Below are 255412 nucleotides of genomic sequence, written 5' to 3' on the forward strand. Positions count from 1 at the left end.
TAGTGATTGTGAACGGGGAGGACAGAGCAGAGTGACAGCCACTGGAAGGAAGCAAGACTCCACAAGAGCTCTGTCTTGGACTTAGAGGAACAGTCGACATCCAAGCCCCACTGAAGAGACTAGAGACCAAACGCCCGAGGAGAGGAAGGGCAGGGAACGGCTGCTTTTTCCACAGCTTGGTGTTCTGCCGAGGGAATCTGGGCTATACTCTCACCATCTTGATTTTTTAAAATACTCTCAGTGGAGGGGCTGCGAACAGAGCTCAGTCAGCAGAGTCTTTCCCTAGTATGCACGAGGTCCTGGGTTTGATGCCCGGCACCACATAACTGTAGCCCTAGGATTCTGGAGGTGGAGGCAGGAGAATCAGAAGTTTATGATTGTCCTCTGCTACGCAGAGTTTGAAGTCACTCTGGCCTACAGGAGATCCTGACTCAAAATAAGCAAACAAATAAATATATAAAATTTTAAGGCAGCAATTCTGTGGCTAAGTTTTGGCATAGAATAGGTGGGGAGAGGCTTCAGGACGTTGTCTGTGCTTCACCGGTGAGAATTTCATATACTGCTCTGGGGTTGTACTGTTTTTTCTAAACATGTGTTGCATTGCTTAGAATGACTTATTTCTTTAAAGCATGTTACTGTGGAGACCTGGTGGCCTCGTGGACATGGAAACCAGACTGGGTACAACATGACGATTCTCTTTGCTCTGGATGGAGGCTTAAAAATTGAAAAAGCAGCCAAGGTAAGTAAATAAACTATTTTGTGAAAAGGAGATTATTCCTTGATAAAATAGCTACACTGAGATTTGAAAGAAAAAAGTAGTAATTACACAGAATTTACGATTCTACCAACCAGAGTAATGAATGACATTAAAAGTTTCTGGGTGTGTCGCTGTGGGTTGCTAAATGAATCAGGCTTCTATTTGGGCCACGGCTCCTTGTGCTTCACACTCTCTCTGTGTTTTCTTTCTTTCTTAGTGCTAGGGGTTTGAGCCAAGACCTCAGGCCACATCTCGGCCTGAAACACCAAAGCCTTGGCCTTCTTCCGTGTGCTCTTATGTTATAGCTAAGTAGCACACGTATGTAATTGTAAAGTGTACACACTGTTGGAAGGTCCTATGGTCAGAAGGAATCCTGGCCAGCCCTTTTCCGTTTAATATCTCATACTCAGGGCAGCAACAACAAAAATAACTTCTACTTACTTCTTTAGCTGTTTGTCTTTTCTTTACAAACTGACGTGCTTCTGCCGATGTGTTCTAACATTTCCCTCCTGCCCGGCTTTGGGATCAAACACTTAGAAATGCAAAGAGCTGCATTTTCTTACTCATTAGCTATAGGTTAGGTCGTCCCTTCAAGTGCCATTTCCTTATGTTAAAACAGGGCAATTAGAATGATATAACTCGCTCCCAGCCCATCACAGCCACAGTGTCTAAATCACGGTGATTTCGATCCTTTCCTAGAGTTTTTTTTTTCCTTCAACGTGGACCTTTGTTGTCTCTGGTTGATGGAGGTTGCCCTGTGGTACCACCTCTCACAATGGATATCACCGCTCCTTGGTCCCAGATGGCATCCTGAGCTTGGAACATACCCTTTGCTTTTTCCTTTTGTTTAATTGTGTTGCATATTTCTATGAGAATATGAATGTGTGTGTGTGTGTGTGTGTGTGTGTGTGTGTGTGTGTGTGTGTATGCATGTTTGAGGACAACTCTTGGAGTTTTTTTCTCACCCTCTTGGCAGTGGGTATATGTTCTCCCACATGCTGGCTTATTGTGTGTGGTCTTCCTAAAAACGTGAAAAGTAATGAGTCACCCAGGCCCACTACAGAGCAAAAAGAGCTTCTGTTTGTGGTACCCCATTCCTTTTCATTTAGACTCACTGTGGTTGTGCCATTGTTCACTCTGCGTGAAGAAGCCAGCCTTTGAGCATTGGAGAGATGACGTGTCACACTCCCCCCACCCCCATCCCCTGTGCCCTCATTCATAGGTGTGGAGTGTACCCTTTCTCTATGGCTTCTATGGAGCTTATGATTGTGGATGTGTATTCATTCAGTTACTTCTTGGGGTCCTATTGTGTTTTGGCTGCTATGCTCATGATAATACATTGTGTTCATTTCTTTCTGAGACCTTGATAATGCTAATAATTTGCTCGGGAGGTGACTTCATTAAGCACACACTTATAATAACGGTTGATGAGCATACGAGAGAAATAGAGAACTTTGAGGGCAAGCCAGGAATGGTGGCCACATGTCTGTAATCCCAGCACTTGGAAGGTTGAGGCAAAGGGGTCAGAGTTTGAGGCCAGCCTGTGCTATCTAGTAAGACCCCATCTCAAAGGAAACACAGAAACAGAACTAAATAAGGATTTGAACTGGATTAGGAACATGGAAATCAGCAAAATATTGATAATTGTAGGTGTCCACAAAGAGGACAGAACCCCGAGGAAGTATAATAAATAAAGATGCAGAAGAGAAAAGTCTGTAGATAAATCTACACAAGGAATGGTCAGAGGTAGAGAGTCACCCCGTAGAGGTGTGGGGAGCCAGAGGGAGAGTGCACAGTGTTCACAAGCATCAGCCATTGCAAAGGTGTTCCTGATAGAAAGACACTGAGAAAGTCCTCTCGGGCTGTGAGGAAGTCACTGCTTGCCTTGACCAGAACAGAAACCAAACTGCAAGGGTTCTTCTAGCCATGACGGCAGTCAAGACAGTGGCTATGGCAGCTACTAACACTGCCCTGTCTGACTTCACCACGGTGTGACGGTGGCCAGCTATGGATCAGGACCTTGTTCACATATAGGCATCTGTGCAAATAAGTGGATGTATTGTTGCACTAGGAACGAGAGTCTGCATAATGGTCGGTGTATAGAGAGTGCTGGCTACTTCCACATCTCTGTGACTGAAGGACCAGAGAGAAAGCGTGAGAGACAGAAAGGTTTACTTTAGCTTGTGTGTGGTGGTCACTGGCTAGTGTCCTGGAGTTGGTTCTCTTCTTCCAGCACTGAGGTTCTGGGGAACCAAACGTGGCCGTCAGGTGTGTGCAGTAGGTACCTTGATCTGCTAAGCCGGCTCTGTTTCTGAATGATAATCATAGTTTGCTGTTTTGGAATAGAAAGTCGCTTCGTTGCCATGTCTCTTTAACATTTCTCTCCATGCAAAGTAACTGATTTTGCTGAAGGCTCTTTGTATTGTCTCTGGTTGTCAAGATTGTTCAGTTAAATTATTGTCGGAAGGCCATGAGACAATGTAAGCAGCCAATCAGCACTTGTGTCTCACATTCCCAAGCCAGATGCAGAAGATTGCCACCAGCTGCTCTAATTACAAAAGCAATTGAGGACTTTTCAGTTTTTAAATGTAGAATACACTCCAGTCCTTTCTTTGAGTTTTAAATCCCCATTTTTCATCTTTGCTGTATCCTAGGGCAGAAAGGGAACGTGACACCCATGGAATTCTTCCCTTTCCTTTCTGAGTGCTGTTCAGAATTCTCCGAAGACCTCACTAGCTCCCAGGCAGACAGCGTGGAATTCAGAATAACGAAGGTGTGTTTCCACACAGAGTTCCCCGAGGCTGTGCAGTGTTTTCTCATGTATTAATTTCCCCAGTGTTGTCAGAGCAAATTCTGACAAACTGGATTGCTCAAAACAGTGAGAGTGTGTTCTCTCACAGTGGCAGATTCGGCAAATCCAAACCAAGGTGCATCTGGAGCCAGGCTTTCCTACAGACTTGTCGAAGGCCCTTCCTTGCCTCTTCCCCCTCACAGCCAGAAACCCTCCTTTTCTTTGCTCTGTAGATGCCTGACTCTGGTTTCTGACTTCTTTACCTCTCCACCTCCCTCCCTGCCCAACTCCCCCCTCACATCTCTCTTTTGGTCGAAAGTTCGTGTGTTTTTGAGACAAGGTCTCACTATATGGCCCAGGCTGGTCTGAAACATATCATTTTTGAGTGTTGCTCAGAATTCTCTGAAGACCCCACTAGCTCCCAGGCAGATCGTGTGGAATTCAGAATAACAAAGGTGTGTTTCCACACAGAGTTCCAAGGCTGTGCAGTGTTTTCTTGTGTATTAGTTTTCTGCCTCCCAAATGCTGGGGTCACAGGCACAGGTCACCATGCCCACTTTCTTATCCATTGGGTTAGAGCTTGGTATGAACTCATTCAAACTCAACAATCGGTATCTTTAAAGCATTATTTCTAAATAAGGTCCCATTTTAGGATTTGAGGTAGAACTGATTTTGGGGGACAGAATGCTTAATTCTCCTTGTCAAAAGCTTAAAGATTGACAAACTGGCTGTTGTCAGTGGCTTCCTCAGGGATCTGTGAGATCAGTTCACCCAAGTACACGCAGTAAGTTTGCGCAGCTTGCTTTGTTGTCAAATTTTAATTATTACTATGTTTTGGGAGTTCTAGAAAATGCCAGTGATAAAATACTGTTTCTCCCACATGTGTTGTTGGGCTAAGGTTTTTACATGTGGGTGACCACTCTTGAATATGTGTGAAGAACTGGATCTGGCTCTTTCTGACCATTGCTCCTTTAGTAAATATTAGTTCCATGTCCCTTTGTTTGGCGAACTCCAGTGATACAGTGTCTTTAATCTCATGGATACTCCTTTGCAAATGTTTCTTAAAAAGTTTTTAAAATTAGATTTGTTTGCTTTATTTTATTTGCGAATGTTGGGACTGCATGCAAGTATGTGTAAGGAGAGGGCCAGAAGACCACATTGTATCCCCTGGTCCTAGAGTTGTGGATGGTTGTGAGCCACCCCGTGGGTGCTAGGAATCAAACCTGGGTCCTCTACAAGAGCAAGGAGTGCTTAGCCGCTGAGCCATCTCTCCAGTCCCATATCATTCTTTTTAAAGGAGTTACTGGGGGCTAGAGAGATGGCTCAGTGGTTAAGAGCACTGACTGCTCTTCCAGAGGTCCTGAGTTCAGTTCCCAGCAACCACATGGTGGCTCACAACCACCTGTAATGGGATCTGATGCCCTCTTCTGGTATGTGTGAAGACAGCTACAGTGAACTCATAAATAAGTAAATAAATAAATACATCAATCAATTTTTAAAGGAGTTACTGTGCATGAGCTTGCGTTGAACACAATTGCTGTCTTCAGGTCATTGCCTTCCTATCAAGTTCTTTCACTGAAATGTAGAGATGGCTCAGTGTGCTTGCCAGGCAAGCGTGAGGCCCTGCCTTTGATTACTAGCACTCACACAAAAGCTGGTACCCATGTCTGTAATCCAAATGATGGGGAGGCAGAGGCAGGATATCTTAAAGCAACTGCATCCGCGTTTCTTAATTCCCTGCTATTGTCCAAGGTAAAAATGCTAGCAAAACCAACAGTCACTGTGGAGGTCATACAGAGGTCAAGGCTATCAACCCCAAACTGACCTCTGCTGCCTGAAGCCCATCCTGTGAACCTGGTGGAACTTGTTCTTTTGGGAGCATTTCTTCAGATGTGAACCTTTCAGAACTTTGGAAACACTTCATTCCTTCTAACTTTAACTCATCAGTGCAAAAATTCTATAACGTTTAGAAGTTCCTCCCTCGGTGGGATGTTTACTGTGGACCTGGGGCAGAAGAGCGACAGCCTGAGAACTTAATCTGAACTTTTGACATGGATTTAAAAGAAAAAAGGTAGACATTGCAATTCAGTTCAGATTTTGCACTGGTCTGCATGAATTGTTCTTCCTGGAATTATCTTTTTCTTGTACTTTCAGGTGTGGGCCATCAGATAAAGTATATTTGGTAATATACACTGTCTTGGACCACCAAAGTTTAAGCCGCTTCTTTGAAAATAGTGCACAGGAAATTTGGTAGAAACAATTTACTATGTAACAATAAAATGGAAGGAAATAATCGTTTGTAAGAGAAGAGTTGGCTTTGGGAAGAGTGGGGATGAGTGTGGTGCAGCTGTTTGCTGATGTCCAGATAGGATTACAGAATTAATGCCCTGGCCATTGCACCAGGAACTAGACACCTGTTCTGAATTGGTGGACCAGAAAATCATTTCTGTTTACTCTCACTCAGCTCTTCTCTGATTTTATAGAAGAAATACTTGAGAACTTATTTATTTTAATTTCAGAATCATTAGCAAGTTGTTGGAATGGATCAAAAAAAGAAAGAAAAGCCAGGAATGTCTGCTGAACTTCCCGCTGTGTTTAAAGTCTCCCCATCTCTTTGACTTTACTTGAGAACATCTCTAAGACTAACAAAAGGTGGTTTTTTTTTTCTATTGGCTGTGGTGTGGTAGATTGGCAGACCTGATATTCTTTAATATATATATATATGCATATAATCTCCAAAGAGCAATAACCTTTCAGGCTTATGTTTTAAACACTAGTTCTCCATCAGGTAATGCTCTTCTGTCAGGCTGTTGGCCCTGGCTCTTGGTCACTGGAGGTGAGCTTTGACAGACTCATGCCATTTCCAGTTCTCTCTCTGCCTCATGATTTCAGTAAAAGATCTGAGTTCTCAGCTCTCAGCTCCAGCCACCATGCTACAGGCCTATAGGTAATGGTTCTGGAGCTGGGGGAGACATTTTCTTCTGTTGACCATGCTCCTGTAACTAGCCTTTCACTGATACCCCTGTAAGTAACCCTAATTAAGCCCACTGGTTCACTCCAAACAAAATGAAATGGTGTAATTATTCAAACAAAGGCCAAGCAGACTATTGTTACTATCTGCATGTCATGTTGGTCACATCATTTATGCCATTTTATTATTATAACCAAGCCCAGCTTTGTCACATAGAAAAGGGAGGCGTTGAAATGGTTGGTTGTTTGGCATCAGATACATACAATACACATCTGGTTAAAACGTGATCAGACAACTCTGCAGGTATGTGAATGCCAATCTGGTGGCTTCTGTTTGTGCTGTTAGCAAGGGGACAGTGAAGGGAAGGCCACCTTTCTCACAGGCTGGAGCTATTTGTGGAGACCAGGCAATCCCCCAACCCCCAGTCTGTGGTCCTTTTCAGTGCAAATAACTTGGTCTTTATCTCTAAAGCTCAGAGTGGTAGGTCTGAAAGGACTTTGGACAGTACAAGGTTTGCTAAAGTTTAGAAACAAGCAGTTTTGTTGTTAAGGAAAAAATTCCGGACAGCTTCGTAAGTATCTGCTTACACACAGCTGAGAAGTGGCTCCGGACTTGTGACTCACTGTCTGTCTGATGAGTGAGAGAGAGTGGAACGTGAGGTGTGCGGTATTTCTTATCAGCCGTGAGCTCTTCTGGTCTTTGGTCTCCATACCCAGAGCCCCATCTGGAAGACAGCATCGGGTTTCTGCACGTTTGAATCTAGCATTTCTGTTTTAACAATGAAGCCATAGCTGCCATAATGGCCCTTACCTGTCATCCTAGCACTTGGAAGGAAGGCTGAGGCAGGGGGATCAAGAAGAGATCAAAGCCAGCCTTGGCTAAGTAGTGAGGTCAAGGCCAGCCTGGGGCTTTGTGAGACCTTACCTCAAAAGACAAAACAGAGCAAAATAAAAACAATTTTTATGACCTGAATTTAACTGCTCTATGAAGCAGTTAGAAAATCTGATCAAGAGATGAGTTTATAGAACCATCAAGAAGAGACAGAAACATTTGAATGCTAAATTTTGATTTAAATTTGATTTTAAAGTTGGGGCTTGGCTCAGTGGCTAAGAAGCGCTTGGTGCTAGAGGGCCTGACTTTGGTCCCAGCACCCACACTGGGAGCTCATAAGCCCCAGGAATTCTACCTCCAGGGGATCAGATGCCCTCTCCTGGCTTTTGCTGGCACTCACACAATAACCCCTACCCACTGTCCCAAAATAAAAATTACATAAATCATTTAGAAATCTAAACTGCTTGAGTTTACATTTTTCTTTAAGTTTTTTTTTTTATTTTTTTGTTTTTTTTAATATTTACACCCCTCCCCTACTTTTATAGCATTTACTTTGTTGAGCTGTTTAAAATTCCTTTGTTCCATCAGCGGATGATGCAATGATAGTTCACTCTGAATGCAAATGTGTATTGCTCAGGGATCTTTTTCAAAAGCTGTTTTCACAGGCCATTGTGTCCTGGGAAATAAAATACCTGTTGCAGAAGGCTTTTGTGCTACCAGTCAAGGCTGCCAGGGGACATGAGGACAGTGACATTCATCCTCAGAGCACTGGCCTTTAAGAAGACCAAGTGCCAGAGCAAGGTGGCTGGTAACTGCAGCTTCCCCCCCCCCAGAGCAGTGGCTCTCAACCTTTCCAATGCTATGACACTTTAATACAGCCCCCATGCTGTGGGAACCCCCAACTGTAACATTATTTCATAACTGTAATTTTGCTACTGTTATGAATCATAATGTAAATATCTATTTTCTGATGGTTTTAGGTGATCCCTGTGACAAGGTCATTTAACCCCCAAAGGGGTCTTGACCCACAGGTTGAGAACCTCTTCCTCAAAGGTTCTTGGGTACTTTGAGGCATCCTTTTGTTCTTGCTGGAAGGTTGGGCTACAGGGGTTGGGGGATAGATAGAAATACTGCTTCACAGGAAAACCATCGAAGGGTATTGTGTTTTATAGGTAATACTATTTGTAATATTAATAGATAGAAATAATTTGTTTCCCCCTACATTAGTCATTCTCAAATTTATTTTGACATAGAACTACTTTATACTTTCAAAACAAATATTAAACGTTACGCTATGCTTATGTTCTGTGGGCCATAGTTTAGCGTGTTAAGTATTGAAGCTGAGAATTAGATACTTTACTTACTCATTAGAAATCACCATCAGAAGTTCATGATATAAACTTCTGAAGGTCCATTGACTCCTTTTGTAAAAATATACAGTTAGGAAATAAAAAAATTGGGCGTGAATAATAACATCATTTTTTATGCTCGCAAATCTCTAATATTTTAATGAGGAGGATGAGGTTCTCATTACCTCTGCATATAATCAGTTTGCAGTGTTGTTCTGGAATACTCCGACCTCACAAAGATAATATATATTTTATATGTCATTCATATTTAGCTGGAAAGGGAGAGATGTCATGAATAGTCTTTTCAGATAGTTGTAGATATTACACTAGAGTTTAACAAATGCTGGTTCCTGGGGATGGAGATGGGACCCTGGTTTGGTTTCCAGCATCCTATGGACAGCTCCAGATGACTTGGTGACCTTGCCCCTTTGGATGCTTTCACTTACTTTCACATACTCCCACACAGACACATACCCATACACATAATTAGACAATTTTAAAGACAAGTATTTAAAAAGTAAAACTACTAAGAGTTAGTTTCTTAAAGTTAGTTGGACTGTGAATTAAAGGCATTGCAATGCCCTCTTGATCCTGTTGTTAGAACCCTCCCTGACCTTTACTTACAATGGAGTCTACCCGTGTGTGATAAAGTAATTTACCACATGGGCTACTTGAAAAGTACTGCTTTCCTGAGGATTATGAATCTTCCCAAAGTTGAAATATTTCCACCTGTGGTAGCACATTCAGAACATGCTTGGTGTTTTCTCAGATGTTACCTGAGATGTCTGCTAAGTATTGGATGCTCTTAAGCTCAAGGTGGTAGGTACAAGTCTTCTTGAGCCTTGTTTTTCTCTTGAATTTTATTATTGGCCTTAGATATTGACAATGTATACTTCATTCACCTTTAAGAAGATGCCTCAAAGCCGAGGAGTTGTGATTGTGATTGTTGATCCACTGCTCAGTTAAATAAATGTGGCACTTCCTGAGCTAGATGGTTAACTCTGCTCACTGCTCAGATGGTGGCTCAGGTGCTCTCCCCTCAGGATATTCTTGGTGCGGTGTTCTGTGTGTGTTCTCCATTGTGTCTCACGAATATTGAAATGATATGTACTCGGCCCTTTGGGCTTGTCTTAGTTACTTTTCTGTTGCTGTGAAGAGACACCATGACAATGCAACTTGTAAGAGAAAGCATTTAATTGGGAGCTCTTTTACAGTTCCAGAGGGTTAGTGCATGACCATCAGGATGTAGGGTGGCAGGCTGGATAGCATGATGCTGGGGCAGTACCTGGGGGCTTACAACTTATTTGAAAGTTGGAGAGAGACAAAGATAGAGAGGGACAGACAGAGATGGAGACAGAGAGACAGAGAGAGAGAGACAGAGACAGACAGACAGACAGACAGAGAGAGAGAGAGAGAGAGAGAGAGAGAGACAGAGAGAGACAGAGATAGACAGACAGACAGAAAGACAGACAGACAGATTAGCCTAGGCTTTTGAAACCTTCCCAAATGGTTCCACAACCAGGGACCAAGCCTTCAAGCATATGAGCTTATGGTGGACATTCTCATTCAAACCACCACAGGGGTTTATAAAGTTAATATAGTTTCTGTTTTGCCAAGGATTTTCTCCTGTGAAATTGTTATTTTTTTCTTCTCGTTATTGGGTGACAGTACATGGAGCAGTGATTCCCAGGGCAGCTTAGAGGTACTGCCGTGATTCCTCCGAAGGCAGCTCAATGCCACCTATGTCTGTTCTTGTAACATCTGTGCAGATGTTAGCACAGAATCGATAGGTAACTCTAAGGGTCACACATCATCTTGTACTTTGATTTTTTTCTGTTTTGCTTTGTTTTGGCCTTTCGAGACAGGGTTTCTGTGTAGCCCTGGCTGTCCTGGAACTCACTCTGTAGACCAGGCTGGCCTCCAACTCAGAAATCCACCTGCCTCTGCCTCCCAAGTGCTGGGATTAAAGGCGTGCGCCACCACTGCCCGGCTATCTTGTACTTTGAAAAATTCAATACTTCTTACATTTTGGTGCCAACAATTTTTATAGATTGTCTTCAATGTATTAATCCGACAACAAGGGAATATAACAAAATACAGGTCTATTAACACCCAGAGACAGACCCATTTTTAAAGCCTAGTATCTTCAGACAACCTGTCCACTTGTTCCGTCTCTTGCAGCCAAATCTTTTAATTAGCTAGTTGCTCAGTCATTGCTGAGAGGCAGGGGCTGAGATTTCTTACACTATTGTGTCTTCCTATAGGTACACAGCAGTGCTGGCTGCTTGCTTTTTTCCCAGCTAATATGTACGTGTCTCCAGTCAGTGCAGCATGTGTAGTCTGTAAAGATGTTGTTATAGTCTTGGTTTCTGGTTGGTAAAAGTTAACCAATCCTTGGATTTTTAAGAGCTTACTATGTCTATTTTTTAAATATCTGATTTCTTTACTCTTTATTCTTTATTATTAAATATCTGACTTCTTTATTCCATGAATAACTAGCTATAAAATGACATGACTGTAACATAACACTTTTGTGCATGTGTGGTATATATATGAATATATGCTTGTGTGTGTGTGTGTGTGCTTGTGACACTGCATACATACATTCATGTGTGTAGAGGCCAGAGGTTGATAAAAGGTGTCTTTCATCATTGATGCCTTTCAGACAAAGTTTCTCACTAAACCTTGACCTCAGTGATTTGGGAACCAACCAGCCCAGGGATCCTCCTGTCGCTACTTTAACAATTCTAGGATTATAGGCACATACTGAGATTGCAGGGGTGCACTGCCAAATTGATATTTTTTATATAGATACTAGGGATTCCATTTCAAATCTTTATGATGGTGTGACAAGCACATGATCTACTGAGCCATCTCCCCAAACCCCATAATTATCTATCTATCTATCTATCTATCTATCTATCTATCTATCTATCTATCTATCATCTACCTACCTGTCTATCTACTTATTTACTTTTAAACAGTGAAAAGATTTAAAGAAAAAGTGAGAAAAGAAACTCCAAAGGAGGAATACCCCAAAAATATTTTTTAAAAGGTGTTAGATTTGCATTAGGTATAATAAATTATTGACTTCTGAAAAGCCAAGGGAAAGTTGTCTTTTATCAAAATTTCATTTTTCATTTATAATTACAGCCAGTTTTGCTTATCTGTCAGTTTCAAGTTTCCGCATCGAGAATTGAAATGTTCTGTTTGTTAGAACTTGTTGCTTGTAACCCTATCTGGTCTCAAACTTGGTATGTCGAGAAGGATGACCTTTAACTTCTCTCTCCACTGCCTCCAGCTCCTGGGTTCTGGAATCGTAGATATGTGCCACCATGCCCAGCTTTAGGAGACACAGGAATCCAACCCAGGGCTTTCTGCGTGCCAGGCAGGCAGGCTTCTAAAGGAGCTACACCCAGAGCCTGAGAATTTAAGCCTTCTGATCACATTTTTACAATTCATCTTAAGAGTAAGAAAAAAAATGTTTTAAGTGTTCTTTTAGAATGAGCCAAAATATTCTAAAACTCTAAAGTGAGCTTTGATTATAATGAAAATATAATTTAAAATTAAAATATCAAGTATCAAATTAATGAATACAACTTAGTCTTTATAGTTTTGTGTAGGTTGCTGGAAAAACATTAGGGTTCAAAATAAGGATGTATCGAGCAAAAGAAAGGTTACAGAACTCAGAACAGATGGCCACTGAGAGCCAGTAGGTTCTCAGGAAAGCTACAGAGAACAAACTGAGTCTCTGTTTTGTATTTTTGACACCAGGTCTCACTGTCTATTCCAGGCTGGTCTTGAACCCCCTTTCCTCCTATCTCTACCTCCTGAGTGCTGGGGTTATAGATATACAACACCACTCACAGCCTGTACATTAATTTCTTTTGTTATTATTTTTTTGAAATAATTTTCATTATGTAGAAATTGTACAAATGTACAAATTTATGTACAAATTTCATTATGTAGTATTATGGTCTAGAACTCACCATATAGGCCCAGCTGGCCTTAAACTCATAGACATCTGCCTGCCTCTGCCCCCAAGAGTACATGAACGAAGGCACATGCCACCAGACCCTGCCTAAATTAATCTGCTAAAACCTGCATTTTCAGCCAGGAGTGGTGGAGCACGCCTTTACTCCTGGTACTCACAGGCAGAGGTTGGTGGCTCTCTGTGAATTCGAGGTCAGCCTGTCTACAGAGTGAGTTCCAGGCCAGCCAGAGCTTCATAGTGAGACCTTGTCCTAAAAAACCAACCAACCAACCAACCAACCAACCAACTAACCAACCAATCAGATAGATAAACAACAACAACAGAAAACCAAAAAATCACCAGCAATAACAACAAAACCATTTTTAAAATACTTCTAACCTCTACCTTAGAAATAGATCACTCAGAGCATGCAACCAGTATTTATTATCTGTTGATGACATCATCCTAGTCACTCGTCCCTGGAAAGTCCCACTATCTTTCCAGGTAGTGAGAGAGGAGGAGGCAAATGTCTCAGTTGTACTTGGACAACAGTTTGGCACCTTGAGATACTTCTGTCCAAGGTTTCATCATAAAATGCCCTGGGGGGGGGCGGGGCTGGAGAGACTGTTCAGTGGTTAAGAGCACTTGGTGTTCTTGTAGAAGACCATGTTCCATTCCTGGCACCCACAAGGTGGTTCTCAACCATTTGTAACTCCTGTTCCTGGGATTTGATGCCCTATTCTGAATTCCATGGGCACCAGGTACACACATGGTACACAAACATACATACATGGAAGCAAAACAGTCGTACACATAAAATAAAATAAATTAGTTACAAAAAATGCCAAGTGATCTCTTCATCTCTTCAGCAGAAGGGTGGATTTTGTGGAGATGTCTGACTGTCCTCATCCAGGCATTCTGTCCTTTTTTGGTGTTAGCTCTGGTGCCCTCTCTTATGTCATCAGTATAAATGTTTCTTTGTGGTTCAAGATTAGGTTTTATTAACATGGACTGTGTCATTCAATTCTTGATCTAGTTTATGGCTGGCAAGAATGCTGTGTTTTTGAAAGTTACATTTATTTAGTGTGTATGTGTGTGAACACACATGTAGACCAGAGAACAACTTGTGGAACTCTGTTTTCTCTTCCTACAATGTCAGGCCCCAGCTTCAAACTTGAGTCTTCAGGCTGGCAGACAAGTGCCTTTACCCATTAAGCCATCTTGGTGTGCCAAGGAAGCAGATTTTGATGAAAAGAGATATTCTTATTGCCTAGGCTTTCCCGTGGGACAGCCTGCATAGACTGATCCAGGAACAGTGTCAGCTTCCAGTGTAGCAGGAATAGTTTGGAAGTATTTGCTCTTCTCTCGTGCCTTCCAGTAGATGCTCACACACACACTACATCTCTTTTAAGTAATTGAACTTCTCTTTTTAAAAAATTTTGTATGTATGTGTGGTGTGTTTGTATTTGTGTACAGGTGTGTGTATGTGTATATGTGTGTGCGTGCATGCATACAGATGTGTGCAGATGTGCACACCCACGCATGCTTATGTTGAGGTCAGGAGAGGATGTTAGGTGTGTTTCTCTATTGCTATCCAATTTGTTCCCGTGATTTGAATTTCTCACAGGACCTGAAGCTCACTGCTTCCTTAGCTAGGTTGGCTGGTCATCAGCCTCAGATTTCCCCCTGTCTCCACCCCTCTCATCACTGGGACCACAGAAGGGGAATGGTCACATCTAGCTGGGTGCTGGGGGTCTGAGCTCGGGTTCTCATGCTTGTGAGCCATCTTCCCACATCCCTACTTCCCTTTGCAAAAAACCAGTTTGCTTATGCCTTTCAGTTTCCATTCAGTGTTTATTTCTTTTCACGGCAGGTTTATTTCAGAACAGTGCAACTTATAGAAGAGGGTATAAAAGGGTCTCCCGGTCTGAGTTTCTACTTCAAAATTAATGGACTTCCTATATTTCTGAAAGGCTCAAATTGGATCCCAGCCGACTCATTCCAAGATAAAGTCACTTCTGAACGGTGAGTATTTTATTGGCTTCTTTCTCTGTCACTTCCACATCTCCCTGCAATGTCACCAAGCTCAAAGGTCAAGTGACTCATATCTCTCTTTCTTTTTTTTTAATCCCAGCAGAAGGACCCGAGGTTAGTATAGCTTGATAAGATGACTGGAATTTCAGGATGGACAAGATCATGCTTAATCATTCATTCTCTCTCTTGAGATACAGTTTTACAAATAACTAGTTTGAGACTGTTAAAGATATGTTATCCAGCTTTTAGAAAACCGCTATATGTTTTCTTCATAGAAAAAAGAAAGTGATGCATTGATAGTTACACTAATTAGTCTCAGAAAAAACTTAAATCCAGCTTGTTGTTGTTCTTTTAAAAAAATACATTAAATATTTTGAGCATGGTTTTAAGGGATAATGTCTTTTTTATTTAAATACTGTTTTACTTAAAATATCCTATTAAAGATTTCAAAAATATTGTTAAATATTTATTATTTACACAAAATATTATTTAAAAATATTATTTCACTTAAAAAAAATCTTTTATGTGTTTGATATGTGTGTGTCTGTGTGCACATGTCCGTGTTCATTCATATGCATGTAGGATTACATGCATGCCACATGCCTGTGGAGCTATGACAAAGCACCATGACCAAAAGCGAAATGGGGAGGAAAGAGTTCATTCGGTTTATCCTTCTACATCATTGTTCATCACTGAAATCAAGGCAGGAACTCAAGCAGGGCAGGAACTTGGAGGCAGGAGCTGAGGCCATGGAGAAATGCTCTTACTGGCCTCCTCTCCATGGCTTGCTCAACTTACTTCCTTATAGCTCCCAGCATCCCCAGCTCAGAGATGGCACCATCCACAATGGGCTGGGCCTTTCTATATTAATCCCTAACTAGGAAAATCCCTTACACAGCTGTCTCTAGAGCCTGAAATACACAGAGGCGGATGCTCACAGCTAACCATTGAACTGTTCATGGGGTTCCCAATGGAGGAGTGAGAGAGAAGACTGAAGGAGCTGAAAAGATTTGTGGCTCCATGGGGAGAGCAACAATACCAACCAACCAGAGCTCCCCAGGGTCTAAACCACCAGCCTGGGATCGCATAGAGAGGGACCCATGGCTCCAACTATATATCTAGGGGAAGATGGCATTGTCAAGCATAAGTGTGTGAGGAAGTCCTTGGTCCAGTGAAGGCTGGATGCTCCAGTGTTGGGGAAATTGTGGGTGAGAGGTGAAAGGGGGTGGGTGGGTGGGGGCATATCCTCATAGAAGCAGGAGGAAGGGGAATGGGATAGGGGGTTCCTGGATGGGTGGGTGGGGGAGAATGGGGAAAGGGGATTATATCTGAAATGTATCCAATAAAAACATTTTAAAAAATGAATTCACCAAAAAAAAGTTCTAAAGTTTTAGATGTTGAAATAAAAACATGTAAAAACATTTAATAAATATTTGTTAAGTAAACAGAAAAAAAAGCCTTACAGACCTCTCATCTTATAATGGCATTTTCTTAATGAGGCTCCCTCCTCTCTGGTAACTTTAGCTTGGGTCAAGTTGATAGAAAACTATGCCACATAAGTCTGCCTTGGGTGTCAATCCTTACCACCCATCTTACCTGAGACAGGGTCCTTTTGTAGTTCATCACTGTGTGTGACAGGCTATCTGGCCCAAGAGCATCTAGGGGTTCTGTTTCCGCCACCTGTCTTGCTGTAGGAGCCCTGGAATTACAGTTGTGTGCTAGAATACCTAACTTTGCATGGGGGTTGGGGATTTGAACTCAGATTCTAGCTTGTGCAAACACTTTACTCACTCAGCCATCCCACCAGCCCCACCCCCTTTAAAACTTCACTAAGGAGCTAAAAAAAATATCTTGGAATATGTAAAAATATAAGAGCACACAAGATAGTCAGTATGTCTGGAGAGCAAGTCTGGAGATTGGAGGGACACCATGAGGACTTGAGGATTCCGGGTAATAACATTTCTCTATGCACACAACCAAAGGGAGACAGAGAATTCAGAATGATGGCTCTGTTAATTCACTTCAAGAGTAACCCTTTTCTTATCAACAGCTCTCCTACAATGCCATGCCACGTACCTTAAACACACACACACACACACACACACACACACACACACACAAGAAAACTTATAAAGCAAACCAATGCCGTGAAAGTTCTTTATCTGGAAGACGACTACAAGCGTCCTTTGAAGGTCTTGAAATTAGAATTTAAAAATTAATGTCCATTCATGTATAATGTACCTTCCTGTGTATGTATTTCCATGTTCACTGGCATGTACACGCATGTGAAGGCTAAAGGTTGATGTTGGAATCTTGCTCTATCACTTTCCACCCTACCTTCTGAGACAGGGTCTCCCACTGAACCTGGGGCTCACTCGTGGGCTACAGCTATGTGCCCACGCATAGACACAGGCACAGGCCCATGCCTACACATGCCGAATTTTACATGAGTGTCTGGAATCAAACCCAGGTCCTCATGCTTCTGCATCAAGTACTTTCTAAGCCATCTCCCTGGCCATGTGCTGCATTTTCCCACAGGTCAAAATATAAAGCAAAAAACAAAAAAAACAAAAAAAACAAAAAAACTTTAAGCAATAGTATAAGATTACCTACAATTTATATAATGAGGAAATCATACGGAGATTTTTCAGTTCGTTGTGGTTTTGAGTCTCTCTGTGTTATTTGACCTCAGTTTCTTTGGCGTTGATTAGAGCAAAATCATTTTGATGTTAAAGTGGTTTATTCCCTTAACAGCTTTGAAAATCTTTGTACTAGTCCCCAACTTACGAATTAGCATTTGCTCTTGCAACTCCTTCTACAGGTTGCAACTCCTTTTGCAGTCCGTCGTGGACGCTAACATGAACACTCTGCGCGTGTGGGGGGGTGGCATCTACGAGCAGGATGAGTTTTATGCACTCTGTGACGACCTTGGAATCATGGTGAGCATGTGATCCAGTCTCCATGTACCCACAGCTGACTCGTCCTCACTCTGATGTTGTGGGTTGATATTATTACTCCTTAATAACCTCTCTCAGAGAAGGGAGCCATGTTCCCTTGTTTATTTGTTTATTAATTTTGGCCAAGGAGTAAATGAACTGTAGTTGCTAACAAAAACCAGAATTCCTTACCACTTTAAAATTATAGCCATTGTAGATGAGTTATAGCTAAATGTCTATATACACTTCCTTTGTATTTTCTTCCTGTGATATGTAGGTATACATAATAAAATAAACTATTAAGTAACTTAAGGAGATCTGATGAACTCTGGAGAGAAACAAAAATAATAAAATTAACTAAACAAAAAAATGTTCTTAGTATATAAGTATATAAGTTCTTAGTATATAAGAACATTATACAGTATATAAGTATATTGCTATGAGAAGCACTAAGCATGAAGATGCCTCTGTCCATCATTATCTCTGGAGAACTGACTTCAGGAGCCCTGTGGGCATGTGGTTTCTAGATGCTGGATCCCCTCACAGAAAGAAATAGAATGTTTGCACAAACCTACCCACATACTTTTATGTGCTTTATGTTATTATTGGACTACTTACTGTACTTCATATAAAATAATACATTCAACACACACACATATAGATACGCACACACTGGATATATGAATACCTACTTGGGTATCTGTGTCATGCGCATGCCTAGTGCCCTTGGAAGCTAGGTGAGGGTGTCAGATCTCCTTAACCTGGAGTTAAAGGTGGGTGTGAACCAGTGTGTGGATGCTGGGGATTGAGAGTAGCAAGTGGCCTTAATCCCTGAGCCTTCTTTCCAGCCTTATAAAAAAGAATCTGTATGTGTGCAATCTATATTATATCATCTATATCTGTATCTTGTGTGCCTGTGCGTATGTGTGTGGGTGAGAGAGATATTTTTGTTTGTTTGTTTGTTTTTTCCTGGCTGTCCTGGAACTCACTCTGTAGAGCAGGCTGGCCTTGAACTCAGAAATCTGCCTGCCTCTGCCTCCCAAGTGCTAAGATTAAAGGCGTGCGCCACCTGGCGTTTTTTTGTTTTCTTTAGTGGATATTTCTGACCCATAGTTGGATCTTCAGATGTTAAACTCGTGAATATAGAGAGGCAATTATATTTTATTTTTAGTTCTAGGAATACAGAATTGCCAGTAGAGAGTTGGGATCACAGCAACAATGAAGTCACATTGTAATAATGACAACTACATTCTACACTGTTCATTGACTGTCAGGCTTTTTTTTTTTTTTTTTTTTGTGCTATACATTTTTATTTTGTTTTATTATATTTTCAAGCCTTCATGACATGGCTACTCTTGTTCTCTGTCCCCACTTACAGAGAGTTAAAGTGACCCACAAAGAGCGTCTACACCTCACCCAGTTGTTCACTATCTGTGTATGGTAGAGTCAGGGCAGGAAGGCAGGCTGCTGGGGGCTGGGCTCTGCTCAGCTGTCCCCCACAGGCCTCCTAGGAAAAGACTTCTTGGTCTCATTATTAATGTGGGCATCTAGTTATCTTTTTGTCTGCAGAAGAGCTAAATCATTTCTAAACATACTATCATGTTAACAGTTTGGTGTATTTCTCATTACTAAATGCCTGGTGGAATGAGAAAAACATGGAAATGAGGAAGGACCTACAGAACTTCCCTTCCCCTCTCTCATTATTTCCTTTCTGGATGCCAAGGACCAGTCTTGGAGAGGAGTTCTGAGAGAAGGGGTCTCTGGGAGTGGCAAAAAGAACAACTCCAAGTCAAATGGTGGATCCAGAGGGAGGATGGCCTGTGTACTGCTTGCTATTCTAAGAGATCTCTATGCATGTCCTGCTTGCTTGTATGTATTCTCCAGGCAGTTCTCTCTTTATCCTCAAAAGCTCTCCAGATAGCTCGGCCTCCTGCGGAGCACTGGTCTGGTCTTTTATTTTACATACCAATCTGGTCATTTACTCCAGGTTTCCTTTTGATTACATATGAACCAGCATCCCCAGACCCCAGCCCTTTGATTCTTAAGAGAGAGCAAGCACACATTTTTTTTTTTTTCTTAACTTTGCAAAAGGATTCTGCGTTTGTGTGCCTTTGTTAAGCAAAGACGCTAAGCTTGTCAGTCAGGTGGGACCCTGCCCTGAAACTACCATCTCTACCTCACTTGGGCCTAACCTCTATCTGTCCTAGGTTGACCTTGAACTGAGGAATCTGCCCGCCTTTGTATCTTTCTGACAAGCTGGCTCGGGGTGTAGCTGCCTTTGTTCCTTTAGATTCATGAAGCCCCCACAATTCATATTGCATCCTTATAGTTTGCATAGTTAAGAAATTATATATATTTTGAACTCATGTATTTAGAGCTCTTTTCCATAGCGTTAAGGGCTGTCCTGAAGGTCCCAGCCTTTACCATTTTGCAGAGACAGCCACACCCTGACTCCTGCTATTTCTAATTTTCATGGAGTCATTAATATTAACAGGGAGGACATTCCTCAGGGAAATGTAAAATATGTGCATTATTATACAAACAAGCCTTACACCCACAAGCAGCCATCAACACTCACGGAGGCTCACACCAGGACCCTGTCCCAGGGGCAGGAACTATGTCACCAAGTCACCCTGTCCCCACCAGGGCCACACTGGGCTAAGCATCTGGATCATCTTTCCTTCCAAACCTTTCCTGCTTACTTAACATTCTCTCGATTTTCTAAACATTTTTGTGCAACCCTCAAATATCCTTCAGTGTGTGGGCATCTTTCCTCTGTGGAGATGCCCAGGTAGATGCGTTTGCCAAGCTTGCTTTTCCTTTGTTTGGAAGATAATCCCCTAAGTGAGAATGAAGTCTTGCTTTCTATGGGATGACACCACCTTTTCTTTTGTCCAATAGGTGTGGCAGGACTTTATGTTTGCCAGTGCCCTTTATCCAACTGAGCCGGGCTTCATAGAGTCAGTGAGAAAAGAAGTCACTTACCAGGTATGCTATTATTACACTTCCAAAAAGAGAGGAAATGAATTTCTTATTTTTTCTTTTCTTTCTTTCTTTCTTTCATTTCATTTTATTTTATTTTCTACTAACTCCTCTGAAAAAACTGCAGTCTGGGAAATTTATTCCCTGAGTGATTTACCTAGTGTAATGGCTGAAATTAGCCTACTTGCTAAGAACTCCCGGATTTATGACCAATCCTCCAGTTTTGGATGAAGCCCTCATTCTTGTATCCAGCTGCCTGCTTGGTGGTGAGGTCAGAAGTTTAGTGGGCACCTCAGTGTAAGATGTTCAAACCATATATCATCTTTTCCCTGATCCTCCTGCTCCTGGAGTTTTCCTCAGCAAGTGGACACCAGTCTAGCTCAGGACAAAGATTTAATGTGACTCTTGAATCCATGAATTGTTTTGGATTTTACATAGACCCTGTCAGTTATCACGTGTTGGAGTTTTTTTGTTTTTTTTTTTAAAGATTTGTTTGTTTATTTGTTTGTTTATTCGTCTTACTGGAACGTGAGAATCATGGATTAGGGGCTAGGCTGGCCAGCCAGTGACTCCTGAGATTCTCCTGTCTCTGCCTTCCCAGTACCACAATTACAGATGTGTTCAAACCCTCCCAGGTTTTTGACATGGGTGTGAGTATTCTGTCTAAACTCCACCTCCACAGTTACCTGGCAACAGCCAGGTATGCTCCTTGTAATGACCGAGCTGTCCCACGTTGGGTGGCCAAACTGTAGCGACTGAGTTGTCCCATTTTCATTACCTTTCTCGAAGCAAACCAAAACAGAGAGTTGGATTCAGGTTGACTAATTTCTTGTCCCATTTTCCTTACCTTTCTCGAAAGCAGATTCGTGATCATCTTCTGATTTTTCAGTCGACCCTTCTTCCAGTAATGTCCCTCACTGGATCTTTCGTTCTCACTGCCTCTCGTTGAGTGCCAAAAATGTTGAGGCCCTCTCCACTACACGCTTGGCGTCCACTGTTTCCTGGCCCAAGCTGCCGCTCTGGTCTGCGGGTCAGGGTCTAGAGAGAGAGAGAGTGGGGGGAAGAAGGGGGAGAGACTCGAAGAATGGAGACAAGACAGAGGTTCTGATCAAGTCTCAAGTCTCGTTTATTGTGTCTCTCTCTCCTTTATTGTCTCTCTCATTGTCTCCTGTATTCTCTCTATTGAAGGGAAATCTGGGGTATTTATAGGCTTTTGTCACGTGCCTTGTGCCTTGTAGGCGCATGGATACCACGTGCCTTGTAGGTGTGGATATGACGTAAGCCTTACAGGCGTCTGTCTATACCACGTGCGCCTTATAGGCATGTATGGCCTGGATAGCACATGGACAGCATGTGAACCGCATACCTTGCAGGCGTGGCTACCACGTGTGCCTTGCAGCTGGGGCAGTAAACAGCAACACAAAATATGTTGGATATCAGAGTGTGCTCAGCTGTTGTAGGCTGTTGAAAAACAAGTCTCACGTCAGGGTATATGGCTCAAGATGGCTGCAAAGCTGATAGCTGCTTTCTGCTAAAAGTCGCTCCCAACAGCTCCTCCCCACAGTTACCTGGCAACAGCCAGGTAGGCCTGGCCCAATATAAAAGGGGCTGCTTGCCCCCTCCTCTCTCTCTTAATCTCTTACTCTCTTACTCTCTTGCCTCTAGCTTCTCTGTCCCCTCCCCCTTCTCTTCCTCTCTCTCCACCTGGTCATGGCCGGCCTCTACTTCTCTTCTTCCTCTCTTCTTCCGTCTTCTTCCCCCCACCTTTGCCCTGTCTCCTGAATAAACCTCCCCCGCCAACCGTGTGGTCTGGAGTGGTCTGTTCTGAGCTGCGGTCAGATGTCTAATGCTAACATCTAACAATGGGTGCTGGGGATAGAACTCAGGCTTTCATGCTTGAGTAGAAAGCTCTTAAATGACTGAACTATGTCCCTCAATCTTTCTGAGAACTATTAAGACTGGGTAGATGGCTCAGTGTTTAAGAGCACTGACTGCTCTTCAAGAGGTCCCGAGTTCAATTCCCAGCAACCCCATGGTGGCTCACAACTATCTGTAATGGGATCGGATGCCCTCTTCTGGTGTGTCTGAAGACAACTAGAGTGTACTCATATACATAAAATAAATAAATCTTAAAAAAAAAAAAAAAGAAGTCTGCATTTCTGTCGAGCATCAGTGGTCATTTTGTGAGGTATCAGGTGGGCGAGAACTTCTATGTGGAAATGCAATGCTTGCAATTTTATTAACCATTATAGCCCTGAGTTCTTCTGTGATAGGTGTGGGGAAATGATTTTATGTTTTCTTATGTTTCAGGTCAGGAGATTGAAATCTCACCCCTCCATCATCATATGGAGTGGTAATAACGAGAATGAAGTGGCTCTCAGTGTGAACTGGTTCCAAGTAAATCCCAAGGACTTGAAGACTTACATGGACGACTACGTGACCCTCTATGTGAAAAACATCAGAGAGATTGTCTTATCAGTGAGTAAAGGGTTGGGGGCAGTAGAGTTTAAGAATGTGTTTTAAAAACACATTCTCAATATTGGTGTAGTATATTGTTTGCCTTTTTTCTTTCTTTCTTTTTTTTTTTTTTTTTGCCTTTTCCTTTTTTTTTCTTTTCTTTTGTTTTTCAAGACAGGGTTTCTCTGTGTAGCTTTGGTTGTTCTTGCTTCAAAAAAAAAAAAAAATCCTTGCTGAAAAAAAAAATACTTCCTTACTCTTGACATAAAAAAGGTACAGACTGTTCAATATGTCAACAGGTTGAAGCCTGTTGACCAGGCTTGCTCTGTACACTAAGCTGGCCTCAAACTCACCGAGGTCCTCTGCCTCCTGAGTGTTGGGATTAAAGATGTGCACCACCACTGCCTGGCTTTTTTTTTTTTTTTTTTTCTTCTTCTTTAATTGTATGCCTCTTTTAAAGGTAGTGTTTGAAACATCATTTGAATTCAGAGTATTGCATTATAATGCACTAGAAACTGGTCCATATGGGTTGTGTGTGGGTTTCTTAGACCATAAACTGTTTTTAGGATTCTTCATATGTATTCAGTACTTACTGTTGCAGGGTTTTACACACTGTGGAGTTTGTGCATAGATTGTTAAGTGTTTACTGAGTCTCTCAATCTTATGATTTGATGGTATGTCTCTTCTACAGTTCTGAGTGATTTAATAATCCGGCTGTCTTTACAATTTTATGTCTGTAATTATATATTTAGTATATTCCAAAGCAATTTGAAGGGGAATATATTTTTAAAAACAGCATGGGAAAGGTAACATCTACATATCCTAGTCAATGATTTATATGTGTATTTATTTTTTAGAAACTATGAATTTTTATTTTATGAGTGTTTCCCTGCAAATATCTATATATGTATATATAATCTCTCTATATATACCCCCAAGTGCCTGGCTGGTGCCCATGGAGGGCATTGGATCCCTGGAACTAGAAATGCAGGTGGTTGTGAGCCACCATATGGGTGCTGGAGAAATGGTTTATTAGTTAAGGATATTTATTTTTCATATTTGATCAATGTAATAGTTTGATTTTAATGCCCGGGGATTTTAATTTGACAGTATGGTGATAAAGTGGGCATGTTTCCCAATGCAATCTTTGGCAATTTGCTTAATGTCCATTTTTTTCAAGTTATAAAATTGAGTTAGAAAGAGGGACTAACTCTTAGAAGCTCTTATGACTCTGTCTCAAGCTTCACAGATGACATGATTCTAAGTCATGATGTTTACAGAGTTTTTTGAAAATGGCTAGTGTTGAATTCTATGTAATTACTATTATTGTTTCCATCAAGGTATAATTGTTATGATTAGTTCCTAGAGGCTCATGTGGCTCTAAGCAAGCAATCTAAGATCATGATCTAGAATTTTCTTCTCTTTTCAGATAGGATTCCTGAGGTTGAGACCCGCCCCAAACCAGTAAGATTTTGAGTTGAGTTTTAAACCCAAGTGTTTCTGACTCAATAGCTTTTGTTCTTAACCCAGTACCTGACATACAGCAATTTTGTCCCTAGGGAAAATTTGTCGTGGTTTGAAGATATGTCCTCTGACCACCACACACACATGTGGCAAGAGCAAGCAAACACTCACCTCACCCAGCAGGTGTTAGAAGCTAGAGCTGTTGCTAAGTGTCTTTCATGACAAGAGAGGCTACTGCTCAGGTTCCTCAACACTGTTAACCCCAAAGTCAGTAGTACCAAAGTCAGGACACTGCGTGAGGCAATGTACCTGTGGGGTAAGAAAGGAGGCAGACCATGGCAGAAAACATTGGGACTAGGTGCCACGAGGCATGGGCTCAGGTGCTCACAACTGGAGGAAGGATAGTTAAGATGAGTAGGACATTGTTGACCGGAGAGTGGTGACCGCCCTGTTCGCTTTCTCTCAGCTATTTCACCTTTCTAGGAATTGATGGTAATTTTTTTTTTAAAAGAAGTTAACTGTCTGTACCTTGCCAAATCAACATATTATCCTTAAAATCATTATATTCCCATGTCTAGGAAGACAAGAGCCGTCCTTTCATTCCATCCAGCCCAACCAATGGAGTCAAAACCATGGCAGAAGGCTGGATCTCTCAAGACCCTTATAGCAACCATTATGGTGATACACATTTTTATAACTATTTGAGTGACTGCTGGGATTGGAAGACCTTCCCCAAAGCTCGATTAGTGTCTGAATATGGCTACCAGTCCTGGCCTTCCTTTAGCACATTAGAAAAGGTAAGCTATTGGCCTCTTGATTTCCCCTGATTTACAACAGTAGACGGTGGGTTCAGATGAGAGACACTTCTTATTTCGTTGATAGTTCTGGAAGGAGATGAAAGAAAATAATCCTATCTTAATGTCTGAGGAGATAAAATTGTATAACTGTCTTTTGAGGCATAACTTTCCAGTATGCTTTTAATTGTGTGTCTTCAGGAACACCTATAAGTTAGATGGAAGCCTTAAGCTTGACTTATAATTGTACATGAAAACAACTCTAGTTGCTTAAAACATCTGTCTGTCTGTCTGTCTGTCCGTCCGTCCATCCAACTATCTATCTATCTATCTATCTATCTATCTATCTATCTATCTATCTATATCTATCTATCTATTTATGTTTGCTCTTGCCACATGTGTGTGGTGGTCAGAGGACAGCTTGTAGGAACTGGTCCTCTCCTGCCACTGGAGTTCTGGGAATCCAACTGTCAGGCTGGGCAGCAAGTGCCTTTCCCTGTTGGGCCATCCTGCTGACCTGGAATTAATACTTTCTATAAAGTTTAATCATCTATAGCTATAGAACTGGATGCTCAACCACATTAGAAGAAATGAAGAGGATAAACAAGTCCTGGACTGTGTTACCCAGTTTCATTTTCTCCTTCCTCCTTTCTCATGTATGTCTTTTATTTCTCTTGTCTCTTCTTCCTCTTCCTCTTTTCTTCCTCCTCCTCTTCTTCTTCTCATATGCTATATCTGAAGATTTAATTTTAGCATGTGTGCTCTTTTAAAAACACTAAACTCTAATAAGATGCAATTCTCTTGGTAAAGAATTTGCTTACTAAATATGCATAACTTAGCTGGTCCCCAGTGTACTTGCAGACTTGTATATCTAACCCCATAGTGTGATTTTGGAGCATTTGCATCACTCAGTAGAAACTCTGATTTCATTAGCAGTCACTCTCCACTCTCTTCTGACCTTCCCCTCCAGCCTCACTCGGTGTCTGTATCTACTGGCTTATGTATTCTTCACAATGCATGTGATTAGTATAATGCTTTATGTAGTGTTATGAAATTGCCTTACTATGTTGCATTAGAAGGTCATTGCTCCTTACTGCTCATTCTGTTCTATTGGTAGTATTTCCACCTTTGCTGATCATTTTGACTGTTGATGGGCAGTTGTGTTATTTCCATCTCTTAGTTATCAAGAAGGAATCTGTTGTGAGCATCAGTGTGCTTGTTTTTGAATAAACATTTTTCAGACTTACTGGGTGTGAACCTACGAGTGTAGCTGTTGAATCATTCGATGACTCTCTTAAGGCTCAGAATCACTTTTTTTCTGTAGTGACGTCACTGACTAGCTTTCCTCCTAATTTGTCCCAAATACTTTCCAATTCTTTTTTCATTTTTTGAAAACATTTTTGTGGACATACAGTTTTACTGAAAATTTGCATGTCTTTGATGGCTGATTATTCTGAACATATCTTTCTGTGCTTCTTGCAGTTAACATATCTTCCTTTGGGAAGTGTGTATTCAGATCCTTTGTTCAATTTTATTTATGTCTTAGTGGGGATTTCACTAGTCTGGAACCCATCCTAGAATCTAACTCATGCTATAGCCCTCCTAACCCTGTAACACAGTTCCTCCTGTTGTGCTGACCTCAAACCCTACCTACAATTATTTTTGCTGCTACTTTATAACTGTAACTTGGCTACTGTTATGAGTTATAATGTAAATATCTGTGTTTTCTAGTGGTCTTAGTCAACCCCTTTGAAAGGATCATTTGACCCTTAAAGGGGTCTCTACCCACAGCCTGAGAACTGCTGGTCTGGGCAGCTCTCAGATGAGGAATATGAACAAATTCTAAAACATTGGCTACAGTAACAGCGGTATTTGATTCTTATTTAAACCTATGACATTGATATTGACAATATCAATTGTTGCCCCTCATTCAGTTTTAAAAACCTAATAACAGAATTTACCCTAAATAAATGAAATGGGATTGTAAGATGTCCACAGTGAAGTCAGTTTCCTACTAATGGCCTAGAAGGCCAGCACTCGGGAGGCAGGTGAATCAGTTCAGTGTCATACATACGTGGAGAAGATGCTGTGAGTGCCATAGAGGTTCCAGTCTCAGAAAACCAAAGGTCAACAACAACAGGAAGAAGGGATGAGTGATATGTGTTTTAATGAGCAGAATAATGTTTTGGTACTCCAGGCTTTTAAGAGAAACAATGCAACTTTCTAGGTGTGAAAGCAGACCGCTATTACCAAATCGGATCCTACCTTGCACAGGCTGACCTTTACCAGTAATAACAGAAATGACAGGCTGGAGAGATGGCTCAGTGGTTAAGAGCACTGACTGCTCTTCCAGTGGCCCTGAGTTCAGGTCCCAGCACATTTTTCTTTACTGTTTGGAATTAATACCACAGAACAATTCCTAAGTTCTTTCCCGATGTGTAGAGCACTTTCCAGGAATGTACTACGGCTAAGGTCTGTGACCCTCTTTCTTTTTTCACAAGGTCTCAACTCAAGAGGACTGGTCTTACAACAGCCGCTTCTCCCTTCATCGGCAGCATCATCAAAATGGCAACATTGAAATGCTCCACCAGGTTAAGCTGCATTTCAAACTCCCCGAAAAGAAAGACCCGTTAAGCACTTTTAAAGATACTATCTACCTTACTCAGGTAAGCCATTCTTAGTATGGCGCTGATAGGCTTCTACACCATGCAGATTTGGTAGCCTTTGTATGGCAGAAAAAATGTTTTGGTTTGCATGCTCTTGTTAAGGTTGTTGTTTTCTTCACAATACAGATGAGGCAACCTATAAAACCTGTATCTAATTTTTTACTTGGTTTCTCCTCACAAGAGCAGCTTATGAAATTCTAAAATTGTGTATTAAATGTGTTTGTTGTTTAAGATTAGTGTAAAGGTCCAGCAGTGAAGGCAGTAGCAGAATCTCCTATTGGGACAGAAATAGACTCACACACAATATGGTTACCTGGTGTTTGACTCTGCAGCCTGGCAGCTCGGGTAGAAAACCGCAGAGTCATTGATGAAGTGTTCTGGACCGAGAAGATAGTTTTACAGGAAGATGGGAGTCTCCATGTATACAGATCACTCTCAGCATTGACCTGAGATTCAAATGAGAGGGTCTGGAGCACAGCTATGCTTACATGCTCCAGGCTTTGGATTTGATCCCTGAGACAAAGAAAATGAAGCCGCTGAAATAAGGAAGCAACACAATAACCATCTTGGGGAGAACACAAGACAATGTCTTTAAGACTTAGAGACAGGCAAAGAAGAGTTCTTACAGCTTGAGGACACTAACCATGGGAAAAATGCTGATAAATTGTACTTCACTAAAATCATTGGCTTTTGAATTATTATTATTATTTTTTAAAGCACTACCAAGAAAGAGAAAAAGGCAAGCTATAGATTGAGGACCAATGTTTACAGTCATTTATATGTAATTGGTCTGGCCTGACTCTTTCATCATGTCTGTTGCTTACCAAATAAATCATGTCTAATTCAAACCTGAGCCTTCAGGCACAACCTAGCTCTTTCCCCCTAGATAATAGAAGAGTTATCTATTCCACACAGACAACTTGGGTGCCCTTAAAGAATCAGTTTCTCAAGACCTGGCATCAAATGCTCGACAAATACATGCTAGGGGCAAATGAGGGCAGTAGAGGGGGCTGTAAGCTCAGGGGTTGGTGAAGACTGAAGTCACCTCCTGGTGTAGGTGGTCCGTGAGAGGCCCTGCTGGTGCCTGTCATGCAGTTTAGTTTAGTCAGCTTCGGGAGTGGTAGTGTGAATCACAGATTAAGAGAGCATGCTGGGTGTTTGGCCATTTGGAACAGATATAACCAGAGAAGAAAGGAGAAGAGACTTTGGAAGGCTGGGAGAACTGGAGGCAGAAGAACCCACTCGTTACTGTGAGACGAAGCAGGGAAGGAATATATAAGTTTACGAGGAAGCTCTGTGCAAAGCCTTCTCTGTTCAAGCTTTTGATAGTTACAAATTTGTTCAGCTAATGGAATCTTACAAAGTGACGTGGGCACACATCCTGTTCTTCAGAACCTTATGAATGACTAATAAGAAAAGAGAACAGTGTGTGGGATTGGGAGCTTAGAGAGGATGAACCAGAGAAAGAATACACGGACTCTCCTCCCTTCCTCCCTGCTTCTTTGCTCCCTGTCATTTAAACAGGCTTTGATGAGAATTGTACATAAGATTTCTCCATCCCTGCATCGTCCCCGTCGGTGCTTCCTTGCTTTTGCCCTGTTCCCTCTCACCTGGCAAGGCCTGGCTTTCAGTTCCAGGATTTCTTAAATTAATTACTTACTTGGCAGGTTTTGTTTGGTTTTAGTCTGGTGATGGCCGACCACCTTGCTAGGGTGGGTATTCCCGTGGACAGGGAGAGAAGGAGGAGGTGGGGAGTGTAGGGAGAAAGGTAGAGACAGAAAAAGGAAGAGCAAAGCAGCAGATCAGTCCCATTGAGCTCCCATCTAGTTTAGACTTAGAAAGCATCAAGGCAGAGTGCAAAACCGCGTGGGAGCAACTCCAGTTCTGAACCAAGGCTTACTTGAATACAAATGCTGCATGTTCAGGCAAACCTCGTCACTACTAAAACACACAAGCAGAGAACTCCACTGGTGCCCGTCTGCCTCTGCTGTCTTGATTAGTACTCCCTACACTTAGATTTCAACACAACCCAGCTCCACTTGCTTTCTCAACACACTTCTGTGAAAGTTGCCTAAGCTGATAATACAATGAGCGTGTATTCTTCTGTATTGTGCTGGGCTGTTTCACCGTGGGAATAAATCACACTGCGTATAGTTTCCCTCCTACAGGACACTTCTGTTGTTTCTAGCTGCAGGCTGTTATGAGTAACGCTGCTATGGACAGGATTTTCGATGACGATTAGTAGACAAATGTACTTGCTTAGGTATATCGCTGATTTCCAAGGAAGCCGAGTATTTAGCTTTGACAGAAGCTGTCAGAAACCTTCCCAGAGTGGTTAAACAAACCGACACATTGTCGAACCGTGTTTTACAGTTCCAGCTAGCTCACTGTCTTTTCAGCAGCTGGTGCTGTCAGTCTTTGATAATGGGAATTCTGGTGGGCATGTGTTTTAAGTGGCTTAATTTTCATTTGCTTCGTTAAAAAATGAGATTAAAGAGCTGGAGAGGTGGTTCAGCCATTAAGAGCACTGGCTGCTCTTCTAGAGGGCCCAGGTTTGATTCTCAGCACCCAGTGGCTGCTCATAACTCCAACTCCAGGGAATCTAGTGCCCTCTTCTGGCTTTTGTGTGTGGCACCAGGCACACACATGGTATACAGACACACATGCAGGCAAAGTACCCATACATATCATATAAAAAATTTTTAAAGAATGTGACTAAGTACTTTTCTTTTTCTTTTTTGGGTTTTTCCCAGATGGGTTTTTCTATGTATCCTTGGCTACCCTAGAACTCACTCTGTAGACAAGGCTGGCCTTAAATTCAGAGATCTACCTATCTGTGTCTCCCAAGTGCCAGGATTGAAGGCATGTGGCACCACTGCCCTGCAGAGCATAGTAACCATTTGGGTAGCTTTATTAGTGAAGTGTTTGTTTGTTCAAGATTTCTACTTATGTTATTTGTTTTATAGATAGTCTTACCTAGGATAACTCTTATCAGATACATGAATTACAGCTAGGAGTATTTCTCAGTGACACAGCACTTTCCTGATATGCTCTGGCTTCCATTCCAAGTGCCATAGGAAAGATGTGTGTGTGTGTGTGTTTTTCGTTGAGGGAAATGAAGGAGTGTTTGCTAACATAGCACATGGCATATATTAGAATCTTTTCAAGTCATCATGTGATTTAATAATCAGGCAATCAAGATTCCTCTGAGTGTCTACTAAATGTCTGATGCTTGGCCACAGAATGTTTTGAACTGTTTCCCATGGAATTCTAACATCTCCAGACATTGTATTAGTTATGTGTATCATAAAGTAGATTTTTGTTTAGTTTTTTATTGTGGCAATATTGAGAGAATTAAACCCAAGGCCTCATGCATGCTAGGCAAGCCCACTGAGCTACAGAAACAGACACTATTTGATCTCATGCCTGAGGAAACAGAGGTTCAGAAGAGAGCAATGTTTTTTGCTCAAGAACTCACATCAATGACTAGGACAAAATTCCACTTTTTAAATTATTTGTGTGAGATTCCACCACCTTACAGTTGAGAACATAGAAGTTGTGCAACTATTGAGGCACAGCTGACTCATTAGTCTCCAGAACCCTACTGAAGCACTAGAGAAGATGACAGTGACGGTTCTTTGGAAAGATCAACAAAATGGATAATGTTTTGGATAGACTAGATGGACTAGTCTAGTGAAGAGTCACACGACCAAATCAGGAATGGAGGAGGAAATAGAACCTTGTAGGAGTAGCAATGATTGTAAGGGAAAATTATGAACAGCTGTGATGAGGAATGTAAAGAAACTTATAAAAAAAATGAATGTATTACTAGTGAAATGGTGAAAAACTGACCCATGAAGAAGTAGAGTATTTGATTAGACCTATCACAACTAACCAAGTGGGGTTTATCCTCACTTAATTTACGGTCATTTCAATTTGTGATGAGCTTATATCAATGAAACATCGTCATAAGTCAAAGATAATCTTTATTTTATCCTCTTGGGCATTATTAAAACTGGTATCGTTTACTTAGTTTCACTTTAAATTATTTAAACTCACTCGTTTGTGGCTATTTTATAAAAATAAAATGGATATTTTTATTTTGATCTTATGCACTATGAACTTGAAAAGAGCCTCATTCCTTAGCTCTAGCAAGATTTTCCTTTACTCTTGAGTGCATCCCATAGAAGATCAAGTCACCAGGCAGCAAATAGCAATAGTTTCATGTCTGTTTCCCTTCTGGATGTCTGGCTTCCTTTACTCACAAACGCTCTGGCTGGGATGTCCAATAGAACACTGAATACAAGTATACTGGATCCAATTTTATTCTGTTTCTGTGACAAACTCTATCATAAAAAGCAACTTAGGGGACAAAAGGCTTTATTTGATTTATACTCCCAGGTCATCGTTGAGTAAAGCCAGAGCAGGAATCAAGCAAGGACTTGAAGCAGAAGAAGCCTTGGAGAAATGGTGCTTGCTGGCTCACTCATAGACTCAGACCTAGTTAGCAAGCTTTCTTATTTAACATAGAATTACCTGCTTAGGGGTGGTGCCACCACAAGGGCTTGTGCCCTTCCTCAACAATAGATAATGGAGACAAACCCCCACAGACATGCTTCTGCAAGATAATCTGATTAAACAATTCTTCAATCAAGTCTTTCCTCTCAGATGACCCTATGCTGTGCCAAGTTGACAATTAAAGCTACCTACCTACCAAACACCTCACCTACCAAGTATCATATGTCAGCCACATTACAATTGGCTGCAACCATCAGCTGTTTACTGTTCTGACCCTATGAGCTTATGGTTTCATGGGAAGAGGAGGTTATTATACCACATAGTATTAGCATCAGGAAAAAAATAAAAATTCAAAATTGGAGGATCAGTTTCTGCTGAGTATACAGTATCTTCATCATTACAAAATTGAAGAATCATAAATCAAACCACTGTTATCAGGGACTATCTGTACTTGGACATATAGTTCAACAAAGAGGCACAAGGTTTTCAAATTGACCAGTGCCCCCCAAAAAAACCTGGTTGAAGGTAATGAAATAATTAAACAACTCTTAGAGTTCATAAATCAGCGGGCTTAATTGTTAAGATGACAGCACTCTGAGTAGACCTACTGATTCAATATTGGTTCAATGTTGGTCAATATTTCTACTATTCTTTTTTATTTTTTTAAACGGGCACATAGATTCCAAAATTCATCTGGAAATGCAAGATATCCAAATAGTCAGCTTTTTCAATAGTTTTGAAAAAGAAGAGAGTTAGAGAACTCACACTTCTAATATTAAAACTCACAGTGAAGCTGCTGCATTAAGACTGGCACACAGTCAATCAGCAGACTGGAAGCCTAGAAATAAATGTGCTCTCTATGGTTAGTTGAAATCTTTAAATTAAAATTAAGTTTTTGTTTTCTTTCAATTGACAAATAAAAATTGTGTATAATTATGGAATGCAACATTTTATATATAGTAATAATTAATCTCAATTGTCAACTGGGGCATGGGCCCCTGGGCATTCTTGTGGCAAGTGACCTTGACTGGGTTCATTGAGGTGGGAAGACACGTTCTGTGGTTGGTACTGTTTCTTGGGCTGCGAAGTTAGGCTGTGTAAGTAGAGAAAGTGAGATGAGCACAGGCATCAGTCACCTTCTGCTCTGGCTTTTGCATGAGTATGACCATCTGCCCTAAGCTTCTGTAGCTATGACCTCCCACCATAGTGACCTGTGAACTAGAACTATGAGCCAAAGTAAACCATTTCTCCCTTAATGTGCCTCTGCCACACCAGCAAGAAAAGTGGCCAGGACACCCATGGAGTGTCAAAACCAAGCTATTAAACATATGCATGTTCTCACATATGTATCTTTTTTTTTTTTTTGAGGTAATAACACTGAATCTGCTTTCTTAGCATTTTTGAAATATGTAATATACTCTTATTAAATATTGTCTTTTCTACAACAGATCTCTTGGGTTTAAATTCTAACTGAAATTGTGTGTCTGCATCTTTCCTCTCTCCCAGCCTCTGCTAACCATTCTATTCTCTGCGTCTATGGGTTGAGCTTTTTACAGCTTCACATATAAGCGTTTTTAGTATCACTTTTCTTCTGAAGCTGGCTTGTGCTCTACTTAGGTTTTTATTGCTGTGATAAAACTTCATGATCACTAGCAACCTGAGGAGGTTTGGCTTTCAATTTGAGCTCACCATGAAAGGAAGTCAGGGTAAGGAGCTCTGGGTAGGAGCCTGGAGTCAGAGACTGAAGCAGAGGCCATGGAGGGACACTGCTTACTGGCTTGCTCCCCATAGCTTGCTCAACCTGTTAATTAATTACTTATTTACACCCCAACCACAGTTTCCCCTCTCTTTCCTCCCACCAGTCCTTCCTCCCACTCCCTGGCCCATCTGTTTCTGTTCAGAAAAGGCCAAGACCATCTGCCCAGGGTGGCACTGCACACAGGAAACAGGACCCTTCCTTATCAATCACCAATCAAGAACATGACCCATGAGCTTGCCTTCAGGCCAATCTGATGGAGACAGTCCCTCAGTTGAGATTCCCTCTTACCAGATATGTTTAGGTTTGTGTCAAATTGTCAAAAGCTAGCCAGCATAGCTGGTTTACCTTACTGCAATATCCCCCAGGTTGATTAACATTGTCAAAAGTGACACACTTTTCTTCTTTCTACTGGATACATAACCCACGTTTTTCTTACCTATTCGTTTATCGACAAGGCTCTTAGGTTGGTTCTATTTTGGCTCTTAATAATAACACTGTACAGGGCTGGAGAGATGGCTCAGAGGTTAAGAGCACCACTGCTCTTCCAGACATTCTGAGTTCAATTCCTAGCAACCAACCACATGGTGGCTCACAGCCATCTACAATGTGATCTGATGCCCTCGTCTGGCATACAGGCATATTCAATAAAAGAAAAAAAGTGTAAAAAAAAATAATACTATACAGAACATGATATGTAGGTATCTTTGATAAACTAATTTAATTTTTTTTGGATCTAAACCTATCACTGTATCTATTAAACTGTACTGGAGCCCTATTTTAAAATTTTTGAGGACCTTCTATAGTGTTTTCTAGTTTCCATTCCCAAGACAATGAAAAGGGCTGGAGGGGGATAGAACTTTCAACACATGGTTCTGGAACAGGTATATATTTAAATGCAAAAAAATAAATGTGGACTCCTAATTCATGCCACACATAAGGTTAACAAAAATGTATCAAAGGCTTAAACATGAGACTCAAAACTAGAGAGGAAAATACACGTACAGAAGGGCAAACATGACACGCTCTGCTTGGATGTGATCTACAAGAACCCGAGTTCTTACCTTCCCTGCAGCCTCGCTGATTCTGACCCCAAGGGTCTCCACTGTAGCTTCCGATTTGATCTTACAGTTCCATATGTGACCCTACCAGGGGCTACTTTCATGGACTCTGACTTTCCAACACACCACCCATTTTCCTGTTTTTCTTCAGGTTTCCTTTGAAACCTCACTAGAACCTCATTGGTACAATTAGGAATAAGTATGCTCTAATTGTATTTTGAGAGAAAAGTTCTACTTTAATAGGAAGAGTGATATGTAGAAGGAGCTAAGTGGGAAGGAGTACTGAGAGGAAGAGATGGAACAAGGAGAGAAGATGAAGAAGAGGAGAAGCTAGGTGATGAGAGAGAGAAAGAGGGGGGGGGGGACATGGAGGCAGATGTTCACATGTCTCCACCAGTCAAAGATAGTTTTTATATCTAGGCTGGGTGTTGGGTTACGCTTCTGATTGAGCATTACCAAACTTATAAATCCTTTGATTAACATTTAAAAAAATCGTATAAAAGCAAAAAGGAAAGGGGGGGCATGGGACAGGGGTGTTCTAGGGAGGGGAAATGTGGAAAGGGGATGGCGTCTTAAATGTAAATAAAATATAAAATAAAAAAAAAGAATATGCAGACCAAAAAAAAAAAAAGAAACCTCAACCCTGTAACTCTTACATTTTGCCTGCAAAACCAGCGACACAGGGAGAAGTCAAGGTCTGCTGCTGGTGTGAGTTGTTCTTGGGCCAGTGGAGTCACAGGTGCAGTGGTTTCTGAATGTCCTGTTGCCCTAGGCAACCACGAGTAAGCAGAGCCTGAAAAGCCCCTTCTCAGGACACTTCCCTTGAACTACTGAGCCTGCGGTGGGCGGGGCCACTTTCCGTACTGTTCCAGTAGAGTACCCTTGGCTTATTTTCTCCCTCCTTGTACATCTTTGACAGAAAGATTGTGCTTGTTTCTTTTCTGGTTAAGCTTCAGTTATTTTAAAGTCTTGCTTCTCTGCTCGTCCTTGCTTTAGATCTGTACAATGGGACTAAGTAGTGAGCGATGCCTATGTCATGGTCTAAATGCCGTGTTGCTTAGGGTTGTTCCCTTTGCCAGATAAGCTAACCTGTCTCCCACGAAGTCTCAGGAATGGACGATGTGCATCCAACTCTTTGCCACAACACTGCTAATTCCCAGCTCAGCTCTCACTTCTGGCTGAAACCTCATCAGTCCCTGGCTCTTCCGTTCCATGTTCTGTTTTGATTTCTGAGTTCTTGCCAGATTTTCCCATTAAACTCTGCCTACTGCTTATCAGGTCCCCTCCCCCAGCCTATTCTCCCCGAACTTTATGCAAACAAGTTCAAATTCAAAAGTTTCCCTGTAGCATCTCTGCTATAGCAATGACCACCTAGCTGCTCTGTGCCTCCTCCCCACCGCCGCCTTTTTTCATTAGTTTTTCATCAATAAATATCTAGAATGAAATATCTAGAATGATAATATCTAGAATTTAAAAACCTTAGGAAGAGAAAGGCTCTTTTAGTTTGATGTTTTAAAGGTTTTAGTCTGTGACTGGCTGGACCCATTGCTTTAGGCCTATGCCAGCCCATCATGGCAGAAACTCACCAAATTAAAGCGCTCAGCTCAAGGAGCAGGAAGTGAAAGGGGTGAGCTCCACAGTCCTCTTTGAGGGACTTACCTCCAATGGTCCTAAGACTAGGCCTTATGTCTTAACATTTTTAACAGCTGCCTAGTATGGAGTTGGGGACCAAACCCTTAAGCCCTTGAGATGTTTATCTAAACCACACAATGATCTTAAACGTTATTCCTGGGTACTAATACCTGGCCTAGGTAAACCCTGACTCATGTTATTTGCTTGGCACGATCTGAATCTAGGTTGTGCTACTTTCTGCTAGAGTCTGAAGTGCTCAAGAGCCGTGGTTATTTTCTTTCATGCTGATTTCTTGTATGATGGACTCCTGGACAGAGAACCTTTCAGAGAGCAAGGGTGTTAAGAGATCTACTAACTGTGGAATGGAGAGATGGCTCAGCAGTTAAGGGCACTTGTTGCTCTTGCACAGGACCTGGGTTTGATTTCCAACACCCGTGTGGTGGTTCACAACCATCTGTAACTCCAGCTACCAGGGATCTGATGCCCTGTTTTCGTGCATGCAGATAAAACATTCACACATAAAGCAAAATATGAATAAATCTAATAAGTAAAAATAAAGATTTAAAAAAGAGATCTGCTTTAATTTTTAATATTTTTAAAGTTTGAAAATTCTTAGGGATTTATGATATTTACCTAATTATGCTAGAAAAATAAATTATAACACTGACGCTAATGTTAGAATGGATTACAGAAATAACTATGTTGTAAGTAGCAATGAACATATATATGATTTAAATGTTGAAAGCAAATATTTTATAGAAATTGACCAATAATTTAAATAGCTGAGAATAATGATTATGAAGGCTTGTGGAGCTGGGGTGTCACTGATGCCTGAGTTCTTGCTAAGCATATGTGAGGCCCTGGGTGTATTAGCTACTTTTTATATTGCTATGGAAAAAACACTGTCACTAAAGCAGCTGATAAAATACAGCATTTAATTTGAGGCCCATAGTTGCAGAGGGTGGTAGAGTCTATAGTGATCATTGTGGGGATAGCACTGGACAGACAGGCATGGCACCGCAACAGTAGCTGGGAGGTTACTTTGAGACAATATTACATATTTAGGCAATATTAAACCACAAGGGGAAAAGAGAACCTAATTGGAAATGGTATGAACTTTATTAAACCTCGAAGCTCACCTCTAGTGGCACACTTCCTCTAGCAAGGCCACACCTCCTACTCCTTCCCAAACAGTTCCACCAACTTCCAAAACACTTTCAAACATATGAGCCGATGGGGGCCATCTCATTCAAACTACCACACTGGGCTTGGTACGCAGAAACAAACAAAAATAAAACAATAAAAATAAGTATCTATTGAGGACTGTGGTGAATGGCATATGCTGGCTCTAATTCAAGATAATTAAATTTCATTTAAGTGATAATAACCTCAGCAGGAGAAACAAAACCCACCCATGAATTAACACATGGGAGGAGCTAAGTTTGGCAAGGTTGTTACCAGTTTATGGCAACATCCTTATCAAAGCAAACATCAATATAAAACTAGAGCATTGAACTTTGTCTCATACACACAAATACACATACGTATGTACACACATACCCACCCACCTGCATACACACACACACACACACACACACACACACACACACACACACACACACATTTGTTTGAGGGTCTTGTTCATTTTTTGTTATTTGAGACAGTACCATAGGGAGCTCAGGATGGCCTTGAGTTTCTTCTCTTCCTGCTTCCATCTCTAAACGCTGGAATTTTATTCATGCACAATTGTTTCCAAGCTTATGTTGCCATATATTATTATCAAAAGAGACAGCACAAGGGAGGAAAAATGAGAACGGAAATACTGGCCCTTGTATTTAAAGAATAAAGGTTGCCGGGTGATGGTGGAGCACACAGTTAATCCCAGCCCTTAGGAGGCAGAGTCAGGTGGATCCCTGAAAGTTTAAGGCCAGCCTGGTCTACAGAACGAATTCCAGGACAACCAGGACTATACAGAGAAAACGCAGAAAAAAAAGATTAAATGTTAGAAAGCATTTTTTCTAACACCCTGTATTTGAAACACACAGAAGCACACAGACTGTGACACACACCACACACACATATCTACATATGTGTATATGTGTGTATATATTTGTGTATATATATATATATATATATATATATATATATATATATAGTGAGAATAACTAGCTTGAGTTACAATATATGTTAATAAGATTACAAATGATCTTAGAGCCAGGTGACCCTCTCCTGAAAAAAAATTAAATTTCCCATGAACAAAAAGAAAAGCATGCTAGCTCCATCAAAGCCATAAGGAAAACATCTAGTTGCGGCATTTTAAGAGTTAGCTAAACACTAGCCATTCTTTATAGTTCATACTTCGTCCTGAAAGCTTTTTCTCTGCCTGATGTAGGCGATCTCTTGTACTGATACCTTGTATTATGCACATTCCTCTGGTGTTTGGTTTTCTCTTATATATAAATCTAAGGAAAGTTGCATCTCTCCCAGATGCCTTGAATGGGTGCTTCTTCCATGCTGTAACTCATGGGTCAAGGCTGATTCTGATCTCAGGGCCATTCTTAGAGTGCTGTGCTCCTTAACTTTGTTGGCATGTGAGGAATGGTCCAGCCTTCAGGGATACTTTGAGTCCAGGGTGTTCTGGAATCTAAAGTTGTTTCTTAGGGGCACAATGGAGACTCCGTGCACCTCTGGTGAGCCCTTCACACCATGAGTGACTCATGAATCTCAGGGTGAGAAGGGGTTTCTGGTGAATCAGGGCATTGGATGTATAAGCTACATTGGCGGGAGCTTTAATTGATGCTGTCCCCAGAGACCACATGTAGCATAGCTGAAAGGGCATCATTTGGAAGTTCAGTGATTTAAATGAATCTTGAAACCTAATAGGTTACTTTCCATGCTGATGGAAGGTTAAAATTTTCATTGTTTGTGTGTGTGTGTGTGTGTGTGCATTTGTGTTCATATGTGTGCATTTGTATGTATATAGGAGCATGTGTGTGTGGCTGTTGACACAAAGTGTCTTTCTCCATTACTCTTGACTTTACTGAGAAATCTTCTGCTGAACAGAGAGCTTACCAATGTTAGCTTGCTCCGAGGATTCCCCGTTTCTGTTCCCACGTGCTAGGATTCCTGGCAGCATTTACTTGAGCACCAGGGATCCCAAGTTCAGCCCCCACACTTGCATGACAAGTGCTTTATTCACTGAACCTCCCCCCAGCCCCGAGCTTAAGATATTTATTGGGCATAGAATGATATTTAGTATAGACCCAAGACCCAATACACCCTCCCCATCTATCTCCACTGAGATTTCACTTTCTGGCTGCTTCTTATGTAGCAGAGGATGGCCTTGTCAGGCATCAATGGGAGGAGAAGCCCTTGGTCCTGGGAAGGCTTGATGCCCCAGTGTAGGGGAGTCTGAAGGCGGGGGAGGCGAGAGTGGGTGGGTGGGGGGAATACCCTCATAGAAGCAGGGGAGGGGGATGGAATAGGGGGTTCCAGGAGGAGGAAATCCGGGAAAGGGGATAACATTTGAAATGTAAATAAAGAAAATATCCAATAATAAAAAAAGAAATTCTCGAAATTGCTTTACAAAGTTGGTTAGGTACTGCAACTCAATACACTGGCAGATACTTTACTCCAGGGACCCAGATTCTCCGTGCATAGGTATCGAAGTCTCAAAGGAGATAAATCCTGCTCTGTTTAGTTCAGATAAGAGTGGTATTTTTTTTTTTTTTTTTACAAGGAACTTGGCTAGAGATTCTGAGTCAAACTGCAGATTAGCTTGACTGACAGAAAGAATTCTTTGGTCTATTTTTTTTTTTCTTTCATCTCCTAAGGTATTTTTAGAGGAACACATTCCAAGTGTACACTGTGGTCATTCTGATCTGTCACAAATGCTGTTTGCTGCAGAGATCTGTTTTTACTGTCCTGTGTAGCACTCTCTGGCTGTCATTGCTGTCAGCTCTAGGAGCCTGGCTCAGAATGGGAAGGCTGTATCTTAATCAGCTAAGACACACACACACACACACACACACACACACACACACCTTAATCACACACACATACACACATGTACACACACAAAACTTAATCACACACACAACTTAATCACACATACAACTTAATCACACACATAACTTAATCACACACACATGTACACACACACACACACCCACACACAACTTAATCACACACACACACACACACACACACACACACACACACCTTAATCACACACACATACACACATGTACACACACAAAACTTAATCACACACACAACTTAATCACACATACAACTTAATCACACACATAACTTAATCACACACACATGTACACACACACACACACCCACACACAACTTAATCACACACACATACACACACATGCACACACACAAAAGTTAATCACACACACAAAACTTAATCACACATACAACTTAATCACACACATAATCATACACACATGTACACACACACACACACACACACACACACCCCTCTTCAATAGAAGCTTCAGCAGTGATGTCTCCCTAGATCTATCACGCTAATCCCTAGCCCTGTCTCTGCTCAGAATTCTAATGGCATTTTGGAAATGCAAGTTGGCCACATCTCTCTTCCACCAGACAGCAGCCCAGGACTTCAGTTGCTCTTAGGATACAGCAGAACTCGGCCACGCTTTTCTCTGTTTTTCTAGTCAGGATTAGAATTCCTGCCAGATTCTTCCATTGCTCCAGGCTTTCTATGCTCAGGCCACTTGAGTCTGCTGTCTGTTCTTAGCAAGCCCATGCACTCATGTGAGTGCATAATGGATACGCACGCACACACACACACACACACACACACACACACTGTTCTCTCTGGCTGGAAGGTTCTGTTCTATCCTCTTGGGACAATCCTTACTTTTCTACTAAGCCCCTTTGCTGTATCACACGAGCTCATATCATTGGCCTGTCTTCTATCATGAACATATCCATTGTCTCTATTGGATAACTGTGATGTCACCCTTCTGGAAATGTGTGTCTCTGACTCTCGACCAGTCACCTCATTGTTTCTTTGCATCCAGCCCCTGCCATCTGAAATCTTCTCCCTGGTCTGAGCTTTGTTTATAGAAAGAAGCAATCTGCACTTAGCTTCCTAGTGTCCAGGAAAGCTCCTTTTTTCTTTTTGGAGTGATCCACACCCTGTTCTAAGGTCACTCTGTTCTCTGAGTGAGATCTTGTTGCTCTGACCATCTCGGAGGCTCTCTGACCATCCTCGCGCCCTCCCAAGCAGAATTCCAAGCTAAGACCACAAGGTCCAGCATCAGTGTCAGTAAGAGCGACTGTACATAAGAAGAACCAATTTTCCAGTGGATGATGACAGTCACTAAGGAGCTGCTTAGAGTGTTCCCGTGCCTCTTAAACAAGAACTAAATGTGCTTCACTTGTTGGTAGAAAACCACCCATCCTGCTCTAATGGAGAAATGACAGCCGTAAGAAATTGCAGGTTAATTATCAAAAACCAGGATGTGAGAAGTTAGTCTAGAAAAATAGAGACCGACTGACTTACTCATAACAGCAATGTGGATTTCCTTGTAGCTTTCTTCCTAATAAGAGTTTTCCAGAGTTATGAATGTATGTGCAGAATCTGCTGTTGCAAGACAGCGTGCTGTTCGACCGATACAGCTTTTGTTCCGGAATGACAGTTCTTCTTTCCCTCATTTCCTACACCATCATTGGCTTTCAGGACATCCCATTTCCTCCATCATCTGCTGTTATAACAAATAAAACACCAAGTTCCTCCCCAACCCTGTTGTAGACAGCAGTTTCTCTCATGGCAAGGGACTAGCTCCAGATTTAATGTAGTAAAATTTATTAATTTAATTAATAAAAATAATGCAACTCTAATCAATGCAAGTCCAACTCTCTAGTTTATTCAATTTACTCAAAAAAAAAAAAAAAAAAAAAAAAAACCCAAAAAAAACACCCAGAAACCCAACCAGGCAAGCAAGCAAAGAATCAAACTGCCCCAAGCCTGTAATTTCTGATATCTAGACAGCCTGCATCGAACAGTAACGCCTGTTTGTGACTGCTTCCCTGATCAGGTGATGCAGGCCCAGTGTATCAAAACAGAAACCGAGTTCTACATGCGAAGCCGCAGCGAGATAGTGAAAGGAGAAGGGCACACCATGGGGGCACTGTACTGGCAGTTGAATGATATCTGGCAGGCTCCTTCCTGGGCCTCTCTTGGTAAGTATCTCTTTGTGTGAGAGAAATCAATGCCTGTGTGGAGATGGACTGGGAAAGCACGCAGCCAAAAGAATCAGATTACCTCAAGGAGAACTAGGCCAAAGAGGCTATTCCCTGAACCCTCAGTGAACTCAACAGTCTACCCCAGCAGTCTTTTGGTGAGCCCGCTATTCTCAGCAAAGTCACAGTAGGCTGTGGAGGAGTGGGTTTGCGTATAGAGAGCCCAGGTGTGATAAGGGGTGGAGAGGTGTGTGTATGGACCAAAGGTCAGTATGAGGTGTCTTCATCAATCACTCTGTACCTTACTCTCCTACCTCACCTCAACCCCAGACCTGGAGCTCTCGAGCTCATGGATTCACTGAGGCTGACCAGTCTGCAAGCCCCTAGGATCCCCAGTCTCTCCTCTCCCAGTGCAAGGCATGCTGACGTAAGCAGCTTTTTCATGGGTGCTGAGCATCTGAACTTGCGTGGCAAGCAATTTACCAACTCCCCATCTTCATTTTGTGAACAGTCTCCCAGTCCTCATCACATAGGACTCTGTGTTTATTTAAGAGGTTTTATTTCAGGGCCCAAAGGGCATTTACCTTGTTCTGTGTGGAAGAATTCTGCCGAGCAGAAGGTTGGCTCATGTAAATGACAAAGTGTCCCTCTCGATGAATCTGACTTAATGCTATAAAACCTTCATTACATGCTCCGTCTGTGCCTTGGAAAAGGCAGCAGAGTCAGAAATACAAGTAGGAGCCAGCTCAACGAGCAGTAGGTGACACGCCTGGCATGGAATTTGCGGTTTGAATGATTTCATCTGTATCTCTAAAAAGCTAAGGAGTCATAACGGGTCTCTGACCTTCGGTAGAGGGCATCCTGGGATGCTATAAGGGCAAAGAGTGATGCTGCCGACTGGCAGTCTCTCCGCTCTAATGGTTGTCATATGTCATACACGAGACTGTAGATTTTCCCAGGAGCCATCTCCCACTAGCAGAAAACTTCCCCAGTAAAAATCCAACTGGACTGGCTTGTCTGCACTACGCTTCTCCCACCAATTGCTGCTCTAAGAAAACAGGAACCACCGGGAGTGAGATTTTTCAGGCATGAAATTTTGCAAAACTAGATAGAATTGGGGTCTTATCTTTCATTCACCTCCACAACTTGCACTGTACATCGCATGATCACCTCCCTGTCTCTGTCTCTCCCAGTGTGTTACCACCTCCCTGTCTCTGTCTCTCTCAGTGGAGGCAATTGTGACTCTGTGTTCCAGGCTCTGTCCTAGGTTCCCTCCTGTGCACCATCCCTGAAGCACTCCCTATGATCTGCTTTTGCAAGTGAGAAAGCAGTCCACAGAAGTTAGGCAGCAAGCTCAGTGTTCTGAGGCTTAGCGAGCTTTGGAGGCTGCTTGAATCACTCCAGTTTTCCCTCTTTAAGTACAGTCTATTAATCATTGCACTGTCTTTGATTTATTGCTTCAAAATGGCTTAGTCACCAAATTGCTTTATAATTGACAAAAAAAAAAAAGGATAATCAGGATGTTTTTCTAAAAATCATGCAGCTGGAAAAAATGTTATCTGTTTAGTTAATTAAATCTTTACTTCATTTCCCCCTCCTCCGGACAGTAGCTAACACTATTTTCTAGAAAGCTCATTCCCCGTTTTAACAAAACTAAGATTTATTTTATACATCCACTTCATGGAGAAGGTTTTTTTTTTTTTCTCCACTCTTTTTTCTTTGTCTTGTTCTTCTGCAGAGGTGGTTCTTTATTGGGGAGAATTTTTATTCTCAGACAGATTTTGAGAAAGGAAGAAAATTAAAAGGTGGAATGATAAGCCGTAGTGGTTTGAATAAGTGTACCCCATAGGCTCATGTATTCAAACACTTAGTTCCCTGCTGGGAGTTCTGTCTGGGGAGGTTATGGAACCTTTCTTTTGGCAAAGAAACTTTGTCTCAGGAGGCGGGGCTTTGCGGGTGTATAGCCTTGCCCCACTTCCTGCTTGTTCTCTCTGCTTCCTCTGTGTGGTTAAAATGTGACCAGTTAGCTCCTGCTACCATGCCGTGCCTTCTCCACATTGTAGACTCCCTCTGTGGAACTTTATGCCCAAAGAAATCCTTTCTTTTGAAAGTTACTTTTGGTCATGGTATTTTATAATAGCAGTTCAAATATAACCAATTCTGATATAACCAATTCAAAGGAACCAAAGGAGGTTCAGCCTACTAGACATCTGAACCAGGTGTGGGATTCTACAGAGTTCCGACACTTTCAGATCATATTGGGGAAGGTAGTATTAATTGCCATGGATTTGGATGTTCAATCTGATTCTGAAACAAATGTTTGTTTAGTGCCTGTTTTGCATTGCTTAGAAGATTTTTGTAGCCATGGGAAAAGGGGAATGGAGTCTAGATAATTCTTATGAATGAAAATTTGTGTGTGGTAAAACAGAACACTGGTAACCAGAGCATGTTGGTTTACTCTTGTCACTCCAGCATGAAGAGACTGAAGTTTGAAAGCCTAGGGATTAGGGCCAATCTGGATCTTGATCTCAAACAAAACAGAACAGAACAAAACAAAACAAAACAAAACAAAACAAAAACAATATCATAAGTGCTGAGCTTCCAGAAGCAGGGCTAGCTCTGAGAAAGGCCAGTCTTGGAGTAAGATCTGGGCTCAAGGTGCTGTCCCCAGCATGTGTCAAGTAAGTGCTTGAGTCTTCCTTTGGAAAATAGATAGTTCCTACCTACCTTTATCTTTCTGATGTTGTAAGCTTCTCATGACACAGTCTCCAGAACACCAGGTTCACCCTAATACAAACTCCCTCTCATACACATGCTTCAAAAAATTCTGACAAGCCCAGCTACTGCTCATGTGGCCCCAGCCCCCAGCTGCTTGCTCCTGGTGTCTCTGACTCTCTCGGCTATTTTCAGAGTACGGAGGAAAATGGAAAATGCTGCATTACTTTGCTCGGCGTTTCTTCGCTCCACTGTTGCCAGTAGGTTTTGAAGATGAAGGTGTTTTTTATGTCTATGGCGTGTCAGATCTTCACAAAGACTACCACACAAAGCTCACCGTGAGTTACTTGGATTTTTTTTTTTCCTGTCTCTAAAGTTGAGGGCAACTTTTAGATGACTTCTTTAATTGTTTGGTGATATTCTTTTGGGAATGAACAAAGGAGAAGTTAATCCACCTCGAGATGCTTTTAATATTTGTAGCATATGCATGGCTGTGTAGACATACACTATTCAGGCTAATGTCTGCCGCGTATTATATAACCTGAGCAAAACCGTTATCATCATGGGGATTCAATTCCCTCAGTTGTCAAATAAAACTAGTCTGTCTCCCTTAGTATTATCTATGAAAAATGAATAAAAGAATTACATGAAGAACGGGGCAAAGTGTAAGATTATCACTGTGAGAAGCTGGGAGTAGTCCACATTTCCCAGAAGTGGTTAAAGGGGCGTGGTAAGGTTGAAATCAGTAAAACTATCCAGAACAGGTACATAGAAAAATAAACTTGTGTTGCCAGTTTAAGTCAAGAGGAAGACTTAGAAACCTTTGGATGTCTCCAGTTTAGACAATGCCACTAACAGTAGAAGCAGGTTCCAAACTCCAGAAGACCTGCAGCGTGCCGAGTTCTTGCCATTTTTAATTCTCATGACAGGCAGTAAGGTTTTCAATGTTGTTCTCCTCATTGTATTCATGGAGAAATGGATCCTGGGTAATGGAAGTTGAGTAATGAGTTACGTGGCTAGAGTTTTGAAGGGCGGGAGTGCAAAGGCAAGTGTTCTGGTTGATGGGTTCCACTGTTCTGCTGTCCAGCCAACATTCCTCTCTAAATAGACAAGCAAAAGGGTAAGCAAGAATGGTCCTTGTCATTTTTTTTCTCCCCAGGTGAGGCTCCATCACTGGAGCTCCCTGAAGCCTGTGTGCTCCCTGGTGAATTCAAGTATTGTGATTAAGGCCGGGGAGGCTGTGGTTCTATTCAAGAGTCCGGTGTCTAAGCTGCTGAAGAGATGTAGGGGTTGTACGAGGGAAACCTGTGTGGTTTCCTTTTACCTTTCAACGGACAAAGCACTCTTCAGCCCAACCAACTACCATTTCCTGTCCTCCCTGAAGGATGCTAAAGGGCTGGTCAAGGCCAACATCACTGTAAGTGTCTCTTGTCTGGGGTCCAGTGGCCTGTGGGGTGTTCCTTCTCTTGGGCAAACGAGCAGCTTCCTGGTACTTTACCTTTTAGTACTGTTAGCTTGCGACCTGGGGATGGTCCCTCTCTTCCTACTGGATGCTAAGACTAAGTCATTTTTATTTCTACTTCAGGATTTGTTTGCAATCAGTTTCTGCTACACTGGGGTGCCCTGTTACCTTTCGTTGGTAGGGCTGCAGTGGTGGAGAGGTGGCCTCTACACAGGTTGCATCTCCACTGGGCTCCGGACTCTGTTGTCTGCACGCTATTGCATAAGCTCTGGCTTCCACGATCTCCCAGACGGGCTGCGATCTTGTGTTGCAAGTGAGATAACCAGTGCACTGAGTGTTAGGCAGCAACTCAATGTCCCAGGGCCCAGGAAGAACAGAAAGTGAATCACTCCAGTTTGACTCCAGGATAGTTCATTAACAACTCCTCCTCTGTCTTTGATTCATTGCTTCAAAGTCCCTTAGTCACCAAGTCTCTTTATAATTGACAAGGGGGGAAAAAAAAGAAAAAAAAAAAGGATAATCAGGACACGTGTTTTTTTTCTTCCAAATTAATGCAGCTGGTAAACCTGGCATTGATCTACTTGATTGAAAACCTTTCCTTCCTTTTCTCCCTCCACGTAAAAACAGACAATATTTTTTTCTAGAAACTTTCATTCTCTGTTTAGCCAATTTCAACTTGTTACATAGTTTATTGAAATTTTTAATTGACTTTCGAAAGGATAAATATAAAAGGGCCTTTTTTTTTTTCCCAGAAGAAGTTAAAACAACTAAAAACATACCTTCTTTGGAACACGAGGTAGAACAGAGATAAGAAAGTTGCCGTGTGCTTGTGTCAGTTTCTATTTTTCTTTTTTAAACAGCAAAGCAAGAAACAACCCATGCTGTCTTAATGTGAAAATGTCCCCAGAAGGCTTGTGTATTTGGTCTCCAGTGGGTGATGCTGTTTGTGGAGGTTTAGGAAGTTCAGGTTTCTTGGAGGCAGGCTTTGAGAGTTTAAAACTCATTCCGTTTCTAGTTCACCCTCCCTGCTTTGTGCTTGTGGTCCAGGATCCGCATCCTCAGCTTCTGTTCCTGCTGCCAGGCCTGCTGCTTGCTGCCGGGCCTCTGCTCTCCCATTACGGAATCTTAACACTCTGCAAGTATGAGCCCAAACAAACTCTTCTGGATGTTACCCTGGTGTTTTACCACAGTGACAGAATGACTGATGTACAGCCATAGACAGCAATGTCAGCTACATAACAGTCACATTCAAAATCTATCAACTTAGGACTTTAAAATCATAGTGTGGCTTGTTGTTGTCGTTGGTGAGATGGCTCCGTCACTACAGTGCTAACAAGCATGGACATCTGAGTTTGGATCCCAGAAAACCCAAGTAAAAAGCCAGTTGCGGCAGCTTATTTCTGTAATCCTAGCATTGGAGAGGCAGAGGCACGGAGCAGTCCTAGGCCTTGCTGGCCAGCCAGTCTAGCTGAACTGGAGGGCTCTAGACTCAGAGACCCTGTCTCAAAAAATAAAGTGGATAAGCAACTTTAGAGGGTACTTGACCGTGACCTGTGGTCTCAGTGTGCTTACTTGTGCACACACACACACACACACACACACACCCCTCTAAAAGACAATTTGTTTTTTAAAAATTCATTTATTTGTTTCTTGTTTTAGCTAGACTTTGGTTACTCATGACAATTGGGAGTCAGATAGCAGAAGGGCTTCTTCTATTAGCATATCAGTGAGACTCATCCTTCTAATAATGTTGATTAGCAGTTATTGTTTAGGAGCACTTACTGTGCTCATCTCTGTGAACCCAGAGCTTAAGGTCAAACCCAGCTCTGCTGTAAGGTACACATCCATGTGACTTCTTTCTCCAGAGTAGGCATCAGAGAAAGCGAGGTCCTGGTGCCTCTTTTGGACTTGGTCTTGCAGCAATAGAAGCCAAGGCTTCATTCACCTGGTGCCTCCTGGCCCGGGCGGGGTAAGCCATATGATTTGCTTGCTTGTGTTGAATTGGGGGCTTCGTTGGAAGAGGAGGTGCCAGGATTTGGTAGCATGTGATGTGACTTCATTCCTGGGTTTAGGAGCTCCACAGTTATGCTCTGAAGCTCGGTCCAGTCCTAATCCTTTGAAACAGTCACTTTAAGCCATCAAAATGCCAAGTGCCCCTTTCTTGGGCTTTCAGCTTCTCAGAGATATTTTCCTTAATAACTGGCAAATATGTGCATTTCCTTGGTTTGAGAAGACAATTGGTAATTTTCCGCAGACTTAAATCATTATTTTTCCAGATACTGGCAAGTGTCACAACTTCACAGAATGTATGACTTTGGCAGTTCCGCCCGAAGTGTTGGGAAATGCAGTTTTTATTAGGCCCACGTAAATGTCTAGCTGACAGATGTCGACTGCAGCTCTCTTGTCCTTCATTTCACTTACCTTTTTTATTTTTTCAGGTCAGCATCTCTCAGAAGGGCGATGTATTTGTTTTTGATCTGAAAACGTCAGCCATCGCTCCCTTTGTTTGGTTGGACGTAGGAAGCATTCCGGGGAGGTTTAGTGACAACGGCTTCCTCATGATTAAGAAAAAGCACTCGGTACTGTTTTACCCTTGGAAGCCCACCAGCAAGAGTGAGCTGCAGCAGGCCTTCAGTGTCACCTCCCTGACAGATACCTACTGAAGGGATGTGGGTGGTATTTCAGTGGACACTGGGGACAAAGCCTTTCTCAAGCATGGCTGGAGAGGAAGGGGACTTGGCCTGAGGTAAAGCGGAAGAAGTATCTGCTGCCTGGGGTGCATTTCCCACTCCTTCAGTATGAACAGTGAATACTGTTCATCCAGGTGATGTCCTTAGACAAGGTCATGCCCATGTATTCTTGAATCTTCCAGAATTGTGGGTTTTTTGTTTTGTTTTGTTTTATTTTTAGAACTTTGTTCCACAGCTAAAGCACAATCAGAAGACTTATACCACCCAATGACCTTTTGGGGAAACCAGTAGATTGTGACATGATTGTATGTGTGGAACCAAATGTGGAGGTTCTGAAGTAATGTAGACCTTTCATAGCACTATGAATTCTACCCACTGAAGGGGAAGTGTGTGGCTATGATTGCCAGAGGAAATGGGAACTCAGATCCTATAATAGAGATTGCTTAATGGCAGCCATATTGGTTGTTGGTAGACAGGGGAGGGGCCTGAATGTTGTATTTGATTACAGTCTTCAGGTAGGATTCCTTTTTTCATAGTTTGGCAATAACTCTTTTTTTTTTTTTTTTTTTTTTTTTTTTTAAAGACCAAGAATGTGATGTTTCCTTAAAAAGCAGTCTAGGCTGATTATGCTGGTACCTTCCTGTAGTCCCAGCCCTCTGGAGGCAGAGGCAGGAGGACCACAAGTTCAAAGTTGGCCCTGACTTATACTGTAGAATTTTTCATCTCTCTTGGTTCTGAATGTTCTTGTGAGCTTTAGATTTAACACTGATTCTGATAAACTCTCTAATCCAAAGGTATGAGCTACATTTAAACTCACCGGCTCTGGTGTGGAAGTGGCAAAAAATGTTAATAAATTTGGGGTACTGGTTTGTGGGCTTTTTGGTACTACTCTTATACTTTTTCTATTTTAAATTATATAACAACTATAGATTATATAAATTGCATTGACAACTTGAAAGTTTGCACTCTGTTTAACATTGAATAAACATTTCATTGCATACAAAGCTACATTTGAACATTCATGTCTGCTTGACAAATGGGAGACTTTGAAGACTCTAACCCAAGATTACTAGAAAGCATTCACAATTACTTTTTGGAATGGACTGGTGATGAATATTTTATTTAAAACTGAGACTCCTTAACTAATGGTTTTATTTTTACACTGAGAATCTCTATGCTGAGGAACTCTGTAAAGAAAATAAATTCTACAGGCCATCCAGTCTTTTTCTTCAATACCCAACTTCGTCATTTTATAGACACACACGAACATAGACTCTCTCACACACGTGTAAGGCCTCTCAAGGACTGAGAAGCAAGGAGCTGAGGGCAAGGGAGGACTGTGCTCTTCTTTAACTGGTTGAGCTCCCCGTGAGAAGGTGGGACTTTGAAGTTGATAGACTAGCAGCCATACACAATCTGCATTCTGTGGGAAGTGTGCACCCAGCCCAACAGTGGAAAACTACTTAATTTTTAAATGCGTGGAACCAAATTCTGAGGTATTAGCACTTCGAAATGCTACCTACTGAAGAAGAAGGGTGTAGTTATTAGTACCAGAAGAACTAGGAGCTCTCTAGTCTAGGACCAGAGAGGTGGCTTGAAAGTTAAGAGCACTAGCAGCTTTTTCAGAGGACCGGAGTTAGGTTCTCAGCATCCATTCTAGACATCTTTGAACAGCCTGTCAGTCCAGGTCAAAGGGATCTGATACCTTCTTCTGGCCTCTGTAGGTATACAGGTACACATATAACATGCACACATGACTATACACACATGCACATATATTTAAAAATTATGTTTTTTTTTTTTTTTTAAAGGGACTTGTTGAATGGTTCTTTAAGTGTGAGTTTGCCGATAACATCCTGTCTCAATGCTGGCCATACTTTGTAATGTTTACATTGTTTATGCCCAAATTAGTACTGTAACCCTGAACAAAAAAAAAAAAAAATGGCTTAACTTCTATGTTCTCTATTCCTGTGGTAAGATGGGACCAGTAATCCCTCTTGTTTTGTTTTTGCAGAAGAAATGAAGTAATTTAGCTCAAAGATGTGTCTGCAGAGATGAAAGGGCTGCTAGCCATGCCTCTCATGATTCAAACCCACATTCTGAGGCTTTTTAACTGCAGGACCTGGGGCAGTAACTTTAGTTTTCTTTGGCGGAACACGGTATTACTGTTAGGTAATGACAGTAGCCAGCTGTTGTTCTGTAGAGAGCCTATGTGCCATTTTGACAGATGTTTTTGTCCTGGTTACTGTAGTAGAAGGAGGCTGATGTGCTTGCTCTCGGGTTTGGGTTTCTGAGTTCTTTCCTTAGTTTTGGTGGGAACAGTAGAACAATGTAGAAATGGCAGGATCAGGTCTCGCTGATACACCCTGCAAAATGAGTTCCAGAGAGGTCGGGTGGCAGGACCCACTTCCCAGAAGTGGATCTTCCCATTCCCAAACAGGGAACAGTGCAGCTAACTCTCTCCTTTCATTCACTGCAATTATTTATCTCTCTTCCTTCCTACTTGGCTTTTCATTGTGAGGCGTTGTCACACCAGGGAAGTCACTCAGAAAATAAGCAGAATGATGTCATTCTCTGTAGGAATGAAGATATGTTTGCTAACTTCTCAAAGTGACAAGAGACCATGAAACAGGAGAATTGTTCCCCTGGGCTACCTCAGAATGTGAGGCATGTTCTCAGTTTAGGGAAACATGGGGAGGAAAAACAGAACAGCATTGTTTATGTGGGAAATTCAGATCATTTGATATCATTCCTCAGGTGATCTTTGACTAAATATAATTTTATCAGTGAGGACAGGAAACAAAAGCTATTAAGCAGAAAGAATACTTCTAAGACTTATTTACTTTATGTGTATGAGTGTTTTGCTTGCCTGTATCTATGTATGCCTCATGACTGCCTGGAGCCATTGAAGACTTTCTAGGTTCCGTGGCACTTTGCATGCACATGGTGCACACAGACAAGCAAATATAGAAATAGAAACAATAAATCTTTTTAAATAAAGAATTCCAGATCACCAGGCAGTGCTCAGGTTCCTCCCATCCGCAGTCAGTCCTTATGGCCACCAGCCTTCCAGTTACTTCTGAGATTTCTGCTGCAGAGAGAGAAGGGCACACTCTTGAAAGCCTGTCAGTGGATCTGTAAATAGACATCCCAGGTGGGTGGGTCTGGGGCCTGAGAATGATGGGCACCAAGTGCCTTTCCACAAGAACCTCTACAGGTGGCAGGAGGGGACATATGCCATTGCTCATATAATTGGTACACTTTAGCCCTTGCTTCTTCTGCTACATCCTCCAAGCCACTCAGTCCTTCTGTGGAATTCCCTACCTGGCTTCTGCCATTCAGGAATCAGAGGCAGCCTGGGTGGAGTGTGAAGGGTAATGGTGCTTCCAGTTGTCCCCGCTTTCTTTAAGAACTGTAAAAAGACCCCATGCCCTTCCCCACACTGCCTTGTATGCCTGAGCCTTCTCCAAGCCCTTTCTGCCCACAGCATCCATCATTATTCCAATAGTCTTCTTACCCAAAAGGACAGCCTTCAGTGCCTCTCGTGAACCCCATACCTGAAATCTTTCAGTAGGGCCATTTTACCCAGCATTTTAAAAAAAGATGTTTTTGGAAACATGATAAAACGAAAACATTTCAAATGGGTTTCTAAAGGTTTTCTTTGTAACTGATACATAATGAAGAATACAAGATCAGCTGGTTAGCTAGGCTGGGCTCTGTTATATGAGTGGAGGGTTAACCTGCCAAGGCATCTTTGAGCCCTTGAGCAGGAGCCAAACAATAATGGGTTCTGCAGAAATAAGGACATTGTGTCATTGTCTCATGTCTGATAAATATCCTTCCTCATGTGTGTAGACAAGGGTCACCATAAAGGGGAAGCTTGCAATAATAATGCAGTTTGATTCCTTATCCCTTTAACAAGACTTAGCATGCTCCCTTGTGCTGTCTCATGCTGTGCACTGGGCAAGATACCAAGTGATACCACACACACACATTACCCAGAGTTCTCAGGAAGGGGAACATTTCTATTTGAAAACTGGCATGTGTTCTTTCTTTGAACATACTTGAGAGCATCCTCTTATTATTCTGTCATTATTTATTATGGCCCTGGTAAAAATTATTGGGTCCTGAGAGACAATGCATACATCCCCACTTTTTGTAAGCAGCTATTACTGGCTGGCCGGCCAACAGCCAGAGTGTCTGCTCTGAGAGGAGGTTGTGACCTCCAGAGAGTGAGTCATACTTTGTTATATCAAACATATTCCTCTTTGTCAGGAAGATGGTAGATAGTAAAGTGTGTGACATAAGTTGATATCTTGATAGGAATTTTCCTGCCTGGTAAGAGAGATACTGCAGGGGCTGGAAAGATGGCTCAGTTGGTGGAGAGCACTTGCTGTTCTCCCAGAAGACCTGTATTTTGATTCCTAGCACCCACAGTGGCTCAGACTCATCTGTACTCTAACTGTCAAGGATCAGGCACCGTCTTCTGACCTTGGACACCAGGCATGCAGGTGATGTACACTCATATAGGCAGGCAACACTCATACACACAAAATATTCTTTTTAAAGAGAGATACTGGAAGTGAATTCTGCTACTGGGTGTAACTGAGAAACATCTATTTGAGGACTTGACACTTAAGACTGTTGATGAAACAGTACTGACAGGCACAGTGATGGTGTAGAAGCTGCTGAATTAACCCTCCACCTCCAATCTCAGGTCTTCTTAGAGTACAACCAGAAAGGTCTCATTTGTTTAATCCACTTGTAGTCAGGTCTTCTGACTTGACAGCCACAATCATCTTAATTGACACAATAGAGGAATGAGCTCTAACTTCAGACATACTTCGTACTTGTGTTTGAACACTGGGCCAACGCTAGCAGGTTTCGAGTCTCTATGCCATAATGTCTGTTTTCCATTTGTGTATGTGGCAGATGTGTATGTGTGTGAACATCCATGTGTGTGGAGGCCTAAGGTCTATTCTGGATGTCGTCCTTGATCTCTCCATGACCAAGACAGCTCAGTCAGTCAACAGGGTCTCGAGGGAGCGAGCAAAGATTGAAAAAAAAAAAAAAAAAAGACAATTAGACAACATAACATGACTCCAGCCAGTGCTGAGGGTGAAGCGGGTTTAATTTTTTCAGTCTGCATTTAGATCACAAATAGAATATGGTCAGTCCTAAGGCATAAACAAAGTTGTAGGAGGAGCTAAGGTGGGAAGAGTAAGGAAAGGAAGAGGAGGAGTAAAGAAGAGGAAGAGGAGAAGGAAGAAGAGAAGGAAGAGGAGGAGCTAGGGGAGAGATGAATGAGGAACAAGAGGGGGAGATGGAGGCTAATGTTCACTTGTCTATAGCAGTCAAAGGTAGTTGGTATATCTAGGTTGGGTATTGGGTTACACCTCTGATTGTAAGGGCATCTTGTTACTGATCATTACCAAATATATAAGCCATTGGATAATCTAAGCATTAGAGTCTCATCTGTACCGAGTTCGTGTGGTTGGTGGGATGGTCCAGGCACTGCCCAGCCTTGCAGAGACAGTGTGGAAGATTGGCAGAGCCATCTCCCACAGTGGTGTCTCATGGGTGGCAGGGCTGGTGTTTCTAGCTGGCCGTTTCTAGCTGCGGCACGCATGTGGCCTCTGGCCACGTGGCTGAGCTAGGCAGAGATGCAGTAGCTTAGATAGTCGGATTGACTTGCAGCAGCCTTTTTAAAATAATTACTACAACACAAAGTAGTTAAGAAACAAAGCATAAACAAAGGTCCCATGGTTACTGTATTCAGGGTCTTAACAAGACCCATCAAGATACAAAGAACACATTCCTCAGCTGTATTCATTTTGAGCCTACTTCCTTGTCCTAGCCCAATGTCAAATTTCTGCCAAATTCCTAGAAGCAGCCCCCAAAGTTCTCCACGTTTCCACCTTAGTTTTCTAAGACAGCATCTCTCTCTGAACCTAGAGTTTACTGATTCAGCAAGGCTAGCTGTAGCAAGGCCAATGAGCTCTGAAATCTGCCTGCCTCTGCTCTCCCTCCTCTGAGGTTAAAGACATGTAGCACCATGCTTCGCTTTTATGAAGGTGATGGATGTCCAAACTTAGATCCTCATGCTTGAGCACTGGCACTTTACCAACTGGGCCGTCTATGTCTACGTCTGTGTCTATGTCTGTATCTATCTCTATCTCTATGATTTAACCTAACCTCATGTGGTAATTGTGAGAACTAAATGAGATAATGGATAGATAATGATAGCACAGATACAGCAAATGTGTGCTATTATAATTAATCATTATGATTTAATTATTATGGTTAATTATCATTATAATAATAATAACTATTATTATTATAATTCCTGCCTCCAAATGAAGGCAAGAGGACAGGTGTGGGAAGATGGGTATATTGGAATCTTGGCAGGCATTGGATGTAGCTGTGAACAGTGTCACCAGGGTTCCAGGGAGAGTGGAGAAGAATCGGTGAACACCCATCACCCTACCCTGCCTGGCTGTCCTGAAGACACACTTATGGAAAGTTTGGGTAACGGCCACAGAGGCCATTTGGTTAACAGATGGGGCCCAAGAGTGCTCTAGAAATTTGAATGATCCAATAATGTTTAATAAGAAATATCCTGCAAAATAACAGGTTTATCTGTTTCCGATCTTTATAGTATAAAAAGCTGTAAAGCCTGTATTTTCTTAAAGTTGCTCATAGGTAATCTTATAGTCAGCCAAAATCACCTTTATATTAGATAAAATAATAACATTTCAAATGGGTCCCACACATAGAGGGCAGGGTGGGCTCTTGGGCTTCCAATCAACCATAGGATGCTGGGCCACTGGCTCCCCATGCCTGCATGGGCTTCATTTAACTCCTCATGTGTTCACCTCCATCCAGTCACATAACACCTAAGCTTTAATTTCCTTATCTTACAGACGTGGTCAATACTAACAGGTGTTTCACAACCTCACTGTGAGACTAACTGGGATCAGTCTTTTCAGCACTGGATGAGCTCATGGCAAATGCTGCTTGTGGTCTTGTTTCCCCAAAGACGATGGGAGCCAGCAGGCCTGGGGAGTGAGTCTCTTGCTCAAATGAAAGTTGTTTAAAGCTTCCCCAGCAGGGATGGGGGTAATCCCAAGCTCCCTGACCTGAGGTGAAGAAGAAAGATAAATATATTTCAAACCCACCCCCCCCTTTTTTTTTGGTATGGCTCTGTCCAGTTTTATCAAAAGAAAAACAAAAGAGCTGCAAGAGCCAGGCCCTTGCTGGTGACTGTGCAGGGCTCTCGATCTTCCCACAGGGGCTGCTTATCTCCTATGCACAGGAAAGGAGGCTACCGGGAGGTGGCTGGCCAATGCCTGGGCCAAGGCCTGGGCCAAGGCTGGCTTTCAGCAAGCTTCCGGAGGAAGGGTTCTGCAGCCTTTTGCTCTAAGGTAGAGGGGAGGGTGAGGGAGAGCCCGTGGGAGCTGGCTGATGGCATTCTGAGCTATACACACACACACACACACACACACACACACACACACACACACACGTGACTGTTTTCAAGAAGGAAAGAAAGTCCTGAGGACTGACGAGTGGAAGATGGAGAGAAACAGAGGGAGAGAGAATAGAATAGGTGAGAGGAAGGGAAAGAGAAACTTGTGAGAGGAAGAGAGAAGAGAGGGAGGAAAGGAAAGAGAGAGATGAGAGGAAGAGAAAGGGGAGGGAGGAATGTGACAGGAAGAGTGGAGAGAAAGAAAGACAGAGGGTGGCAGACGAAGGAAAGGGGGGTGGGGGGGCTGGCGGAGGGGGGAGAGAGAAGGGAGGAGCCTGCAGCTCTTAGCTGAGCACTGCTTATGTCTAGGCTCCTGGCAGACAGAATGGAAACTGGGTCACAGGGTTCCAATACCAGAGCTACTTCCTGCTCTGTCTGTTAATTTACTTCATTTTTATCCATTATCCTGTTACCCTGGCAAACAGGTAGCAGTGGAATGATTTTTAAAGTGTGAGTGTGTGTGTGTGTGTGCATGTTGCGTGTGTGCGTGTGTGTGTTTGGAGTTCAGAGGAAAATTTTCTGGGGCCAATTCTCACCTTCTGCCTTTTTGTGGGGTCTGGGGATCCAACTCAGGTTGCCGGGCTCCTGTAGCAGACACCCTTACAGGCTGACTGAGTTGCCTTGCTGGCCCGGATTGATTTCTAATTGAAATTTATTTACTGTGACTCTCTGGAAACTTGTCACTAACCTCCGGAATAGATGGGGAGAAGTTAGATGATTTATTTAAAGAAAAAAAAAGCCTCAGTAACAAAAGAAAAGATGTGGCCATCAGCTGCTGCTGGCAGCATGTGGCACGGCCTGTGGGAAGGGATGACATTCAGCCTCCAGTCTGCTCCTCTTAGCAGCTTTAAGGAGTCCTTGTGCCTTTCAGCTGCCTTTCACAATGGCGCTGGCCCACATGCTGTGTGCAAATGCTCTTCCCCAGTCACTCACTATAGGCTTTTGGCTGGACAGTGGGGAAGGCAGGGCCAAACAGCGACTATGACCTTCAAGGTGGCAAAACTAGCATTGGAACAACCGTAGAGCAGCTTTTGTATAGATCTGAGTGGTTCACACAAATACTTTGCAGAGCAGGCTGGCCCCCAACTCGGAGATCCACCTACCTCTGCCTCCCAAGTGCTGGGATTAAAGGTGTGCTCCACCACTGTCCGGCACATAGGTGCGGTTTTTGAGGGCTATGTGCTTGTTAAGGGAAGGGTTGCATCCCAGGAAAAAAAAAGCCAGGCAGTGTTGAGAAACTCTGCAATCTCCAAAGCTAGAGAAGGATCTGGAAAGAGAAAGGGTGAGAAGAAGAACAGCATGCACTCTTAAGGCCCCTCCTGCCCTATCTGGGGGAGTTCTGTCTAGTTTTAGTGTTCTTAGAGGAAATGGTTTCACAGGGTGCTGTTTTCCAGCTGTTTGGCCAGCTGTGAGTAGTGTCCTTCAATGCCCCTGGCTGGCAAGCTGCTCCTTCTGGCACAACTGTGTGATTTGTTCCTTCAAGGCTGCCTTGCACTCTGTGAGTGGTTACAGACTGAAGCTGAGGCCTGAGCTGTAAAGACTCATGACTGAGTTTTGGTCCAGCCTCTCTCTTCACAGAGGACCAGGTACCAGCACATGGATGGGTCTTTTGGGACTATGGCAGGAAATGTAACCCCTCCATTTACCTCATAGTGTTATGGAAATAGATATTGGGAAATATTTTTTAAGTGGAAGCACTCCTGCTTAAAGATATTTGCTTGTGTAACTAGTGAGATGGTTGTTTCCAAATCGCCCGAAATAAATGTATTTGAAATGCATAAGGAACGTTTGCATTTGGTTGGGAGATAAGCATGTGTGTTTCAGAACAAAATCACCCATGCTGGGAAGCTTCTCATTCAAGTCTTTGAGGCATACTGTAACTTAAGTTGAACAATGATTAGGATAGGAAAGGGGAACCTTAAAATTATCATCATCATCATTGTCACCACCACCCACCACCACCATCACCATCATCATCATCATCTTTTTCTTCTTCTTTGGAGACAGGGTCTCACTATGTAGTCTAGGTTGGCGTCAACAGATGGTGATCCCCCTGCGTCAGCCTCCAGAACATTGGCGTTACAGACATGTGCCACAAACCTGGCTTTACCAAGCAATATGTCCTTTTAGTGATCCTCTGGGCCCACTTTGTGTATGGGTTGACAAATTATGACACATTTGTATAGAACTGGTAGACACATTTTAAAAAAAAAACAAGCAAGCCAGTTTTTCATCAAAAACTTTGAAGCATCCTCAGAGGCAGTCATTAAGTTGGGTGGACATGTGTTTGCATCTGGGGTGGACCAAATTTGAGCTTTGTGTCTGTGTTGGAAACCGAAAGGGGCTGGTGTATAAAGACATTCTGGCTGGCTTCTTCCCCTTTGCTTTTCCTAGCCAAGACTTAACAGACTTTTCGTCTATACTCTGTCCTGGTGACCGCCATGTCTGTGTTGGAGAGAGCTACCCCAGGGGACCCAGGTGGGTAAATGAGCAACAGCAGGGTTTCCTTCTCCTGAAGAAGAAAGGCTGCAGATCCTGAAAAGGTCTGGGTTATGCCTGCAGAGTACAGAAACTTCAAAAGATGACTGAAGATCTGAGGAAGCTATTTTTGAGTGGCTGCCTGCTGTGAGAGAGCTGTCAGGGCAAGCTTGTCTCAGGCCCATTGTAGCTTCCCACCAGAGCACCTGCACTGCCTCTGGTATTGACCCCCATCTGCTGGTATGAAGGTGGATGCTCCTTCCATTGAGAGGCAGGCAGTTCTGGCTGCCTTCATGTGGAATACCATAGAGACCTGTAAGAAGGGGAAGTTTCTGGAACAAAAGAGAGCCAGGATTACTTATTAAAGAAGAGAAATGCTATTTTCTATATTGGCATGGGCAGTCTGGTTGATGTCCCTCCAGTCAGTATCTTTTATGCTGAACGTATGGTATGCGATATGTCTCAGATGATGAGACAACCATGGTAATGGTGGCATCCTTTCTACACCCTCACTAGTATTTAATTTGCTTTCAAATCTATCATTTGAGGAGAACAGCAGAACGGCCTGTGTCTATTATGGGCAGCATCTGCTGAGACAGCCTAAAGGCCAGGCAGGGTCACTGGGCGACTGTTGGCTTGGCTAGCTTTGGTTAAGGCTGTTGACTGAACACCTGTACTGGCCATCTCTTCATGGCGGCTTGGCTCCCTCTGAACATGGCAACTGTATCCCAGGAGAAGGTAGTTCCATGAAGGCTGGCAGAAGTTGGGACCTAATTTTGGAAGTCACTTTGCATCATTCCTGTCCTGCCACAGGTGGCCTAGACTCAGGAGCCTAAACCTAGAAAAAGATGGTGTCTCTCAGTCTAAAGGGTATCTGGCATCATGTTGTAAGACACACAGCTAACAGCCATAGAAAGTCCTGGCTGAGGCATGGTGGCATAGTTGTCCCAGGAAGTATTAAGGAACACCAAAACAGGACTTTTTTGTTTTATAGTTTCCAAAACTCAGGATAACAAGGGTATGTTAGGGTGGAGAAAGGTACTATGCCAGTCTCTATTCATTTGTGATGCATTCTAAGATGTAGAACCTGATCATTTTTTACACTACAGAATGAAGTCTTGCTTAGAAGGGCCTTCTCAATGTCAAGATTACTTACCTAAGATTGGTAGTATGTCTAAAATTCATTTGGTTTAAATTTACATACATATGGAAATTTTGGTAGAAAGGGATTCAGATTAATTGGAGATTAGGCACTTTATATATTTTTATATTTATTAAATAATTTAAGTATTATTAAATAACTTATATTATATATAAATAAATTATTTAAATAAGTAATCATTTCTTCATTAATGACATTTTACTTACTCTTATACCAAATCCCTAATGGGCTGAATATCATTTTTTTTTTTTTTTGTTCCAATAAAATCATGCCGTAACTCATGGGCCTAGGAGCTAAATATCTGGATATAAACTCAAAGCACCTTAGTCTCAACTGAGCTGAACTCTCTAAGCCTCTATTTTCTTCATTGTAAATTTGGAATATTTTGTCATACCACCCCTGATTTGGGTTACTTTTAAGACTAATTATGTGACATTTTTAACATATGCAAAATCATCCTGTTTGGTTTCCAACATCTCTGCAACTGGAGTTGTCTGGGGCACTGACCCTGATATGGACACTGACATACAAGATGTCTAATTGGGGTACCTTGAGCTTGACACCCATGAGAGGGAGATGAGCCCAGACCACCTTAGCCTGCCTCCCAGGCATCTGAAGGTCCCAGAAATGGGAAAGGCATTCATATGCCCACTATGGAATGGGGGAGGTAGCTCTTTGTAGTGAAGGCAGTTCCCAAAGATATTAGCTGGTGGCCTTCCAGTTCCTTGGGTGGGGTCAGTGGTAGATCACTTGCGTGGCATGACAAGGCCTTAGTTTTTGTTTTTTGTTTCTCTGCGTATGGATGTTTTGCCTGCTTGAATCTCTGTGTGCTATTTACATGTCCGGTGCCCACAGAAGCCAGAAGAGGGCATCAGATCCTCTGGGACTGGAGTTACAGATGGTTGTGAGCGGTGACTGGGCCTCTGCAAGATTAGCCAACGCTCTTAAGTGCCAACCCGGTTCTCTACCAGGTCTTGGATTTGATCTTTACACTACAAACCAAATGACCTTGGTTGCACACCAGAGTCCATCCTAAGGCCTGATTAAAGTCATTAATCTTTCCTCTTTCTACTTTCAACTGTGCATGACTTACTAAACTCCATACTTGAAGGTCTTTGACATATGTTGAAATTGAGTTTTTAATTAAAATGTATATTTATTTTCTCATGATCTCAAACATGTATACAATGTACTGTGATCATACCCACATACCCCACTGCCTTCTTGTTTTTCTACTCCTGTGGAAGCCTGGCTGCCTGCATGCCTTCAAGCTTGTGTGTATGAGTGAGCTTAATAGGGCTGCCTGCGTGAATGGGGGAGAGTCATGGAGTGGACTATACCATGTGAAGAAAGAACTCCCATTTCCCTAGCAACTATTAACAGTTGATTGCTCTCTATTGCTCTCTATTGCTCTCTATTGCTCTCTATTGCTCTCTATTGCTCTCTATTGCTCTCTATTGCTCTCTCTCTCTCTCTCTCTCTCTCTCTCTCTCTCTCTCTCCTCTCTGCTTCATCAGTCCCTCCCCATACATGATGAAGGGCCATGTCTTGTACAGGTTTTATGTAGTAAGCCATGAATGCAACGGCCACATTCTATTGACGACATGGTGAAGCTTCAGTATGTTATACATCACAGACAGAAGAACGCACTGGAGAGGAACAGTGTACAGCATGGAATGTGGATGCCAGGTGTCCAGATGAAATTGCCTGGGCCAGAATGTGTCAAACTCAACCTCAGTCTTGGGTTAGAACACTTTCATTTCCACAGATGTCTTTTCGAACATGTCTAGCTCCAAAGAAATGTGTCTAAAGGAGAGTGTGGATGTGACAAACGGGCCATGGGCTGTCCTCACAGTTACAGGGACTCCTCTGAGAAAGTATTTGCAGAGATCAGACAAGATGAGGTCAACATTGTGCTTATACTTTTATTATAAAAGTAAAATAAAAAATAGCATTTATAAATCCAACATTTCTTCTTTTAAAGTATTTGATTTAGAAAACATATTTACAATAGTAAAATGCAGAAAAGGGGGAAAATACTATTTTCAGCACTGATTGTAGCATGTTTTAAATATTGTTAAGTTCATGTGTTTTTTTTTTAAATCACAGATAACCACATTAGAAAAAGCAATGTCTTTTTTTTTTATTGCGCATCAAGTTACTTATTTAAAAATATCTTTTTCCTTAATCTTAATTTGAATGCACAACTGTACTGTAGATGGCTAGAAAGAACACCAGGTGGGGACAGCGACACCTTTTAAAGACAGCAGGAACCCAGCAGAGGGACAGCAGTAACAACACAAAGCAAGTGTAATCCAATAGCAGGTGGAAAAGCTAAGCCTCCATACCCCAGCCACACAGCGCGCAGCCGAGTGCTGTGATTGCTAGACACCATCTGTATATGACAACTAAATTTCATTTCAGAACCAAGAAAGGAGGCCAAATTTGGAAGGCCTTGAATGAAATCAAGAGTGGCCCTGCAGGCCGGTGACCCTCCAGCACCTTTGGATGTGCGTTGCCTTCTTCCTTTGGAGCGATGCAATGGACTTTCAGGGCTTTGGTTTACACGGTGTGGGAAACTGGCAGCAGGCTAAATTTTGCCTTCTATAGGTCCTTCCTGCCCGTAACTGTGGGGCATTTTGTTCAGAGATAGCAGTGGGCTGTCTCCAGTGAGAGACTCTGTAAAGCTGAGCTTACGGAAGGACGTCTCCACACCACTGTCACAGACGCTGTCACTATCCCGGAGCTCATCTGTGGAGAAAGCGCAGATTCATTAGGTGCTGAGCTAGGCCATGGCAAGGGCTTTGTTCTGCCTGCTGTCCTCGTCACCTCCAACTGTCAACTTCACATTTCTAGAATCACCTGAGGAGGGAGGTGCAAATGAGGGACCAGCCAGATGAGACTGGTCTGTAGGCATGTCTGAGGGGCGCTGTCCTGACAGTTAACTGTTGTAGAAGGACAGGGTCCACTGTAGACAGCACCACTTCCTGAGAGGCAGTTCCGGGCTGTGTGAGAAAGCTAGCTAAGCATGAGCCCGGGAGGCAGCCAGCAGTAGTGCTCACAGTTTCTGATTCAAATTCTCTGAGTTCCTGCCCTGTCTTCCTTCAGTGATGGATGGAGACCTGGGAGCTGACATAACCCAGAGTTTTGTCATAGCACGATCATAGAACTAGAAAACTGCCCACAGCAGTGGGGCTCCCTTCCCAGGCTCTGCTGTGGACCGCTGTATGGAGGATGTGCGTCTCGCCTCTGCCCCACACCACATCCCACCTCATGCCATCCATGCTGCTTTGTTGTGTGAATGGCAGGCATTATCAAACACATTAGAGATGGCTACAGGGTCAGAGCTGGCAGAGAGAACATCTTTCTGTTTATGAGAATCCATCCTGAATTCTCTTGGTTCAGAATAAGCATGTTTTCCTTTTTAAAATGGGGCATATTTCTCTGACTGCTCTATTATTTTACTTTTTCACAGCTGGGAAAACTGCTGAACACAAGGCAAAATAAATTCGTAACAGAAGCAGGAACTAAAAATGACATCTCTCTCTGGGCTGTATGAGCTTTTAAATAATACACATTGCCTAAAAAACATGTTTTTTTTTTTTTTTTTTTTGTGCAAGAAAATGAGCCTGTTTTGTAATAAAAAAATGTGTCTATGTTAAAAACTTAAGATAATTCTATTGCCTGAAAAACATCCCTGGGGATCCGACCAGAGCAGATTATTTCTGTATAGAGGCTATGAAAACAGAAACCTAACACTTACTAAGCAAAAAGCTTGAATCTCATTATTGAATCTTAATGTCAAAACACCGAGACTCGATGACCATTGCCACAGTGGTGTCCTGGTGTTAACTCATCCAATCAACCGTCTATTATGTAACAGGGACTGTGCAGTATTTTAAAGGCTTACTGTTTATCATGGTTTGGATCTTAAAATGTCCCACAAAGGCTATGTGCTAAGTAAAGGCCTGGTTTCCAGCCTGTGACGTTATTTGGAGGTGATACAACTCTTTGAAGGTGGGGCCACAAAGAAGAAAGTTAGGTCACTGAGGGTGGAGCCTTGAAAGAGAGCGTACTCTGGCTCCTCCCCATTTCTGTGTATTTCCAAACTCCTTGAAGTGAGGTTTCCTCTACTGTATGCTTCCTCTGTGATGACGGGCTTTGCCATACCCTGAAGGCAGTGGACCATGGAGCTTATACACTGTGTGTCCAACCAAATCTCTTCTCATAAGTTGGTCAACAATGAAGGAAATCTAATACAAGATTTAAGTATTTACTTTGTGTTTGTGGGATATGCGCACATGTGTGTGTGGGGGGTGTAGGGAGGTGGACATTGTGTGGCTTCTTTGATCCTTCTCCATCTTGTTTTTAGAGACTGGCCAGTGAGCCCCGTGAATCCAGTGTTAACTCATCCAATCAACCATCTATTATGTAACAGTCTTCTTGGTGTCCGTTCCTCCATGCGTGGGCTACCGGGATTACACATATCTGCCACCCCACCTGGCTTTTCCAAAGATACAGGAGAGGACAAAGTTAGGTTCTCACACTTGCCATATTCCCAGCTGCTAAGTACTTCGTTTTAAATTATGATAGGAAGCCCATCATGTCATAGCACCATGGTGCAGAGAACAGATGGAGGGATCGGCAAAGAGGATCTGACTAGGAGCTTCTGTTGGAGTTCAGGCAAGCAATGAGGATGGGCTGAACTGGGCATCTGCCCCGAAGAGAAGGAGACCTTTCGGGTTGAACATGAGGCACTGGATGCCAGAAAACATTCATGGCCACTCTTAGATTTTTGTCATAGCCTGGCTATACTTTTGACAGACGTGGCCAGGATGAGTGTGGGCAAGAGTCATGAGTTGTGTGCAGATGATAAAATGTATTCGGCCAGAGAGAGATGAAATTCGCAGGGAAATGGATGGAACTGGAGAATATGATCAAGGATGCCCAGAGACATAAATACTGTTCTCTCTCACGTGTGGATCCTAGCTTCCAACAGTCACGTATGGGAATTTATGTGGGAGTGAGTGTGGGCAGAGGCCAGAAAACTGGAAAGGGGCCTTCAGGGGGTGGGAAGCGGGCTTTAAAGAAATGTAAGGAGTAGGGAGGGTAACAGAACACATGTGAAAGTAGGAAGGGAGATGGGAGGAGGAGGAGGAAAGACAGGGGGAGAGAGTCCAAGTGGAGACATGGGCCAGGGCTAAGGGATGAGAGATGAGGGAATTGTGAGAGTAAACCAGAACTAAGTATGTATAAAAATGCCGTAAGGACCCCAGTGCACATACACGGACATGGACATACAGGCCTCATACATGCACGGATATACAAACGTCTCTGCAGAGGAGGAAGCTTAGGACTGGTCCTGCCCATGCACAAGAGAGAGGAGGAGGCAGGGTGTGGGTGGTAGAGCCCCGTGTGGACACTGGTGAGTAAGGTGAGTAAGGGCTATCAGCTGTGACCACTGCAGCCACAGAAGAGCAGCGTGAGGACCGATCGGGCAATGTGGAGGACAGCCTAGGAGAGGAGGAGACAGAACCAGACACTAGGGGTCAGCAGGTGGACAGGGGTGGTGAGGGGGGCAGCGGCTTTCATATTCTTCTGAGAAGCTTGAACTCAGCTAAAGGATGTAACAAGAAAGTGATGTCTCATTTTTCTCTAAATTTCTAATTTTAAAGATGAGAAATTACATTGTGTCAACTAGGTTATCCACAGCAGGTGGGGAAGGAGCGAACAGTACATGACAAAGAGGCAAAAATCAGGTATTCAGGACCTGCTGAAGGTGATAGGTGGGTTCCCAGAGGAAGACTCCCCCAGGTGGAGGGCTGACACAGCCTACTGAGCCCAGATGGAAGGCCTCCCACCCAGGGGCTGGCATGATTCAAGATGGGAGACTGCTAGTTGTTCCTGGTTTCAGTGGAGTTTGTGGCTAGGCTAGAAGATGAGCAAAAAGAAAGGATGCTAAAGTTGGAGAAAGCACAGGAGAGTACAATGACATAACTTAAGTCTGTGTGGGGACCCATTCATACAGATGTATGTGCTGGGGGTGACAGGGGACTGTTAATGTGGGAAGACAGAGGCAGGACCATGAGCATGACAGGAGCTGAAGGAAGGAGACTGCTGAGGGAGGGATTGGGGGACCCGAGGGTGGTGGCCTGGAAGAAAGGGTCATACAGTATGTGTATTTCCTGAGTCCTACTCCTTGTCCTGTGACCCCAGGATTGTGCACCTTTTTTAGAATCTTTCTCTAAATTTAACAAATATGAGAAGTAGTGTTTCTTTAACCCCCATGTCCAGTGTTTACTGAGATTCTAAGATGACCCATATGCCAATGTGAGTGTCTGTGGGAACAGCCGTTTGATCATGTGTATGGGAGCACCGTGGGGAGCGGGTGGCACTTAGAAAGACGTGTCCAGGAAAAGACTAGGGAAAGGGAGTGTAGTGTCGAGTCACAGAGCACAAAGACCTTGCTGGGGAGGAAAAGGAAGCCTCTCAGCCTCTTTACCTATGTGCTGCCTTGTGGAGGAAGACGAGAGAGGCAGCATGTGGGCCTGAGCAGTGGTCACGGGGCTGGAGGCTGTGGTTTCCGGGGTGCGGAAGGCTGCCTGGATCACTTCAATGGCCTCTGTGTAGCCCATCTGTTGCAGGGCCTCCATCAGCTCTTTGATGGTACCCCCAGAGACCTGGTAGGAAAAGGGAGAGTATGTCCGTGTGTTCCAGCCTGTTTGCAGGCTGTAAGCATCAACACCTATCCCTTCTGCTCCCGAGAGCCTGGTGGTTTGGAGAGGGCGGGGAAGGAGTACACACGGTGTTTCGGTTCTTGTTCCCGTCTTAGATCAAATCCATTCAGAAAAATCACAGGAGGGGTGGAGAAGGAGAGGATAAGGGAGATGGAGAAGATGAAGGAAATGGAGAAGATGAGGGAGAGAAGGGGAAAAGAGATAAAGAAAAAAGAAGGGAAGGGAGGGAAAGAAGCCTGTGAGTTCACGGAGACAGGAGACTGCCTATGGTGATGTCTATGCACAGAAATCCAGGGAAGACGGCAGCTAGCAATGACGACCTCATTCAGAGTATCTCACCCGTGTTTGTCTACTTTTTCATTTGGAATTGCTCTAATATGGGTCACCCGACAACAATGAACCCATGGTCCCCGGTCCCCCTCTTGGAAACAGGGATGTGCACACTGATCACAGCTTGGAGGGATCCCTGTCGTGTTGGCCGGAGCATTTTTCACAGGAAGTCTCTGAGAATTTGAAAATGGGGAATGCCTAGAGACAGGTAATTAGTCTTCTCAGAAAAAAGGTGTCATCCTGGCCTGGATCCCTTTGCCTCTTATGTTCCAGGCAATGATTGGTTCCCTTCCACAAAATCAGTATGTAGGGGAGAGGGCTGTGCTGCTCAGTGTGCTGACACAGTCCTCTACCCATAGTTAGTTACACATACAGCTCTAAGTGGCATGGTGCTGTGTTACCTCATAGTTGTCCATAAGAGTTTTAGAAGGAGCAGGACTCAGCCGGAAGGCATTGTTCAATATCCCCAGACCTAACTTCTGTGCCAGGGTGGCCCAGTTTTTGTCTGGATCAGGAATTTCCAACAGCTTGCAAAGTTGCAGCCTCGTGTCTTCTGTCAGCTGCTTCATGTCTCCTAAGGAAGAAACATGACTGTTTTCACCTTCCAGGGACAATCAATCTGAGAGGACGTGTCACCGTCCAACTCCTGATGGAGGCAACCAAGCTTCTACAAAGTCCAGGGGCCCTGCTCAGCAGCAGCAGCAGTCTGTGCTCAGGACCACGCCTCTAGGGATCTCAGATTCTGAAATAAGAACTAGACCATTTGCAGCACACCCCGGCCCAGGCTGACTTCTCCTCGCCTTCTGTAAACCACAGCATGGGGCAACACTGGCTAAGAGACTCTGTTCTGTCACACCTCACCTTGTGGTAGTATATCATCAGATGTGAACACTCGTTCATATGGTTTCCCATTTAGTATGTCAAATACCTGTGGGATAGATAGAAAAACGTAAGAAAATATTCACCGAAATAATTTTTAAAAATCCTGGTGTTCTCTGAGGTGACTTTGCTGACCGTTCACAGGGTAGGAATGTCAGGGGTTGGTCTTCTGTGTTCCCTGTAGGGACACCCAGCCCACCAAACACGCTCCCAGAGGTGCACAGAGGATTTGCATTCCTACAAACCCAACCGTCTTGGACCTGTACACGGCCTGCTTTGCCCTCTGGCTCTTTTCTCTTGGCCCAAACACCTAGTGTTTTCTCCTTTAAGTGTAAGCTCAGTTATGGTTTAAGGAAGGTTTTAAATATGTTTATGCAAACCCACAAGAGAATTTCTAGTTTATTTTTATGTTCAGAAACCTCTCACATAAGCTCTGAGCGAGCTAGCTTCTGACAGAGATGGCAAGAATTCTGGTCGTGTGCTCAGAAGGGGTAACTCTTCTGTGAGTTTTGTGCCTTTCTAACCTCTCACATCTAAACTCTGATCCGATTGAGCAAACAATGTTACATGCAGGCTCAGCTGGCCTCCATCTTTCATGGATAAAGACCATCATCTTTCACCTTCTCGATAAGCAGACTTCATAAAAACAAAGGCATGTTGTCTAGGGAAGACAGTGCCAAGACCATCTGGTTTTATATTCCTGAGCCACGGGCTCCCCTCCCCCACAGACACCCATGAGATGGACTGGCCAGGGCTCACCTGCCAGTTGGCAGCCATGTCCAGGGGTGTGGTGCCTGGCACCATTCCCTCGTCTTCTCCAGCCTTTTCCCAAGAGTCGTCCAGGTCATACAGAGGCTCGAAGTTCTCCACCAGGGGGTCTGCTCCTACGGAGTCGGGCAACATAGTGTTATGTAAAAGGAAACGCTTGTCACCTTCCAACAGGACTCACATTTCTAAGGACAATTTTTCCCTAGATCATTAAGGCAATTACAGGATAACTTTTCATTTCTAGTGTAATTTAAAACAATTTTTAAATTTTACTTTACTTCAACTGAAAAGGTATCATAAGGGCATCTTCTATAGCCAAGGACATTATAAAGATAAGGGGATGCGGGGAGGAGCTATGTGAAGGTGGACTGGGAGGAGGGGGAGGAGCTATGTGAAGGTGGACTGGGAGGAGGGGGAGGAGCTATGTGAAGGTGGACTGGGAGGAGGGGGAGGAGCTATGTGAAGGTGGACTGGGAGGAGTGGGAGGAGCTATGTGAAGGTGGACTGGGAAGAGGGGGAGGAGCTATGTGAAGGTGGACTGGGAGGAGGGGGCGGAGCTATATGAAGGTGGACTGGGAGGAGTGGGAGGAGCTATGTGAAGGTGGACTGGGAGGAGGGGGCGGAGCTATGTGAAGGTGGACTGGGAGGAGGGGGAGGAGCTATGTGAAGGTGGACTGGGAGGAGGGGGAGGAGCTATGTGAAGGTGGACTGGGAGGAGGGAGGAAGATGTGATCAGGATATAAAGTGAGTACATAAAAGACATCCAGTACTCCTCGGACTTGTAACTCTGCAGGATGTTTTTAACTAGACCTAAGGACTAGTAGGTGGCAGTTTACACAGACCAGGATGCACTCACAGTGGTAAAGTCCTGAGGTTTACAGTCACACCTCCAATACACACTTCTCACACTCTTCTCTTGCTTGTTTGGAACAGATCTGCTTGGTCAGGTCTATCCTCCAGGAGTGCCATACTTTTGGGGGCCCTAGTTGTTTGTTTGTTTTGTTTTGTTTAAGATTTATTAATTTTATGTATGTGAGCACACTGTTGCTCTCTTCCAAAACATCAGAAGAGGGCATTGGATCTCAGATCCCATTACAGATGGTTCTGAGCCACCATGTGGTTGCTGGGAATTGAACTCGGGACCTCTGGAAGAGTAATCAGCGCTCTTAACCATTGAGCCATCTCTCCAGCACCCAAGGGGCCCTAGTTCTTAATCAATGGAGAAATAAACCCTATAAGGGCCCTGTGCTGGGCAGGATGTGTTGTTATGGGAAAAGAAATGTGCCAACAAATCTTGGGAATCTTGACTGATTTTTAGCTCCCGGTAAGAAAACACACAAAGGAATCCAAATGTTAGTACGAGTTACCAGTCAAGGTCTTCCTGGCTATTCTATCTATTGGTGTTCAGCTCCGTGTTTACTCAACACTGGCAGGCTCAGCACAGCCTTTTGGAATGAAGAATTTGTTTCAGTTCTACCTGCAGAACCTGACTTGAATCAATAGTGTGATGTCTTTCCACTCTTTTATAATGCAAGTAAAACATAGCCAGGAACATGATGTTGAAACGGACTTGACGAGCTGAGGGCTGCACATGGACCTGAAGTGACCTTCATGACTCAGAAGAGGTCAGGGCTGGGTTTTTCGTCTGGTTCTTTGTATCACACAAGTTATTATTTGCTACCTTTTCATGGCGAATTCAAGTAAAAGCATTCACATTTCTATTGACGTGATATTTACTGCTGAGATAGTATCTCACTATGTATCTTTGGCCTGGAACTATATAGACCAAGGTAGCCTAAGCTTGTGGTGATTCTCCTGCCTCAGACTTCTGAGTGTTGAGATTTCAGGTGTACATCATCACTACGTCTGACTAACAGACAACCAGGGCCTCTTTGCCTGAATCTATGAAGAGTGTGTCATTCACAAATCTTCCCTAACCAACCTCTGGAGTAAGTCAGGTTATGTCTTGACAGGCCTGGAAGGCCAACCTCATCACCCATGAGTTAACACTAAACATACAAGGCACCAGAGACAGGGGATGAGCTGGAATGTTTCCCTATGCTTTATAGGACTGGAACCCCAGGCAAAGCAGAAACACTGTGTGAAGGAAAAAAGTCTGCAGTTGGGCTGTGGTGGTGTGACTCACAGCTCTCTGGGACACTGGGAGTGGGGTTTGATCATCTTTCTTGTCTGCCTTCTTGGCGCTAAGATGGGATTAATAACAACAGTTGTTGTCTGCGAGAGTTACTGAGGATTAAATGTGGTAAAGAAGACTGTGTATGTGGGATGTCAGCACGGTGTCTGGAACATAGGCAAGGCAGTGAATGCCAGCAAGTTTTAGTGCCTCATGCAAGATAATACTTATACATGGTTCATTTGCTTTTCCTTTGACTTCAGCTTCTAAGAGACTCCTTTTGCAAAAGGAAGATATTTTCCTTCTGGGAGGCTTGTAATATGACCAGAAACTGACATGGCTCAAGATTTTATAGTCACTGAGTCAACCTGAACAACCCAAGTGCAACACAGACTAAGCAGAGAGTGGGGACTAACGTGAGCACCAAGGTAAGCCCCACATCATTGGGCCAAACAGAGCCTTCAGTGCAGCTCAAGTGTGGCCCGCCACACAGTTCTCATTTACCCACACTTTCTCAGGGCAGAACTGCAGCTTCCGAAGGCAGCATTGCACTTGCAGGCAGAGTTTGCTTTGCTGGTGTCATCAGTGACCAGCAGCTTCTTACCTGCGGCTTTGAGAAGAGCTGCCAGTCTGGTGGACCCTCTTCCAGCTGCTATATGCAGAGGCGTAGTCCCATCATAGGTGGTACTGTCCACGTGGGCATCACCCTAAATCCGCCCGCAAAGAGAGAGTTAGCAGAAGGCTCTTCTCCACTGTCTAGCTCGATATCTCCATTGCACCTCAGGTTATATCATTCACCCAACTGCTATACTGAGCTGGCTCTGTCACTGAAGAAGTCCCCAGTTAGAGAGCTGGGCTGGAGCTGGGGATGCGGGAAGTGGCCTCTCTGAACTGCAGATGCCAAGCAGAACGGAATACTGACAGCACCGCTGGTCCTAGCATCATTCTTTGAAAAGTCTTCTCTAAAATTTCCTGGGGGATTTAGGTCAAGTTCAAAGTGCATCCTTTACCTCCAGAAGCAGGCAGCCAGCCAGTGAGATGTTGTCATACTCCACGGCCAGGTGCAGCGCTGTGCGCCCAGACTTCTGCTCCTGAGCATTGACTTCCGCCCCAGCAGCCACGAGCAGCAGCAGACATGGCAGGCTATTGCTCATCACAGCTATGTGAATGGCATTTAGACCTAAGGCCGAGCAAAGGCAGAGATGTGGGTAAGTCTGACAGGACTGGGCTGTGGGGAGGAGGAACACCACCAAGTTGCAGCACTTCTGGTTTCTGTTCAGGGTATGCTTCAAAGGTTCAGATGGTCCACTGTCTTGCTTCCAGAAGCCACAATCTCCTATCATGCTCATGGGAGACACTGAGCTACTAAATAAAGATTCTCCACATACACGCTGCTTTATATAAGGCCTGCTTTTCCACTTACTAAGTAACTCTCCCAAACCATCTTTAAGGGAGTTTGCTGTGGTAAACAGCAGAAATAACCACAAGGTAAGATGAACTCCAGCTGGCTGAGGAGAGTGTTTATGGTGAAAGTCAAGTCAGATGCATTTATCAAATGCTAAGCTTTTCTGCTGCAGCAGAGAGGGGAAGGTTAGCCAGCAACATGACCGCCCTTACCTTCCCCATTGGGGTGGTCAATGAGGGGTGCTGCTTTCCTGTTCTTCAGTAGGATGCTCAGGATTTTATCATGTCCTTCTTTGGCAGCTAGGTGCAGGACAGAGTTGCCCCAGCGGTCCAGAAGGCTCAGATCAGCCCCAACCCTCAGCAAGTCCTCCACCACATCTTCCTGCTTGGTGATCACGGCCAAGTGCAACGGCGTCTACACAGAGAAGGGGCAGGAGTCATTGGTTATGAACATCTGTAGCCCCTGGCTTCAGAACTATGCTATGGAGTCATACTGTAGGGACATCTGCCATTCAAGGAGCTTCTTGTTCCACACGCCAGGCTCAAAGGCCCAGGGAGGGACCCAGCATTCCACAGTCAGGGTTACAGGATACATTTAAAATGCTTAGGAGTTTTATGTAGCAAAAGAAGTTTTGCTACATGATTTTAACTCTTGTAGAAGTAAATTTAATTTCTTTAAATTTCTGATAGGAATCTCTCTATAGCTGGTTATTCTATACATTACCAAATCCAACCAATGCTGTAGTTTTATCAAAACGTAAATAGACTATTAAAAGAAAGTAACCAAGACAGGTGTCATCCTTCCACAACAGTATGGAAAAACATATGCTAAACTAGAGCACACTGCTGCAGGCTGGCCTCAAGAGATCCACAGTTACAAGCTATACTGTAATGCTACCAAAGGTACTGCCAAATTCTCACATAGTTAGCCAATACAACACTCTCCCTAAGAAAGCTCGGGCAGAAAACAATCCCAGCTGCATATATAATAGGTACTGGAAGGTCTTCCTGACTACCCTGACCACAAAGCTGTGCTTTCATGGATGTAAGTAGGGTGCATGGAAAATTCTTTTCAGAAACGAGCAAGGCTAACCCCATCATGAAAGTGTCTGTCAAAGAACTAAGATCACTGACGGAGAGTAATACTGTTTTGTAGGAGCTTTACATTGAAGTCCAGGCTGCGTAGTGAGGACTTGCCCAACCTCCCATTCAGGAAATAGTTCCTACTGGAGAAGCAGCAGCAGGTGGGCCACCAACACCCAAGTCACCATGGTCATATTTTAGGCATCTAGATCTTAACCCCTAGGGTTATATCTTAAACAACTGTAAAATGTGTGGCTCAAGTCATCCCTAGAGTCCATCTGTGGAGCTCAGGGCTCAAACTTCCCTAGTAACTCACTTGTGACACAGGTGGACAAGTAGACATGGTACAGGTGCTCACTGCAGTGCATATCCTGGTGGACAGTGAGCAGCTAGTTAAAGACAAGACATCATTCTCTTTGGGAGCAGTGACAACAAACCAGCTGTCTATGGAATTGATGGACAAACACTGTGAAGAGCCAAGACAGGGTGCAACGCTGCTCACACATCCACGCGCACATGGTTTGACTACTCACTCATTCATTCACTCTGTTTAGAGACAGTCTTGCTTTCTGCCCAGGCTGCACTGGAGCACCTATACTCAAGGATTCTTCCTGCATCAGCCTCCTGAATAACAGGAACTATAAACATATACCATATTTGGCTTAGGGACAAAAATCTTACAGAGCTATCCATGTATATAGGCACATACAGTTAGTGAAATCTGATTAGGGTCGGTTGCAATTTCCTAATTGTAATATTGTGCTAAGTAGGACGTAACTGCTGGGGGAAACTAGGAGGTGAACTTCTGGTTTAAGCTCAGGAAACATACAGGTCGTCTCAGTTTAATTTTTGCAAAAATTATGACTTGGGAAAGTACTTTAAATCGAAACTTGAAGGGAAAGGCTGATGCAGGGTCGGAAATGTATGCATAAAACCATGTGGATTGCATGTGAACATGCTAAATAATACATGTCTTTCCAGTGCACCTGTCTGTAGCCAACACCTAAAAAGTACTCTTCCTATAAATGCAACAGTTACATTTGGGAATATGGACCTCTTAGAGTCTACACAAGGTAATTCTGAGTTACCAAAAGTATAAACTTTTATGTTATTTCAAGATTATGCTTATACTGAATTTATAATTATTACAAACATGTGGCAAAAATGAGAGTCTGAAGAACAGTCTGTGGGAACTGATATACATAAGTGGCTGATGTCATACGCTGGAGAATACAGGAAGAGAATGCAGTTTAAAAACTCACTTCAGAAATCCTTTCTATACCACACTTGGGCTATTCTAGAGAGTGAGTGGGTTTCGACAGGGATCTGATCATGGCAGATGGCCACAGAAATGTACTATAATTAGTGGAAGATATTTGGGGATATTATTTGAGATAATTTATAAATAATTCAAATTACTTAGAAAACTGTATCCTTTCCTGTCAAGACTAGTTATTATGTCATGTGTGATGGTGCATATCTGTAGTTCTAGTTCAGAGGAGTTTGAGGCAGGAGGATTGCCATGAGTTTTGGGCCATTCTGACCTATATAGTGAGTTCTAATTTTGTTTGCATTATATTATAGGATCTTGTCTAAAAAACAACAACAAAGCAAAATCAAACCAAACGAACAAAGAAAAAAACTCCAAGTTAAAAAGAAAATAGTTCTCCAGCTGGGTGTGGGGTACACTTGGGTAGTCCTAGCACCCAAGAAGACACAGAAGGATTGACAGCCCCATGCCAACCTCAAACACAGGAAGACCCTCTTTCAAACAAAACAAAACAAAACAAAACAAAACAAAACAAAACAAAACAAAACATCCTCACAAAGTCAAACAAAGAAACCCAACAGTTACCAGAAACACAAAAGCTGTCTGTCAGTTAGAATGTCCCTGAGGCTAAGAAGCCAGGGTATTTCAGGGAAGGCAGAGTCTGTGTCCATTAACTGAGTGATGCCAAGGTGGAAAAAAATAGGGGAGAAAGAGGGTCTGAAGGCTCCAAATCAGAGAGGCTTTGCCTTAAGCTCAGTGGAGAGGTTCCATACATGGAAAGCTGGTTCACACACAATAGAGCCTGCTTCCTCAGATCCTATTGCCAACAGCCAACAGGGCTTCCTGAATCCAACCTCCAGCAGCTGAGGAGAGGAAGCAGCTTTTGCAAGGAGGACTGGGAAGTAACAACTTCCTCTTCTTCAGTTAATTCTTACACTTGTGATGGTTAAAGATGCAATCGTCCACTCGTCTTCTCTGAGGTGGTGATACCCTCCTCCACCTCGCCTCTCATTGCTTGCAGCAGTCGGGAGAGTTGGCCTGAGGTTATGAGAGGGGGTGAGCTAGCCCTGTCCCTCACAGGCTGCAGAACTTGTGAGAACAGGCCCTTCATCTGTCCTGCACAGCAGAGTAGAGATGGCCCTGGTGGAGGGAGCTCACAGGTGAGTAGCCCTGAGGGTGTGAGAGCGGGAGAGCTGGCCCTGCCCCTCACAGGCTGCAGCTCTTGGGAGAGTGGGCCCCACACTTTGGGTAGCACAGTAGAGCTGGCTCTGGAGGCATGGGTGTGGGTGAGCCACCAGGAGGGCATGAGAGCAGGAGCAGCGTTGACCCTGCCTCCTGCTGATGGCTGCACTTGGGTGGCTTAGCCAGAGCAGTGCTGGAGAGCTCCCCCTGGTGGTACAGGATAAAGGAGTTCCAGTGGGCCGACCAGCTCAGCGACCACCCAGGCCTAGATCCAGGGTTCTGAGATGGCCCACCTCAAAATCTGTATCATCTTCAAACAATTGAGATGTGTGAAAGGGTCAGTCAAAGCTGCAGGATCTCCACGTCACAGGGAAATAGCAAATGAGAAGAGTCCCCAGGAGGATCCAATACCATTGGTGTCACAGATGATCAATGACTCCTTGCAAGGAACATTTGCAAGTGAAGATGTGTGGACAGAGGGATACACTGTGGGACACACTGTGACATACTGCGTGTGGCACAATGAGATGTTTTCTAAGCTTTGTTTGTTTGTGTTTTTTAAATTGTATTTTGAGGGGCCAGTTGCAAGGGCAAATGGCAGATATGAGGGGATGAGGAGATGGGTGGGACTGGGGTACATGATGTGAAACTCACAAGGAACCAATAAAAAGTTTTTTTAAAAAGTGCCATCTGCCTAAAAGTTTGGAAAATTAAATTTTTGGGGCTCAATGACTCTCCAAACACCAACAGCACCCCAAGATGGCATGGAAGCCGAAGGAAGACAGATCTTGAAGTACACATTTAAAACAACACCTTATCCTAGTTATCTCATGATTCTGTGAAAGCCCCAAGCTTCCCTGCAGGCAGAGAGGTGCAGAGTGCTGTGTAGAAAGCAGCCATGCCCCTCTGTGAGGAGACACTCAGCTGAAAACTCAGGGCTGCAGGTCAAGGAATGCTGCAGCCGTTTCTTTGGTGTGGGGAAACTGAACCCAAAGCTTTAAGCATGTGATCCACTTTCAGCCTCTAATGTATACTTTTCAAAGTAACTTTAAAATACTGAATTAAAAACTAATAAGTAATTTAATGGTTTCATTTAAAATAAAACTAGATTTTTAGCACTTTTGTTTGAGTGTGTATGTGCAGTTAATTTCTTTCCTTCCTCGTTGCTTTCTTTCCCTCTTTTAGTGTGTGGGTGCAGGGACATGCATGAGGTCAGAGAACAACGTGGGTGTTGTCCCATGCCTTCCACAGTGTTTTGAGGCATGGTTTTTTGTTCCTCCATGCATATGCAAGACACTTGCCTCCTGCTATGATGGTGGGTTGGGGGGAAGAGGGGGTGCTGCTACTAAATCTGCCTCTATGATGGTCTGGGGATTTGAACACGGGTCCTTACTTATACAACAAATACTGTATCCACTGAGTCATCTTCCTGTTTCTTTTTAATTTCTTTTAAAATAATGATTTGTTTTTTAAATTTTAAAATGAGATTACATGCCAGGAACTGTGGCACACACTTGTCAATCTTATCATTCAGGAGGCTGAGGTAGGACACTGATATTTCAATGCCAGCCTGGGATACACTAGAGAGAGACTGAGAGAGAGACAGAGAGAGAGACAGAGAGAGAGACAGAGAGAGAGAGAGAGAGAGAGAGAGACTGAGACAGACACACAGAGAGACAGAGAAACTAGAGAGACACAGAGAAACAGACACACAGACACACAGAGACAGAGACACACAGAGAGAAGCGTGGTATAGAAGAAGTGATAACAACTTGAATAACTTGTTTTAAAAACAGAGTGGTGTACTTTTACTTTGCTGGAAGGGCATGTGCTCAGCTTTGGGTAGTCCCAAGCACTAAAATGACACCCCCCACCCCCTGCCCAAAGAAAAATCACAAACAAGCAAACAAACAAAAACCAATTAAGAACTCCACTAGTTCTTGTCTCTTCTAAGTACAGATTATTCATGGTCACTGGCCAGTTTTTCAATGAAGGCAACATAACCAGGAAGCAGAGGTCTCAGCCTCTGCCTGGCTGTGGGCAAGTGAGTACGGAGAAACATAAAAGCCAACAAGCGGTTAAGACCAACAGGCCCAGAGAGAGGATGGGGCAGTAGGGGAGGGGGAGGGGCACAAAATGGCTGGAGAGAAGTAGAGGTGAGAGAGGAAGGAGGCCTCAGGGCAGGCCGCCATCCTGGCTCAGGCGAGGCTCCTAGGCTGTTGCTGCCAGAGGAGTTTCTAGTTTGCTTTACTCTAACACCTGGATGTATCCTCAGCTGACTGCGCAGGCTCCAACTGGTTTCTACTGGAGTTTTCTCACTTCCCTACCTTCTCAAACCTGAGCTGGATGGACCTTTGAGGTCCCTCTTCATGTTCTAACAGCCTTCTATCTCAGAGCCTGAGATAGCTAACCTTAGAGCCTCTCCTGACACATACTTGATCCAGTTGTTATGCAAGTACCCTTCTGCCGTCCTCAAAATTTTTACAAAATATTGGCTTTTGAAACTTGATTTTTTTTTAAAACTTGTCTCTCCTGACAGATTTGACATCCACCCCTCCCCAGGTTTGCTCCCAAAACTGTATCAACTCTGACTCCTAGATCTTAAAGTCTGCCTTTTCTAGAAGACGGCAAATTTCCATGCAGGTGATTGTGATCAAACCCATAATCCCACCCATCTCTTTATAAAGTAACAATCCCAACTAAGGATACTTTTAAGATTCCACTTAGGAAAAGATGTTGCATTCTTGTTTCCCGTTACTGAGAAGAGCACACACGTGTTACAAAGTAAACCTTTTCTCTTCTTGACTGCCTTGAGGTGGCTGCTTACCTGATACAGATCATTTCTCATGTTGATGATGTCATCAGAGATCAAACCGGATGTGACTTCTAGCAGATCCCTCACGAGCTGAGCATGAAGGTGGATGATGGCTAAGTGTAAGACGCTAGAATGACACACAGTGGCAGTAATTAACTGGGGGCTTAACAAGTGACAATAACAAAAAAAAAATGTTAAGAAATGATTGGAACTGAAGAGTGAAGCTAGTTGTTATGCCTAGCTTTCTTTGGCCCTACCATGGACTGAATGTACTGATCTGAAGTGACACGATTTCACATGGATTTTTCTGATTCCCACTGTCTAGGTATCCCAGGCTGCTACACACTGATAGTGCCCACCTGCCCCTGGGAGTGTTAATGTCTGACCAGACACATGAAGTGCAAAGGCACCTTCCCTATCAGAGTCCAAATGGCCTTAAGCTCCAGGCTGGCTCTGTCTCCGTGCCTCTGACCCAGGCAGCTCCCTGGTCTCTCTGACATACAGACCATGAACAAAGGCACTGCCCAGGCTTAGGAAGAGTTTGGGAAAACTCAGCTGCTGAACTCTCTTCCTCCGTAACAGTGAGAAGTGACTTCTGTTTTTAAACAAGATCTTGCCATTTAATCTCTGAAAGGTTTCATTTAGCAACACTTCTCGGGGAGGATCACAGTTTGCTCCTTAGATGATCCCATGCCAGTACTAACTGCAAGTAAAGCATGCAGGCTTTGCTGGGAAGCACCGTAGCCACGCCTCGGGCTTCACTGACACTCCTGATGGAACACTGAGAGAAGTTGTGAGGAGTGATGGGGACGGTCACACATCGAGTACAAGGGCTTCTAAAGCTACTTCAATATTTCCACGTGCGGCTCAGCACGTCACAGAAGAACATCTCCTCTTCTTCACATCTTCATACCCTTAGGGAACTTCTCCAATACCAGAGGGTGCTATATTTTTCTTTATTGTATTTTCTATGATGACTAATGGTGACAGGGTCCAGATTATAAGCCAAAATATGACAAGTTGAATGAAGAAGAGAAACCAGAATACTCCCTCATCTATACTCCTGAGCGGGTCCTCTGTGTCTCACAGGTCTCGTACCCCTGGCCTCTCAGGGAGCCTGCTTGTTTAAGTCTTGGACGAGGTTCTGTGTATTTTAGGCAACAAAGGCCACTGTCTCAGCTGCCCCACGAACATTCAGGGTCCTTACACACATACCCTGTGCTCCTCGGCGCACACTTGCTGGACTGCATGCACCTGGCATCCCTTTCCACAACCCTTTCTTCAGACACCAGCATCTCACTTCCCTCATGAGTAATGCTTGCCCTCATTACTCATGAACTTAGCCAGTTTTTAAAGATGCCACTTGAAGTGCCCGTGTTCTGCCCTGGTTATCTGCTCTGTTTTGTGGTTATTTGCTATTGAATGCTAATTGGATGATTTTCCTCTTAAGGCATCTTCTGCTATTCAGGGCTTTTTACACAGAAGGTTGTCTGGGTTCCTCTTGTACTGCAGGACAAGGCCAGCGGTTATACCACATCCTTAGTTACACTGCAAGTGACGGGGACAAAGGTCTCTGTGCAAAACCCCTAAGGTTGGCATTCTTCTAAAGCATTTTGTTTTTAAACTGAGACTTACCACACTGCACTCCTGAATGCTTCCACAGAAAAGGACTTCTTTTCAGTGTTAACGCTATTTTAGGATCACTTAGATAAAGTACTTGAATCTCAAGACTGCTGTCTCTGGCTATTTTTATGGGCTTTTAGATCCTTTCAGAAGTCTCAATGGCAGGACTAAGAGAACCATTTAGGAAGGAGCCAGGTGGCTTTGCAAAGAGAACCTCAGGAATAGAAAGCAGGCGTGGCGTCTGGAATGTCAGACTCCCACGCAGCCTGGCCTGGAGCTGAGGCAGAGCCTGATCCACTCACAGACTCGTGACCCTTAACAGAGGCCACAGAGGAGCAGCCAGCAGCTAGGAAGGAACGGCCTTTCCTCTTACTCTACTAATGTTGTTTTTACCAGGCACTTTCTTAGGTACACTATGATAATAATGTTTCAGGGACTTTGCAGGACTGTCAATAATTTTCTCAACTATTATTTTAATACATAAAGCAGGGGTTTAAATCAGCATACGTACACATATCTGAGCCTTCTTGCCTAGGGAGACAGCATACTTGACGTCTTGTCAGATGAGGGCAGAAGTGTTTTTACTACAGTCCCAGAACGTTCCCTGTCTAGGCAGTTTGCTTCAGCAGTATCCTTGTTTTTCCCTATCCTGACACAGTGCTTGCTTGCTGTGCAGCTGTCCCCACTCAACTGACCTGTCCCCGTTTTCATTCTGTACCGCAGTGAGATGGCGCTGCACGGCCAGCAACATCTTCACATCTCCCGTCACCGCATAGTCGAAAAGGGCATTGGCGTGCCGCTTGGCGAGCTGCAGAGCCTTCTCAAGAAAGAGGTTATCTGCAAGGCAATGTCCACAACCACAGCTGAGTCTCATTCGCTCGCCCTACGTGTGTGGCATGGCACACCATTTTAGTTGAAAATGCTCCTTTTGGTGCTTCTGGATTGTGTTGACTAGAAAAAGCACAATTGGGCATTGTCTCACTGACAGATAATACAGTTAAGAGATTGATTTTAAAGTGTCTGTGGGCCGTGAGGAACAATCTAGAAATATCTGCTATTTTGAGAAGAACAATCAGTTTCTATGATTTAAGGGGAACAACTAATCTCAGGGTACTTGGATTTTAGCATAATTTTAAATAACCAACCATTTTATAAATAATTTCTCTACTGGAATCCAGTCTGAGTCAAAGTGAAGGAACATGTTCTTGGGTCCCAGGCAATCTCAGAAACCCCATTGTTTTTGGACATTTTATTATCTTAAGGTCAAGGGATGGCAAACTGACCTCAGCATGAATGGGCAAATCTAACTTGTTTCGATATGGCTTTGTCGACATATACTGTGCATCTCAAAAGAGGTATTTAAAAAGCAGAAAAAAAAAAAAAAAGAATTCGTGATAGTAACCATGTATGGTCACTGTGTCTAAATAGTTACTATCTTTTTACAGATGCTGTCTGACCTAGAATCATGACTCATATGCCAATGAGGCCTGCTCGGAGGAAACATTTCCTTTTAATTCTACTTCTTCAAGGAGGGCAAGAGAATAAAAGGCAAAGTCCCATTTTCAGGCCAACGTCTTCAGTGTGGCAGCTGAGCTAGCTGCTGGGAGGTGTTCGAAGGACACGGAGACTTCCTTGTTACCTGGGCCAGGGACAAAGTAAATTGTCTCTTCTTATACCCAGAACTGCACAAGACTGGACAACGTACATGCAAGTTTCTGCACTTGATAATTAGAGCTGAGGCTGCAAAGATGACTGGATCTACAAGATGCCTCTCTTGCAAGGAACAGGGCACCGTGCACAGCACTCAAATGAGATGCTGACACATCAGCTTTAGGTTGACAGGAAGGAAACCTGTCTTCTGGAGACAGCTTCCTGTACTTAGAACTGCACCCTCCCCAGCTGTCCCTGGAAACCCTCGTGGGCATGCTCACCTACCCTGAAACCCCACATCCTGTTCCTTGTCTTCCATGGTGGATGCCAGGGCCATTGCTTCGGTCTTGGTGCTGGCTATGGAAAGGCTGGGCCCCTCATCTTCTATTTCCTTCTCAGGGAGATTCAGAATCTCCCTGTCATTGCTGTTGGCACAATCTTTAGGGTCGTTTTTAAATTTGGTGTTTATGGTGCCTAGGAAAAAATGCAGAAGCATCATCTTTTTCTTAATAAAACCTATTAATCAAACTATAACTCACAGTTTCAACATAGGGCAGAAAAGGGGAAAACAAGAAGGGATGCCTGCTGAAAATGGAAGCTATAAATGTTTATAACATAAATAATATATTCTGGACATATTTTATATTTCTTTATTTACTTTTTGAGACAGGGTCTTGCTGTGCAGCTTTGGTTAGCCTGTCTCTGCCTGCCAAGTGCTGGGACTAAAGGTGTGTGCCACAGCACCCGGAATGTTTCGGTAATACTTTAAACATTCAGAAACAATTTAAAAGCTTGTCTTCCCCAAACTCACATCTCATTCTGTAGCCAGATGTGGTGACTCCCACCCAGAATGCCCCACATGGGCAAGGTTATACAGTGACATTCTCTCTCCCTCAAACAAAGCCAAACAGAAACAAGAAACGAATCTCATTTTGTGTATCTGTGAAGAAGAAAAAGGAGATAAAGTTCTGTGGGCTGAAAGCTAGCGAGAAGTGTAAAGTTCTTGAAAGCAGTTGTTTTCCTTCCTAATGCTGAGTAGCAGGGAAGGGAGCAGTGCAGAGCCCCGTTCTGTGTGGCCGAGGGCTCAGTGCGCCATCACTCGGCTGATTGTGGCTGCGGTTGGAACCAGGTTATGGACAGTGTGACAGGTAAGACTCCTAGGCCAACCGGGTACAAAACCTGATCCTGCTGTCGTGTCTTCTAGGAGCAAATAAAGTTTCTGAACCTCCCCTCTGTGCAGAAGGTGCCGAGCCTAGCATTGTCCGTGCACAGGAGTCATGAGGTTGTGGGTAATAGAAATAATAATTCTACTTTATGGGATGAACATTACCTGACTATAAGATAAACTACAATGTCAGTTAAGATCTTTAAAAAAGATTACAGTGATGTATGCATCTGTCACGAATAGGCATTATATATGAAAAGACTTTATGAAAATGGCCAACCCTACAAAATGAAAACTGATTTCAAAAGGATGGGACTTGAGGTGAAAGGAAAGATACGAAGGTGGTATTTCTATGCTTGTGTTGTTAAGTCTATATCTTTTGTCTAGAACCTCTGCTCTGTTTCCACACAATGTGATAAGCAAATATGAGTCAGGAGTGGTTTTTATGCTGTCCTAGATTAACACAAAAATATTAATTTACTGGAAAGTTATTTTCTAAAGCTTTTAAAGATGATACTGTTGCCCGTGCAGTTCTCTTGGTACTTAGACCCCACTCACCATGGGTGATCCCTGCGTTGGATTTAGTGGCTCCAGGATGGAATGAAATCCCACTGTAAGCGGAAAATCCGTAGTGCGGGAAGCCGTACCCTGAACCCACAATGAGAAAAAAGGAATATCAGGGAGACTTTTAACAGTGTGGGGGCCCGACCACGGGAGGCAGGCCTTGGTGTGTGGAGGTGCCGGCCTACACAGGCTCTGCCTGAGAGTTAGTGGGATACACTGCGGGAAACAGACAGCTGAATTCTACTGTGGCAACCCAGGCAGTGCCCAGACTGGCAGCCTGGAGGACTTAACGCTGGTCAGGTCCTTCCTCCCAGGTGAAGGGAAAGCTAATGGGAAGTAGTCACACCAAGACTTAGACCTACAGTAAAATAGTTAAATAGATGACCCCTGGTGAGAAAAACCCAATACAGTATTATACTGATACTTTAGTGGAAAAAAATGGCCACCATGTTCATTTTCAGTAGAAAAATGAATGGTAAATTTCTTGAGAGGAGCAGCCAGCACTCAACACTATACTCCCTGACAGACAGTTTAAAGCATGTACAGGTTATCTGGAATCAAGGAAGGCCATGCTCAGCACAGTGTTTTACACAGAAAACAGGAAACAGCATTCAAGTCAGTTATGCTATAGGTGTGAGTCATTAAACAGCACAGTTAATTATGCTTCTATAAGAACTGGATTTCCATGGAAATGCTTAAGCTAACACCGGGGGCAAACCCAGCAGTGTCAGCCGGCATCCACAAGCACGACGCCATGGTGGAAAAAAAAACCTAATATAAATAGATGATTGGAAATCCATGAAGAAGGATCACAGCTGGATGCACGAGAAATTCATAGATATTTACTGTGCTACGTGCATGGCAATTAGGAGTAGTAATTCACACACCATCAAAGTGCTTCCCTGGTAGGATTTTCTGTGACTCAGTCTGTTTATATTATGGTGTCTTCAGCCTACAGTATGCTGTGAAGGCATATCACACTCATCTACCATGTAGTGGGTATGAGAGTTGTTTTACTATTTTCCCGGAATACTAGACCAACTGCTCCTCCAAAAAAAAAAAAAAAAAAAAAAAAAAAAAAAAAAGGGGGGGGGGGAGAGGAGAAATACTCAAAAAAATTTGTGAAAGGTTTTCTTCCAGAAACATTTCAGTTGACTTTTTTTTTTTTTTTTTTTACAGTTTTGGGGATTAGCCACATATTATCCTGGAGGAGAAAGTCCAAGACCCCCCGTGTATCCCTAAAACTGCAGATGCATACTGACCCAGGTAAAAGTGACCATGTGAAGAGACAGAAGGAGATGAAGAACAATTCTACACAGTAACAGGGAAGCCATAACAGCAGGGTGTGAAAACAGTTCTGTGTGTGTGGTCTCTCTCTGACAACACAATAGTAGTATTTTTAGATTCAAGCTGACCGCGCGTAACTGAAACCACAGAAAGTGAAACTGGATGGGGTAGGGGGGGAAGCGGTTGTGCCTTAAGACGAACATACATTTCTTTGAAAAAAAAAATGTACATTTGTAGGAAAATTTCCATCTAATAATTAGTAATGTCATCAACACTCTATGGGCAGACATGTTTGGAAACTGGGAAGGAAAACTGTCCCCTCCTCAACATGAAAGGCCTTAGATAGAAGAGAAGGTTCTCGTACCTGGGCCGGGACTTCCGGTACTCCCTCCGCCACCGCCACTACCAAACATGCCTCCACCACCGGCTCCCGCTCCACTGCCACCGCCAAAACTGTCCGAGAAGTTGGGCATGAGCTTCTGGCGCTTCCTCTGTACTTCCTCTTTGTCTGTATTTACAGGAAGGGAAACCAGAGGGGAAAGACTGATTGGGTTCCACCAGCAGCCACAGAGAGACTATTGATTCTCATGATATTTTTAAATGCATTAAAGGGAAATAACAGGCGCCCAAGGAGGAAGCATGGTATTTATTCCAATGGACAAGAAGACCAAGAATGCGTCTCAGAGACCACAGTGTGGCACACACCCAACTCCACCGTCCGTGCGACACCTCCTAAGTTCCCAGTGCTAACATGTTGGTGAGAGATCTGATTGCTCCTCAAGATTTAGATAACCCAAAGATATACATTTTTTTTTTTTAAAGAAAGCACTTTTACTTCTTTATTTATTTTGAGATATGGTCTCACCATATAGCGTTAGCTGTCTGGAACTCACTATGAGACTAGTTTGGTTTTGAACACAGATCCAACTGCCTCTGGCTCATGAATGCTAGGATTAGAGGTGTGCCCCACCACACCCAGCTAACATTCTGAACAGTTGTCTGTGTTTGCCTAAGAACCAGCTTACATTTATTCTGTACATACACTGAGCAGGGTGCTGGGCTACACATATCTTTGCTGTCAAGGGCCCTCAATTTTAATGCAAAGACGGACTTAGTGGGATGAACTATGATGTTATGCAACATATCATCATATGAAATTATATGAAAACAGATTCATGGTGTGACAAACCTCTGTAAAGGCTAAAGACTATGGTCGAAGGACAGGGGATATTCTAGGAAGATACAGAGGAATTTCTCAAAGGAATAACATGGGTGGCTGCTTTTGATAATAAAGGCAGATATTTTAGCTGGAGTGAGAAGTTAGTATAAGAAATTCTTGAGAAGTAAGGTGGACTGGGGTCACCCACATTGAGGAGCCTCAGGAATAGGAACCCGAGGGACTTGCTTATACAGTGAGGAGATTCACTGTATGTCTCGGAGACTGACATGTAGAGGACAGTTTTTAGGAGCTACATCTATCATTGTTCATAGGACATCTAGAGTCAAACTCCAAGGAAGACAGCGAAGGTGCGAGGCAATGGAGACCCATTCCTTACTGGTTATTGTGATAAGAGAAATGTGGTAGATCCTAGAAACACAGAGAAGGTCTACAGAGATGGTTTGGCTCCTAGAGTCTCACACTCCAATATAAAGATGGCCTCTGGGATAGTGGCATGCCCAGGTCCAAGTGCTCTGAGACTTAGCTTGCTGCTCCTCACAGACTTCTAAGTTTCTCTAGTCTCTTGTCATCTGTGCTCCTCACTAGCCCAGGAGTCCTCTCTAATTCTGTTTCTGCATTGTGATCGCCAGCCATGGTTCTCAGTTCTGTCATGACCTGTGTGATCTTTAGTCGCCATGTTCTTGGTTCTGTCACTGTGTGAGATCTGCCAAGATGTTCGTGTTCCTCTGTTCCTTCCTTCCCATTTCCTTTGTGGTCTGGGAGTATCCTAGCAGATATTTTTTGGGTTTTTTTGTTTTTGTTTTTTTGTTTTCTTTGTTTTGGAGGCTGAGAAGTGAAGGTGGCTTTGTGTTTACATTAAAGAGTCAGCATGGTATTCTATATCCAGGAAACAAGCTAATACCGAACCATTGTCCTGTGTCTGACTGATCAATACCTGTTTTCATCATGGTCTATGCTCAGAAAGATCTCACTTTTCTAGTTCTGTGGGTGTTTCTGTCACCCCATAGTGAGGCACAAGGACTTATGGATTATGCTGGATCGTCTACTGCAGCTGATGGGAAAAACAGGAGAGCATGGTGGACTTTGCCAGTCCCTGGAAAACCAACCCTGGGCACAGCAGGATGATTAGGAAGAAGATGACTTTCTGCCAGAAAGGAGTGAACTTGTGGTGAAGAGAATCTGGGTACTTTCTAACTAATTAATGACTTGTAGGAATATTTATGAAGTTTCCCTACCAGTTATACCAAAATGAATAGCTATAGTCATTAGTCAGACTATGAACTGTTGTTCTCACATAGAATATTATTCTATGGTAGAAACACGAAGCATAATAGGTGTCTTTATAAAGATACCTCATCCTGTGTGTATGGGGAGCTTCGTTTGTATTTCATGTATATCATTTGTATTCATGGTGTTTGAAGTTTGCTGAGGAAACCAGAACTTCAGGGAACCCCGTCCTTTAATCCAGGCACTAGAAAGCTCCTACTCTGCTGGGGTCCGGTGCCCAGGAAGCTGAGCCTTTTCTATTGCACTCATCTGATGCAGACACCATCAGGAGAGGTTGCCTGGGAACCAAACTCTCAGTGTTTCTAGGCTCACATCTTGCGTAGGTAACCTGTACTTTCTTTCCTTTTTCTCATGATTCTGCATCAGCGGCAATAACACTATTTTGAAGGCACATTTCAGAAGATACACTATTTTTTTCCTCAGAAAAATATTTTTTTTTCAGAGGGTGGAGGCTTCAGGTAAAGCAACAGTTTCACTTTGCCTTGTCTGGACAGAAGGATCCAGAAGACCTCAAGCTGGGGAGGAAGGAAGTAGGCCAGCCACAGAGCTCACCATAAACCTGACCCAGGAATGGGGAAGCCACACCTCAAAAGGAGCCATGGCCTCTCAGAAACTCTTTCTAAATGGTTCCACCACAGCAGACTCTTGGTCAACATCACATTTGCCCTCAAGGGACTGATACTTGGGGATCTTGGTGCACCTGTCTCGTTGTGGTTCCTAAGCTTACCTAGGACCCTGCACCTGGTGACCTCCTCTCCAGCCTTATTCCCTCTGAGCCAGGCATTTCTGATCTTATCAGAGCCAGGCCTTGCGTAGCCTCCAAGTTCATGGATCTCTTCTCAGAACCATGGCTTTCAAGACAAAACTTACAAAACAGAGGTACAAAGAGGCTGACCGCAGGCAGCACTGTGCGTCCCTACACTTAAAACTGTGGGGCCAGGGATTCTTTCAGTGCTGCGCTTCCACCCACTTGAGTCATGCCTTTGACTGACCTGCTTCCGGCACTTGACCCCAACTGAAATATGTTTACACCGAGCTTCTCTTTCACTCTCAGACTCTTCTCCCTTGATCCTCTCATCCACTTAACCACGCCATAAATTTCTAGTCTGGAAAGCCTAGAACAAGCGGAGACTCTTGAGTCTCTCTTCCTTTCCCTTCACCCAAGGCCCAGGTCTCCACAGGACCACCATGGCAGTGTCTGCTGGATGCTCACTTCGGCCACTGGAACCTTTTCTAACCCTGCTGAGGCACCAGTGAATTCTAGCAACATTCTGACCATGTCATCCCAGACAGTATGCAGGCAGGCCTAGCCATCAGGGTTAAAGCAAACCTTTCAGCTGCCACACAAACACTCCACTGCCTGGACCTGACCTCCCTCACCTAAACCACCTTCGTCAGTCCATACAGCATCACAGTAATCATTTCTCCCAGGACAAACACCAGCCACACCTCTGCCTCTGAGCATCTCTCTTTTATAAATGAGAGCCTTGACTGAAAAATGTGGCAAATGGCTTCTCATTGAAGAGGAATAATCTGGATGCTTCTTTAGACCAAGGGATCCAGGGCTGTCTCCTCAACAAGTTCATACAGTTTGTGGTTGCTTCGCTTTGGGTACTTATAATTTGAGAACTAGGGTTATAGCTCAATGGTAGAGCAACTGCCTAGTGTCTACAAGGCCTAGAGAGCATGGTGTCTAGCACTTCAAAAAGCACCATAACCTGCATTTTAACCACAGTGTACCTTTCCTGGTGTGTCTTTTGTGAGGAGAGTATAGTGACTGTCACATTTTATAGTTCTGTGTTATAGTGCCTGAGCTTCCTGTTTAATACTCAAGGGCTGCTGAGTAGCTGAGAAAACAGTTTTTTCCCTTTCCCTTTCTTCCTCACCCCGCCCCCTCCTGCACATGCAGCAGCACGCCTGTGGATGTCCACGGACATCTTCCACAGCCCGCCCCCTCCTGCACACGCGACAGCATGCCTGTGCAGGTCCACGGACGTCTTCTGGCAGGTAGGTCTTTCCTTTCAGCACACAGGGTTTGGGGCTCGGACTCGGATCAGGCTTGGCAGCAAGTGCTTTTACCCACTGAGCCACTTGCTGGCTCCATACTAGATTCTAATACTCAACGATAGGTTGTCAAATGGCCAAGTCTTACAGAAGTTTGGCAGCAGTACAGCAACATAAACGATTGGGGCTAATTCCATGACCTTGATATATGACCTTCCTTGTGCCTAAAAATACGGAGCTCATATCCAGGTAGGGGCTTCTGTGAGACTGTGTAAAGGACGGGCCACTGATCGTTCAGAGCAAGCACAAGAGTCTAAACCACTCAGGTACCTTTGATTTCAGGGTAGTAGAGAAAGGGTTTCGGTTCACTAGTTTCCAAATCCGATTTTCTCCGAAGCTGAACAAACACGGAAGCTGGTTTGGTAATGTTGACATCCTTATATTTTGGTGTTTTGAAGACAATGGCAAACTGCAGGTTCAAAAGACCCAAACATTAGTGTAGGACATTTGTTTTCTAGTGGCGGTGAGCATCAGGCACATTCTCTATGTGTCTATGTATACTCTGAGCTTAAAGTGCGCTCAAACCCAGCACCTCAACAAAGTTCCACTTAGTACCTTATGCCCATACTTATATCGCCCCGTGAAAGTAAACCCAACAGCATGCTGGCAGATCACACAACCCAACCATTCCTCTTTCAGATTAGCCTTAAAAACGTCCAGTACCACTGACAGAAGCAAGAGAAGGACTGGATGTGGAAGCGGCGGGCACCAGGGCTGCCACTGTCAGGCTGTAGCCAGCCATGCTAAGCAACACTGTGCAGGAGGTGTCACATGCTAGTCCAGGGTGGTGCTGGGATGACAGGGAACCGGACAGACTTAGTTTCATTTTTCTATGTTTATATTCATAAGGATCAGATTTCATAAAATACAGGAGGAGCACATGGTGGCATATGCTGATAATTCCCCCTGCCTCCCTGCCTCCCATTCATCCACTAACTTCAGATCCTAGAGGGATCTGCTGTTGTTGTCTCAGGCTTACTGTGCATGTGAACACAGAATTGGTTTTACATACACCATGTTCCATATTGATTGTTACAAATCTTTGCATTCTATTTTGAGGTCTGTTCCTTCACAGAGCCTCTGTATGCTGTTCCATTACATAGATACACCATTGAGTCATTTACTGGTTAACATTTGGGTTGTTGACAATTTTTTGAAATACCATTTCTCAGTCACTGTCAAAGAGTGACTATTACTGTGGTGGTGAATGGAATCAGCTGGGAGCCCCTGGTCATGTAACCAATCAGCTGGGAGCCCCTGGTCATGTAACCAATCAGCTGGGAGCCCCTGGTCATGTAACCAATCAGCTAGGAGCCCCTGGTCATGTAACCAATCAGCTGGGAGCCCCTGGTCATGTAATCAATCAGCCGGGAGACCCTGGTCATGCAACCAATCAGCCAGGAGCCCCTGGTCATGTAACCAATCAGCCGGGAGACCCTGGCTCATCAGGATGGCATCAGCCTCAGCCCTTCAGACTTCTTCTTAACAGGTTTTTCCCTGTGTTTAATACTTAAACATCTTCCTGGGAGGACTGGGGGCCACTGCCTGCAGGACAGGACTTGGACAACAGACAGCCTATGAGGTGCCATGCCTGGCTCTCACAGACAGTGTTCCACAGCACCTTGCCTGCCGCTCTATGTTAGAACACTGGAAGAACCATAAACACAGCATTGCTGTATGGGTGTCAAAGAGACTTAGGATGGTTTCTTTTTTAACATGTGGAAACTGAGCATTGAATTTCACCAAGGCAAAACGTGCACTAAAATAAAACCCACAATAATAACCCACCTACCTGTCTATGAACATCGGTGGGGGAAAAGTCCCCAAATCCTTCCCAAACTCCGCCATTTTCTTCCTCTTCATAAAACCGAATCTGAATGTCATCTGCAAGCAGACACATTCAGGCATGTGATTGCAATGGGTATAATGATGTTGACGAGCACAGTAGCAAATGCAGCTCTATGCAGATCTACTATTTACTGCTAGTGGTGGGTATTAGATTTACCCAACCAATTAAGGTTTGTTTTAGTCAACATACAAACTTCTGAGTTCTCCGTATTTAAACCATTCACTTCTGGGAAATGTGAAGGTGGATGGAGGAATATCGGAACCTGAGGTGTGACTCAACCCAATACGGAGACGCACACCCTAACACTTGTCATAAACCGTGCTTCCCAGGTGGCCGGTGCTGGCAGGACCTTTATGGCCATGAGCTTGTCTAGTGCTCAGAGCAGTGAGGAGTAGCTGTGCTGATGCTGCCTCACTTTGCAGAAGCGTGCTTCTCAGAGGAGGCTAAGAGCCTCTGTGGCCCAGCTGCCTGTCAGGCCGAGGGAATCTAAAACACTGATGCCTCAGAGCCAAGACCATGGTTTGGTGACAAGTTACATTTCACTTTCTGGTAGCATCTTCTCTTAGGAAGTCTTCCAGTTCTTGGGGTGGGGAAATGAGGTGGTCCAGAACATTCAAGTTTGGGGCCAGCTTAGTGTTCTGGAGATAGCCTCCTGCTGCTAAGGACTGGTTCTAGGAATGTCACACTATGTCTCTTCAAGGTGTGGCTTGTCATTTCTAGTTGCTTCTCCCTGGGCAAGGTCTGCAGAGCAGGGATTGGCACCCAAGGGTGGGTTCTGAGTCCATGTCCTTAACCAGGTCACACACTCACTAGCATGGGTCCCCAGGCCCTCAGGTATCCCATCCCCAGGTTCATTAGGGCCAGGGATGAGAATGAAGTGTGGTCCAGCCACTGCAGCAGAATGAAACACAGTCTTCTAAGGTCTCTGATGTTAAGACATTTCAGTGTAATGATAAAGATTAAAAATGAGATACAGATAATTTTGCCCATGGCACATGTGGCAAAGGAGTCTGGAAATGACTATGACTTTGGCTCGGTGGTTTGCAATGCCAGTTGTGCTGGCATTAGTTTTATGTCAATTTGATACAAGCCAGAGATACCTGGGAAGAGAGAACTGTCCTTATCAGACTGGCCTGTGGTGCATTATTTTAATTGATAATTAACACAGGAAGGCCCAGCTCACTACGGGCAGTGCCACCCCTGGCCAGGCAGTCCTGGGTGTTGAAGTAGGCAGAGCAAGCTACGAGGAGCAGGTCAGCAGGCAGTGCTCCTCCATGGCTTCTGCATCGGATCCTGCCTCCAGGTTCCTGCTCTGTGTTCTGCCCTGACTTTCCTGGATGATGGACCATAAACTAAGAGCTGAGTCCTCTCCTCCCAAGTTGCTTTTGCTCATGATGTTTATCCTAGCAACAGAGACTCGGAGACAGCAGTCTAAGCAAGCTTGTTTACAACTAAAGACTATTTATTTGTGGTTTTACTTAAAGTGAAGATCGGGAAAGTAACGACTCCTTTAGCTTTTACTAATGTCCCAATCTTGTAGTATCCAGTGATGGCAAACCTTAAGAACTTCTCAAAGGGTGAAACGAGGGAAATGTGCTGAGGACGCTGTGTGCGTCATCCTTCTCCTTCCTGCCAGGCATCACAGTGACATGAGGAAGCTCTCGCCACGTTACAACACAGCACAGAAAAAGAAGCAGAATCTGCAATTTTATGTGATGTGAAACTCAGATCATGAGAGTTACTTTAACTGAGCCCAGAGAACCAAGTTTATTAGGAATCTGCATGCTGAATGCATCTTTGTATAATCACTATCCCTTTACTTCTGTGAGAAATTGAACTATATACTCAGGCTTTACAGAAATAACACACTTCACACTTGGGACTGTTTTTTGAGACTCCCACAGCAAAAGAAGAACATCCCTGGTGGGTTGTGAGTGACTCCCAGAGAACGCTGACAACTGCTCTACACCTGGAGGCTGGGTGTGCACATACCTTTCTGGACCTTGTCACAGAGAAGATAAATCTCTTCCCCTCCCGTCACACAGCCTGCTGTTCTGTCCATTCTCACGATTTTCAAGTTGGATGCGTTGGGGGCTTCTGTTCAAAGGGAGAAGGGAATGCACATCCTGGTTTAGCGTTAGCCTCACAAAGATCTGACGAATGAGTTTACTCTTACTGTTTCTAAGAAGACACAAATAGAGCAAGAAAGGCTTCCAAGGCACTAGGGGCACTTCTTAGGTCTGGGCCACTACTGTCCCCCAAACAGGTGAGGCAGAAAGGAGCAGATCAGGAAGGGATGGTGGTATTTGCTTCTCTGGATGAGAGCATCTGGCTTCCCCTCTCATACACAGGAGAAGGAGAAAGCTTCCTGATGTTTCCAGACCAGTGGCTTGTTTCATGCTAACTTTATGCCACTTACAAAAATTCTTAAACATTTTAAGAAAAGTACATTTTAAACTACTAATTTGTTTTTCATTCTTCAAAGAAAAGTGAAGATGTTCTGTTTCTTTCCCCCAACCTAAATTAGCATTGTGTGGTTTGGGGCAAAGCTGCCTGTAGTGAGTGGGACAAAGCTTCCCCCTTTACAGACTCCAACAGCTGCGGCTCAAGGGTCTCTGTTGAGTAAGAATCTTTTCCATTCAATAAACTTCTCACTTCCCTTCACACTTGTTTAAATCAGACAAACCAACTTGTGGATAAATGTAGAACATGGGGTCTTCTTGTATATTGTATTTCTATAGCCATTCAATGAGGCTACTGTACTTGCAGGGTTCCTGAAACAACTGTTTGTTAAGCCCGATGCATACCGGAACAATAGAGTCACACAGTAAATGCTACAGGCTACTGGAAACCCTCTACCTTCTATTATCTACAGCCTGAAAGATAATTTTGATATGCTATTTATCTAGTTACCTTGATGTTCCTATCTTAATAAGTGTATTTTCAACTGGGGATAAAGACAGATAAGAATAATACTTGTTTCTTATTAATTTTTCTTCAGTGCTGCCAGAGGCAAAAATTAAGGTCATTTTTAAGAGCACCATCAACCTATCCTTACAGTCATGTGCTCTCCCATCTTGCTGGATGAAGCTGCCCCACCTTGGGCCCGAGTACTCACTGCTGTCATAGATGGCATCTGACACCACAGGCTCCAGTCTCCGAGTGAAGCTGCCAGTGCTGTCGGGGAGGAAGGCTGTGAACATGAGGCGCACCACACTCAGGTCCATCTCCTTGGTCTGCTGCAGGGCTGCCTGGCGGATGGTCTCCTTCTCTCTGTCTAGGGTCACAGAGAACAGTCTGTTCATGCCCGGGCAGGCGAGGGTGTGAACATTTAACAGCGTAGTCTCAGGAAGCCCAAACAAAGAACACGGCCTCAAAGACCAATTCTTTCCCTCTAGAAACACTTCCTTAAAGTCTTTCTCGGCATATACTCAGTGTTTCTAGTGACAGCTCCCTGAAAGCATTTTCATCCTAGAACAAGCACTGTGACTATACCCAAAGTGTCCTTTCTCTCCACCCCCCCCCCCCCGTCCACTAGTCCCCTCCCTACCGATGGAATACCTTCCTCTTACTTTCATATCCTATGCACGCATATGCAAATAATCTTAGTGCATCTATATAAAATCTAGAATCTAGAAACGCGAGAGACAGTAGGTGACATTTGTCCTTTTTAGTCTGGCTTATTTCTCTTGATATGGTGATCTCCAGTTGTATATACTGTTCTGTAAATGTTTCTTTTCTCCTTTTTTTATGGCTGAAGAAAACTGCATTACTCAAAGATATCATATTTTCTTAATCCATCATCTGTTGATACACAGCTACGGAGACTGTTCAACGTGACTCTTGTCTATGGCTGCAATAAACATGTATGTGCAGGTAAACATGTACGTTGTAGTAAGTTGACTGAGAGTTCTGAAAATATACACAGGAGTGGATAGCGGTGTCTATGCAGTGCTGCTTTTACTTCACTTTATTCTGAAACACCATTTTGAGTTTCTTATTTATATATTTGCATTGGTTGGTCACAACACACATGTGTACAGGTCAGAGGGCAACCTGAAGGAGGTGGTTCTCTCCTTCCACCATGTGGGTCCCGGAGACTGAATTCAGGCCAGCAGGCTCTGTGTGGATTACCTGCTGAAACATCTGCTCTACACAGCTGAGGGCGACCTTGACCTCATCTGGGAGTACAGGGTGCAATTCCCTATCTGTTTGTAGGTGGTGCTGGCAATCAAACCCAGGACTTCCTACACAAGAGGCAATTACTGTACTACCTGAGCTATATGGCAAGTTCCTGGACTTGTTTTCTTAATGACTTCCGACCAGAGTGAGGTGGGACCTCAGAGCAATTTTAAAGACTAAGGGTGTGAAGCACGTTTTCACATTTGTTGACTGTTTGTACACATTGTTGGCGAGCCCTCCCTTGCTTCTTAGCGCATTTATTTACTGGGTTGTTTGGTTTCCGGAATTTAATTTTTTGAGTTTTTTTTTTATATATAACCTAGATATTAATCTGTCAGCTACATAGCTAGCAACAATTTTTCCCCCATTGAAAGCGGTCTCTTCAACTCAGGAAACTGTTTCCTTTGCTGTAAAGAAGCTTTTTAATCTCCTTTGCTAGTTCTTGATTTTATTTCCTGAGTTGCTGGAGCTCTTTTCAGAAAGTCCTTGCCTACGTCATGAAGTGTTTTCTGTATGTCTTCCTTTAGCAGTTTCAGACCATTAACTTTTACATTAAGATCTCTGATCCATGTTGAATTGATTTGTACGGTAGGAGCGGGGGATCTGGTTTCCTTCCTTATACGTGCTATCTGGTTTCCCCGGCATCGCTCCTCCAGGCTGTCTTTTCTCTAATGCACATGCTGGCATCTTTCTCAGGTATCAGGTGGCTACATTGTATTCATTTCTGACTCTCCCATTCCACTGATTTACACTTCCGTGCTGGTTTTGTTACCATGGCTCTGTAGCATAACCTGAAATCAGCAACTGTGCTACCTCTAATAATATTCTTCTTCTTGTAGCTTTAGCTATCTGAGACCTTTTGTGGTTCCAAATGAATTTTATTTTCTATGAGAAATGACACTGGGATTGTGGATTGCATTCAATCTATAGACCACACTTGGTAATATTTTTGTGGTATTAATTCTGTCGACTCCCAGGAACATAGAGGCCTTTCCATCATCTGTTGACATCTGTTTCTTTCTTAGGTGTCTTAACACTTTAATTGCAAAGGATTTTTCACATGGTTAATTTATTGCCAGGAATTTTATTTACATATGTTGAAGCTCTTGGGGATGGCTGTGACTGTGCTCGGCTGTTGCCTTTGCTGATTTTTTTCTCAACACACTGATATAGGAAAACCATGGAGTTTGTGTGTTGATTATGCACCCTGATCCTTTATCGGAGCTAAGCCTTTCCAGTGCAGCCATGGGGGTCTTATGTATGAATCATATTGTCTGCAGATAAGGCTGTTTTGATGCCTTCGTTTCCCATTTGCACACTTTTCATTTCATTCTCTTGTCTCATCACTTCAGCTAACTTTTCAAGCGTTATGTTGAGGAAGAACAGAGAAAGGGACATCCTATCTTAGTCTGCTTTCCAGGGAGATGCTTTTCAGTTTTTCTCCTTTAGCATAATATTGGCTATAGGTCTATTGTATATATCCTTCAGTATGTTGAGGTGCAGTTCTCTTATTTCAATTTTTTAAAATCATAAAGGGACGTTGTTTTTTGCCCAAAGCCTTTTGCATCTATTCGGTTGACATGTAATTTCTGCTCTCAGGTTGAGCTACACCCTTCTGTGTATGGGTTTTCATATGATGAACATGTTTGTTCTACAAGCGAAGCCAACCTGATCATAGCAATAATCTTTTAATGTGTTGGTGACTTGGTTTTGCAGTATTTTATTGGGAATGTATGAATTGGCCTATCTTTTCCTTTCTTTTTTTTTTTTTTTTCTGTTCTACTTTTATCTGGTTTGTGTATAAAAGTAATACTGGCTTTGGAAAATAAGTTTGGTGATATTCTTCCCCTTTCTATTTTATGGAACAGTTTAAGGAAAATTTATGTTATCTCTTCAAAGTTCTGGTAGAATTCAGCCGTGATTCCATTTGGGACTGGGCATTTTTCAGTTAGGAGACATTTTATTGCTTGTCTTAGATCTGTGTAAGTTGTTTATATTTTCTTAGTTTAACACTGGCAGGTCAGATGTGCCTGTGAACTTATCCATTTCTGTGAGACATTCTAATTTATTGAAATGTATGTTTTCAAAGCATGCCCTAATGATTTTCTGGATTTGACCTATTGGTAATGTTTCCCTGATTTTCATCTTTAATTTTAATAACTGAGTCTTTTTTTTTTCCTTTTGGTTACTTTGGGACTGAAATTCTTTAAACTGTTAGTAAAATTTGTATAACAGTCTTATTAAATTGCCTAAAAAACCATCAAAAGTAACCTGTGTTTTCTCTGGAGTATTGTAAATATTGTCTTCTCCCATGCTCACCCCAGTCCACTCTCCTACTCTTGCTAAGAGTTAAGGTACACACAGAATGCAAGGGAGTAGAGGGAAATGCATCTGCACCACCAGCTGCTCAGAGAAAGGCGAGAACAAGCACACAGAGTATTTGTGTGCAGGCTCTGCTTCTCCACGGTGCCCAGCACAGAAGGGAATGACCCAGTTGTACTGAGCCCCTTCCCTCCGATAGACTGGCATGCTGATGGTTGCAGTTGTCCTCTCGGAACATAGAAGCCTTACTTAAGGCTGGGTAAGCTTGCTCACCTGTGAGTTGCCGGTCTCCTCCACCTTCTGCTTGTAGATAGGCAAGGTCAGAATGCACCAGAAGTCCAGGATTGTAGCCCCTTATACACGCCTCTGTCATCCGTGCTTCCAGTGTTTCAAATACCTTTTTCTTAGTCACATGGAGTATTCCCAGGTTTGCAAAGCTGGAGAAAAGCAGTAAGAGTAGCAGCAAAAAGAACCAGAAGTTAGGCAGGCCATGACTGGAGAGTGGGCTTCAGTTCAGTAAAGAGCACTTTGAAAAAATATATAAGCACTCAGCATTTTACACAGACCAGAATTATATGAATATCAGAATTCGGGACTTTATGTTATGAGAGTAATACATGGAATATGCTGTACCTTACACAACACTGTTGGCAGGGCTGGGGTGCACGATGTACTCAGCTCATTAACATTTCTGCAGAGAGGTCTATAACCAGACTCATCACATGTGAGTCAGGCCAGGTTAAACTGGGTTACTAAATAAGTTGGTGGTAAACTCATTTAGCACTTGGGCCTCAGAGCATCTTAGATGTCAAATCAGGAGTCACAAAGCACGGGGTCCACTTGTCTGTCTGTATGTTTTACTAGGGAAGGTTTGTTTGGCTTCATTCTGCTCTCATATAATGCACGTGCTAGCATACATGATGACAGATTTCACAGCAGAACTGAGAGAGAAACACATGTAACCAGGGAAAAGAAGACAGGAATGGGAGGGAGTGATAGGATAGGAGTGCTGGACGGGAGAACCCAGACAGCAGGACTCTGAGATCACAGCTGAGCCAGTCCTGAGGGAGGTCAGAGAAAGAAGTGGATTTTAAATGACAGCTGCAAACACCCCACAGCAGGGCCACTCTGTTGAGTGTGAAGACCCCACAGAAGACTACTTTGTGAGTGTGAAGACCCCAGGGCAGGACCACTCTGCTGTTTTTGACGGTGGCAGAAAAGTAGCACATGGGCTGAGGGTAAGAAGCAGAGTCAGAGGTGACAGATGAATTCAAAGAGAAAAGTGCAAGGCCCGAATCTCTCAGAGCCATATAGATGTTTGTAAGGACTTTTACTTTGAAAGTAAAATAAATATTAGTAGAAGAAAGAAAAAGACATGGGTCAGTGAGATGGCTAAATTAGTAAGGACACTTGATGCCAAACTTGGTGACATGAGTTCAATCCCTGGACCCCACACAGGAGGGGGAGAGGAGCAGCTCCTACAAGTTGTTCTCTGGGCTTTGACATACACACATAAACACACACACACACACACACACACACACACACACACACACACACGAACGTGCCTATGTTAAACGTAATACAAAATTACAATAAAGGAGATACATTAGAGAAAGGGAAAAGAAGAGGTGAGGGCAGAAGGAAAGAGACACACACACAGAAGCCCAGACGTGGAGTGAGTTACAGGGACACACAGAGAAGTAAGCATGCCATACTGCCACAGCTCCTTCAGGACAGAGACCTCCAGCTTTACAACACAGGCTGACATGTGGGTCCTCAGCAAATGCATGCTGGGTACAGGAAACCTTGAATGGATCGGCACAAACAGCTGTACACCCCAACCTGCTAATGCGCGTGGAGATCCAGGCAGGCCTCCGGGAGCAACAGCTCTCGTGTCTGCACTTTTGGGTCTCACTCTTGTGCAGGCCACTCCCCTGCTAGGAGCAGAGGGTCATCTCCTGGGAACATCAGTGACCATCGCCTCAGCTGCACTTCTTACCTGTAACCTAGCTTCACATCTGGAGAAAGGCATCATGCTTATTTATTATGTGAATCACGAAGGAAGGATTTGCCCTAGTAAACAATACACACACCAGTGTTCCACCACAGGCCACAGTGGAGTAATATAGACCTAGACTGACCCTCTAGAAGTAAATAACCAAAACACATGAGAAAACAATTGTCATGCTCTGGGGAACATGTGACACAGAACAGTGATCCTAAAAAAATGGAGAGTTACTCTTACAATTACCTGGCTTAATGCCCAGGTTGCAGGATGAAAAGGAAAACCCATCCAGTCAGCCAGTGTTCTGCAGTTGCAGAGACAGGTAAAGACCTGAGGTTAAGGAGACTAGAATTTATAGCCAGAACATCGCAGATATTCAAAAGTTCAAAGGAAACTTTTGGTGGTCACTTACATTAGTGAGAAAGCCCTGTTCGTCTGAGGGGAAAAACTACTGTTCTCATAGACCATACAAAGCTGGACCAAGAAGCCTCAAAATACATGAGACATCAAACTGACTATTCAGAGGGTTTTTCTTAGTAATTGTGCCAACTCAACCCTAGTCTGAGAGACAGAATGACAGAGAACAGGAATGGGGGGGGGGCAGTGACAGAAAAGTAGTGGACAGAAAATGTAACAGTTGAAAAGCTTTAAGATTTAATAAAAATGTAAATCCAAAGATCTAAGAGTACTAAGAAGCTCAGGCTTAAAAAGAAAACTATTCTCAAATCCATCAAAACTCACACTGCTTACAACTAGTGCTGAAGAGAAGTCAGAGGCTGCTAGAGAAACAGTCACACTGGGAACAGCAGAGCCGGGGCAAATGTACAGAGAGCTCTTGCTGGAAACAGGTCAAGTCCTAAGACAAGTGAATCAACATAAAACCAGGACATGAAAGAACACATTGTCAACTTAGAATCCTCTGCTCTTCACAAAACACCTTTGAACAGAGAAGATGAAGGGAAGACTTTCAGACATAAAACCAAAAAAACGCATCAGCCTCAGATCAGCAACATGAGGAAGTGATGCAGGCTGGAGAGGAGATACCAGATAGGAAGTGACACAGGCTGGAGAGGACGATACCAGATAGAAGTGATGCAGGCCAAGGAGGACGATACCTGATAGAAATCTTGACCTATAAAACACGATGAAGAGCAATGCAGATTCCAATGTGTGTAAATAGAAGATTCAAGTGCCCTAATTTATACAACTTATTTAAAAGTTACTTTTTTGTCTAGGGAAATAAAAAAAACCCACAAAACAAACGTATTATGGAATTTTTAATGTATGTAGATGTAAACTCTATGACATGACAGCATAAGACCTGGATCAGGGAAGTGAAAGTTCACATACATACAGCACAAAACATCTTACTTACAGTGACACCATGCTCAGTGTATTATTATCAGCCAAGATGGAGTCTGAGAGCAAATGGTATTACCAAGGATGGAAGGGATTATTTCGTAGTGACAGAAATATCAATTCATCAAGAAAGCTTAAGAACCCTAACTATTTATGCACCTGGTACAAGAAAGCTCCACATTATTGGAAGCAGAAATCTTACAACATGAAAGGAAAAAACAGACATATTTATAAATTCATCAGAAGTTTCGACATCCCTCTCTTGGCCATGGACAGAACTAATAGACAAAAAGCAGTAAGGACATAAGACTAGACTAACACTCTAACTTCTGGACCAAACTGACATTTACAGACCATCTACTCTACCGGACAACAGTGAGCATGCTTTAAAAATATCAGTGGTTGTTTTCTTAGCCATAAAATAGGCAACAGTAAATTTAAAATGATACAAATTATATAAAATATCCTCTGACCACAATACAATTAGATATCAATAGCCAAAAGATACCCATGTATAAGAATGTATTTAATCAGATTTGGAAATGTAAGATTTCATTGTTGGTGCTGGGTTATGGGCACAATAGTGGCCCATTATGATATTCTTTTACTTCAAGAATGTTTGAAATTTTTACAACAAAATGTCAAAGAAAATGAGAGTAGAGTATTATTAGTATTACAAATATGAGTACATAAGGACTATACAGTGCTTTAGCCACTTTGGAAAAGGATTTGGCACGTTCTAGTAAATGCCATTTCCGTAGCCTGTGTCTTTGTCATTCTGTTCCTCAATATTTACCTGAGAGAAATGAAAACTTATGTTCACAAGCAAAGCACCTTATCTTCAATACCTGGAGAAAAACCAAATGGCCTTGAACAGATGAATGGATGACGAACTGCAGGCATCGGTACAATGCCATGCATGCCATAGTGACCAAAAGGAAGCAAGTACAGATAGATGGAGCAACAACATGGAGGGCCTCTGTGCACGGTGCTGAGGGAAGGCTTTAAAGGGCTCTGTGTTGTATGACTGTATGGTATGCAATTCTGAAAAGACAGAACCATAGTTAAAGAAAACCCATCTGTATCTGTGAAGACCTTTAGTGGAGTGGAGGTCAGGAGTTGTCTACAAAGAGGCAGTGGGAGATTCTGGGCTTAGGAACCACTGCATACTTAATGGGAGTAGCCATGTGATTATCAAAATTCACAGAAATGAACATTGGAGAGGAGGAGTATTGCAGCAATGACATTTTAAAAACAGAAAGGCCACACCCACTAATAAAAGGGCTGAAACCACGACCTTGCTTCTTCCTCTCATATTTACAACATGAGAGTCTTTAGATCAGCAACATCAGCTATCTTTTAGAATTTACTAAAAATCTGGAACTTGATCCAAACCTATGAAATCAGAGCTTTTCAAACAAACCCTTCAGTTAACTCTGAGGAATGCTGAGGCTGGAGAACCTGGCTTTACACTGCTCTGTGAAGCCACACTCTCTGGGATGGAGGCTGGAGTCAGTTTTATCTGAAGTGACCCAGGCTGACTTGGACCCGTAGCCACCAATAACTATGGTGCAGTAGGGCCAGATGTTTTCATCTTCATCATCATCTGAAAGCTGTTGCTGAAGTTCTGATGTGTCTAACACTGGGTTGGGGCTTACAAGCGGCCCTTTGGCCTTTGCTGTTTCTGGACTTAGACCTTAATTTCACAGGATTCAAAAGCAGCTATTGACTCTCAGTGTGCACACCAACTTGGAGTGGCACACCTCTAGCCTAAGTTCATATTTGGCCAATCTTCTCCAATCAGCGGCTCTTTGGTGGGCCAATGTTTAGCTACATAAAAATGACCAATCCCAATTAGTTTAGATCTGTAAAACAGTAATTTAATGTAGTTTTTCTACTGAGAAAGCCCAAAGGTTCACCTGTGTATTCTTTTATCTACATACCATCTAGAACAACAGTTTTCACCCTTCCTCATGCTGGGACCCTTTAATACAGTTCCTCATGTTGTGGTTACCTCCAACCATAAAATTATTCTCATTGCTACTTCATAACTGTGATTTTGGCATTGCTATCAATCCCAATATACATCTCTGTGTTTTTTCATGGTTACAGGCAAGCTTTGTGAAAGACCGTTTGATGCCCAAGGGGGCTGTGACCAACAGCTTGAGACCCTCTGATGTAGCGCTTACCAACTGCTATATGCTACACAAATGAGTTGGGAGGGGAAAGAAAAAGAACCTGTACATTTCTTTCAGCCCAGGTTGCCAGGAAACAAACAGGGTGTGGTGACTTTGGTGGACGCAGTCATCAGCAAAGTAGAAATGCACAGACATTTTCCACCAAACGAAACATTTCAGAGAACTAGAACGTTGCTGAAAAATATTAATATTCTAGGTCAAGATAAAATACCAAACAGGATTATTATTATTTTTTATTAAGAAAGACAGTGAAGTCTAAGAGGAGAGGAGACAAGAGGACCAATGAAAGCTAACTGAAGTTAATGACCCTATATTAAAGCAATCAAATCCATAGTCAAGCCCTAAGAGACTACAGTTCTAATACTGATAAAATACTTTGGAAAAATAGTAACTAAACTTATTGAGAATTCAAACAGAGAAGAAGGTGTGGAAGACACTGTAAACAAAGGGGATCCTTTTGGTTTTGATGTGTTCAAAGCTATGTGTCTTCTCAGCGTCATTTTTATATACTTGATATTTTGGATTGGTGCCTTGTTTGTGAATCTATATTCAGTCTATCCTGTATTATTTGGAAACATGTTATCTTGGTTCTATTTCTAGTATTGACAAGTCTTAGAAATACCTTTGGCTGCCTTCCTAAACTTCTTGCCTACAAGTCAGAACTAAATAAAATAACCGATGTCATACCATGGAAAGATAGTGACAAGTTTACTCACGCTATTTTATAACACTAGCTAATGTGGGCTGGTCTAGAGGGTTAATGACTCGGAGTGCCTGGAGATAGATAGTCTGTGTCTTTCTGATTTTATAAGGAAAGGAGTTCTTTAGAAAGCCATGCAACTTGCCCCCATTTCTGTTATGCACAGTGACAGGGCCAGAACAAGGGTTCTGACTTCTAGGCTGCTAGCAGGCTGCCTTTAGATCCAAGAGGAAAAGAAGAGAAAGTAAAAGATGTAGGTCTGTGCTAGAAACTCATAGACCCAGAGATGAAGGAAATGGTGTCTTTCGGGGGAATACCGTGAGCAGAATTCTCTTCTACAGTGAGAAATTCTTTGGTGAGAAAAGATACTGGGGCAATCCACTATCACCCAGGTGGCATCTCCTTGACGACATCTCTCAGTTTCCTAACTTTAGAAAATCCCACCCAGCTATGACTAGATCAAACCACAGGGAGCAAATTCAGGAATTAGATGTTGAAAATGTTTGCTTAATCAATGAATAACATACACTCTCAACCCTAGAGCTGCGTACCCAACTACACTAAAAGACACTGATGGACCTGCCTGCTCGGCTTATAGATACTGAATTAGCTCCACTGCTGCAGCCTAGGTGCCAGCATAAACAACCATTATGCATGCTAGACAAGCCCTCTACCACAGAGCAGCAGACACAGCCACCATTAGTTCCTTCTAAGTCGTGAAAGATTGTTAAACCCAACAGAGAAGCAACACTACGCAAGTTTTATAATAATAAATATTACTGATAGAAAAGTTCACATATAATTTCCTTAAGGAACATACAATTATAAGATGAATTAAACAAGACCAAAAGAACGTAAATGCTTCAAAGAGATTGGCTATGCTGCGGCAAGTCAGGAAACACACTAACTGATCAGATGTCTGAAACTAACAGTCACCCTGCATTTCAACCCTTGCAAGCTAGGCGGGAGCTGCGACAGACTGAGAAGCAGGGCATCCAGAGATGTTGAGACAAGCTGAAGCACATAAGAATCATTAGCTTCCTCCAATTCAGATCCCTTTCTCCCTGACATCGAAATCCACCAGAGTTTAGTGACTTAAAGGAAAGCTCCCTCTCTCTGGGATTTTCACACTTGCACATCTTCATCGTCAAAGAAATGCCTGGGAATTTGAAAGCTGAACCATCCAAGAGCTCAGAACTCGAACAACAGAGTCAAACTTCATCAAGCAATTCCTTTCTTTGCATAAAAAGCACACAGTAGCTGGGATCTTCACTGACACTACTTGATCTAAGATTAAAGAACTCTAAATGGTGTTGTACACAAATAAAGTCAACAAGAATGTATCTGCATGCAAGCACAGAGAGCACAGGTAGGGAATTTTTCTCAATTGCTTCTCTAACTCAGTTTTGAGCCAGGGTCATCCACTAGACCCAGTGTTTACTGACTGGCTTGGGAGCCCCGAGGATCTGCCCTTTCCATGCATCTAGGCATTGGGGTTCCTGGTACATCACGACACCTGGTTTTAGAGGGCACTGAGGCAGAATCTCTCCATATAGACCTGGCTGTCCTGGAATTCACTCTGTAGGCCAGGCTGGCCTCAAACTCACAGATGTTCCTGCCCCTGCCTCCTGAGTGCTGAGACTAAAGGTTGTACCACTGTGCCTTGCTTTTTTCTGTTTTTATTTTATTTATCAGTTTTTTTTTTACCCCCTGCTTTTCATGTGGGCGCTGGAGCTGAACTCAGGCCCTGAAGTTTGCACTGTAGATACTTCACCCGCGGACCCTTCTCCCAGCTCTTACTTTTTGATTTTAAAAAATATTTTAGTTAACTTTTTTACTTAAAAATGTTATTCTATTTTATTTGTGTGTGTGCACATACCTTTGCTGCATGTGGAGGTCAGAGGACAGATAATTAGTGGAAGTTGGTTCTCCTACCATGTGGGTTTCAGGAGTTGGACTCGGGATGTCAGGGTAGGTGGAAAGTGCACTTACCCACTGAGCCAACACCTCTACTGTTTAAGAATCTGGAAAGTAGGAGCTCTCTGTATTTGAGATGACTGGATGCTTACATCAGGTTTTGCTTTTTAAGTTACTACATTGTCTGCTGTTTAGAGTTTCAGGATAATGGAAATATAAAACCTTAGCACACTGAGTGTCTTTATGTTCCACGTCCTCCTGTTCCCGATGCTTCCATACCACACACCCCACTTACCCAACCACCATGTCCTTGGGTCCTGCTGTTACGGTGCATATGCCGTCCTCACAGTGTTTGCCCACCAGGCTGTGGGCATGCAGGTGGATGTTTTTTCCATTTGTGACCAACTGAACGATAACCTTTGCAGGCCCCACATAGTTGCAAATCTATATGAGAAGCACATTTCCAACAGTTAGTATATCTGACCTTACTGTAACATGGAACCAATCAGCACAAATATAACGTTTTTGCAGATGTATACATATTTGACTATAGCTCAACTTAAAAAATATATACAATGAACACATGACAGGATGGAAATAAATCAAAATGTTAGTGGGAGTTGCTTATATGTCCAGGAAACAAGCCATTGAAAACACAGTATGCCTCCTTAGATGTCACGTGGGTCCTTACGTAGGCCCTCCTTACTAACCAACTGTTATTAACTGTTATAACTGTTAGCTGTTCCCTCTCTAAAACCCTGTCATGATTTTTGGAGACAAAAACTGAGTAACCCATGCATGAGGAGGGAATGGGCAGCTGATTGAGTAAGAGAGATAAACAAAGAGTGTGTCCTAACTCCTTGCCATGTGATTAGGCCAGAAAGGTAATCTTGTTCAGGGACTTGGCTCTGAAGGCTGTTTTTAATGATTTAAGCCCATGGCTTGGCCCACATCACGTAATAGGACACCCAACTAGTCTTTAGTAGTTTTCTCTGCTATGGGCTCTGACACTCATACTGTATATGTTCAGGGCTTTTGTGAATTTCTTCAATAAAAAAAAGCAAACTTCTTGACTGGAAATTTGTAGGTTTCTCATTTGGTTGTTTAGCTCTTGTTTTGCAAAGTTAAGTTTTCCATGTGAGGTGATTATTTTATTTGTGTATTTTTAGCATGACGAGAGCAGTAATGGACAAGACAGAACAGAAGAGATGACAAAATCTTTCTTGTCTAGTTGACCATCCTGCCTTCTATAGTATAGAACTTTTTTATTCTAAGAAGGCCCAACATAAAATCACAGCATGAAAAGTTCAGAGGCTTCATTTTCCTCCTTCTGAATTCTATTAGGTCAGAACCTGCCATAAATCCCACTTACGGTTAGATATGCATGAAGTGCATTGTCTCTCTGGATAAATGTAACTGTGAGCATGAAGAGGCTGCATCTGCTAATGAAGCTTCTTCATTAAAGACACACAGCCTTCCTCAGCCAGCTCACGTTGAATATCATCACTATCCACTGGATCCAGACTCCACTGAGACAGGGCTATACAGACTTTTTTCTCATTATGGATTTTCCCCCCAATGTAACCTTTGATTGTCAGAGCTGAAATGCTGATAACTGCTGGTGTTATGCCCCAGAGAGTATGGAGAAAAGATACCACAGCCCTGAACAATGGCCTCCCTTCTGGTCAGGTAGGCAGCTGCCCTAGACTCCTCAAGGAGGCCTGCTTGTCTGAGCACTGATGCAACATTTTAATGGGTTGCTTCTGAACCCACCCCAAAACTCATGAGATGTTTTGAGCCTCGAAACTTAATCCAGTTATGTGTCTGGCGTGGATCTTTAGGAGGTAAAGTCAAATGAGCCAGCCCCTCATCTATGGGGCTATGAGTCATACAAAGAGGAAGAGATACTCAAGCCAAGATGGCCTCTCTTGTTATGTAATTTCCTGTCTTGTCCTGGGCTGCAGACTTCCCATCAGATGGGGCTGCCCAACCTGCAGCCTTGCGGGCTTCATACCACGGGCCAAGCAAACTTGAATTCTGTGTAAATTACTTAGCAGCCATCACAACATAAAATGGACCAGAGCATACTTCTTCCAGAGGGTCCAGGCCATCAGCAAGACTGCCTTCCCATAGTTACAGGGTGACCTAATTCAGAGGAAGGTTTTGCACTAGCTTTAACCTTGACTATCCCAAAGCACAAACTACTTTCTTAGGCACAGAACTTAAAACGCTCTCTGATATTAAAATGAAGCGAATTTGGCAAGCCATCTTTCTCCACAGGCCAAACACCTTCCCATCTCAACATAGGACAAGGAATATAGAGTTCTGGTCTTGTTCCAAGGTTGATGCTCTTCCTACGTCGTCCCTGAACTGCTGATCCCAGCTCTGGATGATCCCATCAGTCTGCTAATGATCAGCAGAGGCACCAGGTCAAATGATTTTACTTCTCTCTGACAGTGTGCACAGAAAGGCTCAAGGAAGTGCTTCACTTGGGTGAAGTCAGGCAGGCTTTGCACTTAAGCAGAAAGACCTCAGTGAAGAAGGCCAGTTACTTTGGAATCCTAGCCTTCCGAAGCTAGGGTGACAGGGTAGTTAGTCACTGGCATTGACGGAAAGAGGTGGGAGGTGCATTCAAAGAGCACTCACTTGTTTTTCTTACTACTGTCTTCATGGTTGAAGGGTGGCAAGAATGAGGAACTGGGACAACTCTGAGGTGAGGGACCTGAAAGATCTGCCAGTGACTAATGTGTTGTTTGATCCATCTGAAAGAGTGCAAGTCAGGATGGCAGCATTTGGTTTTTACACAGACCACAGAATGAAAACAGGGAGGTCCCTGGGCTTTCTGTACTTTCCAAGATGCTATCTGACTGAGAAAAAGCCTGAAGGGTGGGGATGGCTGTATGGTACAGTCGAACCTTGACAATGATTTCTTGGGGGAACTATCCTCTATCATGCCATAGAGGTCAAGAGGTATTCAATATCAATTTAGAAATTTATTTTGGGAAGGGAATGGAAGTATTAAGCCTCCAAAGAACAGTCTCTTGAAGATAAGGTTTACAGAGGGCAACTGTGTCTGTTAGGAAGCATAAGCACTGAAGCACAGGTAAGAAGGCAAGGCGCCACCCTGCATGGTCAACTGCTCAGAACAGTAAGAGTACGGACTTCAGAGACAGGCCAGGCTGGCTGGGGGCGAGGGGCAGTTCCACACTGTGTGACCTTGCTTGGTCTCTTCATCTGTTCAGTGAGACAGTAATGTTCAAGGAGCTGTGGGGAGGAATTTATACATTCAAGCACACGAAGTCTTCACAGCAGTGTTCAACAGAGGAGAGGACAACCCTCAAGGGCTACTCAGTCATTGCGTTCAGACACTCCCTCACTTAGAAGGCCTTGAGTAATACACCTGCCCAAGATGACGTTTAATAGGTTCGTTTGAAGCGAGTGGCTGGAAAATACTTGGCCCACTTCTATTCCAAGGGGAAGGTTTTTCTACACTGCAGTGTTTTGTTTGTCTTATATAAAAATATTTATTTTCTTTCTTTTGCTGTGTTTTATTTTTCTACAAAATACTATGTTATTCTAATGTCAGCTGCCATTCTTGGGGACAATCAGACTTCCTTGGCCTTCCCTGATGAAGGAAAACTCTTCTAGAATTCTGGGTTCATAGGTCAGAGCTACTTCTGGAATAAGAACGATAAGTCATGGGCTCAGGCATGGCCCTCTTAGTCAGCTACAAACCTTTACCTTAGACAGGCCTGACCTACTGTGGAAAAGCACATGCGGCTTCTTCAAAGGGGTTACAAGAGGTAAGTTGTCTAGAACTTTCTCAGGATCAGGAGTTTCAAAAGTCAGTCTGCTCTCTGAGTAAATTTGGCTAAAGTACTTTGACAGAAAGCAGAAGCAGCATAAATGTAAGGCGTCACAGCTAAAATCATTCTTTTCTGCTGATTTTTCTTTCAAATGTCCTCAGGGTTCTAACAGGACCCAGCTCTGCTTGTGAACCCAACTTTGCTCTTTACCACAGCAGGTCATGGTTAGGTTAAGATCTCTTAAAGTCAGGCTCAAATCCCCCAGCTGCTGGGGAGTGACGCGTGTCAGCTTCTTCACCTTTAAAATCAAATTAATGGCGCAGTATCACAGGACTGTTTTAAGATTAAATGAGTTAAGACAACACTTGGTTCCTGATGGTATCAACAATCCTAGATATAAACTATCTCTTATTTAACCCATTATTTCACTGAGAACTAAAGTTCACCAGTTGATTTTGTACATCTCTGTTAAGCCCCCTTCTAATTGCTCTACAGTGTAGAAGGTCAGAGAGTGTGGGCTACACCTTGTTCAGAACAAGCCTGATTCCTTTCTCTCATGGAATTAAACAGCTGGGCAGACACTAATCAGATAACTTCAACAATACACATAAAATCTAACTGGAGAACTGATCAATGGAATTTCTAATAGTGTCTGATATGGTTGGGAAGTGAGAGAGAGCTTCAATGTGACTAACAGGGCCTGAGATTTGAAGGTGGAATTGAGCAGACTAAGAAAGGGGCAGGTGGAGGATGAGGTGGCTTGTCAGGCATTCTTGGCAGGTGGAGTGCATGCTCGCATGGTGCTCTCAGTCCTGAACCCCATCTTTGCTCATTAACACTGCACAGGAGTTCCTTCAAGCTGTACCAATAGCCAGTGTCTCTTCTGTTTCCCACTGAAAATGGTATCCATTCTTTAAATGAGAAGACCTAAGCCTATCTTCATGACTCCTTCACTATGTCAGTCTATCATGGCTCCACTGCTGTCACCTTTTCAAGAATGGCTGGAGGATGTAGGGTAGAAAAATGATATGTAACTGGCTAGTGAGGGTTAATAATGTCTTACTTTTCATGCTTGTTAATGTCCCAGAGCATGTGTTCATCCATTTCTATGTGTATGTTCTACTTCTACAGAAGAGGAGGTAGAAATCCACACAATAGCCATGTGGGGTCAGTAATGGCACCCCATTCCACTGGGGGAAAGAACCAGTATTGTGTAAGCTGAAGTAACGTGCATGGCCTGGTTCCTATGATTTGTGGTAAGGTGATGGTGCCCTAAACACTGGTCTGCCACCGCCTCCCCCAAAGCCTATTCACATTTCCATGGCACCATGTCACCACTTGGCTTAGTTATTTTTCTCTGTCTAACTGGCTTTAGTGTGCTATGGCTCTATTTTGCCCATCTGAGCATAGGTACAGATAGAGAAACACCTGCTTGTCTGTTGGCACTGGTGAGGTGGATTGTGAGAAAGGCCTCATGCCAGGTAAGAGAAGGAACAAGAGTTCCCTTGTCTTCCTGAAAGTCTTTTCCATTTATAGAAAAAAAAAATGCTATGGTTATCATTAAACCATGTCACTTACTCTTCTCCAGTCAAGTCAAATTATAAAGAAGGAGGGAGCAAGGCAGGGAGATGAAATAGTATATTATTTTAATGATGTATGTCCTCTCAAGGATGACAGGGAGTTGGCTTACTGTTTTCTATTAGTTATTTGTGCAACCAGGAAGCATAGATCAAGCTTGCTAAACGAGATTACAGCTAACAGCATAGAAAGTACTCATGACATTGGTTTTGTCTTGCTAAGACAGGGATGCTGAGTTGATCTAATCCAGGAACAAATCCCAGCTCTGCAATCTTACATGAACCAATAACCTCTGAGCCTCATGCTTCATGTCTACATTTGCTGACAGCTTACCGTGACTCCCGCATGGTGCCTGGCACCACAGAGCCTTTTCCCCTTCCCTCTTATCTATGGAGATCATCTGGGTCTTCTGATGACCCTGAGATAGGCAGAGTTGGCACTAGTACCCTATCTTGCAGATAAGAAGACAAGTTTAGACAGACTGAGCAAGTGATGTAACCTGAGAGACAGCCAAGATGCAGAACATTATGGAGTTCATTCTTAGCCCTCTGAATATTGGTGTGGTGTTGCAAAGCAGGGGACAGGATACATGAAAACCTCTTTAATTCCCTCACTACTGATGGCACACTTATTCCTTCAGCAGCGTCCATGGATTTGCACTATTCCTGAAACTCACTACTAGTGTGATCAACAGCTCAACAGCACAGGTAGCTCAAGAGTCAGGCTCCAACTACAATGGCAAACCACCACCCAGAAAGGAGGGTTCCATCCAGAGCAGGCGAATATAACCTCTGTCTACACCCCTACTCTAAAGTGGGTAACACCTCTACCTGTATGTACCCCTGCTCTGAAAGAGGGTAACACCTCTACCTGCCTACACCCCTGCTCTGCAAGTTTCATCTCATCATACCTGGGCTTTTTTGTTGTTGTTGTTTCCTTTTAATTTTAAAATTTATCACATGCTAATAAGTATGTAGAGGTCAAGCTCCGCTCAGTACCTCAGGTACAATTAGGTCTCAATGCTTTGGTAACATGTGACAAATCCTCACCTTTGTGTGGCTTAATAATCTATGATTGCAAAAGAATATAGGAATGCAGCTTGTAATTCGTAGATGGACGGTGTTAGAAATACTCACTTCTGTCAGCCCTTTGTCAGTTGGGTACATTTTTAATAGAAAATGAAGTATGAAGCGGTGCTCCCTGGTGCTGCTTCCTTTCTGTCACTTTACTCATTTTACTATACTATTTGTCTTCTCAATTCTTCTTTTAAAGAAATTAGAAAATAAATAAAATCAAGCCAGATCTTCAAATGAAACCCCAAATAACCACTTCTTAGCATCCCAGGCTATCCCCTGGCTTCCTGCCTGCCTGCCCCCCTCAGGACCTGTTCTGAGGGGTTTTGTTCAAGTCAGGACATGCTAAGTCATCATTCCTCTGCTCAAAATTCCAAAAAAGAAAATGGTTGGAAGTGGGTGGTTAGCACGGGGGCTCACCACACAGTTGTGTGAATACATGATCACAGTTTCCCATGTTAGAGAACAGAAGTAAATAAAACATTCTAATGTCTCTATTCGTACAAGCCTTTACAGCAGCTGAGGGAGCCTCAGGGAATGGGGGATCTGATTCCACCTTGAGTCTTGTATTTCCAATGCATCTATAGCAGACTCTGCTGTTCCAGAACTTGCCAGGTGAGTTTCCACCAGAGAGCTTTTGGATTTGTGTGCTCTGCTCCAAAGCAGACACTGCTCCAAGCAGACATTGCTCCAGGATGTCTGCTGTTCTCTGTCCACCTCCAGGCAGTGCACAACTCCCTTTTCAGCCAAGTGTTCTTAGTATCTTCCTCCGCCTAAGCTCTTACCACCCCACCTGCTGCTCTTTGCCCTGCTTCATCTTTTCTCTGTATGTTAATAGCTGTTAAATATGTAATATGTCCCCTGTATCAATAATGTCCTATCTTCTACATGAGAACAGGAGAACTTTAAGAGCAGAAGCATCTTTCATTTGTCCTTTCTAGTCTCTGTGCCCAAAATAATTCCTGTTACTTTATCTTGTTACCTTGTGCATATCTAACAACTAAGACAGGGCTAAATGTTATTTAGTGAAGACAAATAACTAAAATGTAAACAGCTGTATTAGGTGGAAAGAAATTAAAGTGATATATGCACTTTCTTTTGCCTTTAAAGATGCTTGGATCCTAATACAACCTCTCAACAAGCTATCTGAGTTAGAATGTGATTATTAAATACCAGAGTACAGCATGAGCTTAAGTGTGTGTCTAGCTGGAACCCTGGTCTTGTCACTAGACAGAACTGATACTGAAACCTCCATAGGAATCTCTGCAGCTGTGGAAACTGACTCCAGTCATCACCACCAGAATGTCAAGTCAAGCCAACAGCTCGCCTGGTGAAGTCAGATCCCTCTTTCCCTCCCTCCCATCTCCAGTTGGCTGCTGGCCCGAGGCCTCCTGTCTCCTACACCTGCCTCACATGGTTTTCTGCCCATTTATCTTTACTCCTGTCAGACTTGCAGGGTCCACAGTTTTGTTCCACCCCAATTTCTCAGCTTCACAATTCCTCACATAGAGCAGCAGTTCTCACCCTATGGTGGAGACTCTTTGGGGGCTGAACCACCCTTCCACAGGGTCACCTAAGACCATCCTGCTATCAGATAGTTACATTATGATTCATAACAGTAGCAAAATTACAGTAATGAATAGCAACAAAAATGAGTTTATGGTTGAGGGTCAGCACAGCATGAGGAACTGTATTAAAGGGTCGCAGCATTAGGAAGGTTGAGAACCAGTGTATTAGAGGATCCTTCTCTGACGGACAGATGTATCTCCCTCAAAGATCTCAGGACCTGAAACTAGTGGGTCCTCTTACCGTAAGGACACAGGTGTTGTGGTCAGACAGACTAGCTCTGCATCCTAGACCCTCCATTACCAGCTGATATCAGGCCCTGGGAAAGTTACTTAATTTTTGACTTCGTATGAAAAACGTGAATATGAAAACATACTCTCTGAGTTTTCACAAGGATTAAGAAGAGATAATTTAAATTGCTCAGAACAGTTCTTGATGCAGAATAATTCTTTTTTATCTCTTCTTGCCCTCACAGATAATCTGCTGCTGAGATTTCCTGTGATCTAATGAGAATCCTCCATGACGTCCTCCACAAATGTCTCTCCTTTCTGTTACTGATGCTCAAGGCTTGTTCTTGTCACTAATTCAAAGAGCTGTGACTCTTCCTTTTCTCCAGGAAAACTGGTCTTGTTTTACCCACAATATTTATTCTAGAGCCCCTGAATTACTCTCCACTCCGACAGGGCATCTAAATGATCCTTCCCCTTAGCTATCCTCATAGTTCCTTCTCTTCCTCATTCTAAAAATAGCAGCCTTTTCTTGATGATGGTAAGTAAAGGCTATCATTTATTCAAACACATGACGTCAGGTGCTATTCCAAGAAAACAGGATTGGTTTTGGGAGGAGGCATTGTTTGTTTGTTTCATTTGATGTTTTTTTTCTAAGTCTGTGAGAAAGGTTCTTAAAAGACTCTACTCACTCTTGCTTGAATTCCATTTTCTGTCTCTACACCAATTGTTCAAGAACAACTCTAGATGCCATGGAGAACCAGCTTCTCAAATAGAAGTCTTCTGAAAATTAGGTAATTCTACTAGTCTTCAAATAAAAGTTGCTTAAAGGTTGTGACTGACATCATGTTTCCAAACCCACTATGACAGTCCCTGATATGGTGGTCCCTCTGACCTCCCTTCTCCCCCACCACCAGCTGCTTGGCTAAGCTCCCCTTCCCAAGGAGCAGTCTCTCAAGCACTGGTCCATAATTCTTAGTCTCTAGTCTCTTTCTGGAAGTCATCATATCACTTTGATATTCATCCACAATATAGAGTTGAATTATCTATTCCGTATGATACTAAATTAAAGTCTACAGGCTGGACACATGGCTTATGGGTTAAGAGCCCAACCTGCTCTTGCAGAGGCTCTGAATTTGGTTCTTTGTCAACCGTTGTTTTTGAGAGGCTCCCAACCACCTGTTAATTCCAGCACCACTGTGATCTGATACCTCTGGGTCTCCTTGGGCATCTGTACTCATGTGCACGTGCACTCTCTCTCTCTTAAAAAAAGTAAACAAACACCACCCCCCAAATAATCCAATGTTCTCATCTCCCCATGAGCATGTGTGACATTTCTAGTCCTTAGCAGGAAGCCCTTCTGTTCACAACAGTTTATCACTCGATGTGCCCAAGGTTGAACTAATTACCTTCCTTCCTAAACCTATCTTTGCCTCCTGTTAAACAGAGCAACTGTACCGAACCCTTCCTAGCGTGTGGGAGTACTCTGCCACTTAACTGCCAAATTTCAGAGCAAGGGCACTTCCCCCGTCTCCCCCTTTCCCTCCCCCTGTGCTCAGCCCTTTCCTCTGGTCTCACTGCCTTAACTTATCCATCTTAGCTTGAATTCTAACTCAAAAGGAATCACAACCTTCCTCCAGCTGCTGACCCCTAGGTCTTTCCATCCCCAGACCCCTTTGCAGACAGCTACTAGGTTCATGCTGAAGCACAGGGATACATGGTGTGCATTAACACTAAATTAAACCTTCTATGGCTGACCCATTTTCTTACAAACAAAACAGTCTATCTTTTTGCACAATTATTGAGGCCACTCTTATACAGGCTATAGCCAGTATAGAGCAGTAAGCACAGTACTCAAGGGAACCTCACTACATTTTAGAGATGTGGAACCAGTACCTTCTGAATATGTGCTGTTCAAAGATTTGGGGGATGAATAAAGCAGGAGGGAGTTGACAGCAATAACCCGCTCCCAGTAGCCTGAGGGAAGGAGGAGGACAACAGGTCCCTGGGACCTCTGACTGAGAACTGCTGCAAGGGTCTCTGCTAGGCAGGCTTGCCTCGGTGATCTGTTTCTGGTACCCAGAGAGTGCTAGCAAAGGTGAGCGCATGAAGCCACGCAGCTTGTGAAACTACTACCATCTCCTTGGCTGGAAACTGAAATTAGAAACACTAACTCGACACTGGAATTTCTAAGAGAATTTTTTGGAAACTCTAGTATTCCCTTAGGCTGTTCCACTTATAAAAATAAATGAGTTCTCACTGATGGAGAGGCTAGCAGCAAAAAAGCTCAAGCATCTTCAAGTCTCTTAATTAAACCCTGGGAAACAGCATCCTGACTGTGTGCTAGGGCCTGGCCAAGGTGGCAGGCTGGGTGGGACATGGTCTGGACTGGTTCTACATAAAAGAGAAGTGAGACTGGGTGGAGGGCAAGCTCCTCACAAGTCACCATCAGCAAACCCCACCAGGGCAGCACAGGACTTCCCACAGTCCAGAGACAAGGACCATTCTCACACTAGGAACTGCTCCAGCTTCACACTAGGAACTGGCCCTGGCTTCACACTAGGAACTGCTCCAGCTTCACACTAGGACTGCCCCGGCTTCACACTAGGAACTGCCCCAGCTTCACAGTAGGAACTGCCCCAGCTTCACACTAGGAACTGCCCCAGCTTCACACTAGAGCCACCCTAGCTCTGTAGCATTCCTTTATGTTTCTAAGTCAAGGAAAAAATGTCTACGATTTTAGCTGTGATTTCAGGTTTGAGGAAAATAACAGGGATGTTCATAACAAGTCTGAATTGTCATTCTCAAACGTACAGAATGCTAAGAAATTTCTGTTTTGGTATAAAGGGAGAATGATCCTGTCTATACCAAATGCATTTTGTATTTTGTGTCAGGCAGATCTTATCAAAGCTTATGTTTATCAAAAATATTTATGTCCCCCATATTTCTCTCTCCTCTCTCTCCTCTCTCTCTCTCTCTCTCTCTCTCTCTCTCTCTCTCTCTCTCTCTCTCACACACACACACACACACACACACACACACCACATTCATGTATGAGTACAAAATTATAGAACATTTTAATTTGTTTGGGGTAAAAAAACTATATATATATTTAAAGGTCTGGCTTGGAGTTACAAATTTTCAGATAACATTTTGATTATTTTTAGTCCTCTGTAGATGGTCAGAGTTTTAGTCTTTAGCTACTGCTATAAGTTTGTTTGAATCACTAACCGCTTTGGTCTCCTAATGCTTTCTTTGCAAAATGTCTAGTCCTAGCCCACAGCTAACACAGCTTCCAGCTCTAAAATGCTATGGTCCCCTAAAATATATATGTAAGACATATAGGACAATGGTCAACAATCACAAATCCAAAATGAAAGAAAAAAAAAAAGATCGGACATCACAGAATTTGAGTTGTAAAGAACCTTATCAAGTAAATTTAGCTTTAAAATTGTGAGCATTTAAAATACATTTAACCACAATTACAAACTGAGAAAACATACAATCAACACTCAAATTACCTGTTGCAAGGGGGCCTCTGATAGCATGGAAAATCAAAATTTAGAGACAAAATAAAACCTTCATGTTAGGCAATGATATCAACTTTTTCCCATCAAGGCTGAGACTGGGTACTCAACAAGGTCCTTTTCAGTGACTCCAGTGAAGGGGGTCTCGGTACAGATAAGAAAGAAACTATTTGTTCTAGGGATGTCAACGAGGCCTTGGTTATGGGGCTAGGGGACAAAGCAGGCAAAGGAAGAGATAATTAGCTATTTTGAGCAAAGTTTTAAAAAGTTGTGTAAACTTCAAAACTAAGTAATCTAAATCGCATGTTAGGTTAAACAAGTCCAGAATCCCTGTCTGGAAATAGATGTGAATAATATAAAATTTCTAGCATAATCTTAAAATGACAGTTTAAAATTATATATATATAATATATATAATTTATATAATTTATATATTATATATATATATATATAAAATATATAAATTGTTTTCCCTGAATATATGTGAACCACGTGTGTGCAGGTGCTTGCAGAGGCCAGAAGAGGGCGTCAGGTCTCCTGGAACTGGAACAACAGATGCCTGTGAGCTGCCCTGCGGGTGCTGGGAGCTAAACCTGAGTCTTTTACAACAGCAGAGAAGAGCTTAGTCAATGAGCCATCTCTCCAGAATTCCCTTAAAATGATTTTGATCTTAATTTAGGATAATCAGGAATATTTTTGATTCTGTGATGTCCAAATTGATTTGGGATTAATATCACTGATTTATTTCTTCTTAGAAGCACATAATTACTCTTTGAGTATATATTTCTTAATTTTCAAAAGATTTTTTATTTTAAATTATGTATATACACGTGACTATCTATGAGCATGTGTGCATGAGTGCAGGTGCCCACAGAGGCTGGAACAGTGTGTTGGATCCCCTGGAGCTGGAGATGCAGGCAGCTGTGAGCTGCCCGATGTGCGTGCTTAGAACTGAACCTGGGTCTTCTGCACAAGTACGTGCTCTTAACTGCTGAGCCGTATCTCCAGCTCTTGTTTATGTGTTTTCATGTTTAGAAAACAGATTCTATCTACAGACGTCCACTGCAGAGAAGCAATCAGGCTTTAACTGACTGGCAGGACTCATTCTGACTTTGATCAGTATCGTGGTAAATACAGCTGCTCTACAAGGGTCTATGGGCCACTCTGGGAAGGAGGAAAGTCAGAGGAAAGTACACAAGACAAAGAACACTTCAGCTCTTCTCCTGCAGTTTCCTGTGGAAAACCCCTACTAAATAAAGAGAATTACCAGTGAGTAGACCTGGGAAATTTTGTCTTACTTCTTGCTGACACTTCATTGGTCACATTACGCCCCCAGACAGGAGCATGGCAGAAGAGAAATCACAATCTTCGTGTCAGACTGAGGTTAACCAAAACAGTGTGCTGTCCACATAGCATGATGTAAACCAAGGTAGGGAAGGGGGAAACACCAAAACTTCTACTGATTTCTAGGATAACGTCAGCAAGTTGTTTGAAAATCTGTTATCATTCTGTATCTGGTCTTTCAAGACCAAACCAAACCCTACCCTTTCAAGTTGTGACTAAATTGTTTGGCCTGTGTCAACAAACTGACATAGTGTAAAAACTAAGTCATGCACTTTGATCCTTGGAGAAAATGGCCAGCAAGTCACTGGCATCTATTGCTTTTTCTTATCTATCGTAAAATTATAACTTCCTTGTATAATCTTGATCAGCCATTGTTCAAAGCTATGCTTTATTAAGCAAAACTCTGTCTAAAGTCATATAAAACAGGGAGTGGGAGCTGGAGACTCCCTAGCTGTAAACCTGAAGGTGCTCAGCTTCCCTTTCTTTCTCTACAGTCTTTCAGGTTCTTTCAGAGCAGTGACAACAAATTCACTGTCCTGTGGCAGCTGTGATTCCCATGAAGCTGGCGTCTTCTGGGACTTTACCTCCTTCTTTCCACTGTCTTGTAATGACAGGGCCCATTCCATCCTTTCTTATAATAGCTATTCAAATACTGAGAATAACCAAGACCATCCTGTAAGGCATTCCCATGTGAGAAAGACTTGAGCGTAGTCATATGACCATTCTGATCTGGACCCACTCACAGCCGATTTCTACACTCTACCCACCAGGCTGCACATATCTGCTGTGACCTTTCTACAGGGTGACCATGAGACCATTGCCTCTTGGCTCTTGTATCTGTATTTCCATTAATGCTGCCTAGTGAGAAGTGACTTCTTCAGCAGCTGCAGGTCTTGCTGGCTCTTGTTGAGCACATCCACTCTACTCTCTCTGTATGCACTGCTGCTGAGTCACCCCTCTGCCCCATGCTTGTTCGAATTCATTAGTTTTCTGGATGTGTGTGTCTCTGTTCAACATCAAGGCTTAAGAATTTGGCACTTTGCTGAGTTTTCAAGATTAATTTGAATTTAAAGTATTTGTTATCTATCACTTCTTGTCAAAAAAAACTGATAAGAACCATAAAGATGTTAAGGCTGAGACTTGTTAAAATAGTTAGGAACAATCCCTGGGGCTGATCATTGGCTCTGTCTCTCCAGGATGACATCACTAGCTTGGGAGATTCTGTTATCTCTGAAGGGCCAGAGCAGGGACCTCCAGTCTCTCTCCACCATCTCACTAACCCAGAAGCCTTATCACAGAAGGTGGAGAGGCATACACAGTGTGACAGGCCTACCTCTCTAACAGTAAAGCACATGCATTTTGAAGAGGCCACCTTTCAAACAGTAAGTCATGTGCATTGTGAAGGGGACACCTCTCTGACATCCAGTGTGAAAATCGCATAAGTCACTGTGACCCTGGCATTCCACCATCAGAAATGGGGAGTGACTACACAAGTAGGAGTGCTTTCAGGGAAGGACTCCACCCACTTCAGGCACACACACACATGCGCACATGCACCTCACTGTAGAGCATCCTCCCATAATTCCCAGGAAACACCCCAATTTCATCTCATAGATGTCTACAGCTTGCTACTCTCTGACTTTGGGGCAGAGGAACAATCTCATTCATGTGTGTGACCACAGAGCCAGTACCAAGCCTGGCAAGAGAACTATATATGTATGTACTCCATGAATGTGAGGAAGGCCAAGAGGGCTCCAAAGTAGAAATAGAGCACCCATGAGACAGTGTGAGCTTCCTGGGTTCAGGTTTTAGAATAGCCATTCTAGAATTGTTTGTCTCACTCTCTGTCAAGACTCTGATTAAAAAAAATAATAAAACAAACTAACTTTACAATAATTCCCAAAGGGTTTAGTTTATCTCACACAAATGGACAGCAATTGAGGCTGATACATGCCACCATTCAAAAATAAAACAAAATCAGTAGGAATAGGAACACTCTCAAGAATCAATATAAACAAAATATTCTAACCCTATAGTTTAATGGTAATGTAGTTTCCTAGAAGGAAAAATGTAGTCAAAGAAAATACTATTCTGCTTGATTAGTCCCTGCTGAATTTTGGTTAAAGAAATAAAAAGAAAACTTGACCTTTGTTAAGTTGCTAGGGCTGGTACTGACATAGTAACCCTGAAACCATATGCTCTCCCTCTGTGTTTAGAAGTATTATGGGACCAATCAACTAAGTAGGTATTTCTAGTATTATTAGCAATGAGGCTTTGGATTTTATTGGGAAAAGGGAGATACAAACATAGGAGAGGGGAGAGAAGAAGAGCTTGTGATATTGGGCAACAATTTGATGTATGAATAAGCTCTGAACTCAAGACTGAAAAAACAAGTCAATGATGGAGCCTAAGGAAAATGTAGAAAAAGTGACTCTGCTAAGAGGAATCAGGCTTATTGGACAGATGAGCCATTTGAAGACAGAGCAAGATGATGGACAGAGGATGAACCTATAACATGTCAGGAGTGTGAACATGGAGGAGCCATGTCTAATGGACATGAGGGCTGGCATGTGACACTTCTGCTCGTTGGTGATGACAATTCAAACATCAAGTAAATAATGGCAGGGATGGTGTATGGCTCCCAAACTTGTACTCAGTGAACACACTTAGGACCAAGCACACCTTAGGCTTCAGGGATTTTCAATTTCTGAATATTTGTATAAACTTTACAGTTGGTTCATTTCTAAAATTCTGAACTCCCACCTTACTTGGGACTGGGTCTGTTTGTCTGTCCCTGTCTCCCCCTCTCTCCTCTCAACCCGTACTACATATAAAGCTAGCTGCCCAGTGAATTTCCAGGGAGTATGCTGTGCCTACCTCCCATTTCTGCGAAGGAGAGTGGGATTACAGAGTCTTGCACTACTGTACTGCATCGAACTGTCATGTGGGTTCTGGGGATTCAAACTCAGCTCTTCCTGCTTGTGTGACAAGTACTTTACCCACTGAGCCATTTGTTTGCCCCTGGCTCTTTCAGAGCATTTTTGGTTTTGTGTTTTAAGATTAGAAATATTTAAACTATTCCAAAATATTTTTAATGAGTATAAAAAAGAGAAAACTACTTTGAAAAGTACAAAAAGATAAATGCCAACTAACAAAAATTGATAGAAACAGAAAACCATAAATTTGTAATCAATTAGTAGTACCTGATTGAGACAAGAATCACCCATGCATATGGCACCCATTAGGAAGCAGATGGTTTATACCAGGGCTCAAGGGGTGGAGTTGGCAATGAGCAAATAAGTAGTTTGAAGATATAGCCAGTAGGTTAGACTATAAATGGCGCTCAAGGAGAGAAGAGTCAAGAATAATAACTACTAGACCTCTGGTCTGAGAAACTGGGGGATATATTACCACTTTCTAAGAGTGGGCAACTTCAAGTAGGGAATTAAGAATTTAACTTTGATTAGAGAGAAGACTGAAGGAGCAGAAAGGGTTTGTGGCCCCATGAGGAGAGTAACAACACCAACCAACCAGAGCTCCCCAGGGTATAAACCACCAGACTGGGAGCACATAGGGAGGGACCCATGACTCCATTTGTACATGAAGGGGAGGATGGCCTTGTCGGGCATAGGTGGGAGAGGAGATCCTTGGTCCCATGAAGGATGAACACCTAGTGGGGGGGAATTTGAGGGTGGGGAGGTAGAAGTGGTGGGGTAGGTGGGGACACATCCTCATAGAAGCATGAGGAGGGGGATGGAATAGGAGGTTCCTGAGTGGTGTGGGGAAGTGGGGTAAGGGGATACAATCTGAAATGTAAATATAATATCCAATAAAAATAAATTAAAAAAAAGAATTTAACTTTGAGCTTAGTAAGCCTATCAGGTATCCAAATGATAAAGTAGACCAAGTAGCTGGACCTGAAGCCTGGCTTTCAAAGAAGTCTAGGCTGGAGAATGTAATTAGGAGATGTGTGTGGATGTACATAATGTCAGGAGAGGGAAGGTAGAAAGACAAGCTGGTTTTGATCAAGTGTTCATCAAACCCAACTGGAATCTAGGATAATAATGCCTCTCTGGTAGAGCTGTATAAGATTTCCTGAGACACAGCAAGAGCTCAGTAAGAGACCAGTGGGAATGACAAGCTTCCTCTTATGTCTAGTACTAATTGCATATTTCTATTGCTAACTGGGATAATAGCTGAGTACCCAAAGAATGAAAAGGAATTGACCTGAGCACAGTTTTAAGTAATATAATAAGATACAGTTCTCACACTTATGAAGTAAGGTCTAGAGATGAGGAGGGGAGCAGCTGAGTAAGCACAGGGCATCGTAAGGCAGACATCCAAGGGCCTCAGGGGACCATTAGGAAGGAATCCCCAGACACACTCAAGTGAGCTAGTGGTTGGGAACAAATCAGGGCAGACTCTGGAAGGGTCATCACACTAAAAAACACATCATTAAACATGTAAGAAGTAAATGATACAACCAAGAGTCAAACAAAGCTATGATTAAAAAAAAAAAAAATTGATCATCCAGGGCCACACAGAGGCTCATGGGTAAAAGCATTGCTCTGTATGTCTGGCAACTTGAGTCTGATCCCTGGAACCCAGGTAAAAAGCCCCAATAGGAGATGCAAATCAGCTGGGCGGTGGTGGCGCACGCCTTTAATCCCAGCACTTGGGAGGCAGAGGCAGGCGGATTTCTGAGTTCAAGGCCAGCCTGGTCTACAGAGTGAGTTCCAGGATAGCCAGGGCTACACAGAGAAACCCTGTCTCCAAAACAAACAAACAAACAAACAAACAAAAAGGAGATGCAAATTTATAATCCTAACACACCTACAGAGAGATGGGAGGCAGAGACAGGAGAACCAGCTGGAAACTCCTGGGTCAGCAAGTCTGGAGTATGCATCACAGTGGTAAACAAGAGAGAGGTGGAAGGTGAGAACTGACTCCAGAAAGCTGCCCTCTGACCTCCACACATGTAGGCCTCACATCCACGAGTACATAGGCAACCCAAATCGGACTTGGGACTTGGTGGGAAAAGAAAAGAAAGAAGGAGAGAGAGAGGGGTGAAGAGAGAAAGAGAAGAGAAAGAGAAGAGAAAGAGAGAGGGGAACTGGGAGGAGGTAGGGGGTGGATCTCGGAAGAGTTAGGAGGAATAGTGGGGAGTGACTATGATTAAAGTCTAGTTTATGACTTTTCAAAGAATAAAAATACTACATTAAGAAAAGGTTGAACATAGATGCATTTAATCTCAGCACTTGGGAGGCAGAGGCAGCCAGACCTCTGTGAGTCCCATTCCAGCCTTTTCTATATAGTGGGTTCCTGGCCAGCTAGGGCCACATGGTAAGACCCAGTCTTAACAAAACAAAACAAAACAAAAGCCACACATTATATTTTTAAAGTGTTATCTTTGGGCTGGATAAATGGCTCAAAGGCTAAAAACACTTGTGGCTCTTATAGGAAACCCCTATGGCTGCTCATAACCAACTGTAACTCCAGTTCCAAGAATTCCAACGCCCTCTTCTGGCCTTCGTGGGCACTGCATGCACACAGTGCACATACATACATGTAGGCAAAACTACTCATACACATAAAATAAAAATGAATAACTATTTTTAAAAAGCTATCTCAATAACAAAACATTCCAAAGTGACAAAGACCTTGGCCTGTGACAGAAGACAGACTGGGAGCTTAGAGAAGACAGCATGCCCCAAATAGTGACGGGGAAGTCACACAGCCTTTACAGAGTAGATGGGTATAAAATTCAACATCAAAACACTTCCCTGGGCCAGACACTGCTCTTTCAACACTACTTCATTTAACATTCCCAACAACAGTGAGGTACAGAGTTGTTCTTATGCTAGTTCTACAGGGGCAGAGAAACTGCACAGCTAGCTTAAGGTTGCACAGTTATTAAGGGGACAGAAATGGATTCAAATCTGGCTTTGCCAGCTCTTGAGCTTGCTGTTAATCTGAGCAAACTTCAGACTCAGTAAGTGAAAAAGTAAGTGATGGATCTTTCCTAGATCAGTAGAATACTGATAAGCTCTACACTCAGGTAGAGGAGTGAGTGGAAATGTGCTGGCAGGTAAACACATGGCATGTGCACTTGAGACGTTCATAACAGCGCTCCTCTCCAGAGAAGGACGGAATCTTGGACAGAAAGGGGACTCACTATCTATGTTTTTGTGTTTCTTGACATTTTACTAAATGCAAGAGACATCTATAAATAAATAAAAAACTTTTTTGGTTTATTTTTAAACAAAAGTTTCACAATGGGAGTGTCTTGGAGCAGCCATTCTCAAGAGAAGAACCCAGGCTTACAAAATTTTAGGAATGAAGAGTTCAGAAACTGTAGGCTGATTACGGGATGAAAGAATGAGTTGATCCTTGCGATCTTGGATCATCTGCATTTTGCATAGATCTCTGCTCAGCGATTTGAAACCTCAATTCATTCCACATGTTCATGGTCAGTGACCAATCCCACTTTCAGAACCGGAGGCAGAGTAAGGGTCTAACACAGGGCTCTACCCCATCCCATGCCCCACTGCTTTAGGGATAGGCAGTGGAACAACCCAGACCAACAGAGGCCTAGGAACTGCTGGCTGGGAATCCTGTAAGCTTTGGGAACTCAGGTGTCCTCTGCTGTGTTGAGTGGCCTTCAAGGGAGAGTTCGAGATACTGAAAAGCCATTGGAAGCTTTTCTACAGATTTGGTAGAATTTGGTTTTTACTACCTCTTTCCTTAGAATTTTCAGTTTTTAAAATAAATAAATGTCTATTTTGCTTAAACCTTTTTAGTTTCTTTAAGTCTTACTTTGCAATTGGACTATTAAAATAGATTTAGAAACTAAGGCAGAGAAGCCAGTTTCAACATGGAAAAGGTTGGTACTATGCCTAAGACCTACACTACACTGTGCAGCCAGGACTGGGATGTGGCTGTCCTGGCTGCTACTCATGCCAGGCTGGAGAAGCAAAGGGGGAGCAGGCTGGTGAGGAGTGAGTAGAAGTGACAAGTAGAGACCTGGTGGCCACTAGCACACTCCAGTGTCTTGCTTAGCTCCACCATGGGAGGACCAGTACTCCCTTAGATGGTTCATCCAGCTTCTGCACACTGACCACTTGCTCACTGTACAAGGAACTGCTGGCCGTCTGCTATGCATGGGTATCATTCTAGGTGCTGTTAACAAAATACCTGCAAACTTCTGCTCTCATGAAAATAGCTAGGCATCTTCGTGGTTTTGTCTACATGTGTGTCCTGAATGAGCATTTAATGGTACAGATGTGCCAGGGAATGGCAGCTGCCTTTTTAGGAGACTAGTTTTTCATGTAAGCACACACCGTTCCAGCAGAGGGGTTGTTTCTATTTTCATGTCATAAACAAAACCAAGTTTGAAGATCTTTAGTAACTTTCTGAAGATTGTCCCACCTGCGAGTTGCGGAATCAGGAACAAGGTCTAGCTTTGCTTCTCAACAGCACTAATCGCACTAAACCTCAGCGCTCCTTAACTGTCGCAAAATGAAGTCTCCACCACGACACCTAACAGGTTTACTCATATCCTGCAAATTATGTAACGTGTGCACAGAAAGCATCTTCTATGGGAAACAATGTATCACCTTCTCTTGATCTAACTTTGCTTACTGGGTTAGCACCTAGGGTGTGATTCTGTATGTTAGAAACGGGTTGACTAGTTCATGAAGTTAATTTAATTTAATAATGGTTAAATTCTTACTTTTTTTTTTTTTGCAAGCCAGTTGACTTCAAGTTAGCAGCTTGAAATTCACTATGGGAAGGAAACTGGCTGCAATTCAGAGTGCCACCCAAGAGCCCAGTGTCAGACACTTACTAGCACATCCCCCACCTACTAGAATACAATATTCACAACCGCAGTGACAGTACAGCAATTCTTTCAGACCTGAAAGATTTTCTTCTACCACTTGAATCTATATGCACAAGGGAGCACATGGTGCACACAGGTTTCTTTCTGAGCACTACACAGAATGACATGGTCTTAAATGCACACACTGGGGAATGCGCCATAACCAGTGCACACTGAGCTTACAGTGAGTGAGCAACTCTCAGGACTCAGGCCCATGCAGCAGCTCAGAACATGATTTCATCTACACAGACTTTCTATGTATACAATGGTCAAGAAGAGGTCCTGTTACACGGCGTGGTAACCACACTGACTGGTGCCTTTATAAGGGAAGGGAGCAGGAGGTTCAGATACAAAGTCGGGAAGGACAACCCTGTGAAGACAGAAGCAGAGATCAGAGAGGCAGCTACATTCGGGAGTGTGCTGAGGACTGCCAGCAAGCACTCGAAGCTGGAAGAGGCAGGGATTGAATCTTTCTTGAAGCCTCTGGGGGAAGCAAGACCACACTGGCAACCTCACTATGGACTCTGGGCCTCCAGAACTTTGGAACAATAAACTCTGTTGTTTAAAATGACCCAGATTGCAGTTATTTGTTATGGCAACCTAGGAAATGAATACACTGCTGTGCAAATTAGACACATAGAGCCTACCAGGACACAGTGAAGGAACTTAACAAAACCAAACACTTCTTTCTGTCCTCTTGTTTTCTGTGAGCTTCCTATGACATCATGTGTTACCTCTAAACACAAGCTTTTGGAGGAGTATTCAATTTCCTGAAATTTTATATGGGAACGGGTATAATTGTGTTTCCAGGCTGACTGTGTGCCAGCACTGAACAACTGAATTTACCCACATGTTCCATAAAGCTGGTTCTCTGTGCCAGATTTACAGATGAAGAAGCTGAAGCTTAGCCAAGATTAATAGCACTGCTAACCAATGCAAATCTAGGAAGTAACATCACACCCCATGCTAGCGATGACTTCTCAGCTGGTGCTTAACACCACGAATATGCTGTCTACAAGCTGAGTACTGTGTGCCAACCTGGGAGCTGTAAGTGGAGAGGCACACACATGCAGCCATGTTAGCTTCCCCCAGGACTTCAGCTAGACACCACCTGCTCCTCACCCTCCAGATCTCTCTCTCTCTTCCAGTCTCCATGGCTCTCTGTTCCATCCTGAGAGGCCTCATTATCTACTTACCTATCTGGTGGTTATTTTTCCAATGTCTAGACCATTTCAATGAAATGTGATTTGAAAAAAAAAATGTGTGCTTGGCCTTAAGTTCTTCTGGTCAGTTTTCAATTCCAAGTCTTCTCTAATATGAGTAAACCTAGTTTGCACTTATCTATGAAGCAATGGATAACTCAGTTATCTGAAGGTGCTAGGGACTTATCCTGCTTTCCCCTGGTCTGCAGACAGTCACAGTGGCTTGTTTCACATGTCTGCCCAGATCTGCCAGCTCACCTTCACTAGACCTCAAGAAAGTGAAAGTTGTTTGGAAGACTCTCATCTGGGGTCCATTTAGAGGGTGAGGGCAGAAAGATGGGGACTCCAGGAGAGCCAGCAGAGCACCCCTGGACCCACCAAAGACTGAGAAGTCCCTGACTATGGAGAATGTCGCTGGAGACATTTGAGAATCGTTAGGCCTTTGGTTAGTCACTTTGCCTTGTCAAAACCAATCTTCACATGCAGCTTCATGAAACCAGAATTCCTAAACTGAATGGTGGATGCACTAATCCTCTTCAAACAGAGACCACTTGATCAGAGATGGTTTCAGACTGAACACTGTCACTAGGAATAAGCATCCCAAGAACAATTGTGTATGCAGAGAAACATGGGAGGAGAAGAGGAAATGCCAGTAGAGCCACACCACCATGTCAGGCCTGGAAGTTCAGACAGCCTGAAACTCTAAGGAGCCTGGCTCTCCTAATTCTCAGGATCAATTCTCATTGCTCAAAAGTGTCCTTCAGTGAGCAGCTTTCTCCAACTTCTAATGGTAACAGTGATTTAAAGGGGGATTTTAAAAAGTCAGTATTTTATTTGTGGAGGCAATTGCAAAACTTCTGGGCTATTTGGGAGAAAGTTATGCAGAAGTCTAGATTATGATCACACAGAGGATGTCACCTTCTTGTAATACAGGACCTGCTACTGTGCTGAGTGAATAGTAGTGAAATCATTATGTTTTCTTTTTCGTTTCTAACCATGAATGGCTTTGTATTTAGTCAGTATCAAAGAGAGGTAGAAGTGGTGGGGGGGAGAGGGAAGGGAGGAGGTGGCATAAAGGCAGGGAGGGAAGGAGGGGGAGGGAGAGAGGGAGAGAGGGAGGGAGGGAGGGAGGGAGGGAGAGAGAGAGGGAGAGAGGGAGAGGGAGGGAGAGAGAGGGAGAGGGAGGGAGAGAGAGGGAGAGGGAGGGAGAGAGAGGGAGAGGGAGGGAGAGGGAGGGAGGGAGAGAGAGAGAGAGAGAGAGAGAGAGAGAGAGAGAGAGAGAGAGAGAATACACTAATTAACTGAAGTTTCCCCCTTTCTGGCTATTGACACTAAATCTCACATCTTTTTCAGTCAGTGGAAGACTAAAGAGTAACGACCTTAAATTACATGTTGAGAAACATGAAGTGCTTCAACTCGCCTAAAATGGGAGGTGGGGGAGGAAATGTAAAATTTCAAAATAAAAAAAAGAAAGAAGAAAACCATTGAAGACAATTGCATTTCAGGAATTTCTCAATACTCTGGAGGCAGAGGTAGGATAGTAAGTTCAAGGCCAGCCCAAGCTACACAGTGAGATCCAGTCTCCCCCCATCCCCCCCAAAATTGTAGAAATTAATTTAATCAGATGCTGTCAAAAAGCCGATACTCTTTAGCATTATTCTTACACATGTTTGAGTCTTTAAAAATATGTTTTGAAAAGTGTATGAAAAATGCACATAATATACATAAAATTCTACATGTAAAGTCAGAAGTCTCCAACCTTTCTGAAACCATAAAAGGATCCATGGACCTTGGGTTACAGAGCCCTTGTTTTAATAAACTCTCTGTGTGTGTGTGTGTGTGTGTGTGTGTGTCTGTGTGTTTGCATGTTTACAGATTATAGTATCAGTAGGGGATGTAGCTGTTTTCTTTTACTTGATCACAGTAAACACTTAGAAGAGTCAAAGGACATTCTAACAAATGCTATGAACTAGGTTCTGAATGCATGTCCAATCTGTGGTAGTGAGCTTTCCCTCTGGCATGTTAGGTAACTGGATCAGGCTAAATTATTCAGAATTAGTATTCCAACTAGATCTTTAGGATGGCAAGCCTCCGGATTCAGACAAGTCTGTGCAAAGGAAGGGGAGCTTTTGCAAAGATATGTGATATCCTCCAGCCTCCAGCAGATCAGCCAGGCTTTATTAACCTTGACAGAAACTTAACATTAAGGATTTTTAAGTGAGAGGCACTTAGACTGCAGACTTTACAGTAGGTTGGAGAAAGGGGCCAAAAGCTGTCATTCACAGAAACATCCCAATGAACCCTTTCTTTAACCATAAAACCCCAGGAGAGGGATAGCAAGGCAGCCACCAGCAAAGCTGATCAGAAGAGTTACACTAGCATCGTGGTGTTCTAAGCTCCTGGTGTTTGATGATTACAAATCAACTGTATTTTAGAAACAAAAGTCACTGATGTCGAAGTGCAAATATTCACAAGGTGCCTAGCACAGGATTCACAGCAAGTGAGGACGGGCTGCAGACACATTCCTAAAGCCACGTGTGGCTTCTCCTCTTGGCCCTGTTCCATTTGCTTGAGGAAGACACTTCGATTTAAAAATTTTCGGCACCACTTTCGGGAAAAGGAGGGCAGTGGGCCTTCCCTGGCACTCCTTGCTGAGTCAGGAACAGGCAGCGACAGGCTTGGCCTGGAGGAGCCTCTCTGCCGTCTCTCCTCTTCTAGGAGCCACAGATGAAATCAGAATCTAGTAAACACTGAAGCGAGAGCTTATAGGTTAGACAATGTATTATTCATTTTTTTAAAAGTGGAAAACTTCCTTAAATTCTGCATATTTATTTTCCCTAGCTTCCCCTTGAATATGATTTTTTTTTGCTTTAAGGGTCAGCATAAATTCCACACTGTGATTGAAGACATTTTTATTCAGACAATAAAGAGGAAGAGACTTGATTAAAGCAATCAGTGTTTAATCTTCAGGGGGCCCAGTTTTAACCTGTATGTGGTTTGAAAAGGAGCCACCATATATAATAAAAACTTTGGGTTAAAGTTAGTAAAAAAGTAACTTTCTTGAAAATGATTTTAGTATATGATATGAATGCATACTTATGTGGTAAAATATAAAAGTATCTCAGATAAAGAATGTTTGGAACAGTGGTTTTTCTTTGGGCAAAGAAAGAGGATTGAGCAGTGGCTGAGTTGGGGCTCCCACTGTAACTATGTAGTAGGTCAGAGAGAGACAAAAAAAGAGAAAGAGAAAGAGACAGAGACAGACATAAAGACAGACAAACAGCAAATAGGCAAAATATTACTATCTATTAAATTTACATTTTGGTACATGGTATTTGTTATATAAAATTTTACAACTTGTATGCTTAAAATATTTTGAAATATGAAGTAACTGGTTTAAAAGAGACTACACCCATCCAGAGCTACTGAAGACAGCAGAAGGAATGCTTCAATGTGAAGAAAATGTTAACAGCACCTGTGAGGACACAGGAACCAGTAATCCCAGAGAAATTACTCAAGAGACACACACACACACACAGAGAGAGAGAGAGAGAGAGAGAGAGAGAGAGAGAGAGAGAGAGAGAGAGAAAGAAAATAAGAAGAATGTGAAGACTTGTACAGCAAGAGCCTAGAGAGCAAAAAGAGGTTCTTTCTTCTCAGCGACACGAAAGGAACATGCACATGGTACAGTGGCCTGAGGTCCAGAAAATGTGGGTACCATGGTGGGGTCGGGGGAGCTTGCATCCAAGTATTTACCATAGACTACACAGCATGGAAATGCTTTCAGTAGGAAATGCTGGGTTTTGGGAGATTCCTAGAGTTAGCTTGAAAGTCAACTTGATGCTTCAAACAGTCAACAAGAAGACACCCAAACAAGATACAAGTTTACAAGCTCCGGAAAGTATAGCTTGGTTTCCGCAGCCTTAAGTCACAACCAATTCCCAAAGCTTTCAAGAGACCTCAGACCTTCACTGCCATACTCACAGCATATCAGCCACTAACCTTGCAGAGTGGCTCCCTAGGGACAGCTGGGAGGGGTGCTGGAAGAGGCAGGGCGGGGAAAGAGGGCCTGAGTCCAGAGAGGCAGAGGCTGTCGTGGGGGTGAAGAAAGGGTGAGCCTGAAGATGCATACTTCCTGCATGTGCTCTCCCAGGAAGTGCATGCACCCCACCTCTGGATGAACTATGGGTGGATATCCAGTAATTCCATGATACCACTGGAAGCATCTTTCTACAGACACTCCCATCTTTCATGCGTGGTGGACCACAGAATTCTAGTGCCGCAGAAGTAAAGAATACATAGAGTACATGCATAGAACACAACACACATTTTTTTTTTTTTTTTTTTTTGGTAGAAGGACAACACAGAAAAAACTACTTTTTCTCCTAACATCAGTTCTTAAGTAGTCATGATCAGTACCAGTGCTGACAAGTGATGTTTGGTGACCCTGTTGCAGATAAGGACACAAAATTGCACACACTATTTGTACAGAACACACACACACTGGTAGAATATTCTAGATCTGGCCCCTGATGACTTCTGCCCCCGTTTCTTCTTTGCTGCTCAAAATTCTCATCCTCCCTGTCTTGATTTGCCACAGTCCTTCATGTCTTGTTCCTAAGCTCCTGGCACCTCAGCTGTGCACACTCTACATGGGAGCTACAGGAGAAAGAAGCCCTGACCCTTTGACGAGGGCCAGCTAACCTTAGCCTTAGTTCCTCCATGTTAATAAATGTTACAAGAGGTAATAGATGGGAAACATGTGGCCCATCAGTGATGTGGAATAAATTGTTTTCTTTTCTGCTGTTCGGCTCTGCATTCCTCACCTAGCCTCTGAAGGACTGGAAGCCGCAGACTGTCCTGAGGGGAATTTTAGGTGTGCAGTCAACTACACTGGGCAGATATAGAAAGCGGGTAAAGCACTGTCCTCCTAGGTGTGTGCTTGCTTCCTGAGGAGACTGGAAAGTATGCTGGACTGGTGGAAGACCTACCCTCAATGTGGGCAGAACTATCTAGCTCTGTCTAACTAGTCAGCTAAAAGCCCTGCTAGACCAAAACACCAGAGAATCCTCTCCTCCTCTCCTCCTCTCCTCCTCTCCTTTCTCCTTTTACTGCCCCACGTTGACTCGAGGGAGGGCGCTCTTCTTTCTTGCCCCCTCTAGGGCATCAGCACTCCAGGCTCTCTTACGTAAGCACTGCCACGCCCAAAACCTGACTCACAGAACCCAGGCCAGGAGTTGAGTTTCTCTGGAAAGATAAAGAAGGCATGGCTCTTTTGTCTTAACAGAGGGCAGGAACCTGGAAGTCCTGGGCCTGGAAGGAACATGAAAAGGGGGACCAGCAACCTAGGAGGCAGAACTGAAGATGTCGTACATGCCCAGTGTCAGAACTTCACTGAGGGCAAGAGCTCCTGCCTTCACAAACCAGAGGCTGAGTGCTGTAACTTTTACTGCTGGTAACACGCAGTCTAAGCCTGAATTACTGAATAAATAAAAACTTGTAAATCACTCGCAAGTTTTTAACTGATCCCTTGCCGATTCACTGTCAGTCTCTGAAACACAACACTGGATTAGGGAAATAAAAACTCTGAAGTAGAGAAAGATATTCTCAACTAAACCAACAATGTAAAAGACAGTAAGCTGCACCCAACACCCCCCACCTCCCTCTGCCCGACACGGTTCCTGTCAGACTCTCTATGGAGTACTTAAGCATATTTCCTCATTTAAACTCTAAAACACCTTATGAAGTACATGTTAGTGGTATTTGTGTATTTATGTTTGGCCAGTTAGATAAGCCTGTTCACAGCCTGTTCAGCTCATCACTTGGGTCTGAACTTATGATCTTGAATAATTTAATCCACAGCTGATACATTCTGCCAAGTGTCTTGTCATGAAATCTCTATAAACCCAATATTTGGAATTTATCTCAAAGAAATTTTTTTATTTCCTTGGTTTTCTTAAAAGATAAGGGTCTCACCTAGCCCAGGCTGTCCTCAAACTTGCTATGTAGCTGAGGTTAGCTTTGGATGCCTGATACTCTAGTTCCTACCCTCTTAAGTCTCAAGGACTACAGGGATGTACTATGATACCTGGCTCAAAGTTGCACCAAAACATCAGAGAATATTTAAAAGAGAATATGACTAATAGCCAGCTTTAAGATCACTGGAGAGGTAGTAAGTTTTTCTTAGTTGATGTTGCAACTATCTCAATTAAATGGAGATGTTAATGGTGTTTGATGATTTGTCATTTCCATGAGATGAATTTCTATTTAAAAATTATAACAACCATGTAAACACTCCTGCTCAGGGGCAAAGGAACATCCTATCCACATTCATTTGAAGCCTTTGGCTCTGCTCCTGGGCAGTGAGAGCAGTACACTTCAAACTTACTTTGACCTGAGGGTAGGATTTCTTGTTCTTCTCACTAGAGGCGCCTGGAAGCCCTCCGTGTGATGGGCCTTCACACACATAGCGGAATCGAAATCCCCTCTGCAGAGGTGAACACAAGTGGTAATTACTGAAACAACCATGACAGACTTATATACAAGTCTCTAAACATGCAAAATTGTGGAAGACAACTCTGCAGACGACAAAACAGCTTTCATGAAAATGCTGCCAGCCAGTATTTGTGCACTGAGCTGTGGTAGAGAAGAAGCCGGGCACCGCCTTCAGCGTAGGAATGATGATGAGTTTAAGCCTCTGGACACAGGTGCTACAGTTTGTTTCAGCTGGACCTCTCATTTCCAGTTGCTGTGGCCAAGCTCTGAGCTCGCCATCCCATCAGTAAAAGTTATGCTAACTATTTAAAGGAGTTCTCTTATCTGCTCTGATCACGGACCATAAAGGTGCCTTTTTTAATTAATTATTTTATTTATTTACATTTCCCCCTCCAAAGTTCCTCACCCCATTCCCTGCCCTCACCTCTGAGAGGGTGCTCCTTGATCCCCGCCCTCCCTCCCCCCTCCCCCGTATGTCCCTTCCCTTGGGGCCTCAAGTCTCTGGAGGATTAGGTGCATCTTCTTCCACTGAGGCCAGACTAAGATGTGTCTTTTAAACTAAAGTCCATTAGTGTTACGGACACGCCCATATGCTACAACACTGAGAATCTAACAGTCTTCTCGGCACTTCAAAGAATAAGATCATTAATTTTGTAAAAATTAATGTAATTGGGATCCAGTCTGGATAATGCTTGAACTTAATCACCCCCACACTAGACAACAGTATGTGTAACAGCAGGCTCCCCAAATGGGCTACCTGTAAAGACAGGGATCTACTTAACTGACTTAACTGAGAAAATTCAAACACACCTACAGTTTATAACGGACACACATCTTTTCCACAGTGCTTGTGAGGCAGACACACGTAGATGGAGCTGTGAGTCTGGGGTCAGCCTGGGCTACATGGTGAGAGCCCCGCCTCCAAACAAAACAAGACACAACATGCACAACACAACAACTCGGATAGACAGTTAACACTGAGAGATGTGCCATGGAACTGGACAGTCTAACGGTATGTAATCTATGCTTTGCTCATTTCCGAGTCCAAAAGACCTCCAAGAAAAAACATTTCTAACTCAAAAACTTAACATTTTAAGTGGTTCCTTATCTTTAATCACAAAATTTCTTTGTAGTATTGGAAAAATATGTACCTGTTCACTTTCACACCTTATGGAGAGTGATGTCTAACACTGTAACCAACATGATTTATTGTCTAGCACGTGACACCACGTGTATTATGCTTGGTTGAATAAGAATGTTGAATGTTCTATACAAAGCAGCATTTATTCCGAAGATAGAAATTCTTATTGTTCTGTTATGCTGGTGAGATGCTTTTTAGCTGGGTGTGGTGGCTCACACCTGTCATCTTAACGCGTGGAAAGGGGAGATAGGAAAATGCCACCAGTGTGACATCAGCAATGACTACAGACATTTTTTGTCTCAGAAATAAATTAATCTTTAAAATTAAATAACAACCCAAAATTGGGAAGTCTTAAAATGCATGCTCTGGACACATTTCTAATTCTAGTATTTTGAAATGAAATGTTCACTCTTCACCCCTATTCATCTCAGGAGCTCCGTTTACTTAAAATGAGTCACTAATCTCAGAGAAGCTCCATACATCTACTCAAAAAGCCGGGCTTATATAAAACCTTCTTACTTTCACTAAAGCCAGATATCAAAATAAAATCAGACTGGCAAACAAATGCGATGTTTTCCACACATAAGATTTTATATGTTCACATATAATGGATTAAGTTTTGAATTCTGGACTATACTAGCTATTCAAATATGTCATAAATACCTATGACTTTGGGGTTCATGATAATAAGCTGCACATTAAAAATCTTATCATAGAGCTATGCTTAGAAAAATAAGGTTCTGGGGCTGGCAACATTGTTCAGTGAGTCAGATTGATCCCCAGGACCCACATAATAGGAGGGCACTCACTCCCAAAAGTTGTCACCCAACCTTCATAGACATGCTAGACATGCTTGTACACACACACACACACACACACACACACACACACACACACACGGGGAGGGGAGAAGAAAGAGAGTGCACACATTAAAAAAATAAATCAATGTGATTTTAATATTTTAAAAAGATGGGAGCTAGAGAGATGTCTCAGTAGTTAAGAGTACTGTCTGCTCTCCCAAAGGACCTGGAATCAATTCCCAGCACCCACATAGTAGCTCACAACTGTCTGTAATTCCAGTTGCAAGGGATTTGTACCCTCACGTCAATGAACATAAAATAAAATTAAATAAGTTATTTAAATATTGTAAAGGACCTGAAATATCTTTTGATGTGTGGGTACATTTTGGACTCATCAGTTTTATGAATTAACCAAATCTTACAGGCTAGGACATTTTCCAGGATTCCAGATTACTGGGCAGAATCTCACAGAGTACAACTGTACCTGGAAGAGCCCTGAGAACAGTGACTTTATGTGAGAAATCATCTTTACAAAGATGGACACAGAAAGAGCAAGGGAAGGTGTTATCTGCAGCCTGAGGCAGGATGTGTGTGTGGGGGGGAGGGGGGGTCAGAAGACTGCCTGTAAGCAACCCGAACAATGCCCCAAAACAAAACAAGTTCCACGTGGCATTCCTGTCTTTACAGTAGACATGTCCATCTGATTTCAGCTTTACAAACTAACGACGACATCCCTAAGATGTTCCTACTATTTAACCGCTGACCACATCAGAGTTCTACAGCATAGCAGTACATATTCTCAGCATTTCACTTCTTAGCATTAAGTGGTATAAAACGCGATGTGTTAACCCACTCTCCTGAGTTACAAGAAAGAACAGCCTAGAAAAGGCACTGGGTGACATAACTTGGTAGGCCAGGTATATAGCCCTTCAGCACTACACGGATGTGAGGAGCACATGCACTCAGAGATCTAGCGACTTGGTTCTCCTTCTGTGGGAGGCTATACCATAACTTCCATCCCATAATAACCGAAACGTTCTATTGGCAGATACTGAAGACTCTTTTCTCTTACAGTATTAGAGCCACACAACTTCTAACGAGTGCATTTGCAGAGTTTTGGGGACCATTTCAATCTAGAGCTAGTGTGCACAATATTTAGTAGAAAGTGAAAGAGCAGACAAAAACAAAACAAAAAAGTCCTCTCTTGCTCCTAAAAGGCTGTGATTAAAAAGCCAGCAGGGGTGGGGAGGGATCCCATAGTCCATTCTAATTTCTCCCAGTGCGTTTACTACCTTAAGCTACACACTCTGTGCACAGACAAGGCTAGAGCTTACAAAGGCGGGAGGAGTACCCTGTGGGCATGGACATAAGCAATAGAGACACAGAGGAGCTGTGAACCTGTGTGTGAGCATTTCCTTATGGATGAGAATCCCCAGTGCTTTCCCTGGAAGCGGCTGATAAACTAAGCTGGAAGAGAGACAGACTACCAAGGACTTATAATTAACTGATGCTTCAAGGCCATTTGAAGAATGCCTACGAAAAATGTAAAGTAGACACAGGAAGTTGTTGCATAACGCGGCAGGCTGTTGAACATTCAGATAAAACACCCACCTCTGTCATCAGATTTAACTACTATTACTTGGTGCCTGAGCCTTAACATTAGATGTAACACTACCAAACACCCAACCCCTTTATTCTTACCTGTTTTGGTTGCTCTAATATTTGAAGGTATGGGCCGTCTGTTAAAAACAAACACAACAGAGGAAAACCAAAAGAAACTGTGAGACTTCTGGAATCTAGTATGAAATACAAAGCAAGCCAAAGGCTGAAATTATGTTTTAAACAGAGATTTCAAATCAATTTTATATCTACTGATATGTGTTCTCATTTGAAATATTAAATATATTATTTTTTTTAAAAAATTATTTATTTTATTTTTTGCTCATAAGTGCTTTGCTTGGTGCCCAAGGAAGCCAGATGAGAATGTCTGATGCCCTGGAAGGGGAGTTACAGGTGGTTGTTAGCTGCCACGTGGTACTGGAAAGCTTGGGTCCTCAGGAAGAGAACTGAACACTCTAAACTGCTCCAGCCCCTAAGTTCAGCTTATTTTAACAGTAGCTTTATAGTTTAAGTGAATAACAATAAATAAATGTGTTTTTCTGTATGGTGATGGTACATTGCTGGACTGAACAAAAGGTCTGATAGCTGGCAAAGATTCCGATGTCAGCAGCCCTCAGTCTCAAGTCTCAAGAAGCATTTAGGGCACTCATACAGTGAGCGAGCACCTCTGAGTGCTATGGTGTGTCAGGTGGCCTTCACCCACAGACAACGACTTTCCTTCCTCAAAGAGAACTGCTCAGTATTAAATGAAGAACTGAAGACGGAAACCTACAGGAGGGAGATCCTGGGCCACCTGCCTCTTCTAACACTGCTACTGAATTCTAGCCTTTCCCTTACCTCAAGCTAAGGTACAGCCACCGTTGCCTAACTGCTTGTTCCTTGCCCTCTGTGAGACCTGAAGAACTTTTCTTGCTTACCTATGGATTGTTTTGTTTTGTTTGAGACAGGGTCTCACCATGTAGCTGGCCTGAAGCTCACTATGTAGACAAAGTTGGCCTCAAACTCACAGAGATCTTCCTGCCGAGTGCTGGAATTAAAAGCATGGACCGCTACCCTGGCATCTTGTTCATAGCTCTTGATGCAGATATAATAAAATACCTAACAGTGTGCTCTCATAAAACAGTGGTTTAGAACTCTGTTCTAAAACAGCCCAGAGTTATGATAAAACCCCCAAAATAATGTAATTGAAGATAAATGCATGCCAATTAATTACTATGAAAAGGACCTAAAGGCTCAGTTTATATCCCAGTGATATCTGACTTGAAATTTCAAAAAAATATTCACAACTTCTGAGAACATAAATATAAATGTTATGATAAGAAATTCCCTGAGGACTTCAGCTGGCTTTTATGGCACAGTATGGTAACAATATCATATGATAACACACAAACATATTCGATACTTTATATTTGTTTGAATAAAAATTAAGACAAAGCTGAAGACAGTCTGAAGAACAGTTCTGTGCTCATTTGAACATTCACTCTCTTGGCTGAGCTTAAGCCTTATTTTGCATAAGTAAATTTGAGGAGAAATAAAAGTTCAGTTTGTATTTTTCATAAACTGTAACTTCAAAGAGAATATATTTTATCTTCTCAATATTATGACTGATCAGATAACACTGAAGACTAAAACTGTATAAGGAAGGCAATTGGGAACCTAATTTGAAGCTAATCAAGAAAGGCAAATGGGTGGTGACTGGTGGTCAGTAAAGTAGCAAATTACCTCCCTCTGTCTCCTGAGCCTCGCCCCTTGACATTTTAAAACTTTTAGAAAGGTAACTGTAATTTTAAATTTCAAAAAGAAAACCACCAGAATTTAACTTTTCTGAGGAAATAAAACTGATTAGAAAAAGATTCCATGCTATGAATATCATACAGCTTGTATGACAATATTAAAAATATACATTTTCTCTAGGCATCAGCCTACAGCCTACCAAGAAGCCAGGCCAGGAAGGAAGCAGTATTTGGACAAGATGCTGCTGAAATGTGGAGGGGAAGGAAACATCCTAGTATTCTGCTCCAAATCCCTCCCTTCTTAACAGCCCTTCTGACACACTCATGGGATTATTTTTAGGCTTTCCTTACGTGTGTGAAATTCCACGAGGAGAAGGGGCAATCCTTACCCTTAGAGGAGCACACCCAAGGTTAAGTGAAGTAGAATGCTGGATCTGATACACATACATTTGTTTGAAGGCTAACCTTCTGTTGGCCACATTTATGGGCCAGAAAAATGATCTTCCATTGCAAAAAGAAAGTTAAACCACAGCAAAATGACACAGACCTAACAGCTGTCCCTTGCTACAGAGTTTCTAACACAGGGTTGGAAATACTAATAGTTTGAGATTTTAAGAAGTTGAGACGATTGAAAAAATCCACATGAAAGTTACAAGCGAGTATTGGCATAGATAACTTTCTTACTCCTTTAAAATTTGAACAAAATGTCCTGTCCATCTTGGACTATAAAAACAGGACAACACACTGAAACAGAGGCGGAGAACTAGTGCAAACAAGGGGCGGTTACAACAGGAAAATCATGCATTTGTACATGCAATTTTCAAGGATTCCCTAACACTATGGAAAAGACAATTCCCACAACACAACAATATGAACACCGACAGCTTTCTGAGATGATTCTTTCGTTAATTTTATTTCTAAGTCCATAAACCTAAGGAAAAGAACATATCTGAAAATCATCTGCCTCAGGATACTAGTATTAGTATTAGTTTAGTATTCATGAGGCATTTTATAGAAATGTGTGCTTTTCCTGAGGGCAGAACCAACTCTGTAACATTTTCAATAAAGCAGAAATACTAAAGAAAGCACGTCGGATCTCAGAGTTTAGAGGTTCACAGGAAACACGGTTGCCTCCGCTGCATTTACTTGGACACAAGAAGGTGACCTAGAGTGCACTGGACAGCTCAAGATTGCAGATAAACGGTGGTTAGGAAATACGTCTTTAGGGTAAAAGCAGACAGGCCTCTGTGATGTAACTTCTGGATACAGGTGAGGAGGATGACATGTTAACTCTCCTTCCTCCCACATGTGTAGAACTTTCCAAAAGGCAAGTGCTGACACAGCCATAGTCATTTTAAATGCGAATGATAAAAATTACATCACGAGACACAGAAATCCGGTATACACAAACCACCTGGCTGTCCACTTCAGTGATTGATAAACGCTTCTATTCGCATCTCCACCGACTAACAAGTTGTTGTGGAAGACGGCTCAGCTCCAATAGGTGATCAAAGCCGCAAAAGAGCCATCAGGCCAAGGATACACACACCAGTCAATAATGAGACTAAATGAAGTGCATGTGCTATTGCATAAATTACCTTAAATAATTTGTGGATTCGTTAATTAACAGTCATGTTAGGAGGATTAGTTCTGTAAGCTTTGTCTGATCAGAATATAAAGGTTACATTGTACTGTTTCTCCAGGGCCTCGCATCCTGGCTGACACGATGGGCCCCCAGACACAGAGCTGAGGGGCTGAGACTGGCTTCACTCGAGCTGTTGTAAAGCAAAGAGGAGCCCAAAAGGGTAATAAGACCTGGAGAGGAGGAACGTCCTTACACTGGGTAAAGACAATGCTTCAGAGTATTCTAACAGATACCAGAAACCACACTTGCTAAAGCAATGTGCGAGTGTGCCAGAGCATTTTTGTGAGACACATTTCCAGAAAGCATACTGAAAGGGTGGTTTTAAAACACGAATCATCACTTCCTTCCTATGAATATCGTTGAATTTTAAAAAGAGACTGTTGTGGCTGGAGAGATGGTTCGGTGGTTAAGAGTGCTTGTGGCTCTTCCAGAGGCCCTGGGTTAGGTCCCAAGAACACACAGTGTAACAGCTTTCCTTATAGCAATTTCACATATACTTAGTTTGGTTTGATCCACATCTTCCTGACTCCTGACCCCAAATATTATTTTTAAGGGAAAGCAAAACAACAGGAAAGGGGGCTGTTTTTCTTACCCGTTGACAGTGCTATTTCTGGTGGATATAATTCTGCATTAAATATTGAGTGAGTCAAAGCAGTGTTCAAATGAAACATCTGTAAAGAAGAAAATACAAATATTTTAATTTCTCTTCTTTTATTAACACACAAAGCCAGAAAACCAATTACAAGAAAGAAAACTAAAAATAAAAACCTAAAAATAAGATTCTTGAAGCTATGATTTTTAACGTGCCTTTCTGGGACCGTCTTAGGCAGTGTAACTTATATAACAAAGGAATTTGAGGAAAATAACAGCTCTGGGGTCCCCAAAGACAAGGGCCTGGAGGATCCTGCAAGCTGCGCATCTTCAGAGCCAAGAGAGCTTCAGGCATGCTGGACCCTTCAGAAATATTTGTAGAATGAGTGATCTGAATCTTGCACTCTCTTAGGCAAGGCTAGCAGGACTCACCAGGGCTACAGAGGCAAGAGTCTGGGGTGCTAGCAGGACTCACCCAGGGCTACAGGCAGCCCCCAGAAGCTCAGAAGACAAGAAATAAATGCTGCTAGGCATGTAGCCCTGTTGGTGCCTTGGCTCTGACATTTTTATTCTACCCTACAGAAGATATTTGTGTTGTTTCAAGTCCTAAGATTATGGTAACAGCAACAACACACAACTAAGAAAACTGAGAGAGTGAACATATAATGTTTTGATAGAATTAAGTTTTCTACCTTGGTAAGTTACTTCCAAAATTACTTTGGTAAGTAATTTCCAAAAGGAAATTTCCCAGTTAGCTCATTTAGAAATTCATATTTGTATTTATGAGCTTACTATTTGTCTTACTCTCCAGAAGTCACTTGTTGAAATATATCTTGTAGACAACATAGAAATCAAATAAATTATTTATTTCTCTGGTCAGCTTGCAAGCTGGAAGTGAATATTTTTTTGTCCTTATTTAGTAAGTCACTTGATATTCTTGGGTACCTCAAATCCTACTATGTCTAGTTAAATCAAGAATAAGAAGGGTAGTTTACATTTATTTATTACATTCATGTGCTTGTATAATGTGTGTATGTATGTGTAGTGTGAGTGTGTGTCTATATATGTGTAGTATGAGAGTGTGTGTGTATGGATATATAGTGAGAGTGTGTATGTATGTGTAGTGTGTGTGTATGTGTGTGTAATATGAGAGAGAGAGAGTGTGTGTGTGGCATGAGTGTGCTTATGTGTAGAGGAGGAAGTCAAACTCAAGCTGTCTTAGTAAGCACTTTACTCTCTGAAAAATCTCACTAGCCCCTAAAATGTGATGTTTAAATGTGAGTCACTTCAAATCCACTTTTGAGGGATGCAAATTTTCAATTGAGGAGCAAAAAGTATGCTATATTTCAATCCTTAAAAGCAAAGCTCACATGCCATTCACTATTTACCACGAAAGAAATGCTGAATGGGAAACTATGTCTTACAACAATAAGCTGCAGGCCACCATCTCTGAGCAAAGAGAGTGACCTCAAAAAGAAATCCTTTGCTGTGGTCCCACCTCTGTGTGCAGTGAATGGGCTAAGGGAGAAGTCCCACTAAGACAGACACTCTGTTGCACACAGCATGTGGTATTTGCTTGGTGAGGGATGGAGAATGAACTCCAGTGTGGCTAAAACATAGAGGACACCTCCCTGAAAAAAAGCAAACTTTAGGAAAGATAAAGTTAAAGACAAAAAACAAACAAACAAACAAAACCAAACAAAAAACAAACAAACAAAAAAAAACCGAAAAAACTTCAAAAGCCTTCAAGGGCCTTCCCTCCCCCCACAATTGAAATATCAGAACATGCCCACCCTGCTGTTCAGCTCAGAACTGCCCACATAAGATACTTTCAAAATGACTGTCCTAGGCAGGTCTTACTCTTTTGTGGCATAAAAGACCATCTCTGGTTGATAAGATTTCCTGTGTATAGACAGGAAAGCATGGTTTGAAACCAAGCAGAAACAGCCCTCATGGTGGTGAGAGTTCGCTTTTGTTAGAAGCCCATTAAAAGTGAAAGGTTAAACAAAGGGGTTTGGTCTATGAGTTGCCAGGTGTCTTTTATGCTGCAATAAAAGAAAATGTTCTTAGTTTTACCCAGTACCAGCAGCTTTACAAGAGGATCAGGAGCGGATGGTGACCTGAGACACTGTGCATGCTCACTCCACCCCGCTGGCTGAGAAGCTGGCCACTGCGGCTCTCACTGCAGCTCCAGGGCTGTGTGACTACAGAGACACCAGGTCTCCCCAAAATATTTCATTTTCACTTTTATTTTTGGCTGACTCTTTGCCAGCATAAATTTGAGAAATGGTAGTCTCGGATGTTTACAGCCAAAATTTAAATGTGAAGTACTAATGAATGTTGTGCCGGGGGTACCTTGGCAAGTAGTGTCCTTGTGCTGGTTTTAGCTTTCAAACCAGCTTAGACCTCCTTTGGAAAGTCATCCTTAACCTGCTCTTCCCCCCAAGAAAGTGACATAATTCCTCCCACTGCCTCTGTCCCTCAGTGAACCATGGCAACACCCACAGACTACAGAAAGTGTGGTTCCATTCCAAATGGGATGCAGTCCTGAACTTAGTAGGCAGATCACCTGTCTCTTCATCTCTAAGATGTTAACGTTCTGCATATAATAAAGTCTCAACAGATAGCTAAGGAGCAAACAGATATCAGTATTTTAAATAATTTAAAAGATCATTACAGTCCACTTTTAAACTTGCCACTGTAATCACCCTAGCATCTAGAAACTGCTTTCAAGAGTCGGTTCTATGCTTCATATATTCTTCTATATGGGGAGAAGAGGAAGGAATGGAAGTACCAATCATCACCATGGATTCAGGCTGTCTAACACTTGTGTGGGTTTAGAATTTTTTAAGAGAAAAAGCTAGAAGGAAAGAGAAGACAGATATCCTGTGTCAGCCTGTGTCACAGCTGATGTCACGTCTATGATGACAGGGACGATGACATGATGCTAAAACACTGCTCTGCTCTCAAAGCACACTCATTCCTATGGACTGTAGTGGGCTTAACCAGAGTACCTTTGAAAAAATATATTCAGAATTCATAAGTGCTCCTCCTTCATGTGCCCTTATTTGGACACACAGTCTTTGCCTTTATATATAAGTTAAGATGAATTCACACTATGGAGGTGGACCCTCCATGCAAAGAGTGATGTGTTTATAAGACAGAGGAGATGTTATGTGTGAAGACATGGAGCAAAGCCAGGCAACAACAGACTCTGACTGGTGTGATGCCAAGGATCTCTCAACACACCCAGGAGCTATATGAGGCAGGAACCATCCTGCCAGCCCCCAATTCTGAGTTCTTGCCTCCAGACCTATGAAAGGATACACTTCTGTTGTCTTAAGTCCACATGTTTGTAGCAATATTAATAGCAGCCTTAGAAATCTCACTGTGTAGCAATCTTTGTTTATATACCAGTCACCATATGGAACACTGGGGTCAGGCCTGCACCACCACAACTGACTCAGTGGCTGTTTTCTGGCCTGTAATATATACAGTTTCATGTAAAAACACATATGAAAGGGCCCTTTCCAACCCTGGAAGAACAGAAAAAACTGAAAAAAAAAAAAAAAAAAAAAAAAAAAAAAGAGTAGTGTTTTCTAATTTAGTGTTAGCTTGATACTGAATTACTAGTGTTGCCTCTGTGTGTCTGGAATAAGAGCACATTTAAACAAAGTTGCTGGTGAGGTGAGGACTTACTTGCCCAGTTCCGTATGGATCATCGTCTGCCATGTTGAAGCTGTACAAAACAGAATAAAGGAAATCAAAACCATAACATTGGAGTAAATCTTAAAGATCCCATAACCATGGCATATATGCAGGGCTAGGCTGTATTTCTACCAGGACCACAAATGTCTGAAACAAACAAACAAACAAACAAAAAACTCATAAGGAGGACACTATGTGTGCAGTACCTCCTTGGCATCTAACTCTCATAGCAGGGAGATCACAGGATCTAAGCCCTCTTGCTAAGCTCACAGTGTCCTCAGTCTGATATAGCTGGTCCTACTTCTGTGTAAAAAGCCAGGTCCAGATGGGGTCTTGTGGCCATTTCTACTTATTATAGTCTACCAACAGTTTACAGTTTTATCCCTTTGGGGCATTTTTTTCCTCATGAACTCTGAGATGATCTTAGAACTGTCTAGACTTGGTTGAGAGGCTGAGGAAGTCCTGATACTGTTTTACATAATACTTGAACCCTCTTGTGAGGACCCATGAAAGTCATTCTGCCTTTGTCACTATCAAACCTGAAAATTTCAAATTTATTGAACTTGGGAAGCTATTAATATAACCGGCCTCAGCAATCTTCAGTCACCCAGAGACCCTAGTAAACATACAGAATCATGTATTTATACCTTGAAACCATACTCCATGTAGGATAAAACCCAAATGTAGAAAAGCCCTGGCTTCTATTACATGAGGGAATGGACTCAGGATTACAGAATGGGGCTGTTGTGCCCAACTTGTAAGAAAGGAGTCTGTTTTTCCCCCAATCCAACATACTGTCTAGTCTCCATCAAAAGTCTATCTCACACTAATGAAAACATGTCATAACATTCTCATAACTCAAGGCTTCACTTCCAGTGAAAGGCTTTTGTGCTATTGTACCATTTGACTAACGGATGCACTGGAGTCTCCGGAGCACTCCCAGGGCACACGGAGCAGGGCCAGCCACAACTAAAAGAAAAGTAGTAGCTGTAAGTCCTTTGGAACAAGTTCACAAAGGTTTGTGCAGGGAAGCGGGGTGGTTTAAAGTAAGAAACCCTTGAAAATGTTTAAACACAAGCTGGAGAGCTGGCTCAACAGTTAAGAGGGCTTAGTACTTTTACAGAAGACCCAGAGTCAGTTCCCAGTACTTACATGGGGCAGCTCACGGCCGTCAAACTCCAGTTATAAGGGATCTGACACCCTCTTCTGGCCTCTGAGGGTACCTGCACACATAAAGTATATATAAACTTATGCAGGCACACACAAACATATAATTTATATATACATACATATTTAAAAAGAAAACATCTGCTGGGTGTAGTGGCACATGCCTTTAATCTCAGCATTTTGGAGGCAGGGGCAAGTTGTTGTTTTTGTGGTAGAGGTTAGCCTGGTCTACATGGTGAGTTCTAGGGCTACACAGTGAGAGTCTTGTCTTAAAACAAAAACAAACAAACAAAACAAAACTCTCCAAGTAGCTGCAACCAATCATATTTCTATTCAGACAAATAGTTAAAATAGGGGAATTTTGACTTGATATAGTAAAGGGATATGAAATCATTGAAAATACCAGGGTTCTTCCACTGCCTGGTATATGACTTTGTTTACTCATTTCCAAAAACAGTGTTTGACACCATCCCGATGACTCTATGTTTCCCACTAACTGGGGTGATGATAGTCTTTCCTAACAATCTGAAGACTATCTCCTAAGGAGGAGGCAACATTGTTGCTTTATTAAACTGTCCAAACCCACTTAGTACCTTTACGTCACTGAGTCTGTGTACACCTTAACAAGGCTGGCACAACAGACATGTTCATGTGAAAGGGAGAGAGCTCAGGAGGTCTCAGTCCTACACTAAGAACTACAGGTGCATATGGAAGGCTGAGAGCAGGAGAGACTGACTTCCCCGGCAAAGTGCACACTGGTTGGTTATTCAATCCAATGGGATCATTCATACAAGTAACATTATACAGATGAAGCAGACTGATTTTTTTTGTACTTAGAATATATATATATATATATATATATCAATTAAAGAAAAAGAGGCCAAGAGAGGTACATGGAAGAACTTGGAGGCAGGGAAAGGGAGAAATGATGCAGTTATACTTTAATCTTAAAAACTGGACAGTTTTGTAGAACTTTGAGCATAGGGGTTTAACAAAAAGAAGTCTCTTTCCAACTTGGAAGATTCAACTCCAACCACATCACTTTAACAGATGGAAGCGTATCCTCTTGGTCCATACTCTAGAAAAAGCCCTAATGAAGATGGCCCCACCTTAAACACTTGAGAAACCATCAAACTGGGAAGCTTGTCATCAGTAACAACCCTGTCCTAAGGTTTCTAGATTATGTGCGTCTGAAAACTTAACTCTGTAAGACACTAAAGAAGCTCAAGGAACACTTGGGTGACTTAGAATCTTGACGTATAAAGCCTTGGTCGTTACTGAGGTATTGAAAGATAATAGCAGGTCTAGCATGATGTAAATGCTAATTTATAATTTTAAACTAAAATGTCAGAAGAAACCAAGAGTCACTTGGAAAGGATGAATCACTGAGTAATATTTGCATTGATTGCAAAAGCAAGTTTTATATCTAAAATGTTGAAATATCGACTAAGCCTTGGAACTGGGGATTAGAAAAGCAGTGGGGAAGTCCCTTATGTACCCCTGCTTCCTCAGCCTCCCCCCACTTTCCTTTTGCTCACTCCTGTGCTTTTGAGGAAGGACCTTGAGACACAAAGGGAGACACAAGCCTGGGTCTCATTTCTGCCTCTGTCTGCTCCAACCAAGAAACCTTAGGAAGACCTTCACACCACATAAAGAGAGGGCAGAAAATGTAGCTAGGTCTCAACAAATATCCAGGGAACTTGTGTTTTTCATACAAAGCACAATGTAACAAAACCGGCCAAGTCCTGAGTATGTGACATATTCTATGAATGCTGGACAGACTGTTTCCTGCATTCCTGTGGCAATCTTCCTAGTAACTCAATCTGACACAGGGGCATCTTGGTGAAGCAGCTGGACTGAGTGAAGAAATTCTAAAGCCATGGGTGTGTGCCATCAAAGACAAAGTCGGGACACCCCTGTCAGTAAATGTATGTCGTCCAGGCTCAGAGATATAGGCAGTCTGAGGCCCCAACTCACTGTAAACAACAACAACAACAACAACAACAACAACAACAACAACAACAACTATTACTAGTACTACTCTTTCTGTTCTCTTAGATTTCTTTGGGGGAAAAAGCTCTCTAAATTTCCAAGCCCATTCAAATATCATAATCCACAGAGAACCACAATTTGCACCTTGAAGAGCAGACTGTCAGCCAGAAGGGTGGGGTTGCATAGTGGTTCACAACTGTAGTGACCATACAGTTGCCACTTAGGTGTAATGTTCCAGTTTTTTGGCGATAGGGATAAAGTTACTGGGAAAAGGGACTTTTCAAAACATTTTTGTTTTGTCTTCTGTATGGACAAATAAGTTGCTAAAGATAAAATTATAAAATACATTAAAGCTTCTTTTCCATATAGAATTTCTTGAAGAAAACATAATGTAAGGGCTATGGCCATGTACAGTGTATACCATGTAAAATATTGAGAGGGAGTAACTTCTGTAAGCTGTTTTCAGGAGTTTGTAATGTGCTCTGATCTAACTGTTTGCATTACTATTCTATGATTGCAAGTTAAATATTATGGAATTGCTGTAACAATGGGGAGATGTGTACAGTGACATGGAAATTTATCTAATACATATTAGAGATATATTATAATAGAATAAGAGGCTGAATCTAAATTTAAATCATTGAACATAAAATGCCTGACATTGTTAAATAAAATATAAAGTATGAATACATCAAAACCTTTAATTATTTCTGGCTGCTCCTCAGAAGGGTCGCCCTTTCTGCGTGTCCCCCTCTCTGACAGTATGTCACACTAATGACAAATGTTGGCAACTGACTTACTTCTTTTCAGAAATGCTGACTTCTGAAAGAATTCTTTTTTTAAAAAAGAAATCAATGTTTGTGTATGCTACCACACTGAGATTTGCAGAAACTGGTTTCCCACTTCTTTCATTTTCAATATTATTTCACTGGGAACATTGTGACAATTACATAGAACAATGCATGTGCATACAGCAAATGCAAATCTGAGAGCTGGTGCAGATAACCATTCATAATGGAATGTCAATCTAACAGGCTAGCAGATCCATGGAAAACGCTCAGCTAGTTAATCCATGCAAAGCTTATTAGTGAGTGGGAGATACAGAACATATGTTAACTCATCAGACAGTCTAATAAACAACTTGCTCATGAGAAATTACAGGAAGAGTGATGCAAGTAGCAAAATTTTCATTGTCCTGGGAAAGTCATAGGCTCATATATTTGAGTGCTTAGTCACCAGGGAGTGGCACTATTTGAAAGGATTAAAAGGATTATGAGGAGAGGAGTGGCCTTGTTAGAGGAAGTCTGTCACTGAGGGGGAGCACTGAGGTTTCAAAAGCCCATCCTAAGTCCAGAGTCTGTCTTTCTCTGCCTACAGACCATGATGCTCTCAGCTGCTGCTCCAGTGCCTGTCTGCATCTTCCTGCTATGTGGCGTGGTTATAATGGACTAAATATCTACAACTGTAAGCTAGCCCCCAGTAAAAGGCTTTCTTTTAGAAGAGCTGCCTTGGTCATGATGTCTCTTCATAGCAACAGGACAGTAGCAAAGACAGACAAATTCCCCACCAATATCCACTGACACTCTACCATATTTGACTCTGCGACAGTTGTATGCTACGACCATACAAATCGTATTTTTCCCTGGGGATGGGGTGTATTTAGAAGTTATTCTCTGAAGTATTCTGGGCTGACAGGACTGGATGGCTGGTCCTACCACCTTCTAGAAGTGATCCAAAGATCCTGGAAGGCTCAGGATTAGCCCAGGGACAATTTACCTAATCCCGGGTGCCAGTTTTGTTGAGGAGAAACCTTGAGTGCTCTGGCCTCAGGACAAGTGCTCTCATTTATATGGAGAAAGAGCGAGCTAAGCTTGACAGGCTGCTTCCAAATAACCTAACTGAAGAACCTTAGGTAACCTTCACATGTGCTGCTTGTTATGCTAAACCCACCTGAAGGACCCAGCTTGAGAGAATGAGTCATTTGCTTAGGCTGACAAGACTAGAGCTGGCTTCTCTGACTGCACGGCTCATGGCCTTTGTACTAGTGTAATGGGCAATGTGATTTTCCTCTTGACACAAGTATTACTCATTGAAAAAATCTTTGCTTCAAGCCTCTCAAAAGATCTGGCTGGAACTAATCTACTCACAATATTAGCTGATAGCTAGGATCTTTTCTTCAAGGCTTTATTAGTTTTTATTTTATGTGGTATGAGTGTTTTGCCTGCAAGCATGAATGTGCACCATAAATGTGAGGGTACAGGCAGAGGCAAGGAGGAGCATGTCAGATCCCCTGGATCCAGAGTGATAGGAGGTTGTCAGCCACCTGACATGTGGGTGTTAGGAACCAACCTGGGTCCATTGCAAGAGCAGTAAGCACTCTTACTAGCTAAACCATCTCTTCAGCCATTTTAAGTAGGCTATTAAAGGGTTAGGAACCTGTGCTGGTGGCTGGGTGGGATGGGGTGGGGTGCTGCCTGCTGTGATAACTGCTAACATTCAAGCTCTTACTGTTGGTTTTGTTTGCTTTCAGATAAGACCTCTAGAGAAGATGGCAAAGAGCTGCTTTAAACCAGCCACATTTGCCAACTCCCTCTTCTACGTGATGCAGAGTGATTTTTGCTTACTATAATCTTGTTATAATGGTAAATTCTCCACAGTTGCGGCATTCTGCCAATTCTGTGCATGCCAACACATGAAGTAGCATGCTGTCATGGTGACTGGAGCAGGAATAGCCTCCCTCTACATTCACTGAGTACTCTTCAGATTTCGTGCATCGTCCGGTCAAATTCCTTTGTCTCCTTTGGGGAGATGCACACTAGGAGTCTCAGAATGTTTTCTTTCCTTGTTGCAACATGCTTTCTTTCAAGCTGGTCTCCTGAGTGTGCTTCCCGTTCCTACATCTATTTGCTACCCGGTGAACCCATGTAACTCTTCTACAGAGTGCAACCTGAAGAATAGAACAGGACCTTACAATGCATGAATTTCAAATGAGCTACTCACAAGGCAATCCAAATGTGAAGGTAAAAATACCAATACTAAGTCAAGTGATACTTTAAAAAACAAAAAACCAAAAAACAAAACAAACAAACAAAAAAACCCAATGGTAAGTTTCAAAGGATAGGGAGAGAGAGAGACAGAAAGAGAGAGAATGAATCTCTCAAAAGCCACAGTTAACTAAACTAAACATTAAAATATGTGTAGCATCATCTACAGTGCTGCCAGGAGCAGATCCGTGGTACTTGTGTAGCCATGGTCTGTATCACAGGGAAATCATGTTTGAAATGTTACCCTGCCCTTCATTAACCCGTCAGAAAGTGGTTTTCCTACCCTGTCAGTTTCCAAAGAAACAAAACCACACAAGAATGGCATAGTCTGAACTCAGAGCTTATAGCTGTGGTAGGCTCAAAACAATGGCCACTGCTGTTTTATATCCCTCACAACACAGGGACAATAAAGCTGACATCTCTGCTCCTTGAATGTTGTCAGGCCCATGGCAGGCACTGACCAATAGGAGGAGGCAGAAATGAATCATGAGCATGGGTTTCAAGAAACCATGCAATGACCGGATTTTCTTTCCTGGAAGGGGAAGGCCTGGCAAGCCCAGTGGAGGATAAGAACCCACGTGTTGACTAGCAAAAGAAACAGGGCTAAGCCAAGACTTCCCAGGCTGAGCCCACAGAGGCAGAGCAGCTGAAGAACGTCACAGATCAGCCACACAAATCACCACACACAGTCACAGGGTTACGAGGCATGTCTGTGTTTCTATGTGCTTCTTTGTGATTTATCTCGCAGCAAAGGGAGCCAATCTGAACAGTCAGTAAACAGAGAGACAGCAGCCTTTATAAACAATGCAGCTTGGTCAGTGACGCAGGTACAGAGGGCATGTGGGGCATGGGTTAATTACCTTGGCAATTTAGTATCATAGCTTTAATTACACTCTTAGTCACAGTGTACTTTGCACTGGCTTTTCTCCGTTGGCTACTGAATTCCCAACTGAACAAAATAAATAAATAAATAATTTTTAAAAAAGAGCAAAAACAAGCCAAAAAAGGAAAAACAAACAAAATAATCGAAGATATCCAAGATATAAGCCCAAACCCTGTGACATGAGTACATGACTAGAACTGTTAAGACTGTCAAGGTGTGTTAGCTTTGATAATGATGCCATAAAACAAGTTAATTGATACATGAAATCCCAACAACTCTAATGTCTACAGTGTTTCTCGACAGCAAGCCCACGCCTGACTTTCCCATTCCTGCAAGTGTAGCCTTCTCCAACCAGTGCAGTCCATAGTCTTGTCACACTTTTGTTCTCACACTGTTTCCTATATGTACACTTCCTTTCTATTTCCTCAACCACACCCTAGGGCAGACCTGATTACCTCATTCTGACAGAAACAGCTTTTCTACTGCTCTCCCCCGTGGTAGAGTGCCTTCCTGCTTATGTGTCTTTCAGATCATTGCCAGGTACTTTACACAATAAAGTCCAAAGACCAAGTACTCGGCATACAATTGTATTATATTAATTATATTATCTATATTATTATATTATAAACATAAGCATCACAACTATCACCATGTTCCAACACAAACACTATAGGGAAATCAATCATTTAAAGATGTATTACTTGACCAGAAACATAAAATACTTGGCTCTGCAGGTAAAAATACTTGCTGCTAAGCCCAAGGACCTGAATTTAATCCTTGGAATTTACATGCTAGAAGGAAAGAACCAGCTTCCAAAATTGTCCTTTGACCTCTACACATGTGAATACTTACTGCACACACACACACACACACATACACACACACACACACACACACACACACACGTAACGATGCCATGTCATTTCCACCTTGTACATGTATTCACATCTCAAGACGCTATCCTGCTTAAATATGTATTCTGCAGAGAGGAACTTAAAATTAGTGTCTACTATAAAACCTGTATTTCCTCTTCCACTGTTACCACTCTAGTCTGTATAAGGTCTATAACATTTCTTGGTGGTTTGGCACTACAATCCACTGTTGTAATGCAACTTAACTTTAACTTAACTTAAATGGATGGGTGCCTTACAATTGGGAGTTTTGATTTTTGTGTTTCAAAACCAGTAGACTAAATGATTTATATTGAAACCAGACAGAAAGGGTTGATCACCTATACATGATTCCCTTCACATTAAATACCAAGAACAGGCAAATTCTTAGGAAGAGGAGCACATGGTTGTTTGCCAGAGGCCAAGGGAGTGAGTGAAGACTGGGAAGAGAGTCGTCATTTACCAGATTCAAAGCATTCTTCTGGGAAGATGAGAAAGTTTCAAAACAAAGCTGTAGAGAAATTCTAGCTAGCTAACATGTTGAACATGTTAACATAAATGCCCTGAACTAATTTATTTCAAAATTGTTGATAGCATGTTACAAATATTACACATGAATTAAAAAATTCTTTAAAAATCCACACAAATCAAATTTCAGCTATTATAAATTAACCACTATTTGATCTTGCCATATTCATATGTAATTATGAAACACAACAACAACCTGAGACACTGAACAAGAGATACAGGCTGTACAGTTTAAGTGAGCTCTGAGCTCACCTGCTGACTGAGGGCACTTTCTAATCCAGGCCACAGGAAGCAGAGTTCAAATAAAGAACAGTGATCTCATTGGTCAGAGAAATGGCACACATACAAAGCCCCAGAACTACAGTCAGGCCACCTTTGCTCTTCGAGTAAATACTAACAAAGATCCCCAAAAGCTCAGTGGAAAGGAGCTGTTGGGCTATAAATGCTCTGATAAGGCTACAGAGGCCATATAGAGCTGAGAGACACTGGGCACAATCATCTGGGTTGAAGAAATACCAGTAAACGTTCTGAACATGTGTGGTTATAGCAGTCTAGAGAAAAACTATGTTATGAAAGCCAAGAACACATCTTAAAATAAGGGCAAATTTAGGTGCACCTTAGTAAGGCCTTTTAGGACAAAACTCAACCCTGAATAAAATAAAAACATACAAATTCTTCACATTATCATATCTATAATGAGCAATAAAAATATTGAAGCCTATAAAGAAGCAGGTACCTTTGTCCCAGGAGACAGAATGATGAAATTCGTAGCTAGTGACTTTAAAACAGCTAACAAAAGTATGTTTGATGATAATAATAATACTAATAAAGATAGACATAATGAATGAATAGAGAATTCAGCAGCAAAAATATAAAAGCTTTTTAATGAATGTAAGTTAATCTTAGAACTGAAATGAAATTTCACCAGATAAACTTACCAGTATGCTGGGCATTATAGAAGAAAAGATCAATAAACTAAAATGAAGACCAATAAAACCATCCAAACCAAAACACAGAGGAAAAGAAGAAATAAACACTACCTTAGAGATTTAGGGGACAATACCAAGTAGTTTACGTATTTGTAATTTAAAGTACTAGGGAAAAAGAGAAAATATTTATAAAAACAAAGGTAATTTTTTCAAAAGTTGGCTTATATACCTCTATCCAGATACCCCAAAATTTAAATCTCCATGTTTGATAAAGAGAGAAGCATAAAATGTTGGCTAGGTAGAAAGCCCTTGTGTCAAAATAACCAACCAACCAAACCCACAAAATGTTAAGAAATAACCCTAAGTTTAAAACTACCCAAAGATGACGGGACAAGGTCAAGGCATCTATAAATACTTACATATATACATATGGGAGAGCAGCAAATAGGGCAATGGGCAGAGGGCTAAGTTAGCATCCAATAGCAGAAGCTGAAAGATAATGTAATGGTAGCTTGGAAATAGACAAGGCACTGGTACAGAATGTACTGCAAGTGCACGTGGTTTTGAAAATAAAGGTGAACTGACATTTTCTAATAAAGCAGAGCTGAGGGAATTCATAACTTGTAGAAATGATTAAGGACATGTTAAGAGCAGATATTTGTGGTGAAGGGAAATGAGATAACTTTGGACCTACAGGAAACAAGGAAAACACTTTCAGTGATAAAGGTGTGGGCACACAGGACTTTTGCTTTACTGAACCCCTGGAGGGCAAAGATCTAACAGCATTAGCAGAGAGAGAACAAATCAAAGCTTCCACATAGTGCTTCATTTACTGTAGACATAGGATGCAGAATGTCCTACTGCAGAAAGCCACCATTTTACAGAACCACCAAAAAGGAGATAAAATGGAACTCTTCAAGTCCTTCACTTATTTCATTTAAAAGATGACAACGAAAGACGGGATGTGGATAAAGAAGAGGGCACAACATTAAATGTGTATAAAATAAACTCAGCTATAAAAAGCAGATGTGTCAAACAGTACAGGAAAAGCAAGACCCAAGCAAATGCTTTTCCTATGAATTACACATTAAGATGAAAGACACAAAGTGTTTAAAAGCAGAAGCCTGGGTTACTGTGCTAATAACACAAATACTAAACACAGGAAAGCAGTCTATATCATAATCACCAATAAAGACGATCAGGGGATGGAATATTACCAAGGGTAAGGGTGGATATGTGTAAGAATAAAGGGGTCAGTTCGTCAATGAGCAATAATAATTTTGTTGTTTTGTGACAGGGTCTCTATAAGTAGCTGTTGCTGGGCTTAAACTCATAGCAACACCCCTGCCTCTAGATCTTGAGTGTTGAAACTATATAGGTGTGTACTACTGGGCCTGGCTAAAAATAATGACCTCTACAAGCATGCACTTATTAATAGGTCTCCAAAATACATGCAGCAGAAAGTGGCAGACCTAAACACTTGTGGAGGAAACAGAAATCCACAAGTATAGTGGAAGCTTTCAACTTTCCTCTTTCAGTACTGACTACAAACTTGACTAACTACCTTCATATGTTTGTACTATTATAACAGAACTCTTGAGACTGCGAAGCTTATAAAAAAAACAAGTTTATTTCTCATAGCTCTAGAGGCAAGAAATCCAAGGTCAAAGCACCTCCATGAGGAATGTATCCTGTAGAGGAAACAATCACTCTATTGTCACACAGTAAAAGGTAGAAGAGTGAGAGAGAAACCCTCCTTCATCAAGACCCTTTATAATCATGGCAGGGGGAGGGTATGTCCTATGACCTCATGACCTCTTAAAGGCCCACTGCCCTTAATACCACATTGGCCATTTGTGTTCTCTAGGGCTGCAAGCAGAACACTCACAAAGACAGACAAAACACTGGGCCATAAATCAAGTCTCAGGAAATCTCAGAGAAAGTATGCAGAATCGTGCTGTTAACTGAATAGGAGCCCCCAAGCAGTTCTCGTGTTAAAGGCATGGCCAAGAGGGGGCTTCTCCTGGGAAGAAGTGTTTTACTAGGATACATCCTTGAAGGATGTTGTGAGACCTCATCCAGTTCTCTTTCCCATTTTGCTTCCTGATTGATGAGCAGGTAGTTATGCTTTGCCAGGTGCTCTGGCCATGACACACTGTCATCATGGTGGATGTTTGTGGTAACAGACTGGGAGACTGGAACTTCCAAAACCCATCAACTAAACCTTTTTTCTTTATATGTTAATTAACTCAGGTATTGGTTTATAGTGACAGAAAGCTGGCGAATAACTTAAATATAATATTCAGAAAAAAAAAAACAAAACCAAACAACACTCCCCCCCGCCCCCCGAAAAACTAGTGACAGAAAGATGGTATCAAACTACTCAAATGTATGTAGCTAAGCCAACATAGTAGTAGGAAGGGGAAATCCTCTGAATAAAAATAAGTAAATAAACATAGCCAGATTCTCCCGTCTGAAAGAAACATCTAATGTCTTGCTATGTCATGTTCACTGTCACCAAGGAGACAGGAATTCCTTAGCACAGTGACTAGAGTGCGTACCAACATAGTCCATCAGAAACAAATCTTTGCCTGTGGTTGTGTTTTGATCATAGCTGACTAATATCCATGGGATCAAAAGGATGTTTGGGACACTTTTTAATCATAGTGTAATTAAGTGTCATTTATACCAAAATGGCAGATTCCATTCTAAGTAAAATTTATTTTTAGTAGAATCAGAGAGGGCTCAGTCCTGCTGGGATAAGTTTGTAGAGCTATGGAAGGTCTCTAAGGATTGTAACAAATCAGATTAAAACTTTTATCTTATAATTGAAGTCAGCCCTGCCTAGTTTTCCTTGTAAATATCAAATCAAGGCCTCTGCTCATTTGTCTATTGGACTGTGTTCTGGAGATCTGTTTCCCCATGCCTAAAATGCACAGAGTTCTTCTTCCCCAAACACATGCAGAGCAGGATTTAATTGTGATGCCTGGTCTCCTGTGGAGTACCCTGTTGGACACATCTCCAAGACTGAAGGAGATGATGACTTTATGGATTGTTAACTAGAAACCAAGCCACTTGTGTTGATTCTGAATGAGTTGACATAACTGGATATTTATTTTATAGATCCTCAAAAACCCTCAGAAAACCATAATATATGTCTTTTCTGAGGGTTTTTTTTTTGGGGGGGGGGGGTCTCGTTTTTTGTTGTTGGAGGTTGAATCCACAGCCTTGATCATAGTTGGTGAGTGTTCTACCAATGACCTACTTTCCCAACCCCTATGTTCTAAAAAGAAAGGATTTATTGTGTGAACCGGCAAGTTTGATTCTGTAGATACAGGCATAGCCAGGCTGGGGTGAGACATGGTATCCTTGAGGGAATAACTGAAGTGAAGACTTTCCAGGCATACACACAAAGGTACAATGATTTGCCAGCAGCAAAGGCAGGCTCCACACGCGGCTCACTCAACTCTTGAGTCTAAGCCTTGTCAGTGCTGAAGACTGCTGACTACACACAGATGCCAATGTATAATAACATGGCCAAGGAGGAGGAGGCTGCCTTTCCCCACCACAGCTGCGGTAAGGAGTGAAGAGGTCTCTCTCTTTGTGTGTGGTTCTTCTCAATGCCCTCCATTACCCTGCTTAAATGAGCATAATTTTTCTTTAACTCATAAATGATGACTTAAAGTGAATACGTGATTTGTTTTGCAGTTTTACTCGCATTTTAAGGTTTTTTTTTTAGAACAGAATTTGTTTAGGGGAAAAATCTGCAACAAGTTGACATTAAGGCCATTGGCTACTCAGGAGTATCAACTCGTTGCTTTGTGGGGATCTGGAGTTGGTTCGGGTTAGCTGTAGCTATTGCTGTTGTTTTTGACATAATTTTATCATGTAGCCTAGGCTAGACTTGATGTCACAAACGTGCTTCTGCCTCCTCTGGCATCTGTTGCCACGCACTATCTGGTGAGGATGAATGAGAGTGACAGGACCAATGTTTATACCCAAGAGCCATGGGTGATGTCATTTAGATGAGGGTTGTGGGCAGGGGACCTCAGAGGACGGGAGGAATTTTGAGGGGCCAGCAATATGCTACTTTTTGACTTCCACCAAGGCTAAGTATGCTCACTCTAAGAGAAATCACTAAGGATGCTCCCCCTGTTATCTGGGCACTTTCTTAGTTATTCAGTTCTTCAGGCTTTAGAGAGACTAATATAGAGAGGGAAATGTAAAACTAGAAACATTCCATTAACCTACACTCCACTTGGGCAGGTACTTCTGTTTTGGTCAATATTGTATTTCTAAGTACCTGGCACAGGAGAAGGACTCAATGGCTCCTCAAACGGATTGCTTCTGTAAGGCTAAAACTCTACACACACCGGCTACACTCAATTATCTCCTGAAGCGTAGACAGGACTGCCCTGTACATCGTAAGTATATGCTTTGCACTTTGTCACTTCTGCTATATGAAAGCTGGGAGGGAGGAAGAAAAAGAACTTTAAAACAATTGCTAGGATAAGCAAAAGCTGGCTTCCCTCTCTCCTCCCACCCTAACCCTGACGTCTCTGTTATTTACCTTCTGGTCATATCCCCAGTGATGAGCTTATGTTTTTGTCAGTATTACATTTAGAGCTGCATTCCTTCTGTGACAGATGAGGCTTACTCCATCACTACTGTCTCTTTTTATTTTTCTTCCAAACTGGAGCTGACTTAGACTCAAATACTGAATTTTATATTCAATGTTTGTCTTAAATTTGCCAGTTTTCTTTGCATACGTTAAAGGTAAGAAACTAGTTAATAACTGCATGATAGAGCCCCCAAAACGTCTACTGTCAGGACCAAAAAAGAACCCACTATCCACACAACCAACAGTTCTTTATATAGTCATTGAACATCAAGAACTGGCTCCACGCACACTTATGCCCTTTCTGTTTACTTTCTGTTACATCAAGATGGCAAAAAAAATCTGGTCTTTTATTCCATGCAATGACACAAGCAAAGCCTAATTACTTTAGAGTCTAGCTATAACTCCGTTTCTCTCCCCTCTCTCTCTCTTTCTCTCTTTCTCCCTCCCTCTCCTCTCCTTCCCTCCCCTCCCCCCTAGAGACAAAACAGAACCCAAGGAAGTGTGTACTGGAAGTCACACAGCTTAGTGGGGAACAAAACTTCTTAATCATTTTGCTTAGTTACTTGTTCCTTCAGCAAACAGAAAGAGTGCTATGCAAATAAAAACTAAATAAAATAACCCCTGCCTATTATACTCATCATGTTTTGTTTAAAAATACATAAGTCAAAAGAACACAGAATGACCAACGTAATCCCTTACGGGGGAGACCAGGGTAACAGAGAAGTAAAGGTGCTGAGCCCAGTCTAAGGTTGAGCAACCAGTAGGGTGAGCACAAAAGAAAATCCTCTCTTGCAAATGTATTAAGGAGAGCAAGTTTCAGGGGGTTGGGGTTTGGGGGTGGGGCACTGGAAGTCGGAATGGATGGTTTGAGGATTAGGAGATGAGTGAGGAATTAGGGAGGTGAGGAGAGAGGTTTCCCTCAGAGTAGGAGAGTAGCTATGAAGCCAGGGCTGAGACAAGGACACTGGCTTAGGAGACGGGGAGAAGCTAAAGCCGGAAATCCAGCAGAGGCATGGGCAGATCAAGAGACTCTAGGAGCAACTGAAGGAGAAAGTGGGGGTGTGGGGTGTGGGGGTTATAAAGGAAGGGCTGTTAGACTGTGAGAAGGAAAAGTCTGCACAGAGGGACAGCAATGATGTTCCCTCAGGTGTAGAAGTACTGGCGTGAGAGTAGAGGGGCGTGAGATATTTAAACTGGCAGGGGCATACTGGTAGGGGCATCTCTATGGAGATGCTGAGGCGTCTGCGCAACAGAACCCTGTTTTCTGTGATTTGTCCCAATGGCTATCCCACTTCTGTTTAGCAGCTGTATGCAGTAAGTGCACAGACATTGCCTAAAACACCCGTCTATTGCAACATGGGATTAAACTACCTCAACAGCAGCTTGGACTAACTCCTATTTGGCTATCACAGCAGACTTTCTAAGAGAAGAAGGGTGTTTCTCCCACTCATCAGGAAAAAAAAAAAAAAAAACCATAATTGCAGGGTAAATGACCAAGCATGCAGTTCTCTTAAATAATCAGGAAATATTATAATGGTGTGCTTGTTGAAATTGAATTAAATGTTTTCAATGGAGGAATTGGGTAAACACACGGAGAGAAATTATATTGCACCAAATGAGTGCTACACTTAGCACGAGAACAATGGGAAATATTTAGTTATTGCCAGATACCATGCTTTTGATTTTAATTTCCCAAGTGCAGCGATATTTACTTAGAACATTTCTTAGAATAGGGGAAATGACTTGTGTGTGTGTGTGTGTGTGTGTGTGTGTGTGTGTGTGTGTAGTGTGTGGAATAGTCCTGTGCATAATAAGCCATGGTCTTGGGCATAATAGGCAAGTACCTAGGCGTGGGCAAGCTGTATTCCCAGCTCCACTGTTAGCAGTTTCTGAACAGGATGGCAAGATGAAACGCCTACAAACACCTACTCACAGGCAGCAATTCTTTGTCATGTCCTTCCCCTTTCAACCATGACGTTCATCACTTACCCACTTTTCTGGAATTCTGATTCACCTTCTAGATGATTTTATTTCTACATTCAAGATTTAACATTACAGAAAATGCACCCTAAACCTTTGTTTATGTTTCCATTGTCACTGTTTTTGCCAAATCTTTCAAGTCCCTGAGGTTTAATGACACCTGCACAGACTAGTTACAATGCTCCACGGAGTCAAAGCATTAGAAAGGAGGTATTTAAATAAACAGAGTATTCGCCTGCCTGGATTTTAGGTTCACTTTAATCCATCTCCTCCAGAAAGTCCTTCCCAGGTTTCCTACCTGGTCTGGAAGAAGTAGTCTGAATACATTTTTTTTTTTAAATTCCACTTTCTATATTTTATATTTGTTTTCAGTTTTGGTTTTATACAAACCACTGGTATTATATAGTCTCATAAGTACTTTTATAAATAGCCAAAGGGCAAACTTAGGTTTGAGTTGATTTTTATCCTCAACCTCATCTGTGTGGGTCTTCCTTTCTACTGTAAATTTCACCCGTGTGAATGGCCATCCACATTTCATCCATCTGTCCATACTGTCTTCCTTTACATTTCTAAGCCATAAAAGTACATCATAGGGCTGGTGAGATGGCTCGCCAGGTAAAGGTGCTTGGTGCCAAGCCTTACAGCCTGAGTTCAATTCCCAAGACCCAAGCGGTGAAAGAGAACTGACTCCTACGATTTGTCCCATGGTTTCCACAAACTAAATCAATAAATGTAATTATTTTAAAAAGTGCACCACAGGTAGAGGTTTGTACTGATGCTGTTGTCTTCTGTACCATGCCCACGCCTTAACAAAAATGATATTAAAGCCTTTCAGTGAGCCTTCATAAGCTTTGTTAGCACTACAAAGAAACCCATGTTTAAGAACAGACAGCTAGGGAACATCTTGAAGAGTCATTAAAACACGAAGTAGACATTTGTGTTAACATATCTGGAAGAGTCACTTTCTCATTCCTAAAATTCTTGTCTTTGATGACATGTTTTCTAAGACAATTCGATCATTTATTTTTCTACTAGAATGAGTGGTGGGCTTGACAGAGAGCCAGTCAGTAAGTACAGAGCATTACCGCTTTCCTTCCCTGCACACCGAGAGGCTTGAGAACTGGAGAGGATGCGGCAGGGGTAGGTGTGCCACACAGCAGGGGTAGGTGTGCCCTCACGTGGACCTACGGCACAGCAGGTTCAGTTCAAACCACAGGATACATAACAAATGTAATAATTTGGAAGCTTTTTGCTATTTGAATGAATAAGACTCATTCAAACAATCCATTCCCTTAAATATTAACTTCTTTCTCTAGAGGACACTCAACCTGATGCAGAGTTTCTTATTTCAAGTTTATAAAGAGTAAGCCCTTAGTGAGACTCTACTGAGCCTCATTTATCAACAGGTTTACATTGAAGGAAAAAAACCCACTAAGTGTTAAATCTAATATCTATGGCTATGCATCCATCTGTGACTAGCACAGTGGCTAGAACAAGTTATAGCTTTGTTTATTCTAGATATATCCAGAAGCTGCAGGATGAGTTGGTCATGCAGTGGAGCCCAGCTAAACATACGGCTTTGATTAGCAGCATTCTAGGGAAGACACAGGCCGTGTGCTTGGGTTGTATACAGTTCTAGCTGACAACTGCTGCCAGTCATTTTCATAGCCCCTTTCAGCAAAAACAGCTTTCCACGCAACTGGGTACACATGCAAACACTTATGTGTGTTGGCAACAACAAAAGATTAAATATGTATACATATGAATATATGGTGAAATACACATATAGTGATACTATATATCACTCCATATAGATAGATGCTAAATATGTACACTAACTAACTGTATGCGCGCGCGCGCACACACACACACACACACACACACACACACACTAACACACACACGCTAATTTTTTTTCAGTGTGGACATATGATATGCTTATGAGTATTGTGAAGAGAAGCAAGGACCAGAACAAGAATTGAGGGTAACCAAGGATTCTGCCCTAAACCTTCCTGAATACAGTGACATCAGGGTGGAGACTGACATCTCATTCCTTTCTAGTCTGGCTGGTATATATTTCATTGAATAAATTGAGTCTGTCAAAAACACGAGGTCAGATGCGTAGTTTCAAGCTCAATTTCCTGAAAGTGCTACAGCTGAAGGACAAGTGGAGCTGACTTGTGAGAGGCTAGGCTTCTAGGTCTGCAAGGTCACCACAAGGTGAGAGAGGAGCACAGTAGGCCTCCCAGGGCTTTCCATCTGGTTCCCTGGAGCAGGCACAGACATGAGTGACAAGCACTCACTTCTGGAGGCCATTCTTCACTTAGACGCTTTGCTTGATGGATTTGAATATGTGTTAGCAATTTTTGTTAGCATTAGTTCCCTTTTTGGAGGGGCTAGTACAGAAATTAGCTTCAGTGGAATTTAGAGAAGTTGTAAATCTGCAAAAAAAATTAAATACACACACACACACACACACACACACAAACCATTTTACCTGTATAAGTGCAATTTCATCATTTTGATTACTTTATTACCTTGCTTGGCTAGTGTCTCTAAATTTTTAAAATTAAAAAGATGCTTTTCCCTTTCAGAAAATCCCCTTTTTGAATGAAAGGCTTCCTTTTGTTGTTGTTGTTTTTAGAGAGAACAGTAGGTAATTGTTAATAATTTATGCATTCTAATAAACCATAAATGTACCTTACATAAAATATTGTACTCAGGGAGCAAAAACTGTATTTTGGGCTTCTCTCTTACCAGAAGAATAGTATGCTTTTCACTGCCTGTAGGACAAGTCTGTCTGTCAAAACAAGTTATCAAAAACAATTTAATGTGATTTAGTTGTTTATCAGGTATTATCTAAGTACCAACAGACTCAATGCAAGGGTTGGAGATTTCCTGTCAGTATAGATTAACTTACTTGCTTTTAGCTAGAACTATAGAACTTACTCTTTCAAACAGCCTTTATTCTTTTAAAAACAATTTTAGGTTCTTCTAAAGACTATGCATTGTAGAATATTTATATCTTTCTTGAACATTCAGGGTTGTTTTTACAGTTAAATAAGGATTGTAGATACTTTAAATCTGTAAGAAGTGGGGATCAGACTAAAAGCTGGTTAGAAATTTGGGGCCTAGGAGTTTACTTCGTAAACCATCAGGAGGTAATTTGTACTAGATAATTAAAACATATATATCATTATTCCAGTTTTTAAAACAAACAACAAATTAAAGCCTCTCAAATGTATATTACTGATAATTAAATCTGTGTTAGTTACTATGTAAAGCGTAATGGCTTCATAATATTAGATTTTAAAAATTGTAATATGTAGTACTTAGAATTAATACCCTAACAGATGTGTTCTCTCTATTCTCTCCTCACAGTCTTTACCAAGTCATCACAATCGTTACCAAGTCCTATCTTATATCAGGCTTTGATGTAGTCTTATCTTCTCTAAACTATGTGTTGGTCTCCCAATCTCATCTGAAAGGATTTACTAGTGTCCAGAAACATCCTCTCAGACAATACAGAAGCAAGAAGGGTAAAGCAATCCATTGGGAGGAAAAGAATGCCCTTCCTTCCTTCCTTCCTTCCTTCCTTCCTTCCTTCCTTCCTTCTTTCCTTCCTTCCTTCCTTCTTTCCTTCCTTCCTTCCCTCTCTCCCTCCCTCCATCTTCCTTCCCTCCCTCCTATCTTCTTTATCTCTCCATCTCTCCCCCTCCCGGCTTTCTTCCCAGCGAGACAATGTATACTCATTAAGGCAACAGCACAAGGATAAGAACTATTAACTTTACCAAGCCATGTGGTTTTCAAGCCTCTCCCAGATCTGACTCCCCAGACGATGCCCTTCTTCCAAGCAGTCCCCCTGAGGCTGAGTGCCTGCACTTAGCTAAAAGCCTCAAATCTCCTGATTCAACAGAAGGCATCTGCTGGGATACATATGTTCTTACTCTTGTACCTGCTCACCTCTAACACAACTGGTTTCAGTACTGACGAGAGGTGCAAAAGTACAAATCACAGTTACCAGAAGTAGAATAAAGCGCTCCGGTTGTCAGTCAGCCTTAGTTGGACAGAAATGCAGGCGCAAAGCATGTTAGAGTCTTCTAGCACTAAAATTCTATTCGACCTTCTCCTGGGCCTTTTCTTCTAACACAACCACACTACCTTATATAACTCATGTTGTAAGCAGAAAGCTGGTAAGTCATCCAAACAAAACAACTTCCTTCCAGAGGACAGATCCACGAGAACCTTTGCATAGATCCCCATTCTCATACATTCAGTCTTCTGAATGGGATTCCGACTCAGTCAGTCTGCCACACAAGAAGAGCAGGGCACAGGATTTACTCTTTTGATTCAACTAGTGTGTTCCAGATACACTTCCTAACACAGTAGCTCTGTGCCCTAACACGGCGCGTAGCAGTACATTCTGCTAGATGAAGAGGGAGAAAAGGTATTTTGGATACATTCTCCAAAAAATCCTGATGGCAAGGCTACAGGTATATGGAGGTATAGTAGAGTATTCCCGAAGCCCTGGGTGTGATCCCCAGTGTGGCTAAGCAGTGACTCCACATAGCAGCCCAGGGACAATTATTTTAGCTTATTATTTTAAAATGCCAGCTACTTTATTTTCTTGGCCCAAGCTCAAATTAATTAAAGGTTATACATGGTCACTTCTCTCTAGAAGCCAGAACTTTCCCCTCTTCGGAGCAGGGAAATACCTCTAAAATAAATTAGGTGAAACCATGGCTTGGTGACTGAATGATAATCCACAGTCCGTGTGGCTGCCAAGTCTTTATCTAGACTTCTCTACCGCAGTGAGCAATCCCTGAACGTCAACGAAGCGGCTTGCTTCATCAGTTATCTGGAAGTCTGCAAGTAGTGAAAACAGCCCACAGAAATACCAGCTTCTCCACTCAGCCTCCATTCATCTGAAGGACCATGAAAAATAACAGCACCATTAAATCTGATGCCGCTCGAATTCAACAAGTCTGGCTTTAACCCATTGCCACTCAGCGTGGCTGAGCTAGTTTTAGGGGCAGAAGTAAAAAAGGAAACAGAAAGATCAAAGCAGTGCTTACAAAGGGGAAGGGCTATTTTCTGTATGTATACTCCAGAATTTACTAACTGGCTTTGAAACACGGGGACATTTACGACCTACACAGCTCAGGTAATTGCCATGTGGAGAATGCAAGATGCAACCGAATTTCCGAACAGTGGTAAGAGATAACAGAGATAATCAGGTTGCCACCAACCTTTAACAGGATTAAACAACTTTCTTTAAAAAGTCTTTTGGTTTTGAAGTGGTTAGCGTTTCCCGGCAAGTATAGTATCTTAGTGCCAGCATTAATCGTACAGAGGAGCCTTCTTTTGTGTTCAAGTTTATTCAGTATCTTAAGCCAAGAAGACATTTTCTCTAAGCTAGCAAGAGACTCCCAGATACATCGACATGGACCAGAGTTGCCGAGTTCACATTCCCATCAATATGTGTGTTCATTTAGTCATCCGCTGGGGTGATAAATGTTTAAATGCAACAGGAAGCAACACTTTTTAATTCCAGGCTTCTCAAGTTCATATGCAAAGCAAAGGACTTCGCTGTAAATAATTTACATAATTTTTCCATGCATCAAACAGCAAGAGGTTCAATCTCTAGAAAGCACAATATTAAAATCAGGAAAAAAAAAAAAAAAAAAACCACTTCAGTAAGGACCTTATTTTAATCAAGTTTCCCTTTTTAAGGTCTGACGAACATTAATGCATTTTTTTTTTGCCACCCAAGAACACTCAGCTGAAGATTCCTCTAGAAAGCCACCCAACTATATCTCAATCTCCATCTTTGATACTAACCACCAGTCTGAGCTGCCACAGCTATTAAATGTTAATAAACACCACGGGCAGTTCGGTTATGAGCCCTAAAACAATGAAAATTTTAGTTGAATATGATTACTTAGAAAGCAGCAGTGTCGACCTTTACCTTTAAAAGTCCATAAATACGGGTTAAATCCAGGTGATGAAATCTTTTATCACTTGTCCATTTAAGTTTTAGATTAGACCAATACACAGAGCCAAGATCGGTGCCTGTCTCAGAAGACCGAAGAAAGCGTACAAGCAGGAAAGGCGTCATTTGTATCGTTTTTTCCCCCCCTGTTTTAGAGGTCAGGCACAAAATATGGTGCCATTATCCTGGAGTTTCCCCATAATCAAAAATCTAAAAGGTGCTATTAGTAGGTAATTTCTCTCTCAAATGCCAGGCCTGGAGAATCGGTGTGAGGCCTTCCTTATATTTTGAAAATCAATGTTGAGATTTGGCAGCTGAATGCATTATGTGTGTGTGTGTGTGTATGGGGAGGGGGTGTCTATCACAGACTGCAAAGTGGGCCCCAGGCTCTCCTGCGGTTCTTAGGAGCTGCGCAGGGCTTTGCCTGCCAGGAGGACTGACAAGCACTTCTGCTTTCAGTTCACTGACCGCCCTTTGGTGAAATCTGGCTGTGCACTGCACCAAGCACCTTTCTGTCTGTCCTCTGCCGTGGCGGATCTCAGCCTGGCCGCCACCACCCCACCCCACCCCCGCGGCAGGGGCTTGGGTACATCTTTCAAAAACTTTGCAAGAGTTCCCCTCTGATTCCCGTTCCCGCCTCGCGGAGACGCCGAGGGCCCGGCCAGCCGGCCCGCAAGGCCTCGGGGCCGCCCAGTGCGGATGTGCCCTGTCCCCGCAGCCCGGGCCGCGCGCTCCGCGACTCCTGCCCGGGGCTCCCCCACCCCGGTCCCTCCGGGAGCCCCAAGCCGGTGGGATCCGCTGCACCGGCGCTGCGGAGAGCTGGCGGCTCCGTTCCCCTACCTGCCCCGGGACTTACCCTGGAGGTGCAGCGCGGCCTCTCCTCGCCTGCGGGCTCCCGCTGCGGACCGGCGGGAGCCCGAGCGGGGTCGGGGCGCGGGCCGGCGGCTCAGCGGCGCGCCATGGCTGCGGCGCGGGCGGAGAAGCGCGGGGCGGGCCGGGCGCGGCGGGGCCCTGAGCTCCGGCCTGCGCTGCTGGAGCCGGCCCGCGAGCAGGCCGAGGGCGGCGGCGGCAGCGGCGGCGGCAGGCCGGGGGCGCGCAGGGCACGGGAAGCCGTCAGCGCGCAGCCGGGCTGCTCGGGTGGCGAAACCTCCTCTTCCTGCCCGGCTCGCCTCGGTACTTCTCTCTCGTCCTCTCTCGCTCACTCTCTCACTTCCTGGCTGGAAATTCCCACTGACGTCGAGAGAGCAGACAGACGGACGGACCCACGCGCGCGCGCACAGCGGGGGCGGGAGGTGGGGTCGCCGCCGGGGGTGGGGGAAAGCCCGCGCGCCCCCGACCTGGCGCCCCGAACCCCAAGCCCTGCGGTGGCCGCGACGCCCCCGGGAGGCGCCCGCAGCCCAAGGGCAGGCCCGGACAGCTGGGAGGCCACGGGAGACCGGCCTGGTCCCCACGCGCCACGGGCACAAAAGTCAATCTCATCTGCATGTTCCCTCCTCTGGGGGGTCTCGGCTACACTCAGATCTCTTCACAGAGCAAACCGGAATTTCGAGATCGAGATCGGAGCTCAGGTCTCTCCAGAGAACCATGAATCTTATATAGGGTCTGGATGAAGTCTTCAATCCTCTCAATTATTCCAGCCCCAGCGCATTGTCCGGCCTGTGTGATCATCGCTGTGGATGGAATTATAGCGACAGTGAGACCCGCAGTGTTGGTTCACAGCTCATAAATCCTTATCTGGCTCAAGGGAGGTTATTTTTTCTTTTTTTCTGGAGAGGCCTCTCACGGATGACCGTTTGTGAGCATTTGAGCTTCTTTATTCTTTGTGCCTCCATGGGCCAGGGATGACAGCCTGGGGCAAGGTAGCTCCCAAGTGAGTTTTGACTTGAAACATATTTTAGAGTTCAGGGTCTCACTACTGAGTTCAAGTGGAAATACAACTTTGAACCGCCAGGATCAATCAGGGAGTCAGCACGCAGTTTTATTTTGGTATTTAACCCTCCGCGCAGCTTCCCACCCGTGAGGTTATAAAAACTTTTTTCTCAGTGGGATGTTGTTGAGAGAACACAAATTTTTTTCTTTCTCCCACTGTATATTAGAGTCTTTAAGTGACCTCAAAGAGCCCTACAATCAACCTTAAAGCTATTTCATTTAGATCCCAGAGACCGTTTTGCCGTCTAGAGTTCAGAGGCTTCCTATAGATGGAAGATAACGATGTAAACGCTTTGTTATTATGTATGGGGCATTGGAAATTGTGCCCTAGGGACCTGGAAAATAAGTCAATAGAATGGTCATTGGGATCTTTAACATTCCTGTATGTAAAAGTCATCGCAGGTGGCGGCATCTGTAACCTCAGCCATGACAGTTGGATCTGGAACTCATTGGCTAGCCAACAAAGCCAACCGCTGAGCCCCAGGTTCAGTGAGAGAAAGTGACAAATACAGACCTCTTCCTCCCCCCTCCCTCCCCCTCCTCTTTGTTTCAGAGGGGGGAGGGGGAGGGAGGGGGAGAGTGAGGGAGGAGGAGGGGAGAGGGAAGGAGGAGGAGGAGAGGGAAGGAGGAGAGGGAGAGGGAAGGAGGGAGAGAGGGAGAGGGAAGAGGAGAGAGGGAGAGGGAAGGGGGGAGAGGGAGAGGGAAGGAGGGGAAAGAGAGGGGGAAGGAGGGGGAGAGGAAAGGAGAGGGAAAGGGAGAGGAAAGGAGGGGAGAGGGAGAGGGAAAGAGGAGGGGGGAGGGAAAGAGGGGGAGAGGGAGAGGGAAAAGGAGAGAGGGAGAGGGAAGGGGGAGAGGGAGAGGGAGAGAGAAGGGGGAGAGGGAGAGGGAAGGGGAGAGAGAAGGGGGAGAGGGAGAGGGAAAGAGGGGGAGAGGGAGAGGGAAGGGGAGAGAGGGAGAGGGAAGGGGAGAGAGGGAGAAGGAGAGGGAAGGGGGAGAGGGAGAGGGAAGGGGGGGAGAGAGAGAGGGAAGGAGGGGGAGAGAGAACTGTGTTCTTGTTATGATTTAGCACATTGTTATATAGAATGTATATTAAATAATTTTTTTTTCTCTGCTGACATAAATACAAAGCCTGCAAGCTCTAGTGAAACAGCAAAGTATAAAGTGTTTGTCTTTCCTGAGTGGACTAGGTGGGGTCGGGAAAACTCTACAATCTGCAAGGTGTGGCAGTCCCATTGTCAAAGGCATATATAAATAAGATTGTTACAAAGTTACAGGCAGTGAGAAATGCTATGAGAACACAGGCTGAAGAGTGTTCATCAGTGAGAAGTATCTAGTTAAACTCCAAGCTCAAAATGATCCCACCGAATATACTTAAATCAGAGGCTGGTGTGGGATGCAGGTGAACTAGGCTCCTATTTCTGTGGCAACAGAAATCCACAATGTCAGGGATTTGTTCCTTCTCAGTCCTTGAGGCTAGAGGTCTGACATGAAGATGTGGCTGACAAGGCCACCCTCCTCAGAAATCCTTTGCCTGGCTCCTGCCTCTGGTGGCTATGGCAATGCCTGGCCTCTGCAGGCATTAGGCTTGGCTGCAGCATTATAGTCTGAATTTCATTATTGTGTCAACGCCTTCCCTGTGCTTCCTCTAAACTGGATCCAAGGAGACTTGCCTTTAAATTAAAAGATTTTAAATTCTATGTATATATGTGTGTATGTATGTCTGTGTGGTGCAGATGTTTGTGTGGTACAGGTGTCTGTGTGGTGCAGGTGCCTGTATAGCACAGGTGTCTGTGTGTCACAGGTGTCTGTGTGAGTGCAAGGGTCTGTGTGGTACAGGTGTCTGTGTGTTTCAGTTGTCTGTGTGGCATAGGTGTCTGAGTGTTGCAGTGCCTGTGTAGCACAGGTGTCTGTGTGGTACAGGTGTCTGTGTGAGTGCAGGTGTCTGTGTGGGTGCAAGGGTCTGTGTGGCGCAGGTGCCTGTGTGGGGCAGGTGCCTGTGTGGGGCAGGTGTCTGTGTGGGGCAGGTGTCTGTGTGGGGCAGGTGTCTGTGTGGGGCAGGTGTCTGTGTGGTGCAGGTGTCTGATCCAGACAAACCATCAGTTCACCCGGAGCTAGAATTGCAGGTGCTTGTGAGACACCCAGCATGCGTGCTGGTAACCCAATGTTAGTCCTCAGGCAAGAGTAGTAGTTTTTCCTTACCTTCTGAGCCATCCCAGTCCACATTCTTGCCTCTTGTTAAGAAACTTGCCATTATGACCACCTCTTAACTCATAGATCTCTACAAAGACCCATTTCTAAATCAGATCATGTTCATAGGCATTGTTGGTTAGAACTTGAACATTCTTTTGAGGGCTGCAATCCATTGCCATGGCACAACCAAACCAATTTTCTGGGACTGCTGCTTTGATACCCCCAATTATTCTGTTTTCAATCCCTGCTTTCAGGGGTAATTCTAAAAAAATTCATCCACTCTAAGGTATCAAAGAGTATTTGTCACAATCAGGCTACCAAGAAAAAAGTGCTTATATGTAGAAATTCCACCGTCAGTACAATAAAGGCAGATTGTACTTGTTGCTAAGTCTGTGAAATCAGATGCACTCCCCTTATCCTGCAGCTGTGTATTGGTGAGAGTGTGTAGAGTGAGGTGAGAGGTTGAGATCCATGTAGTCCATAAATGAGAAGCCATTACATGGTCTGAAGAGGAGTCACAAACTAGACCATGCACTGAGCACTGAAAGCTCTAAAACGCATGCTGAGAACGAAACAGGAATGTTCTAATTTTATTCCTAGAAAGAATACGACTTGCTTTTGACCATTGTGCTGCCTTGTCTTGCTTAAAATGGGCCACACAGCTCTTAGCCATAAAAGCCAGGATTAAATAGAAGGACTTCACTTGACTTGAACTGGAGCCCTGGGCTTGTCTTGAATTATCTCTGTAATTTATTAAGTAATACCTGAGTCCCAGTTTTTTTTCACCTATACAGTAAGCACACATTATAGCCCAAGAACTTATATATAGTGCTTTGCATTATATACATTTCAATATATAAGGTGAGTTATATGCATATGTATTACACACACACACACACACACACACACACTCACCGTAAGTACCCTAACTCATAGTTTAATATACTAAAGGAAGCTAGAGAATGGAATGGATGTTTACAGGTGTAAGCATTTGTTATGGAAACTTAAGATTAAAATAAATTAATTTCCTTATAATCTTAGGGGCTATAAATGCTTGCACTGTTGACCACTACAACATGGAATCATTGCGCATATATTGTTTCATATTGGTACAGTATTTTATTTCTCCTCCTTAACAATGCTAGCCATACTCTGTGTTGCACTTAGCACTAAACAGATCTTACTGAGCAAGCTCTCCTTTAGTCCCCCAAAGAGAAAGAAGATAAAATTTCTACTATTAACATAATGCTTGGAGAATGAGCCCTTAGCTAAGAGCCAGACAAAGGTGATTTGTATTAGATATTATCACTAAAGGTGACCCCAACAAAAAAGAGCAAGAATGTCTTTCTGAACTAGAAAATATTCAAGATTTTCTTCTTTTGCTGATGAAGAGACACTGAGATGGAGACATTGGTACGTTCTAACGGAAAATATCACTGATTCCACAGATGCTGGTGCTTTCTGGGCAGTTTAAATGACATACACTCCTGTCACTGTCCTCTAAGAGGTCATGAAAGCCAGAGGAGTATGTGGTACATACAAAGCAGAGGACAGACAATACTTTCATGAAAGTATAATTACATGCTTAGGAAGAGATAACACAGTGCTGGGAGGGTAGCCTGGGGGTAAGGTCCTTGGGCTGAGAAATCCAGAACCACCTTCACACTTGAACCCGGTGCTTGATTGTACCCTTCAGAAAGGAACCTGTTCCCTTTCTGCACTAGGTTTCTCTGGGACCCCTCTCAAGCTATCCAACCATCCCAAGCTTCCTTTCCTTCCTCGGTGAGGTGAGATGCAGATAACATCTGCTTCACAGCAAACAGACCAAGTGCACACAGTGCTCACTAAAGCTCCAACTCTGAACACCCCCCTTTAGATTTGCTGTTATCCATTGTACTGTGGTTTCTCAGAGGAAAAACGTGGTAGCAAGGCTGACCTTCGGTGGATGTTTGGAATATCGATAAGACACAAGTCAAAATAAACAAGAGGAAAAGAAAGACCGGTGAGTGCCAGTGATGTTTAAAACCATGAAATTTGGGCTCAAAGCATAGTTTGTAAGAGTTTCATAGCACCTAAAGTATGTCCCATAAATAATAAAGGGGAGTTAAAAAGATCATTTTTTTTTTCTTTCAAAGAGAGTTTGGCAGTAGCTGAGGGGTAGACCACATAGCTAACATGCAAGAGGTCCTGGGTTCAATTCCCGGCACCCAAAATGCCCACTCTATTACCATGAAACATACCTTTAGGCAGTCAGTAGGCAGTGACATGGAAAGCCTCATTCTGTGGCTAACTCATACTGTGTGGAACAGGAAAGGCAACGTTAGACAGGAGTCCTGGCTGGAAGTACCACTATTCCGTGAAGATGTGGTTACACAGTATGTACTCAGTGTGTCCTCATCACAGAGGGTAATGCTAAATTCTGAGCAGCCAGTTCCTATGAGAAACCGTCAGATGAGTAGTATCAGCAAGGACCGTGTGGTACTCTTTCTTCTCGTCTTCTATTCTATTCTTACAGCAAATTGAAGATTACAAAGGAACTGGATTGTTTTAGTACAGAGGTCTTAATTCCCTGTGAACCTAGGTTATCCTGACAAATCGCATCCGCTTGTCCAGACCAGACCATCCTCCAAAGCATCCTGGGTTGCCCAGAGGAAATACTAACATTGGTGATCTAAAAGGTCTGTTAACCCTGAGTCCATTTTTTACCAGTACCTACTTGATACTTTTTTTTTTTTTTTTTTTTTGTGGATGCTCTGATGCTTGCCTATAGGCTGTGATAATCTTCAATGCCTGTTTTATTCATCTGCAAATCTAGATTGAGTTACTCCCCCTGACCCCAACTCAAATTAGATTTTAGTCGATTCTCTAGTTTTCTTCGCTATCAGTGGTGTTTGTCTTTCCGGGGGAGGTTGAATCCATGGTTTCATGCACATAATCAAATGCTCTACCTAGAAACTTGGTCCCCCAAGTCTCCAGGCTTCATTGTTGCCAGTTTGGAGGTGCGTGCCTTTAAGGCCAGCACTCCAGAAGCTGAGGTGGGTGAATCACTATGAGTTTGAGGACAACCTGGTCTACATAGCAAGCTGCAGACCAGCCGGAGCTTCACAGTGAGACCCTCTTTCCAAACAAACAAACAAACAAACAAACAGTATCAAACCAAGCCATAACCAGTCAGTTTGGAGGTCGGGGCTGTAGCTCTTGGTGGAGCATGCGCATGGTAGTCATGAGGTTCAGTTCCCTCGTGTTGGGAGCTGACTCCTAGCAGAAAGCGTCTATCATCTTTGCAGCCATCTCGAGCCATATACCCTGACTACAGACTTGTTTTTCAACAGCCTACAAGGGCTGAGCACACTCTGATAAACATCTTGTTTATCCCACATATCTTGTTTTGCTGTTTAGTGCCCCCAGCTGCAAGGCGCACATGGTATCCATGCCTGCAAGGCCCATTCGGTATCCATGCCTGCAAGGCAAGTGATATTCACACCTGCAAGACGCATGTGGTATCCACGCCTACAAGGCAAAGCGTATAAATACCCCGAATTTCCTTTCAATCAACGAGACTTGATCAGACCCTCTGTCTTGTCTCCATTCTTCGCGTCTCTTCCCTTTCATCCCACTCTCTCTCTTGCTAGACCCTGACCTTCGAACCCGAGCAGCAGCTCAGGCCAGGACACAGTGGCCCCCAAGCCCGGCAGTGTGGGCCTCAACACCCTTGCACCCTCTCTCTGAGGTAGTCTGGGTCTGCTTAATGGCTGCTCTCCTGCTTTTTATTTATAGCTTCCTTATGATGAATACAGGCACGTCCCATTTTTATATGTCCCTATTTAGATTTTATTGGGCTTTAAATGGCTCCCTGGGTCTCAAGAGTTGATATCTTTCAACAGTTCAGAAAACTGCTAGCCTCCCCCCCCCCACAATTATTGCCATTTTTTGTTTGTTTGTTTTTATTCATTCCTTATGGAATTTAAGTGAGTGTAGGCTAGGTCTTTATGATGGGTTTTACACCCCCGAGCACGTTGTACATCATATTTCGTGTCTCTGCATTCGGAATCATTTCCTTGATTTATCTACTTGCTTTTTAACAACAGACATTTTATCTGCTACTTAACTGATAACTTAGTTATCGAAAAGACAGTTTGTGGTTCGAACTTGAAACTGAACCTGGGAAAATCTTTGAAGCCTGGGCTGGAACTCTGTAGAATGTTCCCTTGGTCCACTATCCATGTAGACTAATCTCAGGTCTTTTGCTCTCCACTCCTATTTTAGTGCAAATGGTAGGAAGACCCAGGTGAGACTTTCACGTCTACCTCGTGATGAGGACTAGACAGGTCACTCATCTGCTTCTCCCTCTACTTTCTACTCTGGGACATAGGTGAACTCTTGATGTCCTGGCTAAGCGCTATGTCAGCTTTGACAATTATGTTTTCTTGTGGCTCTGTTTTGTCCCATCTGTTGGTTCATTTCAGTTATTTTATTTTATTTTCTTCCACTGCGGAAGCTTATTGTCAGGAACACGGAATCTCTGCATACTTCTTAAATCGTTTTTAAAGTTTCAGCACCCATCATATATTTAAGTGTTAACCTCTTCATCTTTAATTATATCTTCTTGAGTGAATTCATTTTTTTAACAAAGCTTTTATCTACTTCTTCCAATGGTTTCATTTCAGTGAAACACCTGTTTGAAGAGTTTGTCTTGGTTCTTCTCTCTGGCTTGCTGGTGCTACAGGGCAAGGTGTTATTTTCCATTTCCTGCCTTGTATACACTGACCTGTAATTACAGACCGAGTACTTAGGATCGAGTAGGCAGTAACAAACGGGCCTGGGGAAAGTTTCTGCTCCTGTGGGCTGGCGTGGAACCAACTGGCAGTCAGTCAATACCTAGCTGAAGCTCGAAGTGTCTCTTCTCCCAGTTCTTTTTGGATGCAAGTAGAGACTCGTGCTTGGCCTCTGGGGTAGGCATAGGCAATCCGTGAGCGCAGCTCCCTCCATATTAGCTGCCTTGGCTGCGTTAGGCCAATCCTCACAAGCACACAGCAGTTTGGACAGCTCTTTCTATAGTGAATGCACACAGCTTCCTCTGGGTAACTTTTCCTAAGCATGGTGCCGAGGCGTTTGTGGTAGATCTCTCTTCGGTAAGATGCTCCAGTCTGGCTGAAATAAAGACCCTGAAGCCTGCGCACTAAGCGCGCTCTGGGCATGTGCCCTGCTTACCTACTTTGCCGGCTTTTCCTATATGGGGAACTTGAGAGAGGTTTTTCCCAGGGAATGCTGCTGGATCTAGGTACATTTTCCTATATTCTCACAACATTCTTTCAATCGCAAGGATTCTTGATTGCAGAGAAGGTCTTTCTCATCTCAAATGCATGCATTAAGAGCCCAGGTTAGCGGATCTCTCAGTGGAAGCTTTAGAAATGTATAGGAAGATTATAAATCTAGGGTGCGCCTGTGTTAGCATTTACATATCTCATATACTATCGACATTCACAGATACAAATGTCAGCTTTACCAATTTAAGGAGCATTGCCAGCTAATAAATATACCTTTTTTATGAAACCGTTTTTATTTTTTAAATGAATGATTTAAATACAAAGGTTTTTTTTGTTTGTTCATTAATTTGTTGCTTTTTCCTGAGGGCATGTTATAAACTATCGATGTAATTCTCAGACGAAAATGTCCCCATCCTGCTTCAGATATTTTTACATGTAAGTTATAGAATCGTGATTCAAAATGATATATCCAGTATCACGTATTATTATTACATCCTATAGGTCCTTAGATAAAAAGAATTCCTAATTCAGTGGGAGCAGGACTTTGGCTGTGTTCCTCCTGAGAATTGTGTGTTTGCTTGCCTGGGTCTGTTAGCAGTTCCTTCGTGCTGGCTTTCTCCTTGGTCAGAAGATAACTTCCAGCTGTACTGTGAGCTATGTTCTCCTCAGAGAGAAGCATAGAGAAAAGTAGAAGCAGAGAGACAGGCACAGACAGCCTGTGGGATGAAAGGATTTCCCCTGAAGCCTTCAAGTCTTTTTGTTTCTCTTTAATAGGGCTGGATCATGTGTACAGTCTTCTTTAGGTGGTTTTACTGCATTATAATTGACAAGCTGAGGTATTTTAAGAGTACAACTTGGTTTTCACATATGTACACCCATGAAACCATCACTGCAATAGACAAGTTTCCTACTGGCTTTCTGTGGCCACTCATTCCTGCTCCTACACCTTCGAGCATCACTGGTCTGCTTCTTTCCCCTTTAGACTTGTTTGCATTTTCTAGTTTCATATAAATGCAATCATACAGGGTGTGTTAAGTTTTCTTTCAATTTGTCCTCCCCCCCCCTTTTAAGACAAGTTTCCATTTTGATGATACATTATGGGGTAAGTACTTTTTTCTGCACCATGGCTTCTTCAGCAAGTCTGAGAGCTCTGCCTGACGCAGACTCACCCACAGAAGATTTTCTCCCATATTTTCTTTTGAACATGTACCTTAATTTTTATGGTCCGGATCTGTGAGCGTGCACTGCATGTGTGTTACAGTGTGCATGTTGTTGAATCTAGAGGAAAACTTGGTGGATTCTCTCTTCTCACCTTTACATGGGTTCTAGGACTAGAACACAGGTAGGCAGCATTAACCCCCTGAGCCACTTGATGGATCCTTTGTCTATATTTTCTTTTAGAATGCCTATAGTTTGAGGAATTAAGTTTAGACAAAAAATATGGTGGGAGTTCTGCGTGTAGAAGTTGGCAATACTGGTTGAGGTTCTGTTTAAAATCTTAGCATGTGACTGGTCTAGCATCAGGGTCAAGGCTACTCATTCCCCACTTCAGTTGTCAGGCATCAGTCGTCTCTGTACGGCCTGACGCTATTTTGTTCCCTATTAATACACTAATACCACATTTAAATAGTTACTATAACTTTATTGTGTGTGCTAAAATAGAAGTTGTTCTGACCATCTCAAGTTCTTTGCCCTTTCATATAAGTTTTAAAACCAGCTTGTTAACTTTTATAAGTGTGTTAGGGGTTTCATTTGGTTTTTATAAAACTCATACCTCAGTTTTGGAAGAATTCACATCTTAAATATGTGTATTGTTCTGTGAGTGAGATACCTGTCTCTACTTATTTATACATTTCTTAATTTATCTTAGTAATGTTTATTGGTTTTGTTGTTTAAAACCTTCACATTTTGGCCAGGTTTATCCCTAAGTATTTAAATTTTATATTAAATATTTAAAATTTTGAATGTTTTATTTCAAGATTTCATTTCAAGTATATAAACTCCTTGACTTATAGTCAAGTTTCAAGTTAACCAGTCTTCATGAGTTGACTGTATTATGTTAAAAATGTATTGGAAAAACTCAGAGTTTGAAACACCACAGCTCAGCAACACAGTGTGTCATAGGATCCACTGAGATCCAGGTCTCATGACAGACTGTGAGATGAAGCCTTTTGCTACTGCCTGACATTGTTAGTATATCATGATGCATTTTACAACAACAGAGTAATGAAAACTAAAAAATCAGAACGTAGTTTCTACTTGAGAGGGCAAGGCAGGGAGACTGCCTTGTTCTAGGCCATCCTAGGCTACATAAGAACTTGTCTCACTCAACACAACACCACAAACAAGAATCGATTTCTACTGACCATGCACTAGTCTGATGCTATAACAAAATAAATTGGAAGCCAGAGACTACAAAAAAATAAACAGATTTTATTGATCTTGTATGGTGCTACTTTGACAAATTCATTAGTTCAATAGCTTTAAAAATATTCCATTAGATTTTCAACATTTATGTTCATGGCATACTTAAGAATAATAAATGTCACTTATTTTTAAATTTGTATGCATTTTCTTTCCTCGCTTCATTGCCCTGGTTAAAATTGCTTCTACAGTGTTGAATGAGAGTGCCAAGAGGGGACATCTTGATCTTAATGGAAAGTCATCAAATCCCAGCATTTGATATAATAGTGTATGCACTTTGGTAGATGGTTTATGGCAGCTCCAGGAGACTACCTTCTATTTGTAACTTTGCTGAGAATCTTTGAAATGCTATTCAAATTCATGGTTTATCAAATGTGTTTTTTAAAATGTGGCTTTCTATGTTTAACTTATCTATACATTGAAATAGGTTGATCTTTTCCAGTTTTACATAATTCCAACCTTTCTAGGGTAAGTCTTGCTTAACAGCAATCAGCCTTTTACACACCGTTTTATCCAATTTGCTAAAATTTTGTGAGATTCTGCCTTACAAAATTTTGTACCTGCGTTTGTGAGGCACAGTTAGCCATGGCATTGTTGGTTGGTTTGCAGCTCACAGTAATGTCAGCGTCTTAGACTAGGTTGTAAAATGTTTCCATGATGGTTCATCTTCATTGTCAACTTGACAGATTTTGAGTCACCATAAGTACACCTCCGGGTATATTTCCAGAAAGGTTTTTAACATTTGGGGAAAGATGCAACCCATAGGCTGGGGCCACGGACTACATAAAAGAGAGAGCAAGCTGCATATCAGTGCTCCTCTCTCTACTTCCTGGTTACAGGTGGAATGTGACCAGCTGCCCTTCACTCCTGCTGCCATGCCTTCAATGCCATGGTGCACTGTATCCCGCTGAACTGTGAGCCAAAAAGAAGCCATTCCTTCCTTAAATTGCTTTCTGTCATGTATTTTAAAATTATTATCTTTCAAATCATTTTTTTGGTTTTGTCTAAGTTGTCAAATTTTCCTAGTCATTCAATTGTTCATAATATCCCCATATTATCTATTTTTTAAAAAAATCATACCTTGGATTTGGACACAGCCATAGTTTCACATGCAGTTGTGGAAAAGATGACAGAGAGATTCTACACGCCTTTTACCTAGTTTCCCCTAATGTAATAATACTTGCAAAACTATGGTATGAAATTACAGCCAGGGTTTCTACATTGATACAGTTAAGATAAAGAACGTTTCCACTACCACTAAGATGCCTCCCACTGCTCTTTCCCGGCTGTGCCAACTCCTCACCCTCACCATCCCTCCAGGATCTTACATACAGAGTCAGACAGAAGGCCTTTTTTGCTAAGTGTAACGCTCTGACATTCATCCAGGGGGTTGTGAACATCAACAATTTGTTTACTTATTTCCTGTATGTGTGTTGTTGCTGTTTTGCATATGCACTTGTTCGAATAGGTATACTGGTATGCATGCACATGTGTGCACACATATGTGTGTGTGGAGGTCAGAGGCAGATGTCAGGTATCATTCCACAGCATTTCTCACAGAACCTGCAACTTATCCATTCAGCTAGGCTGGCTGGTTATTTAGCCTTCAAAGGTCTGCTTATCTCTGTCCCTGATCTCCAGCCAGTGCTGAGATTACAGACACTCAAAACTGCACCTAGCTTTTTCCATGTTCTGGGGAACTGAACTCTGCTCTCCATGCTCATGCTTTATGAGCCGAGCCAGCTCCCCAGCCCAGTTTATATGTAACATGAGTCCTGCTCCATGGTCTGACTGCTTTACAGTTTGTTTTCCCACTCATGTACGGAAAGACATCTGGTTATTGCTTTCCGGCTTTTACAAACATTCTTTTATATACAGTCTTGTACAGGTATTTATGAATGTAAAATTTCATTCCTCTGGGATGATTGCCAGGAGTATAATTGCTAGCTTGTATGGTAGTTGCGTGCTTAATTTTTTTCTAATGCACGATTTTTATTAATTAAATTTGTTCGTTGACAATTTCACACATGTATATAATACATTGTAATTACTCGCAGCCCCACTCTTGATTGTCTTCTTCCTGATCTTGTCAACATCTCTACCCCCACAACAAATTCATTTCGCACATTCATCTCCTTTTGTTTTATTTTGTTTTGCGACCCACTGAGTTTAGCCATTTGTGTGGACATGGGTTTGGAATTATTCATTGGAGACTGATGGCTCACTACTGGGCACACAACTGAGGCCAATGACTTCCCTTCCCCTAGAATCTACCAGGAGGCCAATAGTTCAGCAGAGAAGAGTAGCACCTCATGAGCCCCTCCCCATCCAGGAGTGACTATGGGCAGCGACAACCTTGTGCAGGCTCACTGTAGGCAAATTCAGTTGCATCGAATTCACGATTGAAGCAGGTATATTGTGCACAGAAGACAGCATTTTGAAGCCCTCCTTCTTATCTTCTGGCTTTTACATTCTTTCTACTCCCTCCTCTGATTCCAGAGCTTTACAGTATTGGTATAAATTTCTTGTTTAAGGCTGAGTGTCTCTGACTGCACAGTTCTTCACTGCAAAGTGATGCTTCTCTGATGAAGGTTAATAGTACCATTTGGGTATGGTTGTATACGATCAGACATTTAGGAAGAAGTTTGGCACCACCTTCATTTATTTAAACACTATAGGTTCACCCTTAGGGCCTATGACTTCCTCACCCATGTGTGTTTTTTTTATTGGGTTTATGATACCAGACATAGAAGTTGGTACTCTGAGAAGCTGTTCATGCATCTATCATACATCTTGCTACGTCGGTGAGAAGGAAGCCATAAGTAAAACCCAAACCCATTTGTAAATGGCAGATGACAATGTTTCACCTGTCTAGAAACAAGGTGAAGGGTGATAAGCTGACACTTGAACTTGTCCTTTGCCCTCCACAAGCATGTCACAGGTCATAGTGTATGTGCATGCGCATACTCACACATACTTGGTTAGGAAAAAAAATCCATATGGTTTGTGTACAGAAAAGTAATTTCGCTTCAAGACATCTTTCAGATGACAATGAAGACCATCAACATTTTAAAATAGATGCTATAGTGTTGCAGAACTTAAAGTAGTCAGTGATCTCATTCCAGCATAAAACAATGTAACCGAGTGTTCTCTATAGAAGCAAAAGTGTCAGATGATATTATGTGCATATTTACGCACTTTCTATGTGTATTACTTTGAAAAGACAAGACCAATGTTCCTCTTCTGTGTCCTGAGAGTTAAAGAATTTGGCTAAATTATGATTCTCTCTGTCCCAGTTTTGTTTGTCACTCAGTGAGTCTTTTAAACTCATATCTTTAGGGCCTCCTTTCCCACCCAGTGTTCTCCTGTTTTTAATCAGCATCGCTTTTGACTTTTTCTTCTGCTTTCTCTCTCAAACACCTCTAGTTCTACAATACCCTCCCCTCCTTAAGTAAGTCTGCCCCAGGCTTAAGTAAATTGTTACAAGAATTTGTCTTGTAATAATTGTGAATCAATCATGAAGGCTGAGTTTTCACACTAGCTGCAAGTGGACAAGCTGCACGGGAAGCCTTGCTTCGGTCCAGCCTGTGTCTGAATCCTAACACAGAAAGATTAGCCAGATACAGCCAGGCGAGGGAGTGGCTCCCTTCTACTCAGGTCTCTGGTTGTTTTTAGGCCTTCAGTGGGCTGGATGAGGCCCACCTACAAATGAACATTTGCTTTCCTTAGTGTATGGATTCAAATGCAAGTTTAATGAATACTTTCCCAGACATACTAAATATCGGACATTCCCTAATCCAGTCAAAAGGACACATAAAATTAACTGGACACTTGGTTTAAATAATTGTTATAAATGTGGTCATAAAAATGAACGCAAGTGTCAGACATTGCATTAGCAGACAGTAATGTAAAACAAAGTCAACCCAAGAGGAATGAAACAGAAAACAGAAATCAGCATAGAAACTTAGGAAGGGAGGGAGGGAGAATCAAAGAGAGAGAGACAGAGAGAGGGAGAAAAAACCAAGGTAGCACAGTAAGACGACATGTCTCAGTTGTCATTTCAAAGGACTATTGTTCGAATTAAAGTTTTTCCCAATAAGACTAAAAACATGATCGGTATGCTGAGTTCAAGGGTACATCTAAAACACAGGCGAGAAAGGGGCCAATCTTTGTAAGGTGAATTTTAAAGGAATGAACTTAATGATTTCAGAAAGCATAGATTTCAATGACCAAAACATTAAATGGTTAAAAAGGGAGTGTTTTTTTTTTTTCTCCTTTCCATTACTATGCAATCAATCGTAGACTTGCACGCACTAGCTAGCATGACCACGTAAGAGGTATCACAGCTTTTGAGGTATAGAATATCTCAGGCTTGGCAGAGAAGCATCCATTTCCCACTTAGCTTCCACATCCGCTTGGTACGGCCCTCCTCCCACTCATCGGCCAGTGTTTTGCTCATGTTGATCAAGAGGAATGTGGTGGTACATTGCAGCACAAGCTCCAGGAACCTGAGCAGACGCTGAATACCAGCTCAGATTCCTTGTCACTACGTCTTTGAGCAGTTATGGGGGCCTGCATCTGCCTGCCTGCCTTGTCTGAATGTTAAATTAAATGTACCTGAGAACTAACTAACTTTCTTTCTTTCTTTCTTTCTTTCTTTCTTTCTTTCTTTCTTTCTTTCTTTCTTTCTTTTTGTTTTTCGAGACAGGGTTTCTCTGTGTAGTCCTGGCTGTCCTGGAACTCACTCTGTAGACCAGGCTGGCCTGGAACTCAGAAATCCGCCTGCCTCTGCCTCCCAAGTGCTGGGATTAAAGGCGTGCACCACCACTGCCCGGCGTCCTGAGAACTTTAGCCTGTGGAAATGACTGGGTTTTCTTACCTTTCCAAAATCCTTATGATTGCTCGGGGAATACTTGACTTAACAATTTGAACCTAAGAGGCCCAGCATGACCTTGACTGACCAATCAAAATGGCTTATCTTTGTGACCACAGATAAATAGAGTATCAGAGTTAGTCAAAGTTCTCATCTTTATTTGAATGTTAGGAGAATAAAGAGTGTCTTTCAGTTTCCATGATTGAAAAAACCCAAAGGAGTCCAACTCTAGACTGTCTAGAGTTGTCTTGTTCCAGGGACCAGAAGCTTCTGTCCTGAGGAAGGAGGACAGAAGCAAGTGAGACTAAGAACATTGTCAGTATCTTTGGATCCCTAGATCCAACTAGGGATTTTTAAAATCCCTATATTGAACCAGGGCCAAATGTTACATTTTGGAGATCACAGTTCAACTAGGATTGACTCTAGTTAACTAGTTCATTTAATGTAGCAGATTAATTAGAATTGGGTTTGTTATTTACAATAAACTATTTCTAAAAAATGTTTTTTAAGATTTCTAACAATGTTGTAACTCATCAGGTAAAGAGTAAAAATTCTCTCCGAGAATTTTAATAACATAGTCCTCTTTAGCCCCAGTTTCTATATCTATGGAATTAACCAACTGAAGGTACAAACTACACCGTAAAAATGGTATCTATACTGAACATGGATTTTTTTCTTTTCATCATTTACTAAACAATAAAGAATAACAAATATTTGCATAGAGTTTATATTCTGTTTGGTTTTGCAAGTAGTTTGGAAATTATTCAAATGATATGTGAAGGACTGTGGGTGTGGCTTAGTTGGTGAAGTGCTTGCATAGCATGTACAAATTGGAGGGGGGGTGGTGGTGGTACATACTTGAAATCCCAGCACTGGGGAAGCAAGAACAGACCGACCTCTCTCTGGTTCAGCATCATCTTTGATGACAGAGTATTCCCAAGCCAACCTGGGGTACATGAGATCCTAATGGAGAGAAGGAAGGAAGAAATGAAGGAAAAAAGAAAAAAAGAAAGAGAGAGAAAGAAAGAAAAAAGGAAGGAAGACAGGAGGGAAAGAGAAGGGAAGGGAAAGAGGAAAAGGAGGAACAAGGAAGGAACAAAATAAGGAATGATGGAAAGAAAGACAGGAGGGAAGGGAGGAGTAGGCAGAAGGAGGACAGGGAGGAAAGAAGAATGGATATGTTAAGACCCACAGAGGTTTTGTGTGACTATTGATTTACTTTTGTAGAGTTTTGAGTACCCGTGTATCTTGTTATCTGTGGGATCCCAGAACAACTGTCTGAGGCTACCAAGGGACAGTTGTAATTAATAATGTGCTAATTGTGCATAATCCTTGGGAGGCAATGGGCTAGTAATATGACCGATGAGATGACTAAGGAGGTGAAGGTACTTAGTCAAGCCTGAAGAGTGAAGTTCCAGCACTTGGGTAGTGGAGGCAGGAAGATCAGAAGTTCAAGGTCACCCTAAACTCCATAGCAAGTTCCTATGATATCAGAGAACCTATCTAACACAAAAAATGTTCTTCTAGCTCACTCAGAACTGAAAAATACCTTCCAGATTAGAAATGAAGTGTGTGGGGGTTGGGGAGAGGGCAAGTGGGGGAATATCACCCTTGGTGTTCTGGGAAGAACCCTTGGGCCCTGAACCATAAACACAGTTCTGAGGGATGTTCTCTGCCTAGAAAAAGGAAAGAAAAAAACTCAGTCCAGAGTGATAATATGTTAGAAAGTGCCAAGAGTGTCCTCACCCCTGGGCATGTGATGTTCAATGCATGAAGACTAGATTCGTTGACAGATGTCTTAGCAGGTGCCCACCGGGAGTGACTGGCAGATATCCAGCTTCTCACCATGACACTCTATGATTAATGCTGCTTAAAACAAAGATAGGAACCTTAGGTTTAATGGTGACTTGAAATGCATATTTAGTTGACTTACAGAAAACAGAAAAGTGGGTTATATTTTTACTATATTTGAATCTGTGGCTGAAATTCAAATTGATTGTGCATCTTATTAACACTATGGAACATGTTTGAAGAAGCCCAGGGACATACAACTTTATTTTTTCAGCTCTACTTTTCCAGCTCCAAATTCAGTCTTCCTCTATGGAATGGAAGCTCTTGGGACTTGTTAGGTGTTAATTTAGGCACTTCAGGAATACATAATTTTCTAGATTTGGGGAGGGGGGGATTTTGCATTTAACTCACTAAGCTACGACATTGATGTCTTCACTGCACTGTTGCTTCTTTGCTCTGGATGGTTTTTCTCTCCGAGTCTGGAAGAATTTTCCTTCATTTTTGTAGAACTCTATGCTCTAAACCAGCTTACAAGACCACTTATTACATTGCCACAATTTTGTTTGGGGGGTGAATCAGATGATGAACCCTTGGAATCTTTTGTTTCTTTATTTCTTTGGTAAAACAGGCAAGTAGTTATGCAGGGAACCCTGGGTTAAAGGTGCATCTCAAAAGAGAAAAGGAAAACACATTGACAATTCTAACAAGGTTAAATGCTCACAGAAAGTATTTACTGAATATACACGTTTTCCTCTTAAACGTATGTCTTTCAGAGAAAGCTTCCAGACCTCCCTTGTACTCTTGGTTGGAGTGTAGCAGTGGGGACTGTTCTTACGGGTTTGAGAGATGCACACGTGTTCCTCTGTTCTAAACACAGATGAAGATGGTAAAATTCTAAATGGAAGGTGAATTGTAGCATCTTCCCTTCTCCTTTGGTATTGTTGACCTGACTCTGGTGCAGCGTGTGGAAGAAGTTGACAAATAGTCCCTCCATCTTTTGACACCATGTTTAGTGAAAAATCAACCTTGAATTTGGTAAGAAGCTTTCTAAGCTTACTTAAGTAAGTGCCAGCTTACTAAGGCATCTATAGTCATGACAATTCTAATGGCAAGTTGAGGAGAAATATATTAGGTGGGTCTAACCGGCTTCCTAAAGCCCTTTCCTCATTGTTACAAACACAGAGGTGGTTTATCCCCATAACAATGTTATGCCCAAACAGTGCTTTGTGTTTCCATGAAAATGTATTATTTCATTTAACTTCTTCTCATCTTGATATTCCAAATATTTATGCCACCATAGCATTTTCTCTTCTTCTCAGCCGTTCACGGGTATGGATATTGGAATTATTGCTTAAGTTTGTTCTAGACTCTGTTCGTCTGAGCGGAAACAGCCACATCAAGTCACGAAACACATGGCCTCGTGCAAGTCATAGCTGAGTCTCAGTTTTAGCAATATAACATTATTCTCCTAAAAACAAAGGAACACATTGAATATTTAAAAATCTCATACATAATATATAATGAATATGTGGATCTAGGTCTAAATATTTCAAAATAACACACTTAAAATTTAGAATCTGAGTAACTGGTTGGATTATTAATATCTTCCCGTCTGTCTAGTAAAAATGGCGAGTTATCTCTTGTTGTACCCCGTTAAGTTCTATATTTTGCATTTGAAACCTTAATATAAATAGAATTTGGCGGATTTTTTTGAAAGCCACTAGGGCTGAAAACTTGTATTATTTTCTGGGAAAAAAAAATATAATGGGACATCTGTTCTTTAGAATTTTGAGTCATTCTGAACCACGCATGATTCATGACTTGCTCATTTTTAGTTCATTTTAGGGGAAGAATTGGCAAGGTGCAACAAAGGGAGACATTACGTTAGAAGAAATTTTGGTTTCTAAGGTATTGAGAATGTTTCCAATAATAATATTACTTTTATAGGAAAAGAAGAACGGTGGGGTTTTTAATCTACATACCTGAAAGCTCTGGGCATGTAAGTGCACATGTAAATGATGTTTTTAAAACTAAGAAAATTTTATTCTAGTTGTTCACAGTTTTAAACAGTGAAATGTGAATATTTTGGTGCATAGAAGACCCATTAATGATAATACAGAAGGTTTTACAATGACCATTGACCTGGGGCTGGGTTGATAAGAAAGATCCCATTTGTTATATGTATTCTATTTGTAACATGTTTGTCTTAGTTAGGGTTACTATCGCTGCCATGAAAGACCATGACCAAAGCAACTTGGGGAAGCAAAGATTTATTTCACTCACAGTTCTATATAACGGGTCATCATCAAAATCAATGAGGCTGGGAACTCAAGCAGGGCAGGAACCTGGAGGTAGGAGCTGATGCAGAGACCATGGAGGGGTGCTGCTTACTGGCTTGTTCCTCATGGTTTGCTCAGTTTGCTTTCTTATGGAACCTAGGATTACCAACCCTGGATGGAACCACCTACAATGGTCTGTGCCCTCCCAAATCAATCACTAATTAAGAAAATGTTCTATAGTCTTGTGTAAAGTCAGGTTTTACAGAGTTGGGGTTTTTTTTTTTTTTTTTTTTTTTTTCGATTGATGCTCCCTTGTCTCTGATGACTCAAGCCTGTATCAAATTGACACACAACCAGCCAGTACAGGGTGGTTCCTATGACATCATGGCTAGAAAGAAGCACTTTACCCCTACCCCCTTTAGAAGAAAATTTATTTCTTTCACTATTCTATGTATATGAGGGTTCTGTCTGCATGTATACACATGGATGTGTGGTTTACGAGCAGGTCAGAAGAGGACATCAAATCCACTTGAACTGGAGTTACAGATGGTTGTGAGCTACCACATGGTTCTGGGAAGCCAACCAGAGTTCTCTGTAAGAGTAGCTCATGTTCTTGTCTGATGAATTCAGAGTTGTTTTAGGCCCAAGAACCGCTACACTTTTGATCCCTTCTCTGACAGATTTGTCTGAGCTCTCTTCCCAGGTATTTATAGTAAGTGCCTTTAAAATGTACTTTTTTTTTTCTATGAGAAAAGTAAGGTAAAGTTAGAATTAGTAATTAAAATTAGAACCTCCAGGGGGGTGGCCAGGAAACAGTCGTGCCAGGACAAAGGTTTCTAATTAGGGGAATGAGTTAAGAAAAGGAAGTACTATTTACTAAGCATTCACATTCTGCAGATGGCAAACCTCTGACAAGTACGTGTGAAGCCAGTTGTTTGTGGATACATTTCCATGGTTATAACTTTAGTCATCCACACCTCAACCAGAGTCTAGGTCTCCTTTTGTGACTCTCTTTCTGCAAATGGCAGTAACTTCTGTATATCCCTGAAAATCGATATCCGAAGGTTTAAAAGGTTATCAAAAGCATCAGAGGTATTTCACTTTCGGGAACAAAACTATATTATTGTCTTGGTGTCTTTTTGAGCCAGACCTCTGATGGCTTCCCTCTGTCACCAGGCTTCCGGCTCTGCATTTGACTTTTTTCTAAGAACCGGTGCTTTGATGCAGTTCTGCAAGCTACAATATATGCTGCCCCCTCCTGGTATTGTTTGAAGAGGTGAGCTCCGCTTAATGAAAAAACGAATCAGATGCTATGTATGAATATTCTTTTCAGATATTTGCTCTCCGTTCCCACTTATACTCATCCAGTTAAGGGTCAGTGGAAAGTCCAATCTGATGGAATTTGAAACTCGGGTGAATTTGTTTTGTCATTTAATATTCGGCCAGAACACTAGCTGATGCACACGAGAGATGAGAGAGAGAGAGAGAGAGAGAGAGAGAGAGAGAGAGAGAGAGAGAGAGAGACTCTTTGATGCAGGCAGAGCCAAAAAGCCCTGGCATTCATAGAGCCATGCTATGTCAAAATTCGGTGAAAAGTTTTTGATTCATTCCTATGCATATTTGTTTTAATTTTAATTAACATGATCCAACTACATTCACAATAGTGTAGCTGCCCACAAACTATGTCGTGCTTATGAATACCTTTAAAACTTTCTTACTAGCTCACACAAAATAGACCAATGTCACTTCACTGGGTGAAGTTGCCAGTTGTTTTCAAAATGTAGAGGTCTGAATTGCAGAACTCCTAGGAAAGTACATCAAGAAAAAAAAGCAAGGAACATGATTGATTTCTTTTGAATTGTAAATATGGAAAATTCTTTTTAATTCTTATGCTTATTGCTCTCTTAGGAAGGAGAACAGTCAAAAATAGGGTGGCCCAGAAGGGGTCCTTTGTGCTTTAGTTATCACTGAGTGGTTAGTAACCCCCAGAAGGCCTGGCATACAACATACTTAATAATGTCAATAGAATGGACAACACATTTCTAGCCTTCTTTAATGTCTGAGTCTTCAGTTTAGCATATGAAATGGTTTGAACTTATGCATGGATACAGACATTGCAGCACTGCAGTAAACATACATGTACTTTGTATAAGATATTGACCAGATTCTGGCTCAGATGCCAGCTTCTGTGGCCTCAGCAAGGAGTGTGTGAAGAATGTTGAAGTCCCTATTGTTGTTTAGCTAAACTGATACAGCACCAAACACCCCCTAAATATTTACATTCATCCCATAGACAAACGCTTTTAGCCGAAATTGGAGATGCTTCTCTTTGTCACGAACAGTGGTGAATACAGGAACGCCTGGCTGCTCAAGATGCTGAGAATAAATGATAGAGTCAGTGTTCCACACTACACAAGACACGTATGTCATGTCTGCTGGGGAGTGATGCAGAGGAAAGAGAGGATGGCTTAAAGATACGGAAGAGGGCAGTGAAGAAATGTCGTCTTTTGGCCATGACACAGCCATTGCAAACAACTCACTGTATTTGTGTTTCCTTTCAGTAGGTCTACAAAGACTGCACCTGTCACTAGTCAACTATGGACGGGGACCACCTCACTGGTGCCACCTTTCTCTGCTAAACTGTTGGTTACTGATGGATGCTGGGAGAGGGGAGGCCTATGCTGCATTTGTGTACCCACTGATGAGTCTAACCAGGCTCTGATGAACCCACTGTCACACAGACAACTGTGGTTAAACTCAGTGAGTCACAAAACAACAAAATGAAAAGAATATGAGAAACAAATGTGTAGGGAGGAGGGACGTGCTGACATGGATAAGGAGGGATGAGAGGAAGCAGATTGTATTGGATATATGTATGATATCTCAAAGAATAAATTTAATAAAATTATATACATAATTTATATGTTATATATTATAATAAATAAATAATATATCATAATATATAATATAGAAATATATTATGTATATTATATAATATACATGTTTATTATTTATATGTAAAATGTTTATGTTTAACACATATATTGCAAATATTATATTATGTATTATATGTTATATTAACATATTTATATAATTATATATAATATAAAATAACATAATAATATATAATATATAATTCTATATTATATTATAATATATTACAATATAATAATGACATTATATTGTAATATATTATATAAAAATAACTTAGATTATATATTATAATTATATATTATATATACTATATATTATAGTTTAACATATTTCAATATATTGATACTAACTATATTAATATATTAGCATAATTATATAACTATCAATAATATTAATATTACATACAGTTATATATTATTGTATTATGTATAATGTAATTCAATGTATTATATATGCTATATGTACATATATTAATATATTGTTATATATAGTATGTATGAGTATAATATATTTATATACTATATGTGCATATTTTAATACAAAGATTATATATTGATATAATATATACAACATATATAATGTATTATATGTAATTATAAGACATAATCATATATATTGTAGTATATAATACATATTATATTGCATATTATATAATGTATAATATTAATGTAATAACAATATCATATTGTAATGTGTACAGTATATATGTAATATATATTACATACTACAATATATGTAAATTGTGTATTATAATAATGTTTTATATAATACATGATAGATAATACTTAATATACATAATTTGTTTTATATAATGTATAATATACAATATAAAATAAATAATATATAACATAATACATGATATATAAAATTTAATGTATAATGTATAATATATAATACATAATATATAATGTTTAATGTATAATATAAATATATGATGTATAATCTATAGTGTAAAACATATAACATATAATATATACAATTATATAATATAACATATATATTCTAATTCCATATTATATATCATATAAATATCATAATATAACATACATAATTATATACATTTTAATATGAACAGAGTCATATTTTATACATCTATAGATAATATATACATGTGTATTATATCATAACATTATGATATAATTATATATTTCACTTATGTACTATATCTTATATACATAATGTATAATATATAATGTGCATATTAATTAACATATATACATATAATATATGAATATAATAATTCACTTATTATATGATTTATATGAATATATTAATATAATTAATAAATATATTTCATATATCCATGTACATGAATATATTTATATAATATATTTGAATAATATATTCATATATTGTATATAATATATTAATATATACATAAATAATATATAAAATATATATAATTATATCATTTTCTATAGGGGAATCTGCTGCTTAGCTAAATTGACACTCAAACTACCTTCTAAATATCTACTTTTCTATCCAGTGATGAAGTCTACCATCAATCTCAATCAGAAAATCATTACCTTGCACTGAACAGAGGAGAATGCACAGACATGGCTGCACATGATTATGAGAATAAAGGACAATGATGTGCTCAATACATACTAGAGTTCAGAACACTGTAGAAGAGGATGTGGAAAGGATCTCAGAGCTGGAGATCAGGGAGACTCTCTCTATGTGGCATCTACTAAGCCAGACAGGCTTTTGCAATCATGACCTCAAAGCTGCTGTGCCTTCTGATGCTGGGTCCACCCACACAAGTTGGGATCACTCAACAGTCTGCTGTGGATGGGGAAGGGGTTCATGGGCCATACCACTTACTACTGATTTGTTGGTTACATATGAATTCTTGGGAGGGGAAGACATAATATCCAGCTTTACATGCGCGTTAGTGAGCCCACAAGGTTCTAACTTCAGGGTCATGCAGACGTCCATAGTTAAACTCTTTAGGACATTAAATAAAACAAAAGCTAGTAAATTTAAAAAAAGAGAGAGATTTTTAAGGAAGATAAGGAATCTGGCAGGGTAGGATGGACAAGAGTGTCTGGTGAGAATGACCAGAATTTATCATACACATGTGTGAAATTATCAAAGAACAAAATGTTCTAATTAAAAAAAAAAGAGAAATGCTTAATCTAAGGCTTCACACAGCCCCATCGGATCAGAACCCATATTTTAGCTGGATCCACTGTGTACACATCAGTGACTGGGAGGCACAGTCCTAAGCTAACTTAGGTACCATTGTTATTTCCACACAGCCATAGGACCTGTTGTCTGAGATTTGCTTCTTGGAGTAAAGTTATTCTGTAACCGACCATACTTGGTGTTTGTTTCTGATGAAGCTTATGCAAAACCAGAGTTTTTCACATGTTGGTTTTCTTTCTTTTTTTTATTCTAAGCTTTGCTCAAGCTTAAAAACTATGTGAATTCCCATTCCTGAGCTATGAATCAGGGTTTGGCTTTTTTTTTTTTTTTTTTTTTTTTTTTTTTTTTTTTTTTTTTTTTTTTTTTTTAAAGGAAACTCCTCTTAAGGACAATTTGATTGGGATTTTAAAAAGAGGCTCCACCCATCAGCCAATGGAAGGAGATACAGATCCCAAACCTTAGATGGAGCTTGGGGAGTCTTACGGATGAGTTGGGAAAAAGATTGAGGGACCTAAAGAGGACAGGGACTCCACAGAAATGTCAACAAGGTCAACTTACCTAGACCTTTGGGGGCTCTCAAAAACAGAATCAAACAACCAAAGAGGGAGGACGGGCTGGACCCCGCCCATACGCAGCAGATGAGCAGCTTGGTCTTTATGAGGGTCCCGCAAACAACTGGAGCAGGGGGACCTGTCCCTGAGCCTGTTGCCTGCCTGCCTGTGGATTCCATGCCTCAGTGGGAGAGGATGTGCCAAGACCTGAAGCAACTTGATGTGTGTGGGGGGAGGGTTTGACATGGGGGGGGCTTCCCCTTCTCTCAAAAGAGAAGGAGAAGGGGGAACAGGGTAGGACTTGGGTGAGGGGGTACTGGGAGGAGAGGAAGGGCTGATATTGGCTTATAAAGGGAATAAATAAATAATTTAACAAAAACCAATTGATTGGTTATTCAAATGTTGCACATGCAGCTTTCTTACTTAAAAAAGTGCTGCTTGGCACACACAGGCTTACTAGCTTTAAGGAAGACTTCCTGTCACTTTGTAACCACTTGTGAAAGAGAAAGTAACTACCTTGGGCCGGTCAGTTCTGTCTTAAAAAACACAGCCAAAGAAATGTTTTTGAGACTAATCTAGTGTAAATTTATACAGGGGACTGGGATCTCTCTCTCTCTCTCTCTCTCTCTCTCTCTCTCTCTCTCTCTCTCTCCCTCCCTCCTTCCCTCCCTTCCTCCCACCTCCGTCCCTCCCTCCCTCTGTCTCTCCTATCTATCTATCTATCTATCTATCTATCTATCTATCTATCTATCTATCTATCTATCTATCTATGTATCTTTGAGAGAGTCTTACGTAGCCCACTTGGAATGGCAACATACTCCCTGTGTAGACAAGGACGATAGTTAACTTCTGATCTTTCTCCTTCTCTTGCCCAAGTGCTGGGATCACAGAAGTGTGACAAGCACACTGAGTTTTCTGTGGTGCTGGAGACTGAACCCAAGGCTTCATGCATGCTAGGCAAGCGCTCTACCAATCGAGCTACAATCCCAGGCACATTCGGCTTTTATTTGCTTTTCAATTTTTACCCGTTTCTGTCATAAAAACCTTTTAATTTGTTCAAAGTTAAGGATTTTGTGGGTTTCTTTTGCTTGATTTTTTGCTATAGGAAAGCACCTAAAATAGGCAATTATTCTATTTTTCAGTTGACCAACGTGATCTAAAGTAGATATCTTCAAGGTCACCTTCGGCATAGTCACTTTTGCCACCACATCCTCCCCTGCAGTTGAGCCCAGCTCTGCCTCCTAGAGGGCTTTGAGGCTGACAGCAAGAAAAAGAAAACACACTGCACCCACAAGCAGTCTTAATTGGTACTTATCACTGTCTATAGAAATTTCTAGAAGGCTGTGAATGGGGTAGTGAAGACTCAGACTTTGGATTTACACAAATGTAGTTGGATGTCATGTCTATACATCATTTGGAATTCTTTCTAAGTCAATAGTGATACTTTTCAGTAGCAGCTCAACGAAGAGTCAATTCTACTTTTTAGCCTGAGAGCTCCCTAAGGACAAAGACTTATCTTGAAGGAGTGCATCTGCCTGGCATAGAAGAGAGCCAGCTCACAGTCGCTATCGGATAGCTGTTATCTTTTGGATCACTTATTTACTGTTTCATTGTTTCCTTTCTCATGAGAACGTATCTAGCGAGGATGATTCAGTGTTTCCACTGGTCTATATGCCTGCCGCCTGGCATGTTGACTTACAGGTAGTAAGTGCTTCATGCAGGTATATGCCTGGATAAAATAGTGTCTGGCCAGCAGCTCAGCAAGCATGCCACGCTCTTGATCTCTCATTTCATCCTCCGAGTACCCTTGTACCCTTGTAATAATAACCAACAGTGCCAGACAGTGCTCTGAGTGCTTTTCTCTATAAACTCATCGGATGGCTTTTTACCACTGTGCAATGTTTATTTTTTTGTTTTTATGCCAACGCTTATTTTTGTGTGTATGTATGCATGTGTGGGCATGCAGGCCGTGGATGGAGGCCACAGGTTGATACTAACTGCCTTCCTCCATCACTACCCCATCTTATTTTTGAGACAGGCTCTCTCCCGGAATCCAGAGCTTGTCAATGCTGTTCGGATGGCTTGCCAATGACCTGCTGGTTCCTGCCTCCCCAGCACCTTGTGTTTCAGGTGTGTGTTGCCATGCCTGGCTTTTTAAAGTAGGTTTGTATAATGTAGGTTCTGGGGATCCAAGCTCAGAGCCTCTGTTCACACAGCAAGCAATTTTTTGTTTTTGTTTTTGTTTTGTTTTGTTTGAGACAGGGTTTCTCTGTGTAGCCCTGGCTGTCCTGGAACTCACTCTGTAGACCAGGCTGGCCTCAAACTCAGAAATCCACTTGCCTCTGCCTCCCAAGTGCTGGGATTAACGGCATGCACCATCATTGCCCGGCTCACACAGAAAGCACTTTATTGACTGACCCATCTTCCCAAGCTTTTATTATGTTCCTCTTTTAATTAGCATACAAAGTAATAGGCATTTCTTCATTATGACATTTTTATTATAATATGTTTTACTTTCAGTCTCCCTGACTTGTCCCTTTCTACCTTTATGTCATACGTGTCTTGACACCCTCCTTCCCTTCCTCAAAACCTGTTCTTCCCCTTTCTAGTTCCATGACAATAGTCATGTTCACACCCACGCATGCGCACACACGCGCGCGCTCACGCGCGCGCACACACACACACACACACACACACAGAGCATACCAAAGTTAAAGGCTAGGATCTCCATCTGAGAGTGAATGTGTGGTACTTGTCTTTCTGACTCTGTTACCTGGATTAACATCATATTTTACAGAGACATCCAGTTTTCTACAAATTCCATTCATTTTTCTTTATGGCTAAGAAAAAAAATCATAGCATGTACAAGCACCATCGTCCATTTATCGGTGGATGGACATCTAATCTAGGCCATTGCATTTCCTCCCTGCTGTGACTAGCACCAAAGCAAATACTGATGTGTAAGTATCCCTGTGCTACGTTGACAGTCTTCTGGGCATAGACCTGTGAGTGGTACAGCTGCATCGTGTGGTAGTTCTATTATTAATTGTTTGAGAAACCGCCATGCTGATTTCCATAGTGACTGTACTGGTTTACATTTGCCACCAGCAGCCAATCAGAATTCCTCTTTTCACACAGCTTCACTGGCAACCATTTGATGCTTGAAAAATAGATGCTACTGTTTGAATCTTCAGTTGCAGGTGAGGGATCCAAGGCACACCGGATGAAGCTGGTCAAGGTTCACCCTTAGAGTCAAGCTAGATTTTGAACTCCAGTAGGTAGGTTCCTCAGCACCAGGGTGGAGTTGCTCACCGTTTCCCCACTTTGTGGGTGAACGACTTAAGATGTAAGTGGATTTCCCACAATCACAGCTTATTAAATAGGCAAGGATGTAACTGGGCCAGAGACATTTATCTACATGCTAGGGTTCTTTCCACTCTATGACAGTTCTGAGATATAACATTACGACCCCAGAGACAGAGTTCCAAGAAAAGCCAATATTCTGTCAATTGCCTCAAAGGTCAAGAAGATTCATCATCAGAGGCATAAGAAGAAAAATAAAGGAACTCCTTGCACTTCAACAAAATCCTTCTAGGTACAAACCTGTAATGTCATCTGTGGCTCTGGTAAGTACATCTTAAGAAAAATGTGTTAAGACGTTGGGGGAAGTCCAACAATTACAAGGAAAAGGGATGTCAGAGAAAAGGGTATGTTACCAAATGAGTGTGTTTCAGTCTAAGGAGACCATAAATGACAATGAATGTGAATTTATCTGGCATTTAATAACTATAAAGTGTGGACCTGACTTTTAATACACCCCCAAATTTCTGGGTGCGGTGACACATGCCTATAATTCCAGCAGGATGAAAGCAAAGGCAGGCACATCTCTGATTTCTAGGCCAGCCTGGTTTATGCAGTGAATTGCAGCTCAGCCAAACCAATATATAGTGAGACTCTGTCAACAAACAAACAAACAAATAAATAAACCAAAAAACCCAAAAAGATAAAATAAAACTTCAAACCAACCAAAACAACAACAACAATAATAACAACAACAAACCAAAACGAACTAACTTCTAATTATCACGGAAAGTTACACATTTAAGCTTTAAAGCTAAGGATAAATCAACTTAGAAACATTTAACTATAAAGTAATAGAAGTTCTCAGACCAATTGGGTGGATATATGAGGGTGATTTTTAAGGGCTGTGATAAGTCACTGGGCACACAACTCTAATGTGTCACTGAGAAAACTAGTGTTTATGTCTTATCCTTAAAGTAGAGATATGAGATCTTGGTGTCTTGAACCTTAGCTCTGTCCCTCACCTCTCTATGTGACCTTGGACAAAATTATTTTCTTTATTTGTACATCATTGGATAGAAAGAATTAAGTGGATTAATTTTGAATGGTTTTAGTTACATTTTAATCACATGAAAAGGACTTGAACAGAGACTGCACTGGGAGAAAGCAGGACAGCGTGAGCTGCCTGCCCACCTTTGTCCAAGTCAGGATTTATATGTAGAAAGAAAATACATGGTATTTAAGAGAAGAGGGATTTGTTTTCTCCTACACCACAGCAACTTTACTGTGGAACTTCTAATGACATTGATATCTATGTCCGTGTCCGTGTCCGTGTCCGTCTGTGTCTGTGTCTGTGTCTGTGTCTATGTCTGTCTATGTCTGTGTCTATGTCTGTCTGTGTCTATGTTTGTGTCTATGCCTATGTCTGTCTGTGTCTGTGTCTATGCCTATGTCTGTCTGTGTCTGTGTCTATGCCTATGTCTGTCTGTGTCTATGTCTGTCTGTATCTGTGTCTGTGTCTATGCCTATGTCTGTCTGTGTCTGTGTCTATGCCTATGTCTGTCTGTGTCTGTGTCTGTGTCTATGCCTATGTCTGTCTGTGTCTGTGTCTATGCCTATGTCTGTCTGTGTCTGTGTCTGTATCTGTGTCTGTGTCTGTGTCTATGCCTATGTCTGTCTGTGTCTGTGTCTATGCCTATGTCTGTCTGTGTCTGTCTCTGTCTGTGTCTATGTCTGTCTGTGTCTGTGTCTATGCCTATGTCTGTCTGTGTCTGTGTCTATGCCTATGTCTGTCTGTGTCTGTGTCTGTGTCTGTGTCTGTGTCTATGCCTATGTCTGTCTGTGTCTGTGTCTGTGTCTGTCTGTGTCTGTGTCTATGCCTATGTCTGTCTGTGTCTATACCTATGTCTGTCTGTGTCTGTGTCTGTGTCTATGCCTATGTCTGTCTGTGTCTGTGTCTGTGTCTGTGTCTGTGTCTGTGTCTATGCCTATGTCTGTCTGTGTCTGTGTCTGTGTCTATGCCTATGTCTGTCTGTGTCTGTGTCTGTGTCTATGCCTATGTCTGTCTGTGTCTGTGTCTATGCCTATGTCTGTCTGTGTCTGTGTCTATGCCTATGTCTGTCTGTGTCTATGCCTATGTCTGTTTCTGTCTGTGTCTGTGTCTATGCCTATGTCTGTCTGTGTCTGTGTCTGTATCTGTGTCTGTGTCTATGCCTATGTCTGTCTGTGTCTGTGTCTGTGTCTATGCCTATGTCTGTCTGTGTCTGTGTCTGTGTCTATGCCTATGTCTGTCTGTGTCTGTGTCTGTGTCTGTGTCTGTGTCTGTGTCTGTGTCTATGCCTATGTCTGTCTGTGTCTGTGTCTGAGTCTATGCCTATGTCTGTCTGTGTCTGTGTCTGTGTCTGTGTCTGTGTCTGTGTCTGTGTCTGTGTCTGTGTCTATGCCTATGTCTGTCTGTGTCTGTGTCTATGCTATGCGTGACTAAGAAGATAAGAAGAACACTCTTATTCACCCCTTGTCTTCCATGATGTTTGCCGATGATTTCATCTTAAGTCAGGAAAGAGGTTTGGTGAAGAAAATGACTAAGCAAACACCTGATGACGGTTCAGTGACTGGGTAGAAAACTCCCATGAACAAGGCTGTGGCTGAGCTGCTACCTTGCTCTTAAGTGAGTTGGTTAGAATGAAACCAAGCTGAGCATTCACGACTAGAAGGTTAATTCTCACTGCCTGTAGCAGTGTGTAGATTTTCATGCAATTTGAAAGTAGGAGCCAACACATATAAAATAAACTCTCATGGGCTGCAGACTCGAAGACCAACTGACTTGTGTTCTAGACCTATGGTTCACAGCCACAAACCCTGCAAAAGCAGTCCAGGGTTAATGAGAGAAGCATCAGTTTTGTTCATAATAAAGCACAAAGTTAGAGAATTGTAGCAGGTGTTTTTTTTTTTCTTTTCATAAAGCCTACAAAAGGGAGAAAGAACCGGTAGAGATAATATCCAGAGGGTAGACATGGCCTCCAATTGAGGGATGGGGCCATCCATCCATCTCAAAAATATTAACCCGGAGTTGCTCCTCTCTAAAGGAAATACAGGGACAAAGTGTGGAGCAGAGACGGAAGGAAAGGCCATCCAGAGACTTCTCCACCTGGGGATCTATCCCATCTGCAGACACTAAACCCAGACACTATTGCTGATGCCAAGAAGAGCTTGCTGACAGGAGACTGGTATAACTGTCCCCTAAGAGGCAGTGCCAGAGCCTGACCAATACAGATGTGGATACTCACAGCCAACCATTGGACTGAGCACATGGACCACAATGGAGGAGTTAAGAGAAGCACTGAAGAAGCTGAAGGAGTTTGCAACCCCATAAGAAGAACAACAATATCAACCGACCAGACTCCCCAGAGCTCCCAGGGACTAAATCACCAACCAAAGAGTACACATGGAGAGACCCATGGCTCCAGCTGCATGTGTAGCAGAGGATTGTCTTATCTGGGATTGATGGGAAGGGAGGCCATTGGTCCTGTGGAGGCTTGATGCCCCAGTATGGAGGAATGCTAGGGTGGTGAAGTGGGAGTTGGTAGTGGCCCACCCTCATAAAAGCAGGGGGAAGTGGATGGGGTGGGTGTTTGCAGAGGAGAAACTGGGAAGGGGGATAACATTTGAAATGTAAATAATAAAATAACCAATTTAAAAAAAATCATGATGGACTTTTAGGCATTCACATATATTAGGAACTGGTTAAAAGAAAGCTTAAAAGTTAGGGAATGTTATTTTGTCATGTATTCATATTACAAGTTTATTTCTACCAAAGAAGCAAATAGCTAGCCTGAATCACTGAATATCAAACAAGAAAACTACAGACAAACAGGCAAAAAATTCTTTCAGACAATTGATCTAACTGCATTATGGGAAATCTACTCAAATCAGACAATTTTCTCTTTCTTTTTGTAACAACTTTGACCAAACTTTCTCAAGATCTCCTGAGTTCTGAATGAGGCGTCCTCCTTGGCCTTTATGTCTGTGTGGTCTTTCACAGCCCAGTTAATGAGAAATTCTCCCTCCATCAGTATCATTTTAATGACCCTCTATGTCCTTTACCTTACTAATCCTCTTCCCCAACCCCATTACCCTGTGTCTTGGCTGAACGTATTCACTGTCCTTGCTGTATTTGGAGTTAAGTCTGTTCCACTTTCTTACTGCATATCTCTTTGTAACAGTTTGCATAAAGCTTTTTTAAAAACTGTTTTAACAAACATTGGAATAATTTTTCAATACTTGAAAATTAGGAGATACTGGTGTGAGGAGGAGGAGGAGGAGGAGGAGAAGAAAGAGGATGGGGGGAGGGGGAAGGACGTAGACTAGAGAAAAGGAGAAATTCAGGGGAGGAGAAGCCCTTGACCCTAAGATCTGGTTTGTGTTTCTCACTGCCTGGCAAAATTAATACCATTGGGAAGACTGCTTGTTTATGTAGATTCAATATTCCTGTTTCTGAGGCATAGCTTAAACAGGACCGATAAAACAGCTAATGTTCCAACACAAAGCACGTGACCTTAGAGTTTAACCTTACTGGAACTCCTTTCTTGTCCCAACACTTGAACAGTGCACCTCATACACCATTTTACTGTTTTCGTTAGGAAAGGAAGTTGGCAGAGAGTATCACACAAGCCTTTAATCTCAGCACTGGGAGTGGGGGGTAAGTGTGGGGAGCAATGGTTAGAGCCAGGTGGATCTTTGTGAGCTGAAGACCAGCCTGGTCTACATAGCAAGTTTCAGGCCAGCTAGGGGTACACAGGCCTAGTCCCAGAAAAGCAAAGGCCCCATGCTTCCCTCTTATTTTTTTGATCTTGGCTGTGAATCTTTAGATTTGAATACATAGCCTGAAGTAAACCCAGAAGCTAGAAATGTAGAAAGAATCACATTCTTTCTACAGAGTGAGGACAGAGTTCTGGAGAGAGACTAATGGGATGCAGATGCTATTAAGGGGACCAGGATAACGAGGGGGACTTTAACTGGGGAAAGGGAGAGACTGTGACAAAGAGGAGCTGGAGGCATGAGAGATAAACAATAAAGATGTTTGAAAAGTCACAGAAAGTCACTAGTTAAAAATCTTATTTAATGGGCTGGTGAGATGGCTCAGCAGTTAAGAGCACTGACTGCTCTTCCGGAGGTCATGAGTTCAAATCCCAGCAACCACATGGTGGCTCACAACCATTTGTAATGAGATCTGATGCCCTCATGTGAGTGAGCGGCCCCGGAGTGAGCAGGGAACCAGAGCAAGTGGGGCTGGAGCAAGAGGGAGAAGGGAAGTGGGGGTGGGGGTGGGGAAGAAAAAAATCTTATTTAAATAATATTTTATATGCCACATAGGTTGATAACACTTAACCCAATAACCATACATTATTTAACAAAAACCTTAGTGCCAGGCATGGGTTGAAATGTCCCTTTGAGTTGTAGGTTAGGTGAGACCCCCAAAGGAAAATAGGTTTTTGGCATTGCCCTGGGTTGCCTTCTAGAGGTTGTAGTTACATCTCTATTGCTAAGTTAGGTACTTAAAACACAGGACTCAAAGAAATCAAGTGAACACTGATTCTGACATCTCCTCCTTGAGGACTAGCCCTCATCATGTCCAAAAGAGCTTTGCAAGCTGTGAAGGGAGAATAGTAATCACTCGCCTCACCAAGCCTTAAAACCCTCGAACTACAACAGACCTGGACGATATCTCGACAGTGCAGTAGTGGCACGTTTATACTATGGTAACCAGTAGGCATCTAATTGAACGTAAGCCTCACTCAATAGGAGGGACTCTTGGTCTAGTGCTGAACACCTAGCCAAATACCCCTGCCTGCAGTGGTCACAGACTCTAACAGAGAGCCTACCACTTCCATTTTCCAAGACCAATATAAATTTGACTACATTTTAAATACTTACTTTTACAGACAACTGCAACTCTCACCCCTGATCAAAGAAGTTTCTTTTTGCAGCACATAGTAGAGAAATCAACTGGTCAAAATAAGAAGAATAAATGGCTATAGGGTTGCCAGCCCCTTGACACATCTATAACACAATCTCTACATGTAAGGCTCAGAGAAAATTGTGGAGAGAGATTGGAAAGATGATAAGAGCCAGAGGACCAGGCTGTCTGATGCTAGATAGGGTCTCCTAGACATGACTTGGGAGCTGCACCCACAAAATCTCAACAATATTGTTGCCCAACAAGGCTTGCGTAATGGCGGGGCCAGTTGACAGGTCAACGTGGATGGGGAAGATTTCACAAGTCCCATGTCTAGATGAAGAATGACAATCAGTGTCTTCTGAGGGAGGGAGAACTAGTTCTTTCTCCAGGGGAAAGCCTCCCGATGAGTTTTCCAATCCCAGGTGGTCAAACTTAAGCATTTTTACTTTGGAGGGACACTAACAGAACTCAGTAGTGTGTGTGTGTGTGTGTGTGGACATGCACACACATGTGTAAAACATAGTAAAGAAGAAGAGGTCATGAATGTGACTTGGGGACATGGGAGGCATTGGAAGGGAGAGAGAGAGGAGTAGAAATGACAGAACTGTCCTAATATATAAGATTCTCAAACAATATTTAAAAGAAAAGGAAAACAATTAGAGATAAGGGAAATAAGCTTAAGAAAACATTTTCAAAACTTGGTTTAATCCTTAAATCTCTTTATGAACTATGTCCCTTGTCTAGTATAATTTTAAAGGTCATAAACCTATACACGTAATATCACAAAATTTCAAGGGGTTCTTGTCTCTTTCAATGTCTGATTGTAAAACTAAGTGTGCAATGTCTCTTGTTGTTTGACATTTAAAAACAAATATGAACTGTTTCATTTTATTTTAAATGGTGTGTGTGTGTGTGTGTGTGTGTGTGTGTGTGTGTGTGTGTGTGAGTGTGTGACTGCAGGTACCTGAAGAGTCCAGCAGAGGGCATCAGATCGTTTGGAACTGGAGTTCCATATGGTTGTAAGACGCCTCATGTGGTGCTGGGAACTGAACTCGGGCCATTTGCAAGAGCCGTCTTCCTGGCCCCATTTCTTTCATAATAAACAAAAGACTTTGCTTCTGATTGACTCATTCTGAACTTCTGAACTTCTTAACTGCAACACACATGATACTGTTGGCTACAGGGAAGAGGAGGAGGCCCTTAAATTGGAAACGGCTCAGATTATAACAGGCGATGTCTAGTTACTTCTCTCCCTGCTGGTGGCAGAAGTCTGAGCATTTAGTAGTAGTAGAGTGCTGGGTAAAGTGCTTGCCGGGAAAGCTGGAAGTCCTGGGTTGAGACCCCCCAATACACAGGTGAAAGGCTGAGTGTGGTAGCTCTCCAGCCAGAGCCAAGGGTGTAGAGTCGGGGACTGACAGAAGGACCCTCAGCTAGTCTGCCTGATGGATGATCATCAGATTCAGGGATGCACTGGTCCAAAATATGAGATGTAGAGTAATACAGAATGACACCGCCCACAAGCGTGCACCCACACACCCCGTGACACACTCGATATTTAGTATTGAAGAGTTAACTAAGTGAATTAAAACAACAACAACAACAAAGCAAAAACAGGGGGGAGGGCAGGGCATCAAGGTACCTGTCTGCAACTCTTCTGTTATTAGGGAGACTGAGGCAGGAGCGAGTGGTTCGCAGATATGAAAACGGAGCTGGGAAAATGACTGAGCGGGCCAAGCACTCGCTCGCTGAGGAAACATGAGGGGCTGAGTCTGAATCCTTAGAGCTGATGTGATAGCATGGCAGTGGTAGCATGAGCCTGTATGTAGTCTCGGCACTCGTAGGAGTAAAGTGGAGGCCCAGACAGGAAAGTCTTCAGAAGCCAAAGAGCCACACTGGTTGGTTGAACATACAGAAAACAGAAAGAGGGGACCCCACCCCCTAAACAAGCTAGAAGCTGAGGACCGGCACCTAAGATTGCCATCTGCCTTCTACAGGTATTGTGGTGTACGTACACCTGTGCTCTCACGCACACACATGTGCACACACATTCATAAATATATATGAAAAAGATCTGGATATGAGCTCATGGTCAGAACGCTTACCTGCTTCGTACGAAGATGAGCCATCAATCCTTAGTACCACAACAAGCCAATGGCTTTGAAATAGCATGCTGGGATTGATAGCTAAACAATGGTTGACGTGTGTACAGTACTAAGCTAAGTGCCTTAGGTGCTGGGCCTAAGAGGCTAGAGCAACTGGGCTCATCTCTGCACGCACGCACGCATGCTCACAATCCGTGTGGCATGTTAATGAAGAGTTTATCTTGCAAGTGACATTGAGCAATGGTTGGTACACTTGAGCTTTGTTAATCTGTGGCGAAGTCATGCTTTCAGAATGCGGGAGTGCGGTCCATGGCCTCCTTGTCCCCTGCTGACTTGTAGGCTGGTGCTGCTGTCATTTGTTCTTTGTCTCCAGGGAGCAACTAGACCAGACCAAAGATTGCCACTGCAGGCCAAGTGCAGTTAGTTCCCAGGCCCGAGGGCCGGTGACTGAACAGGCCAGCCAGCTCGGGCCACGACATTCATTCCAGGCAGTTTTCACTGTAATGAGACCACAGACAAAATATTATTGCTTAAAATAAGTTACCTAGGCCCTTTGATATAGACTATGTGGTTTTGCCTTGTGTTTGGCTTGGTCCATACTTTACTCTGCAGCTGGATCCTTATGAATATTTTACAGGTTTTAAAAATACAAAGGAAAAGAGGTAGCCTTATACCAGTAAAGTTTTGCAGGGAGGAGTAATTCATACCAGTTGCTTTATATCATCATCATCATCATCACCATCACCATCACCATCACCATCACCATCATCATCACCATCATCATCTTGTAAATCGTCTTCAGCAGCCAACAGCTTATTTCTAGTCCTTAGTGTTTTAACAACAGCTCACTGATGTAAGTCCTAGCACTTGAGTACAAGCTCCAGTATACCACGGAGAGGGGCAGAGCCATTCAGTCTCCTCCTGTGAGACTCCCTATATGGGAGAAACAAGGGCCTCTATTTCCTCACTCCTTTGGCTCAGTTGCTCTGTCAGACTCCCGTCTCTAGTTTTACCAGCTGTGACCAGGGGACCATGCCTACTTGGTAGAAACTTGTAGGGGTCTGGTGTTCAGAGGGGAAGATTTGGGAGCTAGTGGGTGCTGGAATGACACCCCAGCTTTAGCTGGGATCCCTCCAATGCAGAGTTAGTGGCAGAGACACACACGCTGACAGGCTGTACGTAGTTGACTCCTGAGCCTGGGAATGAATGGGCCAGTGAAAATGTGAGCCACCTGTTCTGTGTACAAAGTTTATCAGACTCAGGATAAACAGACCCAGGAGTCAGGAGCACAGACCCAACAGGAAAAGAATGGAACAAAACGTAAGCACAGTGAATGAAGTTATCTTTCTGTCAATAGCAGAGAAGGGGAGGGAAGGGGAGGGGGAAGGAAGGGAGGGGAGGAGACAGGGGGAAGTTCACCTTAAATAACACAGTAAGAAGTAAGCCAAGCTTTGCCCAAGTCCTTCCCTACAGCCTGGGAACACATGAAGTACAGATGACGGGAGAAGGCAGGCCCACCTGGTGACTACACACGCAGCCCTGGGTTGGCACGTGCCCACTCACTGATCCTGCTCCTCCAGTCCTGGCTGCACGAGCCAGTTCCTTGCTTCAGCTGCTTTAAGTCACGTTTAGTCATTTCAGCCAAAGACTTTTAACTGCTACGTTACTACTGTCATAAACATTACCTTGTCTCTGGCCCTGAGAGTCCCCTGCCATGAGCTTTCATCTTGAGGTAAAGACCCATGCATCTTACTAGTGATTGCCTCCAACACCTGAGAGAATACCAGGCACCTTAGAGAAATTCAATACGCAGAGGATTGAGCGAATACAGTTCTGGCATTTATTTGACGTTGGTAATGGTTAGTGTCGTCAACTTCACAGGATCTGGAATCACCTAGACATGTGCCCCAGGGATCGCCTTGATTTGATTAGTCTCTGGCTGAGATTTTGAGAGACAGCTCTAATTATGGTTGTTGAGATGGGAAGGCCCACTCATGGTGGGTGGCACCATGCCATGGGCCTGGATCCTGTACAGTATAAAAAGAAGGAAGCAGGCTGGGCACCAGCATTGGTCCCTGTCTGCTTCCTGTCGGCAGCCACATGGGACCAGTGGCCTCAGCTGCTGTGATGCCTTCGACACCGTGATGGAGTATATGTACCCTTGAACTGTGAGGCCAAAATGAACCCCTTCTGTATTGTTGATTTTGTGAGAAACTTTTATCATGCAATTTAAAGCAAGGAATTCAAACATTCTGATATGGATACTTTCTAGCCTCAGGGATGATTTTGCCAATGCAAGTGGTGTTTCGGTATAGCTCAGCCTCACCGCACTTGCCTAGCAGGGAGTCAGTTCACCCACCATATGGGTCTTGGTGTTTGAACTCGGGTTGTCAGGCTGGGCCGCGAGCACCCTTTCCAGCTGAAGCCGTCTCACCAGCCTCTGCTGCTTTTCATTCACAAGAGCAGAATCTCTACCTAAATCGAAAGTACAGTGAAGAGCAAACTGCTGGTGTGCCTATATTTGATGGAGAATTTAATTCTATTGGCTAGAAGTTATCTCATGAACCACTTACCCCGCAACCGGCTTGTCCTCTTGTGTGAAGATGGTCCTACTCTATCCCCGTTTGTCCAGAAGTTTCCTGAGAGAGGGTGAGTAACGTGGGAGTCAGGATCGTCACCGTTTGCCTAACCCAAGCTTTCCCCGCTCTCCCAGCCTTCCTGGCACGTGGCTTGCTGAATGAGCACTTAGAGCAAATGTATGAAATCGCAAGATTATATACAGCCTGCCAAGCTTCCTGGGGTAATTACCAGTTATCAAGAAGCTTGTAGAAGTAGATATTCTTCCCTGGAACCAAACGTTCAAAAACACAGGATGAAAACAAACCAAACGGAGAATACCGTAGTAAACAACAAGCCTTAAACAACGGTGCTTTGGGAGCCAAGGTATGTTTGAAACAAACTGCACTCTGCTGTATTTCTTTTCCAGAGCTCAACATTCTGATATTCTCACCAAAACACTAGTAAATAGTGAATCTCAATCCCTAAATAGACCACTGCACACTGATGACAAGAAAACAATTTTCCCTTTCTTCATAGCAAACGTGCCAAACTCTGGGACTCTTTGCCTTCCCTGGGACCCAGAAGTCAGAAGCAAGCAATGTGACTGGAAGAGCACGTTGGAATCTTCTTACCAGACAGGGATTCGGCATATCAGCACTGCTTGACAAAGCCCAGCTCTTCCTGGGTGTGTGAGCAGCTGTGCTTGCCCTGCCAGCCCAGTTCCAGGACATAGCGAAGAGGTTTATCTCAGGTGCCGCAGGAATGAAGCCTGTAATCTACGGCCCTGGATTTCCATATTTTTAAACATTTGCTCTCTGCTTTCCTCTCTGGAAAGCTTTTCAAATCTTAGCTTTCATTGTGACTCAGTTTTCTTTACAATCACATGTACCTCACCCTGGGCCAATGTAACACTATTTAATACTGGGGTTGAAATACTTTATATCTGCAATCTCTAGTAAAAATACATCATATTTGTAATTAGCAGAAATTCATTATAGGAATGGGAGAGTGTCTGATGATAATGGTGAAAGACATGGTGAAACTCTTTTCAATTACCTAAGAATTCTCCTTTCTTCCTCCCTCCCTCCTTATTGCCTTCCCCTCTTTCTTCTCTCTGATCTCTCCCTCTCTCTTTCTCAATCCCTTCCTTCCTTTCTTTCTTTCTTTTTCTTTCTTTCTTTTTTCCCTTTTTCTTATTAAAGATGATCTCAGCCTGTAATAAACATTCTTGCGAAACCGGGCCAGGAATTTTGCCAAGCCGAGTGCAAAACACGTCAGCTGTTTTCTGGAAAATAACTGCCTCTCGTGACAGTGTCTATAATTTTAATTAACGCTGAGGCACGCCTCTGAGGCATTTCATCAGGTCAGGGTTTCCTACAGTGGCAATGGCTTTTTATTTCCTGATACGCTGATGCAGAGGAGAGCTGACACCTGATACTTTTGTATAGGTGAGCAAAATAATTGTTATCTTTGTGCAGCCTGCATTTGAAGAAGTTATAAACATTCCTCATCACCCAGAGGCTTTGCCACAAGCAGCAGAGTGCTTTAAATGCTCCAGTCACTCACAGGAAATGTTAACTGAGCCGTTTATTTTGGTTATTTGGGGTGTTCTTTGCCATAAAGTTTTTATGGCATATTCTTATTGGGGTATTTCCAGGATATGTACAGATAAACACGTGTGCTAAACTCAAGAAGGGTTAATTCCAAGATTTGGAAGTCACTCTATGAAACTCTATTGAGAACCCACATTCAGCAATCCCCAAATGTGGTAGACTGGGCAACAGAAGCCTCTTTCCTCCTGCCAACTGCTCCCTAATGTCGCTGTGGGGTGAGCTGGAGCTGATGATAAAAGCGCTCATGAGAAGGAGTGGCTTATGATTGTTAGGCTGCATCTCACAGAAACATTCAGATTTGGAATATAGCAAAAAAAAAAAAAAAAGGTGTACATCATGTTTTCTCTATGTGGCTAAAATGGCTTGTCATGTTTATTGTAGAGACTTTGTAGGGGCTCGAAGTGTAGACAGAGTTATTTCTTAGGGCACGGCAGTCACTGAGGTCAGTCATTCTGGGACTCTGGGTGATAGAATGATCTTGGTGAGAATAAATTTATTCTCTGTTCTTTCTTCCCCCCCTCCCTTCTTCCCTCCCTCTCTCTTTCTCTCCCTCCCTTTTCTTCCCCTTTTTCCTTCCTCCCTTCCTTTCTTCCTCTTTTCTTCCCCTTCCTCTCTCCCTTTCTCTCTCTCTTTCTTTCTTTCTTTTGATCTTTCTTTTTTTCATTCTTTCTCCTCTGTCTAAATAAAATTACAACATCAGCCAGCACTTGGACGTCCTGAGAAGCTATCAGCTGGGCACCGGACCCACATTCACCCATCATCATTTGTGAGCTGGAAGGACTAACATTATTTACTTACATTAGTCATTTATAACACCACCTTCTCCTTCATTTGGCTCATCCCTCCATCCCTTTATGTGGGCAAATGGTGCAGCTTTGCTCAGTGGTCAGGACGCACTATCTCTTTTGCTTTCTCTTAGAAACCCTAGCTTTACTCATTCAGTATTCAGTGGGGACACGCCCAGCTGTCAATCACCACAACAACGGCTGTCACTCTTCAGTGCTTTACCCCTGCTCTGTAGTCGACTCTAAGGAAGGCTCCACTTACATAGTGACAGTTGCATTCCCACCCATGTAGGGACACTGACGGTTCAGAACCTGAGACTCCTCCTAAATGACACATCATGGATTTGTTTTTCAAGGTGAATTTTTACTCACCAACAGAATAAAGTAGTAAAAGTCTTTAGTCCCAGAAATATGATTAAAAGGAGATGGGATAATGATAATAATAATAATAATAGCACCTCCCATCTCCCATCTCCTTTCCCTTTCATACATTTCCCATTGTTTTCTACCTCCAAGTCTTAGCAAAGTTGATAATTAACAGTTGTTTATTTATTCAATACACATGGACTTTACCGTTTAAAGGGTGTTCATAGACACAGAGGAAACCTGGGAGAGCTAGTGCCAGATTCATCGTGTTGATAAATGAAACATGAAATTGTTTTCATATTTTGCCTATATTTGATAACAAAATGATGATCAAAGGTTTAGTCGATCTGTATTGCAAAGCAATCTTTGAAAGGTTAGTAAACGCTCATCACTTTAGGGCAAGGTTGTGGCTTGTCCAGATTTCCATCTTTTTAAAGAAACGGATGCCCTCGAATGAGAGCTTACATTGTAAAGGCGTTCAGAGACCAGCTAAGAAGAACTCTATCGCCACCTCATGTCCAATTTCGAGGATAAACTGGATAACTGTATTGAGAGCTAGTTTTGAGATTGGCTCAGCCACTAGGTGGCGCCGTGAACATGTACATCAACGCCACAGTTCAGAACGTAATTGTTACCATCTTGATTCATAAGGGGTTGTTAGATGTGGTGAAAACATTATTTTTCTTTCCAGGTTAAGATATTTTTGTTTTTTTCTTAGCCTATGACTCACGGGAGTCTTAAACACTTTGTATTTAACTCCTGAGGTTTGGAGAGTTAAGGTTTTAAATAGTTCAGATCTTCTTTCACCACACCCACCCTTTCTCAAATAATTCAAATGATCTCAACATGAAGAAAAAATGTAAAGCATGTGTACAGATATTCAATACAAAGACTCAACACCTCGCCCGCACAATTCAAAAGAAGAAAGGAAAACAATTAGAGCAACTAGCTTTACTAGTTTATAACAGGGCTTCGCCATGTGGTGGTATGTAATTTCTATTTCTGTGCACCGGGTCTGGTTAAAAACCTTACCTCATAGTAAGGACGTTGGCTGAGGTGATGACTCAAGGCAGTGGGACTAAAATAAAAGATAAAAAAGGGAATCGACTTACAGAAAGATGTTTGATTTGTTCTATGGATGCTTTAGGTTTCGATTGATTTTTGTCCCAACAAAGTTGGTCCCAGTAACAGTGGGAAGTGAAGTGTATATTTCATCTACTCCAACAAGCAGAAACAGATGTAATCAACTTATGTCCTCCCCCGCCCAAAGAAGAATAAAATAAATCAATGTTCAAAAACACACCCACCAAGCCTGATCTGAGCTTGTATCCAGGACCACACACACACACACACACACACACACACACACACACACACACACACACACGGTGGAAGGAAAGAAGCCACTCTGGCACGTAACTCTCCAATCTCTACCTGCCTGTTGTGTCAGGCATGTACACACCTATCCACCCATTCACACAAAATATATAAATGAATGGATAAATGCAACAATAATTAAAACAAACAATTGCACATCTAAGTGCATCTCAACATCCAATGTAATTTGGAAGTTATTATCAACATGATATGTATTATCTATATAATAACCCTCAGGATGACACACTTCCTGCCTATGGTGCCTTCTATAGTATCTAATATATTTTTGGTGAAGAAGTAATTATAGTGAGTGCATCTAGATACTATTGCTACTGGAACAGGGGGGTGGTTTGAATGAAAATGGTCCTCCTAGGCTCATAGGGAGTGGTGCTATTTGGAGGTGTGGCTTTGTTGGAGTGGGTGTGGCCTTGTTGGAGGAAGTGTGTCACTGGGGGGTGGGCTTTGAGGTTTCAAATGCTCAAGCCAGGTCCAGTGTCTCTGCTGCTGGCTGATCTGAATGTAGAACTCCTAGCTACCTCTCGAGTACCATGTTTGTCAGCCTGTCACCATGCTTCCCGCCATGATGATAATGAACTAAACCTTAGACCTGTAAGCCAGCCCCAGTTAAGCGTTTTCTTTGATAAGAGTTGCTGTGGTCATGGAGTCTTATCACAGAGTCAGAAACCTTAGCTAAGATTGACAGTAGGACTGATTGCCTCCATGCCTTTGCTGCATTCTTTGCTGTGATGTCTGTTGGTGGTTCTCAGGAGAAATGTCTTCTCACAGCTCAGGACAATAGAATTTTACATGCTTTCATTTTCTATCTTTATCGGCTCTTTGGTTTCTACTTCAAATGCTCATCATTCCTGAGGTTTAACTCTTGGAATCCTCATCAGCACACCTCGTTTCTTCAGAAACCTGGTTATCTGTCAGGCGTCAGACCTGCCCCACACTTCCTGAGAAGCAAGCATTTCCCCACCTCCTCTCAGGTGTGTACTGGAGAACTGCTTGTTCCTTTTACCCTCAAAGTCAAATTCTTGCCTGGAACTCTAATGCTCTCCCTTTGCACGCCTTTTCCACCCCAAGAATGTTGCTAGTCAGTCATCTTTTTCTGTTTCTGCAATGCCTCCTTTCTTTTTAGTCTATCTCATCAAAAACCAAAAACCAAAAACCAAAAACCAAAAACCAAAAGCCAAACCAAACCAAACCAAACCAAAAAAAAGTTATTCAACCAACCAACCAAACAAGAAAAGCAAAAAGATTTTCAAGATTCTCATAACCATTTTCCCCAACTTCTAATAGATCTTTCTCTCCCTGTTCTGGACTCTTCCAGATGCCTTTGGCTGTGCACCCCCCGCCCCTTGTATCTACAATTAAAACTTCAACCATACCTGAGAGTGGTCATGTCCTCATTTTATTCATCTGTTACATATATATGATGGCAAAACACTCATACATGTAAAATAAAACAATATATTAAAAAAAAATTAAAACGTTTTCAATCTGGTGTTTTTGGGATCCACAGACCTCCCGAAATCGCGCTCCAAGTCTGGGTGTTTGTTATGTGTAATTTTCAGTGAGTAAGTCCACAGCTTACAATTATTTTCAGTCACTTAATTCTCTCTAAAAGGTTAATAACCACTATTATCTGTTGTCTTCCCAAAGTGATCTTAGCGATAATTTAGTCATTTAGCAAATGCTAACTACGCAGAAGGGATAATGCTCTCAAGTGACTCTCAGGTCTGTTTGATAATCTCTGCACAGGGAGAAAATGAGTCAGTGAGACTTGCGGGACTTAACTGGGGAGATGCCTCCAGGAGCTGGAGAGGGGCTATTACAGTTCTCACCCCTGTTCACTTGATGCTGATGCTCAAACTTGTAACCCCAGCCAACATTTCCCAAGCTTTGGACTCATAGGTAACTCTTAGTTCCAATGGGTGACCCATGAGTCAAAATCAATGCTTGTGACATGAAGCTTGTCCATTTCTTCCCCAGACATCTCTTCTTTATTGTCTGCTCAGGGACCATGCTGTGGGTGTCCTCATATGGCTTGCTTTTCTCTTCTATTGTTAGCCATTTTTTCAATATTATTGTTCTTAAATCCAATTAATGAGCATTCCACATCAGGAACTAACCATCTATCACCTGGCTATATGTAACAGCAAACTTAAAATTCCTTGATGATTGAACAGTTCACAATGACAAGAGGGCTAGAAAAATAACAACCTTATCTACCATTTTGCAATGAAACTAGAGTCTTCATGAAAGGGGAATATGGCCCTTCAGGCACACCACATGTCCTATTTACAGGGCTGGACAGTCCCCATACCCTTTAATTAGTTGCACATGAATATCATTTCTTATATTTTGACTTTTGATAAAAATCAGGGAGTGACTGGTGAGTATTTTGTTATCTGTCAGATTGCCTGGGAGCAATCTTTTTGTTAGTGTATGAAACAACTCATATGCTTTAAAAAGAACATACTTAAAATTCAATGGAACAATGAGAAAAACTATTAATATCTCCTTTAGAAGTAAAGGTTTCCAATCAAGTCTGTGTCTTGAGTAGACACCAAGCCACCTCTGCCTTGAGGCCTGAGGAGAACTGGAAACAGTTTATTGATTTTTCTCAGAAACCAGTTCTGGATTGGCTCCAGGGTGAGGACAAACTAACCATCACGATTCCAAAGTTCAAAGCTGCAGACTCATGCTTTGACAACTCTAACTTGGGAACATTTTGAAGCAGAATTACCCACAAAAAACCCCCTCAGATATCCATTCCTGAAATGCCAGTAGTTGAGACCTCTTAGTCAGTCACCCGTGGGGGAAAAATTATTTGTGAAGTACACCTGACTATAAAAAGAAAGTACTGGCATGCTACTTAGAGTTGTTGGATGTAAGCCAATTGAATTTGGAGGTGAATCTGCCAAAACCCACAAATTTGTTTAGGGACTGTGGGCCTTCAGTAAACCTTCTTTCATTGGTGATATGGGGAGCAAAATTATGCATGGAGTCTAATAGCATCACAGGATATTTACTTTTACTGTTTTGCAAGGGAAATTATACCCAAGTTATAAAGCTAAGACTGGTATCTTTTGACTTCTGATAATCTCAATGAAGTTGTCAAGAGTCTGTATTTGTTTATAAATTATTAGCAACCAAAATATTGTAAATGTCTGTACAACCACCCAAGAAAGGTGGACTTAATTAAAATATGAACTCCTATGTCTTCTAGTTTTCTGCTTTCTAGCTACAAACCAAGCAGTTGTGTGACAAGGGAGCTCTTGGGGACTGAGCAGTGTGCTTACTCGTGCCTGAGTCACGTGTACGATGGCTCTTTTCCTCTTCCAATGACCTCATACCACCTTCATTGAAATTTCAAACTCCAGCCCATGAGCTACGGAGTGGAGAATGCAAGGGACAGGCACTGAGACATCACTATGAGGATATGGGAAGAGAGGGGGAAAGAAAAAGCAAACCTGCATCTCTTACGGACTTAGAAACATACCGACAGGACTGGCATTACAGTTCAGTGAATGAAGGCACTTGCTTTGAAGGCTGGCAACTTGAGATCGATCTCCAGGACACATATGATAGACCGAGAGGACTGATTCTTGTAAGCTACCTCTTATCTCTCAAGTGCTGTCACGAGTAGACCCAAGATAAAGAGCTGAATATGTAAGTAAAAATAAAAGGATAAAATAGCACTTTTTTTTTGAAAATGCAAAAGTAATGTCAGCCTGGAAATAATTAGAATCATATGAACAGCGTTGGGAGGAGGGTCTTTTCCACTCTGATGCCTCTGCCTCTCCTCAACTGCTTCCACAAGACAAGTGTTGACATGAGTACCCTTTGGTGTGTTTCTACATGCTAAGCTGCCGTTGTACGTGTTTTAGCTGCTGTTATTTTTCTTTTAAGAAGTCACACGAGCTGACATCTTACCTTCCTCTATTCCACCGTCTCCAGATCCCCTTAGGTCTGTGCCATGTTTTTTCCTGTCATGTGCTGTTGGTGCTGTCAGTCTATCATGGTTACATTGACTATCTCTTGCCCTTCCAGGCTGTTTACACCCATCTGAGAAACAACACCCACCACTGTGTTCTGTCACCACTTACCATTGTCCACTTGGGATGGTATAAAAAAACACCACAGACAGGTGGCTTATGACCTACATTTGTTTCTCATGGCTCTGAAAAATGGAAAGTCCAAGACCAAGGTGCTGGTAAAATCCAGTATTGTTCTGTTTGATATGTCTTCTCAGTGAGTCCTCATGTGGTTGGGGGACTAGGGGAAATCTCTGTGTTCTTTTGATAATAACTGGGCTGTTCTTTTTATAAGGGCTATTGTGCACTTAAAACCTGGGTAAAGAAATACATTGGCAAGGCATGAAAGCCCTAACTAATTACCAAAGTCTACTGCCACTAGTTACTGTCAATATCATAATGTTGGGCATTAAGATTTCAAAATATGACAGGGCAAATATCCCACAGCATAACATCATGTTTTGTCAGTGAAAAGCCAAGACACTGTTTATTCTAGTGACATTTGCTTCAGTGTTTAGTTAGCCAATTAGTTAATTAACTAAGGCTCGTTTTTAGTATGTTTATGCATTTACATCTTGCTGTAATCCCTCTGAAATTAAGGTGGCTCAGAAAATTTCTTTATATAAGGTGATAAGGAAAGTAGAAAAAAGAGAAAATAATATCAAAAATAAGGAGAAGGTGAAGATGTTATTGGTGTCTAAGAATGCTCAGAAAAAATGCTTTTAAAAATAAAAGCTGACTTTTAATAAATAAATTTTTTTAAAAATAAAAGCTGTATTCTGAGTCTGACTAGATTAGACCACATTCTGAGAAATCATGTGTCAGCAAGCCATCAAAGTCAGAAAAGACCTTGAATAAACAAGCAAACAAAGCAAACACAAAGCCACCACCACCACCACCACCACCACAAACCAAAACAGCGGAGAATGTTTGGTTAAGTGTCTCATTGGCTGAGAACAGTTATTTAGCCTCTAAAGGAAAAACTTTTCTGTGCTCAAAGTCTCAAAATGGGTCATGAAATTCAGGCTCCTTGCTCTAAAAATAGAATGGTGACAAGCAGTTGGAAACTTCCTAGGAGTCATGGGGACTTTGAACTTCATCTTCTCCACACATTAATGCTGTGAACTTTCACCCCAGAGCCAGTGTCGATGGTGTGATGCCAGAGATGTTCACCTTCTGCACAAGCATTTACTTGTTACACATATGCACTCCAGGTTTTTCTGTATCCTAAGGTATTTATAGCAAAGCATTGCCAAGCAGTGGGCATGATGCCAGGTGCTCGGGGCACCTAAGATGGCTTTCTTTAAAAGAGCAGGTGAGCTGTAACACAGGGGATTACTTCTGGGATACGGCATCTGTAATCTCTTCTCCTCACATTCCAGCCTTCGAATCTTATCTTCTTCCTGGCCGTCCAGCATGGCTCTTTGACGCTTCAAACTCAATTATTCTCCCTGCCTGGGTCTTAATTATTTTGTTTGTTTGTTCCACGACTGGGATTCCTCCCTGCCTCCTTCTTTAAATACCTTTCTGATGTCCTATCTTGACCTTGAAGCTGTTTTCTTGCAAAGAAGTTTGAGAGCAAATGATTCCCTTATAAAAATACATAAACAGAACAGGGAAAACGACAGGTGCTGAGAATAAGAAGTGGAGCCAGACAGCTAAAGGTAAAAAAGCTTCAGTTGCAACAAGCTAGCCTTCTGCAACAAGCTACCCTTGGCCACTCATTCCCAACAATACTGATTAAAGAGAGGAGTGATGGGCAAAGCAGAGTAGGGGATTTATTCAACATGAGTACGCTTGGAAGAGGAACAGATAGAGGAATGTAGTGACCCCCATGTCCACCTTCTAGGTACTTACATGATCTTTAGGGATTTTTGTTGATGTTTTGTTTTTAGAGACAGGTTTTCTCTGTATAGAACTCCCTAGCTGTCCTAGAACTCTCTGTAGACCAGGCTGGCCTCGAACTCAGAGATTCATCTGCCCCTGTCTCAGCATCAATGAGTTTGAGGTGTGTGCTGTCACTGGCCAGTGCTCTTTAGGTTTAACCAGAAGGATGGAGCAAGAGGTGCACAATTAAACAGTCCCTACCAAGGTTTATTCTGGTTGGTTATTGTCTTAGATCTGGTTCCTCCAAGTGCTCACACAAAGCCCTTCTTCTTGTCATCAGTTGTAAGGATCAATTGCAAGATGATTACCATGGCTATAAGTTACCCTTATCAAGGGTGGGGGGGGGTCTGTCTTCAAGGATTTGGAGGTTTTGTTGATCTGGGAATCCCATGGTGAGTGAAGATTTAAGAACATGACCTATTCATGTGCCTTCAAGCAAAGTAAAGGAGGCTGACGCAGAGTAAAGGTATCAGTCTGCCATGTGACCCAAGTAGTGGACAAGGGCTTTAGCAAAAGCACCTCCTTCCTGTCTCTTTCATGGAGAACTAGGCAGGTAAAATCTGGGTTAATGGCTTACTTTCTGGGCAGGTTGTGTTTTAAGCTCTGGGAGTTATGCAGTCATTTTCCTAGAAAACTTATGGTGATGTGTGGGAGAGTGGGCACAAAAGAACTGGGGAAGATTGTCCGGACTGAGATTGGAACTAGTGAAAGTTTGAGAGTGGAGTCTGCAAGAAGGGATGGGGGACAAGATCACTTGGAAAACCATTAGTGTGGAAGACGTAAGTCACGGTAAGGCCAGGATGCTGAGACGGGCAAGACAGAAGAGGGACATTTGGGGAAGTAAGGTGATCCTGAATTTTGTTTTAGAGACTTAGGCACAGAAGTAAATGTCATCAGGATACAGTTGGAGACTTCAAGAGGAACCTACCTTAAGAGGATGAGAAAGTGAGGTGGGGTCCCAGTAGCTGTGGAAATGGCAACCTATGAAGAGAAGGTGCCGGTTAGATTTCTTGGAAAGAAGAAAAGGTCAAATACCTGAGGATATTACTTGGTTGTTGATGAAATTTCTATGAATGCTTAGGTCAAGTGTTACCACACATAGGCTGAGATCTAAGGATGCCCGGCCGTCTGCCCTGCTGTTTGGAAAGGCACCACTGACTGTAGCGCTGTTATACCTTGTGTGTTCTCAGGTCTTCCCTCCTGGTTCTTGTCAACCTAGAGCCAGAATGGAGTCAGGACATCCATGAAGTCAGCTTCCCTCTGGAGAATGATAGGAAAAACATATACTCTTGTATCTTAGGGGAGGATAATAAAACGTTAGCTTTAACTTACACCATTTTTTTTTTCAGTTTCTGTGCTTAAATTTTATTTGCCCAGTGGGTTGGCTTGGCTGAAGCTTCCTTTTTGATTCTGACAAGAAGCTCCTATCCTGTCAGAGAGGTGTTTGATTAGACACAGTCTATAGTTCTAAGGTTGGAAACATTTCAAAATTTTCTAATAGTTTCTTCTCCCAAGAAGTTACCAGAATTTTCTCCTTTCTCATTGGACATACATACAGAAGCCGTTATAAAGAGGATGTTTGTTTAAGTTATTAGTTTGCACAATTTTCTTATTCATTTAACTCATGATAGAAGGTATACTAATTATAAATGTCTTGCTGCCTGTCATGAGCTGCCTAATTTGAGCAGCTCCCTGTTAGAAGTGTTTGTATAAAGTGCCTAGGCTTGGTGTAGTTGTTGAGCGACACTAGGGTGCGGCAGAGTTAAGTAACAGTGATGCTGGCTGAATGCCGTGAATAGATCATTATCCAGGACCTGGCTTAGTTAGCCAGATGAAAGCATCGATTGTGGATTAAAAGGAAACACAGTGGCAAGGAGATCTGGAAGCATAAAGATAGGATGAAAGTCACCATAAAACCCAACCCGACCAAACCCATAACCTGCTCTACAAAAGGCACTGGGAAAGGGCCCAAGGGAGCCTTGAAATCCACTCCCAAGATTCAATCTCTGTACCGCTTCATTATTAATAACATTTTCATTTCTTCCAGATGATAAGATCTCTGTGATGACTCCTTGCTTCTCTTCTAAAATGAAGTGCTAATCAGCAAGTTAATTGGAGCCTTTCCTGTTTGGCTTATAAATTAAAGTGCCTATTAGACATTTAAATAGACTTTCTTTCAGATTGTAATCTCCGTTGTGAAATGTAGTGTGAATCATGCATCTATGTACAAGTTGTACTTTTGAAATTGGTAATAAGTACCTGGAGGCCAGGAAATGCTAGCTTTTTACCCACCCAACTGTCGATCCACCCATTCATCCACCTACCCACCCATCCACTTATCCATCCATTCATCCATCTATCCACCCACGCATTCACCCACCTACCCATCTACCCGTCCATTAATACATATATACATACACATATACATAGATCCATCCATGCATCCATCCATCCATGCATCCATCCATCCATCCATCCATTTCTTGAGTGCTAGAATCCCTTCATGTTTCAGGCACTATGATGGCTTGGGATGGAAGGCATAGATTTTTCCTCTGGGCTTGGCCAGGTAAGGACAACAGCTCCCATGCTGTGCATGAGAAGCGTTTGGTAAACTTGTTCCACTTGTAGGAATTTTGTCTTCCTATGATGGAGAATGAACTAAACACAGGGGTACAGTTTCAGAGTTTTCAAGATTTTTCTACTGGCAAACAAACTAAGTGTTAGCTAGTAGAACTATTCTACATCAAATCCTTACTTGTGTGTTGTTTTGATACAATGCTTTTCTGGAGAGCCCAGGCTGGAACTGAACTCAGATCTTCTTGTCAGTTTCGAGAGTCCAGGGATTATAGACAGGCATGTGCCACAATACCTGGCTATATCAGGTCTTAAAATAAGCAAGCAACACAGCCAAAAAGAATTGTTACAGTTCAGAGAAGAAACTATGATCTCTATCTATCCATCTTTAGTTTCTCGATTTTATTGGATAAATTTTAATCCATCTTTTCATGAGCTAAGTGTTTCCTGTGATATTTAGATGCACTTATTATAAACACACCATTTTTTAACTTTCAAAAACTTGTCAATGTTTGCTTATTAATTTCACTAGTTTAGTCAGATAGTCTAATAACATGTGAAAATTATCTATTTTAATTTACTTCATTGTTAAAATTATAATTCCAATTATAATTATAAATAATAAAGGTCCCTCCAGCAAAACCATGGCTCTGTGTGTCTGTTCAGAAGCAAATCCATGGGCTCAGACACTTGATCTGGAGATTGCTTGTGGGGCGGTGGGCTGTGAGAGGCAGCTGGGTACCTAGTCAAGCTTGCTTGGAACCCCAGAGACCCTAAAGGGATGGTAGGAGTTTTGTTCGTTCCTGGGCCCCCTGGCTGCTCTCACTTAGCTTCAGCCCTCCACAACCCCTACCAAAAAGAGGTTTGTGGCCATCAGTCACGTAGCACAGGTAGAGGGCATGACACAGGCTGTAGAACCTCAAGACACCTTCCTATTCATGAGATACCTAAAGGCCAGAGGGCATAGCCAATTAAGCATTCCTTCCTAGACCCTCCTCCTTGTAAAAGGTATTTAACCTCAGGCCTGCCCTAAGAATATGGGGTATAGCTTCATCCATTTTCCACCATGAAAATAAACATTTTAAAACTGTGGACTATCTCTCTTCTTTGGGGCCTGCCCTGGGGAACCGTGGAGAAGGTCTTCAACTACCTTGCCGCCTTCTAACCTCCTGACATCTCTCTGCGTTCCAGCCGCAGAGACCACTGACTCAAATGAGCTAGCCGATCTAGCCAAGCCCCAGCCAAGTGAGTCACAGTGACCAAGAGTCTCTCTTCTCCGTGGGGCACTGCTGGAGCTCGTCCCCCTCACCCCTTCAGCTGCGGGTCGATCCAGCCCATATGCCCCATCTCAGTCTTTCTGTGGCCTCTCAGCGGGGCCTGAGAGCCCAGGGGCTTGAGACCAGTCGGTCCCTGGCCACCTCCTAGCCCAGGGACCCCCCCAGCCTTAGAGCTCTGGCCCCTGTGGGGTCTCAGACTGTGTTCTCCCCACCCAGGAGTAGAGCCCTGTGGTGTCCCACAGCCCAATGTCCACCCAGCGCAGCAGCATGGAGTGAACTCAGTCGAATTCCCACACCTCTGCTTCCCTGAGAGATGGTCCAGCCCGCTGGGGCAGCAGACACGCGGGACCCACAATGGACCCATGCCCGCACTTGCGCTACAGCCCAACAATTGCTCTTTTCCCCTTAAGTTCAAACGAGAGCTAGATGCTCACAGCAAGCATCAGGGCTAAGGGGCTGTGGGCCGCCCAGTGCATAGATCAGAGTTATGCTGGCAGAAACAATTTTAGCGAGAACCCAAGTAATAACAGAAACTCTGTAGTTTATGAAAAGACTTCTCTTTAGAAATACTATTGATGAAACAATTCTCATAGTGAACTTTGGGTAGTTTCAGAGGAAAATAGGAAAACCTGCAAGGAATATTTTGGTACAGGAAAATGACTTCTTAGAAGGTGTTTGTTTATACCCTCTGTCTCCATGTGTCCAGGTAGCTGAGAGGATGTGGAGAGAAGGGACATATGGAACTTGTTGCTTCTGCCCTTGAGGCATGGTAGATCCCTTCTTCACTTTCTTCCTCTTCATAGACTGGAATATGGAAACCTTGGACCATGTGAATGAAGACAGAGATAAAAGCAGTCAAGAGCCCTGATGATTCTGCAGAGTGTAGGCACCATACTTGCAGAGATGTTTACTGAGGCAGTCAAAGCTGTTAGATCGAAGCAGCTCCTGCTTTGTGTGTGTCAGAAACAGTCTGTGCCACAGTCTAACTTATAGCTCCTCAATCTGTATGCCAACCATGTTGAATGAAATAGTTCTCTCTGCTCAAATGTGTTTTTATGTCTTTTTACCTTTACCTATGTTTCTCCCTGGCCTGAATTGTATCTTTAAGTATGATTTTTCTACCAGACAGGCAAATACATATTTATTTTACCAAATGCAGACCAAAGGGCTGTGGGGGATGCCTCAGTGGGTAAGAGTGATTGCTGCACAAGTGTGAGGTATTGAGTTCAAATCCCCAGAGCCCATGTAGAAAGCCACACACCAGTATGTCTGTAGACTCAGTACTGTGGGAGAATAGAGACAGAAGGATTGCTGGGCTTAGCAGCTGCCAGCCTAAATAGCTCCACATTTAGGAAGAGAGCCTGTCTCAAAGGAATGGAGTGAGAGTGGTCTATCAGAAAACTTGGTATCTTCAGGCTTCCACATGTGCATATATGCATATATGCCTGCATATGAACCACACTAACACACACAGATACATAAACACAAACAATAAAGATGCAGATTATTTGGATTTTCTGGGAAAATCTTCAAATGATCACATTTCTATGGGGAGATAACTGTCCCTCTATGGTTACCTTGACTAGACTTTGTACTTTTCTACTGCATTAACAACAGTACCTATACTTTGTTGAGTATTTGTTATGAGCCGTATACTTCAAACATATCTTACATACCGTAGGTCACTCAGTCTCATGTTGCTTCTACAGTGCATCTTAACCTCATGCTGTAGATGAGAGAATCAAGATGTGGAGAAGAGGCTAGGTAGTCTCTCCCAAGTTCACGATGTTACAAAGAACAGTAGAACATGAATTCTAAGCATCGTATCCTGGCTCCAACCCCATGCTTTAGCTACTAAGCTTTTATTATGAGTCCACATTTACCTGTTTCCATGTGCCTTCTGTCCAGTTAGGCACTGGATTCTTCATATCCAGCTCACTGAGGTTGGTTTCCAGAGAGTCCTGTTAAATGAATGGGCTTCTGCCAAGTTTCTCTTACTATTTGCTTTACAAAGTTATGGTGTAACTCTGAAAAAAACAAACAAACAAACAAAAGAAAACATATCAAAACCCAACAAACAAGGTCAGTGGCGGCCTAAGACCAAGGACCCTATTTTAGGTTTTCTTTGGTTTTCTTCCCATCACAATTCACACATGATTGAGTGAGATATCTTTTAGGGTACCTTTTGTCCCTTCTCTGGCTGCTATAATAAAATTGTAGAAAATGAATGACAAAAAAATAAAAACATATTTCCTCATCGTTGGAGGTTGGATGTCTATTGTCAAGACATGGTTGGCATCTGGCTAGGCTTCTTTCCTTGGCTTGTAGATGGCTGGCTCACCTCTCATGGCAGCCCTACTGTGTGGTTATGCCCATCATTTCTCTCTTATAAGGGCACCACAGGAAAAGGGGATAAATCATAAATCAAGTATTTATAAAAGCAGAATGAATACAAATCTTATTAAAATAGGGCCTCATTCTATTGGACATTGAACTTTAATTACACCTCAAATGTCCAGTTACACACATTAGTGCGAGAGGTAAGGTTCAGCTTAGCAATCTGGGAAGTAGGCATTCCTTTCCAGTTGATAACTGACGGTGTGTAGGTGATGTGGAGAGAGCTGAATAGAGCTTAACGCCAAGACAAGGCTCCAAAACAGAAGTATCTGAGTGTCTGAGCCCTTGCGCTCAGCCATAGAGTCAAAAGTCAAGAGGTTGAGTCTTCAACCAATGAATGGCATGGCTAAGTAAGACACCCACTCTTGTCATCATCCACAACAAAGGGAATATTGTAATAAAAGTTTATGAAAATAGAATGAACACAAAGCTTGTAATATATTGACGCTTGATGTACAGCAATGCCTAGTAAGATTTATTTATTTATTTATTCATTTATTTTTGAGACAGGGTTTCCTCTGCATAGCCCTGGCTGTCCTGGAACTCGTTCTGTATAGCTCTGTAGACCAGGCTGGCCTCAGACTCACAGAGATCCACCCGCCTCTTCCTCCTAGGTGCTGGAATTAAAGGCATGTACCATCAGCCCGGCTTTGATGAGTTTTGGTTGAGCCCCCCCACAATCCTTACTACCTTTTTCTCTGTTATAAAACATCATCTTTTAGCTCCGTATCAGTTCCACAATGGTCTGCTTTGTGAGCTTCCTTCACTCTCAACTTGTGCTGGATTAGACTTGGTACTTCAGTTCCACCTGCCCTGCGGGTTGCTATTTCTCTTAAACATACTTCTGGAATCTTCAGAAAAATTTCTCAAATAGCGAATCCATCTCAAGTGTTCTGGTTCTGGTTGTTTGCTTAGATGACTGACGTGGGAGCAAGTAAACATGATGGCTCTCAGAGAGCCTCCTTTCAGTTCGTGCTGAGTACAGGGCAACAAGTCCTTTGTTTTAAAAGTACCTTTGCTTCCTTAGCCTTGTTCCCACACACCTAGGAATTCAGTCCACCTGACAAGAAACCCTCATTAAGTAAAAAAAAGTAGGGAATGAGACATAGGTGAAAGGTCACTTTCAAGTGGAGACTACCCCTGCCCTATGCCGACAGGGTGTGTCACATTCAACCTCACTTGTTTGGGGAGAAAGATTTTTTTTTCTTTTTTTTTTAATTGGATATTTTATTTACATTTCAGATGCCATCCCCTTTCCCCATTTCCCCTCCCTAGAAAACCCCTATCCCATGCCCCCTTTTCCTTTTTGCTTTTATACAATTTTTTAAAAATGTTAATCAAAGGCTTTATAAGTTTGGTAATGCTCAATCAGAAGTGTAACCCAATACCCAACCTAGATATATCAACTATCTTTGACTGGTGGAGACATGTGAACATCTGCCTCCATGTCCTCCCCCTTCTCTCTCTTTCTCTCTCTCATCACCTTGCTTCTCCTCTCTTTCTTCTCCTCTCCTTACTTCTTCTCTTCCTCTCAGTACTCCTCCCACCTTAGCTCCTCCTACATATCACCCTTCCTGTTAAAATAAAACTTTTCTCTCAAAATACAATTAGAGCATAATTATGCCTATTTGTACCCGTGAGGTACAAGATAGTCCTAATACCCAGTCCATCATTTTGTTGACTTACCAGAACCTCTGTCATCTCTCTAACTAAAGCACTTAGTTCTGAACCTGGCTTTTTTCTTGGCTTTAGAATGAATGTCAGCTGAAAATCATTCACTCAGATCTTTGGGAGAGAGAATTTTTAACCTAGTAAACTTAAAATGGAGAATATTATAAAGAGTAAAGGATATGATATAGAAAACTTGCTGCCTTCAAAATTGTATGTTGTAGTATGTTCCATGACACCCTTTACTCAAGGGCCATGGCCATGGAAATCTCCAGATGTTGACTCAGACTGCCTGACCCTCAGTTTCTAATATTTCTGTTATTAAAATGGGAGTAATGAGGATAGTCCCATTTTTCTCCCCTTAAAAATAACTGAGTGTCAAATACAACATGCAGAAAGTTCTATGATACTTGCAGCTGCTCTCTCGGAGATGTCCTTTCCCTTACCTGCCTGGTGTCAGCTCACTTTTAAGGATTAGAGCCCTCTGAGGCTCTATCATTTTCCTTATTATAATTCTTGGCTACAAGACATGGGAAGTTTTTCTACATCCAGTCACCAAGGCTCAGATGGATGTTAAAAGAGTTTAGATAATTTTCTCATGTCTTGCAGGTAAGGGTCAACACATAATTTTCTAATTTGGAATATAGCCATCCCCATGTCCACTAGGACACAAAGCAGCATTCTTCCTTCATCCTGGGTCCACTTCTCAGTGTGCTTCAGTTAGATGAGCAAGGGTTCAGTCTTGACTCTGTACATATCTACCACTCGAGCTTCAGCATCGAAAGCCTTTTTATCTAGGAGTTGAGAATCTCGTAATCTGCTACACACGGTCTGAAAGACCAGTGTTGTAGGGGGCTCAACAAGTTATGGGTGATCAGTGCAGGCTGATTATTGTGACAGTAGTTATTACTAATGTCATTGTCATTCCTGTAGCATAAATGATAAGGCAGTCTCTATCCATGTGAGTTTGTGGCAGTGATCTTCAGAGAGTTGTTTTGTTGGTTTGGGTGATCTCGTTAGCACACAATGAAGCAAAGGGGCAAAGCCTGAAGAAAAGGAAAAAGAGAAATGGAGGAAGGAAGGCAAGGATATTTGTGCTATTCCATGTGTATTTTCTATTATTATTATTATATTTTCCTCAAAGAAATTTTTATATTAATTTCTAACAGTGAAATCAGGGTTCAATAAAATATCTTTTGTGTATGACCTTTCTTGTGGAGGCAACAGTGCTTACACACAGATTTCTTCAGACAAGGAAGCAGGAAGTCTGACCTGTGAATGGTGGGCAGGCAAATGACACCCGTCTAGTGTGTGTGGAGGCAGAAGACTGATGACTGTGCTCCCCTGACCCAGAGTACAAGAGCACCCTGACCCTGGATTTCTTTGGGTCAGCTCTTATAGGAGAGAACAAAACTAGGTGTTATCTGCACAGGGAGGCTTGGAGGCAGGGTGACAGGAAACAACCTTTGGACAGTTGAATCGGGTCTGCAAGGGCTTTTCTTATAAAATCAGTCTCCTTGGGTCCTTTTTAAATTATATTTTATTTATTTTTGTTTTTAATTAGCTTACAAAGTAACATGATTCCTTATGACCTTTTCCACCCATACTTCGTTTTGGTTGGTTCTGCCCCTCTGTCCTTCACTCTCATCTCCTAGCGTCACTGTGGCCTTCAGTCCCCAGCATTCCTCTGTTCCCTGTGGTATTGTGTGTTTTATTGACTCTTCCATTGAAGTTTCTTTCTCCCCACCTTGTGGGCCTCTGGGATGTTTCCTGACCCCTACTCACACTTATTCCCGCATAAATACACACACACACACAACTAAAATCCAGAATCCATAAATGAGAGGAAACATGCTTTGTTTGTCTAAGCCCAAATTACCTCCCTTAATGTCATAAAGTTGTTTCACCCATTGTCCCGCAAATTTTATGACTTCGGCTTTCTTTAGAGCAGGATGAAATTTCATTTGTGTTCATGTACCACGTTTTAAAATCATCCATTCGTCCATCTGGTGGTGAGCACCTCAGCTGTTTCGGATTCCTGGTCATCGTGAATAGAGCAGAAGTGGGCAAGAACACACGAGTGCATCTGTGGCAGGATGCAGGCTCCTGTGAGTGAATGCCCAGGAGTGGTCCAACTGGGTCATATGGTAGTTCTATTTTCGGGCTTTTCGAGAAGCCTTCTGACCAACTTGCATAGGTGATTTGCACAGTTCACACCAGTTTACACTCACCAACAGTGTGCAGAGGTTCATCCCTTTCCCCCACATCCTCACCCACACTGTCATTTATTTTATGGATGCTCGGCATTCCCATTGGGGTGACGTAGACCCTCTAGTTTTAATCCGAATCTCCCTGAGGAATGCTGAACAGTTCTCCCACTATTTACTGATCATTCTTGTTTCTTCTTCTGAGAGCTGCCTGTCTGTTGGCAGGTGTCTGGAGTCCAGATTTAATATTTACCACTCCTTATACAGTCTAGATATTAACTCCTTGTCTGGAATACAGCTGGCAAAAGTGCCCCCTCCCCATTCCAAATGCAGAGAGTCTGTATGTTGGGACTTTATTTTACTCTGCAGAAGCTTTTTAATTTTAGGAAATCCCACTTGTTGATCTGGAGGCTTTGTCCTGTGCTGTCTATTGAGAGCTGCTGTGCCGAGAGCCATTGCCTTTCCCTGTAACTTGGAGTGTATTTCCTATGCTTTTCTTTGAAAGTTCCAGGTTTTAGGCTGAGTTTTTTGATCCACTTTAAACAGATTTTTGTGCACGGTGAGAGATGTAGATTTAATTTCTTTCTCTCGAAGGTGGGTTTCCAGTTTTTACTTGGTCTTTTCGTGTCTAATTTTCTTTTTCTGCCTTTGTCATTGTCTCACAGGCCTATTTTTGTGATAGGTCAAGAAGAATTTTGTTTTGGCTTACTCATTGTGGTGAATTTCCATTTTCAGTCTACGTGGTCATAAGTGGCACACCAACTTTTAATTAGGTTTACATAGGAGACAAAGAACCTCTCTGACAGACTGGTGATGCGGTGAGGGCATTTCTAAATTCTGATGGGATAAATTTACCCCCAGTTTGAAACACTTTGCTTCCGGGATTGCTCTCGGACATTTCTGGGACAGAATGCTATCTGGGCTTCGATTTTACGATGTAAGTGATTGCATTTATGTATCTGAGGTTAACATGTGACCTCATTAAACTTGATCTCGATGACTAGACAAAGAGACCGTGAGCTTCCCTCACCCCAACCCCATTTTGCTTCTTTCTGTGTCAGTGCCAGAGCTACATTTTAGGCAGGGGGCGTGGCCATGGAAAGTTTCTACAGTGTATTCCCACTTGGCCTTTGCCACACTGCTTTTCAGCTCCAGAAATAACAAAATGTTTCTATTCCCTTCCTCTCAGCAATGCCGTCTTATGCTCTTATACTTAAAATTGATAAATTTGGACGATTTATCAATATCATAGATCTCTTTTGGGAGATCTATGCCTGCATGCAATCATCATCACAACTTTGACGTGAAAATTTATTCTCCCTCAAATCATCTGCGCCCTGCCTCCCTGGTGCTTCCCTTGCCCCTTACCCCATTCTCCTGGCAGCTACTGACCTGCTTTCTGTCATTATGATTTTGCCTTTTCCAAAATTTCTCTTAGAACAATTTTATCACATTTTTTTAAAGGATCTCATGAATGACTGTGTGGCATCTTTCATTTAGCACATTGTGTTTGCAATTTACCCATGTTCCATTGTGTAGTTTGTTCTGACTACTGAGAAATAGATCTATCTATCTATCTATCTATCTATCTATCTATCTATCTATCTATATATATACCCATGCAGTGGCTGATGGACAGATAACATTCAGTCTTCAAGCTTTTCCTAGCTCCTTTTCTGGTCTCCAGTTCTGCTCCACAAGGCCAGATAATCTTACCCTTTTACTCTACAGGTTCACACTGCTTATATTTATTCATTCCTGATCATGACTCCTCTAACAGACCTTCATATCCTTAAGAGCAAAAAGCAGATTCAGTTTCCCAATTGTCTTCAATGTCCTTGCTTCTCAAGCTTTCAGTGCAGCGGGGTTGACCTGACCAGGAATACCCTTTCCACCTGATCTCCAGCAGCAGGATGGGTGGTGTAGCGGCCCATGGGAAGTGGCACTATTAGGAGTTGTAGCCTTGTTGGAGGAGGCGTAGCCTTGTTTGAGGAAGTGTGTCACTGTGGAAGTGGGGAATTGAGGCCTCGTATATATGTTCAACTCTGGCTAGTGTGATCTCTGGATCATATCTCCTTCTGATCAAGATGTAGAACTCTCAGCTCCTCCAGCACCATGTCTGCCTGCATGCTGCCATGCTTCCTGTCATGATGATAATGGACTAAACCTCTGAGCCTGTAAGCCAGCCCCAATTAAATGTTTGCCTTTATATGAGTTGCCTTGATCATGGTGTCTGTTCATAGCAGTGAAACCCTAACTAAGACAGATGGGAGTTACTGGTTCCTCACATGTGAACTTGGCTATGGTTTTATGACTCAGACAGTGACATAAGGAAGGTGACAAGAGAGTATGACTGGCAACTGGCAAGAACTTTAATGTTCTAAGGAAGGTAGGAAAAAAAAAACCCCAAACCACTGGGACTGAATGTAATAACCACACTTAAATAGTTTTAGGTTTACAGGTCTGGAAGGAATTTGAAAAGGGAGTGGGAATGAGGACATAGTGGAAGTTCCTAGAACCAAACGCACCAAGTGTTTTGAAGTTTGCACAGGTTTTGAATATGGTCCAGCCAGTTTCAGTAAACATGTATCATACTTCTCAATTCTGGGATGACTGAATATTAAAGGTGGAGGGCGCGGGGGTGGAGAGCCAGTTTATGAAAAGATAAAAAAAAAATGATTCTAGCATAAAACTGAGTAAATTCTATTTTGCTCAAAGGTGACCTGATGTGTTTAACAGAGACTGTTAGATAGAGCAGTTGATTGAGAGATCCCCTTCCTCTGTGGACAACTTTATCCTTATCCACATCTGGTGATAGATTTAAAATAGGCAAATGCAGCGTGGCTCGAGCAGAAATTAATGAACAAGGAGCTGGTTGTGTAGTAGAGACTGAGTTAAGAATCTTCCATCTGGGAATGCATTTTGGATTTCGGAGAGAGAATAATGAAGACAAGCGCTAAGAAGTGGGAGGCATTCATCACTTCCTTCCAGTTTATGGCCTGCCCTGTCCCTTTAAACACCTTATTTGAAAAACCTTATCTGAATACGCTTAATTGGGGTCAGTGCATCAGTGAAAAAGTGACAAAATATCGAACACTTTTAAGTCAAGAATGTGAGGCCTTGGGCTTTTCTGTCCCAGTTTCTTTCTCCCAAAATGGAGCAATTAGCCATGTCTTACTGAGCATGTGCCAAGGATCTCATGTTAGTGTCTTGGGGCTTTTAAAAAATCTCATAAACAGTGACCCAGGGAAGGAATAAGGTATGGCGAGGTTACATAATTCATGTGAAACCTGGGAGCAGCTGAGCCAGCTCCAAACCAGGGTCACTGAACTCCATAGCCTGCTCTGTTCCAGCACACCACAAGGTCTCAGTAATGCTTCCTGCCTGGTGGTGCCACCTTGAGGGGTTAAGACTAAGCATGCTCTTTGGAAAGCTAATGCCTAGAAGGCAAGAAAAATGTCTGCTTCCTTCTCTCCTACATAAAGTACCCAAATCCTGCCTTTATCAATACCATTGCATCTCCAGCTTGTATGTATTAGTGTGTGTGTGCATGTGTGAGAATGTGCATGTGTGTATGTGTGTGCATGTGTGTATGTGTGTGCATGTGTGAGTGTGTGCATGTGTATATGAGTGTGTGTGAGTGTGTATGTGTGCATGTGTGAGAGGGAGGAAGTTATTAATGTTTTGGTGAGAGTACTGTTATATTTGTAATTCATAATGAGCCAGATGTTCGGCTGTGGCTCATTTCAATTTCATTTATTTAAGGGAGATGGGTTTTATTTTATTGGTGTATATTAAGTATAGATTCAGAGGAACAGTAAAAATTGAGAAGTTCAGGAAGAAAGCAAGTTGAACTGAGAACTCTGCACTTCTGCTCAGTATATAATAAGGCAATTAGAAGCCGCTTCCACGGAATTCTTCATGGAAGCTCAGGGTAAACTGTGTGTTGCAGGGCAGGACTCCCCGGGCCACTGGGCAGTGGGGTAAACATTCTATTTTGAGGACTTTAAGCTTATAGATTAGAATATTTTTAGTATAGCAAGAGTTTTAGTTTGAAGAAAAAAATGACATACTTTGGAGAACTGGAAAACAAGATTTCTGAGGCCCCGGGGTGAGTTATTCTCTCAGGGGCCTTCAACCATAGCTGGCTAGTGATGCAATTGTGAAAATTCTGAGGTTGAATTTTAACTGATATTCTCATTAAAAAAAAAAAAAAAAAAAAAGCGTTGAACTGAAGTTTTGAATTAGAAAGAAGAAAGAAAAAGGAAATACCAGTCAGAGAAAAGAGCAGACAGCAAACCATGGTTTAGTGGACAAGGTCCGGTAAAAATATGCCAGGAGTTCGAAGCAGGGAGTGGATGAGAAGCCAGGCCTTCCTGTGGAAGACTGCAGTGAAGACCTTCGTATTCTTGTGCTTTGGGCAGTAGACCAGTTCTTCCTATAGACATAGCCAAACTAAAAGAGTGCTTCGTGAGCAGTGTGAGCAGTGGTGGTCAGAGAGGCAGCTGCGTTTCCTGCTGCACAAGTTACCTTGCTCTCAGGCCTGCTAGTTTCTGGCCCTTGCACAGTTTTCCACGGGTCAGACAGCTCTGATAATCAAGGACAGAGAAATCTGTTTTAACAGCTCCCTTTCTTCTGTGCACCTTGATTCACCACGGCAACCCCCCAACCCTCCCCCACCCCCCCAAGAAACAAAGGCAAAACAAGCCCAGGGCAAACAGGCAGCAATTTACCTCCCCAGAGGTTACTCATGACAGAGGCTGAGCTGGGGTGTCAGGCTGAGTGTCAACCCTGGTGAGGCTGCTGCCACCTGCAAGTGTGGCCCAGACATGCCATTCAATTTAGGAAAGTACTAAATCCAGAGATTTGGCCTGGGATCCTGTGGAGCGCAATCACTTCAGTGAAGCTGAGGGAGCCGTGCAGGTTAGGGGCCTGGATAGTGATTGTAGCCTCAAGGCTTGCTGTGGACCTCTTGTCTGAGGAGCTCTCTTCCAGGAATCTTCTTCATACACATCCAGTCTTTTCCATTCAGGAAAGGAGCAAAGCTTGTGTATGAAATTCTTGAATAGCACTTTAAAAATATATGTCTTGGTGCCTGCCTCTTAACTACATTTTTTTTTTTGTATTTGTATACCCCTTTACTACTTGAAAAGTCATTTGCGTCACGCGAGGTTTTGTGTAGCGTCCACACAGATACAGATCATGTACAGTGGATACTGACTCTGTGAGACTCATCACCACCATCATATTTTCTTTTTTTAAATAGACGTTTTATTATTTTTTTACATGCTATATATTTTGATCACATTCTTTCCCTCCCCCCAACTCATCCAAGATCTTCCCCTTCTCCCTCCCTACTCAACTTAATATTCATTTTTTCCCTGAAAAAAGGTGCCCGCTAAACCCCAAAACAAAGGTCAAAACAGACAAACAAACAAAAAACCCCCCAATAACGCAGAAAATACCAAACCAAACCAAACCAAAAGCAAATGACAACTCCCTCTTAAGAGAACAAAACAAAACAAACAAACAAAAACAAACAAAACCCAAACCTCTTAAAAAAAATTCCAAAAAAAAAAAAATTTCTGAACCAACCCTCCAAACACCCACCATGGAGTCTGTTTTGTCTTGACTAACTACATCTGTAGTTAGAGGACCTCTCTCCGTGTTCCAGGCCACTGCATGGCAGGACAGACGAGTTGCAGGGACAGCTCTCCCATGTTCACCTGCTTCAGCAGACTTGCCTACAACTCCTGCCACGGGGGCCAGCTCTACTGTGGGTCCTGGGTGATGTGCGATGCCCACTATCCCAAGTACCGTAGCTGGTGAGGGGTGGGGCAAGCTCTCTTGCTCTCATGCCTTCGGGCCAGCTTTCTCACAATGCCCTAGCAAGGGCTAGTCCAGTTCTCCACAGCTCTCAGACATCAACATGGCCCTGGGTGGCAGACCAGACCAGGGACATCTGCCTGGTCTTTGGTGGTAACAGACCCCTTTGTGGCAGGGCCGTGAACCCAGCAGCACGGCCAAAACTTCACCATGGCCTTAGTTGGCATCAATGGCTACTCAGGTTGTTCCTTACTCCCCTCTAGTCTCCAGCCTTGGCTTTCTTTATTGTGTCCACATTCTTCTGCTTCTCTTTCTCCACCACTTACTTGCTCCTCTTAGTGGCACCCGTGGGTCTCTGGGTGTCTGGGGTCATCTCAGGAGTGCTCTGCCCAGCTTGTGAAGAGTGGCACTGGCCAGTGCCCTTCTCGGTGTGGTGCTTAACTAAATTGTACATTTGGTTTTCTTTGCACATTTAATCTTTAATTGCAGCTTCTAGTTGAACATTCTGGTCCCACCCTGTATGTGTGTGTGTGTGTGTGTGTGTGTGAGAGAGAGAGAGAGAGAGAGAGAGAGAGAGAGAGAGAGAGAGAGAGAGAAGAAAAAGAAGAAGAAGGAGAAGAAGAAGAAGAAGAAGAAGAAGAAGAAGAAGAAGAAGAAGAAGAAGAAGAAGAAGAAGAAGAAGAAGAAGAAGAAGAGACAGAGAGGGAAAGGGAGAGGGGGAGGGGGAGAGAGAATGAGAATGGATGCAGGGTACAGATGGTGATTATTATTTTCTCCTTTATAAGTCATCAAATTCTTAAAATAATAACACTTTTGCTTTGCAAGGAGAGAGTTCTATTTCTGAAAGAAACCAAGCTGTTAACTTAGGAAATAGTTTGCGACATTATACTATTTTATTTAATAAAACATTTTTAAAGAGTGTATACATGAAGACTATTTGAGGAAAACACTTACTTTAAAATTCTGTAGCATCTTAAGGTGAGAACATAGAAGTTAGGGAAAGTTCAGTCAAAATAATGATCAGGCATTATTTATAGAATACCTACAGTGTGTTAAATGTTATCAATCAATTAACTTAATGTTCACAACAATTCCAGGAAGCAAAGGGAATTTTATTTCTTCCTTCAGCGGTTAAAGAATTATTAGGAACACTGTGTCCAAGGTCATGTAGCTATGGGAGGTGGGTTCTTGCTGAAGTTCATCTGAAACCTGAGGTAAGTGTTTGTTCCTCCAAGAGTATTACATTTTTCTGAATATCACGCAACAGCTATAATGATTAATTTGTTTGCATATGATAAATAATTTTATATATTACTATATCGAAGTCCACAGTACTCAGGTATTTAGACAAGCATTGTAGATGTTTCCACTTTTTGATGTAGGTGGGCCTTATCCAATCAGCTGAAGGTCTTAAATGAAATAGATAGATAACTCTTGACCCTTAGAAGAGAAGAGAATTCTGGGAGAAGACAGCTTGTAGACCTGACTCCTTTAAGTTTCTACCCTGCAAACTTAATCTGAAAAATTCCAAAGTATTGGCCTTCTAATGTAAGTTGATAGGTTAAAATCATTCTCCCTGTATACATCATATCACATATTACTTCTGTTTCTTGGGAAAATGCAAGCATACTAGTGTATTATATATATTTATTTTTGTAAAACTTTTACTTCCTCCATTTGAATGGCTAATATTTCTGCTCCTTCCTATGACTCTGAACTCAGGAAAGAATTACCTAATACATGTAAGAGAAAAGATCAAAAAAGTTTCTTCTTTTTAAATCCAGCTATTTGTATAGGCAGCTATTTAATAATCTACTTACTGTCATTTCCCCAGGTCTACGATGTGTTGTGAGCATATTCAGCCCAGCAGACCAAAGCCCTTCTTCCTGACTACTCCACTCCTGCTTTTCTCACTTAGCTTTGTGCAGGCAGCCATTGCTTCTGTGTGTCCATGATTACATCAGCTGTGCCACCTCCAGAAGGCAGTGCTTCATAGCCACAATAGCGTCTGAATTTCTTAAGACTAGTAGTGTCTAAATCTTTTAATGAAATGAAATAGACAACAAGGACTTCAATAAGATAGAGAGAGGGCAAAGAGTTAGGCAGCCATTCCTTTGTAAAAGTTACATAGTTTGGAAGATAAAAAAAAAAAAAACCAACTGAAACTGCACTTCTTAGTAAACACTTGTGTTTGGTAGGTCACTTAATGATTTGTAATCATAGTTGGAAATCTTACATTTCCACCCTGGATGCCATGCTTCTGTGTAGGTTAAATGACTTCTCCTTGATAATGCAATCAGTGTGAACCCTTTCCCCAGCCCAGTTCACACACCTGACTACTTTTTTTAGACTATATCCTTTTAAATTCTTCCTGTAATTGTCTGTATGGCAATCATTTTAAAAGAATTATTTCTTTTATTTTGGAAGTATAATATAATTATATAATTTCCCCCTTCCCTTTCTTCCTTCCCTCTAAACACACACACACACACACACACACACACACCACACACACACACACACACACACACGTGGCCTATGGCAATCTTATTTAAGATATCACACACAACTTGGCCAGGTGGAGCAATATCAGAAGAGCTGCAACAATTTGATTGCAAAAGAAACTTGATTGTAAATACTTTACAGCTTAAGGAGACTCACAACACAGTATTTTATGAACTCTGCCAATTGGTTTGAATAACTGTGAGAGATCCAGTCATTTGTTTTCTTATAAACAGGCTTAGGGCTGTGGGTCTGCTTCTCCTTTCTTTCCCACTTACCCTACAGATCCTTTTGTTAGTTCTTTGTTAGATAAGCTTGTTTGACCAGGTGTAGAATTCCTGAAATGCTTCAACATCTAACCTTTGTTTCTCTTGCAAACAACATCCTCTCCCTTTTCTTGATGGTTTCTAGGTGTCAGGTTGAACCTTAACCAATGAGGAACTGTCAAGCTCTTTCTTGGTTAGATATAAAACACAGAGGCAGTCTTAGCCATGTTGCTACTCAGTGTCCTGGTCTGGAAATATGGCACACCCTTTTTATAAAAAGAGATCACCTTGCCAGATCACTTTCACTTTGTTTCTGTGCTATTGTGTGACACTGTGAATACCTTTTTCTAACATAACATTCACTAAAGTAGACCTTACTATGTAGGGAGTTCTCATTTGCTATCCAAGTTTTCATTCAGCTAGTCCCCAAAGGAAGTTACAAATTTGCAATGAGGAAACCAAATTCCTTATAGCATTTGCAAATAGAAGTTTCTGGAAAGAAGCTATACCTCCCACTGCTAAATAACAGGTCACAACTTCATTGATTTCGAAGAGATTAGAATGCCAAAGATCCAAAGACAAATTATTTTGGGCAATCATTAGCCTCTTAACAGCTGTATATTTACCCTCCTCTGTATCTGACTTAACAGCTTTGTGACCTTTAGGTAACCTTGGGGATATGCAGATTGACACCTAGCCCCCATCAACTCACAGGGTTTGAATATCATGACACAGCATCTGAAGCTTATAACAGACATTTCTCCTGCCCTGCTTTAACTCACCAACGCTTTCTACCAATGATCTTAAAAGTGTCTTTGTTTATGACTTGCATTTCTGCTGTCACTGTAAAATCTTTATGACATTATTTCTGCAATGGAAAATGGGATGTAGGGTAACTTAAATCTGTGTTCCCAGATCATGGCCATTTGTATCTGGTCTAGAATTAACTATCTCTCATCTCCTTTGAGGTGATTTTGAGTCAGAACACCAAAATATTTACAAAGATGTGACAGGGAAAGACCATGCAAAGGCTCCTCTATATTGTATTCTTGTGGACGCCATTTTAGGTTTAACTAGAATTTGATCTCCTTGATGGGAAGCTTCATGGAATATTACCGAACTCTAATCTAGGACCCCAAAGTCAAGATGCCCTAGCTAACTTTATTTTATCTTTTGTTAAACTGCCTGTTTGCACAAACTTCCCCTTCCAGCTAACTGCTTATCTTAGCTTCCATGAAACTGCTTGCTTGCACAACCTCTCCCTGCAGCTTCAGACAGAGATGCCAGGATGTAGTTTTTGCCTTAAAAAACCCCTTACTCTAAACATTTGGTGTTGTACTTGGGCTTCAAACACTTCATGCTAGCTGACATGAAGTCTTTAAATTGGCTATGAACTGTGTCTGAGTGTTTCTCTCAGATGGGATGCCTGTAACAGAGATATTTCTGCTTGCAGAATTAACCTTCACTGAGGTTTTCCTTCCGATTGGTACTACGAGAGATTATGCTGCTGCTTAACCCAACTCATCCTCAGCTCCTGACTGATTTTTGCATGTTACAGTAAAATGCCAAGAAATCACAAAGTGAAATTTGAAATCTGACAAGAAACAGGATTGTATATAGTTGTTGAACACAATGATGAACCTCCCACCATAAAAAAAGTAAACCTAGCATAATTAATGAAGTTAGCAGTGGAGGAGGGCAATGATCTACCCAGACAGGAAACAATCAAAATCAAAAGGTTGATTTCACTACAAAGGGTTAAGACAGGCACTTGGGGAAATGATACAGCAAAACGACAGCTTCCCCCTGCACAAATCAGATGCGGATGGCGTCGTTTGATTCCATCCTCCTTTGGAAAAGTGCCACCAATAAACCCCTCAAAATTCAAACACTGTTTGCCTTTTACCTTATTTTTATTTGAACAAGATAAAGGAAGTTAAGAGTTCTGGTTTGTGGCATACCATCACAATAATTCTACCAGGCCTGTCTCTTGTAGTCATCTGTTTGTCTGTGTATATTATTTTCCTAATCTGTTCTAACCTCCTTGTAATGCTGGTATGCTGGGCTCTCCTGACGCCACTCCCTTCTTAGAAAAGTGCATCATCGTCAGTCCTGCCTGAATCACCTGTGTCCAAATGCGTACGTTCTGTGAGATGTACTCTGGTCAGACACGTTTGCTATTTGGTAAGTGGTAGAAAAATCCTAGGTAGGAGAAAAGACAGATGTCTTTGTCAAATCTTTGCTCTCAGTGTAAATGTCATTGGCTCTGGTTAAACGAGGTACTGTTTTCTGGTCATCAATAGTTCTTTGATTTCTGAATGTGCCCATTTCTTTCTTTTGTTTTGTGAAGAAAAGGAAAAGGAAATGCCAGGGCTCTTGGTTCTTAAAGAGCCAACACACAATTGTCCTTCACAAATGAGATTTATTAGGAGAAAGGGCCTCAACTGTGCTCAGGCCTTGAGGTGAAAGAACATTGGAGAGGGAACAGGATCATATAGTAAAAACAGAGTAAGGGCTCTAAAGGGAAGAAGAGGCATTCCTTTGAAAACCAGAAAGGAGTTTCATTAAAGGGTGTATCTTACCTCCTCCCACTCTTCCATAAGAGTCCCCAAGCCCCATCCACTGTTTGGCTGTGGGTGTCTGGATCTGTGTGTGTCAGTGGTAGGTGGAGCCTCTCAAAGGACAGCCATGCTAGACTCCTGTCATTCACATCCTTGGAACTTTTACCTCACTCAGGATGATATTCTCAAGATCAATCCACTTGCCTGCAAAATCCATGTCTTTGCTTCTCATAGCGGATAGTATTTCATTGTAGAGATGTTCCTCCTTTTCTTTATCCTTTCTTCAGTTGAGAGACAGAAGTCTTTGTTTAGCTCTGTGCCACATTTTTTAAATTGGGTTATTTGGGTTGTTGATGTTTAACTTCTTGAGCTCTTTATAAATTTTGGATATTTGTCAGATATAGGGTTGTTGAAGACCCTTTCCCAATCTGTAGGCTGCAGTTTTGTCCTACTGACAGTGTCCTTGGCCTTACAGAAAAGGAAGAAGGATTGCAGCCCCTAAGGGGATAAGGAACTCCACAGGAAGACCAAGGAATGAACTAACCTAGACCCTTGGAGCTCTTAGAGGTTGAACTACCAACCAAAGAGCATACACCAGCTGGACCTAGGCCTTTCTGCTCAAATATAGCTGATGTGCAGCTTGGTTTTCATGTGGGTCCCAAACAACTGGAACAGGGGCTCTCCCAAAAGCTGTTGCCTATCTGTGGGATGTTTTTCTAGCTCAGCTGCCTTGGTTTGACCTCAGTGGGAGAGGAACCTCTTAGTCTTGCAAAGATTTGAAATGCCAGGGTTGGGGCATATTCAAGGGGGTGGAACCTACACAGAGGAGAAGGGAATGGGGAATAGGGGAATGATTGTGGGAGGGAGTGACCGGGAGGGGGGCAGTGAGTGGGATGTAAAGTGAATAATAAAAGGTAAATTGAAAAATTCAAAAAAAAAAAAAAAAGAAGAAGGTGGAGCTTAAAGGTCAAGGGAGTCCTCATGGTGGGGATGATGTATGAACACACATCTGAGTGTGCAAATGATAGCTTAAAGGGGATTTGTGAATCAATATAGTGTCTGTAAAATTTGCTCAAAGAGTAGAGAGGTAGCCTGTACTATTAAATGACTCAGTTAAGGCAACATTGGCTTATGAGCAAAGCACTCAGAGGTGTGCAAATGATCAAGTCTAGTCTCTGATACTTGGCCACCTTTTAGATGCATTTATTAAATGTATCATTTACATATGTTGTTAACATTTATAATTAAGAAGATATTTTGTTATATACTATACTTAACATATCAGCCTAATGGGACTTTTAAATTCATAGACACATGTGGGGCTCCATTTATATACTTGATCTAGGCTTTGCATATGAACTTTATCCACCTACTCTTACTATAAATTTAATATAAAAATGTTATTGCCCCATAGACTTTAATCTTACTTAAAAAAAAACTTTTTATTGCTTCGTTGTAAGTCATCATACACCTCAGTCCCGTTCATCTCCCTGTCGCCTCATATCTGCCCATTGCGCCTGTAGCCACTCCCCCAAATAAGCACATACACACACACACACACACACACACACACACACACACACACACCAACCCCCAAAGCATAGAAAACATCTCATTGTTGAAGCTGTAGTTTGTCATAGTGTGTCCCATAGTATATATCTCTGTCCACACATCTTCACTTGCAAATGTTCATTGCAATGAGTCATTGGTTTGGTTCATGATCTTTGGCTTCTGTGACACCATCAATACTGGATCCTCACCAGGACTCCTCTCTGTTAATCTGTTGTTGCTTTGTGTCATGGAAGTCCTGCAGCTTTGGATCAGCAGGACTGACCCTTTCATGTGTCCCAACTATTCCCACATGAGACAGATTTTGGGGTGGGCCAACTCAGAGCACTGGATCTGGGCCCTGGGCGGTAACAGAGATGGTCAGCTCTCTGACTCTTATTTATCTGTACCAAACAGGCTGCTCCATCACTGCGCTGGCTAAGCCAGCCAATGCTGCCATTGGCAGGAGGCGGGATCATCAATACTGCTCTTATGCACTCAGGATGGCTTACTGGCACTCATGCCTCCAGAGCCAGCTCCACTGTACCACTCAGTCAAGGCTTGGAGCCCACTTTCCTTATAGATATAAGCTATTCTTTTTTCTTTCTTTCTTTCTTTCTTTCTTTCTTTCTTTCTTTCTTTCTTTCTTTCTTTCTTTCTTTCTTTCTTTTTTAAATGACAGTTTCATTTAGTCCAGACTGGCTATGTTAAACTTACTATGTCACTGAAAATAACATTAAACCTTTGATTCTTCTTCCTCTGTGTCCCAAGTGTTGTGGTTTCAGCTATGTGCCATCATGTCTTGTCTGCATTTTGATTTGTAGACCAGATCTTGCTATGTATCCCTGCCTGGCTTTGAACTCACTATATAGCTCAGGCTGGCTTCAGACTCTGAGTCCCACAATCCTCTTGCATCATTTCCCCAAATACTCAGATTATATGTGTGTATCCATCAGGTACCTTTCCTGAAGGCAGATACTCAGAGGTATTGTAGAGCTTATGCAGTTCACACAAAAAATGATTTCAATGTAGAATAATATGCAAGCAAATCTCTCTGAGTAATTACAATGACCCAAGAGAAGAAAGCGAAATACTAAGAAAGTCTAGGTGAAGAGTATTCCCAACAGAAGCAGTACATACAAAGAGTTCTGCAAAGAAACTGCCTTGGTTTTACTTGAAGATCAGACAGAAGGCTGAGTCTCCTGGAATACATATGGGACAAAACCAGAGACCAGCCTGGGAGGCCTGGGCACCAGGAATTAGTGTTTTACTCTCAGTTGAATCCCACAGATTTCTAAATAGGAATGAGATGATCACATTTGGCACCCTTGCTCATACTTTTATTATATAAAATGATGATTTTTATTTTTTATTGTTTATTATGGCTATGGCTTGAGTCTGGAGGACAGAGGGTAACTTTTGTGAGTCAATTGGCTCTTTCTACAGAAAGGTCTACAGAGATCTCAGTCATGTCATCAGGCTTGTCAGCAAGCGTCATCTCCTCATCCCATAATAACTTTAAACATGATCAAGTTAAAAGTTCACAGTTAATCTATGTGTTGTCCATTTTAGTGTTTGCATTTTACCCAATGCGTTTTGATCATGTCTCTATTGATTGGTCTAGCCCTCTAATCATCCATTAGTCTTTTAGACTTGTAGATGTTGTTTCAAAACAATCCATAGACTTCTTATTTATTTATTCATAAATAATTCCATATGTATGTCACTACCTGGAGTTGCAGGGTTTTTTCCATTCTGTGAAAGTTTTATGTAAAATAGAATGTGCCAATTGTATATTTTGACATATACTTGCATCTGTGCAACTCGGGCATCTTTCAAAATATAGCCTGTTGTCAGCATGGTTGTAGGCATGAGGATGGGTGGTGGGGTCCTCACCTCTGGCAAGGCTCTTGCATAGTGTGTGCAAATCTGCTGAGAAAAACATACAGACAAATAGCAACCCCTCCCACTTGGTCACATGCCGACTGAGTACTGTACTCATAGTACTTGCTCCTGTGAGTCTCTGTACCACTGCCCAAGGGCAACTCCCATGTCGACTTTTCCAGTCAGTTATTGTATTTTGTTGGAAACATCTCACAAACATGTTCATAGGATATACACTCTTTTTTTTGAGGTCAAAATCTTAGCATAATCTTATTGAGATTCCTTCATATTGTTCCCTGTGTTAATTTGTCTCGTTTTTAAAAGTGTAGATTAGCATCCAATTACATAAATATATATTACACTTTCTCTTCTTTACTGATGGACATTTGGACTATAGTTTTGAGTCAGGCTCTTAAATTATCACTGAACATTCTTGTAGAATTTGTTTTTTGTAAGCACATACCTTCTCTTTTCGTTGTAAATCCATGGGAATAGAAATGATGGGTCCTAGAGTAGGCACATGCTTCAGAAGGTTTAGTGATCTTTCTGAAGTGCATACACCTTTCTCATTTGATTAAAACCATGAGGACTTTTGTTTAAAGAGGAAAGTAGGATAACAATAATAAAGGCCAAGATACCGAGATATCGTCAGCCTGTAGCTAGATCTTTATGTAGGCTCTAACCAGAACTTCTGTAAAATATTTGAATAATTTTTAATTTCTGGAAATGTCAACATCTGACTCAGAAGGAGATAAGAAACAGCAGTGTATCTTGGAGGTATGAAAAGAATTTGACAAGTTCTACTTACAGGAAAGCACCTTTCAGTTTAGAAAAAAAGCTTAGAAAGGTATTCACAGTAAAGCTTACAGGAAAAACACCCCTTAGTCCTCGGTGGTGTTTATCAAATGGGTGATGAGCAGATCAAGTAATAATGATATTGTTTTCATTATCAATGGAGCTTGAAAACCTACATAGAACAAACGGTATGGCTTGAACTATTATAAGTCAAACACTTTCCACATCCCAGCCAACACATAAAGATTTGTCACCCTTCTAGAAACCCCATCTGGTGACCTGTCCAGTTTATGAATGCCCTGGCCCTATTAAGGGATGAGGGTTCATTTGTATAATCTCAGTACCAGGGAAGCTTGAGTGTAGTACTGCTGAAAGCTGAAGGCTAGCCTGGGCTAGATAATGAGTTCCAGGTTAGCCTAGAATGTAGAGTGAGATCTTGTCAAAAAAAAAAAAAAAAAGAATTAAAAAAAATACCTCCCCACCCCCAAAGTGTGGGGATATGTTTTTTATGTCAGAGCATGTGGGTTTATCCTCCATTTTATTCTTTACCTTATAGCCCACCAAGTGTCCCACAGGCTTAGGTACTTTGAGTGTCTTATGATAGAGTTCATCAACACACTTTTGTTCTCTGGATTTCCTGAAAACTTGGGTTGACCAGTTTTCATCCTTTCTTAATGTCTGGCTGTTGTTGCATTATGATTCAATGAGACCCTGCTGTTCATTGTTTCAGTTCATTAATGGTGTCGTAATCCATTGTTAGTTGAAATTGACTGTAGCCCTTTATTTGTTTTTAAAATAATCAGTAAGTTACAAGGTAAGGCAATATAGGAACAATATATATTAGGAAATATATATATCTGTGGTTAAGCAAACCTCTGGGTCCTGAGTTCAATTCCAAGCAACCACATGGTAGTTTACAACCATCTATAATGAGAACTGGTGCCCACTTCTACCTGCAGGCATATATGTAGTTAGAACACTGTATGCATAGTAAATAAAAAAGTGGATGGGAGTTTAAAATATACTCTTATCTGCTTGGAATGCTGGTAAGTGTACTATTGATATCAAAGTTTGGGGTAAAAATTCAGGCTTCAGGGGCCTCTACACAAATGTCATTTAAAGAGAGAATTTGTGATAAAAAAAAAAAAAAATAAGGAGAACATAAAGAGATTCAGTGCTCCCTGCAAGATTGTCTTCAAGGAAATGGCAGGAGAGTTGGTTTAAATTGAGGAAGAAGAATTGAGAGGCAGGGCAAGAGGTGCACATAATTGGGCAGTTTTGGTCTTGATGCTTATTGGGCTCTTCTCGGCGGTGGGAAGAAGTCCTTATTGCTAGCGAGGAGCAAGCTGGTTCCTTAAAACTCCCAATTCAGGCTCAAAGCCCATCATGATTGATAGCTACCCTCACTTTGGCATATCATCTGTGAGCTTGCACCTGCTTGGCTTTGGGTGCATAATCCCTCATTGTCAGGCTGTGTATTGACCAATCCTGCTGTTCTTAGAATCCATGGTGACTGTCAGATGAAGACAATGACTGGATACCACATGTTTTTCTTCCTGCTTTTAGTCACTCACTGGGCTCAAGTGAGGAGAAGTGGATGCTTTCAAGCAAAAGCAACCTAAGGGATTGTTACACTAACATTCAAAAGAAAGTGGATGTATCGCCAAGTTGCACACAGTACGTAAAACTCGTGTGCGTTTATACCAGAGGGGAAACAGGCTGACACAATAAAAATACTAACAAATTTAGTTAATATGGCTAATACTTTTCATTTCCCATGAAGTAATATATATTTTTTGTAAATGAGACAAATTACTGCTGTTTGTCTGTACAATGATGTAATGGCCTGTATTAAATCATTATCTTCTTCACTTTTTATTTGTCTTCAGGTTGGACCTCAAAATCAGAACCTTGCATGTGCTAAGCAAGATCTCTTACCCCCTCCCCCCCCCCCGCCCCCAGCCACATCACAGCTGGTTAATCGCAAATCTATGATTTTTTTCCTTTTTATTTATATAAGAAATTTCAACTAGATTTTTTCTCATTTCACAAATTCTGCAGCAATATGATTTCCCAGGATAAACCAAAGCCAGGAATCTGTTACCTCATATAGAATCACCTGTGAGGCTCTACAGTAAAATACAGTCTCATCTTACTTTTTTTCCTCAGGAAGAATAACTTCACTTCCAGCATGAAGAGAAGCAGTTGGTTTCCATGAAGACATTGTCCTTGAGTGCCTCTGCTCTAAGGAATCAGAGCTCTAATCTCTCTGAGCTCCTTCCAGGTGGGCTAACTGCCTTGCCCCAGACTAATTCTGCATTTCCTCTTAACACAGCACTCAGATTAAGAAATTTGGGGTCACTCTCTTCAAGGACAAAGGGCTCAAGTAAATAAAACATTCTTTTTTTAAAAGCCTTAAATTGATCTGATCAGCCAGCAAAACAAAACAAACCAATCTGGTCACTAGGAATTTTTCAGCTGAATGTCTCTTTGGACTAGCTCACAGGATTTATAGAGATTTAAAATAATTGCTCTGCTTGTCTTCCCCCCCCCCCCCCACCAATAATAAAGGAGTAGTTAGGGCATCTATTATGGTTCTCAGCCCAGTGGACAGTGTCAAATCCCTCTTACGCTCTTATTCACAAAGACATCTAGTAGCTACATGCATAATTGCTAGTCTTTTGGGTAAGGGAGTTATGAAAAATATTATTCAAGCTCCTTCCTTACCTTCCCCTGAAAAAACAAACAAGCAAATTCTCAAAGAGGACTCTGAAAAGCCTTTGATTTACGTTAGTTATGTTAAGTAGCACTTTTGGTAAATCTATGGATTGTCCATCAAATTCTTTGAGATTTTAGAGTTAAAATTATTCCTATCCCTACTGTTGGCTTTGTTATAATTAAATGTTAATTATTTCCTAAGTGATGTCTTCTATTTAATGGAGTTGAAGAACAAACACATTAGAAGTATGATTGATATCTAATGTAGGATAATGCTAAGTGTTGTTTCATGATCTTGTGGCCACTGTAAACTAATGATTAGGGATTAAGTTGATCTAGGCCTGAATTCTTAATCTGTTGAGTGATTTAGTGCAGGAGTTGCTATCGGTGAGCAGAATGAGTTAGCTTAACCCAAATCCATCTATAAGTCATCTTGACTGTGGTCTAATGAGAAAAAGATGGTGTCCTTATTCTGGAGGGACACAGAGTTGAAAACAGAGTCATCCAAAGTGTGGACTGTGTATAGGGGCCGATTCACAAGCTCTTTCCTACTCAAGTCCTAATTAAGTAAGTGCAGCAACTGAAAATACACTTTTCCAAAGGATAATGGCAATTGATAGTGAAACTTTATGTGTTTATTTCATGTGTTGATAACTTATTTTTAAGACCCATGGCTGCACTAGATGCCAAAAATAAGTAACCAATGAGGACTCAGACCTAGACAGGTCATTTACACCATCCCTTTAAAGCTCAGGGATCTTTATGACTGATAAATATTACCTTCTATTCAGGACACGGATGCCACAGCCATGAATTTATAGCATCTTTGCTTACTGGCCTGGGGTCCACAGAAGTCAGACCATCCTAACAGTCAGCTAATGGAGGGAAAGAACTCAGGGGACCCTGTGCATACTTCTGATGTGTTGGCAATGAACAGATTCTGTGAGAAGGCAAAGCATAGTATCTAGTTGCATACCCAATGGTGACCCCACGGGGCTCCGATGGTTAATTACAAACTGAAGATCATACAGATAGTGCTGATGGACCTCTGTGGAGTACAGAACAAGACTCAAACCAGTGGAAAGGGGAAAGAGGTTTCTAGAGATGTGAGTGTTGGCTGCTAGGGGCAGGAAGTGGGGTGGAGGTGGGGGTGAGGGTGTGTGGGGTGTGGAGGTGGGGGAATAGGGAAGGGTAGGGCGTGAGGAGCCAAGCTACACAATGTACATATGAAATCTTGAAAGGGAAAAAAAAACTTACTGTCTTAAAAAAATAGTTTTGTCTTTAGATTGTCAGGAAATTAGAAAATATTGACTCTATACCATGGGTGATAGAAATCATGGGTTAAAGATATAAGCCAGTCACAAATTTGTTTGTAAATAGCTATAGATAATTGGAAGGTATAACATGAACTATAAACATTTAACTGATCATTTGTCTCTGGTCATCAAAGTTAATCTCTGATTTAAATATTTTTAACAGACTAAAAAGAGTTGGTTTTCTGTTTATTGTCTTAAAATCAAGATATAATTTATTTTTTTTATATTCTTACTTTTTTTTGTTTTTTTTCATTTTATTTTATTTACATTTAAGATGCCATCCCCTTTCCCCATTTCCCCTCCCTAGAAAACCCCTGTCCCATGCCCCCCTTTTCTTTTTGCTTTTATACAATTTTTTAAAAATGTTAATCAAAGGATTTATAAGTTTGGTAATGCTCAATCAGAAGGGTAATCCAATACCCAACCTAGATATAAAGACTATCTTTGACTGGTGGAGACCTGTGAACATCTGCCTCCATGCCCCCTCTCTCTTTCTCTCTCTCATCACCTAGCTTCTCCTCTCCTTCATCTTCTCTCCTTACTCCATCTCTTCCTCTCAGTACTCCTTCCCACTTAGCTCCTCCTACATATCACTCTTCCTGTTAAACTTTTCTCTCAAAATACAGTTAGAGCATACTTATTCCTAATTGTACCAGTGAGGTATAAGATAGTTCTAATACCCAGTCCATCATTTTGTTGACTAACCAGAACCTCTGTCATCTCTTCTAACTAAAACACTTACTTTTGATCCTGGCTTTTTTTTTTTTTTTTTTTTTTTTTTTTTTTTTTTTTTTTTTTTTTTTTTTTTTTTGGGCTTTATAATGAATGTCAGCTGAAAACTATCTACTCAGATCTTTTCTCTCAAAGTAAATAGCCAGGATTGGCTATGAGACTATGGGTCTTCATCCCCGTCAGAAATCCAGAATGACTGAGTTAACTGAAGTTATAGGAAGCACTAAACATAGCTTCTAAAACTTAGCCAATTTATAGAGACCTCTGAACACCTGAGAAGCCCCTATACTACCGAATGTTCGAGCATCAAATCTTCAGCCTCCTGGCCCAGAGTCATCTGACAGACCTTAGTGATGCAGGATTATTAAGGGCTGATTACTCTGTCTGGGCAGATATAATCAGTCAACTATTCTGCATGTGTGTCCTCTTCAGGACAGTAGTTAGTCTGTAGATGGAAAGAGGCAATTCTTGCCTAGTGGCTATCACCACACAACTGGCATAACTCCAAGGATGCTCAATTTCTTCTTAGAATCCACAACAGGAAGCTGTCAGGAGCAGACAAGTCTCTAATCAGAACGGACATTTATATAAATTTTTGTAGCGTCAATTCTATGGACTTCTGACGTTTTGAAAACCAACTATCCATGTAAGGTCACCTGGACTGTTGTCTGTTCACTCCTCTTGGCTATTTCTAAATAAAATATGGTTAACCTCCTAACAACTCAAAGCCATAAATTTGCTATAGTCCCTTAACTCATAGGTTAACCATCCCAAATCAGTTAAAAAAGTTAAGGAAGGACTGGGTCTAGGCCTTGTATTCCTAAATGTGTTATACAAGCACATTGCCCATGAGAGTATCAATATTCATCTCATTTTTATATTAATAAGAGGCTCATACCAATGAAAACCTTAAATTTGAAATCAAAGTAAATTTTGTACCATTTAAGAAATTATAACTTCATCTTGATAATAATTATACAGATTTCTACCAATAGGTTATGGCTGTGCAATAAGTCCTAACTAATCCTCCCTGTTCCAACAAAACCACTACTTTTCCCTAGAAAGACAGACCATTATTAACCACATTAGTCCCCAAGCCCAGGGAATAGGAGCGCTGACTCTTCTGTAACTTCTTCAGGCTGATTAAGGGCGTTGAGATATTAGAATAGGGGTAGGGGGAAGAGTAAGTTGATAATCCTCTGATGCTGTGTCTTCACTGAATCCAGATGGAATTCCAGGACATCAGAGGTTTGGGCAGGTCTGCTCTGTATACTTGATGAGTAGATACACCAAGGCTGTGTATTCTAAGATACTGCCCGAGTTAGAGCGCCTGGGATCCCTGCTTCCTCTGGGTTCTTGAAGGTTGGGGGGCAGAGCTGCCACCCCAGATCTGCTCAGCGCCCTGGCCCAGACCGGAAGGAACCAGTCTCAAGATATAATTTAAATGTCACGAAATCTACATTTTCAAGTGCAATTGGGTAGATGAGATAACTTCTAACATTCTAAAACATTCTATAATAACTGTGAATGACAACAACTATTTCAAAATAATGAGTAGTGAGGATTTAATGTCTCCCACCCCCCACCCCAAAAAAACCTGGCAAAAATCTGAGATCAAGAGTCACAAATTACCATGATCACACATTTACAGATCTATTTGAATGCTGAAAATACTTCAAAATTTAAAGTTTAGAATACATAATAACCATCTTTCATTTTAGAAAGTGAAACTGGATGCAAAATAAAAAATAAATTGTCTAGTATTTCTCTAACCCAGTGACCAAATGCTGAACTATTAGGTCCCTGTCTTCTTAGCATCCTGTGTAGCTCAGGAATGGTTATCTTAGCATCCTGTGTCGCACAGGAGAAATCCACCATTAAGACAGCTTATAAAGGTCTTCTCCGACTCTCAGTGACGGGGTGGCAAAAGAGACCGAAACATCGTTTAGAAAGAGCTTGTGACCTCCTTGGAAAGGTAAGACAAAAGTATAGAAAACGAACTGTGAACGATGAGGGCAGCAGCAATGTTGGTCTGTGGAAGGTAAAAGATGCTGTACCAAGGCTTTCCAAAAGGAAGAGGGAGTACGCAAGTGAAAGCACTAGCAAGCGAAAGCTTCCCTGGGGAGGACACCGGAAGAAGCATGCTGTACCTTGATATGACTGTGATTTAGAGGATTGCTAGGATGCCTGGTGGTTGGGGTGCGGGTTGCTGCTTCAGACTGCAGGTAAGGAACAGGAAGCGGTGAGCCCTCGCAGAGGCAGAAGCGCACTGCCAGCTAGTTTCACAACTAGAGTTACTAAACAACTGGGAGTTATTAAAGAAAGATTTTTTTGACGAAAGAAGGATGTTCTTTGGAAACTGAGGGGCCTTGAATGATAACACAGGCTGAAGTTTTGTTGGCTCGTGATTCTCTGAGACCCCGAGAATAGAAACGTCTGACCTAGGTGACAGTGAGAAGGGTCTGGCTGGATGTTAATGAACTGACACAGGAGAAACCACAGGCTCATGGAATAGCTCAGCCTCGGTGCTGGAATCGATGACCCCTAAGCTTTTGGATGCTAGTCATTAGCAGAAATAAGTCATTAGCAGAAATACATTTATAATTTTCATACAAATATCTCTATCTCTATACACATATAGATGGGCAAGATGGTGCACATTTATAATCCTAGCACTTAGGAGGCAAAAGAATCTATGTGAAAGTTAAGGACAGAATGCTCTACATAGTAAATTCCATCTTAGCTGAGTTACATGGCAAGAACCTGACTCAATAAAGCAAAAAACCATCTACATATATGCATTTATATGGTTTTACATACACAGAAAGCAAATGAAAGTTCAAGAAAACATGCTTAGTTTTTTCAATTTTATTTATTAAAAGATAAATTGGTATCAACCCATTAAGAACCATGAGTAGATCACCACCCAATTTTGAACACAGTGCTTTAGATTATTTACACATTTACATATTATAATTGTTTAAATTTAGACAATTTAAAGGACATTAGGAAGCTATGCTTGTCTGAGAACCTTTATTAACGAGGCACTTCTGGCACTGGAAATGGAAATTTTGATCTTCTGCTATACAAGTGTCTTTAAAAGGGGATAAACTCAGGAACATTTTGCATTAAGTGAGTGACTTATTATCTTTCTTTGGAAAGAAAGCTGTAGTAGAGGTAGGCAGAGGTAATATGGTAAGTTACAATGAATGTCTGACAGGCCACAGTCTGAGCTATCAGGAGAGTAAAGTCCCCCTCACCAAGTCCTGGTGTGTGTATGTGTGTGTGTGTGTGTGTGTGTGTGTGTGTGTTATTATACTAAGGACAGGAGGAAATTAACATTTACTGCTAAGGCAAGCAGCTCATTCTCTGAGTGAGGAAGGACCCAGGGAAGGGGAAGCCAGGCCTAGCCAATGCTCTAGCCAATGCACATGAGCAATTCTGAACAATGTGCACATAGAGAGGAGTGGCTGGCCATGCCAGGGCTGGCAAAACAGGGAAGGGAAGGGGCTGGGCTCAGCTTCTTTTCAGGGAGACATGTGACATCTCAACAGGCATGAATGTGACTTTGGCCTTCAGGTTTGTCAAGTTGTGTGGTTTTGGTCTTCTGTCTTTTGTTACTGAAGCTCAATTCTACCAGAATAACCCTGTTCAAACTGGCCAACTTGTGACCTAGGAAAAACAGTGCCAAGGCCATCAGTGGTGTTGTTGAGATGAGAGAAGAGTATTCTCCTGGGAGACTGTGAGATGCGGAAATAGTCCTCGGGGGAAGGGCCTGAGTGCATAGTATGTCTGGTGGTGTGTATGACATATATATGATGATGTATATATGTATGACATATATATGATAGTGTGTATATGTATGGCATATATATGATGGTGTGTGGAGAAGGATGTTTTTTATCTTGTCTAGTCACAGTTTGTTTTTCTCAATAGTTAGGATTTTCCAAGGCACTATGTGGCTTGCTTCTCCCTGATTTTATCTAGGCTGGAGGGGCTCCTTAAAAGTATAGCAGGATTATTCTGTATGGAGTAGTTTCATTCATATGTACAGCATGCAATTTCATCCTCAGGTCTGAGTGTTATTAAAACCATAGGCAGTCAGTGAGTCAAAGAAATGCAGTCCAAGAAGCATCAAAGTTGATCCTAGCTCTGAACTCTTGTTAATTTTAGTGGACTGTCTTGTTCTTAAAAGACCCGTAAGTGCAGAAGAAAGATCAGTTTCTCTTATTCACTACATGGTGGCACTGAGCTCAAATATGTGCAACCCAACCCTCAAATCATTCCCTTAAAACATTTTGTTAATTCAGGAAATTTTGTGGAACTTGGATAGCCAGACAAGCTCCCCTATTTTTAATTTCTGAATTTATAAAGGTAAAGAGAGACAGATGAAAGGAGAAGCCCCGCCCCCTACAACCCCATTATTTCTTCACAGTAAATAGCTGCTCTACTGCTTGAGGCAAACCCCAAGGCACTGTTCAAAGTCTGTCTTTAATCTCCGAGGAGAACTTGAGAGAAGCATGTGAACTTGTCTTAACCAGCTTGAAACAAAAAGAAAGGGGTGGGAAAGTGTCGTCCGCCTCCTCACTTCTGGCGACTTTGCTCACAGACCCTACCTTGCCCCAGGAGTTGCCGCTCGCTATCCACGGATAGGAGGGGAATTTGGCAGAACAAACCCCAGAAATTCTCTCTAAACATTGTGTGGGAAGGAAACCGTTTCCAGTTTTCATAATCCACGGATGGGTCTGAGCCTCGAGGAATCAGACAAATGCTCTGCATTCCTACCCCCACAGAGATACAGGTGAAGTCTATTTGATCCAGACCCGAGGATGCTGTTGGCCTGGGGCAACAAGCTGCAAGGATGTGCAGCTACAGAGAAAGCAGTAGACCGGAGGGCTGGATCTGGAAGTTCTGAGCCTTCTCTGTGCAAGAGCACCGAGTACCTATTTGGAGTTTACGGTGCGTGAGGCACCTGTCTTCACTGGCAGCACTCCATCCTCACTTCACTGATCCCACAGTGGAAGGATTTCTAAAGGGCTCGCAGACAGTCTGGTCTGTGAACACAGGCTCCTAGTTCTGGCTCATGGGCTCATGGAGGAGAATTTGAAGGAAACCAATCACAGAGCACCTTGGGAAACTGATTCATAATGTGATCTCTCTACTATGTTCACTTGCATGTCTCATATGGCTTCACGGCCACAGTGAATGATAGTGGTAGGAAATAACCCGTGAGCCAACTGTTCTAAGGTACAAGGTAAGGGACAGGACTGAGGAAGCCTTTCACGACATATCCCCTTCCATCCCTGGGTTGGAGTGGAAAAGCGTTAGACTCTAGCCACAGATCCTGGGGCACAGGTGTTAGACTGTTTATTCACAGTGGTGACATAAGAAACATCACAAAACTGCACGAGACCATGCTTATTATCATTAAAAGAATTTTCCCTTTTCACGATTACATACTTTTAGAATAAAGTGTCCTTTTCTTATTTATAGACAAGATAGAGAGTGTACTTGAGGTGAAACCTAAGACAGAGTTCAAAGTCTGTATCTTTAACCTCTGTTGAGACCTGGAGAAGAAGCAAGTGGACTTGTCTTACCAGCTGAAGACAAAGAA

At 42.3% G+C, this 255412-nt stretch overlaps 2 protein-coding genes across 3 annotated transcripts; one reads left to right on the forward strand and one right to left on the reverse strand.

The window, feature by feature from the left end:
* Positions 1-631: 631 nt before the first annotated feature.
* Positions 632-51072, forward strand: Manba (mannosidase beta). The gene is made up of 11 exons (XM_034500838.3): positions 632-739; positions 14546-14697; positions 17528-17645; positions 20544-20630; positions 22935-23102; positions 25124-25342; positions 27841-28005; positions 43053-43197; positions 46108-46250; positions 47072-47329; positions 49813-51072. Exons 1-11 carry the CDS (start codon positions 686-688, stop codon positions 50035-50037), a joined length of 1734 nt encoding a protein of 577 aa, XP_034356729.2. The 5' UTR covers positions 632-685; the 3' UTR covers positions 50038-51072.
* A 12060-nt stretch (positions 51073-63132) lies between these two features.
* Positions 63133-170143, reverse strand: Nfkb1 (nuclear factor kappa B subunit 1). Of its 2 annotated transcripts, XM_034500347.2 has the most exons (25): positions 170007-170143; positions 148277-148347; positions 147116-147155; positions 143418-143496; positions 139529-139566; positions 135780-135878; positions 107485-107633; positions 99281-99444; positions 95622-95780; positions 94496-94600; positions 92447-92538; positions 90925-91063; positions 86488-86631; positions 84831-84920; positions 83393-83581; positions 82153-82294; positions 79847-79961; positions 73698-73899; positions 73091-73260; positions 72685-72787; positions 69938-70062; positions 69161-69227; positions 68701-68873; positions 67735-67912; positions 63133-63983 (listed from the first exon to the last, which is right to left on the reverse strand). In XM_034500347.2, exons 3-25 carry the CDS (start codon positions 147146-147148, stop codon positions 63823-63825), a joined length of 2916 nt encoding a protein of 971 aa, XP_034356238.1. In that variant the 5' UTR covers positions 147149-147155; positions 148277-148347; positions 170007-170143; the 3' UTR covers positions 63133-63822. The 2 variants fall into 2 exon arrangements, with proteins under 2 accessions (XP_034356238.1, XP_076789394.1); XM_076933279.1 differs by lacking the exons at positions 67735-67912; positions 170007-170143.
* Positions 170144-255412: the final 85269 nt, after the last annotated feature.

This window comes from Arvicanthis niloticus, chromosome 4 (genome assembly GCF_011762505.2).
Source record: "Arvicanthis niloticus isolate mArvNil1 chromosome 4, mArvNil1.pat.X, whole genome shotgun sequence".
NCBI lineage: Eukaryota > Metazoa > Chordata > Mammalia > Rodentia > Muridae > Arvicanthis > Arvicanthis niloticus.

Excerpts from the sequence above, each read along its gene's own strand:
- Manba (XM_034500838.3), top strand. The coding sequence starts at position 686 with ATGACGATTCTCTTTGCTCTGGATGGAGGCTTAAAAATTGAAAAAGCA. Across the intron at positions 46,251-47,071 it reads ACTACCACACAAAGCTCACC|GTGAGGCTCCATCACTGGAG; the intron begins GTGAGTTACTTG and ends TTTTCTCCCCAG. Across the intron at positions 47,330-49,812 it reads TGGTCAAGGCCAACATCACT|GTCAGCATCTCTCAGAAGGG; the intron begins GTAAGTGTCTCT and ends TTATTTTTTCAG.
- Nfkb1 (XM_034500347.2), bottom strand. The coding sequence starts at position 147,148 with ATGGCAGACGATGATCCATACGGAACTGGGCAA. Across the intron at positions 86,632-90,924 it reads CTACTACCCTGAAATCAAAG|ACAAAGAGGAAGTACAGAGG; the intron begins GTACCTGAGTGG and ends CTGTAAATACAG. Across the intron at positions 67,913-68,700 it reads CTCTTATGGACAACTATGAG|GTCTCTGGGGGTACCATCAA; the intron begins GTAACACAGCAC and ends TTTTCCTACCAG.